The 279,399-nt window shown below is 54.2% G+C and overlaps 7 protein-coding genes, 4 long non-coding RNA genes and 1 other non-coding gene across 23 annotated transcripts; 7 read left to right on the top strand and 5 right to left on the bottom strand.

Annotated features, from left to right (window-relative positions):
- The first annotated feature begins 38,253 nt into the window (after positions 1–38,253).
- On the top strand, positions 38,254–51,662 carry TARDBP (TAR DNA binding protein). Of its 6 annotated transcripts, none has more exons than XR_012031951.1 (8): positions 38,254–38,410; positions 38,659–38,911; positions 41,687–41,850; positions 43,226–43,366; positions 44,094–44,264; positions 44,657–44,783; positions 45,726–45,865; positions 47,654–51,662. XR_012031951.1 is itself a non-coding variant. In XM_072828419.1 (7 exons), exons 2-7 carry the CDS (start codon positions 38,674–38,676, stop codon positions 45,779–45,781), a joined length of 897 nt encoding a protein of 298 aa, XP_072684520.1. In that variant the 5' UTR covers positions 38,254–38,410; positions 38,659–38,673; the 3' UTR covers positions 45,782–46,576. The 6 variants fall into 6 exon arrangements, 2 of the variants coding, with proteins under 2 accessions (XP_072684520.1, XP_072684519.1); XR_012031950.1 differs by having other exon boundaries at positions 46,597–51,662; XR_012031949.1 differs by adding an exon at positions 46,597–46,870 and having other exon boundaries at positions 44,657–45,865.
- Positions 46,175–60,611, bottom strand: MASP2 (MBL associated serine protease 2). Of its 2 annotated transcripts, XM_072828415.1 has the most exons (11): positions 60,205–60,611; positions 59,903–60,131; positions 59,611–59,788; positions 59,166–59,297; positions 57,422–57,618; positions 57,201–57,348; positions 54,425–54,543; positions 53,259–53,337; positions 51,875–52,009; positions 51,309–51,383; positions 46,175–50,073 (listed from the first exon to the last, which is right to left on the bottom strand). In XM_072828415.1, the coding sequence occupies exons 1-11, from the start codon at positions 60,207–60,209 to the stop codon at positions 49,310–49,312; spliced, it is 2,061 nt and encodes a 686-aa protein (XP_072684516.1). In that variant the 5' UTR covers positions 60,210–60,611; the 3' UTR covers positions 46,175–49,309. The 2 variants fall into 2 exon arrangements, with proteins under 2 accessions (XP_072684516.1, XP_072684517.1); XM_072828416.1 differs by lacking the exons at positions 46,175–50,073; positions 51,309–51,383; positions 51,875–52,009; ... (2 more) ...; positions 57,201–57,348; positions 57,422–57,618 and adding an exon at positions 58,501–58,615 and having other exon boundaries at positions 60,205–60,591.
- A 2,946-nt stretch (positions 60,612–63,557) lies between these two features.
- On the bottom strand, positions 63,558–66,896 carry SRM (spermidine synthase). The gene is made up of 8 exons (XM_072828420.1): positions 66,698–66,896; positions 66,251–66,371; positions 66,059–66,151; positions 65,255–65,408; positions 64,669–64,752; positions 64,152–64,297; positions 63,945–64,067; positions 63,558–63,839 (listed from the first exon to the last, which is right to left on the bottom strand). Exons 1-8 carry the CDS (start codon positions 66,868–66,870, stop codon positions 63,819–63,821), a joined length of 915 nt encoding a protein of 304 aa, XP_072684521.1. The 5' UTR covers positions 66,871–66,896; the 3' UTR covers positions 63,558–63,818.
- Positions 66,897–67,205: 309 nt separating this feature from the next.
- Positions 67,206–71,990, top strand: LOC140634453 (uncharacterized). 2 transcript variants are annotated; one of them, XR_012031946.1, is made up of 3 exons: positions 67,206–67,513; positions 67,877–68,153; positions 68,455–71,990. It is a non-coding gene; the product is annotated as an uncharacterized lncRNA (long non-coding RNA). The 2 variants fall into 2 exon arrangements; XR_012031945.1 differs by lacking the exon at positions 67,206–67,513 and having other exon boundaries at positions 67,744–68,153.
- EXOSC10 (exosome component 10) lies at positions 71,812–92,854 on the bottom strand. 2 transcript variants are annotated; one of them, XM_072828413.1, is made up of 25 exons: positions 92,695–92,854; positions 91,085–91,221; positions 89,308–89,431; positions 87,776–87,880; positions 87,342–87,507; positions 87,071–87,185; positions 85,911–85,986; positions 85,596–85,706; positions 85,254–85,397; positions 84,549–84,739; positions 83,456–83,612; positions 83,154–83,302; positions 82,925–82,975; positions 82,224–82,335; positions 80,030–80,080; positions 79,794–79,872; positions 79,598–79,707; positions 77,829–77,924; positions 77,443–77,517; positions 76,036–76,123; positions 74,997–75,070; positions 74,251–74,422; positions 73,501–73,562; positions 72,552–72,625; positions 71,812–71,952 (listed from the first exon to the last, which is right to left on the bottom strand). In XM_072828413.1, exons 1-25 carry the CDS (start codon positions 92,803–92,805, stop codon positions 71,922–71,924), a joined length of 2,661 nt encoding a protein of 886 aa, XP_072684514.1. In that variant the 5' UTR covers positions 92,806–92,854; the 3' UTR covers positions 71,812–71,921. The 2 variants fall into 2 exon arrangements, with proteins under 2 accessions (XP_072684514.1, XP_072684515.1); XM_072828414.1 differs by lacking the exon at positions 91,085–91,221 and having other exon boundaries at positions 92,695–92,835.
- Positions 92,293–94,556, top strand: LOC140634454 (uncharacterized). The gene is made up of 2 exons (XR_012031947.1): positions 92,293–92,456; positions 93,238–94,556. It is a non-coding gene; the product is annotated as an uncharacterized lncRNA (long non-coding RNA).
- Positions 94,557–96,367: 1,811 nt separating this feature from the next.
- Positions 96,368–216,530, bottom strand: MTOR (mechanistic target of rapamycin kinase). Of its 2 annotated transcripts, none has more exons than XM_072828409.1 (58): positions 216,404–216,530; positions 214,207–214,382; positions 213,469–213,577; positions 212,530–212,762; positions 210,634–210,834; positions 209,654–209,788; positions 202,002–202,277; positions 201,797–201,905; positions 198,706–198,892; positions 197,698–197,826; positions 196,536–196,780; positions 195,254–195,469; positions 194,708–194,913; positions 192,306–192,428; positions 191,613–191,702; positions 191,396–191,488; positions 190,559–190,693; positions 190,190–190,319; positions 188,612–188,862; positions 177,501–177,587; positions 174,854–175,021; positions 174,253–174,365; positions 173,558–173,720; positions 172,374–172,466; positions 171,364–171,510; positions 167,456–167,598; positions 164,735–164,897; positions 164,461–164,606; positions 136,648–136,723; positions 133,211–133,350; positions 127,467–127,567; positions 125,587–125,702; positions 124,309–124,386; positions 124,009–124,116; positions 120,543–120,668; positions 120,319–120,450; positions 116,876–116,991; positions 115,836–115,953; positions 113,413–113,664; positions 112,683–112,783; positions 111,685–111,781; positions 111,324–111,422; positions 110,899–111,021; positions 110,564–110,746; positions 110,051–110,185; positions 109,665–109,839; positions 108,106–108,241; positions 107,445–107,592; positions 106,688–106,810; positions 105,084–105,166; positions 103,917–103,989; positions 103,260–103,334; positions 102,742–102,877; positions 102,042–102,107; positions 100,043–100,123; positions 99,745–99,825; positions 97,837–97,942; positions 96,368–97,278 (listed from the first exon to the last, which is right to left on the bottom strand). In XM_072828409.1, the coding sequence occupies exons 2-58, from the start codon at positions 214,366–214,368 to the stop codon at positions 97,263–97,265; spliced, it is 7,653 nt and encodes a 2,550-aa protein (XP_072684510.1). In that variant the 5' UTR covers positions 214,369–214,382; positions 216,404–216,530; the 3' UTR covers positions 96,368–97,262. The 2 variants fall into 2 exon arrangements, with proteins under 2 accessions (XP_072684510.1, XP_072684511.1); XM_072828410.1 differs by lacking the exon at positions 216,404–216,530 and adding an exon at positions 215,176–215,195.
- Positions 134,381–139,108, top strand: LOC140634451 (uncharacterized). Its single transcript, XR_012031943.1, has 2 exons — positions 134,381–135,852; positions 136,827–139,108. It is a non-coding gene; the product is annotated as an uncharacterized lncRNA (long non-coding RNA).
- Positions 152,051–158,755, top strand: ANGPTL7 (angiopoietin like 7). Its single transcript, XM_072828412.1, has 5 exons — positions 152,051–152,856; positions 155,293–155,393; positions 155,973–156,167; positions 156,808–157,006; positions 157,608–158,755. Exons 1-5 carry the CDS (start codon positions 152,487–152,489, stop codon positions 157,775–157,777), a joined length of 1,035 nt encoding a protein of 344 aa, XP_072684513.1. The 5' UTR covers positions 152,051–152,486; the 3' UTR covers positions 157,778–158,755.
- LOC140634575 (U6 spliceosomal RNA) lies at positions 167,117–167,223 on the top strand. Its single transcript, XR_012032001.1, has one exon. It is a non-coding gene; the product is annotated as a U6 spliceosomal RNA (small nuclear RNA).
- Positions 216,531–222,318: 5,788 nt separating the features above from the next.
- On the top strand, positions 222,319–232,013 carry UBIAD1 (UbiA prenyltransferase domain containing 1). Of its 3 annotated transcripts, XR_012031942.1 has the most exons (3): positions 222,319–222,920; positions 227,444–227,694; positions 228,940–229,079. XR_012031942.1 is itself a non-coding variant. In XM_072828408.1 (2 exons), the coding sequence occupies exons 1-2, from the start codon at positions 222,395–222,397 to the stop codon at positions 231,719–231,721; spliced, it is 540 nt and encodes a 179-aa protein (XP_072684509.1). In that variant the 5' UTR covers positions 222,320–222,394; the 3' UTR covers positions 231,722–232,013. The 3 variants fall into 3 exon arrangements, 2 of the variants coding, with proteins under 2 accessions (XP_072684509.1, XP_072684508.1); XM_072828408.1 differs by lacking the exons at positions 227,444–227,694; positions 228,940–229,079 and adding an exon at positions 231,708–232,013 and having other exon boundaries at positions 222,320–222,920; XM_072828407.1 differs by lacking the exon at positions 227,444–227,694 and having other exon boundaries at positions 222,349–222,920; positions 228,940–231,444.
- Positions 232,014–236,214: 4,201 nt separating this feature from the next.
- Positions 236,215–237,481, bottom strand: LOC140633080 (uncharacterized). The gene is made up of 3 exons (XR_012030715.1): positions 237,293–237,481; positions 236,462–236,592; positions 236,215–236,262 (listed from the first exon to the last, which is right to left on the bottom strand). It is a non-coding gene; the product is annotated as an uncharacterized lncRNA (long non-coding RNA).
- Positions 237,482–279,399: the final 41,918 nt, after the last annotated feature.

The following is a 279,399-nucleotide window of genomic DNA, read 5'->3' as shown; positions in this document are numbered from 1 at the left end:
TGCTGCGGGGCCAACAAACCGTTGTGCATGGCGGTGCCTCCGGGACCCCTTGGCCATCCTCGGGGGGGGGGGAGCTGCCAGGACTGCCCAGCCCAGGGGAGCAAGTGGCAAAGACCCACGTTCCGCCGGCCCCACAGCTCTGCCTCCCACGTCTCTCACGCCAGCTGGCGTCAGGGGCCCAAGGAAGAAAGGGCTTCGGCAAAGGCCAGGACAGCCGGTGCCGCCATCAGGACACCGAGCGGGACCCGGAGCACCGCAGCCACCGGGTGGACGACAGCCCCAGGTCCCTGCTGCGGCTCGTCGGGACGGCGTGGGATTCTGGGCTCCTCCGAGTGCGAGCCTCCGCGTGACCAGACCAGGTCGCCGCTTTGGGATGTGACACGAGACCTCTGGGTCTGGCTGGGATGGCCCTGGAATGGGGAGGGACACGCAATGCGGGGAAATGCGCACTTTGGGACGTCTGGGTGGCCCAGTCGGCTGGGCGTCCGACCCTTGATCTCGGCTCAGGGCTTGATCTCAAGGTTGTGGGTTCAAGTCCTGCATTGGGCTCTGTGCTGGGTGTGGAGCCTGTTTTTAAAAAGAAAGAAAGAAGGAAGGAGGGAGGGAGGGAGGGAGGGAGGAAGGAAGGAAGGAAGGAAGGAAGGAAGGAAGGAAGGAAGGAAGGAAGGAAGGAAGGAAGGAAGGAGCGAGCCCGGCTGCAGGTACGTAGTCAAGAGGTGGTGCAGAGGCCTCAGCAGGGGCTCACGGGGTCACACACTCCCAGCAGGGACGTGATGTTACCTGATGGGCAGGAGAGACAGGCCACCCCCAAACCTGCGGAGGAGCCCCTGCCGTCTGTGGGGGCCGGAAGGAGGCAGATGCCCAGAGCAGGGCCGCCCCGGAAGCTGCAGGAACGTCCCCAGGAGGTAGGATGCCAGGCCCACCCCCCAGACCCCAGGCTGAACACGGGGACGTGGGACAGACGGGGGTCTCTCTGGGGGGGTCGCGGGGCCTGAGGCGCCTGCTGGAGGCTGCAGACGCCCTCCCACCTTCGTCCTCAGACCCCCTGGAGCCCTCGCAGGACCTCCCAGGAGAGTCAGGACCGCGGGGCTGGCCGTCTCCACGCCACACCCAGCCGTGCACCCTCCAGGCCCGCGACCGTCTCTGTCCCAAGCAGTTCAGGGATGCACAGAGTGACCCCCCCGCCCCCGGGACCCCGAACCGCCGCTTCCAGAAGCAAACCCCCTCCACAGCGGCCCCTGGACCAAGCCCCCGGTGTCACGGAGCCCGGGTCAGGGCCTGCTGCTCCGAGGCATCCAGGAAATATTATTTAGCCCGGATATTTTTAGCAGGAGTTGAGCTCCGAGCAAATGTCATGTGAGCCGTCTTCTCTTACACGGCAACTTTGGGCTATTTAAGGAGACGGTAATTATGCTCCTGCCACCACCATCAGGACGGGCTGAGTGCGTGATTGCAGGAGCCCCTCATCTGCCACGCGGAGCGCGTTGCGCTAATGGGGCCCAATTTTCGAAGCCGCCTGCCTAAATCTGCCCGGTGTCCCAGGTGGACATTTGAATTCGCACCGGAGGGGCAGCAAGCTGCTCTTTGGGGCCCCGTAGCCGCCCCGACAGCAGCTCCTCGGGTGCCAGGCCACCGGACCCCCAGCCCTTCAGCCCCACGTGTGACCCCCCCGGGCTGGCATCTTTCAGAGAAGCCACCGGGTCCCTTGAAGGGACAGCAGCCACGGGGCTGAAGAAGCAGGACACTTGTCAACAGTCGGGCCGAGGGGACAGGGTCGCTGGGGTGTCCGGGAGCCAGCAGCCCTCGGGGCCCTCGGGAAGGTGACGGGCCCAGGAGGGGATGGGCAGGACCGGAGGCAGGACCGGAGGCAGGCAAAGTGACGCTCGGGGGCCCGTACCTGAGGGGAGCAGCCACCTCGCTTGGCACGCAGCAGGCTCCCCGTGTGGCCGCAGGTGAGAGGCGTGCGGGGTCGGCCACAGCTGGCCTGTCCTCGGGCACCAGTGGGCGCTGGCGGCGGGGACCTGGAATAAGGGGGGGCCAGACCCTGTCCTGGGGGGCAGCAGGAGCCCAGGGGCGCCCGAGGACGGGGAGCCGGCTGGTGCCCATAGCACGGGAGGGGCCCCGGCCGCAGGGAGCGCTGGGCAAACCGCCGGAGTGGAGGAGGCTGGCCTGGCACCTGGAGCCCCGGGGAAGCCTAGCGGGACGGGACCGGCTGAGGCAGAGCCCTCCCGGGTGTCCTCCCGCAGGCCCCAGGCCTCTGCCCCGACGGCACCCGGGACGCTTCCGGTTCTGGCCGAGGCGCGAGCCCCGAAGAGTTGGCACCGGCACCAGCCCCTCTGCGGAGGTACAGGCGTCCCCGCGCCCGGGCCTCGCAGAGCCTTCCAGAAAGTCGCTCCGGCCCCAGCCACACGGCCTCAGGCGCCTCCGGGAGCAGCGTCGGGGAGACCACAGAACAAAAGAGAAGCAGCGGCCTCCTGGCAAGCGGTGGGCAAAGGTGAGCGAGTAAACACTCCTGGCTGCGCACGCGAGCGGGCAATTACCCGGCAGGAGGCCGGCGAGCGGTGCCGGCTGGCTTGTTTGCTCATTAAGACAAGAAAATCATTTATGTTCTGGGACTCGAGTGTCAACAGACCCGGGGAAACGCCGTTGCCTCAGCTGCCGCCCCGGGGCCGGCCGAGGGAGCCGCGGGGTTCCCGGCACAGCTGGCGGCCGGAGCGGCTGTGCCGGGCCCAGATGCGCCTCCCGTCGGGTCGTGTCCGGGGCCCCGGGCTTGTTCCCGTCCCTCGCCGTCTCCCTGGTCCTCAGACCCGGCGGGCAGGGTGGGGAGAGCGGCGTGGGCGCGTGCACGGGGGCGCCGTGGCGGGGCGGACCCACCCGGCAGAGCCGGCGGCTGGTGGCCACGGTCCTTACCAGGTGCCACGAGGCTGGCAGCGCGAAGGCTCGGAGCTCCTGTGGCCGCTGCGGCCTCACCCCCCCCGCTGCTCCCCCCTCCTCTCCTCTCCTCCCTCTCCAGCCCCCCCCCGCCCCCTCCCCCCGCACCTGCTGCACAGGGAGTGAGCTGGACCCTGGGAGACCCTGACCAGCCCCTGCCCTGGAGCAAGGCAGGGACCCCCGCCCCGGGGCGCCCCCAGCACTCCGGGCGGCTGAGCAGGCGGGAGGAGCCCCCAGCCCTGGGACAGGCTCAGGCCGCCCCGTGAGCCCCTCGGTCCCCCTGACGTGGGGGCCACCTTCATGCACAGGGAGGCTGGAGCGGGGAGCACGCCCGAGGGGCTCCCAGAGGATGGGCAGGATCCGCCGTTTCCCCTGCCGCCCCCAACGCCGCCCCGCTGTCCCCGCACCCGCCCCTCGGCTGCACCCCAGGAGCTGGGCCTCAGGACGGGAAGATTCGGAGCAACAGGGAAGGGAGGCGGTGATCGGCCCGTGCCCTTTAAGCCCCTCGCAGCGGCTCTATTTAAGGCCGAGGACGTTCGGCGGGACCTCGGGCAGCCTGCACCGAGCCATGCTAACGGCCGCTCTGCTTTACGGGTGCCCCTGGGCACACTTAACCCAGGGCAATGAATAGTTATTGCCGGCCTCCCGCTCGGGGCCTGTGGGCACGCTTGGGCTGGAGCGCAGTCGCTGCCGGCGGGCACGGCCCGGGTACACCCTTGGGCACCCTGAGCCTTCGCGGGGGGAGGCGGAGTATTAAATATCTATGTGCCCTGTGCCCGCAGCTGCATTTAGCCAAGGGCAAGGCCGGGGAAACGGCTTTAATTAAAACTTAATGCAAGTTCAAGGGGCAGGCCCGGAAGCAGCGGCTGCAAGAGTCACCGGGAATGAATCAGCCAATTCGAGGAGGCTCTCAGGTGGGGCAGAGGGAGGCGGGAGGGGCTGGGGCTGCGGGCAGCCCGGCTCCTGCTCCTGCGGCCACGGCCACGTCCCGGGACAAGGGGCCGCCGCGCGGACTCCCACCGCCGGCGAAGGATGCTGGGCCTCCGGGCTTCAGAGGCAGGTCGCTGGGGACGGTCGGGCCTGGGCGGGCGGGTGGGCCCTGCTCTCCTCGGTCACTCCGGGTGTCGCGTCGCCTGCGCTGGCCACGCCGTCCCCCTGGCGGCAGCTCCCAGAATTACAGGCCCAGCGCAGGGGCTGCGGAGACCACCGGGATGTGGGGTCCCGGGTAGAGCCCGCGACTCCCAGGAGGACCCGCATCAGGGACGTGGGCAGGGGAAGCCCTGACCCCCACCTCCCCGCTGCTCTCGGGGAGCGGAGGAAAGTGCTCGGGGGTCCAAGCGGGAGGAGCTCAGCTCTCCCATCCCAGGGGAGCTTCCCAGAAATGGGGCTCCTCCCGCCCCCGCCCAGATGGGAACGCAGCTGTAAGGTCTCCTTGGGGCGATGCTGCACAACGCATTCAGATCTGTTCCCCTGGGGGATCCCTGCGTGGCTCAGTGGTGTGGTGCCTGCCCTTGGCTCAGGGCGTGACCCCGGGGTCCCGGGATCGAGTCCCGCATCGGGCTCCCTGCATGGAACCTGCTTCTCCCTCTGCCTGTGTCTCTGCCTCTCTCTGTGTCTCTCGAGAATAAATAAATAGGGATCCCTGGGTGGCGCAGCGGTTTGGCGCCTGCCTTTGGCCCAGGGCGCGATCCTGGAGACCCGGGATCGAATCCCACGTCGGGCTCCCGGTGCATGGAGCCTGCTTCTCCCTCTGCCTGTGTCTCTGCCTCTCTCTCTTTCTCTCTCTGTGACTATCATAAATAAATAAAAATTAAAAAAAAAAAGAGAATAAATAAATAAAATCTTAAAAAAAAAAAATCTGTTCCGCTGGCACCAGCACAGTGCCCGGCATACAGTAGGTGCTACATAAGTGCTCATTTGAATGACCAGCGATGGTCACAGGGGGCCCTCTGTCTCCCAGCGCCTCCCTTGTCCTCTCCTTCTCTCCTCCCCTCCCTCAAGCTTCCCTTCCCCAGGCCCCTCTCCTCCCATCTGGGGCAGGAGGTCGCACACCACGGTCCCCGAAAGGCCAAATCTGGCGTATGTTTTTTTTTTTTTTGAATCACCTCATGTTTACAAAATCAAAGTCAACTTTTTAAAATTAGAAGATCTCACAACTGCAGATTCCCAGTTGCTCGTGCAGAGTTGGAAAGTCTGGCCCGACGGACGGGTCCGGGGTGGACGGAGGCTGCCCTCCGAGGGGAGCGGTCGGGGGGCCGGGTCGGGAGGCCGTGCTGACCGCGGCCCCCGCTGCCCGGCCTGACTTGGGCCGGCTCCGTGCTGGCCTCCTCACGCTCTGCGAGGTTGCCCCACCTGTAGGAAGGGGACGCGGACCCGGCGCCTGGCCTGGGATCGCTGCGAAGGTGACCGGGTTCACGCCTGCAAGGCCATAGCGCGGTGCCCGGCGTAGAACGGGCGCCTGCAAGTGTTGGCTCCGTAAAGGCAGGAGTGAAGTTCTCCGCGTCCTCAGCCTGGCGCGCTCGGCGGGGCGGGTTCGCGTCAGGAGCCTTCGCACGCACAGGCACCCCACCCCCACCCCCTCCAGGCCCCGTGTGGCTCACAGAGGCCCCCGGGGGCCCCGAAGCTCTTCTGGGGCTGGAAGTCTGCACACGACTCCTCGGCCTTCCCGGGTCCGCCAGGAGCGCCCAGAGCGCCGTTTTCCCTTCTAGAAAGGAGAACGCGAGGGCACCATGCGGCAGCCTGAGCGGGAACCCCAACGCGCCCACCGTCCCCTGCACCAGCTGGCCCAGGACCCTTAACCGCCACCCTACTCCTGCCCATCGCCTCCCAACTCGCCCCGGGGGGGGCCGGGCACCCGGCCAGCACCCATGAATGTCGCGGGCAGGCGAGCAGCACCCCGCGGCCACCTCTCTGCCCGGCCGGGCCCCCAGGCTCAGGAGCCGCAGCCTCTGGAGAGAAAGCCGGTCTGGGATGCGTGTCCCCCGACGCCCCCCGTGCCCCTCGGGGCCCTCGGAGCCCCTGGTGACGGGGGCGGGGGCGGCAGGAGGAGGCAGCCAAAGACAGAGGAGGAGTAGGCCGGCTCCGGGGCCCCCCGGCCCCCCCAGGACCATGGCCCCTGGGGGAGGGCAAGAGAGGAAGGAGAGAGGAAACGGCGAAGAAGAGGAAATGTGAGGGGCCCGGGGTCCGGCCGGGATGGGCACAGCAGGAGCCCCGGCACTGCCCCACCGCGAGGACACGGCTGCGGCCACTGCACCGAGTCCCATGGTCCCGGGAGCGCAGCAGGGACGCTGAGGCCCCGGGGCTCGCAGCCCTGGGCGCCGGGTCAGCCTCCTCGGCGGAGCACTTATGCAGCACCTACTGTGTGCACACCTGCGCCCCCTCGGCCCAGCCCCGAGCAGTAGGCAGGTACCTCGGGTCAGGGTGGCAGGTGCAGCAGCCCAACGGGGTCACCACGCAGAGTGACCAACCCCGGGCAGCTGGCCTGGAGGAGGCGGCCCCGCGCTGCCCACACTCCCTGCAGACAGGGCCCGGCGTTGTCTCCTCCGTTTCTCTCCGTGCGGTTCCGGCGACGCCCGCCTCCCTGACGCCCGCACCCGTACTTCGCTCCCTCTGTGTCCCGGGGGGACGTGTCCCAGCCACACGCCGAGCCTGGGGTCGCCCAGACCCTCCTCCCCCCGCAAGAAGCCCACGGGCACTGGGCTCAGCCAACAGTCGCCGTCGGCGCCAGGACCCAGGAAGCGGCCGCATTTGGTAGGAAGAGAACTTGGGTGGTTGGGTACGGAGGGCAGACGGGCAGACGGGCAGACGGGGCGGGTGGCCGCAGAGACCACGTCCCCACCAGGTCACGAGCGCCCGAGGCCACGGACAAGCCCTGATGCCCTTGTCTGGAGTCGGGCACAACGGCAGGAGCAGGATGAGGCTGACGGGCACACGCTCCGCCCGGACCCGTGCCGTCCCGCCTCCTCCACCCCGCCGGCCTCTGCCCCCGACGCCAGGCCCGGCCTCTCCCTGCCTTCGTCCTCCGGACGCGGCCCCGGCCCCGGTGGCCCGTGTGACCCTCTGCCTGCTCTCCAGCCGGCTTGTCGTGGCTGTTGCCTGTCCCCTCGCACCCAGGAGAGGCCCCGGCCCAGAGGGCTGCTTTCCCTCCTCACCGCCTCCCCAGGTCCATGCGCATTTGTCAGCCCCGGGGAGCGCTGATTACTGTCTTCGCATTTTCTCTAGTTTCCGTAAGGAATTGTATCGCTTTTGTCACGATTTTGTTTTAAAGTCATTTTTATTTTTTTTATATTATTATCTTTTTAAAGTCATTTTTAAAATGAGCTCGCGGTTTCACTTCCCGGGCCTTGACCCCATGGTGCATTTGGTGGGAGGAGAAGACGGCCGTGGAAGCCTCGCGCGGGATCCTCGGCCACGGGCTTTGCTTCTGAAGGCGGCGGCTTCCGCCTCGATCTTCAGCAAGAGATGGAGGCCGCGCCTCTGGCGGAGCGAGAGGCTCTGGAAGGTGGGAGATCACTGGGGAAATAAAGTGTCTGCGCCTGGATGTGCAAATTGACCTGGATCGGTTTAGTTTTGCATTCACGTTTGCACTTTGTAAATATTTGCCTGGCATCCCGCTGCTCACACCTGCTCGCTGTCCCCTCAAGGCTACGAAGGCAGCAGGCACCCTCGCGGGCCTCCCCACCTGCCGCCACCGCCGCCGCCGCCGCGGAAAGGAAATTCGGCAGCGACAGCCACAGGTGTCTCTGACAGCGCCTGAAACTAATGGCCTGTGGCTGGCCGCTGTGACTAATTCTCTGATTATTGACTTTATGATTTTACGCTTAAAACTTCTTTATAATAACACACAGAAATGTTTAATGGGCTCTATCCAGAGCCATAAAAATTACTTATTGAACAAGCTTTTTAAAACTATTAATCTATTGTTTTCCATTAATAATGGCTCTCCAAAGATCAGGCGACAGCTTAATGTATCTGCAGCGTTTCTCCCCGAAAAGTGGCCTTTTAATACGTAAATGCCGCTCCCAAGGCCTCGTGGGTTGGCCGGGCCCGTGGGGCAGCTTCCCTCCCAGGACACATGCAGGCTCCAACTGTCCCGAAAGTGCTTTCAGGATTTCCCTAAAAATCCATCCGGGGGGCCGGGGCGATCTTCCTGGCGTCCGGGAGAGACGGGAGAGACGGAGGAGACCCCGTCACCTGTCTCTGTCTTTCTGTGCTAAAGGGGAACTTGTGGGGCCTGCTCTGCGGCGCCCGGGGTGGAGGGCGCAGACGGACGTGGGCGATGTGCACCTCTTGCTCCTCTTGTTCCCTCCAGAAGGTTCCAGGGAACCACCCGTGGCGCCCACCCCTCCCCACTTCTGTTGACGAGCCCTCGGCTGAAGGCTCCTGTGACGCCTCGCCCTTGCCTTCTGCTGTGTCCACCCAACCCCACCCCCCGCCTCGGTGTGTCAAAGTCACCCCTGCAGCCCCGCATCCATTTATTTTTCCAAGTGACTTAGATTTTGAAGCACATGAGCCCCAGGTGGGCATTTCTGCCAGGGCTTCATTCAGGCCAATGCGTTCATTCGATGGATGCTCATCGAGTGCCTGTGGGCACCGGGCGGTGTTCTCGGTTCTGGAGAGACAGCGATAAGCCAGGAACAGGTGGGCCGTGCACTCGTGGAGCCACCCTCTGGGGAGGAGCACAGACAACGAAAGATGGTAGAAAACCACTTTAAGTAGTGATGAGCGCTGAGAAGCCAGCGGGTGAAATTGTGCCCAGGGGCGGGGGGTGGGGGGCCTACGTTAGATGCAGAGTCCAGAAGGCTTCCTGGGGTAGTGGCCTGTGAGCAGAGATGTGAGTGACAGGGAGGAACCGGCAGTGAGAAAGGGGGCGGAGCATTCCAGGCAAGGGAAAGGCAGTACAAAGGCCCTGGGGTGAGCTACGCAGACAGGGATCTCTCCCTAGGCAGGGGCCCACCCAGCCAACGGCTGCTCCCTACCTGGAAGGTGCAGGATTCTGCTCAGCCCCTGCCTTAAACTCTCCGCATGGCCGCTGGGGATCCTCAGGGTCAGGTAGTCTGAGAAGCATTTGACCTTATCTGTCGAACAAGAAGACGTTTCTGAGAATGAAAGAAATTTCTCCTCCCAGCCTCGCTTCAGTGGAACGGTGAGGAAGGAGCATGTAGGAGTCACACTCTCACCCCTGAGGGGTCCGCGACTCCATGCCGAGGTCAGGGTTCGCAGGATGTGAGCCGATGGTCTTGGGGGGCTTCTCAGTCTCCAGTGTGCCTACGAATCCCCTGACGGTCTTTTTAAAACCCAGACTCTAAAAAAAAAAAAAAATTAAAAATTTTAAAAAATAAAATAAAATAAAATAAAACCCAGACTCTGATGCAGTAGAACCAAGGTAGGGCCTGAGAGTCAGCGAGTCTAACCAGCTCCAGGTGCTGCCGAGGCTCTCTGGCGATGGTTCAGGGACCATAGTGAGTAGCAATGTCCTAGAGGTCATTAAATCTAACCCACTGGGCTTTACAGGGGGGCGACAGGGAGAAATGTGACTTCATGATGACGGTGGAGCACTGAAGTCGGAGGACCTACCTGGGTTTGAATCCCTCCTCTGTTCTGTGTCCGTGTGTGTACTGGTTGCTCAGTTCCAGTTTCTTCCTGTGAATTGAGTGTATGATGACAACGGTGGTGATGATGGTGATGATAGCAAAGACGGTGATGATTGTTGGGCTGGCGAGACTGGGGACCTCAAAACGGCTGACCCCAGGCCAGCAACCTCCCAATAATGCCGCCTTGCTGCCTTACCCTAACTTAGCTTACAAGACCCATGACCCTCGCCCTAATAGGAATGCCGCCCTGCCCCCATCTGCCCGCTAAAACTCTTTATAGACCCCCCCTGCCGTTTGCCTGGGCGCAACTTCCCTGGCCCATGACTTCCCTGCTCTCTCCCTCCCCTGCGGGCCACAGAACCTCGCCCGAGAGTGCGTCCCATGAAAAGCCTGTTTCAACCAACTTCTGCCTGGCCTCTCTATTCCATTTCACTATCAATCGGATTAAACCTGACAATGATGATGCTGGTGGTGATGGTGGTGGTGATGGTGATGATGGGGTCACTGTGTGGCTCAGTCAGTTGAGCATCCAACTCTTGATTTCACCTTAGGTCATCATCTCAGGGTCGTGACATTGAGCCCCATGTAGGGCTCTGTGCTTAGCGTTGAGTCTGCTAGAGATTCTTTCTTCCCCCTCTGTCCCTATCCTCTCCTTAAAAAAGAAAAAAAATGATGGCAAAGATGGTGATGGTAGTGATGCAGTAATGATGATAGTGATGATGGTGATGGTGATGGTGATGATGGTGATGGTGGTGACGATGGTGGTGATGATGGTGATGGTGGTGACGGTGGTGGTGATGGTGATGATGGTGGTGATGGTGGTGATGGTGATGATGGTGGTGATGGTGGTGGTGGTGGTGGTGATTGTGATGATGGTGGTGGTAGTGATGGTGATGGTGATGATGGTGATGGTGGTGATGATGGTGGTTATGATGATGATGGTGATGGTGGTGACGGTGGTGGTGATGATGGTGGTGATGGTGATGGTGGTGATGCTGGTGATGATGATGATGGTGGTGATGGTGGTGATGGTGGTGGTAATGATGGTGGTGATGGTGGTGATGATGGTGATGGTGGTGATGGTGGTGGTGATGATGGTGGTGATGGTGACGGTGGTGATGATGATGATGGTGGTGATGGTGGTGATGGTGATTGTGATGATGATGGTGATGATGGTGATGGTGGTGGTGACGGTGGTGCTGATGATGGTGGTGATGGTGATGGTGGTGGTGATGGTGGTGATAATGATGGGGTGGTGATGGTGGTGATGGTGGTGGTGATGATGGTGATGATGGTGATGGTGGTGACGGTGGTGGTGATGATGGTGGTGATGGTGACAGTGGTGATGATGATGATGGTGGTGATGATGGTGATGGTGGTGATGATGGTGGTGACGGTGGTGCTGATGATGGTGGTGATGGTGGTGGTGATGGTGGTGATGATGGTGATGGTGGTGACGATGGTGGTGATGATGGTGATGGTGGTGACGGTGGTGGTGATGGTGATGATGATGGTGATGGTGGTGATGGTGATGATGGTGGTGATGGTGGTGGTGGTGGTGGTGATGGTGATGATGGTGGTGGTAGTGATGGTGATGGTGATGATAGTGATGGTGGTGATGATGGTGGTGATGATGATGATGGTGATGGTGGTGATGGTGGTGGTAATGATGATGGTCGTGATGGTGGTGATGATGGTGATGGTGGTGACGGTGGTGGTGATGGTGACGGTAGTGATGATGATGATGGTGGTGATGGTGGTGATGGTGATTGTGATGATGGTGATGATGGTGATGGTGGTGATGATGGTGGTGACGGTGGTGTTGATGATGGTGGTGATGGTGATGGTGGTGGTGATGGTGGTGATAATGATGGGGTGGTGATGGTGGTGGTGATGGTGATGATGTAGATGGTGGTGACAGTGGTGGTGGTGATGGTGATGGTGGTGATGATGATGATGATGATGATGGTGGTGATGGTGATTGTGGTGATGATGGTGATGATGGTGATGGTGGTGCTGATGATGGTGGTGATGGTGGTGATAGTGATGGGGTGGTGATGGTGGTGATGATGGTGATAGTGATGGTGGTGGTGATGATGGTGATGGTGATGGGGTGGTGATGGTGGTGATGGTGGTGCTGATGATGGTGGTGATGGTGATGGTGGTGGTGATGGTGGTGATAGTGATGGGGTGGTGATGGTGGTGATGGTGGTGGTGATGGTGGTGATGATGATGATGATGATGATGGTGGCGATGGTGATTGTGGTGATGATGGTGATGATGGTGATGGTGGTGATGGTGGTGATGGTGGTGGTGGTGGTGGTGGTGATGGTGATGATGGTGGTGGTAGTGATGGTGATGGTGATGATAGTGATGGTGGTGATGATGGTGGTGATGATGATGATGGTGATGGTGGTGATGGTGGTGGTAATGATGATGGTCGTGATGGTGGTGATGATGATGATGGTGGTGATGGTGGTGATGGTGATTGTGATGATGATGGTGATGATGGTGATGGTGGTGGTGATGGTGGTGACAGTGGTGCTGATGATGGTGGTGATGGTGATGGTGGTGGTGATGGTAGTGATAATGATGGGGTGGTGATGGTGGTGATGGTGGTGTTGATGATGGTGATGATGGTGATGGTGGTGACGGTGGTGGTGATGATGGTGGTGATGGTGACAGTGGTGATGATGATGATGGTGGTGATGATGGTGATGGTGGTGATGATGGTGGTGACGGTGGTGCTGATGATGGTGGTGATGGTGGTGGTGATGGTGATTGTGGTGATGATGGTGATGATGGTGATGGTGGTGATGATGGTGGTGATGGTGGTGCTGATGATGGTGGTGATGGTGATGGTGGTGGTGATGGTGGTGATAGTGATGGGGTAGTGATGGTGGTGATGATGGTGATGGTGCTGATGGTGGTGACGGTGGTGGTGATGATGGTGGTGATGGTGATGGTGGTGGTGATGGTGATGGTGGTGATGATGGTGATGGTGGTGGTGATGATGGTGATAGTGATGGTGGTGGTGATGATGGTGATGGTGATGGGGTAGTGATGGTGGTGATGGTGGTGCTGATGATGGTGGTGATGGTGATGGTGGTGGTGATGGTGGTGATGGTGATGGTGGTGGTGATGGTGATGGTGATGGTGGTGACAATGGTGGTGATGATGATGGTGGTGATGGTGGTGATGGTGATTGTGGTGATGATGGTGGTGATGGTGATGGTGGTGATGATGGTGGTGATGGTGATGGTGGTGGTGATGGTGGTGATAATGATGGGGTGGTGATGGTGGTGATTGTGGTGGTGATGGTGGTGATGATGATGATGATGGTGGCGATGGTAATTGTGGTGATGGCGGTGATGATGGTGATGGTGGTGATGATGGTGGTGATGGTGATGGTGGTGGTGATGGTGGTGATAGTGATGGGGTGGTGATGGTGGTGATGATGGTGATGGTGCTGATGGTGGTGACGGTGGTGGTGATGATGGTGGTGATGGTGATGGTGGTGGTGATGATGGTGGTGATGGTGATGACGGTGGTGGTGATGATGGTGGTGATGGTGATGGTGGTGGTGATGGTGGTGATAATGATGGGGTGGTGATGGTGGTGATGGTGGTGGTGATGGTGGTGATGATGATGATGATGATGGTGGCGATGGTGATTGTGGTGATGATGGTGATGATGGTGATGGTGGTGATGATGGTGGTGATGGTGGTGCTAATGATGGTGGTGATGGTGATGGTGGTGGTGATGGTGGTGATAGTGATGTGGTGGTGATGGTGGTGATGATGGTGATGGTGCTGATGGTGGTGACGGTGGTGGTGATGATGGTGGTGATGGTGATGGTGGTGATGATGATGATGGTGGTGGTGATGATGGTGGTGATGGTGATGACGGTGGTGGTGATGATGGTGGTGATGGTGATGATGGTGGTGGTGATGATGGCGGTGATGGTGATGATGGTGATTGTGGTGATGATGGTGATGATGGTGGTGATGGTGGTAATGGTGATGATGGTGATGATGGTGGTGATGGTGGTAATGGTGATGATGGTGATAGTGATGGTGGTGGTGATGGTGGTGATGGTGGTGATGGTGGTGGTAGTGATGGTGATGGTGATGATGGTGGTCGTGATGGTGGTCATGGTGATGGTGGTGGTGATGGCAGTAGTGATGGTGGTGAGGGTGGTGGTGGTAGTGATGGTGATGGTGGTGATGGTGGTGATGGTGGTGATGGGATGATAGGACTTTGTAGGGTGAATGTGAGGGTTGAATGAGTACATACTATAGTCTTTATAGGGTGCCTATAAAAGACAGTGGTCCCTAAAGATGCCAGCTCTTGTAATGGCAATTACTGTCACCAAGAGATAAAAGCACTTCTTGATGGTCACAGAGCGGTAGGACCAGAGGCCCAAACATCCCTACTACCATTTCCAGCTCATCACATAGTCAAACAAATTCAAGTGTCAGAAGTTGAATAAAGGTTGGAACACACATGACCCTGAATCAATATGGAACCTATTGTAATATTCCTCTGCTGGTACAGGAGGTACACCCGACCTCTGGGAGGCCTCAGGGTCATCACTGGAGGCACAGGCTCCCATTGTCTGGGAGAGTCAGTAGAGAAAATGAGGACTCTGGGATGCATCTGCACAGCACAGACGTGTGATAGCCTGGTGCAGTTTAAGAGATGAGTAGGCCCTGGATAGGAACTTGTTTATCAGTCACTTGACTCATAAAAGTTGAGTAGGGGCAAGCCAGGGCATCCCTGGAGCTTTGTAGCTCAGCTGAGGACTGCAGGTAGAGGGCACAGCCTAGAGGTAGATGGCTAGAGATGAGAGGCAGCACACAGTGTCCTGGGGATACCCCCACCCCTACCTCTGCTCACCCCAAGCCACTCCAGCCTCCAAACGGCAGCCAAGAAGGATCTTGAAAATGTAAGATCACGCCAGTCTCTTCAGAGAATGCTTCAACAGCTCCCCACTCCCCTTGGAAAAATCCAAACACTTGAGCAGCCCGGCTGTGGGCTGGCCCTGCCCACCTCTCTGAACCTTCCATCATCACATTCTGGCCACGCTGGCCTTTCCTCTACCTCGGGGCCTCTGCACACGCTGTTCCCTCTGCTAAACGCCGTTCCTCTTTCTTCACATGGCCAGCTCCTCTTCATGCAGCAGGTCCCAGCTTCAGCGTCGCCCCCGCGGGATACCCTCCCCAACCGCCTCCACCTATTCTCTACCCTGGCCTTGTGTCGCTTACCTTCCTGGTTGGCATCACTGTGGGGAACTACGTTATCTAGTGGCTCACAAAGATTTCTGGATATTTCTCCCACTTGAGTGAAGAAAAGTGCAGATCGGCTTGTCTCCCACTCGAGTGAGGGTGAGCTCGAAGAGGGCAAGGGCCGCGTCGCCCGGGTCACACTCTGCTCCCAAGGCCATTGACCCGTGGCTGGCACATGGTAGCGATTCAGTAAACGTTTGACCAGGAAGTGGCTGGAGCTGGAGCCCAGCACGCCCAAGGAAAGAGGAACAGTGGACATAGTTTGTGGGGGTTTGTCTGCTTCCCTTCTCCCCACAACACATAACCCATAAGCTCCACGAAAAGTCACAGACTGTGTCTAACTCACTCACCATAGCACCCCCGACACCTTGTCCGGTACCTGGCATCCACAGACCGCCTGATAAATATGTGTTAAATATGTGTTTTCTCCCCAAGTGTGCTGGAGTTTCCTGTAACCACGCTTGAACCACGGTATCAAGGGTAGTACTTGGGCCACAGTAAGTAGACTCTTGTTGGATGTGTCACAGTTTCCCAAACAGGTCTCTATCCACACCTCCCTGAGGGCGCAGAGTTGATAGAGATCTTTTTTTCTTTTTTTATTATTTTATTTATTCATGAGAGACACAGAGAGAGAGAGGCAGAGAGACAGGCAGAGGGAGAAGCAGGCTCCACGCAGGGAGCTCGACGTGGGACTCGATCCCGGGACCCCGAGGTCACGCCCTGAGCCAGACAGATGCTCAACCGCTGAGCCGCCCAGGGATCCCCCCGATAGAGATCTTAAATTCAGTTTATTCCAGACCTGACTTACCTAACGACTGAAGAAATGGGAAGATGGAAAAAAAAAAAAAACAAAACCCTCATTTCCTGGGTAAATGTCTCTCAACAGAGGCATCAAAGCTGCCGGGAAGAACACAAGATGCTTGGGCTCCTGGAGGGGCTGTCAGGGGTCAGACCCTGGATCTAGCGACGTGGCCATTTAACATCTCCAAGACTCCACTTCCTCTTCTGGGAAATGGGCACCCGTGCAGTGAAGGGCTGACCGCCTACGGAGAAGCTTGGCGCTTGCCCCCGGCTCCCAGGGGCCGACTCCAAGCCCTTGGAATATTTCACCGGATACGCATCCTAGTGGGGGGGGGGGCTCGGGCCATCCTGCACAGCCTACAGACCCTCACGTCAACCTCTGGAGGGCTGGAACCTGAGGTCGACCCAGCAGACGGTCTGCCATGGCCCACGAGTGACACCACGGCTCCGGTGAGCCTCTCCGGCTGCGTGCCCGTCACAGCCCCCGTGCCCACACCTCCCGGGGAACAGGCCCGGCAGGAGCTTGCACCCCGTGCCTCCCGGATCCTGCCCTGTGCGCCTCTTCCCTTGGCTGAGCCTAATCCGTCTACTCTTGGGGTCAGAACCTTAACAGGGAAACAGCGACCTGCCTGGGTTCTCCGAGTCCTCCTTGCAGGTGGTGGGAACCGAGGGTGGTCCTGGGGACTCTGGAACCTTTCAGGCCCGCACTAGCACCTCCCTTGCTGCAGATCAGGAAAATGAGGTGCAGCTGGAGCGCAGGCCCCGCCTGGAATCCGAGTTCACCCCTAGGGTCTTCTGGCCGCTTGGTGGCTGTGTGGACACCTGGAGCTCTCCCATCCGGGCGGGGGGACCCGAGGCTCATCATCCCTCCCTCCAGCCTCCCTCACTTCACCTGAGTCCTGCTGCCCCAAAGGATGAGCTTCCGGACACAGACCCCAAGGCGGGCCCGGGCACCACCTGCTCCGCGCACTGGGGTTTTACTCTTGCACCGATGCTAAACTCGATGCCCAGCCCCATTTCTAGCCCCAGGTAGCCGCGGGACCCCTGGCACTTGCCCCTGGGGAGCCCTGTTTCAGAGCTGAGAGGAGGAGGTACTGAATCCGGCGCTGCTGCAGACGGCCACCCGGTCTCCGCGGGTGGGGGAGTGACCTGTGGGGGACGCCAGGTCCAGGGCCCCACCCGCCTCGTGCAACCTGGAGCGGAGGACCCAGGGGCGAACAGGGCCGAACCCGGACGAGTCAGGCGGCCCCGCGGGCGAGGAGGGGCGGGAGGGCGGGAGGAAGCGGCGAGGGGTGGAGCGCACCTGCTGCTGGTCACGGCCTCCGAACCTGCGCGCTTGGAGCGCCCACCCCGCGGGGACCCAGGCAGGGAGAGGCCCTGCAAACCAGTCAAGAAATGAACGCACCAAGTGACCTCAGACACGATCGGCCCGAAGAAGGTAAAACAGCAACGACACACAAAGTGTTTGGGTTGGGGAAGGTCAGTGTTCAGGATCATTTTCAAAAAAGACAACGTCGTGACTCCCGTGCAGATTTAAAAAAAAAAAAAAAAAAGGACCCGCGTTAACGACTTCATTGGACCCGTTATTGGCGAGGGAACCAGGAGATGTTACAAGCGGCGCAAAGGGGAAAGCAAACAGCAGGCACCGCAGAGACGAGGAAGGGTAAAGTGAATTCGCAGATAGATTCGAAACCGGCTTCCTCCGTGTTGTGCAGCCGCGGGTGGACGTGGACGGCCGTGGAACCGCCCCGACGCGGTGCACCCGCCTGAACAAACGACTCTTCTGCGTGGCCGCGGGCGCTCAGCTCATACCCCACAAACAGCTCCGAGGCGACGGGAGGAGGGGAGTCAGATGGCGGGAAGGGTGACCTGGTGACTGGCGGGAAGGGTGACCGGGTGACCGATGAGCGACAGTTTCCACCGGAGGCGCCCCAAGGCCTTTGGCTTGTTCCCGCGCTGCTGGTGACATAAACCACCGCTGAGCAGGGACGGCTGAGCCAAGACGCTGCCCAGGAGTTCGGGGCAGGGGTGTGGGGAGAAGCCTCCGCAGGGGGCGGGGGGGGGGAGCCGTAGGTGGGGAGATTGCGGAGCAGGGGAGGGGCCAGGTGTGCTTAAGGAACTGAACGGTGGGTGGCAAGGCCGTGACAAGGGACCACATGTGGACACAGGTGGGAAGAGCCGCCACAGCCACAGGTGGGACGGGGCCAGGGCCACAGAGCGCAGATGGAGATTTGGTCCTAAAAACCAAGGGAAGCCCTAGGGAACCCTGAGCAAGGAAGGAGCAGGATCTCACTTAACGTTTTATTTTTTTTTTAAGATTTTATTTATTTATTCATGAGAGACACACAGAGAGAGGCAGAGACACAGGCAGAGGGAGACACAGGCTCCATGCCGGGAGCCCAACGCGGGACTCGATCCCGGGACCCCGGGGTCACGCCCTGAGCCAGAGGCAGACGCTCCACCGCTGAGCCCCCCGGGCGCCCCTCACTGAATGTTTTAAAACCTCTTTGGCCCCCACGACTGCAGCAACCAGACCCCCGGGAACGTGGCCAGGAGCCCCCGTCACTGGATGACCTGAGTAAAATCCCCGACACGCGTTAGGTGTAGGAAAGCCGTGCTTACGCCCTTTTAGGAACTTTCTCCTTCTGCAAAATCTGTATGTTTCTGTGTGTGAGTGTTAGAATTCCGTTTAAAAAGAAAAAAGTTGGGCAGCCCGGGTGGCTCAGTGGTTTAGCACTGCCTGGGGCCTGGGCCCGATCCCCTCCTCGGGCTCCCTGCACATTGGGGAGTCTGCTGCTCCCTCTGCCCTTCACCCAGCCCGAGCTCGCTCTCTCTCTGACTCTCAAATAAATAAATAAATAAAATCTTGGAGATCCCAGGGTGGCTCAGCGATTTAGCGCCGCCTTCAGCCCAGGGCGTGATCCTGGAGACCTGGGATCGAGTCCCACGTCGGTTCCCGGCACGGAGCCTGCTTCGCCCTCTGCCTGAGCCTCTGCCTCTCTCTCTCTCTCTCTCTCTCTCTCTGTGTCTATCATGAATAAATAAATAAATAAATAAATAAATAAATAAATCTTTCAATAAATAAATAAATAAAATCTTAAAAAAAAGTTAGGTTCAGAAGGGCAGGGAGGTCACCAGGGTTCCACGTGCAAGGACGGGGCCAGGCCAACTGCCAAGAGCGGTGGGCACAGCACGACAGGGTGATGTCCCCAGGCTGGAATCTGAGTCCAGCCTGCAGCCTGGGGGCCGAGGAGCCAGAGCTGCCCGCGGCCTAGTTTGTCGTGTCGGCCCCAGCCCCGGGGACGGGACCCTGGGCTGCCCCTGCTCACTCCTCCTCCACGCTGGGCCCAGGACCAGGACGCTGCTGCTGGCTTGGCCTTGGCCTTCCGGTTCCCAGAAGGAGGAAGCGCTATTATTATTTGATTAATTCACAAAACAAAGACCTGCCTGGGGCAATTTTGCTTGAAGTAAGGTTCGCGGAGGGCGTGTAAATCTGAAAGGGGGGGGGGCAGCAGCATCCCTGTCGTTTAGCACCAGCCTCGCAGGGAAGCTCCGGCCCCTGCCTCACTTCCTCAGAAGCTGGCGAGGCCAGGGGTGCTGAGAGGGGCGGGGGGATTGGCGATGACCACCCCTCCTTCTGGAGCTGCTCTAAGACTCCCCCTTTGAGTTTCTGCCCCAGGGACAATTGACACAAGGTTGAGAGAAGGATGTGGGTTTGGGGTTTGGCCCCCTCGCTTCTGCAACCCAGCTGAGGCGCCCCTGAACCTGCCTGGCCCGGCCGTGGGGTGGGGGCCGTGGGGTGGGGCGACACTCCATCCGAAAGCCCAGGCCCTGAGCCCCCAAGGGCAGCCTTGAGAAGTGGGCGGGACCCCGGGAACTGGGGGCAGGGGGAAGGGGACAGCGCCGGGGTCCCCCCTTCACTGTCATCACAGGAACCTCACCTGCAGCTGGAGACAGAAGCCTGGGGTGAGCTCCAGCCCCCACCCCGGGACCTGAGCCCGAGGCTCTGCAGGCCTGGCCCCCCACTGCCCCAAAGGAGCTGTTTGAAGTCTTTCTGAAAAGTGGGCTCCGCTGGGGAAGACCCGGCGGCAGTCGTGTCACCAAGAACAACGGACCCTTTCGATCCAGGAGCTGGTGACCACAGCCCCATGGCCTGAGGACTCCTTGCAATCACAATGTCTAGGTTGGCCTCGACCTCCACTGGCCTGAGGACCCCCCCCCACCAAGGGACCTGCGGAGTGTCCTGTTCCCTCCTGCCTCTGGAGAACCCGAGATTCGGGCAGCAGACACCTGAGAGAGCCCACCCCGCCCCACAGCACCCCCAGACCCGGTCCAGCCTCACAGGTCTGCGCCCCCCTCCCCACTATGAGAAAGGAGGCAAAGGCCTCAAACAGAGTTGTGGTGTGAGGCCCTGCGGCAGCAGAGCGAGACCCAGTTCCTCCCCGATTCCAGGTGCCCTCAGCCGGGGCCTGGCTCTCCCGGCCAGCCCTAGGGACGCCCCGACCCCTCGCTCCCCGCAGGACATGGGGTGGCCTCAGGACGTGCGTCCCCCCACGTGCGTTCCCTGCTGATGATTTCCTCTTTCCTGTTCCCTCTCGGCCTTCCCTTGCGTCCCGCGGAGCGCCCTGCCATGTGCTAGGTGGGTGCTGCAGATTCACGAATCACTGGGTGAAGCCCATTCGACCTTTGGATTTACACGGAAGAATTTCGGTTCTTTAAACACCACTTAGACGTGCGGTTTCAGGCTTCTGATGGAAAATATTTGGTGCCTCTGCTCCACGGCGTGTGGGGATGTTCAGCGCTCCACTGGCGTCACCAACTCCCACAGTGACCAGGGAAGACCTTTCTGGATGGCCTGCATACGGGATCCATAGCAGACAATTGCTGCCCCCCCCCCCCCGCAATCTCGGCTCAGCTGTTCTCTCCTGCCCTGCACAAATTTTTTTTTAAGATTTTTTCTCTATTTATTCATGAGAGACACAGGCAGAAGGAGAAGCTGGCTCCCCGCAGGGAGCCCGACGTGGGGCTCGATCCCAGGACCCCGGGGTCACGCCCTGAGCCGGAGGCAGACGCTCAACCGCTGAGCCTCACAGGCACCCCTGCCCCAGACAACTTCATCCAGGAGCAGAGCCAAGACACAAATGCAAGGTCAGCCTCTTTCCTTCCGTGCCAGCAGGTCTCAAGGGTCACTGCGCAGCCAGAAAGCCCAGGTGGATGCCTCCATCTCTCAGCCCCTCCTCTCTCAAGCCCTCGTCTCCGGTGAGCTGAGCGTGAGCTGAGCGGCTGCAGCGCCCGGAGCTCAGGAGGCTGGCAAGCGATGCCCTGCAGAGGCAAGCCTCCCGCCTCGGCTTGAGGGACAGGATGGTGCAGGGGGGAGGAAAATTCCCTCCACTTCTTAGGGTCCCTGGCAACACGGGGGCGGGGGGGGGGGCTGCAAATGAAGCGACAAAGACAGATTATCGGAGAAAAGCACACACGTCAATTTCACGTGAGTTTTACAGGACGCGGGAGCCTTGGTAAGGAAACGGAGACCGGAAGAAACGGTCAAACCAGTGTTTTTATGCTACTTTGATGAAGAGCGGACAGTCGTGGGAAGACACAACGGGGCAGAGGCGTGCGCGCTCAGGGTAGTGAACTGGGGGAGACCTAGCGAGGCCTGCTCGCTCAGATCCCTCTGTCCTGAGGACGGGCCCTTCTGCCGGGTATAGGGAGGGCCCCTCTCCCATGAAGGGCCCGTGACCCGCCTCAGAGTGCCACCCGCGCCCGCCAGCTGAGGCTTGGGGGGTTTCTGGGAGAACGAATGGAGAATTAGAATTTCTGAATGAAGCAGCTGAGGTGAGAGAAATCGTGAACAGAGGAGGAAAATGAACCAACTTGAGGTTTTTTTTGTTTGTTTGTTTTTGTTTTTGTTTTTTTAAGATTTTATTTATTTATTCGAGAGAGAGAGAGAGAGAGGCAGAGACACAGGCAGAGGCAGGAGCAGGCTCCATGCAGGGAGCCTGATGCAGTACTCGATCCCGGGACTCCAGGATCACGCCCTGGGCCGAAGGCAGGCGCCAAACCGCTGAGCCACCCAGGGATGCCCCTATTTTTATTTTATTTTATTTATTTATTTATTTATTTATTTATTTATTTATTTATTTATTTATTACGACTTGAGGTTTTTAAAGGGTCACTGCAGCTGCGGGGTTGAGAATGGCCTGGACGGGGGTAAGGGAGAGCTGAGAGACCAGCTGAGAGCCTGCGACCTCCAGCCTCCGGGACACAGGTGTCTCCTGCACCACACATGACCACCCCCCGGGTATGCCTTGTGCAGTCTGCGCTCTGCTCTCCCAGCCACCCCTCCCTGGGCTCAGCAAGGCCCGGCCGGCCCGGTGAGCATCCTCCGAGCTTTCCAGTGCACACAGTGGTGCCTGAGGCTTCTCGTGGGACAGTTTTAAGCATGTGGCGCTTCAGTCCCACAAAACAAGGCTGCCGATAAGACTGGAAAGAACCAGAGCAGAAGTTCTGCTGTCGCGGAGTTCGGGCACCTGCTGTCCCGGGCTGAGCTGCGGCCTCCCCAAACACATAGGTTGGGGCCCTAATCCTCAGCAGCTCAGGAGGGGACCTTCTTTGGATGTAGGGCCTTTAATTACGGGGGTAATTAAGTTCAAATGAGGTCAGTAGGGTGGGTCCTGAGCCAGTCTGACCGGTGTCCTTGTAAGAGGAGTCAGGACCTGGACACATGCAGAGGGGAGGCCACGTGAAGACGTGGAGAAGACAACCACCCACGAGCACAGGAGGGGCCTCAGAAGAAAGCAACCCTGCAGGCGCCTTGACCCCGACGTCCAGCCTCCACAGCTGTGAGACAATGACTCTCTGCTGTTTCTGCCCCCGGGGCTGTGGTCCTTTGTGACGGCTGCCCCAGGAGCCAACACACCCGCCACGGGAGGACTTAGGACCCACGGCTCCTAACGCCCCAGGCGAGTCGACAATACACGTCTTCAGTCTAACTGTTGTCATTTTATCTGGACCCACACCTCCTCCCAAGGCGTTGCCCTCATTGAAAAGCCAAGGAACGTCCAATGCCAGCCCGGAGCTGGTCGCGCCGTCGCTTCCCGCAGACACCTCCTGGATGAACGCGGGGACAATGGGGCAGCAACAGTAGGGAGCAGCGAAACAGAGTAGACGCCTATTGGACAAGCGTTTGCAGAACACCTACTACGTGCCGGGTCCTGCTCTAGGGGCTGGGGTCACAGCCGCGAACAGGACGGGTCTTCTGTCTCTCGTGGGGGTGACATTCTGGAGTGGGGGGAGCAGAGAGCAAACCATAGACACGTGACACAAGGAGGTGATGCTACGCTGCTCGTGGGCCAGTCCCAGCTACTCACCGAGCGGCGCCGTGGCCCGGGACCCGCCCGGGGAGCAAAGCATCCTCCTCCGGTCCAGCTACAGCCCCGTCAGCCGCTCTACTAGCGTTCAAGGGTGCCACAACCTTGGTGGCGAAAATCAAGACCGAGTCTCACCGTTCTGGAAGCCGGGAGTCCACGTCACAGCATCGGGAAGGCCGTGGGGAGGATCCTTCCCTGCTTCGAGCCTCTCGGGGCCGCCAGCACCCTTTGGCGTCCCTCGGCGTGGAGCTCGCCGCCGCATGTCTTTACACCCTGCTCTCCCCGGGCGTCCCTGGTCCAAATCTCCCTCTTGTACAAATGCCAGTCGTCGGATGATCGGAAGCCACCCAGGTCCAGGATGGCCGCGTTTTATTGATGACGTCTGCCAAAATCTACTTGCAAATAAGGTCCCGGCCACAAGAACCAGGGGTTTGAATGCACCTTTTGGGAAGACACGGTCAACCCACGACAGCCACTACCTGGTTTTGCCTGCTTCGTGAGCAAGATCACGGTGGAGTTTGAGGGTCAGGAGTAGGGGCGCCCCGGGGGCTCGGCCGGTGAAGCGCGGCCTAGGGCTCAGGTCATGACCCCAGGCTCCTGGGATGGAATCCCGCATCCAGCTCCCTGCTCAGGGGAGCCTGCTCCTCCCTCTGCCCCTCCCGCTCCCCCTGCTAGTTCTCTCTCTCTGTCAAATACGTAAAATCCTTAAAAAATGTAAAAAAAATAATATGTCAACTATATTTTAATTAAAAAAAAAGTCAGGAATATATCTATTCTTGGAATGCAATTAATTCTGCTCATCATTTTGGGATCTGTTTTGTTGTTTGTTTGTTTTTTCTTAAAGTCGGCTCCATCGCGGGGCTTGAATTCATGAGCCTGAGATCAAGGGTCACTGGCCCTGCCCACTGGGCCGGCCGGCGGCCTGGATCTCCTTTTCTTTTTTTTTTTTTTTGGATCTTTTCTAAATGAGCCAGAAGAACGCCATCGCAGCGACGTCCACATTCGGGGGGCCTGGAGTAATATCCTGCCTTTGAACCGCTCTCTCTCCTACCCAGGATCTCTCTGTGATCATTTTTGATCGCACAGAAAAGCCGGCCGCGGTCAGGGAGCGCGCACGTGTGTACCTGCTGCCTGGATGCTGCTGGGATTGTGGATCTGCTGCTCCTCTGGTTTGGGTTATCTCTCCCTCTACCTCATCTCTCTGCTAATCAACATTCTCCGGCCCCACGCTGCTGTGGGTCGACGCCAGCGCCCTGAGCCGACGCGGGGTTGGAGGCCGGCACCCTGCGCCGTGGAGCCTGGGCGCCCGCAGGGTCGGCTCCCCCTGGCCGGGACCCACGGTGGCCTAGAGCCTCAACGGGCTGGGGGGTGCCAGAGGGGCCCGCGGGCCTCGCTCGGGGCTGCCTGGGCCAGACCCACGGCCCACCCCTCACCCGGAGAAGAGCCGAACCCCCGGGCGCAGAGAGGAGGACCAGGAATGCACAGATTTTCCCGCCTGTTTGACAACCTCAACCCCCTCCCTCCCACCGGTGCCCCTGCACGCAGCCTGACTCAGGAGCCTTCGCACACCCTTACACGCGCAACACGCGGGCGGGGCTCCACCCGGACGGCCAGAGGGTTTCACTGGGTCCTTTCAGTTGAGGCCAAACACCCTCTCTCCATCGGGGAAAAATCCCATTTTCACAAGTGCTTTTGCTCAAGGGATGGGAAGCCCCGGGACGGCTGAAGCCCAGCCCGGCGCGGTTTCTCGCTTCTCCCTGCCAAGCTGGTTTTTCAGAAAAGCCGAAGCCGCGGAGCCACTCACGGGTTTCTTTTGATACTTGGAGATCAAAGATTAATAAACTCCATCGCACCCGGGCCGGGCTTCCAGGGCGTTCTCCGTGCGGCCGTGGCGGTGAGGCCTGGCCGCCATCAGCAGCTCGCGGTGGGGGGGACCCACGGTGACCCCAAGGGTGACCGGCTCGGCCGAGCTCCCCGCGAGTCCAGCCGCAAACCCGCGCCTGGGAGCCGAGAAGCGGGAGGCCTGTGCCGGGAGGAGGGACCACGAGGGCAGGCTCCTTCCTCCCGGGAGCACAGTGTGCAAGTGCTGGGCTCTGCCTGCGTCCCGGACGGGGCGGCGGGCGGGATTCTTCCCCGGGCCCAGCCCCAGGCTTGAGCGGAATCGGGGTCCTTGACCTTGGATGGGGGAAAATCACACCTTTATTTCCACTAACTTCTCACTGGGATTCGGCCTTTGTTTCTGTCACCAGGGCAGGCAATGAGCCGGTAGCGTGGTCTGTCCCCGACGGAATCCCCAGGACCATGTGCCCCAGGCCGATCGTCCTCGTCCTCGCAGAGGCCTCCCGAAATCTTTTACATGCGTCCCTCGTCACTTGTGACTTAAAGCAGTGAATTGACCGGCTGACACTTAATTCCTAATAAAGCAGCGCTGATTGTACCATACAGCATACGCCTGCCTGATATTTTAATAACTGAGTTCTGATGTAATTCTGTCCTGTAAAGCGCCTCTTTTTATTATTTTTACATGTGGCAAAACCCACATGACATAAATTTTACTATCCTAACCATTTTTAAGTGTACAGTTCAACGGGGGGCTCCTGCGGGGCTCAGTCTGTGACGCGTCACCACCCCGGGGTCCCAGGGTCAAGCCCCATGTGGGGCTCCCTGCCCAGCGGGGAGTCTGCTTCTCTCTGCCCTCCTGCCCCCCTCCTGGTGTCCCCTCCCCGCTCGTGCTCTCTTTCTCCCTCTCCCAAATAAATTAAATCTTTTTTTAAAAAGTCAGGAATATATCTATTCTATCTATATCTATTTAAAATCTTAAAAAAAAAAAAGGGATGCCTGGGTGGCTCAATGGTTTAGCACCGCCTTCAGTCCAGGGCGTGACCTTGGGGTCCCGGGTTCGAGTCCCGCATCGGGCTCCCTGAGTGGAGCCTGCTTCTCCCTCTGCCTGTGTCTCTGCCTCTCTCTGTGTGTCTCTCATGAATAAATAAATAAAATCTTTTTTTTTAAATGTGTACAGTTCAATGGTATTAAACACATTCACACCGTTGTGCAACCACCACCACCATCCACCCCCGGAACTCTCTCTGTCTTACAAAACCAGAACGATGCCCCCATAAACACCGGCTCCCGTTCTCTCCTCTCGCTGCAGCCCCCACCTGCCTTCCTGTCGCTGTGAATTGGGTTATTCTAGGAACCTCACATGGGTGGAATCACACAGTCTCTGTGGTTCTGTGACAGGCTCATTTCATGGGTGTAGCGTCCTCCAAGTCCATCCCTGGCGCCGGGCGACAACTTCTTGAGGCTGACTGATACCCCACTGCTGTGTGTAGACCACGCTTTGTTTATTCATTCACCTACCGCCGCACGCTTGGATTGGACGTGATTAGTTTTCTTTGTAGTCCCATTTGGGTTTTTTTTTATAAAGATTTTTTTAAATTTATTTATGATAGACATAGAGAGAGAGAGAGAGAGGCAGAGACACAGGCAGAGGGAGAAGCAGGCTCCATGCCAAAAGCCCGACGCGGGACTCGATCCCGGGACTCCAGGATCGCACCCTGAGCCAAAGGCAGGCGCTAAACCGCTGAGCCACCCAGGGAATCCCGTTTTTTTTTTTAATATTTTGTTTACTTATTTGAGAGCGAGCGAGCGCTCAGGGGCACAAGCAGGGGGAGCAGCGGAGGGAGAGGGAGAGGCAGGCTCCCCACAGAGCCGACGCGGGGCTCAATCTCAGGATCCCATGATCATGACCTGAGCCCAAGGCCAACCGATTGAGCCCCACAGGCACCCCTGTCATCCCATGTGTTTTATTACAAGCTTTTTAAAACATTATCTAGAGACGGGGTCCATGGGCTTCCCCAACCACCAGACGGATGCAGGTGCAGCACGCACAAGGCGAAGAAGCCTAGGGAGACACATGTTAGAAAGATGGGCCCAGAGAAGCGAAAGCACATGGCCAAGGTCACCCTGCCAGGCCTCAGGCCCAGCTCAGTCAGCCCCCGGAGCCCCCCTGGATGCTGTGACTTCCCCAGTGAACTCAGACGACGTGGAGTCCGGCTCCCCAGGGCACCCGCTGCCCTTCCAGTGGGCCTGAAGGGAGTGAAGACGTTTCCATCTCGGGACCCAGGTAGGGGTCAGTGTCTGCAGGTGGAGGGGCCTGCCCGCCCCCCACTCCCATTTCTTGGGAGGTGCCCACTGTGTCTGGGTCTTCACTCAGCCTCTCTCGGACCCTCCCCCCGGGATCCCAGGGCCACGAGACCCAGAGGAACCCCCGGGGGCCTCCTTGGGAGCCAGTGGCGAGGGCCCCAAGCCCCAAGCCTGAGCAAACTACTGGAACATTGTCCGTCCCACCTGACAGCGGGAGAGAGCCAGGGTCCAAACCCCACGTGAAGTCACACTGTCAACTGCGTCCCACTCCTCGTATAAACTCCCGGCCCCTGGGATCCTCCGGTGTAGCAACCTTCCCCTCGGAAAAAGTGGAGAACCAGGACCATTCAGGCTGCCGAGGGAGACTCGGGAAGTGCCACGTCCTGCCATCGCAGCATGAGCTTTCCCTTCCTCAGGTGCCCAGAGGGTTAACCAGCAGCTCAAGTCCCCGCACCGTGGGTGTGCAAGCGCTTCACTTCCCCGCAAGCCCGCGGGGAGGGCCGTGACTGCCCCTGCTCCACGGGGAGCGCGGGGCCCAGAGCCCCGGTGACCGGCAAGAGTCACACAGCTGGTGAGCGGCTTGGACTGTGACCTCGGGTCGTCTGCACGTCCTCTTTCTAGAACATAAGCCTCAAGTTGCAACAAGGGACGAAGGCCCCGAATGTCTGTGGGTTTCTCCACGAGAACTTCTGCTTTCACCTCGTTTAGAAAATAGGCAAGAGTTCAAGGAGCGAATTAAGAGTCAAGAGCCCAGATTCCAGAAATATTCAGATTCACTGGAGATCAGAGAAATGCAAATTAAAGCCACGTTAGGAGGGAGCATTTTACACTCATCAGAACGGCAGAAATGAGGAAGGCCGAGATGAGAGGCTGGGCGTGGGACGGGGCAGAGGCAGGAGAGCCAGGCGGGAAGTGCCCCAGCCTGGAGCCACCCTGCCCCGCATTTCCCAGCTGCTCCTATCGGGGCACCTTCCTACAGGGCAGGATTGCCCTGAGGGCTCCACCCGCCGTGGGCCCGGGTGCTGGGAAGGACGCCCACGCCAAGAAGGGCCCCAGGGACACAGCGCGGGGCACCTGCAGCCCCCGCAGGGGGGGGGCGTCACCAGGACCCCAGTGCCCAGGACGGCCGAGGACTCTAAGGCCAGCGCTCCATTAACGGTTGGATAAAGACATGTTTGTGAGTGGAATGGGGAGAGGAAAGAGCTCGGCCCTGCTTGATGCGACGTCGAATTCCGAAAAAAATGGGAAAATCTTGGAAATCATGGCAACACAGAAGGAAGGAAAATTAAGTGTGTGTCCACTGCCTGAGCCAGCTCTCTCACTCAGACGCGGCTCAGAGAGGGTCCTCCTCGGGCTCACAACGGGTAAACCTGGCGCACGCTGGACATTTGCAGGGGAGACACAGGATACAACAGCCCAGCAGTTAGAAGCGGTCACCCAGGGGCGCCTGGGGGGCTCGGGTGAGCGTCAGACCCTTGATTTTGGCTCAGGTCCGGATCTCAGGGTCCTGGGACCGAGCCCCGCCTCGGGGTTGCCCTCAGCACGGTGTCTGCTTGAAATTTTCTCTCTGCCTCTCCACCTCCTCCCCCAACCACCACCCCCATCGGCATCCTCTCTCTCTCAAATAAATAAATAAATAATATCTTTTTTTTTAAGATTTTATTTATTTATTCATGAGAGACATAGAGAGAGAGAGGCACAGACACAGGCAGAGGGAGAGTCAGGCCCCACGCGGGGAGCCTGACATGGGACTCAATCCTGGGTCTCCAGGATCATGCCCTGGGCCGAAGGCGGCGTTAAACCGCTGAGCCACCTGGGCTGCCCAATAATATCATTTTTTAATGATTTTTATTCTTAAAAAAAATGATTTTTATTCTTGAAAGACAGAGAGCATGAGGGGCAGGGGGAGGGAAAGACGGACTCCTCCCTGAGTGGGGAGCCCACGAGGGGCTTGATCCCAAGACCCTGAGATCATGACCCAAGCCAAAGGAAGACATGAAACTGATGGAGCCACTCAGGAACACGAATAAATACATTTTAAAAGAAGAAGAAGAAGGAGAAGGAGAAGGAGAAGGAGAAGGAGAAGGAGAAGGAGAAGGAGAAGGAGAAGGAGAAGGAGAAGGAGAAGGAGAAGGAGAAGAAGGAGAAGAAGTCACCCAGAGCACAGCTCTGCAAATCCTTTTATAAAAGGCCAGAGAGTAGATGCTTTAGGCTTTGGGACATGAGGTCTCTGCTGCAGCCTTAGATGATATGCAAATGAACGGGCGGGGCTGTTCCCAGGGAACTATGGACATTGAAATTTGAATTTCATATAATTTGTGTGTCACAAAATGTTATTCTTCTTTTGATTTTTTTTTTCTCCCCAACCATTTAAAAATCTTCGATTGCACAGAAACTGCCCAGAGACCGCCGTGGCCCAGATCTTGTTGAGCCCTGTTCTAGATGTGTACCCATAACACGGCAAATTCTAACGACACAGCGAAGGAAGCCGGTGATGTCGGGCAGATGAGGGAGAGAGACGACCACGCACCCTAGTTTTCCAGAGACAGACTAGTTTACCCCAAGTTGTCCCACGAATTAATCGCCTCTCTTTTACTCTCAAAAGCCCCAGATGCGGTGATGAATTATATGCACCCCTCCACCTGGTTAGACCATCATTCTTCTTTTATAAATTAAAAACATGTTCACTACTGTACCCTAACATCTAGAGCGGGGGTCAGCAGTTATTTTTCCTGTAAAGGGCCAGACAGTAAACATTTTAGGCCTTGTGCCTTGAAGCCGATGCAGCTTGAGAACAGCTGTAGACAACGTATAAATGGATGAACGTGACCAGGCACCACTAAAACTTACTGATGGACACTGAAATTTGAATTTCATCTATCACGAAACATTCTTCTTTTGATTTTGTTCCAAAGAATTAACTATGTAAAAACCATTTTAAGCTCATGTGTTGTACAAAAGCTGACAACGGGCTATAGTTTGTTGACCTTTGGCCAAGAATCACACCTAGCACCTGGTAAGCACTGTATGAATATCCGGTTTTGCTGAATACACTCACTGAGCAACTGTGCATGTTTTGCAAGAATAGGTACAAATTTAAGGACAGATAGCAGACGCCTGAGTGAGGGTCCTGGGGGAAGGTGGGAGGGGATTGGGATTAGGAATATATGGGGAAAATAATGAAATAAGAGAGACTTTACTCAAATATTAGAGGATGATGGATCATGAACTGCAGGGGGTGGTAAACTCAACCCCACTTCTGAGGCCCAGAAAGAAAATGGAAAAGACAAAGAAAGGAGGGCCCTGATGCTGGAGAGCCTCAATTTGAAATCCAAATTGCTGTCAGTATCGGGTGACCAGGAGTAAGTTTAAGCTCTCCGAGGTTCTCTGTATGATGCAACTAAAGGCAATACCTGCTTTGCAGAGCCATTGGCGGGTTACATGAACCCATCCAGGCAAAGCACTTGGAACCATGTCTAGCCCTTAGTAAATGGTCAATAACTGTTATAATGTTGTGGTTGTTTTCTATAAAGAATAGAGAGGGGCACCCGGTGGGCTCAGCGGTTGAACATCTGCCTTTGGCTCAGAGCATGATCCTGGGGTCCGGGATCGAGTCCCACATCGGGCTCCCTGCATGGAGCCTGCTTCTCCCTCTGCTTGAGTCTCTGCCCCTCTCTCTGTGTCTCTCATGAATAAATAAATAAAATCTTTAAAAAAAAAAAAAAAAAAGAATAGAGCAGCCCAGGTGGCTCAGCAGTTTAGCACCCTGGGTCTAGGGCATGATCCTGGAGACCCGGGATCGAGTCCCACGTCAGGCTCCCTGCATGGAGCCTGCTTCTCCCTCTGCCTGTGTCTCTGCCTCTCTCTCTGTTTGTGTGTCTCTCATGAATAAATAAATAAAATCTTTAAAAAAAAAAAAGAGTTGAGAAAAACTTGTTGGGGGGGTGAGCAAAATGGGTGAAGGTAGTGAGAGGTCCAAGTTTCCTATGAAGAAATGAATAAGCCATGGGGATGAAGGGCACAGCACAGGGAATATAGTCAACGGTATTTGAAAAGTGCCGCAGGGTGACAGATGGTAGCTACACGGGTGAGCGCAGCATAGTGTAGACTTGTCCAATCACTATGTTGTACACATGAAACCAACGTAACACCATGTGTCAACTGTACAATAAATAAAGGCAAATAAATAAGATAACTAAAAGCAATTGTTCCCCAGCGATCCAAGTAAGGTGATTAGAGGGGATTAAGAGGACAGGTTCTGGAGCCAAGAATCCCAGCTCTGCCAGGTACTGGCTGTGTGACCTTGGCCAAGATACACGGCCTCTCTGTGCTTTAGTTTCCTTAGCTGGGAAATGTTGATAATAGTCGTACTTCCCTGATAGGTTTGAGGTCAGAATTATTCAAAACAGGGCCTACCATATAAGTGCTCAAATAAATTATTATGTTATCATGCTGGACCCTTAATTTCTGCCCCAGGAAAAGTGATAAAAGGAGTCAGAACAAAAACCCCCTGTGAAATACTCCAAAATGTCCCAGGAGGTGGCTGTGGACTCTGAGCAAAAATTCTGCTGAGAAAACCTCTAACACGAAAGACAAGACCAAAACAAACAAACAGGAAATAATTATCCTGATGAAGTAGACATAATGTTGTGTGCATGAAAGCATCAAGGAAACTATCATTAATGTTCTCAGAGAGTTAAATGAAAATATTACTTCTGTGTGAAAAGAACAGTCGCTATAATTGGGGAGAAATCAACAAATAGGAAAAATCTTTGGGAAAATAAAAACATAGTTGCTGCAAATTTCTTTTAAATATTTTATTTATTTATTTATTTATTTGAGAGAGAGAGAGCATGTGAGAGAGGGGGAGAGCACAAGCAGGAGGAGAGGCAGGAAGAGAAGCAGGCTCCCTGCTGAGCAGGGAGACCAATGCAGGGCTCCACTCCAGGACCCTGGGCTTATGACCCAAGCCAAAGGCAGACACTTAACTGACTGAGCCACCCAGGTGTCCCGAAAATTTTTTAAAAAGCCAATAGAGGGCAGCCCAGGTGGCTCAGCGGTTTAGCACCACCTTCAGCCCAGGGCGTGATCCTAGAGACCCGCCCAGGATAGAGTCCCGTGTCGGGCTCCCTGCATGGAGCCTGCTTCTCCCTCTGCCTGTGTCTCTGCCTCTCTTTCTGTGTGTCTCTCATGAATAAATAAATAAAATCTTTTAAAATAAATAAAAATAAATAAATAAATAAATAAATAAATAAAATAAAAAATAAAAAATAAAATAAAAAACCGATAGAAGGATTGAAGGTAAAGTTGAGAAGTTCCACAGAAAGTAGAATGAAAAGGAAAATTCGCACAACAGAAGAAAAAAGATTTTCTTTTAAAAAATGGTGGATCATTGCAGGAGATTCAGCAGCTAGCTAATAGAAATTCCAGAAAGAGAGAACCAAGAAAACAGTAGGGAGGGGATCCCTGGGTGGCTCAACGGTTTGGCGCCTGCCTTTGGCCCAGGGCACGATCCTGGAGTCCTGGGATCGAGTCCCGTGTCGGGCTCCCGGCATGGAGCCTGCTTCTCCCTCCTCCTGTGTCTCTGCCTCTCTCTCTCTCTCTCTCTCTCTATGTCTATCATAAATAGATAAATAAATCTTTAAAAAAAAAAAACAGGAAATAATTGTTTATGTAATACTAGAACAAGCTTTTCTAGAACTGAAGAACTAGAATATCAAGAATGAAAAGATTAAAAAAAAAAAAGAAGAATGAAAAGATCACCATATGCCCAGGACAATGAACAAAAAAAGTCATTGTCTTGAATTTCAGGCTGTGGGTGATAAGGGGAGGATTACGAATGTTTCCAGAAAGAACATGCAGATTATATGAATGACCAAGAATGCAATAGACTGCTCAAACAAAACGAGAGAAGCTACAGCATGGTGGAAAATGTCTTCAAAGTGCTGAGGAAACGGACACCTGGGTGGCTCAGCAGTTTAGTGCCTGCCTTCGGCCCAGGGCGTGATCCTGGAGTCCCGGGATCAAGTCCCACATCAGGCTCCCTGTGTAGAGCCTGCTTCTCCGCCTCTCTCTCTCTCTCCCTCTCTCTCTGTCTCTCATTAATAAATAAATAAAATCTTTAAAAAAAAAGTGCTGAGGAAAAAATGACTTTCAGCCTAAAATTCTATATGCAACCAGACTATCAGTCAAGTGTGACCACGGAATAAAGCCATTCTCAGACATGTAAAGATGTTCCACGATGACAGTTGACAGATTTGGCTATAGGGAAAACCTTGAGAGATTTATACAGCGTTTTGAGGGTGTAGGGAGATTTGGATGTTCAAAGACAACAAAACAAGTGGAAAAAACAAGGCAATTATTAACTCCAGGAAAAAGGAAAAGTTGCACAAGAAAGAATACTTCTTGGCTCAGTATTGAACAAAGTTTATTTAGTTATAATAATGAAAATATTGAAAGTGTACTTAACTAAAAATTATGATATATTAAGAGGACGGAGGAAATGATTCAGGAGTGTTTGTGAGATGAAAACCCTCACTGATCATAAAAAGAAGTCAACAGATATTTTTTATTTTTTTTATTTATTTATTTTTTAATTTATGATAGTCACACAGAGAGAGAGAGAGAGAGGCAGAGACATAGGCAGAAGGAGAAGCAGGCTTCATGCAGGCTCCATGCACCAGGAGCCTGACTTGGGATTCGATCCCAGGTCTCCAGGATCACACCCTGGGCCAAAGGCAGGCACCAAACCGCTGCGCCACCCAGGGATCCCAGAAGTCAACAGATAATCTCTAAAATGAATGAATCAAAACATTACAGAATAGATTCATTATCTAAATATATGTAAGTATATATATGAAGAGAACAAGGGACTGCAGTTTTTGTTGTTGGTATTTTTGTACTAATTGGCTGTTTACAAAGAAAATAATTTAAAAAACCTAACACCTAGGCCATACAGGGAGGCATACCTTAACTTTGGCAGATTCTAAGACTAAAAAGAAAGTAAATTGTGATGAAATAAAAAATAGCTTGCCTTGATATTATACATTTTTACCTTTCAAAAATGCTTGTGATAACCATAGTACCAATGAGTATACCAAATGCCCAAATTCTAGTTTCTAAATATCTTTTCAGACTAAAAGGAATCAGAGATCTTTAGAGGAATGGCTGATTCCAGGGATGGTGCAGGGAAAGTATAAGGTGAACCTGGAACATCTTGTGCCAGAGAGCAAGAACATGCTCAGAGGCTAATAGGGACACATTAAAAGGACCCAAAGCTAGCTTAAGGGGCTCCCCAGGCCTCTGACTCTTGATCTCAGCTCAGGTCTTAATCTCAGGGTCATGAGTTCAAGCCCCATGTTGGGCTCCTCACTGCGTTTGGAGAGTACTTGAATAATTTTTTTTTTAATTCATGAGAAACATGAGAGACAGATACAGAGACAGAGACAGAGGTAAAGGGAGAAGCAGGTTCCATGCCCAATAAATTTTTTTAATTAAAAAAAGGAGAGGGCAGCCCGGGTGGCCCAGCGGTTCAGCGTCACCTTGGGCCCAGGGCCTGATCCTGGAGCCCAGGGATCGAGTCCCACGTCAGGTTCCCTGCATGGAGCCTGCTTCTCCCTCTGCCTGTGTCTCTGCCTCTGTGTGTGTGTGTGTCTCGTGAATAAATGAATAAAATCTTTTTTTTTTTTTTAAATGGAAAGAATAAAATTTTGTGTTAGCATTGGAGGTGACTATCATGACAACCTATCCTGAAAGTTGATAGAAAGGTATTTAGAAGGAATTGTTGTTCATCCCCAAGAACTTGATGAAGTTCTTCTTTACAAAAGATTGTAGATGAATGACAGCATTTTAAAATTTGCCATTTTGTGGGGATCCCCGGGTGGCTCAGCAGTTTAGCGCCTGCCTTTGGCCTGGGGCGTGGTCCTGGAGTCCCGGAATTGAGTCCCACGTCGGGTTCCCTGCAGGGAGCCTGCTTTTCCCTCTGCCTGTGTCTCTGCCTCTGTGTGTGTGTGTGTTTGTCTCATGAATAAATAAATAAAATCTAAAATAAATAAATTAATTAATTTAATTAAATTAAATTTGCCACTTTGCAAACCCCAGTGAAGTACCTGCACCAGGCAAACATCATCAGGGGATGCTTAACCCATTAAGTGAAAGGCTGTAGGCAAATGGGATATTTGCCTGTGCCAAAGTATCATCTGGAAATTGTAATGCTGTGTGAATATATAAAATACATATATCATTACTATTAACAGGGCTGTGATTTATGTATATTGTTTTATACGTATAGAGGAGGAATGATAAAGCAAATGTGACACCTTTTAGCAGTTGGTGAATCTGTCCAAAGATTACACAAGAGTTGTTTCAACTATTCTTACAACTTTATCATTAGGTTTTAAACTATTTCAGAGGGGTGCCTGGCTGGCTCAGTCGGAGGAGTACGCAACTCTTGATCTCTGGGTCATGAGCTCAGGCCCCATGTTGGGCGCAGAGATTATGTACATATGCACATACATATGTAAACAAAAAAAATGAATTATTTCAGAGTAAAAAATTTTAGAAAAATCTAAGTTAAACCTAGACCAGCTGGAGAGGCAGCTTCTAATTTTGGTGGGACCTAAACACACATGGACTAAGAGAAAAGTAAATCTTGATAAAGTCGCTCTTATTTAAATACTTTTATTATCTTGGTATTTCTTGCAGCATTCAAGAAGGCATGGAGAGCTCCGGCCTGTACACCTTCTGGGGCGGGCAGAGCCAGGAATCTGATGGGGGAAGAGGGAGGTGGAGGTGGGACCTGGTGAGAACTGGAGCCCGTTCCCAGACACTCTGCTTCCCTGCCCAGGGTCCTTTCTTCCCAGTTGAGACTCCTCGTCCATATACTGGAAGCCAGCACCCCAAAGAGCTGGCGGGGAGCCCCTTGGTCCCTCAGCATCTGCCTAGCACCGACACTCGCGGGCTCTGTCTCCCGGGATCGTCTTCCAATCGTTCCGTCCCTGCCCGCACTGGATTACAGATGCTCCGCACCCGCTGTGGCTGGTTTTCATCTTTGTCGCGTGTCTCTACCCCGTAGTTTTGGCGCAAGTGCCGGATGAGGCGTGACAGCTCCGTATAGCCTTTCTGATCCATGGTCTTCAGAAAGCAGTTAATAAGTGCTCAGAGGAGAAGGGCTGGGTAAGAACGGGTATGCTGGGCCTTCAACAATCCTCCAGCCTGATGTGTACGGCTGGGAACGGCCGGGTGGGCGAGCCGGGAGGACCTACAAGACACAGCTCAGACGTGCAGGACGTTTGACAGGCCCCGCCGAGGGGCTGAGGCCCAGAGACGAGCTCCAGGGACAGGGGCCGGCTCCACTGCCCGGCCTCCCTCCGGCCTTATCGTGGATTCTCTCCCCGAAGGAGGCTGTTCTCTGGAAGTCCGAGTTCGCTGGTCTCTCAAGGTTTTGTCCCCGTTTGACGTTTCCCCAGTTTCTGCAGCCCAGCTGCCCCCACCCAGGGCTGGCATCCAAGGCCCACGGAGCTGCCCACACGAGATGCCTCAGTCTCAACCCCGGCACAGAGAGGCCCAGGGAGGAGGACAGGACGCAGCCTCGGGGGCTGATACACCCAGAGAGCAATTCCCGGGCTGGGTGGCATGCCGGGGCAAGTGTGTGACCTCGGCGAGGTCACACGGCTTCTGAGCCTCCATTTCTTCTTCTGCAAAATGGAGAGACAATAAAACTAACTTCTCCCTTCCCTCCCCCTCAAAAAAACTGGCTGAGTGGATTAATTCAGATGACTGGGGACTCCACGCTTCCTCTAGTGCTTCAAAATGTTCGTGACCGTCAGGGGCCACATGCCCAACTCTGCGCGAAGGGCTGTCCCTGGGGGCAGGTAAGGGTTCCTCGTTCCGTCTTCTTCACGCTCTCTTCCCTTACCTCTGCAAGCTGATTCAGGCATAATCCGGTTATGCGAACAGCAGGCACCTGGACCTGCCGGCCTAAATATTTATTCCCTGGGAGGTTGTGAGGACAAGGCAGTGCAGCTTCTCCACCGCAGAGCCAGACTGCCTGGGTTCAAACCCTGGTTCCACCCTTTACTGGCCCTATGAGCTTGGCCAAGGCGTGTCCTAATATAGAAGTATAGCATTGGGACGCCTGGGTGGCCCAGTGGTGCAGCGTCTGCCTTCGACTTAGGGCACCCCCCTGGGGTCCTGAGATCGAGTCCTGCATCAGGTTCCCCACAGGGAGCCTGCTTCTCCCTCTGCCTGTGTCTCTGCCTCTCTCTCTGTGTCTCTCATGAATAAATAAATCTTAAAAAAAAAAGAGAGAGAGAGAGAGAGAGAGAGAGCGGGAAAAGTATAGTAATATTAGAGACCTGTAGCTGGAACATGTCAGCATTAAAGTTAGGGCTCGACACTGGCTGTTATTCTGTATGTTGGCAAATTGAACACCAATAAAATCTAAAAAAAAAAAAAAAAGTTAGGGCTCGAATCCCAGGTCCACCGTTGATGACCTGGGTGACCTCATGCAAGATGCCTAACTCCTCCGTGTCTGGTTTCCTCCCCACCTGTACATGCAGGCAGTGTCAACAGTACCTTCCACCTGCAGGACCACAGGGGCAGTGAGATCTCTAAGGACTCACAGAACACCTGGTACGTCGCAGGCGCTGTCATTTGTTTATTTGAAACAAAGTCATTGCTCCCAGGTGTGGAGGTTGCCTGGGGGAGGGCGGAGAGGATGCACCCACCTGGCTGCTTAAACAAAGGGTGCCTGGCTCAAGCCTCCCGAAGGCCCGGCTCCCCGCCCCTGCTTGGCCACGCCCCCGTGCGGCGTGGCCCCGCCCACGACCACGCCCTCTGGCCACGCCCCGCGCCGCCTGGCCACGCCCCCGCGCTAGTCTCGCGCACTTTCAGAGTGCGCGAGCTCGGGCCGGGACCGGGGGCCGACGGTTGGTCGGGCGAGACCATCTGTCACGCTGCGTGGGGGGAGCCGACGGCCTGGGCCTCCGCGTTTTCTCAATTTTCAGCGTTTCTGGCCCCGGTGCTGGCGTTCCTGCGGCCTTTCGGTGCGCGCCGCCCTCCCGGCCTGCGAGCGGGAGCCCCCGGCCTCCGGGGAGGCGGTCGTCGTGGCCCCGCGCGGCCGCCCCCCCTCCGGACGCGGGGCCGGTGGGACAGGACGACGGCGGCGGGGGGAGGCGGCGGCCCTGGCGCCATTTTGTGGGAGCGAAGCGGTCGCGGGGCTGCTCGCGGGTCGGTCGCTGCTCCGGTTTCCGTGTCGGGCCTCCCAGCCGCGGGCTCGCGGGTGAGTCGCGGACGCCTGTCGCGGCGCCCGCCCGGGGAGGGAGCGGCGGGGCCGGGCCTGGGGGGGGCGGGGCGCCGGGGGGCGCCGGGCCGCGCGGGGGCTGCCGGGAGGAGGGCCCCGGCACGACCTGGAGCGCCGGCCGCGTTCCCCGGAGGCCCTGGAGCCCCGACGCGCGCGGTGAGCCGGGGGCGGGAAACGGTTGCTCGGACACGGGCGTGCGTCACGGGTGTTGATCTCCCCCGTTTCAGAGCCATAAAGAGAAGATGTCCGAGTACATTCGGGTGACGGAGGACGAGAACGACGAGCCCATCGAGATCCCGTCGGAGGATGACGGCACCGTGCTGCTGTCCACCGTCACCGCCCAGTTCCCCGGGGCGTGCGGGCTGCGCTACCGGAACCCGGTGTCCCAGTGCATGCGGGGCGTGCGGCTGGTGGAGGGGATCCTGCACGCCCCCGACGCCGGCTGGGGCAACCTGGTGTACGTGGTCAACTACCCCAAAGGTTCGCAGCCCTGGGCCCTGCGGCGCTGGGGGCACGGGGTCGGGCCCGGACGCGCAAGCGGCCCGGGTTCTTCTTCATTCGTTATTATTTGTTTTTTCCTTCGGAGATCTTACTTATTCATTTATTCATGAGACGCAGAGAGAGAGGGGCAGAGACACAGGCGGAGGGAGGAGCAGGCTCCATGCGGGGACCCGACGCGGGACTCGATCCCGGGACCCCCCTCCCCCCCCCCGCCCGGGGTCACGCCCTGAGCTGAAGGCGGCACGAAACCGCTGAGCTGCCCAGGAATCCCCACTTTCTTTTTTTTTTTTTTTTTTTTAATTTTTATTTATTTATGATAGTCACAGAGAGAGAGCGAGAGGCAGAGACACAGGCGGAGGGAGGAGCAGGCTCCATGCGGGGAGCCCGACGCGGGACTCGATCCCGGGACCCCCCCCCCCCCCCCCCCGCCCGGGGTCACGCCCTGAGCTGAAGGCGGCACGAAACCGCTGAGCCCCCCCCCCCCCGGGCTGCCTTCAAGTACTTCTTTAAACGCTGCTGTCAGACTGGTTTGGAATGCCGCTAAATTAATTGATGGAAATTGGAAATACAGAACAGTTTCTTATTTTTAAGACTTACTGGGATCCCTGGGTGGCGCAGCGGTTTGGCGCCTGCCTTTGGCCCAGGGCGCGATCCTGGAGACCCGGGATCGAGTCCCACATCAGGCTCCCGGTGCATGGAGCCTGCTTCTCCCTCTGCCTATGTCTCTGCCTCTCTCTCTCTCTCTGTGACTATCATAAATAAATAAAAATTAAAAAAAAAAAAAAGATTTAAAAAAAAAAAAAGACTTACTTATGATAAACACACAGAGAGAGAAGAGAGAGAGGGAGGCAGGCTCCATGCAGGGAGCCCGATGCGGGACTCGATCCCGGGTCTCCAGGATCACACCCTGGGCCTAAAGCAGGCGCTAAACCGCTGAGCTGCCCAGGAATCCCCACTTTCTTTTTTTTTTTTTTTTAATTTTTTTTTTAATTTTTATTTATTTATGATAGAGAGAGAGAGAGAGAGAGGCAGAGACACAGGCAGAGGGAGAAGCAGGCTCCATGCACCGGGAGCCCGACGTGGGATTCGATCCCGGGTCTCCAGGATCGTGCCCTGGGCCAAAGGCAGGCGCCAAATCACTGCGCCACCCAGGGATCCCTCTTTTTTTTTTTTTTTTTTTTTAGAGATAAAACTGTGTCTTTGATTATCTGAGCAAGTGTCGCCTGGTAATGCCAAACTTAAGGAGCTACTAAGAATACTTTTGCCACGATCAGTCTGTAGTAGTGAGTAGGTTCTTTTGAAGTGCCCCAACATTTCTGGGTTTTGTCCCTGTAGGCTTCTACCATTCATTCGGTTAATCTGACTTTTCCCTCCTTAAGTGAATATCAGTTGCAATCACCCAGATCCTGAACTAGTGCAATTAAAATTTGGGGATTTGGTCTTATTTTCTCACTGCCTGTTGTCACTGATGTTGTAAACCTAAAAAAAAAAAAAGGAAACGTGAAGGTTGCCAAGGAAGTAAGCACATTTTAGCAGTAACAAGTTGCTTTAGTTGATCTATGTGTTACTTTTATTATAACTTGATGTTGCAACAAAGTGTATTACTTGCTTAGCGTTCAAGACCTTGACTTACACTTTGAGACTGACTTTCTTTTAACAGCATCAGCTTGGGTTTTTTTAGTATGCTCTTTCTTGAGCCATTGGCTGTAGATTAATACTTATCCAAATTTAAGACGTTTTTTAGATGATGTGTTAGTGTAGGTTCATCAGTTGTAACAAACTGTACTGTCCTGGATGGGGCGGATATGGATAATGGGGGAAGCTATGCACCTGCGGAGGTAAAGGGGCGTGTTGGGAAATCTCTCCTTTCCTTTCCATTTTGCTGTGGACCTAAAACTGCTTTAAAAAATAAAGTCCAGGGCAGCCCTGGTGGCTCAGCGGTTTAGGGCCACGTTCGGCCCAGGGCATGATCCTGGAGACCCAGGATTGAGTCCCACGTCAGGCTCACTGCGTGGAGCCTGCTTCTCCCTCTGCCTGTGTCTGTGCGTCTCTCTCTCAGGAATAAATAAATAAAATACTTAAAAAAATAAGTAAGCCCATTTTTAATTAATATACTTTAGAGATTTTATTTGCTTAGTTGAGAGTGCAGGGGAAAGCGCACAAATACGGGGAAGGGGGGCAGAGGGAGAGAGAGCAATGGACTCTGCTGAGCAGGGAACCCGGTACAAGGCTCTGTCCCAGGACCCTCGGATCATGACCTGAGCCAAAGGCAGATGTTTAATCAACTGAGCCACCCAGGCACCCTAAAGTCTATTTTTTTTTTTAATGTCTATTTAGTGCTTCCTTTTCCTTTACAAATACAGGTTTTTTAAAATAACCCAAGATTTTTTTAACTACAAAATCAACATGAATTAAAAGGAAGAAAATTGAAATCACTCTTAAATCCACAGCAGGGGATAAAAGTTTGATCATTTTTGGTATGTGACTTTTATAAAGTCAAATGAAGTAGAATCATTTTTGTTGTGATGTACCTTTTGAGAGAGGAGAACAGATCATCATAACCTGGAGATATCACAAAACCCGAAGTGGGAGTCCCTTTCTTTGCACCAGCAAAGCCCCTCAGCCACTTCCTTAGTCCCTCTGTCGGTCTTTGAGAGCTCATCATCTTTTTGCTTATCGTTGTTAGGTGTAGGGGTTAATGTGTTCTTAGACCTGTTACATGAGGAGTTCTGAAAGGTTTCTCATTTTGTTTAGATAACAAAAGAAAAATGGATGAGACAGATGCTTCTTCAGCAGTGAAAGTGAAAAGAGCTGTCCAGAAAACTTCTGATTTAATAGTGTTGGGTCTTCCGTGGAAAACGACTGAACAGGATCTAAAAGAATATTTTAGTACCTTTGGAGAAGTTCTTATGGTTCAGGTAAACTTTGATTTTATATAATAATTTCTTCTGGTGAATGAACATCCAGAACTCTTATAGTTTGGTAACACTGCCCTTCATGCTCAGCAGACAGTAATTTGTTTTTAAAGACTTTATTTATTCATGAGAGCCACACAGAGAGGCAGACACACAGGCAGAGGGAGAAGCAGGCTCCCTGCAGGGAGCTCGATGCGGGGCTCCATCCTGAGACGTCCTGAGTTCAACCAGTGAGCCACCCAGGCTTTCCCAGCAGACAGTATTTTTAATATTTATTACATGCACATAGGGGATCCTGAAAAGAAATATGGGTTGGGGCCCCTAGCAGGCTCAGTGGGTAGAGCACATGACTCTCTTTTTTTTTTTTTTTTTTTTTTAAGATTTATTTATTTATTCATTCAGAGAAAGCGAGAGAGAGGCAGAGACACAGGCAGAGGGAGAAGCAGGCTCCATGCAGGGAACCCGATGTGGAACTCAATCCGGGGACTCCAGGATCACACCCCGGGCTGCAGGCGGTGCTAAACTGCTGCGCCACCAGAGCTACCCAGCACATGACTCTTGATCTCAGAGTTATAGGAGTTCAAGCCCTGTATTGGTCCTAGAGCCTACCTAAACAAAAAAACAGACAAAATTTGGGTTATATTCTTTCTCTTTACACATATATCCTGTATTTTTGCCTTTATTGTTAATAAAACCGTACTGCATAAGGGCTTAAGGGAAGAAGGTGACATTAGCCTGTTTCTTTTTAACTTAAATTGCTGGGAGATTAAAAAACACTTACTATTAAAGTGGGGTGGGGAGGGTGCCTGGCTGGCTCAGTCCAGGAAGCATGTGACTCTTGATCTCAGGGTCAGGAGTTGGAGCCCCACACTGGGTGTAGGGATTACTAAAATAAATAACTTTAAGGGTGCCTGGATGGCTTAGTCAATTGGAACATTTGCCTTGGGCTTAGGTTGTGATCCTGGGGTCCTGGGATTGAGCCCCAAGTGGGGCTCTGCTCAGCAGGAAGCCTGCTTCTTCCTCCCCCTCTGCTCCTCCCCCCTACTCATGCTTTCTCTTTCAAATAAATAAAATCTTCTGATAAAAAAATAACTTTTTTAAAAATCCACTTATTTTCTGCCTTTCCCACTTAAGATTTGTAGACATTAGATCTAATTTATTTTAGGATTCTAAAACATTGTTAAAATTCTGTAACATGATTATTACATGATCTGGATTTGACGTTTATTACCCTCCTGTTGCTTTTACCTCAAGAATAATTTGGTTTAAGTTTTAATTAAGCAGCTCCATCAAAGTGAAGCCATTGAAATTCTCAAGAAACTGATTTGGTTGTGTGTGTGGTTCTAGTAAATTTCAGTGATTTTTTTTCCCCCCCTAGGTCAAGAAAGATATTAAAACTGGTCATTCAAAGGGGTTTGGCTTTGTTCGTTTTACGGAGTATGAAACCCAGGTTAAAGTAATGTCACAGCGACATATGATAGATGGACGGTGGTGTGATTGTAAACTTCCTAATTCTAAGGTATTTTTGCTCTTTTCCCCATACTTTGGGAATTTTTGCTGACAAACTCCCTTAGAAGGAAGACACTGTAAAATGTTGCACAAAATGCCCTTGGAAAAGGTGGTGGCAGGATGTAGTCCTGAAGCCTTTTGCCTTGTTAATAAAACCGTATGATTGTGATGCATGCCGAATATCTTATGTTTGAAAGGTTTAGTTTATTCCCCCTTGAAACTAAAAGTTTGTTCATTTTATTGTTATTTTTAGTGAGCAAACAGATTCTTGGGTAGTTACGTGTTAAAATTCAAGGACAGCTAGAATCCGGTAATCTTGTCGGGATGGCCTGACTTGTTCCAGGCAGGCAAGCCTGATTTGGAGAGTGAGCATCTTTACCAGGGCATTTCTGTCATTGACTTTGCTTAATCCAAACACACGGTCTTGAACTTTAAACTTTAAAGCGTTGGGGGCACCTGACGGGCTCAGTCAGTAGAGCGAGTGACTCTTGATCTCGAGATTGTGGGTTCAAACCCCACACTGGGTGTAGAGATTACTTAAAAATAAGGTCTCTTGAAAAGTAAATATTATTCTTCCCTGAAGTCTTAAAGAGAAGTGCTAACGCAGAAAACTAAGAATGTACCTACTTTTTAATGATAGAAAAGGCAGGTAGCTTTTGTTATATCCTCTATCATATAATGCTCTTCATCACTCATAAAATACTTTTCATGTTCTTCTTTTCTTTCGATTTGACCAGCAAAGCCCAGATGAGCCTCTGAGAAGTAGGAAGGTGTTTGTTGGGCGCTGTACGGAGGACATGACCGCCGACGAGCTGCGGCAGTTCTTCTGCCAGTATGGAGAAGTGGTAGACGTCTTCATTCCCAAACCGTTCAGGGCCTTTGCCTTTGTTACATTTGCAGATGATCAGGTATTTTTCTCTTTAATAATTTTGTCCCAGCTATTTAGGTAATTTGTCTTGAATTTCTCCCACCCCGCTAATTGCCATCCTTAGCTGAGCTCTCTGGCCTTGTGAGCTGTGGGATATGTAGGTTTACATAGTTGTGATAGACACTTGAGATATTTCTTCAGTACCTGGCATTTAACTGGGAGTGTTGTTTTACATCTTTTGAAAATAAGGTGAAAAATCCCTGTTGTCTTACTAGAGCTAAAGGCGATTTTATGCATTTAAATTAAGTGAGCGTTTGTTGCTAATTTTTTCTCCAGCTTAGTCAATGGCTTGAAATCTTAAGTGTTATTGCTACTTTTGCTGTGTGAGTCAGTGGTTTAATCTCCTTTATTTACACCCCTTATTTCTTATAGGTTGCCCAGTCTCTTTGTGGAGAGGACTTGATCATTAAAGGAATCAGCGTACATATATCCAATGCTGAACCTAAGCACAATAGCAATAGACAGTTAGAAAGAAGTGGAAGATTTGGTGGTAATCCAGGTGGCTTTGGGAATCAGGGTGGATTTGGTAACAGTAGAGGGGGTGGAGCTGGTTTGGGAAACAATCAAGGTAGTAATATGGGTGGAGGGATGAACTTTGGTGCTTTTAGCATTAATCCAGCTATGATGGCTGCGGCCCAGGCAGCGCTGCAGAGCAGCTGGGGCATGATGGGCATGTTAGCCAGTCAGCAGAACCAGTCAGGCCCATCCGGTAACAACCAAAGCCAAGGCAACATGCAGAGGGAGCCAAATCAGGCCTTTGGTTCTGGAAATAATTCCTATAGCGGTTCTAATTCAGGTGCAGCGATTGGTTGGGGATCCGCATCAAATGCAGGGTCAGGCAGCGGTTTTAATGGAGGCTTTGGCTCAAGCATGGATTCTAAATCCTCTGGCTGGGGGATGTAGACAGTGGGGTTGGTAGAGACTGGTGGGAATTCAAATTTTTCTAAACACATGGTAAGTATATTGTAAAATACATATGTACTAAGAATTTTCAAAATTGGTTTGTTCAGTGTGGAGTATATTCAGCAGTATTTTTGACATTTTTCTTTAGAAAAAGAGGAAAAGCTAAAGGAATTTTATAAGTTTTGTTACATAAAGGGTTGAAATATTGAGTGTTTGAAAGTGAACTGCTGTTTGCCTGATGGGTAAAAACCAACACACTACAATTGATATCAAAAGGTTTCTCCTGTAATCTTTTATCCCTGGACTTGTCAAGTGAATTCTTTGCATGTTCAAATGGAAACCATTGATTAGAACTACATTCTTTTCTCCTTGTTTTAATTTGAACCCCACCATATGGATTTCTCCCTTAGGAAAATCTCCTTTTTGGAGATCATGGTGTCACAGTGTTTGGTTCTTTTGTTTTTGTTTTTGTTTTTTTAACACTTGTCTCCCTTCACATGCAAAAGTACAATATGAAGCCTTCATTTAATCTCTGCAGTTCATCTCATTTCAAATGTTTATGGAAGAAGCACTTCATTGAAAGTAGTGCTGTAAATGTTCTGCCATAGGAATACTTCTGTCTGCACGCTTTCTCATTCAAGAACTCGTCAGCACGCTGCACAGGCCGCGTCTTTGACGGTGGGTGTCCCATTTTTATCCGCTACTCTTTATTTCATGGAGTCGTATCAACGCTATGAACGCAAGGCTGTGATATGGAACCAGAAGGCTGTTTGAACTTTTGAAACCTTGTGTGGGATTGATGGTGGTGCCGAGGCATGAAAGGCGAGTATGAGCGAGAAAAGGCGAGAGCGCGTGCAGAGACTTGGTGGTGCATAATGGATATTTTTTAACTTGGCGAGATGTGTCTCTCAATCCTGTGGCTTTGGTGAGAGAGTGTGCAGAGAGCAATGATAGCAAATAATGTACGAATGTTTTTGCATTCAAAGGACATCCACATCTGTTGGAAGACTTTCAGTGAGTTTTGTTCCTAGGTAACCCACGTTAGTTGAATGTGTTAAGTGAAACGATACTTGTACTTCCCCACCCCTTTGTCAACGGCTGTGAATGCTGTATGGTGTGTGTTCTCCTCTGTTACTGATCTGTAAGTGTGCTCATGTGACCTGAAGCTGGTGGGTTGAGAACATGGACTGAGCTTGTGGTGTGCTTTGCAGGAGTACTTGGAAGCAGAGTTCACCAGTGAGCTCGGGGTGTCGCACAGAAGGGTGGAAGTCCTAATGTCTGTTAGCTCCCCTAAGAATGCTGTCTGAGGCAGTTCTGTGTCCTGTGCTTGGATGCTTTTTATAAGAGTTGTCAATGTTGGAAATTCTTAAATAAAACTGATTTAAATAATATGTGTCTTTGTTTTGCAGCCCTGAATGCAAAGAATTCATAGCAGTTAATTCCCCTTTTTTGACCCTTTTGAGATGGAACTTTCATAAAGTTTCTTGGCAATAGTTTATTTTGCTTCAAATAAACTTATTTGAAAAGTTGTCTCAAGTCAAATGGATTCATCACCTGTCATGCATTGACACCTGATACCCAGACTTAATTGCTATTTGTTCTTGCATTGTCCAAAGCGAAAAGTTTTTTTTTTTTCTTTTTAAATCTAGTTTTTAATAAGTCTGGGTGACCACACCTAAAATGGTAAGCAGTACCCTCCAGCTTTTTATTAGTGCCTCTGTGCATTTGGGTGATGTTCTATCTACATGGCCTGTATAAACCTCCATTGGGAATCCTGCCTTCTAAAAATATTCTTATTTGGGGGAGTGAGAAAAAAACAATGTTAATTATTTTGAAATGCTTTGTAGCAAAGCATAGCAGTCGAAAAGAAGGGAATACCAGCACCTTTCGAGTTTGGGATTTGAAAAGTGGAATTAATTGCAGTAGGGATAAAGTAGAAGAAACCACAAATTATCTTGTGCCTGAAATCCATTACAAAGCCTGATAGCTTTAAGAACTAGCAGGGTGGGTCGTCTGTCTGGAAGTGTTAAGTGGAGTGGGCTCTGTCCTCCACAGGTGGGGGAATAGAGGAAGGAATGTTGGACAAAATCGTTTACAAACTCAGATTAGACTCTCACGACGCATTGTGAAGAATGTGAAAGCAATAATCTATTGATCCTCTGTTGTACTTTTTATGTAACTACTGTGAGAGTTGAGCTTGTTTTCTGATGGAAGAATGTTAACAGTTTTTGTGTTGGTAGTTTTACCTGATGCCCTTATCTGATTAGAGTATGATAAATAGGTTTGTCATTTTGCAAGTTACGTGTTTTAAACTTTTAGAAATGAAGTCGTCCTTTAGACTTGTGATCGCCACGTTGTTTCGTTATTCAGTTTCTTCTGTAAAAGGATCTTGCGTTGTTTTAATTTTTTTCTGCATCTAAGTTGCATGATTTCCAAACCCTGTACCATCTGAATTTTGCATTTTAGCACTTGCACTATTACTCAGCAGCAGTAACATGGTAACACTTAAAATGGTATTCGGGGACCTCCAAAGACTAAACTGACAAGCCTCCAAGGAGCCCAGGGGTAAGTTCACTTGTCAATGGCATGGTTTTAATCCCTTATTTACACTTGTTGTAAATCTAGTTACCAGTCTTAGAAGGCTTTCAATGTGGAGCAGCCTTCTGTTAACATGTTTGTGGTACCAGTAGCTGTGGGTATTTAATTCTACCCTAAAAACTTTAAAAAAAAAAAAAAGAAAGAAAAAGAAAAAGAAAATGAAGTCTAAAAGTAAACTATTTGGCAAAGATTTGTTTTTAAAAGTCTATTTGGTCATCTCAATGCATTCATTCTCAAGATTTTTTTGAACCCGTTGAATAAAAAATTTGTTGCCACCACAGTTTAGTGTCTGGAGTCTTACTGGAAAAAAAAAAAAAAACAATTTCTTTTTTATATGTGACAAAGGTGATGGAAAGTTACCTTTAACGTGCACAACAGAAATTGGGCCAAAACTCACGATGAATTTTTACATGAGTGGTAATTATTTGGCTAGAATGAAACCCTTTGTTGAAGGTCACCTATTAAAACTTGTCCAGGGAACATCCACTGAAAGTGACATGAGATCTTAAAGGTTAAACCAGAACCTAAATTGTGTCCTTAGGAAAAAGGATGATGTATGTGATAATTAGAGTCCTTTGTTGTTGAGTACTAGGTGAGTAGCTCTTCGCTGTGTGAGTTCTCTACTCAGCTGTTGTATGATTTGTGCTGTTGTTGTTAAGCGTGCCCAAGTATTTCCATGTTTATTGTAAGAGGGGAGAAAAACCCACTAGATCTACCTATAATAATATCACCATTTAATTCTGATGTGTTTCTTCTTAAGGAAATGCCACATTTGATTCCGCTGTCTTCTGTATGTGAACATTATTTAGGTTATTTCCAAGCACCACGAACATCCTCCCAGCTAAATTAAATTATTAACATTGGAATTACTAGGTCAGAGACCATGCATGCTGTCAAGGCTTTTCAGATCTATTGCCAGATTGTCCTTTAGAAGATGTTCTTTAACAATGCGAAATAGTGCTGTTCCATGTTCTCTTCGTCTGCCAATTTGAGGAGTGAAAAATTGTATCTCACCAATTTGTGATACTGGTTTTTAAACCTGGGAGTCGATCAATACCTAAGCTTAAAGTATAGATGTTTCCAATTTAAAAAAAAAAAAAAAAATCACCATCCAAGGTTATTCCTGCGCCAATACTGCTATAATACACAAAGCCATCTTAGAGATCAGTGAGAAGCAGCCCCAAATGGTGGAGAAGTAGAGAACACAAACAGGCGGTTTATAGAAATGTAGATATCCGGTACAAAAGACTGGACTTTGTAAGTAAGTAAATGCAGATTTAACCAGTGAGTTTCTGTTGGATTGGGGAAGGTGATGCCACTTAATCGTTTTTATCCCCTTGGATCAAAGAGTGGGGGTGGGGTGGGAAAACTGGCAGGTGAGGAGCACCTGTGATGACCGTCTGGCCCGTAGGGTGGTCGGGGGTGTTCACGTCTCTCCGGTCACAGTGCTGCCAAGATCGTTTACGGGGATGTTTTAACTAAAGAATTGGTTGATTAAATCAATTGATTATGCAGACATACAAATTAAAAATTATTAATTATGTTCTCGATCCAGGGAATATAGTTAATGACTTTGGTATACACCCCATACTGATTGGCTTCCCCGCAATTAGTGGAACCCCAGGACACTATTCCTCCCACAAACCATCTCTGTGTCTCATTGTCTAGAAACACTAATGCCCCCCCACTGTCCCCTCTGCAGCTGTCCTTGCCCCCACCTTCTAAGCCAGCGCAAAGCATGTTCTCCGTGACCCTCCCCCCCGGGTAGGACAGCTTTTCATACGCAGCGGTACATTTCTGATGGTCGACAATTGGTATGTCAACAAACATTAGGTGTCTGGCAAGAAAACCCCTCTGGGTCAATCCCCATCCAGATGCGGTTCCAATGTCCTCTGACCTCATGAAGGATTCCGCTTCCTTTCTTGGCAGACAGATAGGCAGGACGTTGCTATTGATTACAACTCTGCTCTTCAACTTAATCAGTGCTATGTCGTTGTCAAAGCCAGCATCAGGAGTGTAGCCTTCGTGTATAAAGATGGCCTCGGCCCGGGCCTGGGTGTACTGAGCCGACAGTCTCTTCAGGGCACCCATCCTGATGTCCAAGGAGGAGGCAGCTGCCTTCTGTGTATACACCGCGTGGGCCGCGGTTAGGATCCAGTTGTCCCGCAGGAGGGCGCCCGCTGCCGTAGTCCGGCCCAGCAACAGGACTTGCCAGGGAAAGTCCCCCAGCTTGGCCTTCTGCCCTCCGTATATACGACCTTCTGTGGTGCGAGTGGATACTCCACAGACTGGGGAAAGAAGCAGATACACAGCCTTTGTAGCAACCCAGGGGCGTTACCTCCCCGCGATTAGTGCCACGTTGGATTTGGGTCTGACGTCACCCAGAGGTTGCAGGGGGTTATTAGGGCGTCCACCTAGACAGGCAAGTGAGGCGGCTCTAAGACCGTTCAAAGACCCGATAAAACCTCTTGGTATTAGCGCCTCATAAAATGAGGTGAGTGGAAATTAACTTTTAGAAACTAATTTGTTTTGCTAAAATAATTTGGTCTACACGATTGGGAAAATTACTTAATAGGGCAAACAGGAATTGTCTGAGCTGATGTACTGGGTGATGTGATTAGAGAGTAAAAGGAAGTGACCTTTTTCATTGCTTCTGTTTTCCTACTTGTAAAATTAAGTATTTACCTTGTAGTTCTGGGAAAGAGGAACTAAAGTCGCTATCCCAGGATTTGAAAATTCCTTGCACCTTTGAACATCTAAATGTTTTAAAAATCAGAATGTTGCACTTGTAGCCAGGAACGTCCAGGTCCAGGAATTCCTATTTTTGGTCTAGTTGATTCTTCCAGACTAAATTTTACTGTGTATCTGCTCATTAACGTAGCAACTGTGTTTCTCCTTGTGGCAGAGAACTTGGATAGGACCCGCGGATGTTGTGTCAGCTACGATGTAGGGTCTTTCTTTGAACTGAGCCAGATAACACAGGAGTAATGACTACGTTACTACCTTTCTGATTTTTTTAATCACTGAACTCAACTATATCTCCAGAGCCAATTCTAGTAAAAAAAAAAAAAAAAAAAAAATTTAAGTACTATTAAAAGGCAAATTGCATTAATGTTTAAAGACTAGATGTCGTTGAAAACAATTGCTTAGGGAAATAATGAAGTTATTAGCTTTGGGTTTTAATAGCAGTTTTACAGAGAAGAAAAGCAGCTCCGCAGCAGAACTCGTGTTTATAAATGTATAAATGGTTCAAGATAATTTTTAAAATCATTTAATTTTTTATGCTTGCCTAGTTGTAAGGTCAGAAATAATCAAATGAATGACGCAGTCAGCACCTAGCAACCTCTCCGCCCAGAAGGGGGATAATGAGAACGTATTATTTGTAAATAACAACTTGGTCTAAGAGCCAAGTGCTGAAGTTCATTTCTGCCTACCGCAGCGAAAGCCCAGAAAGCTCCGCTATCGTCTCCCACCCGCTTCTACTTTCCATCAATTACGAATCTCGTACAAACGTGTCCATTACCGGGCTCACAGACTGGGGGCGATTTTTCTCCTTTGGAGCTCGTCCAGAATCCATCAGCCTCACACACATATTTACCTGCAAATCATTGGAAAAGCAGAAATGTTTAACTGCATGCGTAAGGTGGTTGTCATTTGCTTGAATACCCCCTTGAAAAATGTTGATTCTTGAGCATCAGTGGGAAATAGAGGTGTCTGAATAACCATTTTACATGATTTCATAAATAGGAGGTCTCTGCATTAACCATGTTTGCTTGCAAAGTGGAAACCTTTTAGACGTGTAACTTGAATATGTATCAAGATCTCAAGTGCTTAATGATAAGGTTTTGACTTGTTAAATTAAACCATTTGGAATATATTGTGTGTTTGTAGTAGTCATTTACTAGATAAGATCTGTTTTCAGATTCCTGCAAATTGACATTAAAGTCACTTCAGCTGTGATACTTCACTTAGCGGGTGGGAGAAGTGCCTTTTAATCTTTTGTGTGGCCTTGGCCGAAAATGCTCCCGTTTATCTTCAGATCGTGCGGGCCTGGGCCGCGAGCGACCGCCGCCCACCAGGTGTGCTCACCGTCGCCCGCGGTCATGGCGTAGAAGCTCCCGTCACAGTGGTAGCGGATCCCCGCTCCGTACGTGGTCACCCCGGGGCCTGTGAGGAACTCCACGCGGCCGGCGGGCAGGTCGTCGGGAGGGCCGCAGTCTACGGCTGGCACGGGAGGGCCGGTGAGCGGCGCGGCCCCCGCCGTCGGGCGTCTCCCCAAAGCGGGGAGTCCGTTGCCCTGGCACGACTTTAAGGCCTGCCCCACCCCCCCACCCCCACCCCGTCGGGAAGCGCCTGGCTGCAGCGAGGCAGGGCCCCGGGGGTGCCCTTCAGAGCGGGAGGGGCTTGAGCCACTCGGGCTCCGTGTCGCCCTGGTCGGAGCCTCGAGGTGGCCGCGGAGCAGCCCTGCAGGGCCCTGGAAAGCGGTCCCGGCCTCAGTTGGGGCGGCCTGGGCGCGGCAGCACCAGCGAGGGCTTGGCCGCTGCTCGGGCTCCCCCCGGAGATACTTAGGACACCTCGCACCGCGTGGGAATGGGCGCTCGTGGGACGGAGCCACTGTGGGCGCTGCCGGCGGGAGCACGGCAGCGGCCCAGACGCCCCGGCCGTCCCCGCGCACTGCTCTACAGACCCATGTGTTTCTCGGGGCGTTTTTAAGGGTCACGCTTAGTTTTCCGCAACTTCGGGGCTGTGCGGCTGGTCCGGTAGGTGAGCTGCTGCAGCCGCCCCGCTCCGGAGGCCGAGCCGGGGCGCGGACCTGGCCCTCGGCTCCCAGCTCTGCCGCCTTCGCACTAAGAACCGACTGTCTCCTGGTGAGTGTGAATTCACGATAGGAAGATACTCAGCTTCCCTAGCAGTGTGTAGAAGCCTTTGCACGAAGTGTGCGCAAACCAATAGTGAAATGGGTTCGTGTACACAGCCTCGGAATGGAGGGATGGGCCCCGAGTCCTCAGTGGTAGTTTGGGGATTTGAGCAAGAGGCTCTCACCATGTTTTTGTGAATTTGTTCCAACTTACATGTATTTTCTAAGAAAAAAATATTGAAAAGATGTGATTCTTACAGAATGGGAATGTCCGCGCTCACCCCAGCTTGGTGAGCCCCGTCCCTGCAGCTGGTGCCTGTACGTGTTTACACGCGTGTGCGAGGCGTGTGTGAGGAGGGACGCGGTAACGGTGGCATTCTGGGCATTAGGGGGTCTGGCGTTCGGTTTCCCATCCTCAACGAATGTTTTACACTTGGAAAAATGTTTTTTAAAGGTCACGCTTTTCCAAAGGCAACACTCTGCCTGGTTACGTGGTCCCATCCGAACCCGTAAGAGCACGAGAGGCCCGAGCTGGGATTCGAGCCCTGGCGGCCCGTGGGAGAGAAGGCGGCGGCAGCGGGGGGAAGCGGGACGCGGGGGCGGCCGAGGCCTTACCGCTGCAGCGCGGCGGCGGCTGGTCCCAGGACCCGTCCCTCTGGCACACGGCGGTGAAGGATTCCAGGGCCGAGGAACCCTGGACAAGCGTTCAGAGGACATTACTTCCCTGGTTTCCACCACGACGCCCCCCTGTGCCCGGCGGCAGCTCCCTGGGCACCCGGCGCACCCCCGCTGCCCGGTGTCTGTGCTCGCTTGTCCCACGCCCCGAGGGTCTGTCCCCTGTGGCTAGAGCCGCCCTTTCAAGGTGCCGCTGGCCCCATGGGAACCGGATGTCGGCCTCTGCAGCGATTTAGGACCGTCCCCCGCTTTCCACCGAATCCAAGGACAATCAGGCCTCACGAGACCCTGCTGCATTTGCCACCATTTCTTCACAGAAGGTGCCGACGGTGGTGGCCGAGGTTTGGGGAAGGCCAACGCCCTCCAACAGGGAGCAGAAGTGCCGGGGTTTCTCTAGGCCCTGGCCGTTACCTGGAGGACAGTCACTAAAAATACGTTGGTGGCCTTCACAGGTGCGCCGTGTTTATTGCTGGCATCGCTCACGGGCACGGGCACGGGGACGCTTTGCTCTAAAGGCCGTGAAACATCGCCTTGGCGGAGGGGCCTTTCTGCCTCACAGGACAGGACAGCGGGCTGCGGGGCTTTCCCAGATCAGACACCGACGAGGTTTGCGGTCCCAGGGGCTACGGGAAGGAGCCTGCGCCGGACACTCTGCAAGGCCGGGAAAGTGCCTTTTTCTTTTTTTTTTTTTTGTGGCTTGGCCCCTCCGCGGGCGGGCTGAGCGGCCGCTATCCAGCGCTTCCGTGTTATTACTTTTTGCCGCTGGGACTCGGTGACAATTTTGAAGAACATAAAGAGGACGCGTTAATCCCTCACCTGCGCCCCTAAAGCAACATGCTAAGCATTTTTCAAAATTGTCCTCCCCCTGCCGGAACAGAGGTCACTATTTATAACTTCGCAGCCTGCAGTTGCCCGCGGCCCGCAGCAGGTGCACCCCGGCCTCGCCTCCCACGAGCTGCCGCGCGGCGTCCACAGGGAAGCGTCCGTGGTGATCAGCAGCTTCCACTCGGGCCTTTGGAAAGCTTTTCGGATCAGGGCCCGAGCCCGGGAATGAAGACCCTCGGCCGCCCGCGCTGCTCGGCGCCGGCCCAGAAGCCGCCACTTACCCGGAGCAGCTCGTACCCGGGGTCGCAGGACACGGCCACGCGGTCCTCCAGCACGTACTCGGCTTGCACGGGGGCGATGCGGCCGTTAGGCGGCGCCACGGGACTGGGGCAGGGCCGAGCTGCGGGGGACGCGGGCTCAGGGCCACCGGCACCGGCACCGTGTCCCCCGGAGGGGAGCGCCCGGCCCCCCAGCGCCCTGGGCCTCGGTGGCCGCCCCCCCGTAAGCTGGGGAGCCGAGACCAGCCCCTCCCGGGGCCGAGCCGACGGCCGAGGCCGCGCAGCTGAGCTGCTGTCTCGAGCGCCGGGCGGGAGCGGCTGCAGGCGGCCCCCACACAGCCCTTGGGCCGGGTCCACACGGCCGCCCGCAGAGGCCCGCGCTCCCCCTGACCCTGCGGCCTCCAGCCTTCTCCCTCCAGCAGCTGGTCCCCTGCAGGCACAGCCCCGGGCCGCCCGCGCCTCCCTCCTGCACCCCCCTGCCCCCACCGGCCTCAGGCCCGTCCTGGCCCTTCCCCCCGGCGAACCTGATGCCCCTGCGAGGGGCGCCGAAACCACACCTGAGCCGTGGAAGTCCTACTGCTCTGACCGCGGGGAAAGCGAAAGACTTGCCAGAATGACCAGGAGACAGTGTTCTCCCTGCTGGACTCCCTCCTCCCGGCCAGTCCCGCCCCTTCCCACATTTCCAACAGGGGTGGCCCCACGGTTAATCTTTTTAAATCCAATTTTCTCACTTAAAAAAACTACTCCAATCCCTATAATCCAATTATCACTTCCCTGTGCCACACCCCGCACCCAGGGCTTTCCCCGCGGTAGCCCGTGCAAAACAGGTGTCCGCCTTTTGAAGGAGACATTTCCTCACTTAGAATAGTTGGGACATTAGGGCTCAGAGAAGTTATGTGAGAGGTTCGGTATCACACAGCTGGGACACAGGTGTGTGGCCGGACACCCAAACCTGAGCTCTGACCTTCCTGGGTGGATGGCTGGTTAGAGAGAAAGATGGAGGGAGGGAGGGAGGGAGGGAGGGAGGGAGGGAGGGAGGGAGGGAGGGAAGGAAGGAAGGAAATGGATGCGTGGAAGGATTGATGGAGGGATGGATGGATGGAGGGATGGATGGATACAAGAAGGGAGGGAGCCAAAGAAAAAGAAAAAAGGAGAGGTGCTCTTCCCCTTAAGAGAAGGTGATCTTGCCCAGAACAATCCTTTCTTTTTAAAAAAATATTTTAGGGCAGCCCAGGTGGCTCAGCAGTTTATCGCTGCCTTCAGCCCAGGGCATGATTCTGGAGTCCTGGGATCGAGTCCCACGTCGGGCTCCCTCTGCCTGTGTCTCTCTCTCTGTCTCTGTCTCTCATGAATGAATAAATGAGAGACACAGAGAGAGAGAGGCAGAGACAGAGACACAGGCAGAGGGAGAAGCAGGCTCCCTGTGGGGAGCCCGAATGCAGAACTTGATTCCGGGACCCCAGGATCATGCCCTGAGCTGAAGGCAGACATTCAGCAGCTGAGCCCCCCAGGAGTCCCCAGTCCTTTTTTTTTTTTTTTGCTTATAATTCCCTGCCCCACCTCCCTTCCTATGAAAACCCTCCATTGTGTACAACTCCCTTTGGAGCTCCTGGATGTACTCCCTTTGGAGTACATGGGATGCTGCCCAATTCACAGATTTTTGTTTTTTTTTTTAAGATTTTATTTGTTCATGAGAGACACAGAGAGAGGGAGAGGCAGAGACACAGGCAGAAGGAGAAGCAGGCTCCATGCAGGGAGCCCGATGGGGGACTCGATCCCGGGTCCCCGGGGTCACGCCCTGGGCCGAGGGCAGGCGCTAAACTGCTGAGCCGCCCAGGGATCCCCACAGATCATTTAATAAAGCCCATCGGATCTTCAGATTTACTCAGTGGAATTTTGTTTCTTGTTTTTGATGAATGGACGTGAAGGGCAGCGGAACACGCACTCCAAAATCCGCCTCTTCAGGGGCGCCCGGGGGCGTCGGTCAGCTAAGCATCTGCCTTCAGCTCGGGGGGCCTGGGATCGAGCCCTGCATCTGGCTCCGCACCTGGGGGGCCGTGGGGGGCCGTGGGGGGCGCCTGCTTCTCCCTCTCCCTCTGCCTGTCGCCCGCCCCCCCCCGCCTGGGCTTGCTCTATCAAATAAACAAAAATCTTTTAAAAAATAAACAGAAAGTGCCTCTTTGGCGCAAGGGTTATTTTGAGCTGATATTTTCAGAAATAGCAGATGCAGGAGAAGCTCTGAACACAGAGAAGTTCTCCTCTTGTAAAGGGACTTTCTATTCACAAAGGAAACGTCCGTGTCGCGAGAGCGGCTCCGTCCCCGTAGCAGGGGGACCACTAGGCACAGCCACGACCCCCCGCGGGCGGCCGGGCGACCTTCCCTCCGTTCACCGCCCCCCCAGCCCTCCCCCAGGCCCTCCTCTCTGTTGTCTTTAGCTGAAGCTGGTCCTGACGCCCGAGTCCTGGGTCCCCGTGTCCCTGGGGGATCTCCCCCGTCTGCACGACACACGCACCTTAACAAACTGGTTCCCCGTTTACACCTGCCGTAACTTTCCTTTTTCCCGCGACTGTGTCCTCTGCAAACCCCACACACGAGTCCGCAGGCCTCACTCTCCCTTTGGGCCTTTAGCTCCCCATGAGGCCCCCCGGGCCCCGCCACCCGGAGCGTCGTCGCTCTCCCGGCCTCCCGGTGACCCGCCCTCTCCGTGTACCTTTGAGACCGGCCCAGGACCCCAAGAGGCGGGAGAAGCCCTCCGTGCCCCGCGCCCCCGGCCCTCACCCGAGCTGCTGTAGCGGATCCTCCAGCCCGCGTGCTCCCCCGACTGATCGGTCACAAAGCTGATGGCCACGGCGCTGCTCTGGGTCTCAATCCTCCGGGGCAACGTCGTCCCGCAAAACGGCCCATATTCCTCTTTGTCTGTTCGGACCTGAAAGCGCAAAGGGCCGTGTCACCCGAGGACCCTCCAGGGCCGGATGAGGCCCGAGGTCCCGGAGGCCGACCTGGAGGGAGTCGTAGGGGCACAGGGCGTCGGGGTGCGACTCCACGTCGAAGGGCGCCACGAAGTCCAGGACGATGCTGAAGCCCTCCTCCAGGTGGATGCTGTAGGTGCAGCTGGAGAGTTTGGGGTACGGCTGCGGGTATTCAGGGCTGCTGAGCACCCCCGACCGGCCGGTGAAGACCTGACCTGCGCACAGGGCTGAGGGGACGGGCCGCCATGAGCGGGTTGGCTCGCGGCACCACATCACACCGGACCCCCCACCCCAGGGCCAAGGAACCATCTAGAGTGTCTGGGGCTTCCTGGCTTTGGCTGAAACGGGCGGCACTCCGAGGCACGCGCTCCGGGCCCGCTCACACCCCCGGGGGCTCTGGGGGTGAAGAAGTGAGCGACGTCGACTCCCCAAGGGGGCAGGACAGAGGGGCGCCCTCATCCCCCCCCCAGCAACTCCCAAATTCACCCTCCGCGGGGCTCCCCGCGCACCCGCACCCAGCTCGGGCCGGTCCACCTTTCCGGGGTGCCCGTGGGGAGCAGAGGGGCCCCCCTGGGTCCTTCCCCTCCCACCCTGCGCCCGGCCCGGGCCCTGGGGGTTCGTCGAGGGAATTTCAAGTTCACGCGGAGCAAAGCACATCCGACGCCCCTTCCCGGGCCACGGCTCGCACCACTGCCCGCCCCGCCCCAGGCTGCCGGCGTTTGAGCTGAGCGGGGAAGCTTCCAGAAGGGAGGCGTGGCTGTCCTCCCCCTGGCTGCTGGGACGTGGGGACCCAGGCCGCGCCCCCGTGGCTGCCCCCGGGCTCTGTGCCGTGGGCCGGGCTCCAGAGTCCTCCCCTGCGCAGGAGCCCGTCCGAGGGTGCTCCTGGCTCCGGCCCCGGGACCGGGGAGCACTCGGGCCTCCCTGCGAGCTCGGCCCGTCTCCATAATGGACTGGGGGTGCTGGGCAAGCCTTTCTGGCAAACTGGCCTGTGGCCCCACGGAGGGGTCCCATCAACTAAGCCTCACGCCGCGTGACGGGGGGAGGGGAGGGGCCAGGGCGCACCCCACTGCCCTCGCCCCACCGCGCCACCCGAGACACGAAGCAGCTGCTGGAGGCCGAGGCAGGTTTATTGTTAGGTCCGTGGAGGGGGCGGGGGGGGGCTGCAGGTGGCAGCGATCTCGGCCCGACCCAGGCGGGAGCCGGCGTGAGGCTAGGGGCTCTGCTCTGGAAGAGAGAACAGAGACAGGGAGAGACACTGGGGGAGACGCGGAGGGGGCAGGCGGGGCTGCTCCGAGGCTGGGGGCCGCCGCCTCCCCAGGGCCCCCGGGCTGCCCATCGGGGCACCTGGCACCTGGCAGGAGCTTGCAGGGGACGGGGGGGGGGACTGGGGGGGCGGGCGGGAGGGGCCGAGGGGGGCCTTGGAGCACGGCCTGCGCCCCGGGGGGGTTTGTGCGGGAAGCTTGAGCCCAGCGCGTTCCCCAGTCCTCCACCTGGGAGCGCGAGGGGGCAGGGGGAGTACAGGGCCCAGAGCCGGACACAGGTACGGGGCAGCACGGGGACTCCACGAGCGCGCTGAGGGGCAAGGAGGGGGAGCCCAGGAGGGAAGGGGGGCGGGGGACTAGGGGCTGTGGAGATGGGCGGGCAGGAGGGGACAGAGGGGCGGGAGTGGTCCCTCCAGGCGCCCGGGCAGAGCGGTGGCCTTGAGGAGCTGCCTGGGGCCAAGGTGGGGGCTGGGCACCTTCCCAGCCGGGCTCCCCGAGCAGGTGCAGCTCACCTGAGCAGGTGCGCTTGTTCCTGTGGAGAACGTAGCCCTGGCGGCAGGAGCAGTAGAAGCCACCCAGGTGGTTGTGGCAGTGGTGGTCGCAGGGCGGGGCCTCTCCCGGGGGCACCTGGCACTCGTCGATGTCTGGGCGGGGACAGGTCAGCCAGGCGGTCAGAGGCGGCGGGTGAGGCCGCCCTGGGGCCCGGGGGCAGGTGTCCGCTCGTGCCCGAAGGTGGCTGCCGCGCGGCCAAGCCTTTTACGGGCCCAGGTCGGCACATGGCCCCGAGGACACCCCCCGGGCGGTGGATGCGGGAGCCCAAGTGTCCCGCTCGTGGTCACCGCGCCAGTGGGCGGCAGGAGCCGCGGTCAGACGGCCGAGCGGGGCTGTGACCCGGTGCCAGCGGGTCCCGCGCGGCCTCCCGAGGTCTCACCCCTCCCGCCCCCTCCCCCGCCTCACCCTCTGCCGCATAGAAGGCCTCAAAGCCCGTGAAGGGCTGCTCGTTGGAGTAGTCGGAGCGGAAGGTGACGTCCAGGCTGGAGCCCGGCGAGCGGAAGGTGTCGTTGCCCGGGGCCCGCTCGGTGTCCGTGCTCTCCTGGCCGCACAGCGTGGCCAGCACCTCGGTCCCTGAGCTCAGCTGCGGGGGGTCGCGGGGGGCGGTGCTGGTGGTCTCCCCCTGACCTCCCCCCCGCCAATCCCCGCTCCCAGGCCCCCGTCCCCCGCCCACAGGGTCGCGGTCACCCAGCGGCACCTTGACAAAGTCGTACTCGCACAGGTAGGAGAGCTCCAGGTGGAAGTGGGTGAAGTAGAGGCGCAGGCGGTAGCCGGGGGGCGCCGTCAGGGCCCAGCGCCGCTCCTGGTGGTTGGCGTAGGCCCCGGGGAAGCCGGGGGACGCCAGGCGGCCGAACAGGGGCTGCGACCACGCGGGGCCCGGGGCGGCGGCCGCCCAGCCGCACAGCAAGCCCAGGAAGAGCAGCAGCCTGCGGGCGGGGCGCGTGAGGGCCGCGGGGGGCGCGGGGAGCCCCCACCCGCAGGGGACCCCGGGCCGCTCACCTCATGGTCCCGCGGCGCTCGGTGCCTCACCTTTGCCCTGTTTGCCCAGCGCCGGGCTGCCTGGGATTCCAGGAACTGGCCCCGTGACCCCGCGGGCCCGTGTCAGGCGTGGGGACAGGGGGCACTGGGAGGCGGGGGCTGGACCCGGGCCACGAGCCCCCGGTGGGCCTCCCGAGGCCGCGGGGTGGGGGCCACGGTCAAGGCGGGCCGAGCTTCTGGGTGCAGGTGGGCACAGGCGCCTCTGCTCCCCCTCCTGCGTCGACTTCCCCCCCGGGACACGGACGGGGACACGGGGTGGGAGGCGGCGTCACCACTCGGAAACTGGGAAACGATGGACACGGAGGGGGGGGGGGACCGGCCTCGGGAAGCGACTCCAGGTCGGCAGGGGAATCGGGAACTGGCTCGGGAATCGCCAAGGCCCCAAGTCCTCCCCGGAGCGCCGGAAGCTGCCGCCCCCCGGTCCCGCCCCGACCCCCGCGGGAGCCCGGGCAGCTGGGACGAGGCCCCACCAAGGCGCAGGGACGCGTGATGAGCACAGGGCCGAGCGCGAAGGAACGAATGTCGAGGCCCAGCCTCCCCCCGATTCCAGTCCGAGAAGCCGGCAGCCCCTGTCCCTGGGCCGGCGTCCCCTGGCCTGGACCCCCCTGACCCTGGACCCCCCCTGGCCTGAAACCCCTGGCTCGGACCCTCAGCCTGGACCAGGGGGAAGGACGCCCCCTGGGAACCTTCTGGCAGCGAAGGGCTGGGCGGCCCCCGCGGTGAGGGCAGCGCCGGGCTCCCCCGCACGAGCAGAGCGTGAAGGGAGACCTCGGGGTGAGCGAGCCCAGAGCGGGGAGGAGGAAGCACCCCAAACCGAAGTGAGGCAAACATTACTATCTTCAGAGGGAAAAGGGAAACAAAAAGAGCAAACTATTTAAAAACAGCCTTCAGGGCGGTCCGGGGGGGCTCAGGGGCTTGGCGTCGCCTTCGGCCCAGGGCGTGATCCTGGGGTCCTGGGATCGAGTCCCGCGTCGGGCTCCCTGCGTGGAGCCTGCTTCTCCCTCTGCCTGTCTCTGCCTCTCTCTCTCTCTCTGTGTCTATCATAAATAAATAAATCTTTTTAAAAAAATCATGACAGAGAAACACACATTATGTATATTAATACTTCCTGTTAGTGAATATTCCATTAAGTGGGATAAAAATTAACTGTAAACTATAATGGGGTGAATACTAGGATCTCGTAACAAAAAAATTGATTAGCATTATGTGCAGATCCTCATGACGTGTATTGAGTCAAAAGATCTTTTTTTTTTTTAAGATTTTTATTTATTCATGAGAGACACAGAGAGAGAGAGAGAGAGAGAGGCAGAGACACAGGCAGAGGGAGAAGCAGGCTCCATGCAAGGAGCCCGACGCGGGACTCGATCCCAGGACTCCAGGATCACACCCCGAGTGGAAGGCAGATGTTCAACCGCTGAGCCCCCCACACGTCCCTGAGTCCAAAGATCTTAAAAAGAGTTTTTGAGATTTGGTAAAAAGTTCAGGGCTGAGCTGGTGATGAGTTTATTAAAAATGACGCAAATGTGAAGCTGCGCCTCCGGGGGAACAAGAAGCGGAGCAGGACGTGGGGTGTCTGGGTCCCCGGCCAGAGCCGAGGTGGGGTAGCCGCAGGCAGGGTGGGCTCAAGGATGGAGAGGACCGACCCCAGCCCCCTGCAGAGGGTCACCAGACTGGGGGGAAGAGGAGACCAACGTGGGGGAGGCCAGAGGCGTCAGCGGGCCGAGGGGCGCGGGCACCTTCCTTCCGACGACCCCCCCACTGCCGGGGCCCTGGAAGCGCGGGGCTCAGGAGCGCTCGGATCGGAGCTCGGGCTCCACGTGGGGCGCAGACCTTAGGGCAACAAACCCCGAGAAGCTGTAGGTGGGGCCGGTCTCGGCCTCGGGGTCCGGGATCCCTGGGACCTCGGGCCAGGGCCCTGCCTCGCTTCAGCCCGTGTCTACACCACGTCCGCGGGCTGTGGGGCGTCAGCCCCTGCTCGCTCCCTTCAGGGAGGCTGGCCTGAAAGCCGGGGCCGCAGGGAGACCTGCTGTGGGCACCTCTGGTGCCCGGCTTGGGCCCGACCCCCTGGGGGCCGCCGCTCCCCTCCCTCCACCGATGGGCGGTCCTGGCCCGGCCGCGTGACCTCCGCTGGGCTCCCGGAGCCCCTGGTGGCCTTGCTGGGCCCAGGGCGGCCGCTACTCCGCAGGGGCAGCTGTGGGCTCAAGGGAGGGCGGCTGCGTGGGGTCACGGCCCCACAGCGGCCGCCACGTCTTCCTTCCACGGACACCCGGGCGTGCGGCCCACGCAGGCCGAGCCTCTGCCTCACGCCCCTGGGCGGGGAGACCCGGGAGCAGCGTCTGGGGCGCGGAACGATGAAGCTCGCCTGCCACGTGCCACGGGCCAGACGGGGCTCAGGTCGTGAGGGGGGCGTGGAGCCCAGGGAGGGCAGCGGCTCAGGACGTGGGCCGTGCAGCCTCGGCGCCGCCCACCCCCACGACGGCCACGGGCCCAGGCCCTGGATGCCACCAGGTGTGCAGTGGTTCCCGGGGCAGGTGCGGGTGGATGGTGTCCCGGGCCCCGCCCCCTGCTGGGGCCACCCCCCCTTCCTGCCAAGTCTTCGGGGTCAAGCCGTCCAGGTGAAGGGCTGGGGAGGCCAGCTTTCCCCGAGAGTAGGGCCCCCTCCTGCAGACCCCAAGACACGCGTGGGCTGGGCCCTGTCACCCGCACCCCGAGGCGGCGGCGCCTGAACCAGGGCAGGTCTCGGGGTCAGGAGGGCGCGGGCGGGGCCCGGGGCGAGGCGCAGGTTCAGGACCTTGGAGAGGGCTCACCCCGCGGCGGCCGCACCCGCCCCATCCCTGGGGGCCACTGGATCTCGGGGAGCGCACAGGGGCAGGATCAGAGCCAAGTCAGGGCCGGCTGATGGGACCCCAGCCACGCAGCAGCGGCGGCCCCCCGTCACCTCCAGCGTCACCGCCACCCCCAGGATGGGCCCTGACAACCTTGTGAGTGACCCCAATTCCTCGGAGACAACACAGTCCCCGAGGGGCCCCACCGTGATCTCAAGCCCGCAGCCCGGGCCAGGCGGTCCCTCCATCCTCCGTGGGGCTGGGTAAAGGAACGGCCAGGGTCCGTCTGGTGACCGCTGTGGCCCCTGGCGCCACGAGAGGCCAGCCCAGGGATCCCCAAGGACCCCCAGGGAGGGCCGGGTCTGCCTGGGGACGCGGGGAGGACACCGAGAGGCCAGGCGGTGGCCGGCTCGGAGCCCCACACGCCGCACCCGACAGAGGCCGATGTGCCACCTGCCCCGGCCCCACTCAAGGTCTGGGGACACACGATTCGAATTTGTTATAAATACACGTGTTTGGTGAGTGAGGGCGACAGAAGGTGGAGAAGGTGCTGTACACAGCTGGTCGAGGCTCGGAGGTGGACGCCACAGACAGACGGACAGTCCGCCCAGCAGGGCAGCCGGGGCAGCATCTGGGGCCTGTAACACTTGCTTGGTGGGCACGGCGGCGGGCGGGGGTCGCGTCCAGGGCTCGAGGCGCCCAGCACCCCGGAGGCTCCCGCGCAGCGCGGGCAGCGGCCGGCACCCGGGCTCAGCTCACGTCGTTCAGGGCCTGGGGGGGACACAGGGCCTCATCAGGAGGACGCCGGGCCGCGTGAGGGCTCAGGTGGGCCCTCGGGGGGACTCGGGTCCCCTGCCCCACCCCCCCGCAGCCCACCTTGCGGGCGAACTCGGGCAGGACGAAGGCCGCCTGGTGCACGTCGGAGTTGTAGTACTTCAGCTGCATCTGTTCCACCTGCTTCTGTGTCAGCTGCTGCACAGGCTTCTGGAAGTCGGTGCTCTGGGGCGGGGCATGCGGGCATCAGGGGGGCGCTCCCGGCGCCCACCCAGTCCCCTCCCGGCCCCAGGAGGGCGCCCAGCTCACCGGGTTTTTGCTGCACAGCATGAAGCCTATCTGGCCGCTGGGGTAGGTGGGGATGGTGCAGTAGGCGTAGGCCACCACGGGGAAGAGCGACTTGCAGAACTGCCGCATCTGCTTGATGAGGTCCAGGTGCAGCCACTGACACTCGCCTGCGGGGAGCAGGGGCCTGAGCGCCAGCCACCCGCCCCTCCTCTCCCAGGCTGCAGGACCGCGCCCCCCAGCCCGCTCACCCCCAGCCTGTCCCCCCACCCTGCATCCCCCCCAGCTTGTCCCGTCCCCCCAGCCTGTCCCTCCCACCCTGTGTCCCCCTAGCTCATCCCCAGCCCGTCCCATCCCCTCATCCTGCTCACCCCCAGTCGGCGCCCCCAGTCCCCCCACCGTGTCCCGCCAGCTCATCCCCCAGCCCGTCCCCACCCCTCACGCCCCCCAGCCCACTCATCCCCAGGCTGTCCCCTCAGCGCGTCCCCCATCTCATCTCCCTGGCCCGTCCCCCCCCCTCACGGCCCCCCAGCCCACTCACCCTGGCAGCAGAGGACGCCGTTGTCCTTGAGGGCTGTCTTCATGAGCTGGTAATAGGACTCCTTGAAGAGACTTTCTGCAGGGCCTGTGGCGGCGGGGACAAGGGACAGTGAACATGCTGTTGCCCCACAACAGACCCGCGCGGCTGCCACGGGGGCAGGGCCGGGATTTGCGTCCTGGTCTGTGGATTCAGAAACCGACCACCAAGGGGGTGCTTGGGAGGAGCGCAGGGGGGTCCACTGGCCACTGCCTGGGGGGCTCCACGCTTCCATCCCATTCCCGGGATTTTCTCAGGTGTCAGGGACTGTCCACCCTGGGCCCTGGGTGGGGACTAGCTCCCACCCGCGCCCTGATGCTGCCTGTTAAGAGCAGAAAGGAAATCGGAGAGGAAGCTGGGGTCTCGGTGGGCCATGGCCAGAGCCCCCCTGTCCCCCATCAGCGTGTGACCTCGGGGCGGTGGTGTGCGCTCCCCCCTCGGCTGGGACACGTCTGGGGCTGGCCACACAGCAGGGGTGGGAAGGCACAGCCCTAGCTCTGGGCCGTCTGTCGTCCACTACGGGCGTGGAGGGAAGGCCGGCCCCGCTCACCCATGGGGTCTGACGAGTCCGTGATGATGACGTCAAAGGCGTCCTGGTTCTGCTTCATGAACTCAAAACCGTCACCCACGTGTAGGGTCAGCTTGGAGCTGGAGTAGCCCACGGCCATGCCCGGCAGGAACTTCTTAGAGACCTGGATGACGTCCTGGGGACGGAGGAGGGACCCGGCTGGGCCTGGGGGAACCCGCAGCCGCCCCCACGGCCCGCCCACTCGGGCAAGCCAACGGTTTGCGGCAACCGGCTCAGGAACAGGGGGCCGGCCCCTGCCTGCGCCTCGGCCCACATCCCACCGCCCACCTGTCCCTTCCCAGTGACTTTCTGGCTGCGTCAGAGGGAGGAGGACCTTCCGGCCGCCCATGGTCACCTGCTTCTCATCCAGGCCTCGCTGAGACCACCGGCCACCCCCTGAGCTGTGCACTGCCCCGCCTTCACCCCTGAGCCCGGGGTTGCCGTGCCTTCGCCCGGGCTCGCCCTCATGGGCCATCACCTCCGGGGACCGGTGCAGCGACTGGACCTGGCCGTCCACACCGTACCCCGCGCCCTGAGCACCGGCCGCCACGGAACAGACGCTCATTAAAAGCCCATGCGCGGCGCAGAGCGTGGGGGCACGGGCAGGCCTGGGGCCTCCCCGACCACCCCGTGGGGTCGCACCAGGGCCGGCCGGGCCACGCCGACTGCGCACCAGGCCCCTGCGAATCCTCCCAACGTGCTTCCCAGACGAACAAAGAGGCCGGGGGCTGGACCGGCGAGCGGCGGCCACCTCGGGGCAGGACGGCTTTGCCCGGCGGCGCTCACCTCGTCGATCTCGCACTGCACCACGGACTCCACCGACGAGTGCTTCAGCACCTCCCGCAGGACGCCCCCGTCGCCGCCCCCGATGATCAGCACCTAGGACGGGCTCGGTCAGTCGGGGGCTCCGGCGGCTCGGCGGCCGCAGCGGGCCCGGCTCGGGCGGCTCAGGCGGTTCAGGCGCGGGCCTCGGCGTACCTTGCGGGGGTCGGGGTGGCTGCACAGCGGCAGGTTCGCGATCATCTCCTGGTAGGAGAACTCGTCCCGCTCGGTGCACTGGATCACGCCGTCCAGCACCAGCACGTTGCCGTAGCTCTTGCTGGGGGCGAGTGACAGTCGGGCCGGGCCTGCCCCCCCCCCCCCGCGGCCCGCGCCCAGGTCCCGGCGGACACGTGGCGGCGGGCGGGGCGGGTCCGACTGACGTGTCCGGGGCTGACACGTGGAGCGCGGCGCGTGGGGCCGGGGCTGTGCTGCCGCCCGGGGCCGCCCGAGCTCGGGGCCGCGGGGGGGGAGGGGGGGGGAGGGGAGGGGAGGGGAGGGGGCCCGGGCCCGACGGTGCTGCGGGGGGCGGGGCGGGGCGGGGGCCGCGGGGCTCGGGGCTCGGGCCGGGGCCGGGGCCGGGGCCGGGGCCGGGGCGGGCGGTACCTGCGGAAGACGAGGATGTCCTGGTACCGCGAGCGCTGGTGGTGCAGCAGCTGCTCCACCTGCAGCGACAGGGCCTGGCCCGGCCACAGGCTGCACGTCTCGCGGAACCAGCCCTCGTGGATGTCGGCGGGGCCGAGGCCGAGGCCGGCGGGGCCGTCGGGGCGGGGCTCCATGGCGGCGGCGGCGGCGGGCCCGGGTGCAGGCCGCGCGGAGCCGCAGCACAACGGGAGCAGCTCCGCCCGCCGCCGAGCCGCAACCTAACCCGGGCGCGCGGGGCGGGGCCTCGGCGGGGGCGGGGCCGGGCGCGCTCCGCCAATGGGCGCGCGGTGGCGGGCGCGCGGCGCCGCCGAGGCCCCGCCCCCCGGCGTCCGGCGCGCGCCCATTGGCCGGCGGGGCTCGGCGCGGTGCCCGGAGGCTGCGCGGGCGGCAGAGGCGGCAGCAGGCTAGTGCGGCTCCGGGGCCACGTGGGGCCGGGCCGGGCCGGGCCGCGCCGCGCCGCCGCCGCCGCCAACGCCGCCAACGCCGCCGCCGCGCCCCGAGCGCCCCCCCCGTTTCTATATTTACCAGCGGCGCCCGGAAGGGGCCGGCGCAGGCACGTCCAGCCCCGGGGAAGCCGGGCACGCGGGCTTTTTTTTTGATTTTTTATTTTTTTACTCTAGAAACGGCGTTGCCCTTTGGAGGGTGGGCGGGAACGTGCTGCTTTCAGGAAAATGTCCAGCCGCTTCTCGGAACCCACGGAGCCCGCCGACGACCACTATCCGGCGCTCACGGCTCTGCACGCAGTTGCCCGCGCGCCGGGGGAGGGAGACGCCGGGCGTGAGCTGCGGGGCGGCGGGGACGGGACGGGGACGGGGACGGGACGGGGACGGGGATGGGGACGGGACGGGGACGGGGGACGGGATGAGGACGGGGATGGGGACGGGGATGGGGACGGGACGGGGACGGGGACGGGGGACGGGATGAGGACGGGGATGGGGACGGGACGGGGACGGGACGGGTTTGGGGACGGGATGGGGACGGGACGGGTCGGGGATGGGGACGGGACGGGGACGGGACGGGGACGGGGGACGGGACGGGGACGGGTCGGGGGGTACAGACTCCACCTGGAGGCGGGAAGCCGTCCCCCGTGAGCCCCCACTACGCGCCGGTGTGGGTGAGTGCGAACCCCCGGGCCCACAGCTACAGTGTATCCTGCTGGAGCTAAGCTACTGTTACGGGGAAGGGGAGCGAGTCCAATAAAAGAGCCACTAGTACAGGCCTCACGCGAGGCTGTTTTCGGAGCCGGGTCATTCAGGTAAGACACAGCCCCTCTGCCCAGTTCCCGCAGGCCTGTCCGGCTTCAGTCCTACACTTACTTGGCTCGGGGTGTTTGCATCACAGCCTGTACTTCCACCATCAAGACACTGACCCCTCTGAGCTGTGACGGCCTGTTCGCCGCTGCGTCCCCAGCCACACTGTAAGCTCCAGGAGGCTGGGATGGTGTCCGGGGCCGAGCGCCGGCGGACAGGCTGAGCTGGTGCTGGAGGCCCGGGTGCTGGTCCCGGCACCTTGTAGTCAGCTGTCTTGGCTTTCCTCCAGGGACTGCACAGCTGAGCCCAGACGGGCCCTGGCATTCCAGGGTGGCCCCACAGCAGGGTGGGGGTGGGGGGCAGTGGGAGATCAAGTCCATCCCACTCCTCTTGCAAGCTGAACAAAGCTGCTCCAGCCTGTCTATGCTCAGGAGAGGACCATAAATGACACCTTACCCCCTCCTGCAGGAGGTGAAACCGCAGTTTGGGCCTCCACACCAACAGGGAATGGAGTCTCTAGGATGGTGTCAGCAGTAGCTCAGACCTTCCGAGTCCAAAGAAAACAAAGACCCTGAAGAAAAATACTGGCAGAAAGTCCCTAGATGTACGGGGCCACGATCCCGTAGATGTCACTCAGCTTCTGATCACAAGGAGCAGAAGCCTATGGTTGTGCCAGAAGTAACTGAGCCATCCCATCACAGCCCAGTCACATTCACGACGGATACGGAGGAAACCAAGGCAGAAGGTGAACGTTTCCCCGAATTCAGACCGATGCACAGCGAAGACTCAGTTGTGAGGCCGGGGGTCAGCACCCCAACCTGTCAGTGTGTGGGGACTTATCGTCGGGAAGGGGGGGGCGGGCAAATGGCCGAGGTCGGGGGCAGAGGCTTGCGGTGGCTCCGCGGCAGGGCAGGTGTGGGTGTCGGTCACCGGGAGACGTCAGCAGCTCATGCCCAAGCACCCTGTTCGGCCGGGCAGGCTGCCGGGGCTGCGAGAGCGCGTCAGCCTGGCCACTGCGCGGCGGGACTTGCTGAAAACGCTTGTGGCAGAGCCGAGGCACCCGACAGCGGCGCGCCCCGGTGGGCAGAGGCCCTTGCGGTCTCCGTCCGCCTCCAGCCCGCGGGCCCTGCCGCATCCCTCCCCCAGGGCCTCGGGATCCAGGCGCTCTCCCGGGGCTTGGAACTCCCGTGAAGGCCCTACAGCTTGTCTCCAAACATCCCCAAGGCTCTTGTCTCCATCCCGTGGCTCAGCCGTCCTGGACTTCGGGTTTCAGGGGCCAGTAACATTTCAAAGACCCATCTGGGGACCGACATCAGTTTGCCAACTCTTCCTTTTATGGGGATCCCTGGGTGGCGCAGCGGTTTGGCGCCTGCCTTTGGCCCAGGGCACGATCCTGGAGTCCTGGGATCCAGTCCCACGTCGGGCTCCCTGCATGGAGCCTGCTTCTCCCTCCTCCTGTGTCTCTGCCCTCTCTCTCCCTGTCTGTCTGTCATGGATAAATAAATAAATAAATCTTTAAAAAAAAAAAAACAAAATTCTCCTTTAGAAAGGCCTCAACTAGCACTGTCTATGGCTCCCATCTTTTTATAAAACAAAAACACAAAACACTGCCACGGAGACAAAACGAGTAAGGGCAAATTCCAAACAAAGGACAAAGAATGGGGTGCCTGGTGGCTCAGCAGTTGAGCATCTGCCTTTGGCCCAGGGCGTGATCCTGGGGTCCCGGGATCGAGTCCCGCATCGGGCTCCCCGCAGGGAGCCTGCTCCTCTCTCTGCCTGGGTCTCTGCCTCTCTCTCTCTCTGTCTGCCGTGAATAAATAAATAAAATCTTCAGGGAGAAGAAACCAACAACCAAGGACAGAGAATCCCCTTACCTCTGTAAGAAACTGAACACGCTGTGTCCTTGCGGTTGTGTCACCTCCGGCCAGGGCTAAGCCCACCTGGGCTGCTCAGCAGGGCCCGGGGCACACGGCCGGCCCCACTCCGGAGGCTCTCCGAGTTCTGCCAACGGCACAGCGTGCGCAGCCCGGTCCCGGGGCCCCGTGCCGCCATCCGCCTGGCAGGTGTGGGGTGGAGCCCGGGCTTCCGCCTTTTGAAGCAGCTCCCGCCAGGTCTCTGGCAGAGTCCACACTCTTGAGTGGCAGTAATGACAAGGTCCTCGGGATTTTCTCCCCTGCTCATCAAGGTCCAACCCAGACGGACCTTTCATGAAGCCTCCTCAGGCCATCCGCAGGAGAAAACCATTTTTCACTCTTAAAAATTCCCATCTGTCCTTTTTTTTTTTTTTTTTTTAAATCTAGCAGAGACTCTGCCATTTTGGGGGCAGACGGCTTATTGTGCCTCCATGTCTCTTCTCTCCAAATTCTGTACCAGAACCCTGGACCCAGAGGGGCTCATGGACACTGAAATGACTTTCCCAGCAGCCTCTGCCTGGTACGTGACTATGCGCCGGCCCACGGAAGTGCAAATGGGCTGCATCCTTTTTTTCTTTTTTTTTTTTAATTTTCTTTATTTATTCATGAGCGACACAGAGAGAGAGGCAGAGACACAGGCAGAGGGAGAAGCAGGCTCCACGCAGGGAGCCCGACGTGGGACTCGATCCCGGGACCCCAGGATCATGCCCTGGGCTGAAGGCGGCGCTAAACCGCTGAGCCACCCGGGCTGCCCGGGCTGCATCCTTTTAAAGGGACACCAGGTGTGCATCTCCTCCTTCCTTCCTTCCAGCTGAATGGAATGTGGATGTGATGGACGGAGCTAGGCCAGCTACCTAGCCCATGAGGTGGGTGCCCCGGGTTCCAGGTGAGGACAGAAATGGAACAAGAGCCAGAGTGGGAACTGCCAGCGGCCACACTAGCTCTGGACTGAGACTGAAGAGAGAAGAAAAACATCTGCTTTGCTAAGTCACCGAGAGTCTGGCTTTTCTGTCCGTTGCAACCATTCTAGTCCTAACTAGTCCAAACTTCAGCCCGTGTTGGGCCTGGGCTGCTGGCTGGCAGCAGGGCGACGTCGGGATCCATGCCCCCCAGGGTACTGCCCGCACAGCCTGCCCCTCTCACTCATCTGTGAGAAAAGCTTCTAAGAAAATACGTTAAGTGTCTGTGAAAACAAAACTAATGGCATCATTTTATGCTTTCTGGCTTCAATAGCCCATCCCAGGGTTAAAATCAAATGGAATTCTGAACAAGCTCCATGCCACGTTACTACGAAGGATACCAAAATGGAAACCTATGTGCTCAAAAATGGTGGTGGGGCTGGAGTGAATTTTGGGATGAGAAAAGACAGAACCTTGGAAAAGTGAAAACCTGTAGAAACATACACCCAAGTTCAGAAACGAAAATACACATGGTACAAAGCGCTGACACTGGAGTGTGAACGCTGCCATCGGTGTGGTGGGATTACAGAGGACGCGGTTCCTCTCTTTTCCTCATTTCCTACCGCGAATGTGCTATTACTTTTTTAATTGGGAGAAACAATGTTAAAAGCAAAAGGGAGCGAGACAGGAACGGGGAGGAGAGCCGGCCCTCTGGAGGCCACAGCCGGCTCTAGAGCTCCACCAGGAAATCCTCTGGGGCGTTTGTACCTTGTGGCTTCACTGGCAGGACCTGAAGGCACGTGACAGGCCGCCCTGACGTCCTGACGTCCTGAGAGTCCGTGCTCCCGCCTCGTGGACGCGCCCTTCTGAGACCCTGGATTTCTCCAGAGATCGCAGCGTCCTCAAGGGCACACTTACCCACAGGCAACTGAAGACGGTGACCTGAACAGGGTGGGGTCTGTCCTCTCCTGCCGGGACTGTGGTGGCAGCAAAGGAAAAGTCAGGAATCCCCCTTCTTCCAGTAAGAATTATTTTTAATGGCTTGAAAATGAGTCTGTACAAAACCAGCACCACCATTTGGTGCATCCGGTCCACTGGGGAATTCCAAGGGTCTCCTCCAACACTATCTCTTTGGCCAACTGTGCCTGAAACCCCTGCAGAGACGGTGGGAAAACAAGAGTTACGTCTTCCAGTTTGGCTGGAGGCTTATTCTCAGCTCGTTTGCAAAGTGCCGCAAACCCTACTAACCCACAACCGGCGGAGGCACGGTGTGTTCGGGGCTCCTGCAGAACGGGACTGCGCGGCCGCGTGACCCCCACGCCCGGGGACGGGACGGAGTGCACTGGGGAAGTGCCCTGGGGCCCCGGAGCGGGGCTGCGCCAACAGATCTAAGGGCAGTTTCCCTCCTCCGCAGGCCACACCCTAGGGGTGAGTCGACTCTAGGCTTTGCCCCGAGGATGTGGGTTTCATGTTTTTAATGGAAATATTCTTAAATGACAACCCGCATTTACTTATGGGGTTTTCCCCTCATTCCCCAGAAACGGGCAGGGCTGGGAAAGCTCTGAGCCTACCTGCTTGGAGGCGACCCGGGAAGCCGTATGGGTATAGGCAGTGAGTGACGGGGTCTGCGTCCTGGGACGCGGCGACGGTCGGGGGTGGCACCCGGCAAGGCCCTCCCCTCCGCCTGCCTCAGCTTCCAGAGTGACAGAGGGGCATCTGGGATCGCGGGGCCGCGCTGGCCTCGACCACGTACCTGTCTGACTTTCCGGTTGGAAAGGACATGCTTTTGTTTCCCGACTGTTTAAGTTTTTTGGGTGCGGCGCATTTCTGAAAAAGATAAAAACCCATTTGGGCCCAGTGACAACCTGACCACAGGACACACAGGAAACACTCATGCGCCCAGCTGGCCCATCCAAGACTCCGGCGCCACCGGTGTGACTGGTTTTCTCGCAAACGGACGTTTCTGGGCGCTTCTGAAGGCTGGGCCGGCAGGAGGAGCTACTACTGGGAACAGGGCTCCATGCACGCCTCAGCCTCCGCAAGCCAAACCTGTGGCCACACTTGGCTCCGACCGGCACCAACGCCCACGGGGGCAGATGCAGGCTTGTGCGGGCGCCCGGACAAGGGTGTGTGGCCTGCAGCTGTAATTCCCATGGTAGCAAACAGAAAACAGCCCTGCAAACCCCACACCCGCCTTCGCAGCCTCTTCAGCTTTCTTTTTATTGCTGGGGTAGCTGATGGGTATTGCGTGTACTGGGGAGAGGTGGGGGGAGGGAAAGGACGTGCAGAGGGAGAGGGCTGCTGGCCAGGCCGCCGTCTTCGCGGCAGAGGAAGAGGGGAAAAGCACCGTGGGCACGCGAGCAGGTGGCAGTTCTCATGGACGGGTTTCTTTTCTCTCTCTTTTTTTTTTTAAATTTTTAATTTTATTTTATTTATGATAGTCACACAGAGAGAGAGAGAGAGGCAGAGACACAGGCAGAGGGAGAAGCAGGCTCCATGCACCGGGAGCCCGACGTGGGATTCGATCCCGGGTCTCCAGGATCGCGCCCTGGGCCAAAGGCAGGCGCCAGACCGCTGCGCCACCCAGGGATCCCGTTTCTTTTCTCTTTAGTGGCAACTTGTATTTTGTTTCTGAATTTTTAGGCAACTCACAGCTGACATATATGACGTCCTTAATTGTATGTGTCGGGCGTATTTCTTACCTTGCCGGGCTGGGTCTGCTTATTTGGATCAAACTGGGAAGAAGGTTTGGATTTGCTGTTTCCTGGAAGGTAAGAGAGGCGATACCAGTGAGCACAGCGAGGCCGACTGCTGGGCAGGCACACGCGCCCCCGCGAGGGACTTAGGCTGACACGGATCACGTGTCGTGTGCTCCGTCCCGAAGGCAGTCCCTACAGCAGGCTCGTCTGTCACGGGTCTATCTCCGCGCAGGCAGGTGCTAAAGCGCCAGCTCCTCTCACTCCAAGGACATCCGTGCTGGTCCCTGCACGCCGGCCATTCCGTGCCACTGGCAGTCACGGGGCCCCGAGACACAGTCCTGCCCTGCCCTGTCTTCCAGACCGGGGCTCCTCCAAGGTGGGTGGACTCAGGGCTAAGGGGCCACGGAGCACCTCCCGGGCATCAGGTTTCTTCAGGTAACTCTGCCGTGTTTGTCTGAGAAAACGCGTTTCTGGGCACAAGCTACCGTGAAGACACATGGAGTCACTACTGGAAAGGACGGCACCTTGCTCGACTACCAGGGTGGCTACGGCGACTGAGCTCCAGCGCAGGGCGCCATGGGCGGTGCCTTCTGTCTGGCCCCGGCCCCGCTTTCCCTGGAGGGTGCGAGCCCTGCCTGCCCCGGGCTGCACGGGTGCCTATTCCTGCCTAATCCTGCCGTCTTCACTCCCAGCTCCCCCCCCCCCGCCCCCCACGGCCCGACACTCCTTAAAGGGCACCAGTCCCGGCCTCACCAGCAAAAGCCTTGAAGTCCGACTTGCTGTAGTCGTAAGGGGTGAAATCTTTTTCTGGCGGATCTGGGTCTTTGGGCTTCTTAGCAGTTTTGAGTCGTTTCTTCTCTTGTTTCTGTTCTGTGGTCCTCGGGTCACTTGTGGTTCGCTCCCTCTTCTTGGCAGCACTTTCTAGCTGTAGGTGGGAACACACCGTGGGAAGGAAGCACGGGCGTGGAGGGGACAGGCCTGCGAGCCCCCAGGCCTGCGCACCACTAGGGGGTCACCTGCCCACCGTGCCGGCACCTGTGGGCTCGCGGACAGGGAGAGGGTGCTGGCGGCCGAGAGCTGGGTGGGGCTGGTGCCAGGTGGGACAAGCTCCTCGCGGGAGGAGGACACCAGGTCATTGACAGGCAGGGGCTACGCAATCCGGGGGCTCGAGGGTGGTGGAGAACGGAACACATGCGGGCAGAGCAGGACGCACAATGGGCTTGGCCACTAACGAGCTTCGGTCCCTTGTCTCCTACCAGAGTCGGGGGGACGGTCTGTTTACTATAAATCCAGCAAAACAAATCACCTAAGAGGAGTTCGGATGTAATCTTTTTTGAGGGGAATGAGGAGGCACCGACTAATAACCAAGAGGAGCTAGAAAGACGAGTAAGTGTTATTTTGAAGTGCAGGGCAAGCCCTCCTGATGCGTGGGGAAAATCCTGACGGGGACCAGGGGCAACTCCTTTCTCAAAAGAAAAAGCAGAGGAGCCAGCACGTACGGCAGCCTGCTGTCGGACAGACACGGCCTGCTCCACGGTCGCTCTGTACTCTTCCTTGGCCTGGTCCCGGGCGGCTGCAAGAGAGCAGGGTCCATGGAGCTGCGGCCCCCAGCAGCCAAGCCTCCCCCCTCACCTGGCCGGGGCACCCCCTCCCCGCCCCCACCCCGGGAACCCAAACCGGACACGGCCAGCCCGGTGGTGCCTCTCCAAGGACCTTCCAGAGGGACGGCAACCAAAACACACCAAGGACCAGAACAAAACCATTTCCCCAGCGGGCTCTTGTGCGCGCTCACTCTGCGGCCGGCCACCCCGTCTAGTGGCTCAGGACCAGCCCTCTGGCCCCCACGGCTGCCCCTTCCTCCCCTGGGCCACAGGCCAATCGGTCCTCACGCGCTGTCAGCGTCACCATGGGGCCCATCGGCTTCGGGCCACCGCTGACCACCTCTGCTACCACGCTGCCCAACAGAGGCCCTCACCTGGCCTCCCGCCCTCGCCCTCTTTGCTGGACCCTCCACGGTCCCCAAGGGGGCTTTCTGAAGCTCAGTGCCTGTCACTGCTCCGCTCAAACCCTCCACAGCTTCCCAACCCGCTCAGAGTACAGGCCGCATCCCGGCACCGGGTCCTGTGCCCCCCGCAGCCACACTGTGCCCCGGGGCACCCTCTGCGCACGCCCAGCGAGGAACCACCACAGGCCTTACACCCGGTGGGCCAACAGGACGGAGCACTCTTCCCCTGGAAGCTGCGGTCCTTGCGACTGTCACATTATCAGACCCGCTTCTGTAAACACCATGTGGAAGCAGCCACCGGGCCTCATGCCCACCCCGAGCACTTCCTACCCCGCTCCCTGCGGAAGCACCATCTGGGGGAACGTACATCACGGGTCCCTGACCCTATCCCCCAGGAAGAGGCCAGCGCACGGGGCGGGGGCTGTGCTTCGCCCCTGTCCCGCCGGCACTTTGTGGAACAAACAGAAGGATGTACGAGGCCCGTCCTCCGACAGACACTCCGATGGGCTCAGTCGCAAGAAATCGAGTGCTACCTGTTTGCTCCGCTGCCTTCTCCTTGGCAGTTTCTTTAGGTTCTTTGTGTACCTGTACCTGGCTTGCCAGCTTCCAACGGTTGCTGATCTACAATGAAAACAAACAAAACAAAAACACTCCAAAACTCAGCCACCCAGGAATGCTTTATTTTTTTAATGAGGCGATGCCGGGCGTGCTAACCTAGCAGCCACGCACACTCCAAGTCACAGATTCCAAGTCTGAGGACACAAAAAATAAAATCTCATGCTGGCTTTTATAAAATACTGATCAAGAGGACAAAGCACCACAGTATTCCCAGCACAGGGCCGGACACCTTCCTGCTCATCCTCTCATCCAATCCCTTCTATGATCCCGGGAACAAGGCATTATCGTCACCCCCACTTTGAGACGGAAACAGGCTCTGAGAAGCTACGTCTGACGGGACACGGTTAGCAGACGGTAGAGCTGGGCTCCAAGGCAGGACTTCTCAGGGCGAGAGTGCTGCCGGGATACCTCACTTGGCTGCGGTGTTAGAACGCATCTCAGATACGACAGCTGGCGTGGGAAGGTGTGCCTGGGAGCGGGCCACAGCCAGCGGGGGAGAAAGGAGGCAAAAAATCCACTGGACTCCCCACCGCTAAAGACAACAGGCAACAGGCTAACACTAGCGACAGGAGGCCCGTGCGGTTCCGCCTGCGCTTGCTGCCTAAGGAGAGAGCGCCGGGCAGCGGGGGCCAGGCCCACCCGACCCGAGCAGGCACTTCCCGCAGGAAGGCTAACGATTAACACGCGGGCTCCCAGGAACATCTCATGGGGCTCCAGGGAAGGGGTTTCCTTATTCTTGTTCATAATGCTGTTAAAAACAAACCAACAACGGAAGACGGAGTGTTTTAAAACGTAAGCTGTCACCTGTGAGAGCCCTACAGTAACACTCGAACGTCCAGCGGTACGCCCAACACGGAACGCCTACCGCACGTAGGCTAAACTTCAATTAAAAGCCAAACGCAAAAACCAAAGGCCCGTTCAGGTTCCCAAATGCTTCTGAAAATCAGAATAAGGTTCTGGCCCCCCTCTCTCAAAACATTATCGGGACACCCGGGTGGCTCAGCGGTTGAGCAACCACCTTTGGCCCAGGCCATGATCCTGGGGTCCCGGGATCGAGTCCCGCGTCGGGCTCCCTGCAGGGAGCCTGCTTCTCCCTCGACCTGTGTCTGTGCGTCTCCCTGTGTCTCTCATGAACGAATAAAATCTTTAAAGTAAAAAAAGAAACATTGCTTATATATGTCTCTCTATATTTATACATGAAGTGTCCTTTGTATTCCTTTTCAGGAGGTTCAGGATGGGCTTAACAGAGACCTGGTTCAGATAATTAAGGAGTCCCCCCGTCTTAGAAAGTCCCTCTCGGAAAGGGTGACAAATCCACTTACTTCATAGATTTTTGACGAAGGATCAAACTTTGCTGCCTGAGAAACGTGAGCACGGTGTTCGAGGGAAGGCAGGAACTGGAGGAATGGAAGGAAACAGTCACTGAAACGCGCGCAGGCCCCGGACGGGGTTTCCTGTGGGCTGCACGTGGGAGGCCTGGTCCGTGCGTCGGCCCGGCCACGGCTCCCGGGCACCCGAGAGGCGTCCTTGCAGCTTTCGTCTTAGAGGACCCCGACTCTGTCCCAACCCGGACACCAGGCGCAACCGACACGCCGGGCTCAGAAGCTCCCTCTCCAGGACCGCTGGCTTCCTTTCCGGGCAGGAGGCCCTACGAGCCGCAGAAGGCTGGGCCTACCGTCAGCCCCGGGCGTACACAGCGCTCCCTTACCATCTTAAACGGATTTTCGAAGGACTCCATTATGTTCTGGGCTTTCTTCTGTGCAACTGTTAATGGGCTCTTCCCGCTCTCTTCAGCACTGGGTTCCTGCAGGGACGGGCAGAAAAGGACCAACTTATCACCGCGACCGCTGTGTGGCTTCACGACGCAAGCCGCAGAATCCTCGTGGCGGCAGCAGAACAACCGCTACTCTTCGGGCCTCTCACACGTAGGGGGCCCTCTAGCAGCGTGGGCCAGCACGCAGGAGGGCGTCTTAACACATTTATTGAACCAGCGAATTCTCAGGGTGCCCTTATAACATATGAGGTATGTGGTATTATTCTCCCCACCTTACAGATGAGGAAACTGAGGCACAGTGTGGTTATGTCTTGCAGAGCCTGAGAGCTAACGGGGCAGGATGAAGACTGAAACCGGGTCTGGGTGGCTCTAGAACTTGAGGTTGTAAGCAGACACTTGCAAATTAAAAATCAGAAACCATTATGGGGAATCAGTAAAATCAGGCAACCGGGTGTTGCTTCCAACTGGGTTCAGAACGTGCTTTCCTTCTGCTTTCTCCGTGGCGACAGTCCCGCCACACAGCACAGGACACCTAAGCACAGCGCGCCCATGCTCACGCAGCCCAAAGCTCATGCTCGTATCTTTAGGGGCCGAGTCACCTCGTTGGCCCAGTTAAAGCTCGCGGACTGCTCTGCTCAGGAATAACCGAAGCAAGACCCAATCTAAATGTATGTGATTAAGTGGGAAAAAAAGTTAACTCTCGGGTAGTACATTTGCAGGTGGCATTTTGCCTTTCTGGCTTTGGCCCCGCGCTCTGGCACGATGGACCAGGTGTGACCTGTGATCCTGGAACCTACTGAACCACCAGCTGTTTCTCCCGTGAACACGTGCTAAGCTGGATACTCGTCTTTATCCATACAGATCGTATGCTTGCTTCTCTTTCTTTCCAGAAATTGTGATTTTTCCTTTAGCACATCTGTTGTTTGCACTATTCAGAGTTTTATCTGTGCATTTTCCTTTCAAGCTGGTCATTTTAGTATCCACCCATCTTGACCAACAACTGCACCCTGGTCCTCCTCTTGTAAGGAGCCCGTAGTTCAAGCCCTGGCAGAAACAAGACAGACACCCGCTGGGTAGGACAGACTGGGACAGCTCCGTCACCACCCGCTGCCGAGTGCAGGAGCACGGCTGGGCCCAGGTTGGCCACACGCGCTCCCGGACCAGACGGGGCCACTGTCTACCATGACGCAGCCCCTCTTTGGGATGGGAAACACATTTCTACCCACGTGCTGGCGCCTTCGTATCTTGCTCTTCACTGTCCCTACTCAGCCGCGCTGTACAGAAATGCTTTTCAAAGCCTCCTCTTTTTCAGCCTGAGCACGTGTAGGAGGCGCTGACTTGTGTCGTTAAGGGACGCGCAGCCCCGTTGAGCAGGGGCTGAGGATGGGCTGTGCCTTCCCTGCAGCTGGAAGGGAAGGTCCTGCCTCTATGTCACCGCAGCCCACGCCCTCCTCCCGACTAGGCATTAGCCGGCGTCCAGATGTCAACCCTTCTTCGGGGGTTTCTTCTCCTGAGAGAACCCTCCACCCGCCTCTCATGGACCACTGGCAGATCTGTCCCCATGGCTGTTCCCACTGCTGCTGGCTTTTACTTCTGGCGTTAATCTCAAATGCAGATGCAGCAGGCCGGGCAGACACCTGTTTGATAAACCCAGTAACTGCCTACGGGTCTGCGTCACCTCACCGCCATCTCCTAGCACTCACGTTAAATAGTGTGATGACGGCAGTGGCGATGAGGCATCCGGTATCTGGCAGGGCCTCCTCTTCTCTTCGCTCAGGGAAGAGGCTTGCCTGTTTCTGCGCTGGCACAGGCCCTAGAGGGATGGAAGTCAGTACAGTCAAAGCCTCGTGGAGAGTGCGTGAGGCGGTTTCTGGGCCATTCCAGAGACCTCTACGTTACCGTTGCTTGGCATCATAGGGTAGCCGTCCGAAGAGGCGTGGGAGCAGTCGTGGGGTCCAAAGAGAACATTCTCCAATCTCTGCAGCAAAAAGAAACCCAAAGGCCTCGTGAAAGACTTGCAAGCATGCGGCAGCTCTGCTGCACGGCCGGGGGCTGGCTCTGACAGGGGGCTCATCCCGCCCTGGTGCCGACCAGTGTCCTCCCCCAGAACAGAGACGACAGACACAGCGCTCTACCTCGGGACCGGGCAGTGGGCCGCTCTTCTTCACGCCACTTGCGACTTCGGACTGGGGAAAAACAAAAGAGCATCTGAGGAAAGGTGCCTAGACGTGGCGACCACATTTCCCCAGCACAGACTGCGTCCCTCCACCGGACGCGCCTTACAAGAGCCCGCAGACGTTATGCCGCCCTTCATCCCTGACAGCAGTGCCTGGCACTATAACCACGTAGTGCTCAGCAATTATTTGTTGAATCGAAGAATGAATGAAAGAATGTCTCTATCACAAGACCCAATGCAGATTTCTGACAGCTTGAAAGAGAGTCTCCTCTAGAAACCAGGGCTTCTCTCTTTACTTGCCCAAACTGTAGACTGAATAAAAGAAATCTTTTTTTTTAAAGCAACGTTAACACGAAGACTGAAATGTGTATATCCTGACTTTCTTCTTTATCGCCCTAAAGGAACTGATTTAAGTCTTTCTGGATTCATAATCTCTCAAAAAATTGCTAATACAATTTATTATATACCAATATCACCACCGGGGCAACACAATAAAAAACTGTCCCCCCAAATTCAAATTGAAGCATGCAAATCTATCCGAGCACGTAGTCCCATCCCCAGAGGTGCGCGTGGGCACCCAGGCTGCTGTTCGCACCTGTGCACCGCGCGTGCGTGGAGACGCGTGTGTCTGGACTTTGAGCTGCACAGCCTGCCTTCACCCAAGTCTGCGGAAGTTTAGCATCTCCTTCATAAAATTAGTTCTTCCTGAATTCCCCATTTCTAGCCAAGGCTCTATCTTCCCAGCCACCTAGGCTTTATGTTGGGAGTGAGTTGTCTTTGACTCCACTTCTATCATCCTCCAATCTGCTTGCCGTTCAGAGAACGCTCTGGAGTACTTTGCAAAGTACTCAAAAAACCAGCAGCAACTTTCACGTCTGTTACTAAGTCACATTAACCCTTCTTCTGATAGTGCTTCTCATTTCTTTCTTTTCCTTTCAATTTCCATGACCACCAAACTCATGGGGCCTTATCATTTTACATCAGAGCTTCCAAAACATGCTCCTGGTACTGAGACCCCACTCCACTCTTTTTCTGAAGGTTGTTTTTGTTTTGTTTTTTAACTATTTATTTTAGAGTGAGACAGAGTGGGAGCAGGAGGGGGTAAGGGGAGGGAGAGAGGGAGGGGGAGAGAGAGAGAGAGAGAGAGAGAGAGAGAGAGAGAGAGAGAGAAGCTGACTCCTTGCTGAGAGCAGAGCCCAACGTGGGGCTCAATCTCACGACCCTGAGATCATGACCTAAGCCAGAATCAAGAGTTGGACACTTATCTGACAGAGCCACACAGATGCCCCTCGAGTTTATTTAAGTAACCTCTACACCCAGCGTGGAGCTCAGACTCCTCACCCCAAGACCAAGGGGCACAGCCTTTCTGTGTGAACCAGCCAGGCGCTGTGACCCCCAATCCATTTTATCCCCAATCCAGATTAACTGCCTCTAAAGGATAGCTAACCGGCCTAGTCGTTAGACTTTACTTGATGATGGATTATCGAAGATAAGATCATAAACAAACAAGCAGGAATGGGGTGCCTGGGTGGCTCAGTCAGTTAAGCAACCAGACTTGACTTCAGCTCAGATCATGACTTCCAGGTCGTGAGACTGAGCCCCATGTCAGGCTCCAGGCTCAGTGCAGTTTGCTTGAGATTCTCTTTCCCTTTCCCTCCGCCCATCCTCCTCGATGGTGTGCACCCGCGTACATTCTTTTCTAAAATAAGTAAATAAAAGAAATCTTTAAAAAAAAAAGTAACAAGGAGTACATTTAGCTTTTGACCATCATGAAGAAGACATGTCAGGGTGCCTGGGTGGCTCAGTTGGCTAAGTATCTGCTTTCAGCTCAGGTCATAATCTCAGGGTCTTTGGATCAAGACCCGCATCAGGCTCCCTGCTCAGTGGAGAATCTGCTTCTCCCTCTCCCTCTGCTCCTCCCACTGCCTGTGCTCTCTCTCAAATGAATACATAAAATCTTTAAAGATTTTTATTTTTTATTTTTATCTTTAAAGATTAAAAAAGAAGAAGACACGTCTACTGCCTTTCCTAACCCCTATGATTTTCTCGGGGTTTTTTAGAATGGAGACCAGATCGTGTATGGAGAAGACCACAGGTGCCAGCAGAGAGAACAGGCCTGTCGACCTGGAACCTTTAGCAGCAAAGCTTCTTACCTTGAGCAGGGGCATCTCTCGAGCCTGCTGGATTAAAAGATGCATCTCATTGATCTGCTGCCGCACAAGAGGTGGAACAGGGTTACAGCAAGCTATGATACCCTGAGGTTCCCTGAAGACAAGAAAGAACACATTCAACTCGTCATTTAGGGACATGGTCCCCTGAGGTTCCCAGACGAGAACAGACAACTAAGATGAAGACCCGGGAAACACATTCTTATCAGGGCAGCCTGGGCGAGTGGCTTCTAGGTGAGCTTTACTGCGCCAAGCTTGGAGTAGACACCTCTTGCCGCTCGCCTCCGGCTAGCAGGGAGAGCTGGAGAGGAGCCCCATAGCTCTACATGGTGCTGCAACGGGGTCAACAGAAGATTACGAACTTAGATTCTTTGGTTATTGTTCCATTAACACCAAAAAGCATTCACGATCGTTAAGATGTCTTGGTTTGGAACAAATTACAGCTCAGAGACACACTGAACCCCATCTGAGGCATAACCACCGAAATGGCTGAAGCTCAGGTTTAGTTCCTACAGGGTAGCCAGAGGGCAGAAATTCTACATTCCTTGGACCTGCGAACTTCCTTAGAGCACTAATCTTCTCTGAGTCAATAGCCTTGAGGTAAGAACTATCAGAGAAACTGATTCTGAAGGATAAAATCTGTCCGCTGAGAAAGTCGGGACATAGCTACCAGTTCTCAGACTCACTTGGGCAGTTCTTCAGCTATCTTTAGCATCATGTGGTTTGGCAGTACGTATCTAGAACAAAACACACAGTGGGATCACGTTAAATTCTGCCAGAAAACCCCATTAAAGGCTACAACGCGAGGGAAAACGTAACCAACTTTCATGGCGAAAAGAAAAAAGGCCTTTATTTCCTTGTTACCCGAGCTGCTCGGTCTAGGAGCAGATATTAAAAGAATGTCTAATCCCTTACCCGTAACTTTCATCTTCCCTACGAGCTGTTTTATCCCTCCAGGCAAACAGCAGCTGAAAGGCCGTCAACTGCTGGGTGTTGAGATGCTTTTTCTGCTTCCTGTACAGTTCAAGGTAGGACTCATCCGTGAAGAGAGGTTTGACGAATTTCTGTAAAATATTACAGGACATTCAAGATCAATGGGCATCAGGATTGTGCCCTGGGCTCTTCAAAACACTTGGCTCTTTACAGGAATGTAAAGACCAGAGCAAAGGATGAGGACCCTGTCAGAGACAGAGAGGCCGTGGCCGGCCAGGCTGTACCTTGAGGCAGATGTCCCTGCTGCGTTGCCACACCACCTGCAGCTGGACAGGCTGCTCGTTGCCTCGCTCCCACAGCTCCAGCCTCATTTTATCATAAATGTAAAGCAGGTAATGGGTGTCATCTCGGGCGTAGTTGAGCATTTCCTCAGGCAGAGGTCTAGAATTGCAACAAAGGAAATTATTCTGCTGCGAGGAGCAGCGACGTAATGATCCCTTTGATATCACAGCCAATGGCACAGGTATATCAATATATCCTCCATCTAATGTGACAAGCCATTGTTTTCACAGCTGGGAAGAGAGGGCAGCAGGATAACAATGTGGCTGAAAAGGGAGGCCCTGCCACCCTGAGTTTGAACCTCAGCTCTGCACACCTGTCCTTGGACAAGTCACTTAAGCTCTCTGGGCTCAGCTGCCTCACCTGCGGAACGAAAGGCACCTCACAGGCTGCCGTGGGACCACCCAGCACAACAGCCCTGAAGCTCTTAGCTCAGTGCTTGGCACGTGACAATGGCTTGGTAACAGGGGCTGGCGTTTAGACTTCTGTCAATTTTCATTTTCTATTTCCGCTTTATCAGATTCTCTTTAGAAATTCTGGCATGCGGACCTGGAGGGAAGTTGAGTGGCTTCTTCACACAACAGCTGCAGCCTCGGGGAGGAAGCTAGCCACCTGACAGTGATCGAGTGGAGCCCAAACTCCAGAAAGTGTCACAGGAACACCACGCTCTTACGCACTCATCACAAGGTGCAATCACCTACGTACCTTAGAATTCTCTCGGACCTCTGGGAGATCACCACACACCACCCCCATCCGTCCACTAGGGATCCGAGTGTCAAACCAGAGACTAACAGGGACATAAATACTGACAAGGCACGCCTCTTCCAACCACTGTTTCCGCGAAGCACACACTCCACACGGCCACCCTAAAACTTCCAGCTGTGCTTATGTTGCTGAAAACAGCTGCAGGAAAGACTAGCGACATTCAACTCAAGATTCAGCTAAACGTCACAGCCTGCGCATAGGTCTGTGGGGCCGAGAGGCTGGTGAGCACCCACGCTTCCCGCTGCCGGCCACACTTCCCCATCAAGCACACACCGTATTCTCCAGTCGGCCAGCTGATACTGCTTGTTCGATTCCACACTGCAGTAGAGTTTGAGCAGATGGTCCAGGGAGTGCCGGCCCAGGTTAAGCAGGCGCGCTGCCTGATGGGTATCAAACATGTTCACTACGTACAATCCGAAGTCTTTCTGTAGCCATTCTATGTCTGAATCGGCACCATGGAAGACCTGAAGATAAAACAGGAGTCATGCGGCACAATGTGTACAAGGCCACTGTGCTCTGAAACAAACCCTGCCTCTAGGTTATTACAACATCGGAATTAGAAGCCAGAAGGAGGATTAAGATGGGTGCAGTTTTAAAAACTCCTTTTAATTTGGATCAGCGGCCTTCCGCACTCCTAACTGCACACTCGTAACGTCCGAAACTGCCAAGAGCCAGTGTTTCTAAGGAGGCAGCTCTACTAGCTATAAGGATAGTCATTAAGTCCAAAGGATCCTGATGGCTCGGGCTCGTTGCCGTAGTCATTAACATGATGTAACGTGTCGCCGGGTGGTAACGAGCTATAGCTTAAGCTGCTCTAATTGGGGCTTAGAAATAAAAGCAGTTTAGCGCGCGGGACCGGAAAGTAGGAAATTACAATTATTTCTCTCAACTTCACCAGGTCTGTGTTGAAATAATGATTCAGTAAACTGAGCAACACTTAAATCTCATGCACAAATGAGCTACAAAAGGCTGGCTGACCTTAACGATGGTGGGGTCTGTGAGGCTCTCGTTGAGGATGTACATGTTGCTTCGAAGCTCCAGGGTGTCGACGATGAAATCTTCTGTTCGGGTGGAGATTTGCATCAGGCAGGTCAGCCCCAGGAAGCTCCTGTATGAGTGGTGCTAAAACCCAGAAAGAGGGGAGGAGAGGGAAAAATGATTACACCAGGCTTTCCTTTACTGATTTCGGGAGGGCGGCTATAAAGGCAAAATTGTACGACTAATTTCTACCAAAACACGCATCTGCTAGTCTCAGTTTTATAATCCTCCGGTGGGAGAGAGCCCACAGAGAATGTAAAATTTCACTCAAGGTCAACGTACCTCTAAGTCTACCGCGAACTCTTGACAAGTCAAGAGCTTTTCATTAAGCTCCACCAGTTCGTCCAGGGAGGACACAAAATGGCAGGGTGTCTCTCCCACAGGCCTGTATAACTGGAGCATGAAAGCACAGGTAGAAAAAGAGAGGAACGTTATGAATCATCCTTCACTAAAGCACAAAATGAACTAGGAATTCAAGAAATGATCCGAAGTTGCAACCTTTTACTTTAAAGTTATTTAAGGAAAGCCAAAATTGCACTGATTTGATTCTTCCTGGACTACTTGGATATCATCCACAAGCCAAGTTTGGGTGCTAACCTGGGGTTGTGGCTTTTGAAGGACTGACTCTGGAGGAGTGAAGTGATCTAGTTCATACTGGTAAGGATGTGCAAACCTGAATAAAAAAGAAAAAAACCTTTTGATGAATTCTGTGATTCAAGGAGAAACGATGCTTTAATCCAATTTGTAAAAGCAAAGGAGGAGAGACCATTGTGAAAACATTTTCTTGCTATAAAAAGCACCATTATTTTAATAATTCAAGGGCATCAAAAAAAAGGTCATGCTGGTTCATGCTTATAATGTGATCATTAAAATTCTACTCATCTATAAAGATTTGAGCTCCTATTTCAAAACACTGCGTGGCTGCCATTGCGGATGATACAAAAACATGCAATGTGCAATTTCTTGTGGTCTGGAAAACACAACCCGTGGTGAGAGAGGGTGGGGCAGATATCTCAGTTGGTCAGATGCTAAATGCTATTTTTTTTGTTGTTGTTGTTCCTCTATCATCTCTACTTGCAGAAAAATCCTAAGTCTGAGTTCCTTGAGGGCAGGGCTGCCTCTCATCACCTGTATTTCTTTAGCACTTGGCCTGTGGCCTCATGGTGCAGAGCTGTGCCCGAAGGAATGCTGCTCAGGCCCATTCTGGCTCCGCGTGAGGAAAAGACCAACACTAGCAAAGTTCTTACCGTCTTTTTCCCTCGTGCAAGGTCCATTTGTCTACTTTAAGCAAGTGTCTTTTTTTTTTTTTTCTTTAAGATGCTTATGCTGCCAGTGAAAACTGCCTTTTCTTTGCTGAGTTTATGAGCGGGCCCCTACCTCACTGTAGGAGTCATACCCGGTAAGAAAGGCAGAGCGGCAGGGGAGGAAGGACGGTTTTAAGAACACTTGGGGTTTCAAGTTCTGGTTGGATGGGAAGTCAGCACCCTTTGTTTTGTTTCTGCCTCTATACAGTGGGGGAGTGTGGTGGCTGCTTCCCAGGGGTGCAGTGAGGGTTACCCAAGACACCGTTTGTGCAGGCCCTCCATGAACACAAGCCGGAGGTTTTACCAAAGAGATCCACATTAGGATAAGGATAGCAATCACCCATTCCTCAGATTCTTTGTTTCATTTATGTATTTCACAAAAATGAAACCAAGTGAGAATATGGCATAAAGGTTCAGGAGCCACAGCACGAAGTTCCAGCAGCAAATACTTACATGTCCTGCTCCACCTGCTGGGTTCTCTGTTGATGGATGAAATCAGCCAGGGCAGGGGGGACATCCAGGTCCTCCGGACGATCCTGCGGGCGCTCTCTCCTTTCTTTCGAGAGTGCTGGAGACCCAAGCAGTGACAACACCACCATCAAAAAAGAGGTGAAAACATTCACATCTTAACTCGTCACCGAGTGGCTAACTGGCTCTTTTAGAAGACAGAAAGGTGGGAGGGAGAGGTTTTCCTCTGTCCTTAGGCAGAGTTTGCATGCCTTACCCTGAGGGAGGGGTTTCTGAGCATTGGGCTTGATGAAGATCTTGGGAAGAAACGGAGTGTTGGAGTTGTCGATCTTTTCTCGGAATTTAAGCTGAGGCCGGACGATGTTTTTTGCATGAAGCAACCGAAAAGTTTCAGATTTTGTTTTTTTGCTATATTCTCCTGCCTGTGACAACAAGGAGTTTATAACATAGCAACTTGATGAATTAGAAAAGTAAATTCCCACTTATGCCTTCTGCAGGCATTCATTTAAGAAAGTATGTGTATGTGAGGTTGCGGGGTACAAAGGAGACAAGACGTAATTAGGTCATGTCTGTTTATGAGAACAAGTTGTGGAATGGCCAGTTCTGTGTCCAGTAAATCAGAACAGAAGAGGCAAAGGCCCTATTATAAAGATGACGTCTGAAGCTCCAGCCAATCTGAAAAGCCCTCACCTTACGGTTCCAGCTGGACACTATTGTTTTGGGAACCTGCAGTCCTGCCGGGAGGACAGGCTGTTGATTCTTATTCACACCTGATGCCTCATCCAGTAAAATACCCTAAGGGCAGAAGACATAATAGTTTAGCACCTTCCTTTCAGGGTTAACAAGTTAATTACCTAAGATGCTTAAGAAACAGATTCAGAAAATGACATGTAAAAATATTATATTATATTATACATTACATAATATATTAATTATATTTAATTAATAATTATATTTATATATTATATACATGTTTAGCAGATACACACACACACACACACACACACACACACACACACATATATACTTGAGAGAGTCATCCAAAGTAATTAAAGCATTATTTGCTCAAAGACGGGGCAGAAACTGGCCACTGCCCACCCCTGATCAACTCCCTTTACAGCTCTTGGTTGGGCTGACAAAGCAAAAGTGACTTACAGTGTGATGTGGCCCACCAAAAGAATAAAAAAGACCCTAGACTGTAGCTACTCAACACAAAAGGCTGGTACCCAGAGTGAGAATGAGGGTGCTCTGATCTACTCTGTCCCATCGAAGCGGACATGCAGTATCGGTTTGGGCGTCCAGGTCACAAGGAGTAACATGGCAGGACTTGAAACCATAAAATATGAGAAACCGCTGAAAGACCTGTGGGCATTTAGATTGTGGAAGAGATGACTTCACGGGACAGGAGAGCATGATTTAAACATCTGCAGGACCGACATGGTTGGGTGTTAGCTTTATTTTGGATGATCTCTACGTATTTCTGTAAATAATGTTCTGCTGTAGAGTTAGAGGAGGCAGAAGTCAGCTAGATCATATGATGCTCATTTCCTTCCAATCACACAAATCAGGCTGTTTAGCAGATTATAGATAACAGTAAAAAAAAAAAAAAAAAAAAAGACTATATTTTGGTTGGCCTCTTCCCTTGCCATACAATAGGATTTGCATATCTGGAACACAGATTTATAAGAGGCCTCCACTGAGCGGTGATAGGTTGAGGTAATATATCTGAAGACAACTGTAGTTTTTTCTTTGGGGAAAAAGAAGCCAGCTGTCAGGAAGGGAATGTTGTTGGAACAAGAAATGCTAAACTTGTCATTTCCTCGGATGTTCTGGTTTCTTTTGTTTTTTTTTATTTTATTTTTATTTATTTATTTATTTTTTCATTTATTTATGATAGTCACACAGAGAGAGAGAGAGAGAGGCAGAGACACAGGCAGAGGGAGAAGCAGGCTCCATGCACTGGGAGCCCGATGTGGGATTTGATCCTGGGTCTCCAGGATCGCGCCCTGGGCCAAAGGCAGGCGCTAAACCGCTGCGCCCCCCAGGGTTCCCATGCGCCACCCAGGGTTCCCCTTTTTTAAGATTTTATTTTTAAGTAATCTCTATGCCCAATGTGGGGCTCAAACTCACAGCCCCGAGATCCAGTGTCACCTGTTCTTCTGACTGAGCCAGCCAGGAGCCCCTATTTATTAATTATCTCAAGAGTAAGATGAAACACTCACCACTCTTTCCAGAATGACATCATTGGTATCAACTAGTAAATCAAACTTATCCTCCAACTCTGTCACTTTACTTCGGTCCTTAATGTTGCTTCGACACCCGTGGTACTGCATTACCCTACTCATGCTAGGAAGGACAGAAAAACCAACGTTAGTTCATATACTTTATTCCATTTGTTCCCAATCTGAGAGAAGGCTTGAAAGGCTGGGCTCCGACTGTTCCCACTATTTTTTTTTTTTTTTTTAAGATTTTATTTATTTGTTTGAGAGAGAGCACATAAGAGAGATGAGGGGAGGAGCAGAGGAGGAGGGAGAGAGAATACCTGAAGCAGACTCCTCGCTGATCGTGAAGCCCAACACAGGGCTTGATCTCACAACCATGAGATCATGACCTGAGCTAAATTCAAGAGGTGGAGGCTTAACGGACTGTGCACTTCCCCAAATACTTTTTGATCAAACTAATAAAACCTGTACGGTCATAGCAGAAGCATTGCTAGTTGTGTGGTCTTGGACAATTCCCTAAATCTCACTCAGACTCCCTTTCTTCATCTGTTAATTGAAAGGGTGGAAGAAATTACCTCAAAGCTTCCTTCAAATTCTAAAAAATATATCATACTATGTAAATAATATACTTTGCATTCATTGCTTTATCATAAAATCTAAAATAGATGCTCTAATTTTTTTTTTTTAAGATTTTTATCTACTTATTCATGAGAGACACAGAGAGAGGCAGAGACACAGGCAGAAGGAGAAGCAGGCTCCATGCGGGGAGCCCGATGTGGGACTCGATCCCGGGACCCCGAGGGTCATGCCCTGGGCCTGAGGCAGATGCTCAACCACGGAGCCACTCAGGTGCCCCCAGATGCTCTAAATCTGTCATGCAAGTTAAACGAAATCACTATTTGTGTACTGTCCTCATACACTTATTAAAAAGCTAATACCCACGGCTCTGCAAGCTGTGTGAGAGAAATCTTGGCCTAGGCTTTCAAGTCCATCATTAACTCAAAGATTCACTGTCCAAAAATAGGTGCAAAAGTCAATATATTTATTATTTTTATTTTTTTAAAGATTTCATTTATTTACTTGAGAAAGAGAGAAAGAACACATGCAGGGGGAGTGGAAGAGGGAGAAGCAGGCTCCCCTCTGAGCAGGGAGCCCGAAGTGGGACTCAATCCCAGGACCCTGGGATCATGACCTGGGCTAGAGGCAGATGTTTGACTGTCTGTGCCACCCAGAGGCCCTGTCAATAATATATTTTTTAAAAGTTAAGCTCAAAATTTACCAAATAACATTCCCCTACTCAAAATAAAAAACATTTCCCAAATCAACATTGTGTAATTTATTTTTTAAAGATTTTACTTTTCTTAAGTACTCTCTGCACCCAAGAAGGGGCTTGAACTCAATCCTAAGAGTCGTATGCTGTACTAAGCCAGCCCGCTGTCTCGTTTTTATATCTTATAGCTCTTTTTTAAAAAAGATTTATTTGAGAGAGAGAGAGTACAAGCATGTGTGATTGCAGGAGGAGGGGGGCAGAAGGAGAGGGAGAAAAGCAGATTCTGTGCCGAGTGTGGAGCCTGACAACGGGGTCAAATGCACAACCTTGAGTTCACGACCTGAGCCAAACTCAAGAGTCAGACTTAACCAACTGAGCCACCGAGGTGTCCCCATAGCTCTTCATAGCACAGAAAAATACAGTTAAGAGAAAACCAATTTCAGGGGAAATTACCTATTTTTCTGTATTTATATCTGTCGATATGAGAAAATAATAGATAGGACTTACCAGTGAAGCAACCTGTCTCCCTGTGTTTCGCAAAATGCCTGGAAGCCGGGAAAACTTCGGTAGAAATCATACTCGTCACCAAACTGTGGTAGGCCCCCGGATGCCTTGGTCACTGCCACCACCGACCCAAGGGCAAACTGTCAAAACCCAGAGAAACGAGCGTGGTTTACACACCCCTCCCCGTTCACTCGGTAACTCACTCCTCTCGAGATCTGCTGCACACGGGCAGCCCGCGGGGCTCAGCGGTTGGGCGCCTGCCTTCAGCCCAGGGCCTGACCCCGGGTCCCGGGATCGAGTCCCACGTCGGGCTCCTGCAGGGAGCCTGCGTCTCCCTCTGCCTGTGTCTCTGCCTCTCTCTCTCTCTGTGTCTCTCTCTCTCTCTCTATGTCTATCATGAATGAATAAATAAAATCTTTAAAAAAAAATTAGAGTAGGGATCCCGGGGTGGCTCAGCGGTTTGGGCGCCTGCCTTCAGCCCAGGGCCTGATCCTGGAGACCCGGGATCGAGTCCCACGTCGGGCTCCTGCACGGAGCCTGCTTCTCCCTCTGCCTGTGTCTCTGCCCCTCTCGCTCTCTGTGTGTCTCATGAATAAATAGATAAAATCTTTAAAAAAAAAGATGGGCCGCACACGGTACATTGTGCTGGATGGTGAGTCCGCCTCACAGTCACAGTCATTTAGCGCCGGTTTCAGCTCAGGCTCCGGGGATGCGGCGGCGGGCGCTGAGCGCGGAACCAAGTCTTGGAGCTCGCGGGCTTGGGAGGGTCGGAGGGAAGGACAAGAGCATCTCGGACAGACGCTCCACGCGGCCCGGGTTTCGTCTGGGCTCCGTTAGTCTTAACTGCGGTCGCGGGCAAGTGGTTTTTTATATTTTTATTTATATATATTTTTATTTATTTATTTACTTATTCACTTATTTATTAAGAGACTTTGTCCTTCATTCGTGAGAGACACAGGCGGGGGGGGCGGGGGGCAGGCTCCGGGGGCGCCCGACGCGGGACTCGATCCCGGACCCCGGGGGCGCGCCCTGGGCCCGAGGAGGACGCTCCGCCGCTGAGCCCCCGGTGTCCCTCGCTCCTATTTGTCGAAGATCTTCTTTACTTGTTTGTTCCCAAGAGACCGAGGGAGGCGGGGGGAGAAGCAGCGCCCGCGGGGAGACGGCGCGTGACGGCCGATGACGGCCGATGACGTCGGCGCAGAGCCGGGCGGGGTCCGCAGTGACGTCACCGCGCGCGGCCGCGGGCGCCGGCGGGGCTCCCGGGTAGCCGGAGCTCCCGGGAGGGGCCGGCGCCGGGGTCCGTCCGCCCGTATCTAGGGGGCAGCGCGCGGTTCAGACGGGGACGCGGTGACGGGAGTCGGGGCGGCTCCGACAGGTGGCGGGACCGGGAGGCGCGCGGGCGGGGCCGGAGCGGCGGGGGGCGGCGGCGGGGGCGGGGGCGCGGGGCCCCGGGTCTGCAGCCTCCCCCCGGCGCCCCCCCGGGCTTGGCGCGGACGTGAGGACGGGCGGGCGCCCTGGGAAGCCGACCGCCCCGACCCGCGTGCGATCTGCGCCCGGAGAGGCCGCGGGGGCGCCGGCAGCCGCCCGTGGACCCCCGCGCGCCCGGAGCTCACCTTCACGAAGCTGTCCGCGTCCGGGAAGCCCGGCAGCACCATCTCCCCGTCGGGCTGCGCCGCGCTCGTGTCCGCCGGGGCCGCGGGCTCTCGCGGGCTGGGAGGCGCCATGTTTCCCGGCCTGGCGGGTCCTCTCGCGAGAGCGCCGAGGCCGCCGCGCCGGACGCCACTGCGCATGTGCGGGGCTGGCTCCCGGGGCCGAGCCGGCGGGGCGCGCGAGCCGCTTGTTGGCCCGGGTCCCCCCCCCCCACGCGGGGCCTCAGGTCTCTGGTCCGACGCGGCGGGGCCCGGGACCGCGTTCCCGCCCTGCTAGGGCCGGCCGCCCCCACCTGTCCGCTCCCCGGCTCCTAGCGGCCACCTGCGGGGTCACCTGCGGGGCGCCCCACGTGCCCCACGTGTCCCGCAGACGCCCTGGCGGCCCCACCGCGGGGAGCACGTGCCGCAGGTGGGGAAGCTCCGCGCCGGGCCCCTGGACTCCGGGGCTTCGAACGCGTGCCCTGAACGTCAGCCCGTCTCTTGTTCACGATCTTTTTTTTTTTTAAGGTTTTATCTATCTGTTGCGGAGAAACACAGAGAGAGGCAGAGGGAGAAGCAGGCTCCACGCGGGGGGCCCGACGCGGGACCCGAACCCAGGACCCCGGCGTCACGCCCTGGGCCGAAGGCTGACGCTCAGCCCCTGAGCCCCCGGCGCCCCAAGATGTCCTACTGCAGGAGACTTGCGTCCACCCCCCGCACCCAGCACGACAGAGACTAGCCCGGTCCATTTGAACAGCACGTGGTTTTGAGCTTATTCCACTTGGGTCAGCCCGACACCACCCGTCAGGCTTGCTCTGTGCCTCCCCTGGACTAGCTCAGCCTTAAAACCAGCTTTCGGGCTGCCTCATACCATTATCCGCAGGTTAAGGAACTTGTTCAGAGTCACACGCGGGTAGAATGGAGCACAGTTGAGATTTGAAAGTCGGGAATTTGAGGCCACAGCCTTAATTCTAGGTGCTTCCCAGAGTTCTGATGCCTTAGCCTGGAGAACCGTATCCCCCTGAGTGACTTATCTCACTTAGCATGATACTCCCTAGTTCCATCCATGTCATTGCAAATGGCAAGATTGTTTTTGATGGCCGAGTAATATTCCATTGTCTCTATGTATAGATCACATCTTTTTTATCCATTCATCACCGGGTCCTGGGATCGAGTCCCACCTTGGGCTCCCCGCGTGGAGCCTGCTTCTTCCTCTGCCTGGGTCTCTGCCTCTCTATTTCTCCAGAATAAATAGATAAAACCTTAAAAAAAAAAAAAGATACCATGACGGACGTCCGGGCTCTCTCCATAGTTCAGCTACTGTGGACATTGCTGCTGTGAACACTGGGGTGCAGGTGCCCCTACGGATCACCTTTGTATCTCTGGGGTAAATCCCTCGCAGTGCAATTGCTGGGTCTCAGGGTGATTGTATATTTGACTTTTTGAGGAACCTCCATCCTGTTTTCCAGAGTGGCTGCACCAGCTTGCATTCCCACCAGCAGAGTAAGAGGGTTCCTCTTTCTCTGCATCCTCATTGACATTTCTGTGGATTTTAAGAAACAAAACAGAGGAACACAGGGATGGGATGGGATGGGAAGGGACAGAAAAATAAAGCAAGACGAAGTCAGAGAGGGAAACAAACTGTAAGAGACTCTTAACCACAGGAAACACACTGAGGGTTGCTGCAGGGGGCCAGGGTAACCGGGTGTTGGGCACTAGGAGGGCACGTGACATAATGAGCACTGGGTGTTAAATCCAACTGATGAACCACTGAACTCTGCCTCTGAAACTAATAATACACTGTATGTTAATTGAATTTAAATAAAAAAAAGAATTGTACCAATGTGTGCAGGGATCCCGGAGGTCCTTCTTTGCCATATCCCTCCCTTCTCGCAGGGTTACGTGAAACCATCTGGATTGATAGGTTAATGACCCTGTCCTTCAAGGCTTCCATTAGCTCACGACCTTTGGTAATTCACCTCAACAAAGTTGGAAAGTTTTGTCTAGATGTAACTTGAAACCCTTTGGATTCACTAATCTTCATCCCAAGGACTCCCATCCTAAGGAGTAGGTCTTTCCAGTTGATGGCCACCATTCTCCGTAGTCCATTCATTCCCATACCCTTTATCTTTCACGAATGGTGACATCATCGGTCATTGATAGTTAGTTCTTGTAGATCCAAGAAAGTTACGGCGATCATATTTTCTGGAGCAAAAGAGTTGATGGTTTAGAATCATAGAAAATCTGAGGCCAGTATGAGACTTTCTCTCCGTGAAGGTTAGAACTTATCAGTATTACTATTGACATTTAAATTCATCTTTGGGGGACAGCCCAGGTGGCTCAGAGGTTTGGTGCAGCCTTCAGCCCAGGGCCTGATCTTGGAGACCCGGGATCGAGTCCCACATCGGGCTCCCCGCATGGAGCCTGCTTCTCCCTCTGCCTGTGTCTCTGCCTCTGTGTCTCTCATGAATGAATAAATAAAATCTTAAAAAAATTCATCTTTGGTTTTTGGGGCACCCGGGGTCATGATCCTGGGGGGGTCCTAGGATCGACCCTGTGTCTGGCTCCCTGCTCAGCGGCGTGTCTGCTTCTCCCCCTCCCTCCACCTTCTGCCCCCCCCCCCCCAACCCGTCCCAAAATAAATACCTAAAAAAAAAAAAAATGAATTCATCTTTGGTTTTAATAGAGGAGTTCTCCACCAAATGTGTACAGAGCACCACTGTGGTCCGGGGCTCTGGGAGATACGGGGTTACGCCATGTAAGACATGGTTCCCGGCCTTTTAACTCCTGCTCTCCCTGATGCAAGTCCTTTGACACTATCTCATGATTCAGTGTTTCTCACCGGGTGGCTGCGGCCCACAGGAATTTAGAAACAAAATTTGCTTGGACTGAAAATGCTGTTCTTCGGAAGCACGGTAGGCACGCTCTGTACAGCGGGCCTCTGTGGAGTACCGGCCAGCTGCGCCTAGCGTCTTCCCTCCCCGCTACTGTACGGTCCTTCACGAGGTCCTGCGGCGGCTACTTCCCCTTTACCTGTTTGACACTGGTTATCTTTTTAAAAAATACTACTCGGATTCTGCTTCTCCGTTTTAGAACTTCACACATTCCCTGTTGTCCCTGCATCAGGCTCAAACTCCTTGTTGAACCGAGGCAGGCCACTGACCCCAAACTCTCCTCTCTGGCCCCCCTTCAGTTGCTACCCTTCCCTTCGCTCTCTTCTGACCCCTCAGCCAGCTACGCCGAACCATCAGGCCCTTCTGTGTTTTCAAAACGGCCTAAGACTTGTAGTCGAATACGGTTCAGTACGTGCCATTCCTGCCAATATTGTGCTTTTCTGCTGAATGTCTTCGCTTGCTTCATCTGATAAACTCCACGCGTCCTTTGAAGCCCACGGCAAATGTCCCCTTTCCGTGTAGCTTTCCTGGCTCGCCCAGTGGAATTTGTGCCTCCTCCCACTGAGGCTCGCACCCTGGATGTGTTCTTCTCCCCGCGGAGTTTGGGGGGTCACCAGTCCACCCCGCCGCGATGCTGACCCCGCCACGTGGCCCCCATGTCTTGCACAGTCCTTAGTGTCACATGCCTGGTGGCTGCTGGCTGCTGAAGGATACCTGCTTCCTTTATAAACTCGTGACTATAGTAAAGACACACATACACGTGGTTTTAAAATTCTGATGTCATTTATTGGCACAAAAATTATTCAGATACAACATGGTGTCTAGAATGGCTACACTTGATACTTTGTGCATTTAGTTTAATATTTCTCTTGCTCAGAGCTCCCAGCAGGTACCAGACCTTCCTCTCCGTCAGCGGCCGCGGGAGGGACGGCATTTCTGTTTCCAAGCCCTTGCTCTAAACAGAGCGTCCCGACTTCACCGAGAACACCCCAGGGCCGTGCTGGGGAAGGAAGGCCGCCGCGGGCTGCCCTACCGCTCCGTGGTCTTCGTGCATCTGCTCCGCCGAGGCTGCCCAGCCATCAGAAGAAACTCCCCTCCCAGCATTCGGGTCTTGGGTTGAGGCGCCTAAGTCGCAGCGTCACAGGTGAGGCAGCGGACAGACACCTTCCCCCATTTGGGCGGCCAGTGAGGTAATGCGATGGGTGCGAGTGACCACGTCAGCTTCTGATTCCGAATACGTGTCCGCCATGGTCCGAGGCTTCTTGGCCGTGCAGTCTGCTGTATCCTTGTCGAGAGGAATGACGAGGCCACTCTTCTATCAGCAACGCTTATGGCGAGTTCTCTGATGAGTTAAGTCAAAACCCGTATTTCTAAGTTATGGATCTTCTGTTCCCCCGAATCAATGGCTTGATTTATGTCGTATCACCGTGTTGACTGTCCTGGGAACCAAATCAAGCCTTGTGTTTCTGACAATATATTCTTCAACAGCAGCTGGAGAGTTGGCTCAAACCAACCTTTACTATACAGTAGTACTTTTCATTTACATCTCAAGATATTTAACAAAGTCGAACTCTCTGACCGTGGTTTCAGTTTAGTGGAAGCGTATTCCAAAGCACGAAAGCCTCAGGAGAAACGCTGTGGGCATGTCTGGGCCTCGCGTTACCAGAAAGGACACCTAAGATGACGCAGAGAAAAGGATTATTTTAATAATTTGGGCTTTTTCAAAGCTTTTCAAACATACACTGACACTGGAGAGCCCAAGGTCTGACAACCCCGGGGACGACCCCTGAGATCTCCCTCGACTGTCGGACACACTCCTCACTTCTGGGGCTGAAGCCTGCTGCGGTCGCGGTCCCAGTCCCAGGAGGACGCTTCCCCGCCACCCTCCCTCTCTCCCTAGCTTCAGGCGCGCCCCAGGGTGGTCCTCGAGGCTACAATCCCACATCATAGATCGGTCTTTGCATCTCTCCTCCTGTCGGCTCGGCGCTCTGTTCTCGGCCCTTCCCTCTTTCTCGGAATTGACGGCAAAAGTCCAAAGAGAATCCCTCTCCCTCCCAACAAAGGGGGACTCGCCTCTTTCCTAACCCATTTTTTAATGTAGATTTGGTGTTTGCCTCTGCACGTGCACCCACGTCTCTCAAGTTCCTCCCTTTTCAGGACCACGACCACCCCTCACGGTGCCCCCAGGCCCTTCCGGGCTCGCCGGGGCGGGGCACAGGTGGCGTCTGCTCACCAGCCGATGTAGCACTGACACAGGTTCTCGTGGGATGTGGCCTGTTTGATGAGCAGCTCGACTTGTGTCGGGACATCCAGGGTTTCATCGTGAGAAAAGTCCCGCCCTAGGAAGGAGAAACGCCGTTCTGCACCTGGCGTGGAACAAGGCCCTCGCCCGCTTCGCCGACCTGTGCCCGCCCTCGTCAGTCTGTCCTCGTCTGTGGGAATGAGCGCTGCGTGGCCGCTGGAGGTTAGATTCACCCCACGCGACGTGAATGCGCGCGTGTCCTGACAGACTTGGTTCAAGGAGGCTACGGGCGGGGTGGGCAGGGGGCGTCCGCGCTGCCCTCCCACCGCTGGGCCCCCTCCACCTGGGGGCTTGCGCCATCCTGAGCACGTCACCTCCTGCCCCGAGCGTGCTCCTGGAGCAGATGCCCCCGGGCTCCGTGCAGGCCGTGTCCGTCCCCCGCTGGCTCTCACTGTGGCACAGGCCCTCCCCCATCCTGCTCTGCTCGGGACCCACCTCCCCGCTCACTGTCTGGACTCGGGTGTCAGGCGGCGCTCCAGGCACTGCATCTGCTGGCGGGGGCACCCTCGGCCCTTCGCCTGTGACCCTGGGGACCCTCCGACCCCATGGCCTCCCGCCTCCCGGGGCTCCGCTGGGTTGCTGACCCCCTCGCACCACCCTTCAGACTTCCGCCCGCATCCTCGCGGCCCCCTGAGTGGCCAGGCCCCGTCCCACCTGGCGCCTCTCCGTCCTGAGACTCGTCCCTGCCGCGCTCGCCCTCCAGCCCCGCGGCCTGGCGCCCCGTCGTCGGCCCCTCGGGTTTTACCTCCCGAAGCCCTGGAGGCCACCTCCCTGGTCTAGTCAACTGTCCAGCCGCAAATTTGGCAGCAGCCTCCCCCATCCACCCCCCCCACGCCGTCCCCCCATCCAGAGGAGGCAAGATTCCCCAGGGCGAACCCCTCACCCCCTCAAGCCCTCAGGGCCTACCCGCTGCCCTGAGGAGAAGGGAAGGAGAGGCTCTGTGTGACCCGCCCCAGCCCTCAGAGGGAAAGCACGGTGCCCTATGCTCCTCGCACCCCACTCTCGGGGCAGCCAGGCTCGTCTGCTTTCAGACCATTTTTCTGGCCAGGCCAGATCCCCTCCTACCACAGGGCCCTTGCACATGCTCGTTCCTTTATCTGCCCCTAATTATGTCCTCTTTCAGGTTTTAGCTCAAGGACTGTTTCTGGGGAAGCCTTCCTGTAACTCCGGCCCTTGAATTCCCTTGTGACCAGCATCACGGCTCAGGCCCTTTCTTGTAACTAAGTGTCCCCGTTAGATGCTGACCCCACGAGGGCAGGCAGTCTGTTGCTCTTACCAGCGTGCGCTTGTAGGTGCTCAGTAAATGCACCTCGACCACGACACTTCGGTGCCATGCCCCAGTGCTGAGGCTTGGCATCCCACGTCTCATGGGAGCCACCTCCTGAGAGACAATCCTCCAGACGGACACACAGAGAGGCCCGGGGTCCCACAGGACGCGGGACAGCTGGGGTCTTCACCCCCCGACTCCCGTCTCCTGTCACACCCCTGGTCTACAGGACAGGTCTTGTTCTCACGAGTACACATTCCTGTCCCCCCACACACTCGACTCCCTAACAGCCACCAAAGGGCAGGAGCGCCCGGGTTTGGTCAGGGTGGCTCCAGGATCAAGCCACGATAATGAGACGTTTCCCCGAATGTGGCTGACGTTGGACCCGAAAGAGCTTTACTCACCCCCGACTGCTAAAGTGAGAGGGGCAACATCACTCAAAGGAGTTCAGTGGCCGCGAGAATCCGAGCCCCCGGTGGCCGCAGGGCCAAGGCTTCGGGCCAGCAGCACTCCCTCACTCGGAGGGCAAGTCTCTCCAGGTTTATGTTCCTGTTCAGTGCACACACACTCACCAGTGAGCTTATCTCGAACCCTGTTAATTATCTGGATAGCTTTCTTATTTAGGGCCTCTGGCTTCACCAAACCGTCTCCAACTGGAAGACACAGAAGTAGAGACAACAGTCAGATCGGGGCGTCAGCACAGGTTCACCGGGTGCCCCTGCTCTTCTCCAATATTCACTTCTGAAACTGCCAAGTGAGTCTTCCCCCGCACCCGTCCGTGTTCGGGGCCGAGCGAGTCCACAGGCCGGCTTCTCGCCAAAGCCCCTCGCGGGCGCTCATCAGTGGTGCAGCTCCCCAGGGCGGACTTACTGAAAGAATGGATAGATTCCGGCACTGTGGTCCCTGTTTTCTTGTGGGCGGGTTCCCCAAGTTCCACACCATCCAAAATTTCTAGGAGAAAAAAGTCGATTGGCAGAACCGTCAGACAGCAAGAAGCCACAGCTGCTGCGAGCGTTTGCTCTGCTTCCTCCCACGCTGAAGTCCCTCCAACACCCGCCCTGCCTCAGAGGGGGAGGGAGAGAGAACGCTCACTATGTGTCTTGGAGATCTTACATCTCCAAGGCATGAATTCTCAAGCAAATTGCATTTTAAGTGTTCTGACAGAGAGAACAGGAGCATGAACGAATCCCTGGCGACAAAATCCATCAAAACCAAAACTGACGACAGTGTAAGGAGGACTGGCTTTCAGCAGGTCATGACCCAAGTGACACTCATGACCCAAGAGCTGTCCTTCGGAGGAATTTATACATCCTTTCTGCACAGAAAGTCCTGGGGCTTTAGGGTCACCCTCCACTGATTGTGGCCTCCAGGGGAGGAGTCCAGAAGCAGAGTATGAAGCTATTTACACACTGCCCTTCTATACCACAGGCCTTCAGAATGGACCCAGGGGCGAAAGACTTTCATGAATTACCACTTGGAACCTAACTTTGAAGCCACAGGAGAACCAGCCGGGGTAGCACTGTCTGGGGTCACCAGCACCAGCTGTCCTAGTCCCCCCGACACACCCCGATAGCACAGAGGAGTCCCCGATAATGTACTAACGAGGTGGGCCTGAGAGCTAAACCGACTAAGTCTCACATACTTTGGAGGAGACCAGCCACTTGCACGAGGTACCTGGACACCGGGAGTAGTTCAGGCAGTGTTCACAAACCCTGTCGGGGTGTCCAGGCTCGAGTCCACACCTGTTCCCACAAGCCGGGACCTCAATTTCCGGCCCAGGACACCCTCTTCCTTCTCCCCCATCCAGGAAGGCCAGCTTAAATCCCACCAGCCCAGGAGCTCCCTTCAACGACTGCTGTTCAGAGCGGTGCCCTCTTTCAGCCCCACGGCCTCTCCTGCCAGCCAAACTGCGAGCTGCTGGGTCACACGTGGACCTCACCGTTCTCTTACTAGTTCGTATACTATACAGTTTGGTCAATTCTATGATGTGACCCTGTGCTTCCCCATGGCAATCTCTGTGCGTCACTTTCCTTCTGCACTAACCTTACACATTATTTGGCTTAGCTAGGCAACTAGTTGCAAATGTTCCATAAATGTCTGTAGGGAATATTTACTTTTTTACACCTCAACAGTATTTCTCAACTTGTAGGATGTTGTTACAGGTTACGAGGGAGAAAGCAATGGGCTGGGGAGGGCGGTGCAGGGTGTGTGTGAGGGAAATAAAGTTAAACAGCTTTACTATGACACCTTTGAGAGGTTCCATACACAGACCTGCTCTGGCTCCTGGAGGGGCATTACCTTCTGGGACCCTATGCTGTGGACGCACTCTTGGGGAGTGTTTCCTATGGCTTCCCGGCCTCCTCCGCCAGCAGCGTGAATATACTCCTACTGCTTCCGCCATCCTATTCCCGAGCTGTTACCAATGCTCTAGGACCATTAATTATCTAATTATCTAATTAATTATCCTAGTCCCGACACCACTAAAGGGCATACTAAATACTGGCTAATATTCAGACATGCTTTTAATTGTGTTTTTATAGAGAGATCAGGCTCGGATAGTTTGATTAAAATTTCTGAGCCTTAGGTACCCACTCCATCCTGAAGGGGATGAAATAAAACATGCGCTCAGTAAATATTTCTAGACCGTCTTTCTGAAGTTAACTAAATGCTCATCAGATGCTATTTTGGCAGAATTGCTGCGGGACTGCAGCCCCGGTCAGAGCCTCTAGAAAACACGCTTCCTTCCTTCACGTTTGGCATCTGTGACCGTCTCCGCTATGCCTCCTAATAGCAATCACAAAGCTCGCCCTGTTCAAGACACTCTGGACAGAAGAGGACAGAACCTGCAGGCCCCAGGGGATGGACCCACCTACTGACTGGCCAGCAGAGTAGGAATCTGTCCTTGTTCGGGACCGCTTGTTGCCTTTGGTATTTGCTAGGGGAAGAAACAAAGAGAGGATAAACAGCACTTCAGACTTTGACTTGAAAGAAAGTTGGTTGATACGGTATTTTCTTACAGCCATAAAAATACAAGTTTACTAAAGGCCAAAGCCCCTAAGAGAGAACCCAGGATGGATCACTCAGGAGTCAGTGGGTGAGCACTGGCAGGGGCGTCCAATCCTATGGGACACTCTGTGTCGCTGAGCTGAGCTGAACTTGGACGCTGGGGACCAGACAGCCGAAGGCGAGAGTGGGACTGACTGGCAGTGGATGAGACATGGGGCTCGGTCCCCCTCTTCTGAGGAGGAGGAGCAAACGGGAGACGGGGATGCCTCTTCCCCAGCACACAACTGCTTGTGTGTCCTGTCGAGATTCCAGCTTGCTACTCTACGTGAAATCCAAACACAAACCACCAGGGTTTATCCTGGAAGTACTGTAATTAATATCAATGGATGATTGGTGTGTTTTGTTCTAAGTAATAAGAAAAAATACTTGAAATTCATTTCTAGCCACTGGAACAGCTCTGTGAACACGTAACGCAACAGCCCAGTAATACAGCTCAGGTTCCAAGGTTCGTGAAATGTTCGGATATTTCCCGTTTGGAGGCCCAGGCCCTCTCTGATACCCACTGTCCATCAGCCTCCAGTTCAGCAAGGGGTCGTAGACAAAGGCTTCCAGCACAGCCATGACGCTGTCCTTGTGTTCCCGAAGCACCTCCATCACCGTGTGGCACGTGATTCTGTAGTTGCCGTCCAGACCTGTAACCTGCAGGGCCCGAGCCAGTCACACAGAGGTCAGCCGCCCCCGCCCCGCCCCGCACGGCCTCAGGACCAGAAGCAAGTTGAGAGGGTCTGTCACCCGCACTAAGGAAGCAGACACAGGCCATTACTGATGTATCAGGCCAGGAATGTGGTCAGAGCCAGGGGTCAGGTCAGGCCTGGGATACGTAGGACACAAGGTCTGACGTGAAGGATGGTGAGACTCTCCAAGGTCGATCATTTCTAACACAATGAAAATACCAGGAAACAACCAGAGAACTAACCCAGGCGTTCGGGGGAACTGCTGAGACCCGGCAAGCCAGTCTGTGCAGAGCCGGTGCTGACCGTATTGGTCCCACTCCAAAGCCCTTATTCCCAGATCCACTCACCTCCATAGCATTGGTCAGCATTCTCGTTAGTCTAAATGGAATCTTCTCTGGGAATTTCTCTCTGGTCATAGCAACCTGTGGGGAAATGAAAGAGAAAAACCAAGGCCAATGGCTAGATGGTTTTCTTAACTTTCTTTTTTTTTCCTTTGTTATTTTATTTTATTTATTTATTTTTCCCAGGCTAGATTGTTTTCTTTAACTAAAGCCAACAGAGGGCAGGTAGCTTTTCTTTGTATTGATTTCATTTGGGGCACAGAAATGAAGTAGCTTTAGTTTAGGGAGGGGACTTGTCACGGGGATTTAAAAACTAACTAAAAAAGAGAGAGAGACACACATACAAAGGGATAGAGGGAACAAAGAAAAAGGATAGATGTACATCACACCAGGGCTCTGGCCAGCGGGCCAATTCAGGGATGAAGATTCCTCCGCTCAGAAGGGGTGTGGACAGCGGCCCTCACCGTAAAAGGGGTTAGAGTCCAATGAGAGCAAGTATCAACGAGCATGAATTTCACTTCTGAGGTTGACTTTTTGTTGCTTTGGTAGGAGAGGCAGGGGTCAGGACAGTGCTTGTGGAACTCAAATTTGCCTGAAAGGTCAGACCACCAAAGTGTGACTGGAAAGGTGAGCTCTACATGGTGTTCTGGAACACGTGCTCACCTCAAAGCAGTCCCCAAAGTCGATGTGCAGGATCTTCCCACTCAGCCGGTCAAGCATCAGATTGGATGGGTGTCTGGGAAACAGAAGAGAGACCGTGGAGGGGTCACTAGAGCAGCACTGATGAATAAATCAACAAGGACATGATACTCCAGGCCCCATCCGCAGGCCAAAGCCAGCACCCCACCTGCGGGACACAGCCCTGCCTATTTGCCCCGTGTTGTCTTAGGCTGCTTTGGTGCTACAAGTGGACATGAGTAGCTGTGACACATCATATGGCCAGCAAAGCCTAAATTATTTCTTATCTGGCCCTTTACAGAGGAAGTTTGCTGATCCCCGCTCCAGGTCTGAAATAAAGTCTGGTGCCGGGGTCTCAGAGTGACAAGGCTCTATCTTTATCCCTCAGCACCCATCACAGGGTCCCATCTCCTGAGCCCCCAGACCCATGTAGGAAGGGTCACCTGGCTTTTGTCATTAGGAATTCTCCCGGCTCTTTTTAAAAACAAGGATTCATTGTTTTTGTGGGAAAAAATTATCTTTACTCTCAAATAACTGCACAAGACATGATCCCAGGAGAAAGGGTAGACATCAAGAAATTAATTTTTCAAAGACTTCTGGAGAGTCCATTTCTGAAATATTAACTATTTTTCTAGTCAGTACACGTGGATAAAATGTATTATGCAGAAATAATAGAAGGATCTACTTTGGTTGCTTTCAATTTCAGAAACAGAATTATTTATCTCAGCACAGTGATGACTGATAAATGTTTATTGACTCAGTAAAATCAATTGGATTCTTTAAAAAAAAATTAGATTCTTTTTTTAAAGTAAGCTCAGTGTGGGGCTTGAACTCACAACTCTGAGATCAAGAATTGTATGCTCCATCGACTGAGCCAGCCAGGAGCCCCTGACTGTGGTTTTTAACATATTAAACCAGCCTAGGGAGAAAACAGTGCCTTAGAACTAAGGTTTTTCTTCTCTTTAGTTTGCTGTGCTATTCTGTTGTGTGGATAATAAAAAAACACTAAAGCTGATGCTGAAAATAAGACCTGAAGGTATAAAATACAATTATTTTCCAAATGGTCATAAATCTTAGTAGGAAATAAAAGGAAATTGTTTAAGAAAAGTACAATGCAGAAAAAGACTTCGAAAACAAAATCAATTTACTCACCTATCTCCCAGGCCCAAAATATACCCAACCATGGACATGACCGCTAAAGAGCGGGTGTAGTTGGTTCTTCGGTCAAACCATACCTGGAACACAGGTGTGCACATGAACCGGGGCTCTGGACGCTAAGTAGCTTCAACATAATTACACCTCAATCAGTTGTTTCTTACGTTCCATCAGTAGCCAATTAATAACATATAGTGGAATAAAGATCTCATTTATAATTGGAACAACAATAAACTATGCTTGGAATAAACTTAGAGATGTACAGAACCTAGATGAATAAAAAAATTAACCTTTGCTTAGGAATATAAAAACCCAAGTAAATGAAAATATCGTAAAAATGTAAAAACCTTCCAAATTATTTGATACACTGAATGTAATTCCCCTTAAAATTCCGTAGTACTTTTTTGGGGGACCATGACAGAATGATCCCAAAATTTATTTGGAAGAAGAAAAAATTAAAATAGCCAATGGAAAGAGACTGTTTTTTTTTTTTTTTTAAAGATTTTATTTATTTATTCATGAGAGACAGAGAGAGAGAGGCAGAGACACAGGCAGAGGGAGAAGCAGGCTCCATGCAGGGATCCTGGGTCCCCAGGATCGCGCCCTGGGCCAAAGGCAGGTGCTAAACTGGGCTGAGCCACCTGGGCTGCCCGAAAAGAGACTTTTCATTAATAGTTGTATTAATAGTATGGGACTCGAGGAAAAACAGGCTTAGAGAGATTAATGAAATAAAACAGAAGCTCCAGAAAGAATCCAATGGCATAAAAATATTTTTCGTATAAGAATAATGGACTCTCGAGCAGCCTGGGTGGCTCAGCAGTTTAGTGCCGCCTTCAGCTCGGGGTGTGATCCTGGGGTCCTGAGATCGAGTCCCACGTCAGGCTCCCTGCATGAAGCCGGATTCTCCCTCTGCCTGTGTCTCTGCTTCTCTCTCTCTCTCTCTCTGCCTCTCATGAATAAATAAATAAAATCTTAAAGAAAAAAAAAAAAGAGTAATGGTCTCTCTTAAACAGCAGAGAAAGGGTGGATTATTTGGTGGATACTGTGGTGTTGGCTCAAAAAAATTTTTTTTAAATCTTAAATCCTGAATTGAGCCAAGGATTTAAATGGAAATACAGATTTTATAATAAGTACAAGAAAATGAATGTTAAAAGATATATAACCTTGAGGTGGGGAGGGCCTTTCCAAATATAAAGCCAAAGGCAGAAACTTCAAAGAAAATGATCAAAATTCAATAACTTCTAACTTTTAAAAATGCCCATATGCCAAAAACAAAACAAAAATCCCAAGCCAAGAAATATACCATAACAAAATTAAAAAGACAAATAAGCAGGAAATTTCTAACATATATGAAAAAGATTTAATATCCTTAGTATAAAAGCAGCTCAAATATTATCGTAAGAAACAGGAGAAACATGAATTTACTAAATCTGTATCTGCTAAACTGCATGGCTCACCCGCCTAATTTCTGTTATAAAGGACTGCACATAACCTACAGCTAGTGGTCGCAAAGAAGAGTCCAGCAACAAACGCCCGTGAACAAACACAAAAGCCAGTCCCACTAGGAGCGAGGGGGCCCGAGGGCAGAGGGGTGCATGTACCTCGGAGCTAGGGCTTTTCAGCCACAGCAGCTTGGCCAGGTCGTCCCCGGCTGTGTTGTTGACGGCGTGCTCAAACACCTCCACCTTCTGCATCAGCGTCAGGTGATCGTAGTCTGGAGCCATCTGCATCAGGACACAGCATTCTGAGAGCAGCCCCAGCCTAGCAGCTTAACCCCAGGAAGAGGCGCCGCTCTGGGCCCGGGCAGAGCTGGGTTCTGATGGCACCACCCGAGTCCAAAGGAAAAGGAAGTAGGAATGGTGCGAAAGGAAAAACACGGGTGTGGCCCCTCGAACCTGCTGACCACGGGAAGTGCCAGGGGCTCCGGGTAAGTCAGCAGGCAGGGCCCACCCGAGCACAGGCTGGAGTACAGCCTGCTGGTATGAATGAGAGCCCTGGAGGCATCAGGGTTCTGAGTAACACACCAGTCTCTTTCTTAGGACCTGCCTACCTACTAACGTCATTTCCTCGTGTGACCAGTGCCCTGTATACATTAGGTGTTTGGTCCACACACGCTGCTTGATAAACACCGTCCAGTCTCCCCTCGAATGCTGAAAACCCAGTTTCTGGGCCTTAGGGTTCTGTGTCTCAGAGGTGATCTGCTTTAGGACTCACTTCATTGAATCTCCTTCAGTAGACAATTCTCCCAAACAGATTCTTCGGTGTTGTACACACAGAAGAACGACGAGCAGCTGCGTTCAGATTTCTCAACTTGGGAGTTGGGGTTAAGGCACTGGGTTTGGCAGCCTCATCACATACCCGCAACATGATGCGATGCTCGATGTTGAGAAGGATCTTCTTTTTCTCTCTGTAGTCCCGGATGAGGGCGTGCAGCGTGTCGCAGTGGGGGACCCAGCCAATGAGGCCCGAGTTGGTTGATAAGGGGATGACAGCGTACCTCTGGATGCTGGGGTTATGGGACAGGAAACGGGCCCACTCAGCACACACGGAAGCGGGTTGAAGGACGCACCCTGCACAGGGCTGAGCACCACCAGCCTCCTCAACCTGCCTGATGAACTCACAGCCCCGGGGGAGCAGCCTCGTGATGATTTCTAAGCCAAAACAACCTCCCAGCATAATACCCACGTTCTTAACAGGAAGAGGAGGAAGGGAGCAGGGCGGACGGGGAAAAGTGAAACACCCCAGATGCGCAGCATCTCTAGTCTAGTGGCCATGGGCTGTTCCATTCCAGACCCTCTTTCTGGTGGCTGTTTCAGGCATTTCCCTAGAAAGTACGCTCAAAGTATGGATAATTCCTCTTGTTGTGTTTGACACCTTGGCTACTGACGACTTCCTGTCAGGTACGTTCGTCTATAGCTGATTTCGTGAAGGGACGTGAGCACATGGATGGGAAGTAAGGAAACCCTAGAAGACGGGTCAGATCGCTGCCCACCCCCACGCAGCACCGCGTCCTGGATACCTGAGGTTCTTGCGAAGAGACGTTGGGTCATTGGCCAGAAGGGTGTTCACCAGGCCAAAGAGCTGCATCACCCGCTCATCCTGCCGCAGGTCTTCGTGGCCCTTCAGGAGGAAAACAAACTCATGCCCGTTGCTGCCTGTGAGGAAGGTGGGAGCAGTTAGCACAACCAGCCCGGTACCCACAAGCTCCCAGAGACTACACGTTCCCTACCCAGCCCTATTTCCGCACAAATGCAAGAAAGTTCCCTAGAACTGATGCAAAGAATGGCCCTGCTCTTGATGTTCCCAATGAAATGTCGGTCAAATTAAAAACAAATACAATAAAAAACAGCCCTGTCCAGGGTCCCCGGGGGGCTGAGGCAGGTAAGCGCCTGCCTTCCGCTGAGGTCATGGTCCCGGGTCCCGGGTCCCAGGATGGAGCCCTGAGAGGGACTCCGAGCAGGGAGTCTGTTTCTCCGTCTCCCTCTGCTCCCCTGCCTGTGCGCTCTTTCTGTCTCAAGTAAATAAATACAATCTTCAAAAAGCAATGAAATAAAAACAGTTCTATGAAGATCAGGCGTGAGTGTGCACAGGGAGGCCATTCTGGATGCTCCCTCACAAGCCACTGTCTGCCCTTCTCGGTCTTGCTGGGGCCTGTGCAGCCTGAGCCCTAGAGACCGGGTCGCCCACCTTCCCAGCTGGGCCAACGGGGATACTGGCGGGAGGGAGGTCAGAGGGTGGGAGAGGGAGAAGCCAAGGGTTTGCCCCTGTCAGCCGGCCGGGCTCCCGTTCTAGAAGGTAGCAGAGTCCCCCCATCCGGGCTGTACTTCTGGCGATGGCCTCTTTCCAGGTCGTGTGCTCTCAACAGGCTCCCCGGCCTTTCGGGCCAGGCGGGGGCGTGAGTCACAGCTTCCCACTGTGGGCTCTCTTGACTCTGTTCACAGCTTCCCTGGGAACAGGTCCTTCATCCGGGTCTCTGAGCAAATACCGTGGAGAGCCCGACTGACCCGTGTGTTCGTCCCAGGAGATGCCGGCCCACGGAGAGGCGGTCACCCGTGCCACGACGAACCGTGCTGAGTAACTACTGCATTTAAAACGCATGAGCCGTACGAGAGGAGAGAGCCCTCAAAGGGCCGCCAGGGCATCTGGATGTCCTGCAACTGCCCAGGTGCTCACGGAGCTCCCATGAGAACCCATTTCCACATCAGTTTGTTTCTCTTACAGAGTCATTTCCCACAGAGAGATACCCTGATGGTAAAAGAGAACATTCAAGAGCCCAGGAGCCCTTTCTTCAGCCCTGCTTGTCACCTGCCACACCTGCTGCACCATGTCAGTCCCCTGCAGTGCCTGCTGCCCCAGCTGCCCAGGCTGCACACCCTGCACGGCAGTGAGGCTTCCCATAAGCACGCACAATGGTCCGAGCACCAGGAGTCCGGAGGAGGATGCATGGACCTCTATTTCCCTCTCCACGGACACGGGAGAGGAGGGATACGAACGGCGAGCCGTGATTTCAGAAAAGTGGGGAGAGGTTCAGCCAGGGTGGGAGGGAGATGCAGGAGGCGGAAGCACACGTGTCCTTACCCATGAGCGTCAGCTTCCGGGGCCTCTGCTTGGAGGTGATGACCTGCAGGGACGGTGCTATGGACTGAATGCGAATGATGGGCTGGTTGGGGTCGTACGTTCCCGGCACGGCCAACTCAAGGTCCCGGCACATCAGAAGTTTGGGGGAAACATACTGCAGTTCCAGGGAGGTGAGCTGTGGATAATTACCACGGGGGTTAGCTTTCTGCCTCCAGGGAGGAGTGTAAATGCAGTCTAGGTCCTTCTCAATGGATTGCTAGTGGCAATGTCTTATCCCCACGTCTGCAGACAGCAGTGAGACCAGGTGCTTCGCAGTGAGGGCCAGGACGCTCTCAGCAAGAGAAGGGGCGATGACAGTTAATGCTGCTGGAACCGGACGTTCCTACCTGAGGCAGCTGCTTGGAGATCCGTCTGAACACGTGGTAATAGAGGTCCCAGGCCTGGGTGAGGTCCTTGACGTTCCCGGATTTCATGTACTTCCTGCACCACTCCTGGGCCTCCATTAAGTCTCGACCATATGCCTGCGGGAAGGCAGGGTGCAGACTCAGCCGCAGGTGAACCCCACGCACACAGCACAACTGCTCGGGCACGCGCTGCAGCGGCCGGACTCTGGCCCTCAGCCAGGCTCAGCAAGGGTGCAGCCCAGTCCTGGAGGCCCCCGCGTCAGGATGGCTCCCGGGCGCGGTAAGGAGAGGCAAGACGACCTCGGGAAGAACCTTGTGGTTTTCCGGGGAAAGCCTTGGAGGGTTCTCATAAGCTGGTGACAACGAAACTGCTGGGGTTTCTATGTTCTGCGACCTCCGTCAGAGTACGTTTTACTCAAGTCAGCACGAGGGCCGGGGGAAAGGGGTCTGGTACGGGCTTTGGGTCATGCCACGCCGTGCTTTCCTATCCCTTACCTGATTAAAAGATGTTTCCTTCAGAGTCTGGGGGCCCCGTTCCATCATAGCATGCAGGGGCTCCAGCACCTCAAACATGCCTTTCACGTTCCTCTCCCCAAAGTACAAACGTGACGCTTCTTCCAGGCCTTCGTGCCACATCTCGTGCCAGAGGATGGCCACGCGGATGAGCTCCTCACTCACCTGGACCAAAGTGGGGAGGGAGGGAAGGCGGACGATGAGCCCCCTCAGAAAGGCCCGTCTTGGAGACAGGAGCACCGTTGTGAGGAAGAGTCTCCCTGAAGACGTCGGCTAGGTGGTGGGTCGGCAAAGCCCCGCACTGCCCCCCGCCTCACCATCATGGCCTGCTGGACCAGGGTGTTGCTGTGCTCGCACATGTTCTTCAGAATCTTGTTGGCTGCGTTGTGGCGGGCCGTCGTGGTGGATTTAGAGGCCACGGTCAGGGGGTAGATGAGGGCCTGGGGCGGACACAGAAAGAACCCTCGCACACTCTCACTCTTGGGAGGACAAGAGAGGTGGAGAGGGTGCTGCTGACACTCATTTGAGGCCACCCGGCCGGGGCCACTCAACCTTGGGGTGGGTGGGGGCACCTTCTCTTGAGGGAAGCCCCGGGGCCGGGGCCTGGCAGCCGGACAGACGGGATGCCTGGCTCCTCGTTCCTGCACTGTGTCTCGAGAGCAGCTCTAGGGAAGGCTGCGATCCGGATCAAGAGGATCCGGATCCGCGGTTTGAGGAGAAACTGCCCCGGGGGCCCACATACCTGGGGGTGGTACCGGCCAATGTCTGTGAGAAGCTGGTGAATGAGGCGGCCCACCAAGGGCCGAGGCGTATCGATTCTCGCAATGAGCTGAGGTATAACCTGGCATTCGGAAAGACACGGTACGCAGCGCGTGAGATGCAGAAACAACTAGTTACGCTTCTGGGCAATGACCCGCTCTTGAAACTTGTTTGTGGGAGATGCTGTTAAGCTCTGAAACGGGTCACTCCCTTCAGTTCTCTGGGAGAAACTAAAGAAGATACGGGGTCTCGACCTTGGGACTGAGCCCCCTCTTCCCACTGTTCACCAAACACCGTGTGATGCGAGGGGGAGAGAGCAGGGGGGAGACCCGAGCCAGCCTCACCTGTAACCAGGTGTCGATCTGGATCGCTTTCACCCCCTCCACCAAGGCTTCGTTTACATCCGGCCAGTGACCATAGTCAAACCATAAGGTGAGGACTCTGGAGAAGAAAAATGAGAAAAATCACAGAAAATTTACTTTCTCACTTTTGTCTGTTTGGTTTTCTATCTTTAAGACTTGAAAAAAGACTAATCGGTGAAGGGGCATCTAGGTGGCTCAGCTGCTTGGGCGCCCAACCCTTGATTTTGGCTCAGGTCATGATCTTAGGGTCCTGGGATCAAACCCAGAGATGGGCTCCACACTCAGTGTGAGTTTACTTGAGCTTCTCTCCCCACCCCCACCTCTCCCTCCCCCCCTCACTCTCTCTCTCACTCTTTGTCTCAAATAAATAAATCTTTAAAAAAAAAAAAAAGAAAAGGAATAACTGGCGGGGCCTCAAATCAGTGGTTTCCCCGCCCCAGACACGGTTCCCCTGTCTGGTGTCAGGACAGTGGTTGGCGATGGTCGTTAGTACTTGGCTCAACACAAGGAGGAGCATCCCAAGGGAAGGCTTACTTTATTCGAGATAATAGAGGGATCAGCGTGGCGTGAGCTCAGAAATCTCACAGATGAGCCCAGGGACGGTCCACGGACAATGTTTGCACATACAGAAAGCCATCTGTGGACCCGTGGCAACGGGGCAAACGTAGGACTTGGCTGTCCTAGTCACCCCGTCGTCTGCCGACCGGTCAGTCTGTGCCCTTTGTGTCGGCCTAAGTGGCCTCTAAAAGCTAAGGGGATCTCAGCACGACTGCCACAAACAGCTGCGCCGCCTCCTGCAGAGCCGAGCGCACTCCCACTCCCACTCTCAGGCCACGCCTCCCCCTCGGCCTTGGCAGGTGCAGGCTGCTCAGCGGCTACCCGGGGACGTGCTCATCGGGTGGGGAAGCAGAAGGGGACGTCGCGGTATTCTGTGTTCTGCTGCACGCATGGCCTGGCGGGGTCCCGCCCTCCTCTGATACCTCAGTGTGTCCTGGAGGTTGTTGCCTCGTGACAAGGAGATGGAACGGAAGAAGCCCTGGACGGCGGGGACCGTGTACATCAAGAGGGTCTTGGACAAATCCTGTTGGAACACACACGCCTGCCTTAGTGTTCTCAGCTGCCAAAGGGGCCTGACTGCACACTAACTGTCCCCGCCCTCAGAGATGCGACGAGGTTAAAGCAGTTACTGCGCCAGAAGCCTCTGGATTAGCAGCTGGCACGCAGCAGGCTCGCAGGAAATGCCAGCTGTGTCACAATCCCTATCATTGCAGGTTCGTGGTGGCTTCCTAAGCGGGCTGAGGCGGATCACGCGGCTCCCCGGGACTGCTGGCCACCCCGGGGCACTGGACGGACAACCGGAGGGGAGGGGGCCGCACGGGCAGAGGACGGATCCCGCGGGCCTCCGTTCTCAGGGGGAGCCGCACATGTGCACGGCCACCCACGCGCTCACAGGTGCAAGCTTTATGGGGATGACCTCATTCTTGTGGGAAGAAGGACCAGAAACTCAGTCTGCAGCTCGGGGGCTAGAGCCGCGCCTCAAACAAACACACGCGCGGAAGCTCCGTCTCCAACAGCACCGGGTGGCAGAGAGGCCACACCGTCCGCCTGGTGGGGCCCCTCAGGGTGAAGCCCAGGCTCCTCCAGCACCTTCCGCTCCTCGGAGCGCCTGCTGCCCCGCTCAGTCCTCGCTGGGGGAGCAGGGGAGGATACCTCAGTGACCTTCTTCTGCAGAGGAGACGGGGTGGGGCTGTTCTCGGTGCTCTCGGCCTCACTCTCGCTGTTGCTGCCCTCGGTGCTGGTGGCCGTGGCCGTGGCCGTGGCTGCTGTGGTGGCGGCGGTGGTCGTGCTGGTGATGTTGGCCCCGCTGGCGTGACGCAGCTTCTTCTTCTCGTCCCGGGCTTGGTTCTGGTGTTTGTAGTGCAGCACAGCTTCAAAGTTCATCACCGCCCACGCGTGCCAGGCCTGGTGGGGCGAGGGACGAGGAGGCTTGAGCGCCAAGGCCCTTAGGAGCACGAGGCTGAGGCCGAGGACGAGGAAGGGCGCGGGGACTGCCCTTCTCAGTGGCCAGCAGAGCAGAGCCTCCCTCCACTGGAACCCTCGGGGGCGGGGCCCCTTCCTAGCTTCAGCCTGACTCGTTCACGAGGCCCTTAGGGCCTCAGGACTGCGGCGAGGGCGGCCGGGGAGGGCACCCAAGAGGAGCGAGCCAGGCCCTTGCGTCGGGGACCTTGTGGTCTGCAGGGCAGGGGGCCTGCAACCCGAGGGCAGGCACATGTGAGGGGCAACGGGAGACGGACGCCGGGCAGCCCAGGGTCAGGGAAAGCTTCGTAGGAAGCAGGGATCTGGGGTAGGGACCGAGGACCAGCCTTCGATGGACAAAGTAGGGGACAAGAGGACAGCAGCAGGGACTTCCTGGCCTGGGGAGGTCAGGGATGAAGACGCAGGGTGGCCCGCACTGGGCGGCTCACAGGAAGCCAATCAACAGATCCGACTGGAGTGCGGTCCGTGCAGGAGGGAGGTGAGGGGGAGGGTTAGCAGAGTGGCAGGGTCGGATCGTGGACGGGCTAACATATTAGGCCGAGGATATTAGGCCGAGGAGGTCCCGTTTCGTTCTAGGTTTTAAAGATCCCTTTGGCAGCCGCATAGGATGCGCTATGCGAGAGAGCACAGGTGTAGGGGTGATGAACGTCGTAATCGGGTCCTAGGTCAGTGGGAAGGTAGTGGTCAAGAGCCTGCCACGGGGGAATGTGTGTCATCTGTCCAGCTCGCCCACCGGGTCCGTGGTGGCCTGTGGGAGAGCATGTCCACGCTCTGCAGTTGTGAGCTGCAGCGACACGAGGGCACAGCACGGCCTGGTGTAGACGGCATGGGGCACACTCTGGTTTGGGGCCCCGTGAGTTTGCAGCTGCGGCAGGACACTAAATGCTCCACTGAGTCGGGCTTTCTGGAAAACCGGGAGATTCCTTTGCATCCTTTGCTAAAACCTTTACCACAAATGTGTCCATTTTTCCACCCAGGCAGAGAAGGTTGGGTCAGATCGTGGATGAGTAACGACCCCGCAATGACCCAGCTCAGTCTCCCCTCAGCTTCACTTACTCAACAAGCAGCTCTTCTTCATCCACTACCTGCCGGGCACCGAGCCTGACACACCTGGGACCACACCACTGACAGCGACACAACATCAACCCCGAAGGGACCCGCACAGGGAAAACCTGAAATTCCCGGAGCCATTTTTTTCCCTCATAATCTGTTTCTTTTCTGAGATCTGAATGAAGGAAAGTAATCTGGTTGGAAGACACCTACTGACTGGTGAGGGGCCGGCTACTCCAGGGTTTACCGGATGTATTTTTGCAGCCTAGGGCGGAAGCTGTCCTAGATACAGTGGCTACTGCTGGTAGCACGGAATGGGCGTGTTTCAGATCAGAAGGAAGCACGCCTCCATCGGGAGAAGACTCTTACTGTAGAATGCTTCTGCGTCCTCAGATGCACGTTTTGATCTCAGAGGGTTTAATTCACAAAGTACTAGCAAGTTAAAGAAATACTGGAAAGAAACCCACGACGTCTGCTACAGCGAGCAGCTGTGACCGCAGGCAGGTCCCTCGGGAAGACCTCCCTCCTCCCCCAGTCAACCGCATCTCTGATACATTTTCTAATTCTGTTTACCTTCCTGGAAAGTTTCCTATGGCATAACAGGATGTTACCCTGAGCTTTCCAATAAAAATAGAGAAAGTGAAGTTCTTAGATGAGGAGCAGGCAGGGATGGAAATCAGGAAGAAGCCGGGAAGGAACAGATGACCCAAGGGAAGATAAAGTTCCAGAGATTAACCATGTGTCCAGATGCTCGCAGGAAAACAAGCAGCCGAGTCTAGAAGACAACAGCATTCCCCAGTGCCACACACAGAATGACGCTGTGATGCCGTGTTCCGCAAATCAAAGACCCCATCAAGCTTCCTGCATCCATCTAGCCTGTACAGGGCTCCGACACACTGGTTCCTGGCACGCAGACAAGCAAATTCACCGCCTCGGCCGGCACCCGCCAGGCTGTGCCCTGGACCACAACAGCGCAGGCTGCTGGGCGCTGGGGTCCCCACCCGGAGGGGGGCACCGCTGGGGACCCCGGGCTGGTTCGGGCTTACCTTGTACCAGCTGCGGTCATGCTCCGTGGCAGCGCTGTAGTACTGCAGCACCTTGGGGATTGTGCTCTCGTTGATGCCCTGAAGGTTCAGCTGCCACTCCCCGAGTTTCAGGAAACACCTGAAGACACAGAGACCACCCCCAGGTTGCTACCCACTCCCGCAGCCGCCCCCGGCCCCCAGGAGAACAGCCCATTATGTCTGAGGAGCGTGAACGCCTCCTTGGTATTATGCTGGCTCCCAGGAAGCAACCTGATGGAACTCCCAGGGTTCTCAACCACACGGAAGGAAAAAAATGGGCCTTAGGGATGCGTTTTTAACGTTTCACCTCTTCCCCTCGACCTTTCAATGCCAGCATAAGTCAGCACCTGGTACGGGGAGGTCGGTGTGGACCTACCCACACTGACATCACTTTTTGGTGGGTGTCGGCTGCTGAGTCACTTTTCCTATTGATCGCTACTGGCTTCCCCACTTAGCCCTTCTCCTCCGCTTACAATGATAACCGATAGACCACAGAGCAGCCTGTTACAGATGCGTTATCTCTAAGAGACCATATTTATGATGGTATTAACGCCAGCATTACTGACTGCTACTCTCTTCCAGACACGGCTCTAAATGGTTGAAGTGTTTGTTCCATTAACCCTCACACCGCCCTCTACCACCCTCACAACGAGGAGCTCTCATCATCCCCTCTGCCTAAGATGAGGAAACTGAGGCACAGAGCAGTTAAGTGACCCATTGAAAGTCACACCTCAAAGCAGCAGCACAGCTGGCATTTGCAGAAAGGAGTCTGGCTCTAAAGCCAGACGCCAGGAGGACAGCAGCACAGGGGTGCTCTAGGGCTGCCGAATCCTGGGAAAACAGCAGCAGAAGCTCTGGTGCAGCACGATTCTGTGGCTGCCTGGGGTCCCTACTGCAAAGGCCAGAGGGGGGTCAGCAAGCCACAGCCCAGGGAGCCTTGAGCATTCCTGCTGCGCTGTGGAGGCTGCTGCTGTTGGGGGGACAGGAGTATGACTGGCCCTGGGCACCAGCGGGGACCTCACCGGGCCATGAGTTTGTGCAGCTCTTGCTTGTGCTGCTGGTCCTCGGTCGCGATGGCATGCTGCGCTTGCTGCTGCATGGTCTGCACGAAGTGCTGCATGTGCTGGAAGGCATCGATCTGCACGGGATAAAAGCACGGGGTGCTGCTTGGCATTCGAGCTCGTCTCACAGGAAAGGAACCCCCTTCAGCTCACGAGCAAGTGAGCCAACCCCCTCCCGCAACCAGGAGAGCACCTTGGAGCACAGGGAAAGGGTCCCCTAGGACAGGCATGACGCTGGAAGACGGTTGGGCTTTTCAAGAAGACTCTCCTTGGCTAACTGTACCACTATTTAATAAGCCTTGGAAAAGCTACTGGCCTGGTTCCCTCGAAATAACGATTCATAGGAAGAAATGTGAAACAACTGCTTACTGCACCATCATCACGTTGCCCGCGGGGAAACCAGGCTCATGGGGGACTGTTTCGAGCCGGTAAAACTTTTAATATTTGTACCTTGGACACCCCAGCAGAGCCCAAACTATAGTTTTAAAAATCCAATAGAAGCCTCAGTACCCAAATAACACAGAGATGGGGTGAAGTCCCTCACCCATCCATCCAAGTGAAGCAGGGGGAAGACACTGGCTGAGCAGACATGTAGCTGACCGGGGAGGCTTGGGAGCAAAACCTTCACAGCCTCCTCAGGCAGTTTGATCTATTTACACTGCGGGACTCGATACAAAGGGAGCAGAGGCACTTGGGCTGGGAACAGGGGGCTGAACAGGGAAGAGCAGAGTCACAGAGCCAGAGATCTCGGAGCTACCAGCCATCGGTAGAAGCCCACACGTCCGCACATGCCAGCATCTTGATAAACGGGGTCTATGCTATTTTTAATGAACTTCACAGGTGGAAACAGAGCATATAGATGTGAAAAGCTCCCATGGGAAAAACGGTGGAATGTAAATCCACAACACAGGGAGGGGAAATGGTATGTGAGAGAAAGTGAAGAAAGAGGCGATGTGTTCTTTGCTGCAGAAGAAGAGGGGAAAAATCAATACTTCAAATAAGTAAGGTCAGAATGGTCTCCTTCCACTTTTTTAAAAACTAGAAACACGTCGGCAATGATGGTCTTGAAGGAAAACAAAACTACCTGGCTTGGGGGCCAGGGCTAACCTCAGATACTTTCCAACTGTAAGGAATTAATTGGCCTCAAGAGACAGGGCTCACCCCAGAGCCAGAGCGACGTGATGAACAATTTATCAGGCAGCTAATCCGAGCAAGGGGACGGGGCAGACACACAGATGCTCCGACAGCTAACAGGACACCTGTCCCCCTCAGACAGCTGCCGTTACGGGGTTCCATTACTCACCCTGGCTTTGAAAAATGAACTACATTAGCAGCCTGCACCTGGAAGTGATACATGCTCCTTTATTTTTTCCTCTACGAGAACTGCACTGACCGGACTTAAATTTGATTGGAAAGGGAAAAAAAAGAACCAAGAGGAAGCACCAGAAACATCAACCACGCAAAAGGGGACTGGTAGGTAAGTCGGTGCACTGAGCACCAAGCAGGAGCTCTGACACCGGGGCTGTCGGGGGCCTGCGAGCTCCATGTCGCTGGCAGTCCAGACAGTTTAGATCCTTTTCAGGAGACTCAACAGGGCACTGAACAAAAATTAAATTGCCCAAGCCGGGAGGGCTGCATAGTAGCTTGGATTTGAAGCTCAGTACTAATTTATCCAGCACAGAAGAATCCATATCCTTCCACTCCGTGGCATGGAGGCCGCTTATTTTCAAGGAATTCAAAGTGTTCTATTAAAATATTCTTTTCTCCACCTCCAGGAAGCAAGGAAGGGAAAAACTGATTTTTTTTTTCTGTCACGGATGAAGGAAAGGACTGGCCACTCAGAGGAAGGGGCTTCTCCGTGCCCAGAGTTCAGCTGCACGTTGTATTCCTGGTTTGGGGATAAGATCAGCGTCCTCAACTTAGTGAAATTTCACAGAAGGACTGGCCTGTCTCTAGATTCCGGAAAACAGAGCACATACACCTACGGCCTGACACCTCATGCGGGGCAAAACACCACTGTTTACTGAACTGTCTGTGGTGGAGGAACGTAAAGCTCAGAGAAGGGCTTGTTCACTAGCACGACTGCTGCTACGTAGCTGGTCCTCTGAGTAACTGCCACACTCCTGCGAAGACGTGGCACCTCTAGCTCTGGGCTCGGGGTTCAAGCACCTAACTTGAAAGAGGTTTCTAAATTTCTAATGCATGTCGTTTCATGGCCTCCCATCAGGAGGCCACAGCGTGGAGAGGTCGGGCTGTGGTCGTACGCTGGAAGAAGCCACTCCCTGGCTGACACATTAGTCAGGAGGCTCCTGCTGCCTGCCCTTCAGCAGGACGTTCAAAGACTTGGACGCTGTACATAGGAAGGAAACCAGACTACACTCAGATCCAGCACCTTCTGTTTTTCTCATTTGCCTGGAGGAAGGTCAGGCTTTAATCAGAACTGCTCTGGCCTGGGAAGTTTGCAGAAGACTTACAACCAAACCAAACCAAACCCCTAAAAACTACAAAAGAAAACAAAGCCCCCAAACGACACACGTGGAGAATGCGGGTCGTTACTACTGAAGTGAACCCACGTCGAAGATCCAGGGCTGCGGGGCAGGTTCCTGATCCCACTCTCAGTGGCTTTCCCAGGCACAGAGTCAGCCGCCCAAAAGAGGAGTCCAATTCTGGACACGGTCCTGGATTTCCTCGAGCAGGCCCTCCACAGCCACGGCCGCGGTGGTCGCTCTGTGCAGGCCCCACCACGGGGACCAGAGCTGGGACGCTCTCTCCGCCTGGTAAAGGGGATGAGGAGCCAAAGCAGGTGCTGATTTTGCCTCCAGGGCCAACTTTTCGTTAATCATCACCATCATCCAGGGAGACCATTTCAAAAAATAAAACCAAAACCCACACCAGGAACCACCTCTATTTCCCTGTCCAGGGAAGGACTCGTCTGTAAATAAAGTTAAGAGGAATTCTATGCTGGCTCCAAGAAGACGCTCCCTACTGGATTCAGCATCATACCCTGGGTGTTGCTGCCTCTGAATCCCAACTGATGATTGGAAAGGAGACGAGGAGTCTGAAAAACCAAGTTGGTCTTGTGAAATCTCTAGTCTATGTTTTCACAAATACGCTGCATTTTTGGTACCGAACGGCCCACCTTCTCTTGGCGGTATGTTCCAGCATCCTCTGTCTGCTAATGGGTATAACCGTGGCCACACCCTATAGTTGGATCAATGGTATACGTGCATGCCTTCGAATAGGATTCACTTTCGAAATCAGGGCAAACAGCTTCCTAACAGGAGCAAACTCCCTGGCACCTGGGTTTGGATGCTGTTTCCTTCTGGGCCCCGAGGCTGTGAGAAGCCGGTTAGCGAGCATTCTGGAGAGTTGTGGTCTACTGTTGGATGGACGGGGATACAGACCTTGCGAGTGCTCTTCCACATGTTTTTCATGTAGGCGTAGGTCACCTGAGGGTGCACTGTTGGCAGAGGATGGTCAAGCTGCCGAGATGGGTCGACTCCCAGGAGCAACACTAAGGTTTTATGAGCAAGGGCCTTAAGAAGGAGAGGGGCCGGTTATGAAGAGAAGGGGACCGGGAGCGCCGTCCCCCGCAGCCTCCCGCCCACCCTGCGTGGGGGCTACTCACCAGCCTACCGCTCTTCCCACACAGGCTGGCATACTTGAGCCAGGTCCTCATGTCCTCGTGAGGGCTGACCACCAGCGACCGCACCATGAGGATTTTCTGCCAGTCTTCCACGATGCGCTGGCAGCCCTGGTACATTCGAGAGGGAGAACTAGGTTTACCCTCCACTACAGCTCTGACCCCCAACAAGCAATAGCAAAACCTGCTTCGAATCAAAAAAGAAATTCATTTTTACAACCGCAACGTTCTCAAGTGAAGGGAACAGTGAAGAAAAACACGTCTCCGGAAGCTCTCAGGATGCAGGACCCGGAGAGCACAGGCTCTGGCGCTCGAGTCCCGGCCCTGCCGCCTACCCTCCGTGTGAGCCGCACGAGCTGCCTCACCGCTAACACGGCGTGAACACGGTACCCCCTTCAGAGGGCTACAAGGAGGGCAGCATGAATTAGATTAATTTCTTTTCTGGATTGTAAATAATGCATGTTTAATTTTGATTTTTTTTTTTTTTTTTTGCTTCAGATCCTCTGGCTGAGGGAGACTATCACTGATAAATTCAATTTCAAATGTGTCATTCAGGGGCGCCTGGCAGGCTCCATCGGTACGGTGTGACTCTTGATTTCAGGGTTGTGAGCTTGAGCCCCACGTTGGGTATAAAGATTACTCAAAAATAAAATTCAAAAAAATGTATCATTCAGAATTTGAAAGATGAAGTAAGTATAAAAGAAGTTTAAGTAATTAAAGATTTTATCTATTTTTTCATGAGAGACACACAGAGAGAGGCAGAGACACAGGCAGAGGGAGAAGCAGGCTCCACGCAGGGAGCCTGACGCGGGACTCGATCCCGGGTCTCCAGGATCACACCCTGGGCCGAAGGCGGCGCTGAAACACTGAGCCACGCAGGGATCCCAGAAGTTTAAATACTTAAATTTTCAAATGATGCTGCCTGTAAGTAGGGGCATCAACAGTCCTGAAGTTATTGATGCCTAAACCTCCATGAAGACTTGTCTAGATTCTTTCTGCTTCATTTTCATTTGCCTCAGATAAAAAAACTGCATATAGAAGGAAAAGCGTTCATTCATTCACACATATAAATATTTTTTTAATTAAAAAACAGGGTGAACGACTCATTATCAAAAGGGATAGGCTAGTATCATATCAAAAACTACTGAGGGTAAGGGAGCCTCTTCTCTTCTATCCTAGCTGTAAGAAGTCAGACTCAGGGGCACCTGGGGGGCTCCGCTGGTTCAGGTCATGATTCCAGGGTCCTGGGGTCAGGCCCCACATCGGGCTCCCTGCTTGGCAGGGAGTTTGCTTCTCCCTCTCCCTCGTGCCTCCCTCCCGCTTGTGCTCACTCATTCACTCTCTCAAATAAATACATGAAATCTTAAAAAAGAAAAAAAAAAAAAAACCAACAACAAAGACTCGGAGACAAACCACGGGGAGCAGGGCTTATGGCTCCAGCGACAGGTCTATTTGAAAGGTGGATGGGACCAAACGAGCAGTTTTCCATGGACGTGAGCCTGAGAGTCTAGCAACAATAGCTGCAGGCTTTTAAATGTGACAGGATCCAGCATGACCTAAATAGAGAACCCAAGGCAAGTGGGGCTGACCTCTCAAGCTGCCCCACGGGAGACTCTGGCAGGGGATTTCAACTTAAATGACTTGACCACAGAGTGGCAGCCATCCATCCAACCAAGGCGGCTCAGTGAGCACTTTGACAGCAAGCCATCCATGAGAGCCAGATTTCTACCACAAACTTAATGCTTTATTTTCAGGCCTTGGACCATATCTTCCCATCCCATTAAGTGTGACAACAGTGATTTGGAAAGTTATAAAAACAGGAAAAAGTACATTGGGTGACTTGGGAACTTCTCACCATCTGCTAGTTTCTTCCAGATGCTGAAATAATCTGGCCCCTGTAAGCCTAAAAGCATCTTGTTGTCTCAAGGTAGGAAAGTCACGAAGGCCTCAGATGATGACAGCATCTTGGACGTGGTAAAGTCAAACATGGGTTTCCCCTCCCCTACACTCGTTTACTCCACCCCGGTCTGGGTCTCTATTTGAATAAAGTCGCCCTTGTTAGGATGGCGGAAGACTCCCCACATCTCTGATGTGGAAACACTTCACCCCATTATGGGCACTTAAAAAAAAAATGAGGCATGTACAAGTCAGGTGGGAAATGCTTGCTTTGTGGAATTCTTTTCTGGTGTCCAATAGACAATTTTCCATCAAAACATTCACTGGGCATTTCATAATTGCTAATAAAACATATGAAAGAACTGCATGTGCTCATTGCAGAGCATAAACGACTGTATTCACGAACACGATCCTTTGCCCGCTGCTCTTTCCTTGCCAGTGGAATGTGCCCTGAGCTTCCCAGACAGGAATGCAGCCTGGAGTGAAAAGGTTTTATCACGGCCTACTGAGGGGCCTGGAACCCCAGACCCTGACTGGCCTGGAGACAGAATTTGGAAATAGGTGTGGATGGGCCAAGAGAACAGTCTAAAGCCGAGGAGGCGGATTACAATGTGCAGGGGGATGAGCAGCTTCTGAACGTGTCCTCCTACCGACTCACAGAACGGGAGAGCTGTCGCTTCCAGGAACACTTAAGACCGCTGACTCCCAGATCTGGAACTGACCGCTCCTCACACTCAAGTGATCACGATGTACAATGAAAACACCGACGGAGGACCTGGAGAGGTTTCTCCACGAGAGGAACTTCAGTAGAAAAGAGTCTGAAGGGACGTCTGGGTGGCTCAGCGGTTTAGCGCCCGCCTTCAGCTCAGAGCGTGATCCCAGATTCCCGGGATCGAGTCCCCATCCAGCTCCCCGCAGGGAGCCTGCTTCTCCCTCTGCCTGTGTCTCTGCCTCTCTGTGTGTCTCATGAATGAATAAATAAAATCTTAAAAAAAAAAAAAAGTCTGAAGAGAGACAGAGGAGGACCCTGGCCTGAGGAACTGTAAACGGCAGGGGCTGCTTGGCTGAAACACGAGGCAGCCCCGTTTAAAAAGCCGGATGCCGGCGGCCAGTAAGTGGATTTAGAGCAGTGGTTCTGGTTGGCCACATATTGGAAGCATGTGGGGTGGCTGAAAAGATACTGATCCCGGGTCTATCCCCAAAAGTTTTCTTTTATTTGGTCTGGGAAGTGGCCTGGGAATCCAGATTTTAAAAACCTCTGCAGGTCATTCCATCGGGCAGCTGAGGCCAGGAACCACTGATCCCGAGGCTAAGATTCCCAACAGGCTGCCTGGAAGCGTCACTTACTAAGGACATTTCCTCGTGTTTCTAGAGAAGGGTCGGCGCAGGCTGGAGAGCTGGTCATCTGCTCACCCCTAAGGGCTTAGGTGCGCAGCCTTTGGGGGCTCTGCCTCGAATGCAACCCCAGCCTCCGTGGGGAGGCAGCGAGTGCGTGTTGAGCAAGCGCAGGGGAGCGAGAGGCGGCGGGCGGCCCGGGGCTTTCTAGCAGGCTCACCTGCAGTCTCTCCCACCAGATCTGGCGGATGATCTCCCGTCGCTCGGGGACAAGTTTGTACTGGATAACCTCCTCCAGCTCGGACAGCATGTGGCAAGAAACCATGGCCTGGTGGAAGCAAACCACATTCCGACTTAATACTGCATCAACAATCCAAAAGCCAGGATTCATTGCAATCATTCCTTCTGGTGACAGGGTATCTGCTGAGAATACACAGGCATGTTCCCAGCAGCCTGGGAGTGCGCTCTAGCCCAGGCTGAAAAAAGAACTGAAATGAGCCTCTAAACGTTCGACACTCACCCCATATGCCCGACTGTAGCTCTCTCCTGCCATAGCAGTTAACTCCGCATCCAGCAGGTCTCTGGCTTTGTCGATGCACTAGAAGGGAAACAAGAGAACCACAGAACTGAGCGCGGGCCTCGGGGTAGGGGTCGTGCTGTGTTTGCAGCCTGGCCAGTGAGCTGGAGGTTACTCACTGCTTAAAAATCAAGTGATGAAGAGAGAAGTTCGCTGAAGAAAGGAAGAAACCTTTTATCAGATCTGTAAGGCTAAAGAACATTATCCCATTTCTCAGAAAACACAAAACATGTAAGAACCGAAAGCTTCCCGTCCTGCATCCTGGGAACCGGGGAGGGAACGTGTAGGCTTAGAAACGGAATCACTGTGTTCTTGCACCTCCAGAGGCCAGTGTGGACCTGCCTGCTTCCATCTTCTCTGGAAGAAAAGCTGGACACACCTGTGAAACTCAACTGTGCGAACTCCCAGGGGCTCCACGTGGTCGTCACTGGCTCCTAAGCATCCTGCCCTCACGAGGGAGCCCTCTGCTACCAGCAGAGAACGCCCAATCCTGTCCATGTCACGGGGGCTTCTGTGCCCACGACTCGGACGGCGCAGGCCTCAGTTGGGGTCAGTCCGAGCTCGGAGCACGGCCACAGGACTGCGGGTGGGGACTTCTGTTTCATCAACTGAACACCTCACACGTGGAGCTTTTCTTTCTCGAATGTTTGAGATTAATGACCGCATCCTCATCCCTGAGGTGCTCAGGTCATTTACCCCAGCACTTCAGCCAAGACAGCCCAGCGCCTGTCAGGATGTGATGACCTCATTCTTTCATTCTGCGAGCCAGCACAGGATTTTCCCATACGTGCTATCTTTCCTGGAAGGTCATCGCCTAGAAGCTGGGACATAGCTGTACAGCCAGGAGAACCCAGTGGCCGGTCTCTGTGGCAGAGGGGACTGCTGCTGTCCAAAGCCTCCTTGGGGAAACAGCCGGTTTCTCTCCACTATGAGGATCGCTGGCAAAGTGACCACGGCATGCAGAGATGACCCGAGAAGCTAATTCCAGAACAGTGTAAACGGTGCCTTGTCCCTCTCAGAGCAGAAAGGGGCTCTGGCGGACGTGCCGGCAGTCCTCGTAGGAGTACTATGCTCCAAAGCCTAGAATCTAATGAGCTCACAGGGCCAAACACCAGAACTGAAGTACGTGAGCCCATTTCTAGGGGCACCGCGTGCCTAGGAACTGACGGGGTACACAGTTATCTTCTTTGTGAGATGCTCTGATTACACGTGAGTTTTTACCTGTTGAGCCAAGGAGAAGAGGTCCTGATGCAGCGCCAGCACGGCTCTATAAAATGCCCCATCGTGGGTGTCCCGAGGGATCATACAGGTGTACTCCTCCATGCTGTCCCACTGGCCTACAACACACAGAAGCATTAGGGCCGTCAGCTCGCCGCGCTAAGGCAGCAGCTCAAACAGGCCTTGTCACCGTTACTTGCATTTAGCTTGGGGCTCAGACAAGACAAACTTGTGCCCGATGTATCAAAACCCTACAGAGACTCTCTGTACTCCATGGGGTTGCGCGAGCCAATCTAACAAACAAAGCCACATCTGTCTTCCAAACACAGGCCTCCATTGCTGCCCCGGGGGCTTCCATGAAAGATGGGAGGATCCGCGTGAGTGCCAAGCCTACATGTCAAGAGGCTTTAATGTAGCACCTCATTAACCTAGAGAACTCTCCGGTTCCCCTAGGTGAGATGGAATGGCTTTCTTCCTACTCGCAAAGCAGCTCACACTTCAACGGTACGTTGGAAATGACATTATCCCCTAAGCAACTGAACACGGCCGTTACCCAGACAGGGGCAGGATTAGACAGATAGTTTGCCCGCCTCGCTCTGGCACTACCTGTGCCTCAGGAGGGAAGAGAGAAATATTTTAAGAGGCTGTGCTGTAACAGAAAGATGGGCTCGGTCATAGCACGGTGGGCTCTATCAGGGCAGACGGGGCAAACGGCTGCATCCGGGAAGAGAGATTCGCTTCCCCCAATGGGGTGAGCGGGTATCAAACGCCAACATTTCCAAGACCATCTGCAGAAAAGATATCAGCCTCATTAGCTGCAAACTGCAGGGCAGCTGATTTTACAAGGCATTTTACTGCCCTTCACTCCAGACCATCGGCTCATTCATTCTCTGTGCCTCTGGGCAAAAGCAAATGGCAAACGATGACTCCTCGGGAAGCAATTTGTTTTTGAAAAATGTTCTGGATCCAGCCCAGAGCTCATGAACGGGAAGGATATAAGCTCTGTGACTCCAGAGGGATGGAATGGAGGTAGGAGGTTACATAACCTTCCTCTGGGCTCCATAGGTGAACAGCCTGTGGATTCCTTCCCCTCCCGTTGAGAACATCTCTCGAATAGAGGGTAATCCTCTCAGCGGGCGCCTGCTGTCAGAAATCTACCCGTGCCTGCTGGACTAAATGGAAATCTCTGCCTTATAATACTCAGGGAGTTGGAATAAGGTGGGTGAGCGTTGGGCAAGGAGAACAGAAAATACAAAATTATCAAAATGTTTATGACTGTTGGAGAAGGTGAGGGCATATGGGGATGTATTGTACTATTTTCTTCACTTTTATATGTTTTAGGAAAGTTCTAGAATAACAGTTAAGAAATGAGAGAAGGCAGAAGGTTGTCTTCTCTCTTTATTCCTGCTCGGGTTACAGACACGATGGCTGGAGCTCCAGCAGCCACAACGTATCATGATGTAGATTCAAATATGGAGGCCTCATGCACAGCAGAAGATACGGAGAGAGGCTAATGACAGTGGAACCAGAACAGTAGGTAGGAAATTTCTACTTGTAGATTTTATTTATAACACAGAAAGATGGCCCAGTAATTTGTTTAACATAAATGATACCAAACAAACCCCATGATATATCTCGAGTTTGCTGCTTGCTCACCGGTTTCCTTGGGTTCACCAGGAAGGGCCATTTTTACCTGCGTCTCACGAGTTAGTCGTGGTCACCAGGTAGAAGGGACACCTGGGAGAGGTGCGTGTGCGTACAGAGCGCTGCACACTTCTGTGGACCTGACATCTCTACCTGGAGCCACAGCACCTTCCCTGTTGAACGTGAGCCCCCGGCCTCCCCCGACCTTGCCTGGGGTGCCGGCGAGGGAAGCCTCTCACCTAAGCCCCACGCAGCTGCAGCAGCCATGCGGGCCATCTTGGCTTGGGTCTCGTCATTAACCAGGGTCCACTTTTCACAGCACTGCTGGTGGAGCTGCCCCCTTGGAGGAGAAGAACCATAGAGTTGGGTTAGCTGAAATCACCTCCATAATCTGCTCCTCTTCCTCGCCACCTCTGGGTTAAGCTGGGCTCCACCGGGACTGGTTGACGAGGGCCTGCCCAAAACTGGGAGCCTTTAAATAAAAAGCACCCTTGACTGGGTCCTAAAATATAGGAGAAGTGGTCAGCGATTTGTTGTTTCTATGGCCTAGTGGCTTACGACTTGTCTGCGAGTTGACTTTATCAAAGAGAGGGACTGTGTCTAACTCTCTGTGATCTGAAATGTCCTGGCCCCCTTCATAAATATTAAACAGCTTCTGTCCTATGCCAAGAACTGCGGCTCTTCCCCCTCGCAGGCCTACAGAGAAAGCAATCTGAAGAGACACATCTGGACCCTCGTTTTGGGCTCAAAGCTGTAGGGGGAATGGGCTCCTAAAAGTGTGAGACAAATGGCTGCGGTCTGAGATGAGGCTCGAGCGAAAGCAGCCAGCACAGAAGGAAGAAGGCTCTACCACGGTCACACCCACCAAAAATCCAGATGCTCACTCAGATTTTGCACAACTCCCATGGCTGTTGAGATCTGAATGGTGCTCCACAGACCTGAAGCCACAGACAGCCAGGGACACAACATTCTAGCTCAATACACAGCTCAGATCAAAGAGAGGAAGGGGAAGTGGGCAGCCCTATGCACTGACTGAAGCTCAGGGACGGAGCAGGATGAAGGTGGATGTTGGCTTCCTGCCATCCACACCCAGAAACCTTCCCCTGCTGGGCCCCGTGAGGGCTGACCCGAGAGCAGCAGTGCTCACACTGCCTCTGCATCGCAACCCCGGGGTGCCGTCAAACTGACCGCTGGGTGTCACCCCTCGAGTTCTGACTCTGGAGCTCTGCCTGGGGCTAGCAATGCACACATCTAACAAGATTCTAGGTGATGCTGAGACTGTGGCCCAGGGGCCACAGTTTGAGAACCACTGGCTCAGCAGCAGGTTTTGCCCGGGGTCCTTCCTGGACGTAGGGGAGAAAGCTATCTCATCTCCGGATGGTCCCTCCAACCCTCGATTTGTAATGTGCACAGCTGGTGGCCGCAGGGGACTCACCGTCCTCTAGCCTTCTCTCCGGACCACCCAGTTCTGTGCCATGGGTCTGGGGTATAGCTTCACTTTCATCTGGAGGCAGGCAGTGAGTTCAGTATGAGACATCACAAACTGTTACCTCCAAAGACAAAACAGGGAGCAGTCCAGGAGCAGCATCCTGGAGCAGTGGCCCCTGATGTAACGGGCACCGCCTTCGGGCCACGGCTATGTCAACAGCTGCCAGCACACAGAGGTGGGTTCCCTTCTCATGAGCATTTGCTACAAATAAGAATACTGAACTCGAACTCTCAAAGGCAGGGGGAAACAAAATCTAATGAATAAAAAATATGAGACCATCTGTGGGGCAAACACCAGGATCTGTCTTCTGACCCCTCTGAGCACACCGGGGGAGAACCCTCCAGACTGTGACTCTCCCACCTGGCACCGTGCAGGAAGCTCAGAAAGCATCCGTTCGCGTGGACACCTGACTGGTTGGCTGCCTATCATCTCGCTCCCCAGCAGTCTGTTCTCCGGTACCCAGAGGCCGCCTTACGGAGCAGGGCGGGGAGCTGCTTACTTGCATTCACTGTGGCAGCAGGTAGGGCTGTGTGTGCGCCCTGGGGCGGGGCTGGGGGGCGAGCTCTTGTAGTTAGCTTCCTGGAGCCAGAGGAGCATGGGGGGCGGGGTGGGCTCTCAGCTCCCTGGGAACCCCCGATCACGGCTGATGGAACTGACCGAGCCAACCACACAAGCACACTGTAAGATGATCGGGAAAAGCATTCTGCTTCTTTCATCTTTTTAAAAATCCCTTTCAGTCTGCTGCATTTCTAAATCCCGTGGTCAGCATCACCAGCCACTTATACTTTATAGGTAATTATGAAACTGGAATGACTCCAAGAGAGTAGAGGTACTGGGGACCGAGTCCTGCCACGACAGGAGACCCGGATCACCTGCCCTCGGGACCCCTCAGGCAGGCTGTGTCGACCTCACACAGTCAACTTCCCTGAGTGTCACAGGGGATTAGATTGAGTCACATTGAAAGTCCCTTCCAGCAATGCCTGCGTGTCTCAGCGGTTGAGCATCTGACTTCAGCTCAGGGTGTGATCCCGGGTCTGGGATCGGGTCCCACATTGGGCTCCCCACAGGGAGCCTGCTTCTCCCTCTGCCTGTGTCTCTCACGGATAAATAAATAAAATCTTAAAAAAAAAAAAAAAGTAAGAAAGTCCTTCCATACACCCAAGCTATCCCTACGTAACCTGTGGAAGGAAGTGCTTGTCATTAATTCCTAAAGTGCGGGAGGGGCTGGGAAGGGTCCCAAGGAGGGAGAAACAGGACAGGTGGTCTTTGAAAGGTGGGGAGAGTTTCAAAAAGTGGAAAAAGGAGCAGAGGAGGAGGTGGGCACTTCGGCAAAGTGAATGAACAAATGCAAACCAAACAAATTCTGTGGGGTTTGGACAAAATTGAAGTTTGGCCAGAGTTCAGATGATGAGGTAAAGTTCACTGAGAAACGGGCTGGAGTCACAACACAAAGACTTGGATGCTCGGCTGTGACATTTACACGAAGCCCAAGGCCAAAAGAGAGATACTAAAACATTTTAGGAACTGGTTAGACTTGAATTCTAGGAATGTTTACCCCTTGTGTTTTTTTTTTTTTTTTTAATCTTTCTCTTAATAACATGGTTGCATGATAACCAATTTGATAGTGGAAGAAAATTATTTTTGAAATAATGTGGCTATTTCTCAACATACTATTCTTTTGCTTTAGATCAGTACTGTCCAAAAGAAGTTTGGAAAGTGATGGAAATGTTCTATGTTCTACATCTGCACCTCTGTGGTAGCTGCTAGCCATGTGTGGCTATGGAGTACTTGAAATGTGGCTAGTGTGACCTGAATGATTAATTTTATTTGTTTGTTTGTTTATTTATTTATTTTATTTATTTATTCATGAGAGACACACAGAGAGAGGCAGAGACCGGGGAGCCCGATGCAGGACTCGACCCCAGGACCCCGGGATCACACCCTGGGCCCACACAGACGCTCAACCGCTGAGCCACCCAGGGATCTCATTTTATTTATTTTAAATAGCTATACTTGGCTAGTGGCTAGTGCAGTTTCTAGATACCTGCTGGACATCAGAAAACAAAAACAAAACCCCCAATCCTTAGTTATACAAAGTAATGAGGCAGGTCTGATAGGATATGCTTCTTCACGGAGGTGAAGGAGTGTGAATGCTAATTACAGAAATAAGTACTTGAATCTCCCTGCTAATGGTTAAACCAGACAAACTAATTTCAAGTAATTTTAGAACGATTATCTGTATATGTGTGATCCAATGCCTAAGGCTAAAATCATTGACATTAAATTTTCATGCGGTACAATTACATCTCCTATCTTAAGAATACAGTAACAACCTTATATTAAAAAACAAAAATAGCAATCATTTATCGAAGAGTGTCTATAATTAGGCACAGAAGGAATGTGTAGTGGGAGGACATTCTTTTCAGAAGACTTCCTTTAATATTTTTTCCCAGTAACATTCTTAAATTGTCCAAGCTATAAAATGTCAAAACAAATCTACATTTGCCTATTTAGGTAGCCTGCCGTTTACTAACCTAGTGGAACATTACGCGGCCCTTCAGCACCTGTAGGCAGTGATGTGAAAGAGCGGCTCATACATGTTAAAAGTGGAAAAACAAGGTGCAAACGGTGCACAGGGCTCACCGTCCTAATGCACACAGGTGTACAGCTGTGGACCGTCGCTGAAACCTACAGGACAGGGTCGGTGCCCGGGGCACAGGGAGGCCGGGGGACAAGGAGACTTGGTTTACACAATCCTGTCACTGTTTTGTACTAGTGAATTTTGTGCCATTATCCTTTCTAAAAAATTATGCTTTAAAAATAAAAGACGAATGTAAGAACGTAGATTAAAAAAACAAATCCTTCTGGGGCAGATCCACAGGGGGGGCGCAGGCCGTGGACAGCCCCTGAGGCCTGCTTGGTGGGGAGCCTCAGGCTTTGGGCTGATCTGGCCTCTGAGGAGCTCTGGGTGTTGGAAGGTCTTGCCTTTATTCCAGAAGCTAGAACTGTAACTCCTTCTGTCCTCACTTCCACATCGAATCAGCCTCCAAATCCTGTCAACACGCCTCCTAAACAGCCCCTTCCCTCTCCACCCCCACCATCTGTCCCCTTGGGCCTCTGAGCTGGTCCTGCCATCCCTTCTCTGGTCTCCCTTCAATTCACTCTCTTACTTTGCTCCGAGAGGGTTTTGTCCGAGTCCCTGGATGGCCTGTCAGTAGCCCTAACCCCTCACCTGGCATATAAGCCCCACAGCATCAGGGCCCTGGCTACCTCTCCTGCCTCACCTTGACCTTTCCACATCACCCCCGACCCTCCAAGCCATGCTGGACTTTCAGAATGCTGAACACACTGTGCTCACTCCTCACCGCACACATTCCAGTTAGGTATCACTTCCTCCTGGAAGCCTTCCGAAACCTTCTAAACCTGGATCGGGGCCCCTTCCTATCTCCCACGGCCCCCTGTGCTTCCTCTTGATGACCGTATTCGCTCTGTATCACGACAGCCCAGCTGTCTGGCCTGTGAGCTCTGGGAAGGCAGGGGCTGGGTCTGTCCTGCTCACCACTGCGTCCTTCAGGCCCGGTGCAGATAATGGCCACGAATAATTACTGGCTGAATGGATAAATGGGACCTTTGGTCTCATGTCTCAGAGAAAGTCTGGATCATCTACTCACGGGGAGTGGAATGGCATTTTAACGATTTAAAACCGTAAAATATCTCACTATGATACTAGGGCACTTTGTTTCAACTATTTTTAAAAACTGCACTTAGAGGCTGGCAAACAGAATAGGGGCCAGGTTTACTTCAACGTCCCCCGCAGGCTTCCCAGACCAAGATCTTGTCAAGTGTTCTCAGCTAAGCGTTACTGTTGCTTCTAGCTGGGGTACCCTCCCCACCCCCATCTCCTTCAGCTGCGCCTCAGTCTTACTCCTTCCTCCAGGGAGAACGGCGAGGCCACCTCGCTCCTCCCGCTGGCCTGCAAAGCTGTCTGCTCACACTGTTGTCACTGTCCTCCCCAGCTTTACTATCTGCAATGTGCTTGTCTCACGAGTCCCACGATGGGAGGAAGGCCTTTTTTTCTGTCTTTCTGGAGCCTGGTAGAGTGCTGGGCATGAAGCAAGCATTCTATAAAGATGAAGCGTCTCAAGAGGGCAGGAATTTTTCTTCTTTTCCAAAATCATTAACAAGAGATAATAAAGAGAAAACTGAGGCTGCAGAGTAAGAACCTGAGGTCCTCCCAGTCGGAGTTCAAGAGGGAGCAGGTATAGATCCCAGGGGCTCACCCGAGCCTCTCCTGTCCTAGAGCACTACAGTTTAAGTTTGAAAAAAAAAAAAACCCAAAACACCCAGGTGGTAGATGATTCTCAGGAAGGTAGCAGGTAAAACAAACATAAGGGTCTAAGGTGAGAACTCTGCACGGGGGAAGCCCTTCCAGTCCCAAAACCCCAGCGAGGACATCGGTGGCAGCCACTTGGCTGCTGTGTGGACGCAGCTCACCATTCCCCCAAGGCCTCGAGGCAGCGCATGCGGCCCAGCATCAGCTCGGGGTCATCCTTGTTCGTGTCCATCTTCTTATCATAGGCCACCAGCGCATCCTCCCACTCATGCAGTTTCTCGTACCAGGTAGCCTGGATCTCCTGCCAAGTGGAAAAGAAAGAGGCTGTTGTGGGCGTGGAGAGCAAGCCACACACTGCCTTTCCTTTTTTTTTTTTATTTTTTTATTTTTTTTTTAAATCTTTTTATTTTTATTTTTATTTATTTATGATAGTCACAGAGAGAGAGAGAGAGGCAGAGACACAGGCAGAGGAAGAAGCAGGCTCCATGCACGGGGAGCCCGATGTGGGATTCGATCCCGGGTCTCCAGGATCGCGCCCTGGGCCAAAGGCAGGCGCCAAACCGCTGCGCCACCCAGGGATCCCCACACTGCCTTTCCTAAGGCGCTAGGTGCTTCACCCATCCCCATACGTCTTGGCTCTGGTTGAAAAGAACTTGAGAACGTCTGGAGCTATGTCTGGGGGTGGTGTGAATGCTGGTGACTTGGCACACGGACAGAACGATCCTGGGACGATCCAGGAGCAGATGGCAGGCTGTGTCCACGCCTCATCACTTCCTGCCCAGACGCCAGGGTCCGCAGAGCTCCGCATGTGGGGAGGCAACAACAGGGGAAATCGTTGGCGACGGCAGGAAGCCCCGACCAGGACTCCTGCAAGATGCCACGGCCTGGATCCGCTGGACTGCGGATGGCGGGCCACAGGACCGGGATGGCAGCCACTTTCCTGGCGGGGCCAGAAAGACCAAGCCTTTATGCATAGTTGTTAGAGGAAAATAACTCGCTTTTTAAAAGCTCCTGATGCTCTGCGTTTTTAAACTTTCAGGAAATAATGATTTAAAACACAATATAACACTGCCACTTAAAATTCTTTGGAAAACCTTTCCTCCTTCCACCCAATGTTCCCTCCTGCTCAGCGCTTGGCAGCTTCACCAGTGTCAGGGGCCAAAGGCTGGTTTCCATCACCCGGGCAGATGGTGTGCCATGCTGACACGTGGTGCTGGCCACGTGAGCACAGACTCCGGCTCTCTAAGTGGTCAGGGGATGGACTGTTTTGTGTCTCTTCCTGCCCCCCACCGGCCTCCCCCTCAGCTGGTCTTCTGGGCTTCTCTATCTCCAGCTCAGAAAGAGGATATTTCCCTACCAGGCCAGGGTAGTGGCTCTCCAGGGATCCTGCTAACAAGACGATTCTGCAGTGGAATCTGTATTCGATGCAGGCCCCACGTGAATTTCCCCCACCATCCTCCTCTCCTTTCTTTTTTTTTTTTTTTAAAAGATTTATTTATTTATTTATGATAGACATAGAGAGAGAGAGAGAGAGAGAGGCAGAGACACAGGAGGAGGGAGAAGCAGGCTCCATGCCGGGAGCCCGACGCGGGAGTCGACCCCAGGACTCCAGGATCGCGCCCTGGGCCAAAGGCAGGCGCCAAACCGCTGAGCCACCCAGGGATCCCCCTTCCTCTCCTTTCTAAATAAAACCGGTATTTGCGTGGTACACGTGCTGACTGCTACTCTGCTGAGCTCGCTGAAAGGACCTTTCCTTCCTGAACCTCTGTAAGGAGGTCACTTCTACTTTCGGTTGTGAACTCATGCCGATGTCCCCTCGCTGGTCTCTGGCACGGCCAGTCCCCTCCGCGGGCCCTGCACGAGCCTCGCCCCAGCGTCCGTGAACGGCACGGCTCACCAACACAGGCACACCTGGCTCTGTGGCAGGTGAAACTACCTGAACTTCACTTTCTAAGCCTGTTGAGAAGAATATAAGAGAGAAAACAGAAGAGTCACTGTCCTTCAGAGGCGTCACTGTGAAGACAGCATCAAATGAAAAATGCTGAAACTGAAAAGGAACGCTGGTATTTTCCCATTTTGGGTTTCTGCCCGGGTGGGAAAGAGAAAGGGGCCCGTGACTGGCGGATGGCAGGCGCTCGGCAGGAACGGGCGGAAGGCAGAGGGAGCGGCATATGGAGCAGGTCAGGCAGGGGGCAGGATATTCTGAATTGCAATAGATTGCAGAAACTATAAGGTTTAAGCAATGAATCACACAAGATCCTAATGGGATTGCTGTTACATAAATTGTGCTGAGAAAGCGCAGACTCTGCCAAGAAAAGGCAAATCGTTGTCGAGCCTAATGTGCTTCAGCTACCTAAATATAACAGAAAATCCACCCTGGGCTTAGCGATGATCCTGGCACTCAGGGCCACGTTAAGGGCCTGGAGACGGAGGAGCTGGCCCCGAGGGCCGGTCCTCTGAGCCACGGGGGATAAGCTATCCGCTGGCAGACCACCTGAACGCCAGATGCTCGCGAATCCCTGCTTCTCGGGGCGCTTACTGTGGCCCACGCTCCAGGGTCACCCAAGGAGGGGCGTCTCTGCCTGGAGTTACGGGCCCCCTCCGCCGAGGATGGTGGCAAAGGTGGATGAGACACAGTCCCTTCTGCTGTCATCAGGAGAGTTGCCATCGTGGTCTAGTTACAGATCTGAACTCAGGACGGCAAAATGGTCCAACTTCCTAGCCCCCGTGTGAGGCAGAGCCTGTGAGGCAGCACCGATCTCTTCTCTCTCACACACCGGGCTCTGGACTCCAGCAAACCTGGGTAAGTGGCCTCCATGACTCACGAAAGGCTCATCGAATGGACCCAGAACTTAACATTCCGGGGAGTCAACGCTGAGTTGATGAGGTCAATGCTTTATATATGGTTAGGGAGTCACCAGAGCACCGCCAGGGCCACACAGGGTAATGGAGACGTTTACTAGTGATATAAGGCAGAGACGGCAGGAGAGAGGCAGCTATGCGAGCATGCACCAAGTGGAACAGCTCTTCAACGGCACGTGTCATCACGGTACGTGGCGTTCTGGAGAACTGGCCGTGCTTTCTTCTGAGATAGGTACTGAGCAGGAACCGTGGGCCAGCGGCGATGCTGGTGCCACAGACAGACACACAGTAACTCGGGCTGGGGTCATACAGGTGATGCCAGACGGCCTGGGTTCAGGTGCTGGCCCGGCCACGGATTCACTGCTCAGACAAGGCTGCTGTGCTGATGGGACCACAGGCTCCTCTCCTGTCGCACGGGGTAACGGTTGTACCTCTACTCACAGGGCCCTTGCGAGGACTGAGTGAGATGGAGAACAGAAAATACCGGAAGGGTCGGGCACACGCCAGGGGTTTGAAATCCACCAGCCATTACTATTCATCAGATCCTGTCCTCACGAGCTATATTCAGTGTGGACAGAATCCACACAGCCTTCATCCTCGCGATACAGGAAAGTCAGCATCGGACGTTGCCGACTGGGAGAAAGACAAAAGAAAGCAACTTTCTCAGGGGTGTGGCCGAGCGCCTCCCTAGCCATGTCTCTACCTCTTGCTTTTCCAAAAGGAACGAGGCACTTACCAGCTCTCCAAAGTGTTTCATGGCATATTCCAACACCCCGGCCGCTGCCTCTGGCTGCTGTAGCTTATTATTAATGCTGGGAAAACAAAAGGAAGAGGTGGTTACACTCACGTCAGGGGGGTGGGTGGGAGGCGTGGGGGTCAGCGCAGGCGGATGGCTCACCCGCACGTTGGGGACAGTGTCTTGCAGGTGCAGAGACAGCACCGACTTGTACGACCACCCAGCGAGCTCAGCCCGAATGACTTCAGCTAAGGAATGATTTCATCTTGATCCCACCCTCCTGGTTTGAGGGCGCAGCGTCTGGCAGACAGGAAGCCTCACTGGCTGTGGGGCCCCTTCTCCGCCAGCACAGACGGGCTTCCTCGCAGACACGGTCAGCCGGGCCGCATGCGTCTGTCCCCTAGAACCTAGAAGGCCTGCGTCCAAAATCGGCCCTGCGTCGAACACAACCAGATGAGGTCCCTCTGAACCTCTAGCTCTCGCCACCTCTCATCAGTTGCCCAGAGAATGAGACACGGCGGTGGCGCCGAGGCCAGCCTCCTGCGGTAGGGACAGGGCGCCCCGGCTACTGTGGCTGTGCAAGCATCTGACTGCTCCCCTGACAGAACCGGTCTCCTTCGCAGTCACACTCTTCCTTAGACCCTCCTCCAGGGCCAGCCCCCTGCTGCAGAGCCCACCCGGCCCGGGCGCCCCACGTCTGGCAGAGCGAGGTTTCTCACTGACGACACACTGTCGCCCGTGGGCAGCATGCGGCCACTGGGACCGACCGGGGGACTGTAATGTATGGGGACAAGCGGGCAGGAGCCGTGATGGTCTGGGCCTGGAGCCGGTTAACAGAGAGGCTGTGGAGAATGTCCTGGAAGCCGGACAGCAGCAGGGCTGACACCCTTGTTCCAACAGGAACGTACATATGAGGGCAAATGGCAACTAAGTGGCTGCTAATGTTCAGGAAGGAAACGGGGGATGGAGCAGGCCCGAGGAAGTCAGGGGCCAACGGTGACGTTCTCTGTTCAGGCGGGGAGCAAGCCGTCAGAGTCCAGCTTGGGAGTCCAGGCTGTTCTAACGAGTGAGGGATCCAGTTTACTGCCCTAAGTGCAAACTGTCTATCTGATTAGAATGAATTTTTAAGTGGTTTTGGGAAATTCCAGGATTGAGGTTTAACATGGTAATATGGCAACAGATTGCTGGTATAAATATTATTTTTCTGAAATTCAAATTCCACATTTATTCCAAGAAAACCACAAAGGAACTGCCCAAAATCTGTCAAACCAAAGACATTAACATTTGTGAAAGTAATAATCTAATGCCTCATGTTTACAAAGCACATTTCAAATAATCCTTCCAGCCTATCACTCCTCTGACCTCACGCATCCCCAAGACAGTGGGCAGGAAAGGTATTTTCAATTTTGTTTCACTCCTGGGGGAGACCCAGGCCTGAAAGTGCAGCAATTTTCCCTAAGGCCCACCATGAATGGCGGACAGTCTCTGTATGATCTGAAGCAACCTTGTGACTCTCCTTTGTTAAGGGGAGGTGCGGGGTGAAGCAGCTTTGGATCTGGAGTCAGAAAGCTTGGGTTTGCATTCCTGGAGGTCCAGTTCTGCTACGTATAAGCTCTACAACCATAAGCAAGACACCTTTTTTGAGTTTTACATTTCTCATCTATAAAATGTGGCTAATCCTACCTCTTCCACAGGCTTTTTCAGAGAACAAAATGGAATAAAGGGTATGAAATTGTGAAGCAGAGCCCGATAAACGCCTCTTCCTTCACCTGATTTTGTCTAAGAATTAAGGTTGCTACATACATGGCTATAGGCTTGTGTACAGAAAAAGTGCACACCTAAGGCCGAGACTCGAGCCAGCACTAGGGAATCATCAGTGCAGGTTCCAAACTCATCCTGGGCCCCTTACTCAGATTGTCAAGGGGCCCAGGCTCCAGGCTCTGCAACGGGAGGCCAGAGTCACCATACAGACGTCCTTCTCCTTTATTCATGGCAGGCAGGCGACTCTCGTGGGCTCCACTGGGCAGACCCACCTGTACTTCTGTGCAAAGCAATGAGCCAGAATGTTCCCTATAAGTCAGTCTGCTGCGGGGCTCAGAAATGTTCTTAATTTCAAAGAGGAGCCATAACATCATGATTTCTTTCAGAAAGTCCTATATGAGGTTCTTTTAAAAATTTCTATCTATCATCTATCTATCTATCTATCTATCTATCTATCTACCTACCTACCTACCTACCTACCTACCTACCGTAAGCTCTATACCCAATGTGGGGCTCAAGGTCAAGAGTCACACTCTCCGCCAACTGAGCCAGCCAGGTGCCCCTTATGAGCCTTTCTAACAAGCTCACTCACCTGGGGGCTAGGTGAGCTGTATTAATAATCAATATTAGTAGGTACGAACTTGTGATTATCTAGTTCCTTGAACCCAATAAAAATTTAGAAGCGTAAAAAGGCAAGAAAGGGAGTCCATGTATATTTATATGCCACATGTAAATACATGTAATTATATCATCTATATATTCTTTTGGGTTTCAGAGGGGACGACTAGGATGGCCACGGCATAGGTATTGACTGCTCTGGGGAGGAAGGCAGTATGCTCCTTACCTAAAGCAAAATAAGTTAACTCCACAAATCAGACCTAAAAATCCAGGAGTTTCAATAAATGTCTTCAATCCTGTGTTCTGCAGCAAATGCGATTCTCGGGAACAAATTACAAACACTGGCAAAGCTTGCCTCACTTGGGACAAAAGCAACACAAAACAAGAAACAAGCAAAAGGCCCTCCCCACTCCGTTCTCCCACTCATGATACATGAAAAGGAGGGCTTTACAACAAACTGATCCAAATCAAGAAGTAGCGACTAGGAACCGCAGAGGAGACGCAGGAATTTCACCTTAACGTTGCTCCAGCTTCGATCGCCCTCCTCTAAGGACAAACGCAGCTTTGCAAGTTAAAAACACACACACAAACAACCAAAAGTCATCATATGGCCCCACTCCTTTATGGGAAAGTCCAAGTAAGTCACCGGCACCATACGTCCCACCTAAACGCGGGTGGAGGGGAGCGAGGCCGCAGACAGAGCCCAGCGCGAAGGACAGAGGGGGCTGGGTTCCTTGGGGGAACCACCGACCAGGTCTTCAGCAACCGCCAGGAAAACGGGAGGCACGGCCCGAGGCTCCCGATAGGGACAATCACTGCAAAATCACAACTTCGACTAGATGACTAAACACAGACACGGAAAGGGAGTGGGATCAGCCTGAGAAAGGGTCCCTTCCCAGTACGAGGTCCCCGGCCTGAATCGAGGGCCCGAAGGGGAGGAGCCGGTGCACACGTCCCTCGATGGCTCCGAGGAGAGACCTGTGCGTTAACCAGCTGCAGCCCCCGTCTATTCTCTCCTCCTCCCTGTCCCCACTTTATTTTCCTGCAGGACTTTGTCCCTCTGGCCTCCCCGGGTGGGCCACAAGGAGGCTGGAGAGCACAGCTGTGTCCCCACCTCCCGGAGCCGGAAGCCGCCACCACCCGGGACGCAGAGCCTGTGCTCTTGCCTGGGCCCCTGACTTCTCTCCGTCCTCCACCCCTTCTGGCGGTCCATCAGGGGAGGCGATGCACCAGGACAGCCGCGAAGGGGTCCCCAGGTCACGGGCAGCTTACTGCTCATGTGGTCGTCCCACCTCGGCGAAGGCGGTGCTAATACCGACCTTTCCACGCCACACGCGACCCGGCTGTGGCCAAGATCACAGGCTGTCACACGGCCGTGGGGACCCAGTAACACGAAGAGTGTGCGGCGGGAGCACCTGGCCAACCCTGGATGCGCCGCGCGGACGAGCAGCCCTGCGGCCTTTCCTGGCCACGTCCCCAGGGACGCCGAGGCTGACGCCCTCCTCCGGCCCCAGGTTCTCCCCCCTTCATGAGCCGCCCATATGCCTTGAGACCCCCCACCCGCGCCAGCGGGCCGCCCCGGTGGGCTTTCCAAGGCCGCCTGCTTGGGGCTGGGGCCGCACAGCCAGTGCAGGCTGCACCGTCTTCCGGAAGCTGAGCGATTAGGTGACAGTAGGCGTAAGCTGCCTACTCGGGTGACAAGAGGCTGTCCTCTGAAACTCCCCTTGCAAACTCAGACGTGATTTTTAGGAGTCGAGGGAGAGGCTGGCTCGTGGGAAGAAGTTGCCTTCACTCCCAGGCCCCTGGCGAGCTCCTGTTAATGGGGCGGCTGGGAGCCCCTGAGCGCGTTCTCTCAACGCTCCCTTGCGAGCCCGTCTCCTGTGACTGCTGTGGGCGTAACGAGGCCGGACATTCCGACGGCGGGAGTGCTTCCCATGCAAAGCAGACCCTGCCGACCCCGGCCGGGTGGGAAGATCTCGCCACAAACCAGCTGGGAGAGCTGGAGGCCGGGCAGCCCCGAGCCCCCAAGAGCACGGCGCTGTGGGGTCCAGCTGCGCTCTGCCCCGGCCTCCAGCGGGAGCAGCCACTGGAGAACTTAGTCGTGCGTGTACCGAGCAACCAGAAATGGCCTATCCACGTACTAAATCCCAGCACCCGCCACTGAACCTGCCGACACAAGGATGGTGGAGACAAGCAAACCCAGCGAGGGAGGTCAGCAAGGGGCGAAGGGGTGGTTGCACGGTGCGTCCACTTTCACTCGTTTTACTTATTTATTTTGGAGAGACACAGGCAGAGGGAGAAGCAGGCTCCCCGTAGGGAGCCTGACGTCGGACTCGACCCCAGGACCCTGAGCCAAAGGCAGACGCTCAACTCCTGAGGCCCCCAGGTGTCCCCCAAGATTTAGTTTTTATCAAGGGAGGCTGAGTTGAGAACTAGACACTGGGAAGATTCTTGGCAACTGAGGTAAACGCTCTCCGGAGCTGGGCTGGATTAACGAACTAGAACAAGACACTGCCGCGCTGCCTCCCACAGCAGAGGACACCAGGCGCCTCCCCTCCACACTCTCCCCAAATCCCTCTTCAGAAGCGGGGAGAGCCTGCAGGGTGAGCGGGTCACTCAGACGGGAAGGGGCTCCTCCGGTGGCCTCCGCAGGCGCCCCAGCAAGGGCGACGGCCGAGGGCCAGGGCTGGGCGGGCGGCCCGTGTACTCGGCCGTGGCTCTCCCCGTCGAGCTCTCCTGTGCAGGATGAGCTGACCGGAAGCGTCAGGCACTGCCAGCTCCAGGGCGTAATGCCGGCCCACAGCAGCGGGAGGGTCTCCGGCTTGCCACCCACATGCCATTCCTGCCACCCGAGGAATTCCGTGGTTTCCTGAAGGCGTTTGGAAGCCACTGCTCCACAGGTTTCTGGACTGATGTCAAATCCAGTCATGTGGCCTGAGAACGAATTACTTCTTTATGGCTCACTCGGTCATCGCCCTGGTCTCTCGGTGTCTCAGCCTTGGTGCCCCAGCGACCTTCAGGCTGTAAGAGCAGAGCCCGAGCCGGTCAGAAAGTCAGTCAAATAAGGAGCATCTACGGTCACATCTGGGGGACCGCTCAGGCTTTCCTAGTGCTCCCGACAGGAATTTATGAGAACGTTATGCACCCGCTTCCCAAATGGCTCTGGGCCTTCTCTCTCCTGTTTCTAGTGCAGACCACAGTCTGTGTTTTATTTGGTTCCCCGTCAAGGAAGGATTCTCTGAATTCCCTTAGCGCTAGGCTGGTGACACACGCAACCCAGCCGACAGGGGACCTGGGCAGGTCTGACCGAGGAGCCCCGCGGCAGCCAAGATGGGGCCAGGCTGGACCTGCCCCGGGTCACCACCAGCGCCATGGAGCAGTCTCTCTTGCTTCGCCTACAGGTGGGGTGACTGCTCCAGACCCCTCCCTGACCCCTCTCCTGGCCCCGAGACTGAGCTCTGTGCCCCAAGCATGATTCAAAACAGAACGGCTTGGTTCCTGCCGGGAAGATCCAGAGCAGGCTGGGCCCCGACGCCTTTCCCAGGCAGTCACCCCGGGGAACTCAAGGCGGTGACAGTCTCCTGAATAGATAGTGGAAAGCAAAGGGACGGGAGCGAAGACAGAAGGCAACCCGAGAGCACATGAAGTGGGACCCGGAGAAAGGCCATGAAGGACGATTTAAAGGCAGGCTGTAGGAAAGTGAGGCAGGCCGGCTGGCCTCAGTCGTCCACCGAAGGTCGGAGGGAGGTGGTGGGGGACCGCAGCGCCCCTGGCTCTGGTACGGTCAGATTTCTCTTGCTGCTTCAGGAACTCAGGAAAAATCACTTAACTTCTCTGCATGTTAACAAAGACGAGGCTGGCCTCATCGGGAGGCTTCGTAGCTGGGACACGGGGTGCCCCTGGTGCTCTAGGGCACCTGAGGCATCCAGAGAAGAGACGATGTGATGCAGAAGAGGTGGCCTGCCTTGGACAATCCAGTGGCCTCCTGACGTCTCAGTCCAGAGTGTCTTAAGGGCAAAGAGCTCTTGCCTGATCTTCCCCCTTTCCTTCGGCTGCAGCTTAAACAGCGCGTCTGCCTCAGCACCTCCAGGACACGCTAAATCTGTATGTCACAAGGAGGGAATTCTCGAGAATTAAAAAAGACAGAGTGCTAACAGCTGTGTGGGCACGTGGATTAGGTGCAGGGGAGACAAACAATCCTATCCTTCTAAGATTGGGAAAAGGTTTGCCTTTTTGTTAAATGTCACTCCCATTTAATCCCCTTTCCAGAACAGTGTTTTCACCCAGGCATGTTCTACACAAATAAGTAAGTACTTTAGACGTCAGCGGTGAGCAGGGCACTCATAGAACTTTGTATTTTGCTTCTGCACGTAACCGAGATGTTTCCCACCTGATCCCGTCTCAGTAACTACCCGGGAGAGCTCCAGGATTTCCTCCTGCCGCGGCTCCCACGCCGGTGACCCATCTCCCGGGTACACCTTCTTGGCTGGCGGTGGGCAGCGCGGCACCAGGCGAGGTGCTTGGGAGCACATCCAGCGCTCTCCCACGTACACTCAGCGATGTTCCAGCGGAAGTCTGCCATCAGACGGGGATCAGAGCGCCCACCCTGAGGATGAACACGGCGCTCAGCTAGAAGCCAGGCAAGCTGTTCCGCGTGACCCATCACCTCCAGGCACCCGCCCCCGGCTGCACGTAGGGCCCGGGTACCTAGCCCGATCTGGAGTAAGTCACTGAGAGGCCGCACGGCCCCGGAGTGGCAAAGCGCACGATCTGTGCTGGCCGGGTTTCCAAGCCGGGGGCCTGTCAGAGGCGTGCTGTAAAAATGATGAATGGCTGTCACAGTTCCAAGGCTCCGGCTGATTTAGGGAGCCATTGGCAGACACATCACTCCCAGCATGTCAGCCGGTTAATTACTTCCAACTTTATCTTTCTTGTCAACACTTCTTGACAAATTGGCCATTATCTTTTTATTCTACAACAATGAGCACTGCTCCTTTTAGGGTGATGCCTGGAGGTTTTTCTCTTCCTTACTGCTTCTTAGGATCCAGAGCGAAAAGAAGAGCTCCGAGGGACACGAGTAGAAAGAGGAGCTGTGAGGAACGGAACAACACTGGGCTGGGCTGCTCGGGTGAACCCAAAGCTCATTTTCAACTATCTGACTCACAAGCACAGTTGATATTTTGGCTAAAATCCTGATTTGCTGGCTTTCCCCCCGATGTCTAAGATTCAGGCTCTCGTGGGGATAAGCTGGGACACAGAAGGTACACGAGCTGGCGTCTAGTGATCTGGGAGTTGGGCTCCCCTCGTAACTGAGTAAGCAGATGTGACACGGCTTCCTGCTCCGTAAGGAGAGGCCACGCTGCAGAAATGCCAACGTTCATTCTGGAATTGGGGAGAAGAGAAAAGAAGCCTCCCTCAGGGTAAGGACAGGCTGACGGAAGATGACCAGGACACACTGACTGGGCTGCCAAGACTCCTGGCCTACGAGGTGATCCAAAGATCTGGAGACCAGCGGTGTCCCCACCAGTGATATGCCATCACCAGATAGACTGTCAGAGGGGACTGTGGGGCAGAACCCGGCGCCTGTCACGGTTCATCAGCTGTAAGCCATGCACTTTGACATCTCTGAATCAGGATTGGGCATAGGATTCGAGGTTTTGGAGCACTGCGACATGGTTTAACTGCCAGCAGCAACCCCCGGCCGCGCCGCTTCCGCAGTACATAGAACTCAGAAGTGGCTTCTCGGACTCACCACAAGAGAGGCCCCATGACCTTCTGGGCATCCCGGAGGCTGAGCCAGATACAGTGGAGGGGCAGACGTTCACTAGTGAACTACTGCAAGCTTCCCCCTTTGGCCTCGGGCTGCAATGAAAGACCCTCTGTCCTTTGGGTCAGTTTAGGAGAAAGCCCAGGTCTCCTCCCTTTGTCCCGCTCCTCACTGGTGGCCAGCTTCCTGTGCTGGGCAGCTTTCCTCGGGGTTTTGAAGGTGTTCTAGAACGACAAGCTGTTGTACAGCGGACCTGTAGGAAGTCTTCAAAATAGCCAGAAATAAACTGATGTTCTACCAGCGACTGGTGAGAGACTGACCTCCTGGGTAGGGCTGGATGTAAAAGGGCATTAAAGAGAAAGACAGGGTTCGGAAGATCCAATCTGTGCTGGTGCTCTGGCCGCACAAGGGCGTCCTCTGTCCATCCACCCTCTGCTGCGTGGACCTGCCCACGAGGGGTGCAGAGTCCTAGAGGCACAGTGCACTTCTGAAGTCAGCATGAGCCCACAGATTTGGGATGTGTTTCTGTCAAGAAGTGAGGAACTTTGAGCAAATCCTCACCCCTCTGGTCTGCTTTTTCTTCCAGCAGAGGTAGGGGAAAAGAACAAGACTCTGTACCTTTTCTGGAAGCCAGGAAACAACTGAAAAAGCAAGACTCACACTTCCAAGCAACACAGTGGTGACACCTTGGGAACGTGTTTAGAATTAAGACAGAGCGTGGGTTTTATTCACCCGTCTAGCCCCTCGCCCGTGGACTGCAAAGCCCAATCACACTTGCCATTAACTGGTTGCTCTGGCACAACTGGCTCAATTTCTCTAACATTCTCAAAGCATCACAGTCCCCTTTTGCCCTCAGTGCTGCCTGTGTCAGCGTGGCAGAGGACTGGCCGGAAGGGAAGCTCTGCAGTCCCGGCTGGGTACGGACGTGTCACGTATCCTGCACCTTGGACACGAGATCTCGTCCCCGATGAAGAGGGACTTTCTGGGCATTTCATTCCCTTTTGGGGACAGCAAGATTTGTCAGTTTCTTGGATAAATTATGGGCAACGCAGCTGCCCAGAGACGCAGCTCTTTTTATGGGGCCACGTCACTTGCTCTGTCTTCAACATTAGCGGCCACCTGTGGCCCTCGGGCCATGATGAGGGCTAATGAACAGGCTGGTGCAGCTTGAAGTAATCAGCTACGGCAGTTACACGGGCCTCTGTCATATGGCAGAGCAGGACAAGACCCTGCCCCACACGCTCTGTGGTCCTCTTGCTGGTCATCTTCATATGTAAAGAAGAGGGGGTGAGACAGCAATCAATGGTTTCCAGGGAGACAAAGTGATTATTATATAGCAAGGACGCTGCCTCCATTATTGATTAAGATACAAGGTTGAACCAAATGATCTCAATGCTTCCAGTTCCCACTTCCTTTGGTTCTGTGACTGACACCTATAGAAGAAAAATGGACTTGGAGCAAGAGAGAATGTGGTGGCCAACGAGGAAGGCCTCAGCATGACAAGGTACTGCCAACGAGCACGGAGAGAGACTCTACGTCTCCAGGACAGGTGTTTACTCAAGGGAAGAGAACCTTCCGCCGGGAACTCGTTCTTTCACTTGACAGGTTGCAACGAAGGCCCTCTTTGGTCTCAGGCTCTGTGCTAAGGGCCAGGTGTTAGAGCTACTGCAGTAAATAGATACGGTCTTTGCTTTTGAAGAGCTTCCAGGTCAGTTAAGGAGATATTAAAAAATCAACCCCAAAGTAAGTGCTGTGAAGCTAAATACGACGAAGAAAGCAGAGCACTCAGATGGAGACTAATGTGGAGGGCTTTTCTGATGAGATGACAACTGTACACCTAAATAATACCTTTTTTAAAAAAAAATATTTATGAGAGAGAGAGAGAGAGAGAGAGAGCGCATGCAAGCATGAGCAGGAGGGACAGAGGGGGAGGGAGAGGGAATCTCAGACTCTGCGCTCAGTGTGGAGCTTGACGTGGTGGTGCTTGATCTCACAACCCTGAGATTACGACCTAAACCGAAACCAAGAGTCAGACGTGTAACCGACTGTGCCCCCCAGGAGCCCCTAAATACGACTCATTATTCGCTGGGCACTGACTACGTGTCTGCTGCTACTGTATCATGTGCCCTATCTTTTTTTTTTAAATCAATTTCCTAGTTCAAGGATATAAAAAAAAAGTATACATAGGGTACAGCTTGATAAATCACGACAAAGCAAAGACGCCCTAGTACCTGCCATGCAGACCGAGAAACAGAACCCAGTACACTGCCAGCACCCCAGAAGCACGGAGGCTCGTCCTGGCCAGGGCTCCCTTCCTCATCCCCGGAGGCAACAGCTATCTGACCTCTGTCACAACTGGTTTCACCAGGTCTCGAGCATCACCTCAACACTCAACACGACACTGGGACATGCATGCATGTTGCCACCTGCCCCGCGTCTCCCCTTCTACTGCTGAAGGTACTTCCATTGTGACTAACCACAACCTCCCCGTCCTGTGGCGGGTGGGCACTGAGGTGGCTCTCAGCTCTTGGCTACTACGAGCAGCGTTCCTACCAATGTTCTTGTACGTATCTTTTTTTTTTTTAATTTTTTTTATTTATGATAGTCAGAGAGAGAGAGAGAGAGAGAGAGAGAGAGAGGCAGAGACACAGGCAGAGGGAGAAACAGGCTCCATGCACTGGGAGCCCGACGTGGGATTCGATCCCGGGTCTCCAGGATCGCGCCCTGGGCCAAAGGCAGGTGCCAAACCGCTGCGCCACCCAGGGATCCCTTCTTGTACGTATCTTTGGTGCAGGTGTGCTCGTATTTCTGTTGGGACTGTACCTAGAGGAGTGCTGCTGGGCTACGGGTGTGTTCAGCTTTCAAGGACACTGGCAAATTGCTCTCCAAAGTGGTTCTCTCAATCTACATTTCCATGGGAAGTATATGAAAAGCCCAACTGCTGGGACACCTGGGGGGCTCAGTGGTTGAGCACCTGCCTTCAGCACAGGTCGTGACCCTGGTCTTGGGATCGAGTCCTGCACTGGGCTCCCTGCATGGAGCCTGCTTCTCCCTCTGCCTGTGTCTCTGCCTCTATGTCTCTCATGAATAAATAAAATCTTAAAAAAAAATAAAAAATCCTGGGCAGCAGGGCCCAGGGCGTGATCCTGGAGACCTGGGATTGAGTCCCATGTCAGGCTCCCTGCATGGAGCTTGCTTCTCCCTCTGCCTCTGCCTATGTCTCTGCCTCTCTCTCTCTCTCTCTCTCTCTCATGAATAAATAAAATCTTAAAAAAAAAAAAAATTCCCAACTGCTCCACATCTTTGTCAACACTTGGTACTGTCAGTGTTTTCCACTGTAGCCATTTTAGTTGGTGTTTGGTGGTGGCATGTGATAGTTTGCATTTGAATTTCCGTCATGCCTAACGAGCGTTCACTGGCCTGGGGGAGACCCTCTTTCGTGAAGTAAGTGTCAACTGACATCTCTTGCCACTCTTTAAGTTGGCTACCCTCCCCCCCTTTTTTTAAGATTATTTATTTATTTATTCATGAGCGTCACAGAGAGACAAAGGCAGAGACAGAGACACAGGCAGAGGGAGAAGCAGGCTCCATGCAGGGAGCCCGACGTGGGACTGGATCCCGGGACCCCAGAGTCACGCCCTGAGCCGAAGGCAGGCGCTAAACTAAACCACTGAGCGACCCAGGTGCCCCTGTCTTAACTATTTTAATCCTTTACTTTATTTAACTAAAAGTCCTGTGAGGTAAAGTAGTTATGATTTTCATCTCCATGGCACAGATCTGTAAACCTCTGAGAAATAACTTGCCCAGGGTCACATAACTATCAAATGATGGGAAGGGATTAGAACCCAGATTTGGTGGATTCTAGACCCACCCAACTATTTCAAGTCCTTCACATACGGCCTCCCTAATCCTCAAACCAGATGATCCCTTCAGGGCATTTAATATGATTGCGTTACAATTTCAAGAAATTCTAATGTTCTAAGCCATTCATTTCCAGTTAAAAAATCTTGTTTGGCAACTACAAAAAGCCACTTTCCCAGTGAGAGTCAGGAAAACAGAGCACCAAGAGGTAAAGGCTGCTTAGATTCCTTCCAGAGCTCCCTCTGTCTCCAGAGCAGCAATCCCATCTCTCACGCCTGGCTCCCCCCCACCTCTCCGGCTTTACCTGTCCCCCCGGCCCCCGACTCCTAAGCCACGTCCAACGACTTGTGTCTTCCTACTTCCTACCAAGTCAAGGTCTTCCACAAAGCTGCACCTGCTCACCATGCCCCCTTCAGCTCGCATGCTCTGCTGGCTCACAGGACGGCTGTTTGCCACAAAGCCCGGGGAGGGCAGAGGAAGACTCCTGGGTAGGGGCTACAATGAACAGCGGACTCTAGGAGGAGGCCGGGGAGAAACCATTCCTAACTGTCCGTCTGGGGTGCGCTGTTTGGTAGAAGTGACGAGTGAGCAGCTTAGGGAAGAGATGGCCATACCTTCTGGGATGGATGTGGACCTTCCCTGGGACAGAACAGGACTGAGAGACGGAAGGGTCGGGTATGAGGTGGCCGCGGACAGTAGGGTAAGCTGCAACCCGTTACCAGGCTTCAGGAGAAGCAGAACATCCCCCCTCAGCACACAATTAATCTAACAGCAAGGTAGGTTCTTCTGAGATGAATTTGTTCAACAAACAGAGTCTGGTTCTGAGAGCAGCGGTTTCCCTCCCTCACCAATTTTGCAAGTAGTGGTTTAAGAGCAGGCAGGGACAGGAATATGCTAGAAAGGGAGGAGTCTCTCCAATGGGGACATTTTCAAGAAAATGAGACACGGCACTTCCACTTGGGTAGAAGGAGAGACCACCTCCAGGCCCTCCCCTGCTCTGTGCTCCTCGGGCCGCCCGAACGCCTCTAGTCCTTGGTGCCAGCCCAAGGCCGCGTGGCCCAGACTGTGGGGTTTCTGAGAACTTCCAGGCTAAGGGAAAGCTCACTGGCTTCTCTCATTAGGAATATGAGCTTGATTTTCATAAACATCTTTCCCAGGAACACCGAGCTGACCCTCTTTCACCACCAGCAAAATAGAGAAAAGGAAAAACTTCAAGGTGTCCAACACAGGCTTTCCAGATTTTCTCACTTAATTCCCATTTTCATGGTCACTTTATTCATGAAGGGCAGAGAAGGGAGTAAAAGCGTCCTGGAGAAGGAAAACCGGCCCAGTCCCCCACATCCTTCCTGGTTCTGTCTACTGGCTTAGCTGTACTCAAAACAAGGGTTTACTTTTCCTTCTTTCAGAGACTCAGAATCTAGGACATCGCAGCGTTATGGATGTTTGGAGGATGGATAATCTGGCAAGGGACCACTCTTAGTCTGCTAAATTTTTTAATTTGAGGGGGAACTTATTGACATTTGGGCAGCTTGGGTGATGTAAGAAAATGTTCGAATAAGGAAAGCCTCTGTCTCCACCTTAGGCCTCATGTTAGAAACTGGTTTTCAGAAAAACAAATGTCAGAGAGCAGGCATTCATGCTAACAGCTAGACGCTTCTGATCCAAACTCACGAACCCCCAGAAAGGATTGCTACATGGGCTGCAAATACAAATGACTGATTCACTTTCTGCCCAAATATGAGAATCTATTCATAACCGTTTCCTGTTTGGGCTGGGGAAGCGGCCACTGGGAAGAACAAACAGAAAGCTGGCTGGGACCCCGTAGAGGTCCACCGTTCCCTGGGACCGTGTACCGTGTTGCTGTGCGGCAGCGCTAAGACAGCGGCTCACACAGGACGTTCCGCACGCAGCTGCGGGACTCGGCACAAGCTGTCAGCTGTTGGCTACGAGGCTGACCCGAAGATCCCCCGCGGGTTCGGCAGGCCGTCGGATGTGGACGGCGGGGCCGGGTGCGCGTTAGTGACGTGAACTCCGCGGGGCAGACTAGAGAGGCCAGCCGGGGGCGGGGGCGGGGGGCATTTGCCAAAAGAGAGCAGGGACTAGCTGCTGCCTCTGGACGGGCTTCTGAGTGGAATGACAAGGCTGCCGTAGGGCGCCAGCCTCATCCTCACCCCTCCGAGGGCAAGGAGACCAGGGAGGGCGCAGACCATCCAGATCTACCCGAACCCTACTGCTTTTTGAGTCAGAGGGGAAAAAACTGCGCGGTAACTCCAGCCGCCTGGACAGACGTCTCATTTGGAAGAAGATTCCAGGGGATCCCGGCAGGGAAGGCAGGCGGTCAGGCATCGGGCTTGTGCGTGACGGACCCACACCGCACGGCACCAGCACAAGGACTGCCTCAGTGGCTCTGCATCAGGGAAATGGCGAGAGTGATGTTCCAAAGACAGAGTTAGTTACTGTCTGAGGACAGAGGGGCCTCTGCATACATTCTCAGTGAAAGGCTCATGTGAGGTATTTTAAGGTTTGCTAAAATCCCAGGTTTTTCTCATTTGTCTTCCAAGGAGTAGTGCCCTTCAAATACAGTGCATGAAAAGTGACAGTAACCCTGTTTTCAGGGATATATATCCTACAGAGAGAACAGCTGCAGATCTGCAGACTGTAAGACACAGGAAGAGGGCAATGAGACTGTAGATATGGATTATCAGGTGACGGGGATTCTTCTCCCGATGATTTAATGTACTTTCCAAGTTTCGAATCGAATCATAGGACGAGGATGGGCCTGTTCTCCGTTATGCCGACAGACTGATGAAGCGTGTGTCCCGGTCCCAGAACCATGTCCAGCACTCCTGAGTTTTCGTCCCTGCTGCCCTCTCCAACACTTCCTTGCCAAATGCCAAGTGTGAGAAGCTAACGCTAGGCCACTGGTGACGGAGAAAGAATGTAAAGAGACGACTGAGTAAATCCTGTTGGACACGAACTACAAAGTCTTGTTCTGCCTCCTAAGAGGCTTACTCTATTTCTAGAGCTCTTCTAAATTGGAGATTTTCAAATGTGACACAGAGTTAGATCTAGGTACAATGGGGGTTTTGTAAAACACTGAATGATGATCAGAGAAAGGAATCACGAGCCTTGTTAACAGCACGCTCCGCAGGATGCCAAAATATACCAGATCCTCATATAAACAGCGTGGATTACATTAACAGGCCTCCCCGGGTGAGCGGGGAGTCTTATTCCCAACGCTCTCTGCCTACCTTACCCTCACCCCATGGTTATGTAACCTTGAGAATGGAATTTGGAAATTCTTCTGACCCTGCCCTGCTCGCTGATAGAGCTGAGCCAGTGGCTGGCAGGGGCATAATCTAATAGGCGAAATTGGAAACACACAAATTCACAGTCCTCTTGTCTCAGCCCCGAGACTAAGCAGGCAAGGAAAGAAAGACTCGCCCCTGTCTCCCTCCTCCCCTCTGGCCTAAGTTTACGCTGACTTCACCCAGCAGGCACCTGACCCTCCCAGATGAGCTGGGAGGGGCTAGAGCGCCATGCATGGGCCACAGTGGGGGTGGAGGTGCAGGCAGCAGACAATATTTAAGATGCTGAGTCTGTAGAGCGCTCAGGCTTGAGGAGGAAGGGTATAGGGAGTCCGATTAACCTGTACTTTTAAACTCAAGCTTTGAACAAGGCTAAGAAAGAGACAGGGAAGAGAAAGCAACAGAGTAGTGAGCCCATCCAGAGAGAAAGTGCACAGCTGTAATTTGCTCCGGCTTTGCAGACCCCAGCTGGGCATACCCAGATCCCCCAAAGGAAGATCGTTCCTCACCCAGGCCCAAGAAAGATGCTGAAAAACACTCTCTCGGCTGTGACCTGGCTCTGCATTTTCATCATGGTGTTTGTCAGCCACCCGGCGTGGCCACAGAAGCCCCTGAAGCGCAAGACACCTGGGCAGCTCAAAGTGGCCACCTGCTGTGAGGAGGCCAAGGAGCTCAAGGCCCAGATCGCCAATCTAACCAGTCTGCTGAGTGAACTGAGCAAGAAGCAGGAGAGGGACTGGGTCAGCGTGGTCATGCAGGTGATGGAGCTGGAGAGCAGCACCAAGCGCATGGAGTCCCGGCTCACAGATGCGGAGAGCAAGTACTCGGAAATGAACAACCAGATCGACATCATGCAGCTGCAGGCAGCCCAGACTGTCACCCAGACCTCGGCAGGTAAGGAGAACATGTCCTCACGCTACCCATCATCTTCCTGCCCAAACCACTGAGCGTCTCTGCCTGCAGCATGGTTTCTAGATACCTTGGCCATCAGATCCATGACAGGGGGTTCCTTGGGGTATACTTTCCTGGGTACGTGTCACCAGCTCTAATGCTCTGTTAATTTCTTTAAATTTACCCAGTGTCTGCACCATCTCTTTTACTCACACCATATTTCAGCAGATGAAAGGTTTATATGCCATCCCGGGGCGCAGAGAGATGACCTAGATCGTCTGGAGTCACACTGCAGGTCTTAGAAACAGGGTTTAGGTTTCCCTCATTGACCTGCTTCCTTAGCCAGAGCTGACAGGCTGTATCCTCAGACCCAAGGACGCAGGCATGAACACCAGAACTGTAACATCTGTTGCTCCTGAAGCCAAGTTCTGCCAAAAACATTTCTCTCGTGTCCCTAAGATTTAGTGGAACAGGCACTAATGGATTTGTGTGTCCTGTCTGCAAACCTGACTCTTCCCACTGGCTCAGAATTAGGTGTAGATGCTGCCCAGGGCCAGATGAAGAATTACTTTGTGTTTAGGAGAGGACAGGCTCCTTGAGGTTCTTTGCTTCTGAGATTTCTATTTTTTCCCATGATCTCAAATAAAATTCTCCCACCACAGAAAATAAGAAAACACAAAGCTGAGATCTGGATTTTCAGGAGCCCCAAAATAAGATACACTTCATGTTTTCTTTTCTAAAACAAGTTTGTTTCTAGCTAGATGGCCTTAGACTGGCCCAGGTGAATTTACTGTTCAGAGAGAAGAGATCTTGGTTTCCACAATCATCAAGAAATTATTGCTCACAAGAAGAATATCCCGTAGCTATGTCACTTATTGCTGATATAAAAACTTTTGGTCACATCATAGATCAAGTCAGGACACAGAGTAAGTCACTGGTTACTCTCTGCTCAAAGGAAAGAAATTAGGCTTCGACATCCCATTACTAATAAACCACCAAGTATAAATTGCTTTCTAAGCATGACTTCCTGCCCCTCAGTGTGGGGCTAGAAAGGTATCCTTTGTAGTTACCTCTGAAACATTTTCCAGACAAGTGTGTCCTGATCTGGTCCGGGGAAATGAAACCAGCCCCGCGGGAGAGCGGGCCAGCCGGGGACCTGCCTGTGCCTGTGCCTGTGCCTGTGCCTGTGCCTGTGCCTGTGCCTGCACTGCCTCCTGCTCCTCCAGTGGGGATTTCCTGCCCTCCCAGCAGGAAGTTTCTTGGGGGGCCAAAGGCAGTTCCCCTGCTGTGCCTGCTCCCCGTCCTGCCCAGAAAATCATCCCTCAATTTTCTTCTCTATTACCAGCTGCTGGGGCACCTTCATACTGTGTAAAGCAGGTAGCCCAGCAGAGAAAGCAGTAAGCTGATTGATGCTTTCATCCTAACAGAAAGTGAAGTCTCTCCGCCCCCTCCTGAAACGTGCTCCACCTGGGAAGGCTCCTGGTGGACGTGCCGCCATCAGCATGTTCTTCTTGAAGGCTCAGGGCAGGAGCCACCAAGAAAAGAATCCCAGGCACAGAGGGTGGGAAGCATCTCCTGGCTAGCAAAAGTTCCTGCTCTTTGAATCCACCCTATCAGTGAAGGTGGTTTCTTCCACTGTGCTCTTGGAGATTTGCAAAATGGGGACAAAATCTGGCATAAAGCAGTAGCCCCCCAGGCAGCCAAGGAGGCATTTAAATCAACCCGAGTGAAAACCAGCCCGTCCAATGCTCTCGTTTACTTGTTTTAATAATGCTGCCAGGGAAGGCCTCCAAGCATTCCTCAGAGTGTTTGCATCTCCATTTGAGAATTGCGCAGTGTTAAGATGAGGGAGGGGAAAATCAGATGTGAAATCTAGCTCCCTTTATTAGGGTCCTAGTAGGCAGTCTAGATAAAAATAGCCATTCTCATAGGTAAAAACAGCCGTTACCTCTGAAAAACCATCATCACACAAACCAACCAACCAGGAGAACAACCGAACCAGACCCTATGAGATACTCATGACTTATGTGGTAAGAGAGACTGGCTGTCCCAGAAGCTGTATTTGTTAAACAGAGCATCTGTTATGCAGCCCTCACACATCGGAGTGTTTCCAGAATTCATGGCCTAGAACCTCAGCAGGATAATCTATTTCAGAGTTAACCTGAAACCACCTGTTTGATTGTCCACTGATGCTACCCAGATGGAGGGCTTCCCCACCCCTCTGCCCCACTACCAGTGAAGCCAAAATATACTCCTTTTTTAGTCTCCCAATGCCCACGCCGCTCCAAACTCTAGACACTGTAATGAACACTCATGGGAGTTTCATGGTAGAAATGAAATCTCAGTTGTAAACTTCCAATTGAGACATAGCACAAATGCCCACCACCGTGGAGCCCCTGGGTTTGGATGCTCACCCCGTGCGGTTTGCTCCTATTGCAGATGCCATCTATGACTGCTCGTCCCTCTACCAGAAGAACTACCGCATCTCTGGAGTGTACAAGCTTCCTCCCGATGACTTTCTGGGCAGCCCCGAGCTGGAGGTGAGGTCAGCAGAGCCCACTGCCCGTGCGCTCCCATCTGTCCTCCACCCCCTCCCAGAGCTGGGCCAAGGACTAGTCATAGTCTAAGCAAAGGGAAACTCAAGACAGAGAATCTAACATACCAAATACCAGAGAGCTATCCACACACTCCATTTTGGGGGGGGGGGAGGGAGGAACCCCACACATCTGTTTTGGCCCTTCAAATTATTATCAACCAAACACCAAATCTTCTAACATAGATTAGACAATTCTATAATCTCCACCCAACTAGTTGACTTCTCTTGCCACACCTAGAGCAGTTATTCTTTGGGGAAGGAGAAAAGGGAGAACATGTCGAGAGCACACATCAACTATATGTGCACTTGCCCCCAGCCCCGACTTTCCAAATTCCTCCTCAGCAAACCGTCACTCTGCTCCCACTCGCCAACACGGCAGACCAGTCGCCACTGGGAGCCAGCGTGACTGGAAGTGCACACATCCACTGGCTCTGCAGAAATGGGAGGAAGGTGGTGCGGCCCGCCCCCACGCTCCTCTGCCCGCCTCTGTGGGCCCCTGACCAGAGCAACCTCTCTGCCGCAGGTGTTCTGTGATATGGAGACGGCAGGTGGCGGCTGGACCATCATTCAGAGACGGAAGAGCGGCCTTGTCTCCTTCTACCGGGACTGGAAGCAGTACAAGCAGGGCTTTGGCAGCATCCGTGGGGACTTCTGGCTGGGGAACGAACACATCCACCGGCTGTCCAGACGGCCGACCCGGCTACGTGTGGAGATGGAGGTGAGCATGAGGCCTAGGCCCCTAGGACTGGAGCAGGCTGCCACAACTGTGCTCAACTCTGGGGGTGCCCTTCTGGCTCTTTGTTCACAATAGTCCTGTGTATTTATGACGGCTTTCCTGCAGACTGTAGTACGTCGAGGGACAAGGTTTTTTCTGTCCGTTCCCCGCACCCCACCCCACCCTGTCCCCCCAAGCAAGGCTGCAGATACATGAGAGGCTGGACCCGGGCCAGAGCAGGGGAATCCAGTCAGGGGTGCTGAAACCCAGCGGTCCTCCCTGGCCTGGGGCACACGCAGCCCCACGCGCACACCCCTCTCATGTCACTCTCTGACTTCTCCCTGTGGGATCTAGCAAAACACACACCGACACCTTCCAGATAGGCGCAGGGAGGGCTATGGGAAGAGGCTAGTCCAGGCCAGCGGGGGACTCAGGAGGGAGGTGTGATCTAGGACCCTGGTTTCTGACGCCCAGCGTAGTGTGCTCACCTAACCGCCAACACGGCCAACCTGCAGTAAAGCCCCGCTAGGTCCCTGGGAGACCCGGATGTGCGTGCGGCTGTGAGCGGAGGGGGAGTGGCAGGATGGGGGGAAACGAAGGCCGCTGCAGGGCCCCTAAGGCTCTGCCCCTCTCCCCCCGACAGGACTGGGAGGGCAGCGTGCGCTATGCGGAGTACAGCCGCTTCGTCCTGGGCAACGAACTCAACAGCTACCGCCTCTTCCTGGGGAACTACAGTGGCAACGTGGGCAACGACGCCCTGCTCTACCACAACAACACGGCCTTCAGCACCAAGGACAAGGACAACGACAACTGCTTAGACAAGTGCGCACAACTCCGCAAAGGTGAGATCTGGGGGCCGGGGGGCAGTCCCATCTGAGAAGAATGGATTTTGAGGGATGCCCAGGAGGCTCAGCAGTGGAGCATCTGCCTTGGGACCAGGGCATGACCCCAGGATCCTGGGATCGAGTCCCCATCGGGCTCCCCACAAGGAGCCTGCTTCTTCTTCTCCCTCTGCCTGTGTCTCTCATGAATAAATAAAATCTTAGAGGGCAGCCCTGGTGGTGCAGCTGTTTAGCGCCGCCTGCAGCCCGGGGTGTGATCCTGGAGACCCTGGATCAAGTCCCACATCAGGCTCTCTGCATGGAGCCTGCTTCTCCTTTTAAGGCCTGTGTCTCTGCTTCTCTCTCTCTCTCTCTGTCTCTATGAATAAATGAATAAAATATTTTTAAAAATCTTAGAAAAATATTTTAAAAAGAGGATGGATTTTGAGCCGCACAGCTGGTATTCTGGCTTTGGTACTTTTTTCTTGGATACCGGCTCTAACTGCTTAGCCACTGTTCCAAGAGCAGCGTCACAGATCCCGAGGTCTAGTGTCAGCTCTTTCCGAGGGGAGGATGCACCCGGCCTACCGACCCAACAGCCCCGATCTGTTTCTCGTGCCAGGTGGCTACTGGTACAACTGCTGCACAGACTCTAACCTCAACGGAGTGTACTACCGCCTCGGTGAGCACAACAAGCACCTGGACGGCATCACGTGGTACGGCTGGCACGGGTCTAGCTACTCCCTCAGACGGGTCGAGATGAAAATCCGCCCAGAAGACTTCCAGCCCTAAGTGGAGGCCTGCTGTGCGGCAGGGCTGGAGATGGGGATGCATGGAGGCTGGGTGAGGGCGGAGGAGGGGGAGGTGGGGAGAGGGCAGGACGGACAGCAGGATGGAAAATGGCCTGTGGTCACTGGTGAGAGTCAGGCTCTCAGGAGCACAATAAAATTTAAGTACAAGGGTGTTACCTAATTGGGATGAATTATTTTAACACAGTGGGTCGCCACATGTACTTCTCAGGGGGCTGGCCTGAGTGGGCTCCCTTGGCTTCAGATCCCTGACATATTCACTAAAAGCTTCTTTCCATTGATGTTTCTGTGAAAGAAAGGTAATTATGACATCACTTCTGCTATTCAGTTGAAGGCCCAGGTCATGGGAGGGCAGAAAATAGATCCGCTGCCTAAAAAGAACCATGTGATTTTGATCCTCAAGGACGGGACTTGTGGGTGTTAGAGAAAAGGCATGGTAGAGTGGTGTAGGAGAGTTCTGATTTTTCAAATCCGATGAAATTACCTTCAGTCTACATTTTTTTTTAAAGACAAAAATTATTCCACTGGCTCAGCCCCAGTGGACCTAGGTGGACTGCCCGAGAGGGATCTCTGGGCCCGGGCCTGGTGGCGGACCTCTGGCACCTCCCTGCTCCACCTCAATCAGGGTAGAGCGCTGGAAGGCAGAACCAGGTCTAGTGGTGGCTGGAGAGTTCCAGCACGGGGTGGGGATAAGTCCCTCGTGGATGCTTGCACAAAACTGCCTTAAAATGTCAGTCAATACAGATATACCTATTTTTATTTTTTACTCTGTAAGAAAAGGGCTCAAAGAGCTTTCTCTTTTAACTTGTCTAAAAAATAATGGCTACAGAATGAAGGTAGATGACACTACGGTTAATAATTCATGCTGTATATAAGCATTTTGCTTTGTGAAAATAAAATACTGTAGTATGTTGTAAACACTCAAAGCTTTTTCCTTCTACAATAAATTCTTTTGAAACTTGCTGGTTTTTAAATTACTGCCATTTTCATTTAGAGCAAGGTAAAAAAACTTCAGTGAAAAATCAGAGGGTGAGCAGTGAGAAAGAGACTGATTTTGTTGCAGTCTTCAGGGAAACCAAGGGAGGAGCTACAAGCCAAAGAGCAAAAAGGTAGAGGGACAAAAAGGGCAGCAGCCCTGGGGAGAGGTCAGATCCAGCCTCCTACCCAATCCCAGTGGTGCCCGGTGCCACTGGCAGAGTCAGATCCAGCCTCCCACCCAATCCCAACGGAGCCCAGTGCCACCACTCGGCTTCAGAATCCTTTGCAAACCGACACTCTTACTTTCTACTTGAGCAAACTAACACATACAGAGAGGGAGCATATCTTTAGTCATAACAGATGCCAAATAAAATTTTGAGTGTTTGGAAGTCATTTTTCCCTCGTCAAAAAGAACCATTCCCTCGAACCAGTCAGTGGAAGGTAAGCCATTATTCTTATTCAGTGTTTCCTATTGTACCTAGAGTCCTTGGATTGCTGGGAACCTATTTAACCTTAAAAAACAAGAACTCGGGGATTTTAAAAGGCATAGAGTGAGTAGAGAAGAAGTGCACTGGAGCAGGGCATCCCACAGGACAGGCATTCAAACAGAAACTTCCCGAGGCAGGCAGGGAGTCTGATATGCTTAGTGGCCAGCACAATACTGCCTGGGAAGGGAGGATAAAAGGATCAGGGGGTTAAGGGAAGATGGAGAAAAGCACAAATGCCTCTGGCAGAAGTAGCTAATAATTCTCTCTCTTACCTCCTCTAACCCCACAACTAAAACACACCTGAAACTCTAGGCACCAAAGGCTAAAATAAACGAGTGGGACGGCCTCAAACTAAAAAGCTTCTGCAGAGCAAACAATAAATACACTGAAAAGGCAACCTACAGATGGGAGAAAAGATCCGCTATCTATAGCCCCTCATGAGGAGTTAATATTCAAAACATATAAAGGATTCATATAACTCAATAGCAAAAAATTAAACACACCAATTAAAAAATGGGCAAAGGACCTGAATAGACATTTTTCCAAAAAACATATTCTTGGAATGGCAAATAGATACATGAAAATGCGCTCAGCATCAGGGAAATGTAAATCAAAGTCATCCAACGAGATACCTTCCCACACCGACAACGGCTGTTATCAGAAAGGCAAGAGACAGCAAGTGATGGCGAGGATGTGCTGACCAGGAAGCCCTTGTCATTGCTGGTGGGAATGTAGATGGGTACAGCTGCTATGCGACACCGCCTGGTAGTTCTTCAAAAATTAAAAATAAAACTCCCTTATGATCCAGCAATTCCACTTCTGGGTATATATCCAAAGGAAAAGAGATCAGTGTCTCGAAGAGATATCTGCGCACCCACGTTCACTGCATCACTATTCACAGTAGCCGGGATACGGAAGCAACCTGAGTCTCCGTGATGGAAGAATGGATAAAGAAAACGTCACACACAGAGTAGTGTTCAGCCGCCACTGGACTCTCACGGGCACACGCTGGTGAGAGCTTCGAAGGAGAAAGAGCGAGAGCGAGAGCGCTTCTGTCTTGAGAGAACACCTATGTAATCGCGAACACAAGGGTAGTAGGATACGGAGGGTAAAGGCCGTTCTGATGGGTTCTCAGACAGAAATGAGGAACGGTTTTCAGGTAATAGAGAGATGGCAACCCCTTGTTACAAAGTGGCCAACAATCTGAAGTGTGCGTGTTCCAGTGCCTTGTGGAAGGGAGACCCTGCACGCAATGACACCGGGTATTAGCTGAGGAGGTCGCTAAGCCAAGGGCGAGGGGAGGCTTGGTTCCTCCCCACTGCTCCGAGTAAAATGAGAGAAGAGAGAAACGACAAAAAGTGGATTAAACCAAAAGGAGCCAGAACTTAGAGACCTGGAAATTCTCGGCTGTCCATACTGTAGGAAATGAGCACGTGTTTGGAAGAGAACACGGAGGGTACGGCCACGTGAGGCCACATGAGGCCACGTGAGGCTTTGCTAAGGGGATTCGTGTGGTGGGAACCATGGACCTAATCAGCTACTCCAGCAGGATAAACCACAAAACTCAACAGAAGGGGAAAGACACAGGAAGGAATGAAGGGAGGCTGTCGAACTTCTGGATTTTACAGACAAAACTATGGAGTTATTTGGCTGTGAACATGCACTATTCTTCCAGACGAGAAAAGAATGATCCCGAAGGCCAGCGAGAGATCGTCAGGGCTGTCTGCTTGTTTTAAAAAAGGAGGACCATTGCCTTGCTTTGAACAGGCCCAGTGGACTCTGCCCAAAGCTGCGAGGATACAGCCACGGGCAGGGCTGTGCGCCAGGTGGAGCTGTGGGGGCAGGACCTCTGCCTCGTGGGTCCAGGGGGTGGACCGTGCCCCAGAGGGCAGAGGATCCGGCCGAGATGGATTACTCCCAGGCCTGGAGATCTCTCATGAAGTCTGCCTTGCTTGGTTTTGGACTTGCTTGGGGCCTGTCACCCTTTCCTTCTTGCCCACTTCTCTTGGAATGGGGGATGCCCCAGCAGCATATCCTGGAAGCATGTAATTTGTTTGTTTTCACAGGGTCGCCTCAGGATGAATTGAACCTAGAGTCTCATCCCTATCTGTGATTAAGATGGTATTTACACGAGACTTTAGGGCTGATCCTGGAACAGGTTAAGGCTTCAGGGCTGTTGTGACAGAATGAATTTTGCATTTGAGAAGGATATGCATTTTGGGGGACCAAGGAGGAATGCTGTGGACCAATGTTCATATCCCCCCAAATTCCTATGCTTCAGACTAACCCCCAATGTGATGGTAGTAGGGTCTTTGGGAGGTGATTAGGCCACAACGGTAGAGCCCAGCATCCCGACCTGTGAGAAGGGTCTGTAGTTTCAGCCCCCAGGCTATGGTGATTTGCCACAGCAGCCCCAGCGGTCTGAGTCAGCAGGCCACAGAACTTGACCTCATGCTGCAGGCTAACCAAGTAAACGCCAGGTGTACGTGTATGCACGTGTATGCTTACAGATAATTCAGTACCCACTTAATCCTCTGTTCCCTTAAGAAGCAATCATACTTGATATATACAGAGGCTTTGAGGAGATGGGAGTGGCTCAAATTGTCTCAATGTTAGGCTGGTTTGGGGATTACGTGTGGGATTTAATTTGTCCTGGAGCAGATCAGTAATTAAAAGGGTCACTAGGTAGGGTGTCAGACAGATTGAGCCAGTAGCCAGAGAACAGTACTATCAACAGAACATACTTTTTTAAAAACAAAAACAAAAGGTAAGAAATAGCTTTGCAAAGATGTTTTTGTGAACTTGATTATTTAAGCCGATTATTTCAAAGAGAATTTGAGGCAGGTGACTCAAATGTATATATTAGAATAAACTTAAGTAAAAGTAGAAAAGGTAAAATGAGGCTGGCTGGGGGCAGTAGACAAAAGGGGTCAGGGATCCGTAGTCTGTTAGAGGTGGGCCAGGACCTGAGCTGTGAGCTTCCCAGGGCCACTGTGAGGAAGGCAGCTCAATCTATCACCAAAGAACAAGGCCTCCAACATGGGGCCCAAGTAGTAACTTGGGGACATATGACCCCAGCGGTCTGACACCCTTCTCCCAACCCGCCCCCGGAGAGGATGGGGCGGTGCAGCTGAGTTCACATTCTCTACCAGCAGCTTTGCCTAAGGCTGTCTCTCTCTTAAAACTTTCTGCAGTGACAAAGATGGCAGGACATTGCCCCGGTGCTTAGGAAAAGCAGTTTTACAAAAGCAACTGGGAAAAGCAGCAAATGGAAAGAGAAAAGAACAATGGGAAGAGGGGAAGACAACCAGAGAGAGGGAGGCTGAAGCGCAAGCTGACCTGAATAAGGCTGGGATGAAACCACACGGCCAGGAGCACTGGCTTTGCTGGGAGCACAAGCTTCCGCTTGTTTGTGTGAAAAGTCAAGGTCCAGGCAGCCCGGGTGGCTCAGTGGTTTAGCGCTGCCTTCGGTCCAGGGCCTGATCCTGAAGACCCGGGATCGAGTCTCACATCGTGTTCCCTGCGTGGAGCCTGCTTCTCCCTCTGCCTGTGTCTCTGCCCCTCTCTCTCTCTCTCTCTCTCTCTTTCTCTCTCTGTGTCTCATGGAAATAAATAAAATCTTTAAAAAAAAAAAAAGTCAAGGTCCACCTGCGGGGTATTCTGAGGACGTGTTTTCAGTTATATTGGCTTAAGAGGTTAACGGCCTTCTTGAACATTTTTCCAGACCTCTGAGTCTATCTTCCTGCTGCAAATCTGTACGCACATTAATGCTTCTATGATTGTCCCAAATATGGGGAAAGCCCTGGGGTGGGACGAGGGAGCTCTCAGAGAGGTGTCAAAGAGAAAAAGGTCAGCAAGGAGGCTGGCTTGCAAGGCTAGGTATTTGACACCGACGCTGTTAAAGTCCTTGCCAGGTTTTCTATCAGTTATCAAGGAAGATGGTGTTCCCTAAGCCAGAGATGGGAGGAGAAGGAACCCAGGTTTTCACACCTGCTGTACCTAATCAGAAATGGAAGCCTGCTCCACAGGATGGCATGTTTATAACTGTGTTATCTGTGGCATTTTAGAAATCAACAGTCTCTCAAAGCTCCCTTTGGGCAAAAACGATTCTATTTCTATCTTTTTGGTCCCTTTTAAAGTGTTTAAAGGAATACTGTTTAGCGTTCACTCAAAAGCAGAGCTGGCAAAGAAGCTGGCTATCTGATGATTCTCTCAAATGAAGGCAGCGCCATACACAGCAGACTGTTTCAGCCACAGAGGAGGTACCTATTAGCTGGGTGATTTTCCCCTCAACTATCTGCAGTGAAATAATCAACCATGTTAGCATTTACATGAAGATAATTAGATCCCAGAGTTAATAGTCTCTGATAACCATTAGGGGAGGTGAACAGTTCTCTGGGAGCTGGAGCTAACATTTGAGGCTGCTTCTAATTTCATAACAGCAGAAAATTGATTATTTTTCCCATACCCAGAAGACTCAAAACCATCTTAGGAGAGAATGAAGCCAAACTCGAGATAAAGATCACTGAATCTCAGACTCAGCCCTGCCTGGTTTCACTCACAGAACACGGGAGGAGGGCAGCCCGGGGGGGGGGGGGGGGGGGGGGGCTCAGTGGTTTAGCGCTGCCTTAGCCCAGGGCGTGACCCCGGGGATCCTGGGATCGAGTCCCGCATCGGGCTCCCTGCATGGAGCCTGCTTTTCCCTCTGCCTGTGTCTCTGCCTCTCTCTCTGTATCTCTCATGAATAAATAAAATCTTAAAAAAAAAAAAAAAAAAAAAAAAAAAAAAGGAACACTGGAGGAGGAGGACCCAGGCAGTAAAACCCCAGAGGCCTTTGAGACACCGGGGCAGGTACTACCTACTCCGACCTGAGAGTGTAATCAAACGCGGGTATCAACTTCTATCGCTCCTAGGCTGCTGCCTCAGAAGTGCTTCTGGACTGATTTCACCGGGACACGCCAGCACATGTTGGAAAACCACGGGAGCCCGTGTGCTGAGGGTCAACAGAAATGCCAATTACAGCTCCTAGAGTGGAGAGAACCATCTGCGACCACATCTCACTTAAACCTGTTGGCCGGACCCGACGGCAGATTTCACAGAGCAGAAGCCTCCACGTGACTGCAGTGATTTGGCAGCAGGCAGCAGGGGGAGAGAGGTCATTTCAGATGAAGGCAGCAATTAAAAAGGGTTTAGAGCCTACCTGATGAGAGACTCTAGGATGGCGGGGGTGGGACCTTTCTGGAACTCCAGTTCTTTGTAGTGCAGCGCTTTGGCATATGCTCGGCACTTGGCTGCCCTCTCACCCAGCAGGACAATGCCATTGTCGTCTCTCAATGGCAGGGGGCCCTAGGGCAGAGCAGAAGCCACAGCATAGGAAAACAGCAGCGGCGTGACCAAGGGGAGGCTGCCTGGGTGCCTCTCCCCTCCCACCTGTTTTCTGTCAGGCTCCATCTGGACAAGGGGTAAAATCTCACCTTGTCACTGTGTTCCATGAATTCAGCCAAGTTTAAGAGGGTCTGCGTGACTTCGGCGATGTCCTGTGAGGTGAGGGCCAACTCGATGCTTCTGATGAGTTCATCCTGCTGGTCTTCATTCAGTTCAGACCAGCAGGACACAAATGCAGCATTAAAGAGATCCCTGAAGGCAGAGAGGAGTGAAAAAGATGCTGGAAATGCCTCTCGTGCCTCTGCCTGGTACCACAAAGTCACTTATCAATCTACTCCAGCCATCACTGATTTTGCCCATCCAGACCAGAGCTGTCCAACAAAACTTGCTGGAAATGGTCTATCTTTGCTCTCCAAAACAGTAGCCATTAGCCACTGAGTATTTGAACCGTGTGCTAAGTGTAACCGAGGAATGGAGCTTTAAGTTGCATTAATTTTAATTACCTTAATGCAATCATGCTGTGGCTGGTGACTACTGTTTTATAGCGCAGGTATAGACACTGTGCTACACAGGAAGCCCTGAGGTGGGGGGCAGAGGAGAAAGAAGAGCAGAGCTAAATAACCTGTTTCCACAGGCATATTTCTTGGCAGGATTTCCATCTTTTCTCTTCCCTGGAGATGAACAGAAAGGGAACTTCTAACATAGAAGTTGGGATTAACAGATTCAGAATATAATAATCTTCAAATGATTCTTGGGATGCTTCTCAGGCAAGATTGGAAATGGCAAAGGCAGCACCTGTGACTGCTTTTCGGAATACGATCAAAACCCTTAGTTGAATGGTCATAAACAACACAACAGAACTTAAGAAACTAGAAGCATTAGAAAATGGAATCCCAACCCATAAATCCTGGAAAGGTCCTCTAAGCCAGTGTTATTTCTGAAGACTTACAGAGACCTGGAAGCAGAGGTGCCATTTCTAAGACCACTAGGACTATCTTAAATCATTCAAGCAGCACATGGATTGGCATATTTGCTCTGCCCGACATCTGAACTTTAATCCCATCCCTTCTTTTTCGGTGAATGCTAGGAGGAGGGAGCTGGAAACTGTAAGATATGCTTATAATGTTTTGGTTGAGCACCTGCTGCCTGCACACATACTCTGTATTACACATTAAAAAGTTAAGTCAGACCAATGTATGTAATTTTGGAATCTGCTGGAAGAAACAAAATTCGAAACACAAAAGGTGACGTGAAGACCAAAAGAAGTCCTGTGTAAATTAAGAAACAGATTTAAATTTAAGTCCTGTGTAAATTTAAGAAACCTACATCCAAGGCCACATTGGATCCCAAAGAAGCACACTTGGCGCTATGGGGATAAACACACAGATGTAGGTTTATCACAAGCCTCTTTCAGATGACATTGTGCTCAGGAGTGACTTGGAGCAGAAGAGAGGTACACACTACCGTCAGCTGAGCACATGAAATCTGTACACTGTGGAGTCAGGGGAATCCTAGGAACTATTTTTAGAGCATTAAAAAAAATACCATTTTATGACTCATTATAAATAATAGTTGTGTGTTGCAGATAAATTTGGAAAAGAATAACAAAGAAAATACTCCCTAGGCCTTCCAACTTCATCAGTGCTCTATTACTTTCCAGTCCTTTTCCATGTACGTTTGTTTTTAACAGTTGAAATCACACACTTCCATCGTTTAATATTCCATTTTTTATTCATTTACGTCATACTGTAAACCTTCTATATGCAAATATTATAAACCAAACCTTTAACGGCTTCTTAAGACCTTATTTAAAGCAGTATTTATTATTTCAGTATTTTATGGCAGATTCTATTTCGTGAAGATGGCTGCAACAGTATCTCCTGTTCCACATGCTCTTCTAGGATCTTCCTACTTCTCTATCGAGAGATGACGTCTGTCTCTCCCCCCCAGAATCTGAGTGGGCCTCTGTGACTGCCCTGAACAACACAGTGTGGCGGAGGGACACTGTGTGACTTCCAGGCCGGGTCATACAAACACCATATAATTCCGTCTCATTTCCTTGGGGAGGACGCTCACTCTTGAAAACCCACCAGTCTTCTGTGAGGAAGGCCAAGCAGCCCACAGAATGACCCACAGGAAGAGGAACCAAGCCCCTAGCCAGGGTTCCCATCTGAAGGCCCCAACCTGCCTCCCAGGTGAATAAGCCACCCTGAAAGCGGGTCCCCCAGCCCCTGGACAGAGACCCCTACTGACACTGACCCAGAGACAAGCTGTCCCCACAGGTCATGTCCAAATTCCAGATCCGTGAGCAAAACAAATGACTGCTGCTGTTTAAGACTTGTAAGTTTGGGGGTATGTGTGATACAGCAGTAAATAATTAGAGTTCATTGCTACTGGAAAGCAGTTATATTAAACCGTTCCGTAGTTGTTTTCAGAGCTGTAAATGACTTTGCAATTAAAATTTTGGACCCGTGCTCGCTTCGGCAGCACATATACTAAAATTGGAACGATACAGAGAAGATTAGCATGGCCCCTGGGCAAGGATGACACGCAAATTCGTGAAGCGTTCCATATTTAAAAAAAAAAAAAAAAAATTTTGGACCCAAGTCTACTAAGGAAAGGTCTGCTACCAAGGGTAAGATGGATGCTTTTCCTATAACATGAGCTTGTTCAACCTGCCTTTATTTTTTCCCTTCACAAGTTGGCAAAATTAAAAAATACAAGCCCTTTTTATAATTACTGCTGATAAGATAGATTTGTGCTATCTTTGTGCTAATCCTCTTGGTCCCATCCCGAAGCTGGGGACATACCTGGCCATCGGGTTGTAGGCCTGAGCCAGGGCCCAGCACGAGCGCAGGGAAGGCGACGAGGAGTCCTTCAGGAGCTCCAGACTCAGCCGCCTCAGCCATTCCAGCCAGTCGTCTTTGGAGACCCTTCTGGCAGCTCCCCAGGCCTGTAATCCCCAGGGAACAATGGAAAACCATCAGCTTCCAGGCCAACTGTAAAGAGCCCTCGTCTATTTAATGATTAAATCCTGCCGCTCCTGCCGCTCGTGACAAAATCCCCTCAGAGCACAAACACAAAAGAGTAATACTTAATTAGAAGCTACAAAACAAGAGCAGCAACCTCTGGAATAGCCTGCTGTACAACTCACTCGTGCTGGACTCTATCAGCGAGGCAGGAAGCTCACAGAGCCAGAGTGGACGGGGCCGTCACACGCAGGGTGCGTTCCACAGAGCCTAACGGCCCCCGCGGCGTGGGAGCGGCCCGGGCGCTCCGCAGGACACAGGCTCGTTGCACAGCAGCCACACAGGGAAAACGGCAGGCTCGCAGCACCGTGAGTCCCAGCACGCCCGGGCGAGCCCGAGCCCAGAGCACACGGCCCGGTGCAGAGGGAGACAAGGGGGCTGAACAGATTTAACTTTTACTTTCTGATTTATCCCTTCCGGCTTTCCTCAAAACTCTAAGCACTCCAGGCATCCAGAGTTATGACCAGGGAAGCTAGGGAGGCGGACGGGAAGACCCGGGCTCTGGACACGGGCAGTCAGTGTCGTGGGCACAGCTGCACTCTGGAGCTTGGCAGCTTGAGTTTCACACGGCTGTTATCTAACTGCCTGGCTGGCTGACCTTGGGCAAGTTACTTCTCTCTTGGGTCTGTCTCCTCACTTGTAAAATGAGGGTAACAGTTCCACCTCCCAGGGTGTTTTCAGGATTGAGTACGTGTCACAGATTTGTACCAGCGATGGGCCCAAACTTCATGCTCTTGTGAGTGCCTATTACTGTCTGCTCAGAAACACCGCTTGGAATCCTGGCTCCGCCAGGGCAGCTGGAGCACTCGGGCCAAATGACCCGTATGCTGCATCAGAGCCCCAGTCTTCTGCATCAAGGGATAACACATCTAAAGAGCTCTTGCTAAAGAGAGGAGCAAAAACAGTTGCTCATATTATCAAAACGCCATCTTCTTGAGCGGGCCTAGCCCTTTTAAAATACATTCTTAGATTTTTCCAGCAGAATAGACATGTGTCCTCCTTAAACTAGGGAAACTAAGCTGAGCAGAGGTTCTCCAGTGAAGCCATCCAGGGAGCGGCGGAGATCCCCATGTGCTATACACCTAACCATCAACGACACAATCCATCCCGTCCCTGGGATAAGCTGGAGATCTGCTATGGCTTCTGAGGAGTTACCCATGAGTGATATCATACAAGCTACTGTTTTACGTCAGAAGAAAGTGAGCTACAGATGTTAAGGGACAAACTGAAACGTGCGTGATTCTCACTGATGATACAATGGGTGCCCTGAGCCAGGAGGAAGAGTGACACCTGTTACTTGACTTTTTTTAACTTGTTCTACTGAACAAAATGGGAGCATCAAGCCCCTTCTCCCAGAGGCCTGCCCCACAGCACCCGGCATTTCAAAAGCTGAACATACACAAGGGAGAATCACGAATGCCTTTCCCTCTCGTGATGTGGGGCTGAGCCTGCATGAGGCAGATGCAGCTCAGCACTGTGGTTAAGAGACTGGGCTCTGCAGTCATGCTACCTTGGTCAAATCCTGGCTCCACCATTTACTAGCTGACTTTGGGCCAATCACTTAACCTTTCAGGGCCTCGACCTCCACATCTGCAGAAGGTCGACAGTAACGATAGCATCTAACTCACAGGGTGAAGGGTAGAGTAGTCGATAAGCGTAACGTGCTCATATCAGTGCTTGACACGCGGGAAGCACTCCACGAGCGCTGGCAGCTGTCAGGACTAACATTGTCGCCACTTGAGAAATGGTAGCAAAGAAGTCTCCAGAAACCTTAGCTTCATGGACAACTGCAGGACCTTTCCCTGCTGTTCTTTCATTTGAAGCCTGATCCATTCTCGCTCCTCCGGGTTCCGTGGTAACCGTGTCAACACCAGCCAGCTGCCTGCTGCCACCGCCCACAGGTGACTGCCTCCTGCGGTGACGCTGGCACATGCGGATAGATGGCAGGTTATTCACTTAGGAGGCGTCCGAAGAGCTTCTCCTAAGACTGGAAAGGTGCTCGAAGTCCTGGCAGGCACCCTGGAGGCACACACGAACGGTTTCTCCGCCTTCTCTCCGTGTGACTCCCGTTAGCATAGCTCGTAGAAGGATGACCGAGGTGGGCTCTGTTACTCTGAGCGGCTCACACCGGTCACTGCACCCAACCTGAGCTACCAGCACATGAGGACGTGGAAGCACAAACGGGGCCAAGAGCCAGAGCTGCACATTCTGCTTAGGGTTCTTGGGCTGGGTCTGTTCTCTCAGGTGAGATAAACTAGAGACTCTTTCTTTTTTCTGTTTGGCAAAGGTCACGCTTCTTTTACTGAGTCTTGGGCAGAAAGCAAACCTTCCTGGGAGCAACCCAGACCACCGGGGAGTTTCCTAAAATAGGCAGGACAGAGCTGTAAGAGGGTGGACAGCTGTCCGGTTGGAAGGACACTCTGAACCCGGGCAAGCAGAAAACATCTGGGTGGAAATGTACATCTGGCCTCTCTGCCTGGCCCCTCCCTGAAGTGTGAGGGGTCAGCGGGTGGCCTCAACAGCTACCCGGGGACGCTGGAGGACCGGTGGCCTTCTCCTCCTGCAGTCTTGGACGAGCAGTGGCCCGCCCCACGCAGAGAAAGCGCATGCGCTTGCCCCCGGGGTCTTTCACCACTTCCTTCTTAAATCCCCCAGCACTCCTCGGGAGCTGGCACTTCACAGCTGCTGGCGTGGGGGGAAGGCTGGCTCCATAGTCAGCGATGAGCTCGTGTTCCCCAGCTGTGTGCACGTGGTGCACACACACACACAGCCACACACAGAGGGCTCTGTGTCCAAATCTTTACAGGCTTGGTCCAAAGAAGAGAACGAGCCAGCAGGGACCCAGCCCTGCCCAGCCCATCGCTCAGCCCATCGCTCGGTCCACGGCCATCCTGAAGTGTCACCGCTGTGGGTTAACTACTAACAAAGGAAGAATCCTACCACAGGGAGCTGCTCACAGTCGCCAGAAGCACGAACGCTAATGCAAAATGCGCAAACTAAGAGACCTGGTATATTTATTTAAAAGTCGGTGACATATCTCTGGTTACTCTGCTCAGATCTACCAGCAATGCTCTCAAACTGTTTTAAGGGGACGGCTGGTGGCACATACAGTGAGAGTTGGTTATATCCCGGGCTTTTGCCAGCACAGAGAACTTCCTATTTACCTGCAAAGATCTCAGAGCTCACCACTCAGAGTGTGGTCCCTGGACCAGTAGCACTGGTGTTACCTAGGGCTTCGGCAGAAAGGCAGAATGTAGGCCTGACCTCAGACCACCCAAGTCAGAACAAGCATTGTCACCAGCCCCCGGCAGTCCATAAGCCCATGAGTCACAGAGTCTGAGAGGCACCAGTCTCAGTGCTAACCAGGGGACTCGCTGGTTTTGCTCCATTCGCGTAAAAAAATGAGAACGTTATTTGCAACAAAGGATTCCACTATCAAAGCTCCCAGGAAGCTTCAAACTTTGTTCTACACTTACTCTTTATTTAAAAAATGTGTAATTTGGACACTTGGAAAAAGACCAAATGACCTACCCTAAGTTCATGGTATATATAATTTCAGAAAACTGCTTGGGCTGGTCTTTGGTTGTTTTAAGCTGATGGCAGTAAGAGCTAAGAGTTCTGAACAAGAGAGGGGCAGGGCTCTCCTCTCCAAGCGCCTCCCCTCATCCCCCCAGAAATCATGGACCTGCCTTTTGGAGGTTGATGGTGCTGACGTGCAGTTTCTTCATGGGTCCCGTTTCTACTGGCCCACTAGCCAACGCATCCCCTTGGCCACTCCTCAGCATTCGATGCTGATAAATCAAAGGGTCCTCTTCCTCGTCAGCAAGGGTGTATCCCTGCAACCAGAGATTCACAGAAAAACCCTGCAACTCCACTAGGTCCTCCCAGTTTAGAAAACACCCTCACACCTTGGGAGGGTCTCAGCTTCTGGTAAAGTCAGGATGTCAACAAGAAGTAAAACAGTTGGGATCCCTGGGTGGCTCGGTGGTTTAGTGCCAGCCTTTGGCCCAGCGTGTGATCCTAGAGTCCTGGGATCGAGTCCCACAACAGGCTCCCTGCATAGAGCCTGCTTCTCCTGCCTGTGTCTCTGCCTCTCTCTTTCTCTGTCATGAATGAATAAATAAAATCTTAAAAAAAAAAAAAGTAAAACAGTTACATGCATGGACAAAATGAAGCACGGTGGGCATCATTCCCCCCTGTAGACCCGTCGTTGCTGGGCACTCTAGGTCACTGATGGCATTAACTCCGTAGGATGAGCATGTAGCTGGCGAAGCTAAAACTGTGGGCAATGACCAAAGGGCTACAAGAAGGAGGGCAAATGGCCCACTGCCTGGCTTTGTTTGGCCTGAGAGCCAAGAAGGGTTTATTTTCAAATTGTTGGGGGAAAAAAAAATCAAAGGAAAATTAATATTTTGTAACATGTGCAAGCTTTTAGAGAGGCACACCGTGGTGTCCCTAAGTAAAAGAGCGCTGGCAGGCGGCCAGGCTCACCATCTTCCAGGCACGTGCGGCTGCTTTAGGGCTACAGTGGGGTCCAATCACTGCCTCGGAGCCCACGCTGCCTACAGAGCTGAGAAAAACTCGCTATCTTTACAGAAACTGTTTGCCCATCGTTAGTTCAGAGCTAAAAAGCTAAACATGCTCCAATACTAACGGGGAGAGACAACGGGACTTTGGAACAGAAATCAGTGCAATTCACCTTGACGATTCTGCAGATGAGGACGTCGTAGCGCTGATGGTTGATTCGGTGTCGCACCAGGACTTTATTCACCATTGGAATGAAAATTTGGTACTGTTGAAGGAGTGGGAAGAGGACAGAAACGTTACGCTGCAACGTGGGAAGCAGAAAAAACAATACCGCCCCGCTATGTTCCAGCTAGTTCTCCTGGGTTTGGGTGGCTCTGTGTTATTAAGGAGAATCACCTCTCTCACACCTCCCCCGCTACAATACTAGTCCCCATCACCTTCGTCTAGGTTACCATGATGGCCTGTGATGGCTCTCTGCTCCCGCCCTTGGCCTAGTCTGTTCCTCACAGAGCACTGTGAGTCACCGGGTCAGACCACAGTACTCCTGTGATCAAGAGCCTCCAAAGGCTTCTAGTCCTGTTCAGAGAAAAAGCCCAAGCACTTGTAACAGCCCGTAACAGTGATGTGCACATTTCTGTGGGCGTCAGGATCACCCAGAGGGTTTATGAAACCAGAGACTGTTGGGCTCCACAGCTAGTTTCTGGTTCAGGTCTGGGCTCAGGCCTGAGAATATGCATTTCTAACAGGTTCCCAGCTATGTAGCTCCTGTCCGGGGACATTTGGGAACCACTGGTCTACAGCACCTCGTCTCTACGCCCCACCCCAGCCCCAGCTTATCTCTTTGACCAGAACTCCAAGCCTTCCCCACCCCCAGTCTCCCCGCTGCCTCCTCTGAAGCCACACCGCGTTCCTGCTGTTCCCTGGACCCTTCAAGCATCCTCCTCACACCTTTGCATCTGCTACTCCTTCTGCCAGCATCCGACTCTCTGGGCTCAGACCTTTATTTAGGTCTCTGGTCAAATGTCAACTCATTAAGAGGTCTTTGCTGTCTACCCTAAATACACAGCATCTCTCCCCATTCATACTCTGTGCTCGACGAGACAGACTGTGTGTATGAGCCATACCTCACTGGAATGTAAGCTCCATGAGGACAACAAGGTTATGTTAACCCCAGAACAGCATTTAGCCCACAGAGGTGGCTCAAGAAATATTTGCTAAATAAATGAAGGAACAAAAAAAGCAAAGGTTCCTAGTTCTTTGACGATGGCTGGGAGCTACAAGTAGAGACATTCACAGACAGAGTCATCTTCCCCAAGCCAGGCGGAAGAGCATGTTTGGTTAGGACTCCTGCCTCACCTTCTTCCCCAGTTGGAAGACCAGTGAAGACAATGTGTCCATGGCTGTGGGACGCAGCTCCGGGCTCTGGTCTAGCGTCCGAACAATCGGATGAATGATACGGGAGGCATAGTCAGTGAAGTCCAGGGACTCTGTCAGGCGGTCTACGGTCTCTAGCGCTGCCCTACAAACAATCGCAGACACACGGTAATTGCTAATATACGGTCCCAAAAAATGAGAAATGGCTGAGGGTTATCTTAACAAGCAGTACCAAATGGAAAGGCAGGGATTGGAGGCATCCCAGGTGACACGGATCCAACCTATGTCCCAGTGGGATGGGGATGGTTAAGAGCTCAAGAAACCTGGGGCATATCTGGATTAAATAAAGAGAGCTGAAGCTGAGGTTAAAAAAAAAAAAAAAAAAAAAAAGGAAAGATGGCCTGCAAACTTAAGAAAAGGACATCTTGGGACGCCTGGGTGGCTCAGCAGCTCAGTGTCTGCCTTCAGCCCAGGGCATGACCCCAGGATCGAGTCCTACATCGGACTCCCTGCAGGGGGCCTGCTTCTCCCTCTGCCTGTGTCTCTGCCTCTCTCTGTGTCTCTCATGAATAAATAAATAAAATTCTTAAAAAAAAAAAAAAAAAGAAAGAAAAGGACATCTTCAACAAAACATGAAAAGCTTGCTGGCTACTTAGTCCCAAAGCGCAGGTACTTACTTCCGAGACGGCAGGGGAACTTCCGGGGCGTCAAACAGCTTCACGATAGGAGGCAACAACAAATGCAGATAGTCATCCAGGTTGGCACCAAACAGCTGGATGGCAGCCAACAGCTGCAAGAGGGAGCAAAGGCCCAGTGATGAACAAATACAGGCAGGTACCAAGGACCCAGGCAGGTACCAAGTACCCAGGCACATGGAGCGGGGCAAGTGTGTGGGTAACTCCGAATTCTGTGGGGACTCTGAAAAGTGGTCTTGAGCTACATTTTTTTTGGTAGCACTCTCCCCATTTTATTTTGCTTTCTCTGAGCTTCTTTCAATGGATAAAGAATCAGTTGCTAGATAACAGAGAGAATGGGTCAAGGATAAAACAGTTACCAAGAATAATCCACTAAAGGAGATAAAACATACGGCCAATCAAGAGAGGACTGGCTGTAAACATCCTGTTAACTGCACGCATCGGGTATTAGCAGTCTTTGGATTCGACCTTGTGGTTCGAGCACCATTGTGTCACTCAAAATAGGGGCTTGCCTCTTAGCTGATCACCCCTGGACTCTTACAGCTGCTGGAAACGTCTCTAGAGGACGCCTTTCTGGACTCACCTTGATGGAGACGATGCGGCCTGGGCTGTTGTCATGCATGAAGACGCGGAGCATGTGTGGGATCAGCTGGGGCAGGTAGAGCTTAAATTCACCCCCAAGAGCTACCACAATTTGCTCAATGAGAAGAATGATTGTGCTCTGGATCGAGGTGTTCATGACCCAGAATTCCTATGAAGAGGGAAAAGAGTGAGAAGCGAAGCCAAGTGCCTTTCTGCTGAACTAAGAAGTAAGGAACGGAGATGGCCCCAAAGAAGCAAAACTGTAGTGAGCAGTTGGCCCCGGGAGGGAGTCCTTCCCCGGCCTCCTCTCCCCAGGGCTCTTCGTATCCTAGCTCATAGTCACAGTGTACAAATTAAACTGCATTTTACCAAAAGCACCAGGCTCCTCCACTCCTCTGTGCTTTGCTTGTGCTGTTCTCTGCCTAGAGCTCCTCCTCTTGCTCAGCTAAAGCCCCACCTGTGTTTCTAGACCCGGCTCAAGCCTCACTTCTATGGGGGCTTTCCCGTTCTGTTACATACTCTGGGTCCCCTTGCCCCCTCTTTTCTAGCACCTGCAAGAACTTCACTTTGCCCCCTTCTCTCTACTAGACTGTAAACTAGTTAAGGGCAGGAAGCCCCTCTGAGCCACCTCTGTCTCCCCAGAATCTCACACAGCACCTGGCATAGTCCAGCCACCCAAACACACGTTTACAGAGTGAGTGAATGGTTTACTTCACTCGAGGGGCTCTCAGGTTGCCTCCGGTAGATTCTTTACTTTGGGTACCATCCAGTATCCAGCAGAGGGTGATCCCAGTGTTAAGTTTCCTGCCCTTTCTGGATTTAGACTTTGCGAGATATAGGTAGCGCCTGACATTTGTCCCAAATCATTTTCAGGCCTGGATAATGCCACAAAAGGAGTACTTTTTCTATACCCACGAAGTTATGTTCCACGTAAGTTACCAAAATAAAAACTGGGCCAAATGGCCACAGGATCTGGCTCGGTATCTAAACTGGTCTGAGTTTCTGACTCTAGGAAAAGCTGTCACTTCAAATCAACTCAAAAAGAAACTTGCCTACTGCCTTGTTTGAAACCTCCAGAGAAGGAGACTTGATGATGATAGAAGCCCTAATGATGATGGCAACACATGCATATTCATACTTTGGGGCCCTCAACTAAAAAAAGAAAGACAGAACTCCTCAGAAGTAAGGCTTTACAGAAGCTTGAAGTATTTTTATTTAAAAAGTGTCTTAAAAATCCTAACAGTTTAGAAAGTAAAAACCATATTAAAAGATGCTGGTAAAACATTCCCTCTGCTTGGAGGGAGAAGTATTCTCTCTGAAAAAGGCTATTTTCTCTAGATAAAAACCTTTGCCAAAGAAACACTTGAGATGTTACACCTCCACAGTTTGTCTGATGTGCAGTCGCTTAGCCCGCACTCTGCCTTCTTTGGACAGAGTCCGCTTGCCGTCTCCACTGTATTACTATTGGCTGCTTACAGGGGCTTCTCTACCTCAAAGAAGCCAGGCAGCCTGCCCAGGGATCGCTGTTCTCATCCCAGGCTCAGGGGTGCTCATTAAAATGCCCAGGATGGGCAGTCAGAGGAAGAGCCCCTGGTGCACCTCAGCCACCTTGGAGGAAATGAAAGCTGCGTTTTGCAGGTATGAAGCTCCCTGTCTCAAACTCCCACGTTTTGGTCCGAAGCCTTTTCTGGGGTCTAAGTCTCTGATTGGTGCTGCTTGGCTACCCCTGGCCCCTCGCCCACGCGGCCCGCAGCCCTCCAGCACTGCGCTCGACAGAGGCCTCCGTGGCAGGAGTCTGAGAGCCGCACGGTTTTAATTATTTGTACAGACAGGAGTTTTTCAGTTCTGAGACCCAGTTTCAGGGAAGTTCCAGTTTTGAAGTGAGCCACTTTGATTTTAGTCCTGCGGCTTCCTCCAGCTGACTACAAAGGGCTGGCAGAGAAGAGCAGAAATCAGGGAAGAATTGTCTTCCAATTCTTTGAGGGCACAGCCATCTCTGCAAAGCAAGCTTCCCAACAGAGACATTTAAATGATACAGAACAGCAGGAAGCAGGCCTCCTCCTCAGACAGAAAAACGATATTGCCACCGACGACGGGGAATCTTCCGCACCTGCTTAAAGCAGGTTATAAAATCTGGGACGGGAGCCTTTCCTCTTTCCTCGGGTGCTGCTGCAGTCGGAAGGTGGCATTTACGCTCTGGAAGGCGGTGGGGTAAAGCCTCGCCTTCCTCCTCAGTGCCTGACAGGAGTTCATCATATTTAATAGTGCTAATCCCCAAACCTCTCTTAAGGCCACGGTTTTATGGGCCGTACGAAGGAAGGCTTTCATGGGAACAGTAAAGCACTGTTGTGATATTAAAGTGAAATTGCTTTGTTGTGTGCGAGGCAAAGAACTCGAGAGTCTATTTCTGGCAAAACAATAACTTCAGGACTTTTCCTCCGACTTCACACCTCAGGTGCTGGAGCCTGTGGCAGCTGCCCCCCGCCCTTGTCATCACCCACCGGGGACCCTTGTCCCACATTTTACACTCCAGATGTCACAGCTTTACGAAGACCCAGGACAAAAATGTCCATGCTCTCCCAACCTGCCTCTGCAGGTGCCTTGACCCAAACACTGAAGGACCGGCCAAAGCACTAACTTGTACTCACTCTCATGAGGGTGACTATTTCATCCATGTAAGGTCTGATGTGGCTCTTCACAAAGGACACCAACATTCCCAGCTGCTGGAACAGGAACTGCAGCGGAGAAGAGGGCAGAGAGCTGGCATCAGGAATGACGGAGAACTCCCAGGGTTACCCGAAGTCCGTGGGAACAAACACAGCTATGCAATCCGTTTCCACCACATCCATTTTCTGAGATCAAGTCTTAAAAAAACCAGACTGAAACCCTTTGGCGGTGATCGCAGTGGGGACTAGAAACAACTCTCAGTGGTTTTACACCCCGCCCCCAGCCTGACCGCACCGCAAGGGCTGCAAGGGCTGCAAGGCCACACTGGCCGTCGAGAGCCATGATGCCACCTCGGCTCTGTGACCTTCATTTAACCTCTCTGCCCTGGGCCTGTTCAGGGGCAAGAGGCAGATAACAGTACCTGTCTCCGGGCTCCCTTGAAATTAAGTGGAGAACCCCTGGGAAGCACCAGCAGCGGGATGTGAGGCCTCTCAAGTGCTACCACCGAAGGATTTGCCGGGTGACTCAGACTTCACAATGGACACGAGACTTTTCATCAACTATAAATGTATCTTTTGTCTCTTCAGTTCTAATTTACTACCACTTACTTTCTAAATAAATACAGTGACATATGACGGGTATTGTGGTTCACTTACAGTAATTAACTCAATTAATCAGATCTTAGTTCATTAGGTAAATTGTTGGTCTCTAAGAAACCGTGAGCCAAGACAGTAAGCAAACTGGGGGAGGGATGGGATAAGGAGATTCTATTCAGGTTGATTTGGTATAGGCATAAGAAGACATGCCTTCTGCTAAAACAGGCTCAGAATAAAAAGGCTTGAGTAAAGGTGATCCAGCTACTTTCTTGGCTAAAGAGGTCTTTATGGTATAGTCTTTATTTTATTATATGCAGTAGCAAATCATATTCTAAACCCCCCTCCTGGAAAGATTTTTATAGCTCTCTATGCCTCTGCCTCCCCTCATTAATAAGGACAATTTAGCAGTGAACATACATATTTCTACTCTTACCTGCATTTTGAAACGTGGGCAAGTTAGGGATAAGTAAAAAGTGTTGTTCCAAATAGCAAGTAACAGACTTACTACCTGGAGAGGTGAGACTCACATGACATACAGGGTTGGGCTCCAAGGAGTGTGGATACATTCTCTAAAGACAGGGAGGCCAGTGAATTATAAGGTGGTCAGAACCTGCCTATCCCATGGCACAGGTCTGACTCAACTCAGGACAGCCATCCCTACCTACCTCTTGGGAGCCACCTCATCAAATCATGCTGTTTTTGCGAAATAGTCTTTATAAGGGGACATTCCAGAAGTCAAGGGATGTGAGACTAAGTATAATGGATTTTAGCTACATTCTTGTTATGCAAAACCTGAAAGAAGGTAGAAAACCGAAGCTGGAGGAAAAGCAGGGCATTAGGGATGGCAGGGAGGTCAGGAAAACCACGAGACAGAAAGGACAGAGCCTTTTGACCCCTGCTGTCATTTCGCACTAGGTGTAATGGGGAAGCTCATCGGTGCTAAGCCACCTGCAGCAGCCACAGGATAGATGCCCACAGCAAGGGCCTTCTGCACAGCAAAGAGTCCAGCGGCCCCCTCATTTCTTCTCCCTTAGATTCTTCCACAAGCTTTTCTCCTCTTCCCCCCCCGAACATTAGTATTTTAAAAGGACAACACAGAGTTTTGATCTTGAAAATATGGTGGGTTAGATGTCTCTGCCATGAAAAGCCTAAAGATAACGCATAAACAATAAAAAATAACTGTATTGTTATCAGAATGGAAACCTTTCACAGAAAACCAGACCTTCAGAGGGCTATGTGTTAAGAGAAATAGTGACCTCATCCCCCCCACCACCCCCAAATCTGTCCACTGGCAAAAGGAGACAAAGACATTTGTCAGGCTTGATGTGGAGTCTAGTAGGTAGGAAAAACGGCATCGCCAATAGCCTGTAATTTTAGGTCATTCCCGTATGAGTTTAGAGCGTTATTTGACTATGTGGACTGAGAAACTTTAAGTCAAGAAATTAACTTAAAGTTCTCTTTTAAGAGTCATGTGGCAGAAGCAAGTGCAAGTCTTCTCTGGAGAGATGCAACTTGAGAGCACATTTTCTAGTACTGCTCCAGGAAATGCCCAGCTGCATAGGCTACATGATCCAAAATTATAAGACACATAAGGACAGACCACTGCCCATGTGACTCAGCAGAAACAATAAATAGCAGGATCAGACCCACCAAGGATTTAATATATATTGGAATTACTGGATAAAAAATATAAAATAGATCTGTTTAAAATGCTTAAATCGGGACACCTGGGAGGCTCAGCGTCTGCCTTTGGCTTAGGGCGTGATCCCAGAGTCCCGGGATCGAGTCCCACATCGCACTTCCCACAGGGAGCCTGCTTCTCCCTCTGCGTATGTCTCTGCCTCTCTCTCTGTGTCTCTCATGAATAAATAAATAAAATTAAAAAATAAAATAAAATAAAGTGCTTAAATAAATAAATGTGAGAATTAAAATAACGAGTAAAGAATAGGATACCACCAAAAAATACTAAGCATATATGAAAGAACCTAGTATAACTTTAGATATTTTTAAAAATGTAGTTGAAACTAAAAACTCAAGGACAGGTCATCAACTGAGACACAATTGAGGATTCATGAACAAAAAGGGGTGTGAAGAAATATACAGACTGGATCTCCAAGAGATCGATCAAGAGGAAAAATACAAAGAGGAAACTAATAGACATTAAGGACAAAGTGAGCTCTACATGTGAATCAAATTCTGGAAGGAAAAAACAGAGGGTGGAATTCTCATATTCAGGAAGTCCACAAATCCCAGAGAGGATGTGAGAAAGAATCTCTATCTAGATACACAATAATTGCAACTTTGGGGCAACAAATATAATGAGAGGACCTGAAATAGCCACTGAGAAAAGTGAATGAAATGGTTATGAAATGAAAAGGTTAATCGTGATTTCTCAATGACAACAACAACAAAAAAAAAATCAGAAAATGTGGGATCTTATCTACAGTTGCAGGAGAACCCAGAATCGTATCCTTTAGCTAAATCAAGATTTTAAATGATGGTGAAATAAACATTTTTTTATTTTAAAAATATTTAATTTATTTATTCATGAGAGACAGAGACAGAGAGAGAGAGAGAGGCAGAGACACAGGCAGAGGGAGAAGCAGGCTCCATGCAGGGAGCCTGGGTCTCCAGGATCGCCCCCTGGGCTGAAGGCAGTGCTAAACCGCTGAGCCACCCGAGCTGCCCACATTTTTTTTTAGATACACAGAAACAGAGAGTTTACTTTGATGGATGCTCACAAATGTTCCTCATTCTAAAGAAGAATAAAGATCCTAGGAAAAAGCCCTGAAGGGGGAAACAGAACACAGAGAATTGAGACAGGAAGCATGTCTGTGCATAAAATAGCAATGATGTTTAGTTTGATCTAAAACTAGGGAAAAAAAGGTAGGAAAAAAAAGTGATACCACAAAGAGAGAAGCAGACAGCCTGAGCAATCATTCTAAGTTTTGTATGTCATTCAGGAGAAGGATGAAGATATGGATTGATTTTTAAAATTAGGCATTAAAGTTAGGGATGGGAGACTAAATCTAAGGGTGAAAAAGACAAAATGAATCCATCCCTCATCCTGTACAGAGGCACATATTCCAAAGAGCTCAAAGATCTGAGTGTAAAAAAATCAGGGGGCACCTGGCTTAGTCGGAGGAGCGTGCGACTCATGACCTCCAGGTTGTGAGCTGAAGTCCCACACAGGGTATACAGATTCCAAAAAAATAAATAAAATAAAATAAAATAAATGTAAAAAGCAAGGCCAGTCAAGTACAGAAAAAGGTAAAAATGATGTACATACAAAGCTTTTTTTACAGGATCATTTTAAGTACCAAAAGAATGGAAAAAATGCAAACATTCATCCAAAGGGACAGGTCACATGGCTGTCCACACAGTGGAGTGCCATCACCTCTCAAGGAATGCAGGCATCCTGGTGCTGCCATGGCACAAACTCCAGGACACGCTGCTGTCACAGGGAAAAAAGGTGGGGCGCCCAACATTGTTTACATTAAGTTCTCTTCTGAGGAAGGAAGGCAAGGGAAGATGGATTTCTTTACATTTTCAAAAACAAAGAATGAAAAGATAAAATAGAAAAATGATCAAATGGTTACCTTACGGGGAAGTGAGGTATAGGCAAAATAAAGGTAGGCCAAAGAGGTCTATGTCCTAAACCTTAGATCCCACAAATAAATGACCCTGTACAACAAAGGGGACTCCTCAAGACATGATCTAGGTTTAGGACTTTGACATATGGAGATTGTCCCTTAAAAGCAGAGAACCTTTGATGACAGTGCGCAGAGAGCTGGATCTGGCAGTAAAAGAAGGATCAGAGAGGCACTATTGCTGACTCTAAAGGCAGAGAAAGAGGGCCAAGGAATGTGGGCAGCCACTAGAAGCCAGAAATAGCAAGGAGATGGACTCCCTTAGAGCCTCCAGGAAAGACTGTGCCTCAATGGCACCCTGACTTTGTTTAGTTTGACCTCTGTCAGACTTATGACCTATGGAGCTGTGAGATAATAAACTTGTGCTGTTTGAAGCCATGACATTGGTGGGGATTTGTTATAGTAGCAATAGGAAATGCTACAGGAAGAAACAGGGTATCTGGATGGGGAGACAAACTATACATCACTGAACATATTTTATAGTTTTGGCTCTGAAACTATGTTAATGTCTTACATAACTAGAATAAAAGTTATATTAGAAAAACCTCAAAGAAATTTCTAAAAACTGAAAATAAACAGAAACTAATTTAACTATAAATCAAGTTGGTTGCACAATCGCTCAAAGATGAATTTCAAGAGACTTTAAACAGAATATTTTGGTGTGGGGATCCCTGGGTGGCGCAGCAGTTTAGCGCCTGCCTTTGGCCCAGGGCGCAATCCTGGAGACCCTGGATCGAATCCCACGTCGGGCTCCCGGTGCATGGAGCCTGCTTCTCCCTCTGCCTGTGTCTCTGCCTCTCTCTCTCTCTCTCTCTCTGTGTGACTATCATAAATAAATTTAAAAAAATAAATAAATAAAAATTAAAAAAAAAATAAAAAAAGAATATTTTGGTGTGTATCTCCAAAGGACACAGACTAAGAACCACAAAAAAAAAAAAAAAAAAAAAAAAAAAAAAAAATCAAAAACCCTTGAACTACATTCAGAAATCTTACTGTTACTACTAATACCATTTATATGTATACAAGATACATGCAGGGACGTATTCTGCAAGATACAGCAACTACATCATGACTTATTTTTCCTCTTTCTAAAAATTACCTATTTCTAGTTCTGTTCACTGAATGGCTGAGAAACAGTGATACACCAGTAGCAATGAGCACCCAACACACCAACTCAGTCTCTAGCTACTATCTCTCACTTCAAGACACTACAGCTCCTTGGAAGTGGCCATGCCCAGCCTTCAGTGAAATGTACCTGACAGCTCAGAATAGCTTTTTTTTTTTTTTTGCCAGAAAGCAAAAAAGCGATCAAAGATTAAGACCACTGGCCAATATAAAAAGAACCCAACAGTCAGGCTGACTGGGATAATTAGATCATGAGAAAGAATAGTGCCTTCAATGAACAGAAATACTATATATAGCTCCATGAGTTGATGAGGATACTCCCTAAACAGCAGGGGTTGTGCCTGAGTCACCTTTGAGGAGTTGCAAGGGAGTTGATTCATTACGCTGAAAACACTGATAAACACAAGGAAAGAATCACGTACTTATTCTGCCCTTCTTGCATGAACTATACTTCAGATTAACTGAATAGCTGACAACATAAAGTTTTTATAGGTGATTGCTAGCTAATAAATCCAGGAAATAGAATTAGAAAATCACAGCTTTCCAGTCATTAATGAAATAATCATTTTAGAATTACAATCTAAAATCATTAAATCATTTTAGAATAACAATCTTCAATGAACACTAAATGAGTAGGAGAAAGGCTGATGGGGAACACAGGATCATAGTCCCTGAGCCCACTGATTAACCTTTACATCACTCAAAGTGGATCATTTACAAAAGTCTTGCTGACTAACTGTTGAAATAGGAAGTATTCAGTACCACCTATAAAGTATTTCTCTCCAAAAGAAGGGATCTTAATTTAATCAACTAAATCTAATTTGTTTACAAGAAGTTAAGATACCTTGAAGATACAATCAACCAAATCCAGAATGGGAAATTCTGTAAGACAAATGATCTGTTTTCTTCCACAAATAAGTGGCATGAAAAAAAGTGGGGGAAAAAGGGAGGATAGAAGAAATGGATATATCAACTGAATGCCATGTACAAACCTTACCTGGATTCTGATTCAAATAAATCAAATATAAAAAGACATTTTAAAGACAAACAAGGACACCTGAAGAAGGCTTAGTATTAGAAGATATTAAGCAATTATTTTTACTTTTTTTTTTTTTTTTTAAATTTTTTTTTTTTAATTTTTATTTATTTCTGATAGTCACAGAGAGAGAGAGAGAGAGAGAGGCAGAGACACAGGCAGAGGGAGAAGCAGGCTCCATGCACCGGGAGCCCGACGTGGGATTCGATCCCGGGTCTCCAGGATCGCGCCCTGGGCCAAAGGCAGGCGCCAAACCGCTGCGCCACCCAGGGATCCCTTATTTTTACTTTTGTAGATACTTTTATTTCTAATACTTAGTATTAGAAGATATTAAGCAATTATTTTTACTTTTGTAATTTTGGTTATATGGGGGGAAAAGTATTGGTGAAAAAGTATGATATCTGTTATTTGCTTTAAAATACCCCAGAAAGGGGATCCCTGGGTGGCTCAGCAGTTTAGCGCCTGCCTTTGGCCCAGGGCACGATCCTGGAGTCCTGGGATTGAGTCCTACATCGGGCTCCTGGCATAGGGCCTGCTTCTCCCTCTGCCTGTGTCTCTGCCTCTCTTTCTCTGTGCGTCTATCATGAATGAATGAATGAATGAATGAATAAATAAATAAATATTAAAATAAAGTAAAATAAAATAAAATAAAATAAAATAAAATAAAAATAAAAATAAAAATAAAAATAAAATACCTCAGAAAAATGGGCAGTCCACGTGGCTCAGTTTAGCGCCGCCTTTGGCCCGGGGTGTGATCCTGGAGACCCGGGATCAAGTCCCACATTGGCTCCCTGCATGGAGCCTGCTTCTCCCTCTGCCTGTGTCTCTCATGAATAAATAAATAAAATCTTAAAAAAAAAACAAAAACACCCCAGAAAAAAATGTTTGTGTATGTGTGTGGGGAGAGATGGGGGGGAAAGGTAATAAGATGAAACCAAATTGATAAAATGCTAATAATTACTTATGAATATGGGAATTTAATATAAATTGTCTACTTTAAAAAAAAGATTTATTCATTTTAGAGAGCTTGAACACACATACAAGTCGGGGAAAGGGCAGAGGGAAAAAATCTTCAAACAGACTCCCCTCTAAGCAGAGACCAATGTGGGTCTCGTCTCATGACCATGACCTAGTGATCTGAGCTGAAACCAAGAGTTGGATGCTCAACTGACTAACCCAGGCGCCCCAGTTGTCTACTTTTGTTTACAACTGAAATATCCCATTACAAAACATTTATTAAAATTAAAGGTGGCCAACAAGTAGAGGGCAAAGGTAAGAAAATTAAAGCTCAACCAAGCCCAAAAAAGAAAGAAAAAAAGAAAATAAATAGATAAAGCAGGTCAAAAATAGGGGATCCCTGGCTGGCGCAGCGGTTTAGCGCCTGCCTTTGGCCCGGGGCACGATCCTGGAGACCCGGGATCGAATCCCACGTCGGGCTCCCAGTGCACGGAGTCTGCTTCTCCCTCTGCCTGTGTCTCTGCCTCTCTCTCTCTCTCTGTGACTATCATAAATAAATAAAAAAAAAAAATTTAAAAATAAATAAATAAATAAATAAAGCACTACATCAGATGGTGAAAATAAACCTTAATATATCAACAATCATGATAAATATAACTGGACTGAATGCACTGATTAATAAAGATTTTCAGACTACGTTAAAGGGATAATCTAGCTATCTTATTATACATATTATCACGAGAGACCCATCTAAAGCAAAAAGTCACAAAATAATTAAAGTAAAAGGATAATAAAAGAGATACACCCTCCAAAAAAAGGTTGGTGTAGCTATCCTAAAATTAAGCAAAATAAATTTAAGGTATTATTAATGATAAAAAGAGTCCTTTCAAAATGATAAAAGATTCGACTTACCAGGAGGATACCATGATTTTAAATTTGAACATACCTAATTAACATATCCCCTCAAATATATAAAACAGAACTGACTTAACTATGAGAAATTAATAAACCCACCATTGTAAAGGAAGATTTTTATCTCATTTCTCTCAGTAATGGGCAGATAAGAAAATAAGATGAAAGAGAATGCAAAAAAAAAAAAAAAAAAAAAAGGAACACAGTAGTAAGTTCAAATCTAATGACATATATGGAACATTGTATCTCACACATCAGTAAATACCCGCTATTCTCAAGCACACCGGAAACATCAAAACAGATCAGGCATTCGACTATTAAGGCCGTTTCAGCAAGCTTTAAAGAATCATAAACCCAGTGCAGTTAAGTTAGAAAACAGAGATCCAAAAATGAAATTCAAAATCCCATAAATCTGCAAACTAAAATATCTACTTCTAAATAACTCAGTGGTGAAAAAAGAAATCATAGGAAACATTAAAAATACTTATCTCTGAGTAATAATGACATTAAATTATTATTCAGCTATGAAGAAGGAATGAACTGCTGATTCATAATGAACCCCAAAACTACTATGTTAAGTGAAAGACGCTAGACACAAACCCACGTGATTCCAATTCTATGGGATATCAAAAAAAAAAAAGGGCAAATCTATAGTCATGACATAAAATGAATAATTTCTTAGGAGTGGCTCTGTCAGTTAAGCATCTGCCTTCTGCTCAGGTCATGATCCTGGGGTTCTGGGATCGAAACTGCGTTGGGCTCCCTGCTCAGCGGGAAGTCTCCCTCTCCCTCTCCCTCTGCTTATGTGTGCTTTCTCTCTCTCTCTCAGATAAATAAAAAAATAAAATCATTTTTAAACAATGAATAATTTCTTCGAGAAATGTGACCTAAACTGTTTTTTTTTTTAAATTTTTTATTTATTATTTATGATAGTCACAGAGAGAGAGAGAGAGAGAGAGAGAGAGGCAGAGACATAGGCAGAGGGAGAAGCAGGCTCCACGCAGGGAGCGCGATGTGGGATTCGATCCCAGGTCTCCAGGATCGCGCCCTGGGCCAAAGGCAGGCGCTAAACCGCTGCACCACCCAGGGATCCCCTAAACTGTTTTTGAAGAAATAAAAAAGCTAAACCGATCTTTGAGCTTATAGTTAAAAAAATTTACAGGCCAATTCCACTCAGGAATGTTGATGTAAAAAATTTAAATTAAGTATTAGATATAAACTCAATGTGTCAAGAAATACATCATAATCATGATGGTTTTAAAACAAGAATTCAAAAAATTTTCAACATGTATCAGTGTAATTCAACATATTGACATGCTAAAAGAGAAAAAAATATGTAATTGTTACACCAGACAAATCAAAGACATTTGATAAATCCAATACCCATTCATGATAAAAACTCTAACAAATTAAGACCATAAGAGAACATTTATAACCCTTAAAAAGCTACCTGCCAAAACCTACAGCAAACATTTTACTTAGTGGGGAAATCTTAACAGCAGTCCCACTGAAGTCAGGAACAAGATTAAAGATTTCTAGTCTCATAGAGTCTAATCAACATTGCAGTGGAGGTCCCAGAAATGTAAATGAGAAAAAGTAGCAACTGGTTTACAGATTAAAACAAAAAACTAGAACTGCCTTTCTCTTTTTGCAGACTATAGGATTATCTAGAGGGAAAAGCCAGGGAAATTTATTTAAATTATCAGAATTTGTAAGAATTTGATAAAGGTCGAGTACATAAACTACGCTCCTGTACTCCAGGCACAGTGTAAGAGAATATACTTTCTAAAAAGGTATTATTTCCTCTATATGCACATCACATTGAATACATAATCACAGAGGGAAAAATGGATTTAAAAAATGAATTGAAGGGATGGCTGGGTGGTTCAGTCATTTGAGCATCCAACTCTGGATTTCGGCTCAGGTCATGATCTTAGAGTCTTGGGATCGAGCCCTGCATTGGGTCTCCATGCTCAGTGGGGGTCTGCTTGGGATTCTCCCCACAGCTGCCCCTTCCCCCACCCCCAGCCCTCGCGCGCACACACACATGTGCGCATGCGCTCTCTCTCCCTCTCTAAAATAAATAAATCAGTATTAAAAAAAAAGGCCCCTTGAACTGTATTTAGTAGGTTTGCTGCCAGTAGTGGCCTAAGTAGAGAATCACAGAACCACTCTGCATATTTTGCAGTTTAAAGAAAGGAAAGCAAAAGGGAGAGACAGACGGAAAGTGGCAAGTTCTACCTTACAACAAAGTGCCCACTGCTAGAAGTAGAAGAAATGGTAAAACTAGAAGTCCGTACTTTGCAACCAGTGTGACCAGGGATTCAGGCAGGGATTCTCCACAGATGCTCGGTCATTGGGTCAAAGGTTGTCGGGGAAGAGGATGGTCACACACCCCAGATGACCTTACCACGGGCAGATCTAACAGAGACCGATTTAACCGTGTGCTCAAACTCTGGTTCAGCGCTAACGGGAGACGCTGACGTTAGATCTGCTAAGAGGTATGCATGTCACCCTGTAGCAGTCTCACTACAAATGATGGGCTTCAATCTAATGATGAGGAGGCCACACGTCTACGTGGTGAGACATCCTACCCGACAACCACACTCACCTCTGGATATGCACACACCCATCCACCTAGCCAGTCATGGTTTATCCATCCCAAGGGGATAACCCTGGACACTAGGCAGCCGACTGACCCTGTACCCTTAGGGGTCAGGAGTTAGGGGGAGGCGAGGTACTCGGCCCAACAGCCAAAGGAGGGCACGGGTAGGAAGCAGGGCGTGGGGAGCCGGGGTGGGGTTTTAGCTACTTACTTCCCGGATGGCCCCATCGCAGACCCGAATGACATTGAGGAATGTGGGCATGACCTGCGGCAGAAACTGCACACACTTGAGGCCCAGGGACTTGAAGATGAAGGTGATGGCCTGGACAACCATGGTGTGATGGTGCGAGAGGGACTGGTCTCGGAAGATCCGCATCAGCGCCACCATGGACACGGCGGGGTAGAACTCGTCCAGGGGCAGGTTGCCCATGTTGACCAGCATCTCACTGGTGCTGTAGTCGGCTAGGACAAAGTGATGGCGAGAATCATGAGCTATCCAGGACATGTCGCTGGCTTTAAGCAGAACCTGGCTCACAACAAACAGCTGTCGTTCAGCATTCACGGGGAGTACGGGGTCTATTAGGAACCCACAAACAGGCTCTCAGCATTAGGATTCAAGACTTTTTGGCTTTTCTATTACCCTGACCACAACAGTACATGACCGGTGCTCATTAAATTGCAATGTTTAACTTCGTTTATCATTACAGTTGACAACTTTGTGGTTGAAACCATCAATAAAAATCATTACTCCCCCAAAAGAAAGTAAAGGGAATCAAATTAGGCTAACATCTGTTCAGCAGCTGCTTGGTCCCCCTAGGGACTTCAGATGAGGGAGCGGCAAATGCTAGCTGACCTGAACAGCAAGGATCTCAAAGACTGGGTGAGAGGAGGATAAACAGTGCACTGAAGAGTCCAAGAACGAGACCAGCCAAGAGACTGGGTGACACCTGCAGGGGCCGGGCTGACTCTCCTCCTGACAGCCATGGGTCCCACAGGGTAACATCACAGCTAGGCTTCTCTACTATACAGAAGAACAAACCAGAAGCGATAGGATTCTATCTGTAGAATTTAGAAGTAAATTATTGAGGTGTAGACTCCACAGCTCAGGGGTGAGAGCACTGTTCTTATAGAAACAAATTATTTTGGGAAAACAACATTTTGCTGGAATAGTTGGGAGAGCCACCGCTTTATTTACTCTCTTTCGGAAATAAGCCTGCCCTGATGAACGATGGGTTAAGTCTAGGAAAATCTGCCAGAGCCCCATACCCTACCCAATCTCTTAGGCCACTTGTCAAAAGTAGAGGCGCTCCAAGGCTAGACCAGCTGATGAAAAAGAGAGCCCTGGATTCTGATTGCTTCCAGTTTGACCATCCCCTGAGCCTGGCCTCGGGTTTCCCTAGCAATTACAACAGGGAGAATAAATTCTACCCTCTTCTCCTTGGGTGCCGTGAGGATAGAAAACATCAAAGAAGTGCTAACAAAGAATGAGAGATGAACAGAGGTGACAGGGTGATAATTCGCATCTCTCTCACCAGCACCAAAAAGTCGGTACAGGCTTAGCCTATTGACCCTGGACAAAGAATCTGGACAGATGTAAGGACTCTGGACACACCGGGGAGCAGCATCCCTATTGTGATTCAAGAGGAAACTTGACTTTCCATTCAAAAGTCACGAAGTGAGCCAATATGCTATAATTTGTTATCCAGCCCAAGGCTCTTTCTAAGCAGAGCCAGCAAGGGCTTTGTGAGGCAGGAACTTGGCAAGTCTCTCACGGTTCCCCTCAACTTACAGGAATCCTGACTTGACTTGGATTCAGACAGGCTGACAGCAGAAGCGTCGCGGGACTGGTCAATCATGCCGATGTTCACTTTGTGCTTGTAGGGATCCAGGGCCCCCAAAAGCCCTAACACACGGATAGCCTGGGTGGGGAAGGGGACGGGAAAAAGAAAGCATTCACCACAACATCTGATGACAACGGGTTTCATGAATATTCCTCTCGTGTCCTGTGACACCCAGTTCATACCTGAACGACCGGCTGTATGAACAAAACGGAGGACAGGACACCTAATCAACACGCCGTCAGAGCATGTTAATGCCACAATCTCTCTCCATTCTTCCAGCAAAGTCTTTAAAGAACCAAGTCTGCCACGTTCCCTACCTCTCTCCGTGTACCCTGGTTCTGCTCAGTCTTCAGAAAATTCAGCAGGACCTCAAGCAAAGTGGGGTACTTCCGGTAGGGCTCCACCACGTAGCCAGTGCTGGCCACCAACTGTCCCAGGGTCCACAGAGCCACCTGGACAAGCAACAGATCATGTGGTTTGTTGAACCAGCAAGAGGGAAGAGAAAGCATGGTTTATACTCTCTGTTTAACTATTCCAATGAAGTGTTAGAGACTTTTACAAGAAAAGAAGTTTCCAGTAGAGGCACTAACCATGAACCTTGAGAGTCTGGGCATAAAAACAAGGCCACAAATCAGTGCAACAATCACTGGATAAGAAGACAAAAGAAGAGCCCCAGTGTTCTCAAAGGAAATACACAATCCTTCACATCCTGAATGATTAATGGGAGAAATCCGACTTAAAAGGAAATTAAGATTGTTCTTAATTTTAGCCTGGTCTCCTAATGACCTTGGTGACCAAACGAAAAGTAGCCAGGGCTGGGGCAGGGAGTGCTGAAGCTCTGCTTGCCTCCACAGCCACAGGCCCGGGCTTTCTTTTTCCCTCTAGGGGCTGGGGTTCTGACAGATGATCTGGATTTTCTGTTATCTGGAGGAAATGGCAGGGTCAGCCCTGAAACTTACTGAGCGACTCCCGGTCAGGATGACAGCTAATTCTGACTCCAGGTCTTTCTTCATTTTCCATAACACATACTTCTGAGTACCCACTAGGTGTCAAGCTCTGGGTCAGGCACTGGCTGGGGACACTAAGTGACGAAGAGAGGCAAGGGCCCAGGCCTCGCAGGGGACTGCTCTGCTCAGTCTGGAAGGAGTACTCACCTGCCTTTTGGCCAACAGAGAGGAGTCCTGGAGCATGTCCATGATGATAATAAAGAGTTCATCCACCCACTTCCTCATCTCTAGGCCACTAACCTGCAAAACGAAAAAGAAGGTGGGAGGTAAGATGAGAAATGATGAAATGAAGAAGTACTTTGATTTCCTTGGAGGCTAAACAGTACTCTTTCCATCCTATGGAAAAAAGCTGCTGTCCCCTTACCTGAGCCAATTCTCCAATTGTAGCCAAGACATTGTTGATCACACCTGGGTTTGGATCAGGGTCTGGATCTTTCAGTTTCAAAATTAAAGCCTATGAAAAGAAGGTATGATAAAATGAATGCAGAACAGGATCTACTAGAAACCTTTTACGTAAGTAAAATTCCCGAAAGACCATTTCAACTGTAGCTTAATTACTGTTATTTATGAATCCAGGATTTCTACAGAATGTGGATTCTAAAACTTTTCTCCATAGTGAGCCCACGTAGACACATGAGAGAGCTGAGAAACACCATGATTTAAAAACATTTCTTGTGCCTCCTCAAATGGTATCTCTGATCATTTGCCCAGATTCACCTACGTTTTGAAAGATTTCACATGCCTCTAACACATTCAGACTTTAAAGCTCATTTTTTCTTCCCTTTGAGGGAACTATTTTATCCCATTATCTACCTACTTCTTTCCAAGCGCATCTGATCATGTGCCCGAAGCACTGCATCTTATCTCTCATAAGGGGAGCCCTTCCGTCAACTGGTGAGATTTTTGCTGATTTTCCACTGAGAGTGCTTCATGTGGCCCTTGACCCTGAGCCTGGGGCCGAAGATGCTACCTATCGAAACACTCCCATTGTCCCAAAGGAGGTGACACAGGGTGACCTGGAGAGAAAGTGCCAGTGTCTCCAGCTGCCATGAGTTACCTTCAGGATGGGCTCCATGTAGGGGCGGATGAGCCGGGGGGCATTGGAGACCAGGTGCCCCAGCATGCGGGCACTCTGCTCTTTGATTCTTCCAATACCGCTGTGCTCCAGCTCTGTCAGAATCTGTAGGGAAGAAAGCCCAGGCGGTAGAGGGAGCTCTAGAGAGGAACGGTGTGTTGAAGAAGAAGCTAGAGGGAGGAACCAGAACTGGACCGCGGATCAAGTAGCCGTTGAATACTCCACGGAGGCAAACAGTCGGGGACACAGCAAAAGTGGGAAGGACTGTGGGAAACCAGTCCCCGCCCCCACAGTCCCATAGTCGTCCCGGAGCATGGCTTTCACAGTGCGGCACAGGGAACTAAGAAAACCAACAGGGACAGTGAGAGCAGGAGTCTGCAGAAACAAGGAATGAAAATCTTTGGGCAGCAAATCACTAAGAGCCTATAAATAATGACAAAAGGACCAGAGAACAGTTAGAACAGCTACGCTGTTGAAAGAAATATTAATACTCAGTATTGGTTTCAGGGACATCTAGATAAACCCAAATAGGAGGGATTCTATCAATCAAATCCCCTTGGACCTTAATGAAAAGGAATAACATGTTTGTTCTGACATCCTTAAAATACCAGCAAATCAACATGTCCTACTCATAGTGACACAGATATAAACAACCTAATATAGACAGATTTCTGGCGAGCTGAAGTTGCCAGAAGGAAATCTCTGGACCGTGAGAAAAGTAGATGCTAACTCTCTACCCAGAGGAGTCTATGATTTAATAATATATTTTGTCTTAGGTTATTCATTTAATAATCCTAACTTTCTGGATCCCCTGGCAGTCTGTTTTCCTCCGTCACAGAAGACAGCAGTGAGAGAGAGGGATGCTGAGAATGGACCCACAAGAGCCAGGAGATGGCTGGCAGGGAGGAAACAGGATTTGCGAGGAGAGCACAGATCTCTGGAGCACCAAGGGCCAAATCAAAGATCCCCAAATTCACTTCCAGAGCCGAGAGCATCACTGTGCCCTCACAATACCCAATGCCCACTCTGATGATCCAGGCATCAGAAAAGGCCACTTAAAGCACATTTGGGCAATGTCCCTTACCAAGGCATGAAAATGTGCAAGGTGACTTGGGAAGGTGTGTATCCACATTTGAAAACAAGGAAAATTAAAAACTTCGGAGTTTCAAGGGCTAAGCTCAGTACACGGTAAATTCATTTAACGGTGCTTCACATTCTCCAAAATCAGAACAATGAGATGGCCTGATAGCCCAACAGTTTATTGTAACCTTCTTGAGGACACAGGCCACGGCTGGCTTGTTCACGGATGTTCCCAGGGCCCGGCAGCACCTAGAACGTGGTAGATGTCCAAACATCTATTGATTGAACGAACATGCTAATATTCTCATTAGGAGATATTTCTATATCATGCTTTAAAGCAGGATTTGGCCAACACTTGAAGAAACAGATTCCAACATAATTTAATCCTCTAATTTATTGACTAATAATATGACTTAATAGTCACTTTACCTTCGATGGATTGTGAATACACAATGTTTCTCTAGGATGAAAGTTACATGTGTTAATCATTTTTCTGTGTTTATGTTCTTTATGTGGGTGGGTCAGGAAGCAGAGGAGGAGGTAGAGACAGGGTGGAGTCGGGACAGGAAAGGACTGGGTGAGCCACAGTGAGACCCAGAAGAGCTGGGTGGAAATAACTCGAGGCAGGAAGGATTGGACCATGCACCAATCACAAGGAGGCCAGACAATTTATGGGGTAGGTGGAGACAAAAACTGGGGAGCCAGGTTTTAGCTCAGATCCTGGGGCGCCTGGCTGGCTCAGTCGGTAGAGCATACAGCTCTTGATCTTGGGGTTGCGAGCTCGAGCCCCACGTTCAGTGTGGAGCCTACTTAAAAAAAAATTCCTAATAGACAGAGCAGCAAGGTCAATCTCAATCTTTGACTCTAGTCCAGCAGCTTAGTTTGGCCTCTGACGTGATTTATGAACCAAAGCCAGGGACCACAGACCAGGGCAATGACTACAAGAAGCAGTGCTGGAACTGTTCCCAAACCTGGCCTCTGTGCCTGACCTGGACTCAGCAAGAGCAGGAGAGTGGAAGGACAGAGAGGTGCTAGGAAAACTGACACCATGTGCAGCAGACCGAGTGGAGAGGGCCAAGGAGTGGGACCTCTGGTGACTTGCCAGGAACAAGAAAAGAGCTGCAGAAGACGTTCGCCTGGGATAAGAGGCCCCCTGGGGTCATGCTGCCAAGAAGCTGGGAAAACATGGACCCTTGGAGCCAAACAGGGCTTTTGTCAGGTATCTCGATCTTTCTCCCCTTCCTTGTCCTCATCTGTCTTTCCCCAAACGGCTCTTCCCCATTGCCTCTAGGTCACACCATTACCTGGATGAGCATCTTGCGCAGGAAAGGCATGACGAAGGCCGGGTTCATGCTACTGAGCCGGCCCACGGTGCAGATGGCCAGCTCCCGGATCTCAAACACCTGGTCGTTCAGGGCCACAAACAGGGCCTGCAAATTCTCTGCCTGGGCCAGGTGTGCATCAAAGCGCTCATCCAGGGACGCCAAGACACAGTAGCGGATGTCAGGGTCTGCAAGAGCAATTTCGCCTTTGAACGCCTCTTCAATGCCATCATCCCTCTGGTCATTTCCCAGTTTCTGACCCACTGCCTCTGGCCTAGTGAGAGGATGCCATGTACCTTTCTCTCATCTAACCTGTCAGCTTTTCCTCTACTCATAGGAGCAAAGACAACAGAACTAAAGACAGATCCTTTTACACCAGTAGGGTAGAGTAGCCAAGCCTAATGCTCTGGCAGAGACATCAGCTGGACATCGGCTTGCTGAGGCTGAGTCTCTAGAGAGCCATGCAATGAAACTGGCTAATTCCAACTGCCCCAGGCGCACGGACTGCTCCTGTCTCATAAACCGTACCAGGATCTGTTATCCCAACCACAAGCAGTTTGCTGAGCACGTCTGCCACCACTTGCACTGCAGTCTGGCTGACCACATGAGCGTGGCCACTGATGAGGTGGACGGAGGGCGTGAGCAGGCGGGAGCAGGTGCGGGCAGCTTCCATGCGGATCTCCTTGTGCTCGCTGTTTAGGAAATGATCCGCACAGTGGCGGACAAACTGGGTCAGAGAGTGGCCTGGATACAGAGGCAGAGAGAAAACAAAATAAACGCTGCGGCTTTGGTTGGTAGGTCTACAACTTGCTAGCTGCATTTTTCATTTCATGGTTACGAATTCAATTTTCCACAAGATATTGACCCAGAATTCTTCTCTTTAAAAAAAGGCAACAAATGGGTTTCCAGTCAGCACAGAGGCGGAAGGGAGGCGGAGGAGCTGAGAGACAGAAAAAAGGCATCCTCCCACCCCCCCATCTTAATCCTTTCTTTATTTCCTTCAAAGAATGAATGATTCTGTTTTATTTTGACCCAAACTTTTATATTCCCAGAGAGTAAGAACAATTCTTGACCAAATTTACCTTGTCTATTTTAGTCCCCAGATTTGAATACCAAAAGAGAGTCTGATGTAGGCTGGGTTTAAATATAGCTACTTTCTATTCATTAGACATAAATTATCCTGGGTGCTGATCAATGCAAGGGACGAACTACAAGAGGGAAACCACAGACGGCTGTAAGCATTCAGATGGCACGTTCAGACTTTTTGTACTTGCTTGTTTCCCCGCAGTCTTGAGCAATACCACCTACATGATCTTAAATTTCAAAAGTACCCATTTTTTTCTCTCCTGAATAAATCTCCCTAGGGCACTGATGTGGGTTTATCTGCAGCTTAGAACTCCAAACAGAACTACACAGTACAGCACTCTTGAAAATCACATTGCCATAGGAATGAAACACCTAAAAGTCTCCAGCTTAAACATTTTAAAGCATTAAATACCATCTCAGCTTCATGGACAAGGGGAGGGATTCGGGGGGCTCCATCTCTGACCTTCTCATCTCTGAAGCATTAATTCCTTGATCAATGCATAATTTCCCTGAACACCATCTGCCCTCAAACTCAGGATGGAAGAAAGAAACGAAGAGGCATCAACAATACATGCAAAGAGCTTGGAGGCTGAGCCACTACAGGATCAGCTCCCGGTGTCTCCAGGATCCCCAGCAAGACACCGGAATTCTAGGAGCCCTCATTCTTTTCTTGGGGTTCCCGGGAACACTCGCTATCTTGGCAAGAATGGCTGTGATTCCTTACCTTCAAACTCAAAGCTGCCAAGAGTTCGCAGGGCAAGAGTAATGCTGCCCACATCGCTGGCCTCGGGGAGGGCTGTGAGGCCGGGGGAAGCTAGCTGGTGGGCCAGGCCCTTGGGCATGCCCGGGTGCCGGAGGGGTTTGTGCATCAGGACCAGGGACAGCATCTTCAGGAGCCCATCCTGGATGTCCTTCTTCAGCTGCGGAATCTGACGGCTCAGGTCGTAGAGCACAGCAGTGAGGGCAGGGCTAAGGGGAAGGAAATCAGGTACCTACGGCGCTGCACAAGACGTTTGTCTGTTCTTGAGAAGAAATAACCCTCCTTGTCAGAGAGGGGATTGGGCCCATACTGCGTGGTCTTTTTTTTTTTTTTTTTAAAGATTTATTTATTTATGATAGACGTAGAGAGAGAGAGAGAGAGAGGCAGAGACACAGGAGGAGGGAGAAGCAGGCTCCATGCTGGGAGCCCGACGTGGGACTCGATCCCGGGACTCCAGGATTGCGCCCTGGGCCAAAGGCAGGCGCTAAACCGCTGCACCACCCAGGGATCCCCTGCGTGGTCTTTAAAGTACAAAGGATACTATAAAATAGAAATGTCCTGAATTCTCTTGGCCTAGTCAGAGATTTCCAAACAATGTACAGATTTCTAGTCTTTGCCAGGACTTACTAAATATAATCTAGACACTGCAGAAGACCAAGGCTCAATAAACAATCTGGGAAGCAAACTGAGAACATTATTCTTACTTTATAGCTTAAGAGAATGCAAGTGAGAAAAGCTAGGCAGTTTCCCAATGGTAACATAAACACCTGCAAATATCGCTCGAGGACTTCTTATGTGCAAGACCCAGAGACCAGAGTGACTGTTCCATCAATTCTTTCACTTAACCCCCTCGACAACCCCGGGCAATGGGAGCTGAGATTGTGGCCGCTCTTCAGGTGAGAAAACTGAGGCTCAGAGAAGTCAAATAACTTGGTCAGGATCACACAGCTAACTAGAGATGGAACCAGGATTCAAAAACCAGCCTGTGTGTTTAGCGTGAGCTCGCCTGCCCATCCAGTTTACCATGCAGACACCCATGCACAGCTCTCTCTCAGTGCCGTCCTGATGCTGCGGGTCAAGGCTCACACTACCTAAGATGGGAGAAGCTCGAGTTTCTGACACCCACCTCAGTCCCACTGCCAGCATGGGCTCCAGCAGCTCCTTGATATCTTGTTGGATGCCCGGCCCCATTGCCCGGGCCAGCATGCTGATGCAGGTGAACACTGTGGCATCCACCTGCATGGCCTTCTGTCTCCTGCAGAGGACCAAAAACGTGGCTACTTCAGACACAATGACATGGTGTGATGCCCCACCTCAAAATCGCCTTGGGGCAAGGAGGGCAGGTGATCCAGGCAGGGAACTGACAGCACAACTCTAGGGGCCCACGACACTGGAGACACTGGAGACTTGAATTTAACAACAATCCAGCAGATGGCAGTCGTGTGTCTTAAGGGGCCCCTTTCCGGAATTTGCACACAAGGCACCAATTAGTGCGGTGCTGGCCAAAGAACCTATTTAGGAAGCAAACCGATGTGTGTATCAAGGGCCAGGGTGTAGGGTGCATCCATCTTATGGGAAGAAATCCTTCTCCCCACCGTGAGAAGGCTGGGCTTTAGAATGCGGAGGCTTATGCTGTCACCAGAACGATCCTTGCTACTAACACAGCTCTGATCAACACTGAGCTGCGCACTGAGGGTTTTTCTTGTATTTTATTCACCTAAAGGTTCTGAAGGGTGGAATATTGCACCCAACTTCAGCAATCAGGAAAAAGGGACCATTAGTTCCCTTCAGTTCCAGTCCAGAGGCTCTCTTTTTAGGTCTTACATCAAAAGACCTCTGAAAGCCAGAGAAAACAGCAAAACTAGGAGATTCCCAGTTAATAACAATATTGAAAACAGCACTGGCACCTAACGTGTCCACAGGGTATCCAATTTCCCCAAATGTTTATATATCCATCACTTCATTTGAAAAAGGTTGGCACCCAACCAAGGAAGGGCTGGGCGGTGAATGATATGCTACCCCCTGAAGGTTAATGATGCAGAGAATGGGCTTAAGCTCCATGGAAACTGGGCTGGAGCATCCCTTCTCTCCGACCAAATGGGGCAGACGGTGAAATCATAATAGGGATGCTTACTTATGGGCAAAGTCCTTAGGGGGTAGGGCTGCACGGATGATGTCCAGCACACGAGGTAAATAGACCTTAAACTCAGATCTCACAGCCACGGAAAGCAGCCCCAGGGCTTGGAAGGCTGCTGTACGTTCCTTCTCCTTCTTGACGCAGCTTAACACATGGTTCATGGTATCTTGGAGGTACTGGGTATCTGATCACAAGAAAGACAAAGCATATGGGTCAGGGTTAAGGTTGGTGTATATATTAAAGGTCAGAGTTCCTGTGAAACACTTAAATTTAATAAATTAAAAGCGCAACGCCTGGGTGGCTCAGTCAGTTAAGCATCTGCCTTCAGCTCAGGCCAAGATCTCAGGGTCCTGAGATGGAGCCCTGTGTCGGCCTCCTTGCTCAGGGGGGAGCCTGCTTCTCGCTCTCCCTCTGTCTGCCCCCTGCCTGTGCTCTCTCTCTCTCTCTCTCAAATAAATAAGTAAAATCTTTCAAAAAAAAATTAAGATAGCTTGTTGGAAAAAGATAAAGAATTTCGAGGATGTATTAACCAAAATCTTATGCTTGATAATCACTCATCGGATATATCTTTTGGAAATATTAGAAATAGAAAAATTTTCCCCCCTTAATTAAAATACACACACACAAGATCTTAAAGGATCTCCAAAACAATAATATTGCATAATTGTCCCCGTTAGTGCTATACTTTGAGGGAAACACTATATGCTCTTATTTAAGAAACCTATATTAAATCTTGCTTAAAAACAAAGAGACAATCATCTAAACGATTTTATGTTACATTGAAATTTAAAGCAATATTGAATACTGTTTGCAATAAACAGGCCATTCTACCCAGCTTAGGCTGGGAAATCACTTTGCTATTACCCAGAGATTTCTGTTAGAGTTATATTCAATAGAACAAGATTTAGTCTGTAATTTGGGAGGCCACAAGTGTACTTTCATTAAGTTTACATCAGCCAATGTGCACGGGTAGGCGATTCTTGGGCAATTTAAGCCAAAGCGTTATTATTCCTCTGAAGGCTGGAATTTCCTGATTTTTGCCTCGCCTCTATTTCTTCCCCCTCCATCTTGCCGGCCTCAAGTCTGTGCACCAGCAGAACATACGTAGCAGTAGGGAAGGCAAGACCACACATCCACTAGAAAGTGAGGGGTGCGCAAGGCCCCCCAGAAGCACATTTAGGAGGCAGTGGAGTCCCAGACAGCATAGACGCCTCCCTGCATTTACTCTAATAAGAAAGGTCTTGTCTCGTGGCTCTCGTGATCAAGTGACGCTGTGGCACTCTGTGGCTTGAAAACAGAAGAGCAAGTGACGTAACCTTAAAATCAGAGCATGCTCACGAGGGAAAAGGGACCTCTGCACGGGGACAGCATTTCAGCAGGAAAGGAGCTTAACCCAGGAGGGTGATGTCCTTTGCCCGACTCAGCATCCTCAGACACTAGGAATCTGACACTGTTCTCAGGGTGCTTGAAAGGCCCACAGCCTGCATCGTTGGAAGTTCAAGCAATGACTTCCAAACTGCAGGTCTTTAAAAAGTGGCACTTTCCCAATGGGGCGTGTGCATGGAGGCTGTCCAGGCTGAATTTCCATGACACATTTTAGTGTATTATTTAATAAAACAACAAAAACCCACATCAAATGCCTAAACCTAGGGGACCTCTGAGCCTTGGTATCCTTGCTCCTAGGCGGTCCTTTGAACTTACTGGGGTAACTTTGATCAAATTCATGCCAGACTTTGATCAAATTCGGCCTAGTTATTACTTTCTTTTGAACCACAGACGTTCAAACCATGGTTATTTAAAGCTCTACTGAACAGGGGCATGTCTGGTCAGTAAAAAGGAGAACAGCTGCTGGGCACCAGGTAGGAAGAATGGAAAACTGGAAAGATGCAGCTGATTTCCATGATATCATTTCTCTCTGCTTCACTGATTTTATGTGGCTAATTGTCTCATCCTTACTTAACACATTCTAGTCTCACTACAGCACACTGGACACCAACGATGTATTTTTCTCGTTTCATCTGGGTGGTGTGCACTGGGAATGGCATCTGCTGAAGGTCAGGCTGACCTTGCCCTTCCACTCCTGGCTCTCATTTGCTCCTGAATCCTTCTGAAGCACAGGCAAGGTGCACCCCAGTGAGGTGCAAAGAGAAGCTCAAGACAGGGTCTCTCCACTCAGCAAGCAGGGAGGTAAGATAAGGATATTAAGTACAAACAGGCAACTGGAGTATTATTATCATTCTTGCCCTTGACCTTACTTCTAAAATGAATCTGAAGGAGGTAGAGGAGGCAGTAAAAACATAATAATGGTTCCCATCCACTGGGGCTTACTCCGGCCCTGGGACTAGGTGTGCAGCCATTAACGCAGTTCATCTTGCAAGGCAAGGACTGTCATTCTCATTTTAGGAGTCAGGAAGCAGAGGCCCAGGAAGGTCAACCTGTCTGGAACCTACAGTTAAGGACAGAAGCAGGATTCATCCCAGTTCTGATGCCAAACTTTCCACAGCTGGGGGCTATAAAGAAAGGTTGGGGCGGGGGAGAGTGCTTCCAGCTGGAGTCACCCAGGAAGGCCGTAGGCAGCAGCCAGCGTCTGAGCTGGGGCAGCTCCACGGCCAGGATTCCCACTGCCCAGGGAAACCAGGGCAGGAATATGGGAAGCCGCAGTCCCTCATCCCTGAAACCTGCCTCCAGCACCTCCAGTCCTTCCTCCCTGAGAGTGCGGAGGCAACCACGTCAGGGGCAGAGGCAGGACGGTCACCAAATCCCCCCGTCCCACAGAGAGGCTGCTGCAGGTATGTAAACCCACACTGCCCCTCCTTTGGTCTCTCATGACAGGTAGGCCTGTCATGAACTTGTCTTCCATACATGCAAGCTGCTTGGTTCCAGAACTGCCTCTGTCTCCACATTGTGATTTCTGCCTGTGTCTGCTGCCTGAACGTGGCGCGGCCGAAACCAGACGGGAGGCCAAGGCACCCAGACCAGCCCCGCAGTCAACGTCACTTCAAATGAGAGCAAGCGTGACTCTCTGACATCGCTTCCGTTTGGTTTCCCTTAAACGGGTAATGACAGGACACGTCCGCGACATCCTCACCTGTGAAGGCAGAAGGTCGGAACGCGGCCAGGCGGGGCAACAAATTAAGGATTGTCATTTGGATCAGCGAGTTCTTGCTGTTCCTGCACTTCAGCACCCACTGGCACACCTGAGAGAGGAGGACGCAGGGTCGGTGAGGGAAAGGGACCGCGGAGCCTGGGGACAGGGACGGGGCTTGGGGGGCAGCTGGCCTCTCGCTACTCACCTGATCGAACTTCTCCTCCATCAGGTCTCGGCAACACCGACTCTCCACCAGGGTGGACTTGGCTGGGCTGGGGGAAGCCCCGAACCCCATGAGGCCTTGGTGAGAGCTGTACCCCAGCAGTCCCACCAAGGCGTTGGACTGCGGGGGCTGGACAGCCTGGAAACTGGTGAAGGGCGTGATGTGGCGAGGTTTCGTCCCGAAGCCCATGAGGTCCTTGCAGTACTTGTCGTGCACCAGCTGCTGCTGCGTGATCTCCTCCATTTCTTCTCTCAGGCGCTGTACGGGGGGAGGGGGGGTCACCTTTACTCACAAGTGCCATGTGCCGAGCCACCGTGGGGTCTACCGGGCGACGCGTCTGCCCCACCCTGAAGAGGGACTATTTTCAAAGTGGGGGGTGCCCACCCCTATCTCTGTGGATTCCCCAGAACCCCGCAGGGGGCCTGGCTCTGTTCTAATTCAGGCGGAAGAGCACCACCTACTGAACGAGGAAGCAGTAGCAGGGGGCTGGCCGCCAAGGGTCCCTCCCCGAGTTGGGGCAAGCGGAGGAGTTGCACAGGGCCGTGACCAGACCGCAGGCTGCGGCCAGGAAGCCTCTGGCGAGGGCCACGCACAGCCCCACGCCGGGGTCCTGGCGAGGACATTCTCTGTTTCCAGGCAGAAACAACTTGGGCAAGTAATTTTCCGGGGATCTGAGACGCCGTGGCAGGAGGGGGCTAACCTGACTGCCTGAGAACTCACATCTATGTCCTTCGCAAAGCTGCTCAGTCACTGTCCAAACTGAGGAGGACATGAAAACGCTCGTTTCTCTCGACACAGATACTCTCGCTTTTCAGAGATCTTCCGCACTATCACGATCAAGATCACCCAGGACTACGAAGCTGCTACGTCGGCTGGTCAATTCTCAGTCTTCGTCTAATCTGACTTACTTCTGCAGCATTTGATCCAGCCTCGTGTATCCTCCTCTTTGAAACTCTTTCTTCCCTTGGCTTCTTGGATCCCCTGCTTTCCCGGCCTCTCCTCCCCTCCCAGAACCACGGTGCTCCTCCTCTCCCGACCTTAGCTTACCAGGCCCCACCTCTTCTCCAAGGACACCAGTGCTCTGCTGGTGGACATCCGGTCTCTGGACTTGGAAGTCTCTTGAGTCACGACTGTGCTGGTGACTCCCAAGTCAGTGTCTCTGCCCAGATCCCCCCGGAATGACTCACTTCTCTGCTCAGATGCCCAACAGGTATCTCAAACTTAACATGTTCAGAAGCAAACTCCTGACCTACCTCAAACCTGCTCCTTCCATCTCACTCCTCCCGTCTCAGCAAATGCCACATTATCCCCCCAGTGGCTCAGGCCAAAACCCTGGACTCCTCTCTCTCTCTCCCATCGACCCCCAAGTCCCAAATTCAGAACCCTGCCACCCCTTGGAATCCAACGTAGATGCTAAAAGTCATGCTTCCATAACACTTAAAAGCAAGCCAGTGGGTATATAAATTTGTTTAAAGAAAGCTATTTACCTTTTGAATACTCTGCATACAGAAAACCAACCTGAGTGATGCATACCAAAATGTAAACAACAGTGGTCAACGTTGAGCATTGATTTTAATTTTTAAAAACTCTACCAGTACTAGATACTGACTAGAGGAGAGCTTTGGGAAATAGAAATGAGCAGCCTGCACATCTCCCACTAGGGTGCAAGCCACAAAAGTCCTCACTAAGTCCTTCCTTACTGGACTCCTGGCATCCGCACGTGCCCTGTCGACAATCCACCCAACATGGTAGCCACAGCAATCCTTCTGAAACACGAGTCACAGGTCACTCCAATGCTCAAAACCCACTAACAGCTTCCCACTTCACACACACAGTCTGTATGGTCGCTCCTGAGACCCTACACAATGTGCCCCTTTCCTTACTCTAGGTATTCTTCCGACTCCATCTCCTGCCTCCCCTCTCCCGTCACGCAGCTCAGTCCAATGAGCTTGTTCCCCTCCAAAGGCAGCACGCTGTCGTCCTGAGGCCTCCGTGCCTGCAGAACCAGCTGTCTGGGTCTCTTCCCAGGTATTTATTTGTACGGCTTCTTTCTTACCCCCTTCACAACTGTGCTCAGAGGTCACATTTTACAATGAAATCTTTGATCCATGCTGGCACTCCTGGTCCCTGTCCCTGCCCTAATTTTCTCCAGAACGTTCATCACCATATGATATACTACAGCTGACCCTTGAACAACAGGAATGTGAACTGCACTGATCCACTTACATGTGGATTTTTTCTTCTGTAAATACAGGACTGTAAACGTATTTCTCTTTCTTAAGAGTTTAACAGTATTTTCTTTCCTCTAGCTTACTTTATTGTAGGGACACCGTATATTATACACATAACGTATAGAATATGTATTGATTGTTTATGTTACCAGTAAGGCTTCTGATGAATAGTAGGCTACTACTAGTTAAGTTCTGGGGAGTCAAAAGTTACATGAGGATTTTCAACTGCATGGCGGCGAGGGGGGGGGTGGGTGTTGATGCCCCAATCCCCACATTGTTCAAGGATCAACTGTATATTTTTTTGTGTATTATCTCCTCCTTCTAGAATGTTTTATTCACTGTTGCATTGTTCTAGTTCTTAGGACTTGGTATAGCTGGCTCACAGTAGGTACTCAGTATTTGTTAAATGAATGGATAAGTTATGGAATCATACCTGACATCCAGATAGTTCTTCAGAATTTACAAAATTTACAAAGTACCATTTCATTTAAATCTATTTAGGTGATGGGGCCTCTGGGTGGCTCAGTGATTGAGCACCTGCCTTCGGCTCAGGGTGTGATCCCAGGGTCCTGGGATCGAGTCCTGCATTGGGCTCCCCGCGGAGAGCCTGCTTCTCCTTCTGCCTGTGTCTCTGCCTCTCTCGGTCTCTCGTGAATAAATAAAATCTTAGAAATAAATAAATAAATCTATTAGGTGACACTGTGCTGTTTTCCTAGAAAAAAACAAAGATCTCATGGCTGTGTGGGCTATGGTGGAAAGCCCACGGATACTTGGGTGGGGAATCTGTGAGGGCTACCACTTAGGGAATACCAACTCCACTGGGTGCTGTGCTAGGCCTTGGGCCCTTCATGTATACAGTCGACCCTTGAACAATGTGGAGGCTAGGGGCACAGACATGCTGTATGGTTGAAAATCCATGTGTAACTTCTGACTCCCCCAAAACTTAACTACTAACTGTTGACCGGAAGTCTTACCGATAATAAACAATTGGTTAGCACATATTTTGTGTATGTATTATATACTGAATTCTTATAGTGAAAAAGCTGGAGAAAAGAAAATGTTGTCAAAAAAACCATAAAGAAGAGAAAATATATTTACGGTACCATACTGTACCTTTCAATATCATAAGTGTATGTCATCTATGGATAAGATGAATCGTCTGTCAGTACCTACACGAATACTGTCCTATTTGGAGCAAAACAACATAGACGTTTGAGGTGTTACTAACACCAGACAGCAAAAATGAAAAGATAGTGTGAAAAAGAAATTAGTATTTATTTACAGATACAACGATTCAGGCACCAATAATGAAAAAGCAGCAGTAAGATTGTTTTAGACGGTTGCTTCGTGGTAACCTAGTTTATACCCTAATGAATGAGTCCTTATCACATTTTTATCACGTGTAGCACCACAGTCATATTTCATAACTTTATTGGGAACACCGATACATTTTTTTAAAACCCACTTACCTGTGATGATAGGTTGATATGCAGTTTCTCCAATTATGAGGGAGACATACTGTACGGCAACGAAATTCTTTGAAAGCTAAGTTACAAAACAGTAAGAAAACCAACACATTACTGACTTTAACTTTATAGCAGACATCGCTCACCTTACGCCCACACAGGGATAGGCTGTCTACTTCCACACGAGGTCTCACGTGATCAATTCGCAGGCAATGACACAAAAACATCTCTCAGTCTTGCCGTCCGGTCAATAGATTTCCACACAAAGACTCACAAACACACAGCAAGTTTATTAACCGTCTGGCACAATGACTGTTTACGACCCCCTAGCTGGCAGAGGCTCACGGCGAGGGTCTGCACCTCGTGGGTCTCACGGTGAGTAGGCTGAGGCAGAGGCGGGCCGGCGTGCTGGGTGGCAGCCGCGGAAGACGTGGGAGGGGCAGCAGGAGACTCGCACGCCCTGTGCAACGTTACAGAAATGCATCCTAGCTCGTTTGACTTTTTTGCTTTTTCACTTCTCCAGGAATGTCTTTGTACTGCACTGATCCTTCTTCCACGGTCTGCTTCACTTTTAGTGCCTGTATCATAGAAGGATCCCTGTCATAAAGGAAGTCAAAGCAGTCCTGAACAGTCAGCTGCCTTCTGCGTCCTGGCACTGCGGCTTCCAGGTCTTGCTCCTCCTCATCCGGCACCGGCTCGGAAACACTCAGCCCCGACAAGTCGTCTTCTGTTCATTCCTCTGGTGTGGCGTCTACTAGCTCCTGAAATTCTACAGAATCCATATCGCCCTTCAGCCCCCCACCTTTTTTGCCACATGCACTTTCTTCCAATCCTTTTCACGGTTTCCTTGACTGGATCTGCCGTTAAGTCCTGTGAAGTCATGCGCGATATCTGGCCAGTTTTCTCCAGCAGGAATTTCGTGTTTCAGGCTTGAAGGCATTTGGCTTTTTCTACAACAACGATGGCATTTTCAGCGGTGTAATCCTTCCACTTTCCATCAGGGTCCTCTTCCACAGTGTTGACAATCCTTTTCATACAGTACCATGTGTAATGAGCCTTAAAGGTCACGACCCAGACCTAGAGGCTGAGTTAGAGATGCTGGGTTTGGGGGCAGGTAGACCACTTCGAGGACTTTGGCGTTAAACTCACGAGCTTCAGGGCGGCCAGGGGCATTGTCCAATACCAACATTGTCCAGTATCAAAAGAACTTTAAAAGGCGATCCCTTATGGGCAAGGTGGTGCTTGGATTGAGACAAAGCGTTAAGGGAACAAATCCTGAAAGAGAATTTTTGTGGTGCTTGTAGCTTCCCTCAAAGCTCGAGGGTTAGCAGCTTTCTAGATCAGGGCCGTCCTGATCATCTGCTCCACTGTGTAGCACAGTGAGAGAATGAGCCTGCCCCTGCCTGCCTCAAATCCCGGTGCCTGTTTTGCCTCCTAATAAATGTCCTTTGTGGCATTTTCTTTTCCAGAGTGGAGCATTTTCGTCTGCATTAAAGCCCGTTCAGGCACATATCATTTCCCCTCAGTGATCTTCTTTATGGCACCTGGGTCAGCAGAAGCGGCTTCTCCTGTTATCTTGACTTTTTTTTAAGTCGAACCTCTTTCCAAACTTATCAAACCATCTTCTGCTGGCATTCAGTTCTCTAGCTTTCAATACCTCGCCTTCCTTTTGCTCTAAGTTGTCATATAATGGTCTCGCTTTTTCTAGAATCGTATTAGGGGGTTCAAGTATGCCTTTCTTACAGCAATCCTGTACCCACATAAAAGCTGCCTGTTCAACATGAGATAAAACAGATTTCTCAAAAAGTACAAGATTTTTGTGCCTGTTGGCAAAGCTGAAGCAACAGCTTCACGGATTTCCCTTTTCTTTTTTTGCAAGGGTCCTTATGCTGGATTCATTTATCTTGAAATGGTGGGCAGCCACAGCTGCAGAGCTCAATCTGCAGTGCCTATCAAGCCATTCAATTTCTTCTTATAATGTCATGACTCTGCTCCTTGGGAGAACTTCACTAATGGCACTCGTTACGGGTTCCACAGTATTATTCAAGGTCTACGGTACTGCACTAAACACGATGAAAAATACATGAGAAGTGCGACAGAGCCCTTTTTACTGCAATGCGCAATTTACTGGAGGGGCCAACTGTGCACACAGTTCAGCCGTGCACAGCGGTTTAACCAGATTCTCGCAACACGAGCTCACCGCGACGGAACAGAAGGTGGCTGCGGAATTACTACAGTGGGACAGCGTGCGCCACAATTAATCTTAGGCAGTTAGGATTTAATGTTGTACCTTCCTATTTGCTCACATTTCTCTCGACTGCAAACGGCGCCATGTATAGTCTGTAAATGCTGGTGTGCATAAGTTTGGGTAAATTTTTAATTTCAGTAATAGATTTGTATATATTTTGTGGTAGTAAATAATGTAACAGCCTACTATCTACTTGTATTTTATGCATTCATGACATATCGAACTTTTTAACATTTTCAGTATTTCTAGGCTATATGGGTCATCTGTGAGTTTTCAAATTGTCACGGACCTCCAAAAAATTTACCAATATATTTACTGAAAAAAAAAAAAAAAAACCCACATGTACATGCACCCGTGCAGTTCAAACCTGTGTTCATCAAGGGTCAATTGTATTTAGAAACCTCACAGGAGCCTAGTAAGGTGGATGAGATCCCCGTCAAAAGCAAGGAAATATGATGCATAAAAAAATAAAATAATGTACCCAAGTCCACGGTATTGAGAGGGGTGGGGATTCAAAGCTAGACCCCCGTGTTCTACAGATAGAGCAGCAGGTGCTGCCCCGTATTTACAGCACTGCCGTTACCAAATGCCACCCCCCCCCCCACCGGGTGTATTAAAGCAAGAAGCCCTGCGGCAAAATTTCACACCAACTCACTCCCATGCAGGAAGACACGATGGAGCTCTTCACCAAACATATCCATCCTGAAGCCAGTGGACTCACGCTGAATCTACTCTGCGTCCGCACTGCCAACACCAGTGGAGGCCACCACCATCACCCGCCCAGACTACTTCAGTAGCCTCCCAGGGCAGCCGGGAGAATGGGCCCCAACCACAAGGACTGCAGCTGACCAAGGGCCCCACTGTGACTCTGACGATGTCACCATGTTTGTGCCACAGCCACGCCTGCCGCGGTCGGCTCTAGCCAATGACAGCACGCAGGAGGAATGCTGGGCGGGCCTCCCCCCGAGAGCCAACTGTGGCCTGAGGCCCCCACGGGGCGCTGCACGCTGCACGGTGGCCCAGCATGCTTCCAGCCCACTTTGCTTCACTGTCTTGCTCACTCAGAGCCAGCGCTGCCCTGCTCGCCAGGCCCTCCCTGATCCCTCCCCATGTTTTTTCCCTAACAAAAATGCTTACACTCTTAACCATACCCCCTTAACTAGTCTCCTGCTTCCTACCTGCCACGATGCAAGCTTTGCCCCACAAGCCGTCAATGATTATTAAAAATGGAGGCCCCCACAGCACTGCCCTGTGTACACACCTCCAATGTTTGCAAGGAGAATCAAAGCCAGTGTTCACCACGAACCCGAGAGGCCTCTGAATGTGTCCCCTCCCCTCTCCCCTGCTCTCCTGCACTGACCACATTCCCCTTCTTTCTGTTCCCTGAACTTATCAAACTCTCTCCCACCACAGAGCCTCACCCAGAACACAACCTCCCTGCCCACTGCAAGGCTCACCCCTCCACGTCATGCGGGTCTCAGCGCCAATGGCACCACCCAGACAGGAAGCCACGCCCTCCCCCTGCTGCCCTCCATCTCATTACTTCATAGGACTTTCTGAAGTGACCCTGTTTACTTGCTTATTGCTTGTTTCCCTTACAAAACATCCTCTGTAAGGACAAGGATCTCGCCTGTCTTGTTCACAGAACGGCATGTGGACGCCAGACTCCCTTCTGGCATGGCTTCTCACCTCTCCCTCCATGCTGCTGATTCGGACCAACTCGTTGAGGATCAGCAAGGCTCCATGGATGCGATCATCCCGATTCATGCCCTTCTCCTTGGCCAATGTCTCATCAAACCCTTTCTCTGCTTCTTCAAACGTGTGCTATTAGAGATACAGAATGTGTTCATCAGCCAATGTCCAAAGGTAGACAGAACATAGGCCCACCCCCCTACACAGGGGGTTCTGCGGCTCACTGGCTTGTGCCAGCAAATCAATGACATGAATTTACCAAGCTCTCTTGTCCAGTTTACCTTCAACCCAAACGATACCATGACTGTCCTATTTAACAGATGAAAAACAGAGGCTCAAGGAAATTAAATGACTTGTCCAAGGTCACACAGCCAAGCCAAGCCTAGAACGCCGGTCTCCAATGCCACAGTCAGAGCTGTCTTTGTAGGACAAGCTTCTTGGTTAGGTTTTCTTGGCAGCAGCAATTGGCACAGGGCTTATGACACTGAAGGAGAGAGAACCAGCCCTTTCTAAATCAGTATCACTATGTTGCTGCTTCTCCGATACCCACTTTTCTATATTTTAATATCTCTGCGAACTCTTACAATTGTTCATAAGAAAGCAGTAAGTTATAGCTTAACTGTATCATATTTTCATTTTTTTTTTAAAGATTTTATTTATTTGGGCAGCCCCAGTGGCGCAGCAGTTTAGCGCCGCCTGCAGCCCAGGGCGTGATCCTGGAGACCCTGGATCAAGTCCCACGTCAGGCTCCCTGCATGGAGCCTGCTTCTCCTTCTGCCTGTGTCTCTGCCTCTCTCTCTCTCTCTCTCTCTGCCTATCATAAATAAATAAATCTTTAAAAAAAGAAAAAAGAAAGAAATCACTGGAGACCAATGCGACTGTGACACTCGCTCTGTGGCAAGGGCCCCCACTTCAGCCAGGTAATTCTGTCTGTGAATGTGCTTTTGCAGGTGGATGGGATCGCGGCATGTGCTCACCCGATACCACTGAGGCTTCTGCATCTCCTTCGGCTCACGCTGGGTGGTGAGGATCAAACAGGCACGAAGGGCAGCCACAGCTCCCTCACGGATGGCCTGTTTGGGGTCCCATACAGCCACAAAAATGTTGTCAAAGAAGGGTTGCACTTGCTGGAAGAAGAAGGTGGGGACGCTGACAGCCAGCTCACGGAGAACTAGAACCTGGGAGGAAAAAGCACACGGAGGACCCTCATCTGTATCAGAGAGTTTAGCTCTATCCCAATATGGCCTCTTGTTGTCCCGGGGCGTGTATATGTATCAGGAAAAGAGCACACTTGTCCACCCTTCCAGCTAGGAATCTCTGAGGACCTAGGAGTAAAGCAAAATTGATCAAACATCTGTGTTCGTTACACTGGAGTATTTATAAACACGGGATGCTTGTCATCTTAGGACATAAGCTCTGGAAGGCAGATGTGTTTTAGACTTTGTATGCTGCCCTGCTGACAGCCGAAAAGCATCGCCAGAACACGGCAGTATCCAACAAACATTTATTGAATGAATGTTCAATATTTAATCTTGCTTTCGTGTTCATCTGACAGTGGAAGAAACTAGAGGTCAGAGGTTGTTTCAAGCTTCAGACTTAGGAAGGACAAAGCTGACTTGAAGCAGACTTCAGGTGTCTATCGCTCCCCCAGTACTGGGACCCCTCCTTGTGGGGCTGGCTCCTAAAGAGGGGGCCCACAGCAAAGATCCAAATGACGCTCTGATCCTCAGCACACACATTCCCAGATCCTTTCCCTTAAGGACAGACTCTCCCTCATCTTGCAGCCTGAAAGTCTGTCCCTCAAACCAGCCTTTTCCAGGGATGAACCTCAAAAAGCAGTGGGGATATTGGGGTTCCTGGGTGGCTCGGGTGACTAAGTCTCTCTTGATCTCATCTCAGGTCTTGATCTCAGGGTCATGGGTTCAAGCCTACAATGGGCTCCATATTGGGTGTGGAGCCTACTTAAAAACAAAACAAAAAAACCAAAGCAGTAGAGATGCACTACAAGAAGAGGATAAGAGGCTCCTACATCCCCAAGTGAAAAACAGCCAATGGGGAAAAAGGAAGTTTGGGTTAGGTACCAACCAATCAACAAATGCCTAAAAAACAGACAAAAAGGGCGCCTGGGTGGTGCAGTTGATTAAGCATCAGGCTCTTGGTTTCGGCTCAGGTGCTGATCTCAGGGTCCTACGGCTGAGCCCTGCCACTGGCTCCACACTCAGCACAGAGTTGACTTAAGCCTTTTCTCATTCTCCCTCCAGCAAGCCTCCTACGCTCACACATATTCTCTCTCTCTCTCTCAAATCAATAAATAAATTTAAACAAATAAGTAAAAAAATAAATAAGGAAGGCCTGAAAGGAGGCAGGCCACTGCTTCCACTGGAGGAACTGAAGGCCCTGCTGCCCCGCGCCTCCCCTCCTCCTCGTCCTTCTGTATTCCTTCAGTACCGTACAGAGACCTTGACGAAGACACTGATGGGAAAGTACAGAGCGGACAGTTGTCTGGGGCTTTGGAAGCCTTTTGGCTCGCGGCTCTTTCCCTTGCCTATGGCTGAGGTGTGCCTTCTGTTTAGGAGGCAATTTTGATTCTAGAAAATTAGACATCAAGGTAAGCGCTGCACTTAGGGCTGCCTCTCAAGCAACAAAAGAGAACTTAAAGTTTGCCCTTCAGGTTCGGAGCTCAGGGCAAAAAGAGAAAGGGATTCAGGACGAAACCAAAGGCCCCTGAGAAGCACAGTGCCTTTGCCTGGAGTGTCCCCTCCTTTGTCTGCCTTTCAGCGACCTGAGCCATTGTGTGGAGGACCCCGACACGGCGCCACGGCTCCCCAGCCAGCTGTGCCCCCCACACCCTCACCCCCGCCACAGGCACTCACAGCTGCGTGTCTCCGGCCCTCGTTGCGGTCGGCGCCCAGCCACTCCAAGGCTCGCTTCACCTCAAACTCCACATACTCAGCCGTAAAAGTGTCCCCTGCCATGGCAAGGCGGCCAATGGCCTTGGATGCCATCTCCATTACAACTGGGTCATTAGAGGGGAGGAGGTTCCGAAGATAGTTAGCGAATCTGCCAATCCGAGTGGCATTCCCACCTTCCACTCCTATGAGGCTGGCTGGTTAAAAGAGGAAGGCAAAAGGTGAGGATAGGCACATCCTGTCTAGGAGCGTGCCCTGCCCTGAAAGGAAGGCTGGCAAATGACCCCTTCCTTCTACCCTGAGCACAGAAGGCAACTCCCAGATGGGAAGGATGCAGATAATTTTCACTTAAAAGCAACAGATTTGATATTTGTGCCAGAACTACTTACGTAAAGCAAAATAACCTCATTTTGGTACTTAAAATTTGTTTTCCCAAGAAGAAAAAGGAAGCAAACTAAGAATGAATAAGAATTCACCAGACCAGTCCCTGGGACTTGAAAACCACATGCTTTTTATCACTGTTCCCACCTCTCCCTTTCCATTGGTGAGCCCGGCTGGCTATACCAGACTGCTCTACAGAGACACCAGAGCCTGCAACAAGCAACACAGGGTAGCAGAAAGAAAGCTGGCTTTGAGTCTCAGCGCAGCCACTCTGTGGCCCTAGAAAAGCTGTGTCACAGTTCTGAGACTCTGTATCTGAAAATACCAGCTTTGCCCACATCCCAGGACTGTTGTTAGAATTAATATCTGAATAAGCACGCTGAAAGCCACAAGCCTCCTTAAGAAATTCCTTAAATAGGCAAGAATGAAGCATCGGTATGCAGCAGACACAGGTGCAGTGGACACAAAGGTGACCCACCCTTTATTCTCAGCTGTAACTGTCAGCAGAGACTCTGTCCTTACCTATGGCCAAGATGCCACCTTTCCTTTCATTGGCATCTGAGCTGGAAACCAGTTCAAAAATGTGATGGTTCAGCTGGTCATAGAAGCGAGTAGACTCCTCTTGACTCATCTGCAAAGGAAGATGTACTCAGAACAGCTTCCGAGATGTCCCTGATGCTGGCGGTGGGGGTAGGGAGTGGGGGGGAAGGGTGGCTTCCAAACGGGAGGCCTGAGAGGTGGCCTGCGGATACGGTTCAAACCAAAGAGGCCAAAGCTGCTGCCACTCTTATAGTTGTAAACTGTTGAGCAACTGAACTCGCAGTTCAGTTTACAGAATAAATGCTCATTTGAGCATCTACCCCAGGTAGGCCGCATCCTGAGGTTACAAGGATGAATGAGACACTGTCCTGACATCACGTGGGCTCTCTATCTAGAAAGCCCCAGGCTACCAACTCTTCAAACGCATCCCAACCACTGTTATCAGATGGAAAGAACTGAAGGTCTGGAACACGGTGGCAAAAAGAAAAAAAAAAAAACGAAAAGCGACAGCTGAACTCTACACTGACTCCTAAAATGCCATCACAACACAGAAAATGCCACAGAGCCGTGTAGCCACTGCAAAGGCACCTGTGCATTTTATGGACAGGAGACACTGGGGGCCTTCGTGTTCCAAACCCTCACTGAGCTGTCCAAAGGAATCTCAACCAGTGCTGGTACATTTAGGCCTAATGCTCCCCAACGAATCCCGGAAGCCCCAACCTCTCGGAGCTCCATGGTGACATAGTGTTGGAGCTCCTTGGCAGCCTTGGCCCTGGTCTCCTCATTCCGGCTCTTCAGGCCGCTGGCGAACTGCTGTAGGACGCTCACGTTACTCGACGTGGTGGTGGCTGCGGTGGCGGCAGCAGGTCCGGTTCCAAGCATCTTGACCTGAGGTTCTTTGGAGAGAAACTTCCTTTAATAGAATATTAACTGGATGACAAACTATCGTGATGAATTTATTTACGGCCGCAGTGCCTCAACACAGGTCTCCACCCTGCCCACGTCTGGGAGGGGATCCCAAAAGGTTGGGAGACCTCACCGAGGAACATACAGAAAGCCTTGATTCAGTCGCCAATGACTGGCATTGAAGACAGGCGGCCGAGCAGACAGGGTCAGGGTCAGGGTCACAGCATGGGCTGTGGAGCCAGACTACCTGGGTTCGGACCTGGTCTGAAACTGTATACTTAGTATGTCCCAGTTTCCTCACCTGCAGGAGGAAGATACTAGCACCTAACTCATAGTGTTGATGTGAGAATTAACTGAGTTAATAAATATTAAAAAGTGCTTAGAACGGGGCCAGGCACACAGTGAGTTCTTAGTAATTGTTAGCTATTTTTATCATTATGACAGCCACATATGGGGCACAGTGCCAGGCACTAGAGATGGGGAATAAAACAAGCCTAATACTGCCCCTTTCCTCAAGGTGTTCAATTTAAAGAGGGACTTTGATTTTTATTCTATGCCAGCACCATGCAGTAAAAATGCAAGCCCTAACTGTAATTTCACATTTCCTGGTAGCCGTAACTAAAATGGTTAAAAAAAAAAAAAAAAAAGAAAAAGAAAACAGGAGATATTAATCATTTTTTAAAAAATCCCATACGTCCAAAATATCGTCTCAACACGTCACGAATGTAAAAAAGTATTGATGGATCTCCCATGCTCTTTTTGTACTAAGTCTCCAAAACGTACTGTGCGCTTCTCCGTTCACGGCAATCTCAGGGTGGACCTGTCACATTCCAAGCGCCCGGGGCCACCTGGGGCCGCTGGTCACTGTACGGGGAGCGCGGTCCTCCGACCTGTGAGGACTCGGAATGTGAGCGGAGACTGCGAGGTTCCTGGGGCCGCTCACTCCTTCAGTCAAGTGCTGTTCCTTCCCTGGGCACGTTCGCACCACGGGCTGGGCCCAGGCTGCTCGGGGAGCAGCGTGGATACGTATTCTGGGGATGCCCGGGATTCCATCACAAAATCAAGTTTTCAAGATCCTTATTTTGGAAAATATCCATGAGATGCGGGGGGGGGGGGGGGGGGGAGGGGGGAGACACACAAACAAAACGCCACCCCAGGGAATAATCGGTTTTGTAAAGCTTTTGGATGCTCCAGGGCAGGAACAGGCCCGCAGGGGACCGGCACCCTTTGGGGGAGAGGCGGCCAAGGGTCCCCGCGGGGCGGGGGCGGTTCTCAGGAAGGAGCGACTTCCAGGGTCTGAGGCCCACGGCCCGCGTGCTCCGGACACAGTGCAGGCACCGAGGGGAGGCGAGCCTGGCACCCTCTCGGGCGGGGTCGCGGGCGGGGTCGCGGAGTGATGGCTGCGGCGGTCGGGGGGGAGCGCAGAGGGGCTGACCCCGTGGGACCTCGGCGGACCTGGGCGCAGGGCCCCCGCGGTGTGCGCGGGGGAGACGGGGGCGCGGAGGGTGCGCGGGGTGGTGCGTGGAGGCGGGCACGGAGAGGAGAGCGCGTGGAAGGGGCGTCGAGGGGGCACCGGATGGGGGCGCGGAAGGAGCGCCGGGACCGCGCGGAGGGGCGCAGGGTGGTGCGCGGAGCGGGGCGCGGAAGGGGCGCGGAGGGGGTCGGGGAGGGGCCGCGGAGGGCGCGCGGAGGGGGGTGGGGGGCGCGGAGGGGGCGGGGAGGGGGCGCGGCGGGGGCGGGGAGGGCGCGCCGGGAGCGGGGCGCGGCGGGGCCGCGCTGACGCCGCTCCTCCCGGGGACGCCGCGGGGGGCTCGGGTGCGGGCGGGCGGCGGGGGCTCCGGGCGGCGCCTGGGACTCGCGGGGGGCAGGGGCTCCGAGGGCGCCCGGGGCGCGGGGCCGGCACCGAGGGGACCCGCGTCCCACACGCGCGACCTCCCGCCCCCCCGGAGCAGGCTGGCGCTCGGCCCGGACAGCCCCGCCCTGGAGGCGCCGTGCCAGGCCCCAGACTCACCGCGCGGCTCCGGCCACGGCCTCGGCTGCCGCCACCAGCGCGGGCACCGCCGCCGCAGGCCCCCGGCCCCACCGCCCGCCTTCCCCGCTGTCCTCTAAGCCGGGCGGGAAGTGGGGCGGGCTCTCGGCCCCGAGGACCAATCGCCAGGCGCAAGGAGGAGACGGACCGGAGCACAGGCCAATAGGAACGAAGGAGCCGTGAGGCCTCAGGACCGGCTTCTCCGGGGGGCGGGGACTGTTCAAACAGACAAACCAGGCGGCCAGTGGCGGGCGACGGGAGCCCCACGTCCATTCGGGGGAGCCAATGGGTCGCGAGCTGATGTCCGCGCACTTCCGGCGCGTCGCGGCTGTGGCTCCCCCCGCAGCGGGTCGGCGGCGCCTGCGGGCGGTGCGCGGGCTGCGTCGGGGGCTGTGCGTGCGCCCGCCTCAGCCCGAGCGGGAGCGACGCCAAGGTCCTGTGGTCACCGGGGCGCACACCTCGGCAGCCTTCCGCCCGGCGCTCCTTCCGCGCCCCCCGCTTTCCCTGTCGTCACGTGCGATGTGCCCTTCGGAGCGTTTTTAGTTAGAATCTCCCAGTTTTCCAAAAATTCTCGAGCTCGCCAGATCATTCGCGGGAAACCATAACCAAGTTTTTAACCCAACGGCCTACTCCTGAGTCAGTCATTTCCGAAGGGCGTCACGTGACAGCCCCGTCCCAGGGGGCACCGGGCGGGCTCCGTCGGCGGCGAGTTCGAGCCCCGGGCTGGGCGCAGAGCTGACTTAATAAATGAAATAAAAACGTCCTTTCGAACAATCAGTGGCACAACGGAATTAGACTACCTGTCCATTTTTTTTTGAATTACGGTTATTACGATAAAAAATTCCTCAATATCTTACAATAGGAGTCTGATTAAAATACGATGCATTCAAATTAAGAAAAACGTGCAGAGCCATTGATAATGGTAACGTGGGTGAATATTTGCTAAGAAGGAAGAGGGTTCAAGATTCCTTTAAAAAATGCAAGTCATCAAAAAAAATAAAAAATAAAAATTGCAAGTTATCTATTGAAGGGATTTAAGTTTCCGTAAATTCTAAACTGCCGAATTAAAGAGGGTTGGCAATGTCCTGTGGCTAACGACATGCTTTGGCAGATTCCTTTTTTTTTTTTTTTTCCAATTTAATTTATGACTACTGCTTTGGGTTGAGAATCTTTGCATTGCATTGCTTCTTCTCCGAAATAATTGTCCCCCTGAATTTCACATTTCCCACGTGTGCTCAATATCTCTATATGTCACCATTAAACATTCAAAAATGTCTAATCACTGTTCAGATCCCAAAATAAATAAAAAATTGTATTCATCGTGAAAAGTCTCACTCCACCCCTGCCCTTTCTTTTTCTTTTTCTTTTTCTTTTTCTTTTCTTTTTTTTTTTTTTTTTTTTTTTTTGGGCAGATGCTCAACCACTGAGCCATCCAGGTGCCCCACCCCCACTCCTGCCCTTTCACTATTTCCTTGGTTCTTATGTACCCCTAGAGTTTCTTTACGCAAATATAAATGCACATTCTTATTTTCCCCTTTTGTTACTATCTATGCTGCGCACTTTATAACTTTTTAGTAGATCGTGGGGTGCCTCTGGGGCTCAGTTGGTTGAGTCCAACCCTTGATTTCAGCCTGGGTCGTGGTCTCAGGGTCGTGGAATCAAGCCCCTCGTGAGGCTCAGTGCTCAGCTTAGAGTCAGCTTGAACCTCTCCCTCTACTCATCCCCTTGCTCACACACTCTCTCTAAAATGAATAAATAAATAAAATCTTTATTTAAAAAATTTAATAGATCTTGGAGATCTTTCTTAATATATAGGAAGCTTCCTTGTTCTTTTGTTGTTGTTATAGCTGCGTAGAATTCCGTCACATGGATGTACTGTAATTTATTTTTCCTGTCCTCTGTTGATGGACATTTGTGTTGTTTCCAAATTCTTGCTATTACTAATGACGTGGCAATGAATGCCTCTGTATATATGTAGTTTTTCCCCCCTGGCAGCCATACCAAATAGACACCCAGAAATGGAATTACAGGGTCAAGGTCAACGCACATATGGCTGATGGACAACCTCAAATTGATCTCTATACTAATTTTCGTTTCCACCAGCAATATATGATATTTCAGCCCCCCTCAAGATGTGATAAAGCCCTGGTTTCTAATTTAAAAAGATATATATATTTTTAGCAACAGTAATCAATGCATTTGTAGGTCTCTTTTCAGTTTACAAAGAACTTTCTTATGTTAAATAATATTTATTGAGCACAACAACATCAGGCATTTTGGTAGACATTATAAAGTAGGGGTTGAGGGCAAATCAGAATCAATCTGAAACTTTTCTCCAACACTTACTAGCTCTATGACCAGGCACTTAATCTCTTGGTACCTATTTTTTTGTTTTAATTATAAAAACGAGGGGAATCCCTGGGTGGCGCAGCGGTTTGGCGCCTGCCTTTGGCCCAGGGCACGATCCTGGAGACCCGGGATCGAATCCCACATCGGGCTCCCGGTGCATGGAGCCTGCTTCTCCCTCTGCCTGTGTCTCTGCCTCTCTCTCTTTCTCTCTGTGTGACTATCATAAACAAATAAAAATTTAAAAAATATATATATATAAAAAAACCCAAAAGGATTATAATGTGCCTACCTCCGTAGGCTGTGTTGTGGGGTTAAATGCTAATACATGGAAAATACCTAAAATATTCTATGACAGAGGTGAGCAGTCAATACATTCTATCACTTATTCCTTAACATTTCTATGAGGTGGGTTGTATTGTTCCCACTTTACACCTGAGTAGACTGACATAGAGTGGGATTGGGTCATAGAATTGCTAAGTGAGGGATCCCTGGGTGGCGCAGCGGTTTGGCACCTGCCTTTGGCCCAGGGCGCGATCCTGGAGACCCGGGATCGAATCCCACGTCGGGCTCCCGGTGCATGGAGCCTGCTTCTCCCTCTGCCTGTGTCTCTGCCTCTCTTTCTCTCTCTGTGACTATCATAAAAAAAAAAAAAAAAGAATTGCTAAGTGATAAAGCCGGGATTTTGAAATATCTGCTTCTTCCTTTTGTCCAACTTGATAGCATAGGACACTTGGGTTTGGCCAGTTTCACAAGTATGTGCTGGGTGGGAGGGTTGTAAATGCTTAACTGCCGGCTAGCCAATAAGGGAAAGGGGCATGCATGTATGTACGGGGCTGGCTTCACGGCTGTGTGAGGTCATGTTGCTCTGTCTTGAAATTTTTAATGATTTTTGAACAAGGGGCTGCACATTTTTATTTTGCACCGGGCACCAAAATTATGTAGTCTGTCCCATGTACATATATGTGTATATATATAACTTTCACCACATAAAGGATGCATTGCATAAAACTCATAAATGATAATAAATACATAATGCTTTTTTTAAAACGGATTTTATTTATTTATTCATGAGAGACACAAAGAGAGAGGCAGAGACAGGCAGAGGGAGAAGCAGGCTCCATGCCAGGAGCCCGACGTCGGACTCGATCCCAGGATCTGGCGGTCACGCCCTGAGCCAAAGGCAGAGGCTCAACCCCTGAGCTAACCAGGTTCAATGCTTTTTATTGCAAATTCCACATGGCAGATCAATTCTTTTTTTTTTTTTTTTGGCAGATCAATTCTAACGGTGTGCTTTTTTTGGATATTCATGGCCTCTCTGTGGTTGCCACTGACCGATGAGTGCAGTCATGATATGAATGTTGATTGAAATTTTCTTTCATGTTAATGTGAAAGAGGAAAGTGAACTAATGAAGAGATACTTTGAAACTTCACAAGTTTGTCTATGACACGAGGGCTTCTCTGCTGCATTGGATAATGACTTTCCAATACCGGAAGAGTATTTCCTCAAATTTCTGCTGCTATTCACAGCATAACGCTACAGAGTTGACACACTTTTAAGTTTAATCTGCATTATTAACTTCTCTCTGTCACTTCTTAAGTCTGGATGATCAACAAAATAATCATCAAGCATCCTCTGATCTGTGTGGTATAAATACTCCCACTATGGCAGACTTCAAACTACCAACGGATGTCACTGGATGAAAAGCCGGGAAGAGACGAGCATATCATATTTCCACAAAAGAAGATACAACAGACATAAACAATCTGAAGAACGTAAACAGTAAAATGGAGTGAAATAATTAGGAGGTAACGAGGTTTGCTACCTTGGTTTCTAATATAATTCATCTCATTGTAAGTTCGTATAAATTTTTAATAATGGCTGTGCTTAATGACCAGCTCTGAAAATCACTAAACATTTAACACTTGGCTCCCTCCAGCCAGAACAAGCTACAGATACACACCATAAGCTTCCATAAGCTTCCAGAAATCGGGCAATGAAGACACAGAGCTGGCCATATGGTTGCGTGGGGAGGAGGGTGGTTATTTGCACGAGCAAGTGAGTATCCTAGACTACGGGTAAAGATGCAGGCAGGACTGGGTATGGCAAATGGTAATTGCACAATAAAGAGTGGAAACTATTGCTGTGGTGATTATTACTAGATTTTATAATTTCTTGGATATCATCTCCCATTTCGGAGCTTCATTTCCTATTTAAAAAGTGGTAAGTAGGGAATCCCTGGGTGGCTCAGTGGTTTGGCGCCTGCCTTTGGCCCAGGGCACGGTCCTGGGGTCCTGGGATCGAGTCTCACGTTGGGCCCCCTGTGTGGGGCCTGCTTCTCCCTCTGCCTGTGTCTCTGCCTCTCTCTCTCTCTCTATGTCTATTATGAATAAATAAAATAAATTAATGAATTAAAAAGTGGGAGGTAAGGGCGCCTGGGTGGCTCAGCCGTTGAGTGTCTGCCTGTGGCTCAGGGCCTTACCCTGGAGTCCTGGGATCGAGTCCCGCATCGGGCTCCCCGCATGGAGCCTGCTTCTCCCTCTGCCTGTGTCTCTGCCCCTCTCTCTCTGTGTCTCTCATGAATAAATAAATAATCCCTCTCTCTTTTTTTTTTTTTAAAGTGGGACGTAAATCTACGTTTCTCATCGCCCTCAACGGGCTCCCTGATTTTTGCCCATTTTGTTCCGCGCTGCCTGTGATACAGTAAGTGCTCAATAAATGCTTGCTGAATGATGAGTCCTATTTTGGTGAGTGGAAGCTCTAGGTAAGTCGGGAAGCGACAGGCAACGGGGATCATCCTTGTGTTACTAAGTGAGGCTGTTTCCAGCTGCGGTCGGGGATGCTCGGCGGGAGGAGGGCTGGACGGCTGGGGTCGCCGCTGCCCCGCCCCCAGCCCCGCCCCCAGCCCCGCCCCCAGCGCAGGGCCCCGCCTCCAGGCCCGGGGCCCGCCCTCATCCCCCGCCTCAGGCCCGGGCCCCGCCCCCAGCTCAGACCCCGCCCCCAGCGCCGGGCCCCGCCCCCAGGCCCGCCTCCAGCAAGGCCCCGCCCCTAGCCCAGCCCCAGCGCTGGCCCCGCCTCCAGGCCCGGGGCCCGCCCTCATCCCCCGCCTCAGGCCCGGGCCCCGCCCCCAGCTCAGGCCCCGCCCCCAGCGCAGGGCCCCGCCCCCAGGCCCCGCCTTCACCCCGCCTCAGGCCCGGGCCCCGCCTTCAGCCCCGCCCCCGCGTCGGGCCCCGCCCCCGCGTCGGGCCCCGCCCCCGCCGCGTCGTCGGCCCCGCTTCCGGGCGGCCTCCGGAGGCGGGCGCGCAAGATGGCGGCGCCGGTGCCCCGGGGCGGGCGGCCGCAGCTCCGCCGTGGGCTCTAGCCCGGGACTCGGGGCCCAGACACGGCCTTCGCCCGGGCGACAGGCGGTGTGGGCGGCGCCGCCGGGCCGCGTGGGCTGCAGGCGCGTTCGCTGCTGCCTCGGGGGCCGCCGCCTCCCCGGCCCTGCCCGGGGCGGACCCGAAGGAAGGTTAGGCCCGCCCCCGCCGCCGCCCCCGCCCCCGCCCCCGCCGCCGCCCCCGCCCCCGCCGCCCCCGGCCCCGGGCTCCGGCTCTGAGCTCCGACTGCGGGCGGGCACGTGGAGCTCCATGGCGGCGTCGCAGGCCGCGGGGGACGTCAACATCCCGGCGGGCGACGCGGGCAGGCCCGGGGACCGCGAGCCGCCGGGGCCCGACTGTCCGGAGGCGGACCGGCCCACGCGCCGCTCCTGGAGGCACAAGTGCGCCTCGTACGTGCTGGCGCTGCGGCCCTGGAGCTTCAGCGCGTCGCTGACCCCCGTGGCCCTGGGCAGCGCCTTGGCCTACCGGGCGCAGGGCGGGCTGGACCCGCGGCTGCTGGCGGGCTGCGCCGTGGCCGTCCTGGCCGTGCACGGCGCCGGCAACCTGGTCAACACCTACTACGACTTCTCCAAGGGCATCGACCACAAGAAGAGCGACGACAGGACGCTGGTGGACCGCATCCTGGAGCCGCAGGACGTGGTGCGGTTCGGCGTCCTGCTCTACACCCTGGGCTGCGTGTGCGCCGCCGGCCTCTACTCCCTGTCGCCCCTGAGGCTGGAGCACTTGGCCCTCATCTACTTCGGAGGCCTGTCGGGCTCCTTCCTCTACACGGGAGGTAAGACCTGGCCCGCTCCCGGCTGCAGGGGCTGGAGACCACGTAGGATCCAGCGGCGCAGAGGAGGCGGCCAGGAGCTGCTGGGCTAGGCCGCCGCGGGCCATCGCCAGGTGTGGGGCACGTGGATGGACAGTATTGTTTGAGAGCAGCAGCCAGCGGAGAAGATGCTGGCTTGCTGTAGGGACGTTCGCTATCCTACACAAGGAAATGCTTCTATCTGCTTCCTTTTCGTTGTCTACATAACACCACCGTTTCACATCTTCATGCAGTTACATTCAAAGAGCTCAAAGTCCTACGGCTCGTTACGCCCAGCTAGTTCGCTGCCTGACTCCTTGCAGCAGCTCATTAAGGTCGCGGTGGGCAGGTAGCTGGTCACGCGTTACCGAGCACCTGTTGCGAGCCCCGCAGTCACAGATGTTGGGCAGGGGCGCACGTTGTTGTATATGTAGACCTTGGGGACAGATCGTTTGTATGTATAAATCTCGAGGGCAGGTAGATAATAGTAAAGTCATGTTCAGGACGACCCGCCTGCTGGTTTGCTGAGGACTTAGGACTTAGGGCAGTTCCCGGGATGCCGGGACTTCCGGTTTGGAAATCGGGAAAGTTCCTGGTAAGCCCGGAGGATGGGCTGATAGCCCGATTATTGAATATAAAAACACGACCGGCGCTGTAGGGAAGACATAAGGAGAGCGAGGGAGGAGGACACGGGTGTCTGACGTAGTTCCATCAGGGTGGGCCTCCTCCAAAAGGTAATGTGAGCAAAGCCAGAAGGAAGTCAGCCAGGCAGGTACCACAGAGGAAGGATGTTCCAAGTCTCGGGATGGTCTGGAGGCAGGCGTGTGTCCGGTATGTAAGTGAGGGAGAGAGTAAAAGGAGGTAGAGCGAGGGGAGTGGGTCTGGGGAGGCAGGGAGGTGCAAGGCTGGTGCGGGCCCAAGGTTTTACAGGAATCGGTCTGGCTGCGGTGTTGACAGTGGGCGAGGGTGAGTGGGCCAGGACAGACGCAGGAGACGGGGCTGCCGAGCAGTGGGAACGAGAGGGGTTTGGACCGGGCAGTCGTGGTAGAGAAGGGAGGGGGTGGCCAGATCCTGAACATATCCTGAAGGTAGACTGGTTTGCTGCTGGATGGGGTGCAAGGCAGGAGAGAAACGGGAATTCCACATAACTCAGAGGCTTTGGGCGGAGCACCGCCTGGAAGGACGGAGCGAATGTCCAGTCAGATGGAGGAGTCCAAAGGCAGGGTTTGGGGGAGAAAATGGGGAGACTGAGACTGACTTTGGACATCTTAATGTGTTAGATCTCTAAGTGGGGATGTCAGGTGGATGCCTGGCTGTAAGCCTCGGAGTTCCCGGGAGAGGCCCGAGCTGGAGCTGCAGATCTCTGGGGGTCTCTGGCATAGTGAGCTTGTGTGACTGGGTGAGATCTCCAGAGGTGGGAGTGGTGATAGGGACACGGGGGGACCAGGACCGAGCCCTGGAGCACCCCGACGATAAGAGGGGGAGAAAAGAAGGAACAGCGAGGAGAAGGTGATGGAGCTACCAGTGTGAACAGCTCAGTAAAGGAACTGGGCAGGGTGCTGTGGGCGACGCGCATGGAGCAGGGCAGAGGGAAGGGGCCTCTCTGTGAAAGTGACTCAGACGTGGAGGGTCAGGAGCCAGCCCCGGGGCAGAACTGGGTCTGATTTGGGTGCCAAGCCCTTCGGGGCTGGAGGAACAGCACGTGCAAATGTCCTGGGGTGGGGAGAGCTTGGCATATTCTAGATCTACAAAGGGCCAGTGTGATCGAGAGGGACAGGGAGATACTGCTGGGGAGGCTGGCCAGGATTGGATGTTCTGGTCTCACGGGGCCTCTGTCTCAGGCTCCAGCCCTTGGCCAGCTTTCCTCTAACTCTGTCCACTCCCTGGGTGGTTTTAGCCGGTCTCACGGCTTCATACGCCAACTGTTAACCTGGTGACTCTCAAGTGTTCAGCTCTGGCCCAGGTCTCGGCACTCAGCTCCAGACTTGTCCAGCTGCTTCCTCAGTGGCTTCTCTGCCAGCCCAGCGTGTCCCAAATGAAGTCCTGGTCTCTCCTAAGAAACCCGCCCTACGCTCGGCGTCCCCCAGCTCGCTCCACGGCAACTTCCCCCTGAAGTCACGGGCATCCTCCCTAACTCCTCCCGTAAGTCCATCAGCAAATCCTGTGGACTCTCCTTCGAGCGTGCACATGGGATCTGCGCGTGTTCCCCCACCGCCCACCCCACCCCCGTGTCCTGGATTGTGGCGGCAGGCTCCCTGTCCCTCTCTGCATCGGCCGGGGCCCGTGCCGGGGCCCGTGCCGGGCACTTCCAAGGGAGCGGCCGCAGTGTCCTGCTAAGACAAGGCCGCTACCTCAGGAGGTCCCTGCTCAGAGTTCTCCAGTGGCTCCCACCTTGTTCAGAGGAAAGGCCTGAGCGTCACCTGCGCGGCCTGTCCCGTCCCCGCAGCTCTCCCACCTACCCCCTTTCCCCTGCTGCTCTGCTGCGGCCGCACTGCCCTGCTGGCGGTTTCTGGTCCAGGCAGCGCGTGCTGCTGCCTCAGGTCCTTTGTAGGGGCTTTTCCTTGGCTTGGGACACGCGCCTGATTCACTGTCTAACCTCCACCCGTTTGCCCGCATAGCAGCTGTCTAGTGAGGCATTGCTTCCTACCCTACTAAAATGACCAATAAAGGGTTTTTTGCAGCAGCTGGAAATAAAATAAGTGCGCGCACACACACACACACACACACACCCCGCCTGTGTTTTCCCCCACAATGTCTTCCCTGTTGTCCTTTCCTGCTTTGTTTTCCCTCACAGCACTTAGCGCTTCTAACACGCGGTCTGAAGTACTGACTTTGTTGTCTTCCCCTTAGACGCTCAGCTCCCCGGGAATAGGACTTTGCTCCCTGTGCTTTGCTGAACCCCTGGTGCCCAGAGCACCGCTGGATGTAGTTAGTACTTAATTCTCATTGAATGAACAAATGGGGAGACACAGAAACGTATATCGAGCAGAGTGACGACAATCTGATTCATGTTTTTGTGTTTTTTTTTAAACATCGACCTTTATTGATAAAACTGTCTTACCGTGAAGCGCACAGATCTTAAGTGTTCCAGTTTGATGAGTCTCGACAGATGCGTACGGTGTGACCTGCGCCCTGCCGCAGTACAGGACGTTTCCGTCACGCTCAGAAGCTTCCTTCCCTCTCAGTTCCCACTCCCCCCCCCCCCCCCCCCCCCGGGTCCAGAGGCCACCACTGTTGGGTTTCTCTCACGTCGCTGGTTTTGCCCGGCCTCGAACGTTGTGCGCGTGCAGCTGTTCAGTCTGGACCCTCGTGCCTGCTTGCTTAGCTCAGCACGCTGGGTTTGAGATTCGTGGTGTTGCGATGTGCACCCGTGGTGCCTCTTGCTGAGCGGGGGTCTTGTGTGGGCGAACCACGATCTGTTTACGCTCCATCCCGTCCAGTGCCATCTGGATCGTGTCCGTGTTTTGGCTGTTAGGCCCGAGCACTCGTGTGGAAGTCTTTCTGTGGCGACTTGTTTTCATTTTTCTGGCGTAGATGCCCCAGAGTAGACTGGCTGGGCCTTCGGTGGATGAACACGTAGCCTCCGGAGGTCTTCTAAAGTGATTGTGCCAGTTTTACGTTCCCGCCGTCTGTGCGTGAGGGTTGCTCCACGTCCTGGCTGATGTTCTGATTTAGGTTCTAAGGGTTTGCTGTGGCTGCTGTGTGGAGAACTCGCCCAGTCTTGCGCTGGGTTGGCTCACTTGGAGTGTTGGGACGGGTGGGAAGGCCTCGTAGGAGAGCGGGCCGCCTTCTGCAGCAGGCGAGCGTGTGAGCCCTGGGCTGCACGCGGGAGGCAGCCTTCTGCCCAGGGCACTACCATGTTCTCATGTCACATGACCTCCAGAAGGCTCCAGACCTCTCGGCCCCTGAGGGGGTGTGTGGCTGGTATCCAAGGAGGGGGTTATCCCTGGAGGCACAGGTTCCTGCTCACCGTTGCTCACGTCGCTCTTTGCCGGGTGTCTAAGGAGACCCAGCCAGTTGGGTGGTCTGGCCAGCGCCCACGGCTGTAGAGCTGTGGTGGGCTCTTCCGAGGCTGCAGAAGACACCTGCGTGGAGAGCTGCGAACGGGAGCGAAAGAAGAGCAGGCGGCTGGTGGAGAGGGCCGCGGGATCCCCGCCGGGACGGCTGGCGGCCTGGCGCTTCCCTGGGGGTGGCTCTCGCTGTGAGGTCCTGCAGGAGCCATCGGCCTGCTGATTTCTAGCGGGCGCCTGTTCTGCTTGAGGACCTCCTCCTGGAGGCCGTGTCCTCACCCAGAACGCCGCGTGGGGGTACTCGGGTACCGGCCGCGGCTGTGACGCTTCCCTGGGGACGCTTGCTCCAAAGAACCCAGGCTGGTCGCTTAGCACCCGAGCACCGACTAGAGGAGGTATCCGCTCGCGCTGCGTGGGGTCATCCTGTGGCACACGAGCGTACCAGGCCACACGCCGTCTGCCTTAACCCGGTGTCGTGTGTCGGTTCTCTTTCAATAGAGGTGGAAGAGAAACAGCGCAGAGCCCCAGCTACCAGTGTGAAGGCGACCTGGAGCTGAATCCCATCTTCGGCTGCCCCGGCTTCGGTCCCCTGCAGACCGTCGTCCCTTCTCACGTTAGGCGGTGGAAGGGCACCTGATGAGCCAGTACTGAGGCCTGGAGCCGGGAGCTTGGTTAGCCCGGGAGGGCCCCGGCCCCCTAGCGGTCTGTGTGGCCCACCCGTCGGACATTTAACCTCGGCCGGACTCCAGGTGCTTGTTACTGTAGCTCTGTGTTGGCTTCAGCCTTTGTGCCACGCACTGGGCTTCAGCCTTTGTGCCACGCACTGGACCCAGGCCCTGCCCTCACACGACTTAAGGGATTTTCCAGAGGTGGAAATCTGGGTGCCCTGGGTGCATAGTTATGCAGGGGGACAGGATGTGGCCCAGGGGTTGAGGGGAGGCTGCCTTGGGGAGTGTCTTTGGTGTCCTGAAGGGTGAGTAGGAGTTAGCCAGGCGGAGGCAGGGTGGGGAGAACCCCACAGGCAGGCCCCGAGAACCAGCAGAAGCATGAGAGGAGGAGAGGGGAGCCCAAGGTGAGGTGGGAGGCGGCAGGGCAGGCCCACAGGTGAGCTGCTGAAAGGTCCGCGGGCTTTCAGGGTTTTCAGGTGCATGTTGGCAGAGGGCTGTCGGATGAGGCTGCCCGCAGAGATTAGGTTGGGGGCCGGTCCTCGGAACAGGTGTCACAATGTCTCCCGCGTTGGGTGACCGTGACTCAGAGCTGGGGACGGACAGTGGTCCTCTGGAGTGGCATCGCTGGAGAGAACTGGGCAGGTTTGAACCAGGTGGTTTGGCCGGGATTTGAAGTGGGTTGGCAGTGCAGGAAGAGGAGTTGGGGGGGACGTTGTCGTGAGTTCAGGGGAGCCAGAGGGGAAGCAGCACTGGAACTTCGTCGTCTTAGCTGTTTTACTCGTCATCGTGGTTGGAAGTTGCTTTATGTGGAGTTTGGGCACCCTGAGATGTCACCGAGATTCCCTGGGGGTTTTCAAAACCAGATCCCCCTGGAGGTTGTGGAAGACGGAGGCAGAAAAGTACGAGACCCGGCGGGGACTCTGTGAGGGATTGACGGACAGAAGCCTGTCCTGCAGGGGGTGGTGGAGGAGAAAGAAGCCAGGGGACGGGATTGTCAGACCTTCTAGATCCTTTGCTGGCTCTCGGGTCAGACCCCGTGTGTAGAGGGAACCCACTGCTCTGTGTTGCAGGACTTTGCTGGGGGGAGCGGGAAGGGACACTGGGGGTGACTCTGAAGCCTAAGTAAGCGGGTGCTGAAGCCCAGAGCTGTGTCCCTGGAGCCAGGGTCGGGTTTGCTCTGGAGGGCACAGAGCTCACGGACTGGCCTGCTCTCCATCCGAGAACTCAGCGCTCCCGGCCAGGGGTAGCCTGCCTCGGGACTGAGGAACGGCCCCTCCGTTTCCAGGCCTTGATCTCACACCAACTCTCTGGCTTTTCTGGCCGTAGGAATTGGATTCAAGTATGTGGCTCTGGGAGACCTCGTCATCCTCATCACGTTTGGCCCGCTGGCTGTGATGTTCGCCTACGCCGTGCAGGTGGGGTCCCTGGCGGTCTTCCCACTGGTGTACGCCATCCCTCTCGCCCTGAGCACCGAGGCCATTCTCCATTCCAACAACACCCGGGACATGGAGTCGGACAGGGAGGCCGGCATCGTCACGCTCGCCATCCTCATCGGCCCCACCCTCTCCTACATGCTCTACAACACGCTGCTCTTCCTGCCATACCTGATCTTCAGCATCCTGGCCACACGCTGCAGCATCAGCCTGGCCCTCCCGCTGCTCACCATTCCCATGGCCTTCTCCCTGGAGAGACAGTTCCGCAGCCAGACTTTCAACAAGCTGCCCCAGAGGACTGCCAAACTGAACCTCCTGCTGGGGCTTTTCTATGTCTTTGGCATCATTCTGGCCCCAGCGGGCAGTCTGCCCAAACTGTAAGGGGACAGGGGACGCCCCCCTGCCCCCTGCTGTCCCCTGGCCTTAGAATGTGTTTCTGGAAGGCAGAGAATCCTGAGGAGGGAGGGTAGGCAGGATTTGGCAGGCAGGGGCCTAAGGGTGGCTTCTAACCTCTTGCCTTTCTTATTATTATATTTCTAAAGATAAGGTTTTGCTTCTGTATCACTCCATTTTATGGTGAATGTTGAAACCACTCTTATCAGAAGTTGAACTGGATGCCTGGCCCTTGTTTTATTTATAATTGCCACTAGGGGGTGTTGTTAGGTCACTTTAAAGTATATTTATTAGAAGGCCCTAAGCCTTGGTGAAGGAGCCTCCAGGTTGGCCCCGCGTGGGAAGGCCCAGTGACTGGGCTCCTGCTGCCCCCCCCCACCGCGGTAGGTGTCCTCCTGGAGGCGTGGTCCTGCAGGATGCGCTGGGATCGGAGCCAGGCCCCAGGGACACGGCGCATCTGTCTCAAACCCTGAGCACTTGGGCCTGAATTATGCTGCTCGAGAGAGAAAGTCCCTCATTAACAGCCTGACGTGGCTCCGGCTTTTTGCCTCGGGTGTGATTCGGACACTGTTGTCCTTCTCTCTCCTTTTGCTTGCTGCCACAGTGGAAGGAAGTGTCAGGTCAACGGCAGCAAGGTCAGCAAGGTCGTCAAGCTGAGGGCTGGGGAGGGAACAGCCGCCCGCCCTGGAGGCAGCTGAGAAAATCACTCTGCTTGTGGACAGAAACTGGTAGGGCTGCTGTTTTTCCCTTTGTAGACTCTACTGGAATGACAGGAAGGGCTCCAGCCCTTTTGGTAACTATTAGGAGCCCTGGAATCCTAGAGCACTGCTGTCCTTGTGGACTGCTCAGCGCCCCTGGGCAGCCTCTTCCCCACCCATCACCTTTCCTCGTGCTCCCGTGGGCCCCCCCATATCTGTCGGGTTCCCATCTGTGCGTCTCCCATCCGTGGAGCCTATTTGGGTAGCGGCTTAGCAGCTGAGTTGGGGACAGTTGTCATCTCCCACAGAACCACAGGACGAGCAGACCAGGGAGGTCCACTCATCCGTGAACGAATAAGCCGATAGACACAGGCCTGACCCCGTTCAGCCAGAGTGACAGGCCCTGCCAGGGAAGGCACCGTGTCTTCCTCTTTGGAGACAGATGCGCAGTATTGACCCTGCTTCTCCCCAGGGCACAAGCTGCCTTGTGCAAAGGTCTTTTGCTCCCAGAATGGGGGAATTCCAACGCTGCTCGTAGCTGCTTTTCACTTCACTGCCTGCAAAGTAGGATTTCTGGGCCAGAGTCGCTCCGTTGTGTTTGGTCCAAGCCTGAAATACGTTGAGACCATCATCATTATCCTTTTCTTTTTTTTTTTTTTCATTATCCTTTTCTGTTGTGATTATTGCCTTTCTGATTGGCGTTTCAGGGTCTCGGCCACCGAAAAGACAAGAACTGGTTCTTACCCCTTAAAATCAGGCTAATTATGATTTGGGTCCTGGAGTTAGAATTAGTTTCTCGGAAAAAACACACTTGGAAATTATAAGCGTTCCTCCAAAGATAAAGGTGGTTTGTCTGCAGAGACCCAGAGTCCTCGAGTGGTGGTCAGAGCCCAGTAACAAGGAAGGAAGGACAGCCCTCCTCTCCTGCCATTCCTCCCAGCACCATTTTTCTTATAGTCCAGGCCCGTGGCGTCGTGGTGTTCATAGGGGTCCTGCCTTCAAAGAGGGGCTCTCGTGTCTCCCCTGAGAGCAGGCCATTGTCACACTGGGCTCCGTCCTGCGGCCCTAGGACCAGAGGTCCCTGCATCCCCAGACCAGACCCACCTTTGTGAGCTCTCACGTCGGGAGGTGTCGGCCTCTGCACTGCGTTGTGGTACAGATTTTAATGCATATTTTTATATATAAATGTTTCTAAAAGGCCAAGTTTAGTGCCAGGTTTTATATGCAGGTCACCATACTTTATATGACACCCCCTGATTCAATGAAGTTCTCTTTAGACTTGTTAATAAAAACAATGTTTATCTGTTGTCTTTGTTTTCCTCTTACTTCTTGTCTTATCGTGAACTCGGATCCATAAATCTCCTGGAGACCAGCCCAGGAGCACTGGGGACATAGGGTTGGGGTGGGGTGGGGGTGCGGCCCTTGATCTCCGGTGATGAATCTGGGTAGGGTTTGACCAGATTTGATGAGCCTTTAGGAAAGGCAGGAGGGACTGCTCAGAGCCAGCCAGGCCAGATTAACCTCACTCCCTCTGTCCTGAGCTCCTTTAATTTTTCTTTCTTCTTAATAGGGTCGCCGTGCTGATGGATGGAGGACACATAGTAGAGTATGTTTGGGTTTCGGCTAGGCATCTGACAACATGTCCTGGGAATGGATAGCCGTCCAGCCAGAGGAATTTGCAGGAGACCACACGCTGTGGGAGAGAGCTGGCTGGTCAGGGTGTCGTGCCGACGGGCCAGGAGGCCCACAGTACCCGTGGGAGCCTGCCCTCTGCCCTTCGCTGGCTGGGCCCAATGCCTGTGGTCAACGACTGGAACTAGCCCAAATCACGGGGCTTGTAAACCCTGGAGGAAGAGCTTAATAAATGGCCCCATTAGGATCCTCAGAAATCAAAAGCCTACTTTGATGGGTCAAAGGAGAGATTCAGCATGGGTGCATATAAATATACTTGGGTCCCCAAAGTCAGCCGTATGACATCAGAAGGGGGGAGCCATGGCATGGCAGCAGCAGATGTGGTCGGTATGAATTTTATCAACGAGCCTGGGGTATGGTATCAGGTGCCTTCATTTCTGATTTATTCTGCTCTCCAGTATGTGGCTGGAGATTCAGCTTCAGTCACCTTTGGGGCCACTCCCATCCCTCTGGGCTCCTGGGTCTCCAGGGGGCGGGAGCCAGGGGTGTTGGCTGGGCCCTGGCTCTACTTGCTCACTTCCCTTCTGCTTCATGCTGGAGTTCAGCCCTGGGATCCACCCTCGACTCTGAGGCATTGTTCTGGAAGCTCCCAAATGCCCCTGCCAGCAGGTGCTCCCTGCTGGAGTCCCGTGTGCCTGGAGGGCCCTCATTCCTGCCACCCAATCCCCGTTTTGCCTGGTCCCGGGGGAAGCGCCTGTTCCCTCCACGATCTACCTCGTCCACCTCCCCTGTTCAAAGCATTTCCCTGCTTCCCCCTCCCCGCCCTGTTGGACCTTTGCACAAAATCTCAGTGGGGTGGAGGGTCAGGGGCCCATTGCTGGCAACTATTAACGCCTCTGTTAATCTTGTATCCAAACACACTCCCCAAAGCCCGAGCCTGTTAACCTGGCCCGAAGGTCAGTGTGAATCAGTAACGAGGTCTGACTCCCATGAAGGTTAATGCGATCGAGGCCGAATTAGCAGGCGACCAACGTCCAGAACAAGGAAGGCGCAGGTCCCGCCTGTCCCTGTTAGCTGGGTCACACCTGGCGGGCTGGCTCCCTTTCCGAGCTCCGCTCCTGTCTTAGGTTTTCTTGTCAATATGCGGATGGGCCGAGAACGAGCCGGGGATGTAGTACGCTCGGGCTTCCGCAGAGCATTTGACGGTGTGGCGTGAAATGAGAGACGGACGAAAATGCAGTCAGAGGGGCTTTATTTCTGCGTGCCCTTGTGCAGGTGCGCACGCGTGTGTTTTCACACTGGTAACAGCTGCAGCAGAGATTTTTACGTGGCTCAGGACGGGAGCTGCATCTTGAAGATGTGATTCACAGACCAGGTCTTGCCAAAGAGCAGCGGGCACGCTGGGGAGGGCCCCTAAGCCCTGTTGGCTTGGCAAGGCCGCTGCGTGTGTGTGTGTGTGTGTGTGTGTGTGTGTGTGACTTTCCACAGCAAACCTAGGACCAATGGGTAGAAGTCATGTGGCCCCAAGGTTAAGCTCTCAGGCAGGAAGAACTTTCTAGCCATTAGGAGAATCGGCAGGAGGGATGGTGGAGGCCTCGCGGGGGCAGTGAGCTCCTTGTGACGAGAGGCATTCAAGTGAAAGGACAGCTTGTCAGAGACGCGGAGGCAAAGTGCTGCGCGTCAGAGACGGGGGGACCAGAAGGGCCTAAGCGCCTCCCAGTCCTGTATGATTCTTCCGTTTTCCGGGGCCCCAGGGGTCAGGAGGACAGAGGACAAGAGCTATGTCACCGTTTCCTCTCTGTGATGTCAGATTGTTGTCTGTGCCAATTTTAACCGGCACAGCTGTGATTAATATCCCTTTTTTTAGAGACTTGCACACCCATGCGCGCGCACGCACACACAGTTGATGCTGCCCTTGAAGTGAGGTGGATGGCAGGTCGCCCCCGTCCCCCGAGCCCCGCGGAGCTAATGGAGCTAATGGACTGTCAGCCTCCTCATTACGGGCCCCAGGCCTGCCGGGATGCCAACGGTGGCCGCATAACCCACGTGGGGTCCCCGCCTGCAGAGGGGGCGGGGCTGAGCCCAGGCCCCCCAGGGCACCTGCTCGGGGCTCCCTGGGGGGAGCCTATCATCGCAGGGCGGGGACCCCTTCAGCGCCCTGACCCTCCGGACGCCCCCGGGGCTCTGGGAGGGTCTCGACCACACGCTCTCAAACAGGTTTGGGTGGAAAGGGAGGCTGGTGCGGGTGTACCAGGGGGCTCGTGCGTCCAGAGGCGCCCCGCGTCCACGGCCTCACCCCTGCACATCCCTGCCCCGCGCCCCCAGCCCGCCTCACGGTGCGGCTCAGCAGGGAAGGCGGGGCGCCCTGTGCGCGTGTGCACGAGTGTGAGTGCGTGAGCGTGCACGAGTGTCAGTGGTCCCCGCGTATCAGTTTGCCGACATGCCTGCGGTCCGTGTCCCCCAGGAGGCGGCAGGCCTGGCCCAGCACCATACGTGCTCCAGGTCAGCAGGTGCTGGCCCCGGTGGTCCCTGCGGGCGGGGGGCCCTCCAGGGCGGCCCCCTGGGTGACAGTTTGCGCCGCTGCACCTCCCGGCTGGCCCTGAGCAGGGAGGACAGCTGGTGGCCCTCGGGGTGGGGACCAGAAGGGACGGAGGGCCGGGACTCCCGCCTGTCTTCTCCGCACGCGGAAGCCTGCACGTGAGTGAGCGTTTGCCGAGTGACTGAGCGATGCCACAGCGAAGCCCCCGTGTGAGGCGGCGGCGGCCCCGCAAAACCCCGTTCATGGAACAGCCCGCGGCCGAGGCATTCAGGCCTCTTGCAGGAGGGAGGAACCGGGCTCAGGGACTTTATGGCGCTTCCCCGGGGTCCCCGGAGAGGAAGCCACGGAGGCGCCGTGCAGACCTGGGCCCTTTCATCTCCGTCGTGTGCCTGCAGCCCCTGGTACGTTGGGGACTCCTTTCGGGGAGGGGACGTCGGGGAAGCGGACATGGACACAGGCTGATGGGGGGGGACAGGCTGATGGGGGGGGACAGGCTGACGGGGGGGGGCGGGTCAGCAGGGCTTGCAGCAGGGAGAGGAGGCCCGCGCTGGGCGGCTGCCCTATGGGCTTCAAGCAGCGTCCCTTCCCGTGCCCCCCGCCCTTGCCCTCCCCTTCCCCTGCCCTCCCCCTCCTGTGCCTCTGCCCCCACCCCTGCCTTCCCCATGCCTCCTGTGCCCCACACCCCTGCCCTCCCCTTCCCATGCCCCCTGCCCCTGCCCCCGCCCCCGTCCTCCACCCCTGCCCTCCCCCTCCTGTGCCCCTGCCCCCCCCCGTCCCTTCCTGTGCCCCCTGCTCCTGCCCCCCACCTCCGGGGCTGGCTCCAGGGGACAGTAGTCCAGCAGCTTGCCTCACCTGCCCTGCTCAGTCTCTCAGCCCCGGGTCGTGGCCACACGGGGAGGCCCGGCCGGGTGGGGGTGGGTTTCTACTCCTGCGCCCACTGGCCGTGCTCGTTCCCGCGTTCCTCACAGGTCCCACCCAGCCACTGGCTAAGGGTGCCGAGATCGGGAACCGGGGGGTGACTCCTCCCCCAGAACGTGGCTGGGGGCACCTGGGGCCAGTGGTCACCCAGCATTCAGGCCTCAGGAGACTCAGAGAGACGGGGCTGATGCGTGTCCCCTGAAGAATAAACACTGGCAGCCACGGTGCTCTGGGGGCAGAGAAGGGGGTGCTCACTGGAGCCAGTCAGCAAGGCTTCCAGGAGGGCCTCCTGGAGGAGGTGCTGAGGATCTGATCGGGCTTCTAGGAAGAGGTGGGCACGAGGGTGAGTAGCTGCCTGGAAGCTGAGGTGCGGGCGGCCCCCAGCGCCCTGACTGCCGCCTGGAGTTGGGGTGAAGCCTCCCTAGCTGGGGGGCAGCACTGAGACACACCCGGCCCTTCCCCCGAGGGAGGACAGGCAGGCAGGCGTCCTCCCGTCACCCTGGAGCCTGACAGCTCTGAGTGAGGTCAAGTCCGGGCCGTGTCGCTGGCAAGCTGGGTGACCGACCCTCTAAGCGGGTCCCTCCCCCACGTGCCCCGCGCAGAGGCAACGCCACCTCCTTGGGCCCCCCAGACTTCTCCATGGAAGGACGTTCAGGAAAGGTCTGAAGTCAGCCTCATCAGGTCGTCAGCATATTAAAAAAACGTGCCCACGTGTGCGCTCTGTGGGGCGGGGGGGGGGGGGGGGGCGCCCTCTGCCCCTTCTCCAGCAGGGTGATTGTTATTCTGGGTGTTCAGGAAGAGCCGAGAGTTAATGGAACCCAAGGCAACGAGCGACACCTTGTTAAACAATCTCAATTACCAGATACCCAGTCTCCGTGCAGTTCCGGGGAGGAGGGAGGAGGCCGCGGGGTCTGAGCACCTGAGAGCAGGGCTGAGGGCGGGCGGGCGGGGGCCGGAGCTTAGATCGGGGGGGGGGGGGGGGGGGGGGGGGAGGGGGGGGCCAGTGAGGCCTCTGTACTGAGAGCCATTCCTTCTCCTAGGGGTGGGGGGTGAGGGGGGATGGAGAAGAGCAGAGACCCGAGTTGGTCAACTGGGAAAGCGCTGTGACGCGTGGCCCTCCGGCACCCCTGCCAGGGTCGGTGGCTGCCCAGAGCTGGGCCACCCGTTTGGGATGGTCCCCTGGAAACCCCGTGGCTGCCCGGGTGACGCAGGGGTGGGGGGTGGCCGTGGCCCACCTGCAGCTGCTCAGCAAACCGGCAGCGCAGGCTCCGAGGTGACAGCCGAGCTCAGGGCCCCGGGGCCGGGGCTGCAGAGCTGGACGGGCGCTCGTTTGGTTAAAAAATCTCATTTCCAACACTTCTCCTTTCTAGTGAAGGGGAGAAAGCATGATGGGTTGTTGTTATTTTATAAATCTCATGTTGAATTTGAATCTCTTTAAAAATGTCGAAGGAACCACAGCTGGCTGGCTGCCACTGTGTCCCATGGTCCTCGTCCCGCTCCCCCCTCCCCTCGGCGCTGCCCCGAGCTCCCCCTGCACTGCTGGCCCAGCTGCCAGAGGAGGACACAGAAGGGGTTGGGTCGGGGGGGGCCCCACACAGGGTCTCGGGGCCCCCACGGCTCGGGAAGGCCTGGGTGACCCGCGCTGTGTGTGCGAGTGACCCAGGGCTCAGCCCAGCCATCCCTCCCTCCCTAGGCCGGAGCCTGTCCCCGCCCTGCTGCCGTGGGACCCGGAAGGGGCCCCCACATGTGTTGACGCAGCGGTGCTGCAACGCGGTTACAATGTCCCCATTTCAGAGCCGAGCAGACTGGGGCTCGGGCAGCAGGGTCAGTGCCTTGCTCTCCACGGCCCTGGGCGGATACGGCCACTCACGGTTGCCGAGCTGCGGCCCCACCGGGGAAGGCAGGTCCCGTGACTCTTCCCAGCGAGCCCTACAGCGGGCCAGCCCTGACCCGGGGTCGGGAGGACTGGTGGCTCCCAGCTGCTCCCGAAACAGGGCCCGGCCACGCAGGAGGCAGAGGGGGCGGCGGAGGAGCCTGACAGGGGTGGGGGTGGGCGCGGGGGGTACCTTGGCAGAAACCGTCAAGTGCCAGGTGCTTCCACAGCTGCAGGGCTCCACCCCCGGGTCCGCATTGTCCCCGCCTGTTGGAGAAACAGATGTTCTTGTCCTCAGTTCCGTCCCTTTGTCCCCAACAAGCACTTAAGCGCAGAAAGGGGGTGGAGAACTGGGGACGGAATCAGGCATCTATTCTGGGCTGTTGCCGTGGCTGCTGTGGGGGGCGGGGAGTGGGGGGAAGTGGGGCAGGAGGGCCTCCCCCGGCCGGCGGGCTCCAGGGCTGGCGGGTGCCACGGGCTGGCTCCGGGAGGAGGGTGCTCGTCTCCTGGGCTGATGTCGGGGGCGCCCCTGGCCTTTTGCCTCCGCTTCCAGGATTTGGGAGGCTGAGTGAGGTCAAGGGCTGATGGGACCGAGGTCCTGAGTCCTATTCTTGTTTGGGATTCATCCATCCATCCATCCGTCCGTCCACCCATCTGTCCACCCATCCATCCGTCTGCTGAGCACGTTCTTAAAGGCTTAGCCGAGCTCTGGGAGCAGCACAGTGGTTTGCCGGCAGGAACTTCTCTCGGAGGAGCAGATCCTCTTACCTCAGGTCACCGCGGCTCTGACTTGATGGGAGCCCAGAGGCTCTCCTGCACAGAAATAGCTCTGCAGCGACCTGCCCGCCCGTCGGCATCCCCGCCTGCCATCAGTCGGGCCTCCGGATGCAGGCATCTACTTCCCAGAGGCCCCCGCCAAAATACAAGTGTGAAACTGAGGAGGGCTGGGGGGGGACCTGCCCGTCACAGGGAGAGCAGACGACGGGGCCCAAAATGAATGCCACACACGGTGGATAAGCTTTGGCTGGAGACAGACGAGAAGAGAGACGTCCAGCCCCTGGGCTGCTGCCCCGGGAGGGAGGCCCGAGGGGCTGTGTGAGAAAATCGGGGGTGCAGGAGAGCAGATCCTAGAGGGACCTGGCCCTGAGCATCGCTGGTGGCCCCGCTCCGCTGAGACCTGCAGGGTAGGACGGAAGAACTAGTCCGGCCCTTCTGCTCCCCGCTGGAGTGCGAGGAAACTTATGCCCTGTTGACCCTCAAACCCCAGAAGCCCAGAGACGGGCCCCCTCTGTCCCCACGGGTGCCTCCCCCATAGCTCAGTGGGGTCGAAGGGGCAGAGATGGGGTGGAGATGGACCCACGCCCCCGAGTCCCCGCTGCCTTGGCTCCTGCCACCGCCTGCCGGGGCTGGGGGCCGATCCCAGGTGCGCTTGGGCCCCCAGCCACCCACTTCCAGGGGCAGGGAGTGCCCGGGGCCGCCCTGAAGAGTTGAAGGAGGAAGGCGGGACGGGAGCGCTGACGTGCCACCCTCCTTACCTGGTGGGCATTAGGCAGCTCGTGAACTGGGGAGGCGCCCACCAGGCAGAGGCGCCCTCCGTCACCTCTTACTGCTTAATATTCAAAACCTACTTCACCTCCCTGTAGCAGAACTTCTAAAAGAGTCACCTAATTAGAGCACATTAGAATTCGTTTGAAATGGTTTCCGTAAAGACAATTATTATCCAGGGGTGATTCTGGGTGAGCGCACGGGCTTACCCACTACCGGAGCCGGGGGAGGGGAGGCCCACACGCTCTCTTCTGCTTCTGCTCCTGCTCCGAGAAGCACTGGGGAGGGTCCGAGGAATAGTTCCCAAGGCGCTAATGCCCCCCCACAGCCTTCCACACCAGCGTGAGTGCGCCCCCGACACTTGCCCCGAGCCCCCACGCGCCCAGGACACGTGGACAAGGAACATCATCCAGGGGAAACAGAAGGAATCCAGCCAGAGCCCCAAAGGCTTGCTCACCTCCCGTGGCTCTTTACTCCCTCCCCAGACCCTTCCGCGCCCCTCCACGCTCACCCCCACCCACCCCTGCTCCCGTGCTCAGGCCTGTCGTGGCCCAACAGGTGCTCTCCCGGGCAAAGGGTTTTGCCCTAAGGATGACACTCAAAAGGCTTAGGATGGGCAGGAGGCCTGGGAAGTTGGAAAGTCATCTCCTCGCCCCCGAGCAGGGGCTCCCGATCCAACAGCCCTGAAGGCAGGGACCGAGCCTCCCCACGTCCGGGCACGTCGGCCTCTTTAAAGCACATTCCCTCGGAATATGTCTTTTTTTTTTTTTTTTTTTTTAAGATTTTACTTATTTGAGAGACGAGAGCGACAGCGAATGAGCACTGGCGGGGTGAGGAGCCGAGGGAGAAGCAGGTTCCCCGCTGAGCAGGAAGCCGCTCCTGGGGCTGGACCCCAGGACCCCAGGATCGTGCCCTGAGCCGAAGGCAGACGTTTAATGGGCTGAGCCCCCCGGGGGCCCCTCCGGATAGACTTTTAAAAGCCAATCCGCGGTGTCAGAGGTCAGGAGAGCAGTTGGAGGGGCCTCGGGGCTCACACGGAGCAGGTGCGTTCCCTCGGGAGGGCCCAGGCAGCGCACACGCGAGAGCCCGGCGCCACTCAGTGTGCCTCGCGCCTCGAGGAACCTTTGCCCCAAAAGCCCTTTGTCAGGTAGCAACAAGTGCTGCCCCGTTACATCTCTGGACCTAAATGACCCCTCGCAGGGAGAGCCGGTGCAGGCAGGAGGGAACGGAGGGTGGCGCGCCCCGGCTTCCGACCCGCGTTTGGAATGAGCGGGTTACAGGTTATGCTAAGGGGCAGCTCCTGAAGACGCAGTTCTCCGCGTTGGAGTGACAGCGGTCCGGAAGCTTCCGGGTGGCAGAGAAGTCAGACTGAGGCAGCGGTGGGAATGTGACCCGGGTCACCTCCTCCCTCGCCCCTCGTCCCTCGGCTCCACATCGGCCGCCTGCCGTCAGGTGGTCAGGTGCCGGGGTGCACACTCCGCCGCCGCTTTGCCGGGAACCGCTCAGGTCCCGAAGGGGAGCCGCCTCCTCTGGGTCTGCAGGGCCAGGAGGGAGCCGCCCCCCGGGGGAGGGCCCCGGGGCGATTCCAGGTTGGCGACCGCGGCCCCAGGGTGCGACACCCCTGCCGTCTGCGTGCTCTCCAGCGTCCTTGTCAGCAGGCACGGTCCCTTTCCCGTCCCCGCAGATCTGATCCATCCCCGCTTCCCTCGCCGACGATCCGGTGGAAGCAGCGCTCGCAGGCCCGGCCCTCGCCCCTCCGCCCTCCTCCCCGGGCCCGGCCAGAGCCCCACTGGGTGTCCTGAGGGGCCAGAAGCTGCGCGACGCGGAGACGGGCTGTCACAGCTCAGGGCCCGGCCCGGCCAGCGGACGCCCAGCGCCATCCACCACACGCGTACGCGAGGCCCGTGTTAGGTCCTCTGGCCGCCAGCTGACACTCGTGAGCGCCTCCGAGGCCCAGCCCGAGACCCCCGCCCCCCGCAGGACCCTGGGCAAGCAGCCGGGGTTCTCAGCCACAAGGTGTTGGGGGCGTGCGCCACTCGGGGGTTCAGAACCCGCACAGCTCCCGCCGCCCCTGCCTGGGCACCACAGGCCAGCGCCCCGGGGGACGGGACTGTGCCCTCGAGTGCCCGGCCCACTCTTCCCACCTAGTAGCCCCGGGAGCAACTGTTCTCGTCCAGGATCTGTTTCCTTGCCCATCCCCACCTGTTTCCGGGGCTGACACGGCGGTGCCCATTGCTCTTTATTAGTTTAATATATGTTGAAGCCTCCAAATAGACGCTGGGGCCCAGGTGGAGCAGATGAAATGTGACTAAGTTCTGGGGGGATGATTGATAATGAGCGGGGACTGGAAAATCAATTGTGTTAATTCCTAGTCTGTCACTGGGTCCGAGAATTAATGAGAGAATCTGTCTAACTTAATGGTATTTACACATTATACGGAGTGTGGTAAAATCGTCGGCAGGTGCGGCCTGGCATTCAATTCCGGAGGGGCCTGCAGCCTGAGGGGCAGGGGGTCCGAGCCCTGGGGCCCGGCTGGGCACACGCACACTGGCCCCAGCAGCCCACTGAGCCCCAGGAGGTCCCGGGACCCTGCGTGGAGCCGGGCGGCCCTGCTGGTCCCTGCCGTGTGTGGGGACGGGGGCCCACCGGCGGCGCCTCTGGGGTTCGCCGGGGGCACACTTAGGGGCCTGTCCCCAAAGCCACGTGGCAAGGTGGGTCCCGTCTCCAGTGCTGGGATGACCGGAAGGACACAGACGGCCGGCCTGACCCGCGCGACCCCTTCCCCGAGGAAGGTCGGCACCAGCCCACCCGGCGGTCACTGTTGGGAGACCCCTCGGAAAGCCTCGTGGACACCGATGAACGAGGCTCGGCTTTGGGATCTGGGTGTTTGCTTTCCTGGACTTCTGCAGACCCAGGCTGGTCCGGAGCAGCGACACGGAGGCGCCCGTGCGGGTGGCCCCAGGAACGCTCGGCCCCGGCGGTGTCCTGCCTACGGAACAGGGCTGATCCGAGGGTCCCGTGAGGTCCGCAGCCGGACGGCAGGTACAGGTGGGGGGAGATGGGCGGGGTGTCCCCTGCAGGTGGGCACTGTGGGGAACCCCCACGTATCAGCCCTTCACTCCCACCCAGAGCTGTGTTCCAGCGCAGCCTGCTGGGGGTTCGCGGCTCCCCAGCTCGCCCTGCCTTTCCCACCCCCTTGCCTTGAATACGCAGCGTCCCGGGTGACCCGAGGCCAGGCTGGGGGGTGGGCGGCCGCCCCATGGAGCCATCGCAGCAGCACTTGGGGGACGCTCCTCACGGTACAGGGAGCCCTGCAGGTTTCGATCCCTGCGCTGTGTCCTCTCTCGCTTCCTGGTCCGCAGGGGTCCACGTGCTCTGCGCGTCTCCCAAGATAAGCCCCGGACGGGAGGTGGCGAAGCAGCGCTCTGCCTCCCACGGAGTGGGATCCGGCCAGGCGGGGAACCACGGACCCCGGGTTGGCTTCTGGGGTCTCCTGGCTCCCCCGCGGAGCCCGGGCCCCTCCACCCCAGGCGCTCACGCCCTGCGGCCTCCGTCTGGGGCCTGCGCCGATGCCCCCAGAGCCGGGTGCACTGGGAGCTGGGGGCCTGCGTAGCCCTGACGCCGCCGGGCCTCGCGTGGAGAGCAGGGTCTCCGAGGTCACACCGGCCTGGGAGCGAATCAGAGCTGTGCCCCTTCCCGCCGCGGGAGCTGGGCCCCACTGACCTCTCTGGGAGGCGGCCTTGCTGGGTGCGCCGCGAGGACGGCGGCTGCGGGGCTCAGGGTGCGGGGCCTGCTCTCTGCGCCCTCGGCCGTCCTGCGCTCAGCGGGCACCCAAGGCGGCTGTCACCTCCCGGGACCCGCGCGGCCTGAGGACAGGCAGCCGCCCGTCAGGCCAGAGAGCGCCCACGTAACACGTTCATTCTGAGCCGTAGAGAACTCGGGGCACCCGCCGGGGCGCTGGGGTCACGGGGTCAAAGTGCACATGCCGCCAACGTGCACAACAGTGGCCAGCGCCGGCAGCTCGCGTCCTAGGGGCGCCCCCCGCACCCCCTTGTCCCCGCCCTCGTGTCCCCCTGTGGGTGTGCGGGCGGGGGTCCTGGGTGTGCAGGGGGGTGTCTGGAGACTGTCGCTGTCCCCTGCCCCCCACCGCCGCCCCCGTGGGAACGTGTTCCCGCCGTGACCCGGGGCAGGGAAGTCAGGGACCCTGTGCCGGAGGTGAATCCGGGGGGGCCGAGCCGCAGCGGGTCCCGTTCTGACGACTCGGTCCCTCGCGGGGCTCAAAGGAGCTGTTCATCCTTTTGTTTCAACAGGATCGTAGATGCGGAAGCTGCAGCACAAAGGGTGGAGAGGCTCCGCCTGCTCTGCCTTGGTTTCTCCCCCGGGAGCGTGTTTCGGCGGCGCAGCCCCAGGCACCCACGTCAGTACATCCGGCCGTTTGCAGGCACCGATTTGCGTGTGTGTTGGTGCAACGTTATCACACCTGGGGGTTTTCATGCCCAGTCCCGTCGGATGCAGAGCGGCTCCGCGGGCACAGGGATCCCCGTGTGGCCCTTGTAGGACGGCCTGGACCCACAGCCCCACCCGCACCCCTGACCCCTGGAGGCCTCGGGTCTCTTCTCCTAGATGATGTTGTTTCGAGAACGTTGCATAAGTGGACCCCTAGGGTGTGCGACCTTTGGGATCGGCTTTCCTTTGTTTTTCCAGCAGGCACACGTCTCTGGAAGCTTCTGGAAGCGCCGCTGCCGCAGGCCGGCTCGTCGCTGGTCGCTCGTGGCTCCAGGGCACCGTCTGGGGCTCCGGCCGGGCTCCTGCGCACCAGCCGCTCTCAGGGCCCCGGGGTCTGGGGTCGAGCCTCCGCCCAGGGACCCGCAGGCTGGCCCAGGGGACACGAGTGTGGGCAGCCCGAGCGGCCCCCGATGCCACGGGCGGATGTGTGCTGCGGGGGCACAGTCCTGTGTCCCTAGGGTCCTCGGCGCACCGCCCGAGTGTGAGACACACATTTGTGTCAACATATAAACAGCAGCGCTGCAGGAGCAGCTCCGGGCTTCCCTCTGGGGTCACGTGTTTGTCCTTTGCTGGGTGGCGGGAAAGGCCGGGAGCGTCCCCGGAGCCGTGGGTCCCTGCGCTGCCCGGCGGCGGGAACTGCTCGGATGCCAGCCTGTCACCTGCAGCTCAGGCCCCAGCGGCCCTCTGTCCTCGACAGACGATGACCTCCCCCTCCCGATGAACCAATGAGGCCCGAATGCACAGCCCGCTCCTCCCCCATCCCTCCCTGCCCCGGGCCCCTCCCAGGAAGGGAAGTCGGACCCTCTCCTCTGCGCCCCCTGGATTGTCCCCAAGGCCGTGCAGGTGTGAGCGGCCTGCAGCCCAGCTGCTGAGGGGGGCCTGCGTCCTGCCCTCCCACGGCCCCCCCAGAGAGAAGGGAGATGAACTACTGTCGTTGCTCCTTATGGTTCGTGTCAGGGGGGGCAGGAGCCTCAATTCGTCCCAGAGTCGTTTACACTGCGTTACTCATCTGGCCTGGACGCCTTCGGTGGGAGGGGAGCCGCCCTCCTCTCTGCCCTCCCCCAGCTGGGGGGTCTCGCCGGGAGCACCCGGATTCCCCTGGGCAGGCTCCGGAGCTCAGTGGCCCGGTGGGGGGGGGGGTTGGCGGGGGGAGCGCCGGGGGAGGGGGTCTGAGCAGGAACTCACTTGCCTAACCTATTTCTGGAAGATTCCTCTGGGGTCCAGAAGCATCTCACTGCTCGGAGGGGACCATGGGTGCTTGCTGGCGTCGCTCCTGCCGCCCTCTTCCCTCCATCCCTCCGTCCCCTTCCCCTAGTTCGTGTCCATCCGTAGAGGTCTGAGGCCGCGCGGGGCTGGGCCCTGATGCAGTAATTTCGGGGACGTCACATCACAGGGCTTAGTTCCCACCCAGGTTGCTCGGCATCGCAGGCCACTGGGGTTCTGCTCTGTGTCCTCCCGGTGGGGCAGCCGCTGTCTTGGACGTTGCTGCACATGCACCTGCTCCCAAAGCTGCTGCTCAGGAGCGACGCGCGTCCCTTCCGCGCCCAGTCCACGGGCCCAAAGCAGTCACGGCCGCGTCCAGCCTCAGGTGGTGGGAACGTGTCGCTTCAGCGTGTTCCCTGCAGGGGACAGGAAGGGACGTCTGTGAGTGCCCTGGTGGCTCCCACAGGGCCCCCGTCAGCCGGTCTTTCCTCCCCGGGAGCTCGGGGTCTCGGCAGGAGGCAGCCGGCTGGGCCGGGGTGACCGGGGCGCCCCGTGCAGGACCGGGCCTCGGGGCTCTGAGCCCTCGGGACTCTGGTTTTGAGCAAGGAAACTCACTCCTGAGCCTCAGTTCTTCCCTCGGGCACGACGATGGTGCCGCAGACGCAGCCCTACATGCAGGGCGTGTGGGAGAAGTACGCGACGTAACGTCTGCAAAAACCTTTGGAAGGTGAGGCACCCGCACGGGCTGCTCTGAATTCACTTTTTCTCGGAATAATGAGAACAACAAGGCCGCGTAGTTTCACGTGGGCACACCCGGCTCCTGCACGGGCCACCCTCGGCACCCCCGGGTCAGGCCGGGAGCCCTCTCCAAGGGGAGCCCCCGCTCCGTGAAGTCGGTGATCACGCCCCACCCCGAAGACCCGCGTGGCTGGGGCTGGGGGCTGCAGAGTGACCCGAGGATGCTGACCTGGGGCTCACCTCGTGGGCCCGTAAGCCCCGGAGCCTGGAATGTTCGTTGCGTGTCGAATGCGTGCTTACCGGGCGCCGGCAGGTGCGAGCTCTGTGCTGAGGCTGGAAAAGGGGCCTGTGACAAGACACGGCGGCTCTGGGTCCTCGGGGTGCTTACCTTGGGGGGCAGCTCACTTTCGCGGTGGCCGCTGTTGGTTGGCCGGATGCCCGGTGCCCCTGTGGCCGCCTCTGCACGCAGCCCGCACCTTCCTGGGCGTCGCTCCTCACGCCAGCCCGGCCCGTGACCCCCCTCGGACACCTGCCCCCGGGCTGCCGGAGCGGCTGTGCCCACTGTGCAGAGCACCGCGCGTGCCCCGAGGTCACCTTTCCCTAGAGGCACCCTCAGCCGGTGACTGATGAGCGTGGACGGCCGAAGCCCCACGCCCCGTGTCGAGCTCGGACACCCCCCGGGACGCAGTCTCTGTTCCAGAGCTTTCCCACACAGGTTCTCTGTCCCTCTTTCCCGTTCCCTTGCCAGACCCCGTAAGGACGTTCAGCCTTCATCTCAAGGCTTGTTTCCGGGGGCCTCGCTGACACCGATCTGTCCTCGGTGGGCGGGTGGTCAGCTCTGTTCTGGGGTCCCTTCCGCCGCACCCCATCCCCGTGTGAGTCGGCGTGAATACCACTCACTGTGACCAAACTCCCTCCCGTCCCCGTTGGCCTCGGTTGGGTCAACAGGAAGCAGGTGACCAGATGTGGCCCAGGACGCGAGATGGGGTGTCCGCTGGGGGCTCCCTGGGAACCGCAGATGAACCCACTCTCCCTGCTGGGTACACTGTGTGTGATGGCGGGAGCCCCGATGGCCGCGCCGAGGAGGCTAAACGGACACGGTGACCGTGGTGCAGCTTCGGGGTGAAAGGCACCAGGGGCCCGGGTGAGGCCAGCAAAGCTCGGGGTTCGTCCTGCCGCAGAGGGTCTTGTTCTCCTCCCGGTGCAGCCGATGCAGGGTGGGCCTGGTGTCACCTGCTGCCGAAAACCCGCAGCGGCTCTCACTCCAGCCGGTGTTCAGGTGCTGCGCGACGTGCACCGTCGGCAGGGCGGCGCCCCCGTCACACGGGTCCCCTCTGGTTTCCATCACGCACCGGGTTGGGGTGAGTCGCACACCGTCACGCGGCACGGCTTACGGAGTAGGCTCGCCGGGAAGAGGAGCAGACTAACGGGGCAGGGCCAACAAGCAGGCGCCAGCGGAGGCTTGGGGAACGCAAGGCCAGCTCCCCCCTCCTCTCTCTTCCACTAAGGACCACGAGTCTTGTTGCCTCCTTTGCCATGGCCACGAGGCAGCCCAGAGCGCAGTGTGTGGCACCCGTCACGCATCGTTAGGACCTTGGGGCCTGCGCATTCGTGATGTCCCCTCGGCCTGGCATTCTCCTCCGTCCCGTGGGTCCCTCTGTACGTGTCTGTAATCAGCGTCCGTTAGTCTTTAGAGTGAAGCAGGGGATGCCTCAGTCTACCCTTCCATCCCCTGAAGCCGCCCTTAGAACCTCCGTCAGGGTGGTGGCTGCTGAGTGGCTCTCGGATCCTCCTCAGGCGTCGGCAGATGCAGGAAGAACCCAGGAAGGCCCTGGCCTCCGGCTGCCAGGGCGTCAGGCCCACCCTTCGGCCGTGTCTCAGCCGTCAATCCCTTGACACTACTCTCGTCTGCCAGGGCCTGGGGAGAGGGAGGGTTCCATCGCCGTGTCCCGAATACCAGAAAATCCTTTGAAATTCCCAATAAATAAATAAAAATAACTTTGAGGGCCTGTTGCCAGGGAGACCAAAGGCTTGGTTAGTTGTCATGGCGACCCCCGGGGAGGCTCTGCCTGAACCCGTCAGCATCGCTGACAGAGAAGGGCCAAGAGACGGAGAGACAGGACCACATGGCACGGAGGGGAGCTGGGCACCCGCAGATTTCTAGAGGCAGGCGAAGAGCAGGGCAGAGAGTGCGTGTGTGCGTGTGTACGGAGAAGCAGGGGGGAGAGCGCACCGTCTTCTGGAACTTTCTTTCCTGGCACACTGCCGCTCTGACACCCACATTATCCCAGGAGGCTCCTGATCCCTTCTGCCGGCCCCGTACCCCAACCGCGGCCCGGGCGATGCTGCCGCTGCCCCGGAGTCTCCATGACAACACCAGCCCCCACCTGTGGGAGCCGAGCCCTCGGCTGGGACCTTCAGGGAGTTGCCCGGGCAACCAGGCTCCGTCGCCCCACTTCCCCGCCAACCGAACCTCCTCAGCCTCCCCCCACCCCGCCCGAGCTGGGAGGGCGAGCGGACAGGGTCACGTGGAGACCCAGCCCCTCCCCAGAGCACCTGCCTCACGCTGGCCATCGAGAGGGGATCTCTGGGGGCGATCCCGGTCTGGCTGAGAACACGGGGGCACGAGGTGCCCAAAGTCCAGAGACGACACAAATAAAGCCAATGACCCACAGAAGTAGTAATTACTAGAAGCCGAATGTGCGTCCGCCGGGAGTTTGCAAATCCGGGGCACTCGGGCCCCAGCGCAGAGCCCGGTGCGGGCGGCGAGGCTGCTGGCTCTGCGCAGCCCTTGGCTCTGACGCCGGAATCTTCCGGAACGCTAGGAAGCGGCGGCCACAACCTCGTATCAATCTGGGGAAACAGTTTAAGCTCTGCGTATGGTTTTCAGAGGCATAAGCAGGAAACGACGCGGGTCGAGGTCGTCTGGCAAAACAAGCCAAGCTGAGCTCCGTTTGCCAGACCGCGCTGGTTCCGTCCGTTCAGAGAGTGTTCGGGGCTGGTCTCCCTTTGTCCTTTGTGTTTTGACCCCCCCCCCGCCCCCCGATCCTTTCCTCGGCAGGCTCAGCGTATGACCGGCCCGCGTCGCACGATGCTGGGCTACGACCGTGGACGGGGGCAGGCTGAAGAATCCCACACGCGTTCTCACCCACTTGGGTCATGGGGCGGGGCCGTCCCCAGCTTCGCCATGCGCGTGGCTGCCGCTGCTTTCGTCCACTCGTCCATGCTGAGGGCTGGCATTTGGCGAGTGAGGGGCTGCAACAGGCGCTTAGAGCCTGGGTGTATCCGATGCGCTGCAGCGGGGGTGCGATGACCACAAGGAAACCGCAGCCGAGCATCTAAAGGTCCCGCAGAGCGGGGACTCCCGGGGGCCCAGCTCTGGCCGATTAGGTGGGTCATGGGGCGACACGATGCCTTCGCAAGAGGAACTCGGCGACGCTGCATCTCGGGAGGTGGTGTTGCTGGGGCGGTTCGCCTAGATGGGAACCAGGTGACTTCACGAGAGGCATTTCTATGGAAACAGAAGAGAAACAGAGGTTAATAGTTCAAGCAAATTAGAAATTCAGTTTCTGAGTTTGGAGAAGAGCCGGTTGGGGTTTGCGGATGTTGGGCTCTGAGCATCTTGAGCTGCAGCAAGGCCGGCAGCGGCCGTCGGACGCGGGCCCCTGGGTGCGGCTTGGACATCTCTGGTGACCTCTGGGCGGCCGCGTCGCACAGGCACGGAGCACGTCCGCGCACGGCTGCCCTGTGGCCTCCCTGACGCCGCTATCGGGGTGCCCGCGTGTACCTTCCACGGCTTTGGGAGGAGGGCAGTTTAATCTCGTGGTGATTCTGAGTCAGAAGAGTGGGAGGCAGTCGGAGATGTTGGTTTGGAAAGTTCTAGCCAAATATTGGCGGGAACTAGGAGAATTCAGGATCCGCCCCAATTTATAGGGTAGAGGGCAAAACCTCAAAGACCACGAAGGGCACTAGAATCCGATGCCCACACAGCTATGTTACTGGGACGTACTTTTTCCCTTTCGCATCATCTCCATTTCTATTAAAGGCGAAGACGAAGGTAGCAGGTCCCATTTGTTTGCAAATGAAGCCCAGTTTCAACAAACTGTGGCCTGATTATTTGCATAAGTGCAGCAAGAATCCTGATTGACTATATAGGTTCCTTCTTTTTTTTATTTTAAGATTTATTTATTTATCGGGCTCCCTGCATGGAGCCTGCTTCTCCCTCTGCCTGTGTCTCTGCCTCTCTCTCACACATCTCTGTTTCTCATGAATAAATAAATAAAATCTTTAAAAAAATTTTATTTATTTATTTGAGGGAGCGAGTGGCAGGGGCAGAGGGAGAAGCAGACTTCCCGCTGAGCCTGGAGTCTGGAGCCTGAAGTGGGGCTCCGTGCGGGGTTCGGCATGGGGGCTCGGATGCGGGGCCCTGAGATCATGACCTGAGCTAACTGGGCCACCCTCGCGCCCCGCTGTCGGCGCTGAACTCTCCCCGGCTGGAACCCCGGACTGGACCTTCCGAAGCCTCCCGAGCTGGGGAGCCAAGCTAAACGCTGGTCTAACTACATCCTGCTACAAGAACAGGTTTTTCTTGCACTTATGCAAATACATACATTGTCATATAAAAAAAATAAGACTATTTAATAAGAGTTTCCAAAATCTGGAGGGAGCAGTTTAAGGAGAAGAAAGATACATGTTTTGGCCTTGGTTGCATTTTACCAAATTGCTGTAAGTTACGGTCGCTTAAAAGAAGGAAAAGCGGTCCTTTAAGGAGAACAAAATATTAAAGAACCAGCAATGTTTTATTTTTATTTTTTATTTTAAAAAATATTTTACTGAAATTCGATTTGCCAACGTACAGCATCACTCCCAGTGCCCATCCCGTCACGTGCCCCCCTCAGGGCCCGTCACCCAGTCACCCCAACCCCCGCCTGCCTCCCCTTCCACTGCCCCTTGGTCGCTCCCCAGAGTCAGGAGTCTCCCGTGGTGTGTCTCCCCCTCTGATGTTTCCCCCTCAGCTCCCCTCCCTCCCCTACGATCCCTTCCACTATGTCATATTCCCCGTGTGAGTGACACCATACGCTCACTGTCCTTCTCCGACTGACTGACTCCACGCAGCATCACACCCTCCAGCTCCAGCCTCGTCGAAGCAAATGGTGGGTGGTCGTCGTTTCTGGCGGCTGAGTGATACCCCCTGTGCACAGGCCGCGGCTTCTCATCCATCATGTCAAGGACCCCGAGGCTCCTCCCAGTCTGGCTGTGGTGGACACTGCTGCTGGGCACACTGGGGGGCAGGTGTCCCGGCGTCCCCCGCATCCGTATCTTTGCGGTAAATTCCCAGCAGTGCAGTTGGCTGGGTCACACGGTAGAGAACCAGCAATGTTTTAAATGAAATAATAAAAATCACAATCATCTTCATCAGTTCATTCCGTTTTATGCAATTCCTTCCTGCTTCGCTGCATCTTGGGTTAGCATTAGTTTTGCATTAGCATTTCAGAAATTGTTACCCTCAGTTTAGAAATTTCTTAAAATTTCTATTTAACTGATTTTAAAGTTATCGGAAGCCTGCCTTTTAGAGCACTTGTCAGGGTCTTTTCCACGAACCTCTCTGAAGATGAAACACTTATGTTTGTTGTTGATTATTAATATTTTCAGAGAAGAATCAAGAGTAAAACAACGACTGTGAGTGAGGAGAATAAAAAATGATCATGGCTAACGGTCTGATAGGAGTTCACACGTGAGTGTGCGCACCAACACATGCACACTCGTGTGTACACACGTGCACGCGCACGCACAGTGATGCAATTGACAAGTACATTTGGTTAGTTTTGTGATTATATAATATTTTAAGATGCCTGGAATTATGACCGATAACCTTGTATCAGGATATATGAGATATTTAGGGATTTCATATAATTTCGGAATCACTTATTTTAACGGTATATACATCCTGTATAAATAGGATCTAAGAAGGCTACATATCACTTTTTATTTGACAATGTTTCCCATGCGACTTAATCTAAATAATCACTAAATAAGCCTAAACAAGTGAACATTTCTCTTTCTACTTCACTCAGAATTTGATTTGGGAAAGTTTGTTAAAATTGTCAGAAGAGGGATCCCTGGGTGGCGCAGCGGTTTGGCGCCTGCCTTTGGCCCAGGGCGCGATCCTGGAGACCTGGGATCGAGTCCCGCGTCGGGCTCCCGGTGCATGGAGCCTGCTTCTCCCTCCTCCTGTGTCTCTGCCTCTCTCTCTCTCTGTGTCTATAATAAATAAATATATTTTTAAAAATTGTCAGAAGATTTAAAACACGATCAAATGAGATCACAGGTCACTGTGAAACAATACCGAGTTACCCATTCAACTAAAGTGACAAAAGATTTCAAAAGCAAATACAGAAAGTTACACGTTGTAAAAAACTTTAGGTCTTTTAATAACAGAGGAGACCCCAGGTTTGTTTTTCTAACTTGTCCACTTGTCAAAGACCTGCCAAGACCCTGTTCTGGAGCACAGGAAATTACCTTCACAAGATGTAGAGTCTTTGTTTCCTAGGCAGGTTACATTAAAGGTACCTTGTGTGCAATTTTTAAAATTAAGAGCAGACCCGTAATCTAAAAGCGCTGTGGCTCGGGGGCTCCCGGCTGGCCCCGTTGCTAGAGCGTGCGGGTGGCTCTGGATCTCGGGGTCGAGGTTTCGAGCCCCACGTTGGGTACAGAGATTACTTAAAAATGTTTTTGTGTGTGAGTTTAACAGAAGACCAAATCCTAATTTTGTACCAATATACTTTTGATATTAGAATTATCTCGTTTAAAAATTTAAGTCCACGGGATCCCTGGGTGGCGCAGCGGTTTGGCGCCTGCCTTTGGCCCAGGGCGTGATCCTGGAGACCCGGGATCGAATCCCACGTCAGGCTCCCGGTGCATGGAGCCTGCTTCTCCCTCTGCCTGTGTCTCTGCCTCTCTCTCTCTCTCTCTGTGTGACTATCATAGATAAATTAAAAAATAAAAATAAAAATTTAAGTCCATTTCAATCTAAGTCCACTTGACCACATGTTAAATTTCTTCTTCGAAATTCCTGTTCCGCGGACTTTCTGCAATTTCCTCTATCCATTTAGGTGTTGTCCTTTTTCTTTTCTTATTCTGGAATAATCATTGTACTTTAGGACAAAATTACTTTCTTTTTTCCCTTACCAAAACAGACAAAACAACCCCATGTCCCTCATACCTCTCCTTATCTAAAAAACATTCTATATTTCTTACCTGCTGTTCAGATATAGTCTTTCATCCTTGTTATTTCTGTTAGTTTTATTTTTACATGTTGATTATAAATTTAAATACCAGTAATTTTTGCTTTTCAGTGAAAACTAGGAAGCAGGTACTTCTGAATGATCACATATTAGCATCCTGTAGTAGGTTAATAATTTGAAAAGACATTTCAAAATTTCTAGAAATGTACCCTTCCTCATGGTAGATTTTTCAGTGTGGCACAAAACATGTTTATTAATAGACCCAAATATCTTTTGTCTGTCTGTAAAAAAATCTAAAAGCCAAAAGTAGATAAACTTATGTTTAGCACTTAATTATTATTTGGAAAAGATTTAGATACTCAATGAACATCCATTATTTAGTTTCACTTAGTATGAACTTTTATTTATATTTATTTGAATTACTTGGTTTTAACAATTACACTTGGATTAGACACTGAACAGCTAATTACCACCTAAAGTTATTTTTTTCATTGACAAATTTCGAAGACATGCCTGCTTTTATTAAACCAACACGCTTAAAGCAGCTTTTATTTATCAAAGATTATCCCAGGTCATGTGAATTTGAAAAATATTTGGATTAGTTCCTATATTCCTGAGTGTACTTGATTTATATAAACACCTCATTTTCTTTAAGCCATTTCAATAGAGCCCTTTTCAACTTAATTTTGGCAATATCATCCAAAGTTAGAAAAAGATCACATATCTTTACCATATGTACATGCTTAGTTGTACACAAACATGCAGGGAGACACACACAGACACAATAGGGATCTTAGAGCTTTTGTTTTAAGAATTTTAGCCACGTTTCAGGGCGCCTGGGTGGCTCAGCTGGTTAAGCGTCTGCCTTCGGCTCAGGTCATGCCCTCAGGGCCCCGGGATCAAGGCCCACATCGGGCTCCCTGCTCAGCGTGGAGCCTGCTTCTCCCTTTCTCACTCCCTCTCCCTCTATGTGCTGAGTCTCTCTCTCCAATAAATAAAAATTTTAAAAAATCTTAAATTTTTTTTTAGCCCTGTCTCAGGTACAAAACTCAAAAGAATAGTTGGATCCAAACTGCCTTTCCGGCAGTGGATTGAGGTTATCTGCACAGATGGGCAAAGTTATTTACTAAAGATTTTTTATTTGCATGCTCCAAGCATGTACCTTTTGGAGCTGTGTGTTTGGTCCTACAGAAGCTTCTGTATACCAATCAAAGAATTCATTCCATTGCCTTTGCGAGGCTTTGAACCCCTTCCTTTTAAGGGTGCTCCTTGACGTCGACTTATATAAGCTACAGTTTCCCTAAAGTGGCCACTACAATTCCAGAAGTTCTCACCTTTCCAAAAAGGCCCAGGAGCCAGGTGCACAGACCACATGGGGTCCACCTTTGTCGTTAGGCTTCCCAAGGTGTCTAAGCTGTCAGGGGCCTTGTTTTCTGTCACTGTTCCAAAACACAAGGCATCCCGTGTCCCCCTCCCTGCCCCTTTTGAACAGAAGAGTGTGACAAACCGAGAAGCTTCGGCAAACAAAACACAGACACGCACGAGAAGGTCTGAGAGCTCGGAATGCAAAGAGAGCAGAGCTCAGGTCCGGGAGGTGCTCCCCTCAAAGTCGAGGGTCATCGAGAAAGCGGCTCAGTGGGCTCCGTGGGGCCCAGCACCTGTCCGCTCACCGGCCTCTGGGTCCTTGGCAGTGGTGTTTGGATTCCACTTCTGACACCGTGAAATGTCAAAAGGTCAGAAATCACACAAATAAAGCCAGTGGATCACAGAAGCAGCAACCGGGAAGAGCGTATTGCGCACGCGTCACAGGAACAGCGTGTAAACGAGGGGCGCTCGAGCCCACGTGCGGAACGAGGCGGCGGGGGCGGGTTATGAAGCAGCCCCACGCGGGCCTGCGGCGACTCGACTCCGCAGGATCGGGACTACCGGAGTTTCCTTCAGGGGCACGAACTGGCCAGCGGTGCTCTCCCGTCAGCCTCGGGGAACCAAGGTTGTGCTGAGGGTTCTCCGACGTGCGCGCGCGAAGGGACCTGGTCAGGTCGTGCTGCAAAACGAGCTAAAGTTTACGAGCTGCCATTTACGAGCTCTACTGTGTGCAAAGCGCCCTAAGCACGACCGCTGTGTCTGGATGAGCACGCGGATCGGCTGCTCAGCGAATTGTCCCGGCCCGGCTCCGGTTCGGGTTCCCACAGGCCAAGGAGGGAGGTGGACCTGCGGGGGCCGCCCCGGCTTGGTCCTTCAAGGAGTGCCTGCGGGCGTGGGGGCCCTTCTCCCAGCCCAGGCCTCGTCTCCCTGCCCCCAGGCAGGTGCTAAGTGAGCGTCCGGCCCCCCCCCCCCCGGCACCCCCCCCACCCCGGAGTCCTGGGCCCTGGGGTGTTTGCCTGGGATAGGCGGAGGGCAGGCTGGCCGGGTGACCTTCCTGCCCCCGCAGCCTGTGACCCGCTGAGCTCGGGGCAGGGCTGCGGCTCCACCGACCGCGGCCAAGAACACTCAAGTGTTTAACGAGCATTTATTTTCCAGACAGAGGACACTTATATGATTAGTTGTTATTTTATCTTGCTAATAAAAATACATAAAAAACAAAATGGCCAATTAGCAAGGCCATTTATTCCCCAGGTCTTGGCCGTTTTAGAAAGCACCGCTCTCGCTCTCCGGCCCGCGCTGGCTGCGCCATCCACCAGCTGCCGCCGACCTGACACCGCCGCCCTGTGATTCCCGCTGCGTGTGGCCGGCACCTCGGGGACCCCCGGCAGCCTCCGCCGCAGCTCACCGGACCACCTCGTTTCTCTCCTCCTTCTCTCACTTCCAACAGAACACCCCACTTTCACTACTTCTCCCCCGAGCAGACTACCTCCCCGTCCCCACCCTAATTTCAACGTTGCTTTAAATCCCTCCTCTTCCAAGAAGCCCACCCGGATCGAAATGGGTTCGGCCAGCTAAGGATTGTCACCTGCTGTCGGTTCAGCCAACAAGCTACCTTCTCAACCCTTGTCCAGAAAACCTGGACGCATCTACGTATACCCCTGAACAGTCAGAAATACGGAATGGGAGCTGCAGTGCCGGTGGCTTTGGGGTCTGCCCTGAGCCGGAATCTTGCACAACCTGACAGCGCCCGGGCCGCTGAGAGCAATCACGTGGATTTCCACGGTGGGAGATTTGTTGCTCCGAACAGAAAAATGAGATGGACACGTGCCACGTTCATGACCTCTTGAACTGAAAGGAAGCAGGTGCAGCGGAGAGAAGAGGCAGCTGGGGAGGGAGGTGTGCTGAGGGCCCCCAACTGCCCCTGGCCAACCTGGGGACCAGTGAGCCCAACCAAGCATTGTAGTTTGGCTCTTGCCATGCAGGGGAGCTTCCTCCCGCGGGTGGGGGGGGGGGAGTGGGGAGGTAGCCCACGGGCATGAGCCAGGGGACCCAGAAAGACATGCTCTTGGGAACCTGGAGGCCCCAACAGCCCCAGCTCGACCCTGACACATGCAACCTGCAGAGTCATCCGCTGTCATCCCCATTTCATGGATGGACCAACCAAGGTGCAGAGAGAAGGCAGTGTGTCCACACGGAGGCTGTAAGCCACGGTGGCCGAGGGTATGCCCCCCGGGGGCGCTCACTCTGCTGAGAGTGTCCGCCTGATGGTTTCTGGCTGTGTGACATCGAGCACACAGTCTCGGCCTCGGGCTTCTTTATCTTCTCATCGCCAATGGGCTTATTATTTAACTCATAAGGTCACCGTAAGAGGTAAATGACAAAAATGCACGTCTGAAGGACTTAGGGCGCTTTGCACACAGTAGAGCTCGTAAATGGCAGCTTTTATCCTAGTGCGTCTCCTGGACACATCTCATCCCACCGGTCCCTCCATCCATCCCTCCACCCATGTACCCACCCATCCACGTCCATCCACGTCCATCCACGTCCACCCACGTCCATCCATCCATCCATCCATCCATCCATCCCTCCATCCATGTACCCACTCATCCACACCCATCCACGTCCATCCACATCCATCCTCATCCATCTACATCCAACCATGTCCATCCACATCCATCCTCGTCCATCCACACCCATCCACATCCATCCACGTCCATCCTCATCCATCCTTCCATCCATCTTTGATCACTAAACACCTGATAAGAAGTGACTATGCGTGCAACAAGGGGCTTTGCAAATACACAGACACATAATCAAATATGTGTGAACCACGACAGAGGTTTGAACAGAGGCTGTGGCCGGGGCTGGGGGTGGGCCCCAAGAGGACAGTCAAGTCAGCTCACAGAGGCCTCAGAGGATGGAGGGAGGGATGAGGGAGTCCCCCGAGCTGGGAAGCCTTTTCCCCTGGAGGTGTGTGGCCAGGCCTACCTTACGTCCTTGGCCTTCCTCACCTACCTGTTCCCAAAGTCCCTTGGGTATAGAAAGTGGCTCATGGGTCCTGTAAGTAGGAAGAGATAAGGCTGAGAGGAGGGAAGGAAAGGAAACGTGGCCACAGAGCACCCAGATTGTGTTAGAGCTGACCGCCGACACCCAGGTGATGAAACCAGAGTATCTCATCCCTCCTTATTTGAGGGCGTTTATCCTGAGGTCCCGTCAGCGGGCTGGTTGAGCGGGGTCTGGGTCTTCTATTTCTTCTGCTTTTATTAAAATGGGTTTTGAGGCTCCGCATGTTGGCATCGCTTCATACGTGATGACTTTTGCTGAAATGCGGGGCTCTGGTTGGGTTCCCAGGAAGTTTGCCTCCGGCATTTGTAATTCCTGTACCTTCCTGGAAGACAGGTGTTCTCACGGGAGTCTGGGGTCTCGGGTCCTCACCACGGGAGCTTGGGCGAGTCCAAGGACCTTTCTGGCTCATCCGTGAGCCGCGGTGGGGCTTTTCAGGACTTCTGAGGCTCTTGGAAGTGGGATGCTCTGTAGCAGCCTCCTCCCCTCCTGTTCTTCCTTTGCCTTGACCAACAACCATATCCTCAGAAATTGTAACTTGGGGTCAACCGTTGGATCAGTGACAGGTTCTTTCAACGAGGTTATCAAGTCGCGGGAAGGCAACCCCGTCTGCCTGTGCGTGGCCAGGTGCTGCCCTCCCTCTCTGTTCCGGAAGCTCTGCCCACCGGTCGGCCCAGCGCGGCCACCCACCGCGGGGAGGAGGCGGGCGTGCATGCTGTGGCGCATAGAGTGGGAAGGAAGAGGGGAGGGGAAGACGAGCAAGAGGGTATGTAGTCAGGGGAGCACGGAAGCAAATGTCTCAGTCGAGGAAGTGGGCTTATGCCGCATAACGCATCAGTCACCAAGCCAGAGGGCCCGGTGTGGCCCCGGGGGGCCAGGAGATGCTCCGCCCACACACCTGCCCGGGATTCAGGCTGATGGAGGCTGTGTCATCATCCATCTGCCACCTGCGACATCTGGAAATGAGCTCCCATGGTTGTCACAGAGCCGGTGGGGAACGTGGAGGCTGCACACGGGCTCGGAGCGTTTCAGCCCCGAAGGGCTCACGTGACTCGCACTCACAACCTTTCCACCAGAACAAGTCACAGGGCCCTTTGTGCCCGCAAGGGGTCTGGGTGACGTGGAGACGGTGGATTTTGGCGAGCTGCACGGGCACCTCGGTCACAGAGAGCCACCGCGGAAGGAGGGAGGGACTAACCCGAGTCGAGAAGCGAGTGCGGGAGGAGGAAGGGCCAGGGGGCGAGGGGCGCCAGTGAAGGCTCCAGCCGCCAGCCCCCTCACGCCGCCGAGAGCCCAGGGCCTGGCGGGGCGCAGAGCAGCCACCCTTGGGGGCTGTGCCAGCCGCAGTCTGCCTGTCACCCCCGGATTCCATTTCAGAAACTCATTTTGAGAAAGACAAGCTGGGCCCAGGGGGGCCATGTCTCTGTGTCCTTGTCCTTGGGAGGCAGAGAAAGGAGAAGAGGAGGAGGAGGAGGGCAGCGGGCGGGATGGGCCAGGCTCCGGGGAGCAGTAGCGGAGACTGGGATCGCAGCTGGGCCGCCGCGGCTCCCGGGGGACTTCAGCAGGGCTGCGCTCGGCCGGGCAGGTGCGCCTTGGCCCGGGCATCACTGGGGGGTGGATGCTGGGCTCTCCCCGGAGGTCCCGTGAACTGCGGCATGGGGTCCTCCTGCCGCTTGTCACACTCAGCGGCACCAAGAGCAGGGGCCACCCCACTCCGTCTCCGCATCTCTGTGGGCCCACGAGTCCTGGATGTCTTCCTGGGGCCGGCCTATCCCCGAAGCGGGACTCAGAACGAGGACCTCAGCGTCAGCAGCTGAAGTGGGTACAGGCGGGAGGACAAGCAGGCGAGGCTGCGGGCGCAGGCCCCATGCCTCCCGCGCCTGAGGGCCGGCCCCACCAGCCGAGGGTCGCCCTGGCAGTGCCTGCGCCTCCGACTCTGGGCAGCACCCACCTAGCAGGTCTTGGGGCTGCGGGCATCCGGGGGGGGCTGGGTCCTCGCCGCCCATCCTCTGAGGCTGCTGCTAACGTTAGAGGTGCGCCCTGGGGACACAGCACCCGTACCCAGGCAGGTGCCACCGCAGCTGTCCCGGACACGGCCTCCTGGACTCCTGGGCCCCCAGGGTCTGCCCCAGAGCCCGACATGCAGCTCAGGAAACTCACCCCCGGGTCCCCCTGCTGCTCACCCCTGGGGGGCGCGCAGGGGTCCCCAGAGCCCCGGGGATGTGGCTCCTGCCTTGGGCTTCTGGCTCCACTGTGAGGACCTCTCCAGGGCCAAGGCTCAGTGTGCCTGACACGCGGGAGAGCAGCCCAGCTGGTCCTGGGGGAGGGGGGAGCTCCGGGGCATTGGGGGTGTGGGGCTCGGGGGTGCTGGGGGGGTCCTGGGTCCTTGGGGGCACTGGGGGTGTCCTCGGGGGCACTGGGAGTCCTCCGGGGCACTGGGGGTGTCCTCAGGGGTGCTGGGGGTCCTCAGGGGCGCTGGGGGTGTCCTCGGGGGCGCTGGGGGTCCTCGGGGGCGCTGGGGGTGTCCTCCGGGGCACTGGGGGGGGTCCTTGGGGGCGCTGTGGGGTCCTCGGGGGCACCTGCCCGCACCGCCCGCCCCGCTCGCCTTCTACCGACGAGGCCGCTCCCGCCGGCGCCGAGCGCTCCTCCCCCTGCCCCCTCCCTCCGCGCTCTGCGGCAGCCAATCACGTTTCGCCGCGACCCCGTGACGCAGGCCCAGCGCCAGCGATTGGCTCAGGGGCAGACACGCGACTCAAGCTGGGCCAATCAGAATCCTTCCCTGGGATTGCGCACGGGCGGGAAGGGGAAGCCGCCTCTCGGTTCCCCGGGAACCTGGGGCTGGACGAGGCTCCTCCGAGCCGAGCGGTGACCTCCTGGGCGAAGGGGCGGCGGACAGAGGGGGCGAGGGGAACACCCTGCTGCACCGCGTGGACCGGGGGGCTCCTGTGCCTCTGGGGGGACCCCCATGGCGGCCTCCATCCCCGGGTGCTGCCGGCGCCTCGGGACCCTCTGGTCTTTTCCATTTGCAGCTGTGATGGGCCCTGCTGTAGGGTGGGCGGCCGCGCCCCAACACAGGTCTGACGGCCCTGCAGGTGGGAAGGTTAGATGTGCACGCAGGGGCCGTCTGTGCTGATCCCGCCGGTGTTCCGTTACCTGTGCGCCTCCACCGCCTCCAGGTGGGGCCTGGTTGAAACACGGGGTGTCCAGCTGCCTGAACTTCTCGCCTCCTTTGGGGTCAAGCTGCTCCCACCCTGCGCTCCAGACTTCAGGGCAGGGCCCTCCTGCGCTCCTGCAGCACCTCCCTCGCTTCAGACCCACGCTGGCCAGTAGTAATGTAATTCGTGCCACGTAGGCCGTTCAAAATGTTCTAGAAGAGACATTAAAAAAAAAAGGAAAAAGCAACAGAGGAAGTCAATTTTAATATCCAACACGTTATTGTGTCAATGTATAATCGATTTAAAAAATCACTAAAAAAAAAATCACTAATGAGCTATTTTACATCCTATTTTTCCTGCTGAGTTTTTATCCTCATAGGGCCCATCCGTGTGGACCAGCTGCACTCCACGTGCTGAGCAGCCACATGCAGCTGGTGGTGACACGCTGGACCGTGCAGCTCCAAGCCACCACCTGGTGCCTGGGAGAGTTTGCGTGTCTTTGGCCTTTTCCTGCCAGCTCAGCTTCTCATCTGCTCGAAGATGTATGTTGGCTTCTTGGGATCTGTGGTCAGATCTTGGCAGTTCGCCTGCAAACCAGATGCAATAAGGCGAGGCCTCGTAGCCAGAAATTCCTCATCCCTGCGGTAGGCAGAAGGGAGCCATGAGGGTGTTGTTTGTTTTTAACTTTTTAGGAGAATAACTTTAGATTTACAGAGAAGTTGCAAAGATGGTACACAGAGCTCCTGGACACCCTTCACTAGGTTCCCCGTAATAGTAACATCTTATATAATTACAGTACGTTTATCAAAACTGAGAAATTAGCATTGGTACAATCTGTTCAGTAAACTTCAGACTTGGATCGTATTTCATCAGTTTTTCTACTCATGTCCTTTTTCTGTTTCAGCATCCAATTCGGGATGCCACATTGCATTGAGGGGCCTCGAGTTTTAAGAAATAAGTACATCCATCTATCGGTCTGTCTATCTAGGTGGTTAGTGGTTATTTATGAAACAGCTTTATTGAGGCATGATTGACGTACAATGAATCGCACATGTGCACAAAATACACATTTTGCTAAGTCGGACGTACGTATGCACCGTGACACCCCCCGCTGTCTGCAAGCCCATCAGGAGCAACGCGAACTAGGGGCGCCTGGTGCTCAGTCAGTTAAGCAACCCACACTTGATCTCAGCTCAGGTGTCGATCTGAGTCATGAGTTCAAGCCCCATGTTGGGCTCTGCGCTGGGCATGGAACCTACCGAGAAAAAAAAAAGCAACCGTGGAATCATCACACAGTAGGGATTTTAGCTGAACCTACAGCAACAAATAGCCAAACTCATTTAGAGTTTACTAAATGCCAAAACTATCTTAGACGTTTTACATGAATGTGTATATTTAGGCCTCATCCCAACCTGTGCTAGATAGGATCACTGCTGTCGTCGCTCCGCGCCCTCCTACTCCGTGGTGCTCCTACGCCCTCTGTCCAGTGACTTGGCAGGAGCGCCGGCGCCAGCGGGAGTTGATTTTTCCATCTGCTATGGACCGAATCGTGCTCCTCCCCGAATCCATATGTTGAAGCCTTAATCCCAACGTGACTGTATTTGGAGATACAGCCTTTAAGGAAGTAATTAAGGTTGAATGAGGTCATAAGGCTGGAGCCCTGGCCCGACAGGACTGGGGAAGGGAAGGGGCGTGTGTGCACAGAGGAAAGGCCTCATGAGGACACGGTGAGAAGGTGACCGGCTGCCAGCCGCCCCAAAGCAGTGCCGCTGGCGCCTCAATCTGGGGCCCCCAGCCTCCGGGACTGCGCAGCGATCAGTGTGTGTTGTTGAAGCTCCCCCAGCCCCCCGCCCCCAGGCTGTGGTGCTCTGTTGGAGCGGCCTAGGCAGACGGACACCCCACCCTGCTGACACGGGGCTTGGCCGGGTGACTTGCAGGGATGTGTCTGCCGTGCACTCCCGCAAAGGTTTCCACCCCTCGATGGATTTGGCTGGTCTTTCCATGCTCATGTGAGACAGATGGAACCTGGGCCACGGAGAACGAGGACACGCGTGGAACTGACCTGAACCCCTTCAGGGCCCTGGACCCAAGAATGGCTGACCCTGAGTAAGTGCCTCCGAGGACCCCCAGCGCCCCCGAGGACCCCCTAGTGCCCCCGAGGACCCCCAGTGCCCCTGAGTAAGCCCAGCCAAGCTGCAGCTGCCCGGCAAACCTGTGCGAGGGAGGATGAGTGTAGAGCTGTCAGGCACCGAGCCTTTGGGGTCGCTCGTTACGCAGCCAAGACAGACCAATAACCAGTGAACCGAAATCCTCCTGTTATCCCGCGTGTTACCGGTGAGCTGAGGCACAGAGAGGTCAGTAAGTCGCCCAGCGTCACACGGCTACTCCGTGGCCCTTCGAGGATATGGACCCGGGGCCTGGTTCCCGAGTCCGAGTCCGTAACCACTCCATGATGACAGGTCGCCGCGTGCTCACAGCTCATCCTCGGGTCGGGCGATGTATTCATCCTTTGACCTGTTAATTCATCAGTTTTGCGGCGAAGGCTCCGCGGTAGCTTCTCACTCGGCGTCTGTTTGCTCAGGGCCCGATCCGGGGTATGTCTAGGCTGCTCTTTGCCTCCTGCGGGCCGGGAAGGCCTGGGAGAGCAGGCCCCGGTCCTTTGTTTCTACTGGACATTCATCAATAAGAGTCGCTAACTGCTCCCTAGAGAAACACGAGCCACGTGTTAAACGCTGGCGCCGGCGACATCTTGGGAGTTCCCAGGGAACCTCGGGGAGTTCCCGACACCCAGACACCCAGACACCCAGACACCCAGACAGGGGCGCGAAGATGGATCCTCTATTCTGCGGCCGGGGAGGCTGCGTCCCTGAAGGCTTCACAGAGAAGATAAATAACTGGGATTTGAAGACTAAGGAAGAAATGCTCTGACTCACGAGGAAGGGAATCCCTAGCAGGACGGCCGGGGGAAAGGCTTGGGGGCCCAAGTGGGTGCCAGGTGCTGGACCCTGCAGGTCGCTGAGGCCCGGCCGGATGGCAGGTGACGCGGAGGAGCCGTCTGAAGGCCACTGGAGGAGCGGCTGGGGTCGGATCTCCAGAGGCCGGGCTGGGGAGCTCGGAGCCTCCCGGCGGCCCCGGGGAAGCGAGCTGCCCGTCCCCGGAGGCGTTCCCGCCGCTACAGCCGCTCTGCTGGATTGTGTGCGGGCCTTTACGCGGCAGACGGCGCGCTCGGAGGTTTGCTGGGTGGTGTGATCAGGGTGCCCAGAGCGGGGAGCACACGGGGGTGCAGAGGCAACCGGGTGCTTGGAGCAGAAGTTAGGTGAGCTGGGGTGCGGGCTGGCAGGTACTGTAAAGAAAGGGGACAGGAGCCTCGCAGCCTGCCCAAGGAGCGGAGGGGGCAGGAGGAAGGGGGCCGAGTTGGAGGGTGTTCCGAGTTGGAGCAGCGGGGTGACGCGATGCCCTTGGAATGGAGGCCGGGAGGAGCTCGACCTGCGGGGCGCAGGGCTGCTCGGGACGCAGGGGTGGCGGTGCAGCTGCTGGGGACCGGCCCGCGACAGTTCAGACGCGCTGCGGCCGCGGAAGAGGTGAGCCAGGGTCTACTAACGGCACAGCAGCAACTGCCTGCGGGTCCCGGAATGATGTCGTCAAGAAAAAAAATATATTCTTTTTTATTATGGTAAAATACAGCCATACAGGGCAGCCCCGGTGGCACAGCAGTTAAGCGCCCGCCTTCAGCCCAGGTGTGATCCTGGAGACCTGGGATCGAGTCCCTCGTCGGGCTCCCAGCCTGGAGCCTGCTGCTCCCTCTGCCTGTCTCTGCCTCTCTCTCTCTCTCTCTCTCTCATGAATAAATAAAATCTTTTTAAAAAAGAGAGAGAAACATTTAAATACAGCCATACAGCCAACATACAATGTCCACGTCGTAACCGATCTTAGGTTCAGCGGCGGCCAGTACCTTCACGTCGTGGTGCCGCCACCGCCACCATCCATCTCCAGAACTTTCTCCCCACGTCCGACAAACGTGTCTACTAAGCAGCGATAGGCTTGTTCCCTCCTCCCAGTCCCTGGCAACGTCCGCTGCCGGGCTCTGTGGATCCAGCTGTTTCCAGTAAGTGGAGCCCCGCGGTATTTGTCCTTTTGTGATCTGGGTGTGATCTGCGTGTCCGGCTTAGTTCACTCAGCTCACGTTGTCCAGGTTCATCCGTGCAGCCCCACACGCAGCAGGACTCCGCGTCCACGGCCGGCTGACATCCACCCACCTGTGCGTGGACACCCGCTGGTGGAAAACCCCCCTTTGGCTCTTGTGAACGACGCAGCTACGAACATCCAGGTCCAAGCACCTCTGTGAGTCCCTGTGTTCGATTCTTTTGGGGGCCTCCCCAGGAGAGAAATCGCCGGGTAACTACGTTTGGCCACAGCAATTTTCTATTTGCCTTTGGTTAAGTCACTTCTGCTCTTTGGAGCTATTTATTTCCTCATATCTTTAAAATGGAGCTTCCTCCTAGGGCGCCTGGGTGGGGGGCTCAGTGAGTTCAGCATCCGACTCTTGATTTCGGGTCAGGTCCTGACCTCAGGGTCCTGCAGCCGAGCCCCACGTTGGGCTCCCTGCTCGGCGGGGCGTCTGCCGGACAGTCCCTCCCCCGCTCGTGCTCGCTCCCTAAACTCATAAATAAATAAAATCTTTAAAATGTAGGTTCCTCTTGATTTTGCTCAGCTTTTCAAGTCAGGGGACTGGCTGGCTTGCTGGGAGACAAGAAGGGATGGTGGGTGGGGAGGGCTGAGGCCCGGCCTCGGAGGGGAGCCCCAGCTCGGGGGGAGGACTGGTGACCAAGAGGAGGCGGCAAAGGAAACAGAGGAGGAGTGTTGGCGGCGGGAGGGAGGAGGCACGGCTCGGCTAGGTGGAGGCCGAGGGACAAGAGGCGGAGAGAAGTCTTAGCGTCACCCAAAGGAGCACTCGAAACGAGCTGCTAATCTGGTTTGATGAGTTGAAGTTGGGCTCAGCATGAAACCCAGGTGACAGTCAGCGGCCTCAGCCTCTGGGAAGCGGGACTGGGCCACGGGAGGGGGTCACCGGCTGCCGGTGTGGGGGGGTGGCTGGGGTCTGGGGGAGACGCTGAGCAGCCGCGTGGCCCGGGGCCGGGTCCGAGAAGCACCGAACTCCTGCTAAAGGACTGTATTTCCAAAGGGAGATCAGCATTCGTGCTGGAGGCTCGTATTTACTTGGTTCCATATAAACTTCATTTTTTAAACCTTTATTTATTTATTCATGAGAGACACAGAGGCAGAGACACAGGCCGAGGGAGAAGCAGGCTCTCTCTGTGGGGAGCCTGAGGCGGGACTCGATCCCGGGACCCCGGGGTCACACCCTGAGCCGAAGGGGGACGCTCCACCCCGAGCCCCCCACCCAGGCATCCTGGTTCCATATAAAATGTGAAGAGGATGGACGGGGACATCAGATGACAAATGCCATATTTTGGGGGGTTTGGCAAAAGATTGTCAGTAGGGAGAAGGTGAGAAGCCCCTCTCGTTAATGTCTAATAATAACCTATTTACTGAGCGGCAGATGAGCCCGCGTTGTCCCCACTGGTCTTCACACCAACCTGCAAAGACTTGGTTACCTTTCCCGGGCGAGCATCTTACGGGATACCGCCTTGTGCAGGTGGGGAAACCGAGGCTTGGGAGGAAGTGATGTCGCCCCCAAGGACGAAAGGAGAGGACATCTGAACTTAGGGTGCCCGGCTCTGAAGTCCGTGCTCTGAACCTCTGGACTTTGGAATCTGGGTCTTTACCCCTCGTCTCCCCCCACCCCCCGCTCCTCTGCCCGGTGTCCTCCCCCAGCCTGACCCCCCACGGGAGCCTCCCGGCCTGTGCGGAACACACGGCTTTAGGGAGCACTGGCTTTAGGGGACGGAGGCAGTGGAGCCGGGCGGCCCCGAGCAGGCTGCTCGCTCTTTCCGAGCATCCCCAGCGCCCTGCGGGGCTGTCCCCAGGGCCAGCGTGTGACGTCGGAGCAGCAGGGCTGCGGCAGGTGAGGGAGCGTCCTGCCCGCACTGCCCCGGGGCCCGGACCACTGCCAGCCTGCTCGCTCCCTGCGGCGCTTCTAGGGCGCGGGGCCTCTAGCCTCCTAGAGACCCTGGGGGGGCGGGGATTAGGAAAGGTCGCGGAGGGCTCTGGATAAGGGGGTGCAAGGGGGCGGACCCTGGACCGGGCGCCCCTTCCCGTGCGTGCGTGTGTCTGGGTGTGCCCGGCACCCCCACCGCCCTGCCTTGACCCAGCCTGGCCGCTGCAGGCAGCACCTGGCTGGCGCGAGTTGTCCCCACGGCAGCCCCACGGCGGCCCGGCCCCTGCTCCCTGGTCCTCCTGTCCCCGGGTGCCGGCCCTAGGCCCCCTCGGGCTGGGCCCCGTCCTCCAGGGTGCTCTGGGGGTGCTCGCTGCCCCCGCTCACAGGCTCCTGGTCCCCAGCACAGTACCTGTGCCCCCGGGGCAGCGTGCGGCAGGGAGGTCTCCTAGCTGCCCGCGTCGGGGTGCAGGCTGCAGTGGGGGGCTGAGGCCCACACGCCCTGCAGGCCCCGCCCCGAGCGAGGCAAGTGCGCTCTCCCTTCCCGGATTCCAGGCTTAGGGCCCCGGCAGCGGGCTGGGCGGACCGAGTTCCCAGACACCTGGCTGCTCCCTGAAGCCGCCCCCTGTCACTCCCGCCCGTGGGCACTTTGTGGCCCCCCCAAACCCACTGGCGGGTCTGCTGCTGGTGCTTGGTGCTGCTCGTTGTCCAAGAGCGGGACCCCGCTTCCTTTCCGTGGCCCAGACCGTCCTAGGCGGCCCCTCCTGTGCTGCCGGCACACGGCCACCCGACATGTCGCGGGCTCCCGGGTCGTCGGGGTGGGGGTGGGGTGCTGGGCCCCCCGGGGAACTCTGGCTCCCGGGCATGGGAGAGGTGACGAGTCCACACGCCTGGCCCGTGGAAGCTCCCCTGCAATCGCTACCCCCGGGAGAAGCAGAGGGTCCCCAGACACCCCACCCTGGAGGCGGCACAGAACACGCTGGAGGAGCGTTCAAGGCCGAGCGCTCTGGGTGGCCATCCCGACCCAGCCGCTGCCCCTCCGTGACCTTGAGCAGACACGTGTCGCGCTCACACCTGGGTAGCAGTGGTGACAGCGCCTTCCTCGGGGGTTGTGGGCGCTTCCTTGATTTGGGGGGACCCTGAGGGGCCATCTGAGCCCAGAGCTCCCTGCACTACCGGCCGTGGCCCCTGCATCACGGTGCACGGCTCTGCCTACTTCCGCTTTGTCCTCCCTTAAAAAGTCTCTACCTCTAGGTTCTTTTTTTTCTTTTTTTAAGCCATACCCCTGAGTTCTGATTGAAGGCACTTAATATTGGAGCCGGTTGTAGGAAATGGACTTTAAAATGGGATTTTTCGAGTTGCATCACTTGCCGGTCAGCTGGTAACCAGAACCCCGTCCCTGGAGGCGGGTGGGGAACCCATAGGACCTGCCAAGCGGTAGCTGCGGGGTAACCAAGCCTGTGCCTGGGGGGACCGGGCCGGAGCAGCCATGGCCGGGGAGCGCTGGGCATGAGACCCCGGGGACCTGAGGGCTTGGAGGACGGAATAACTACAGGACTGTGGAGTCAGGCTGTCGCTGGGGGCGCGGGAAGGGGGGCGGCCGAGGGGCGAATCACCCGGGTAAGTGGAGAGTGACATCGGAGAGCCTGCTTGGCGGCAGGAGGCGCTCATCTCCTACGGCTCAGGGACAGCAGCTGGGGACCCGGCCAGACTGCACCACAGTGGAGCTGCAGGGAAGGACCTGCCGCTGCGAGGTCAGAGCCCGATTGGCAGGAGCGGGACGCTGATGTACGACGTGGGATGGGGACATCTGGGCGGATGCATTGGAAGGTCTGGAGCCACCACATTGTCCCGGGTCACCGCGCCCCACCCGGTCGGCGAGCGGAAGCCGCCTGCCCACTCCTCTCTTGAAGACAGGTGCTCGCCCCGGCTGGACGATGGTGCAGAGACCTCTGGCTTTGGAGATGAGTGCCTCCACTTCCCCTTCTGGCCACCGAACCTGAGTGGAGTCAAGTTACGATACAACCCGGGAAGGAAGGGAAGGGATCCGGCCCAGACCTGGGGGTCGGCGAGGTCCCGGGGAGGAGATCCCATGGTACCGCAGCGCGAGTGCGCGGTCACTGTGCCCCGTCCTCCCGCAAGGGGCCCTGCCCTCATTACCCGGTAACCACTCCTGGGGAAGGCGGAATGACCAGACACTGGAGACACCGTGGGAGGCGGGATCCGAGGGGCGGGGAACGGGAGGGGTCCTGCTGGGGGGGGAGGCGGATGGGAAGCCCGGCCCGCTGAGCGAGTTCACTGAGCCCAAGAACACTCCCAGCTCCGATTCCTGGAAGTGGGACCCCACGGACACACGGGGTCACAGGACTCCCGCGGGCTCCAGGGCCGAAGCTCTGCCGGGGGCGCAGGCCCCACGCGGGGAAGCCTGTGAGGCGGGCCCCAACCTGGCCAAGTGAAAAGCAAACCAAACAAACACCCCCGGGGGGGCGGCGTGTAGAGTCACCTCGAGAGACCCAAGCTGCCGGCTGATGCGCTCCTGCTCACGCGCGCACTAGTGTGGGGCGTCCACCTGAGCCGGGAGGATTCTAGAAGGTGAGCTGGGCTCCCATCAGCGCAGGTGCCGGTGGTTCTCCGTCCGCTCAGGCAGATCTCGGGCCTCGGGTACGCAGCGTGCGCTGCTGACCTGGCAAAGCCCCCCCCCCCCGTTTTTATTAGAGAAAGAGAGAGAAGGCGAGCGCGTCCTCTAAGGAGCCGGGGGCGAGGGGGGAGCAGACGCCCCGCGAGCGGAAGCCCGAGCCCGGCCGAGGTCCTGACCGCAGCCGAAGGCGCCCCTGCCTCCCGCTGGCAGGATGGGAGCTCCGGCGGCTTGGTCACAGCCTACAGGACGGTCCTGCTGACGCGCGCGACCCCTGACCCCCACTGTCACAAAACAGCGTAAAACAGTGGGTTTGAGCAAAAACACTTGCGAAGTCGAGAGATGGTTCTGGTTAGGACACCGAAGGGGGTGGAGTTAGGGGAGCTGCTACCTGTCCGCAGCACAGGCCCCGCCACTGGGGTCGGAAGTGGGCCCAGTGCTGCACTGGGGAGGCCGGGACGCTCCGGAGCACCCCATCACTCCGTAGAGCACCCCATCATCCTGTGGAGCACCCCATCACTCTGTAGAGCACCCCATCATCATCCCAGGGAGCACCCCATCACCCTGTGGAGCACCCCATCACTCTGTGGGGCACCCCATCATCCCAGAGAGCACCCCATCATCCCAGGGAGCACCCCATCATCATCCCAGGGAGCACCCCATCATCCTGTGGAGTACCCCATCACTCCGTGGAGCACCCCGTCATCCCGTGGAGCACCCCATCACTCTGTGGGGCACCCCATCATCATCCCAGAGAGCACCCCATCATCCCAGGGAGCACCCCATCATCCTGTGGAGCACCTCATCATCCCAGGGAGCACCCCATCACTCTGTGGGGCACCCCGTCATCCCGTGGAGCACCCCATCATCATCCCAGAGAGCACCCCATCATCCCAGGGAGCACCCCATCATCCTGTGGAGCACCCCATCACTCTGTGGGGCACCCCATCATCCCAGGGAGCACCCCATCACTCTGTGGGGCACCCCGTCATCCCGTGGAGCACCCCATCATCATCCCAGGGAGCACCCCATCATCCTGTGGAGCACCCCATCACTCTGTGGGGCACCCCATCATCCCAGGGAGCACCCCATCATCATCCCAGGGAGCACCCCATCACTCCGTGGAGCACCCCGCCATCCCGTGGAGCACAACTCCGCCTTTTATATCAGCTACATCGTCATGATGGGTCTGGGTGAGCAAGCCGTGACAAGTACTTTGGAGGCCCAGTGAGACAGACATGCTTCAGAAGGTGGGGATGGTATATCAGTGAAGTTTTTGCGGGTACAGCCAGGACGTAGCCTCCAAAGGAAAGGAGAAATTATTGCATCTTGCATCTCCCAGCTCAGAAGGGAACACAGCATGTGATGCGCGTCTTTAGGTTCTTTAAGCAACACATTCCACACTCGACACATACTGCTGCAGCCCGCTTCGCCAGCTGTGGGAGGGGCCCACGGCAGGGAGGGTTTGCGGCAGCTTGGGGCTGCCTTGCGAGCACGTGACCCAGCAGACTGATAACAGACGTGTCTGTGGTGGGAAAAGACACAATGCGGAGTTTATGGCGAGCCCCGATAGCAGAATGACAACAGAGATCCCTAGAGCTCTGCACCAAGGCTGTGCCATCTGCAGTGGAAAACTATACGCTGTTTGAAAAATAGCTTTCATGAGCTTCTGGGGCTCGGTAGAGCCGGAGCCCCCCATCAGCCGGATAGAGGCGGCTTACACGTGACGCCCTCTGAGGACGGAGAGCGATCCTCCAGAGCACGAGACAGCCCCAATTCCCGGCCACCGTCGGGTGCCATGTGCCCAGTAGGCAGCGTGGGGGAGTCTGGGACCCGAAGGGTGCAGGAAGGAGCGGCCTTGCTTACCCGTCGCTCCCAGGGACTCCCTTAGCAAAGCGCTGCGTGTCGGGGGGTGTGTTCTGGTTCCCAGATGGGGAGTGCTTTCAGCAGGGTACGGAGTAAGGGTTCCGTTAAACTTGAGCTATTTCCGCCAATTGGTCATTTCAGAGTCCCCGTACCGAGGCCAGCAGGCAAGGGAAGGAGCCACCCACCCGGCCGGAGAGGGTGACCCTCATCAACGGGCGGGAGAAGGTGGGGATGCCCTTCCACGACGCCGGCAGAGAGAAGATCCATTTTGTTACTTGAGGGATCCTAACCCCTCCCCAGGGACCCAGGAGCGCCTCCTCCCCTGGGGGCCACGGGTCTGAGCTGGCCTCCCCCCCCAGCCAGGCCTCCCAGACTCGCCTCTGCTGCTGTTCACAACCGCCTGCAACTCCGTTGCCTCCTGGTTTGCAGCCACACTTCATTGTTGCCACTTTTGATTAAATTTCCAGTCTCTTTTCACATTTATTTCCCCTGGGGCCCCTGGCTTGCTTGGAGCCGGGCGGGAGCAGAGGAGCCGAATCTCTGGAGATGGCCAGGGAGTCAGGGGGTGAAGGGGGGCAGGGAGGAGCGGCCGTTCCCACTTGAGGGAGACACCCCCGTGACCCCCCGATGCCTGGGATCCACATTCTGGACGGGGGGGCTTGAGCCGACCCACATCCCGGACCTTCTTTCTTTAACTAAGTCTGTCCATCCCCACCAGCTCCATCCGCTCGCTCTGCCCAAGGCCTGGGACCCAAGGGCGCTTCTTGCAGCAGGAGGCTTGGCTGGCCCAGGCCCACCCGCTGTCTCCCTCGACCCGCCTGGAGTGCTGGAGCGGATGCCTGGCCACTTGCTAGTCTCCGCCCCGGGCTCCCCAGACTCGGGCCTGTCCAGCCTCTCTGAGGCCTGAGCTTCTCCCCAGCTATCCCCGGCAGGAGCACGCCTTGTCCTTCTGCAGGAGGGATGGTGCTTACTTGGGACCAGCAGGTGAGGACATAAGCCGGGGGGAAGCCCCCTGCGTCCCAGATGCGCCTCGGTTTATCTGAGCAGTCACGTGACCTCTGGCGGGCCGTGCACCCTGGGCCTACGGGATATGCACTGACCTAGTTGGAAAGCATCCGAAGAGGCCCAGAGGGGGAAGCATCTGTCCATTTGGTGGCTGGTTCATCCACCATCCTGAGTCTCAGATTCCTTAGTGCCCTCCTCGCCCCCCACGTGGGGCTGTGGGGGATGTTAGGGGTGATGTCTCCAGAATGCCTGGCTCAGTGGCTGGCAGGTGGTCTGTGCTCAAAGACGGGCAGCTGTTATTTTTTTTATATTGATTGATGATTGATTGATTTATGAGAAAGCGAGAGCGCGTGCATGTGTGAGTGCGTGGGGAGGGGGGGGAGGGGCAGGAGGAGAGAGAGTCTCAAGCAGATTCCTCGCCGAGTACAGTGAGGGCTCGATCCCACGGCCTTGAGATCATGACCTGAGTTGAAATCAAGAATCGGATTCTCAACCGACTGAGCACCCTGGGCAGCCCTTGGGTTTCCTTAAAGGGTTGAGTTTAGGGTATGGAAGATTAACTTGGCTTCCCCGGATTTGGGGGGAGGGCTATGGGGGAGCCTCCGCTGTTCACCCAGCTTGGGCTGGTCCCTGGCTCTCAGGCCCGCAGGAGTCCTTCGAAGCGATCACGGGTAGCGAAGGCCCAGGACAGAAGAGAGGAATAAGGCGAAGAGGAAAAAGCCAGGAGGAGAGACGGAGGGAGTGGAGAGGACAGCCAAGCCGCCTGCTGGGGGCTGCAGGGGAGGGAGTGGCGAGCAGCTCATCGGTTTAAGAAAAGGCGGCGGGTCCTAGCTCTCCTGCCCTGGCCACGTCCTCCAGCCCAGACCTTCGGCTCGGTGGCCGCTCACCGTCAAGCTCCCGGGGAGGGGGAGTCCAGGCAGGGGACCTGGCGCAGGCCGGGGAGAGCCGCGGGGGATCGCAAGACTGTCCACGAACAGCTAATGTGGGGGAAGCTAGAGCTCAGAGCCCGAGTGACCGGGACGAGATGGAAGAGGCCCCCCATCCCTCGGCACAGAAACGCCCAGAAAAATTGGGGAGGATATGGAGTCATTTGACTCCTTCCAAAAGAGTCTTTTCCCCCCTGAGTGTTTACTTCTAGATTTTGAACATTTCAAACCGACAGAAGAGTTGAAAGTGCAGGCAACCCACCCGGTGTGCCCTTCCCCCGGCCTCACCGATTCTTGGCATTGGTGCTTTCCCGCGCTCTGTCTTCTTCCGATCGTGCGAAAGTAGGTTACGGCCGCATCGGCTCCTGGCCCCGCGCTCATCGGCATCTGCGGACGAGGCCCTCGGGCCGTTCCCGCCTTGACGAGGTCACCACGGCCCAGGACTTTAGCCCCGGCCCAATAACGTTAGCTCGCGTTCAGACACCCCCCCCCCCCCCCCCCCCCCGCCGACTGTCCCGAGAACGCCGGCTGTCGCCGAGTCCCCCTCTAAGGATCGTGCACGGCGTTCCGTGGTCGCGTCCCTCGGGTCCCCTTCCATGTGGTCTTTTGGCGTTTCTTGGAACTGGCGTTTTGAAGAGCCCGTGGCCCATGTCCTGTAAAGCGCCCCGGGTGTGACCATGCCCGCTGGTCTCCTCCACGGACCGGCTTCCGCGAGCAGACGGCGGGACGCGCGCCCTGAACCCGCTGGTGCAGCACCCGGAAAGGCACGCTTGTTAGCTTGTCCTTTTATGAGGGACCTTCCGTTGGGTCACCAGATTTCTCCATTGCAGACGTGCCTTTCCCCTTCGTGCTGAGCGCGTCGTCTGCGGAGATGCCGCAGGACTGAATACGCCACCGCGGCCACCGACGGTCCTGGCCGGGAGCAGAGGTGACGCTGGAATCCCGAAGCCCGTCCGCCCTGGTGTGAGGCCCCTGTGTGCACCGGCCCGAGCGGGTGGCCCCACGGGTATGACGGCCGAGGGTCGCCCTCAGTGGCCCGTCTCAGCTCCTCTTCGTCAGCCTCGCCCTTTGCTGTCCTTTGCCACCGGGCCTGGCTTCTCTGGCCGGAGAGCTGGTGTCACCGGCTGGAGAGTTTTGGGCCTTTGGGACAGGCCGGGTGGCGAGTGCGTGTGCGGCCGCGGGCGCTGGCTGGGAGGGCTGTCTGGGGACTTGGCACCCGAGGCAGCTCGTGAGCAATGTGCCCGGGAATTGCAGGGGGCTGGCTCTGGCCTTGGTTTCCACGGCAACGACAGCCTCATTCTGCGGGCTGCTCTTGTCTGAACCGGCCGACGGTCTTGGGGTCCGGGGTGGGGGGCGGGGGGGGCTTTGGGCCAGACCCCGGGGATGCGATGGGGAGGAGGAGGCACCCTCAGACTCTCAGAGGAGGGAACCACGAGGCCCTGCCTCCGTTCTTGGGGATGAGGACTCAGGCGACTGCTCCCGCCACTGAGCTGCGAAGCAGACTTTGCAGGGGGCTCGCTGCCCCCGCCCCGTAGGACGACTCTGCCGTCAGCAGGTCTGTGACAGCACCTACGTGGCAGCAGGACCCAGGCCCTTTCTTGTGACTTCAACTCAAGACTAAGCAGATTCAGATCCCCGGCTTCTTGGTCTGATACGTCCGTGACCTTGGCCTTTGCTCACAGGCCTTACCTGTCCTGCTCTGCAAGCCTCGGTGGGAGGCCATTGATTCGACTCCTGTTGTAGAGGCACAGAAATCGGGGCCCGGGGACCAGGGCCACATGGCGCTGGGGGGCGAAGCTGGGCTGGGACTCAGGGAAACGGTGTGTCGGCGAAGAGCATGAGCTACGATGGCGGGCGGAGGGCTCTCATCTCGACTATTTCGCTTTCTGGCGGGGTGATTGGGGCACAGGAGGGGCTCGCTGAGGCCCCGGATCTGCTCCCACACTTACAAATGCAGATATTCCATGTCCTCAGTTCCCCCAAGGCTCTTGAGGGAGTCCCCAGAGATGGGTGCGTCCGTGTGACTAAGTCCTGGCCAGTCGGCGGGGAGCGTACGTGATAGGCTGGACTTCCAGGGCATCTCTTTGCAGGAGAGGAGCCGTCCCTTTGGTCGCTTTTCTCTCTTCCTACTTCCTGCTGCCAGAATGCAGCTGTGATGGGTGGGGTGCAAGCAGCCAACTTGGACTATGGGGCACCTGCCCTGAGAATCCCCCAGGGAGCACAGCTAAGTGTGGACCCGCAGAGTGTGCCCTGGGAGGTGTCCGATTCTGGACGGGGCGGGGGGGGGGGCGGTGGCGTGCACTCCCCGCCCGCAGCAGGGCCCGCCTCGCTCCTAAGCAACTAGGATGCTCAAGGTCAGACTCGGTGCCCCCCCCCACCCGCGGGCGGCAGAGGAGGAATGCTCTTTGCATACAGTCGGCAGGTGGGTCCCACGTGACTCTCCAACCCCGTGGAGAAAGCAGGGGCGTCCTGGGCCTGGGGGCCGCTCTGCCCTCGTGGGGACGCAGGACACGCCCTCCTCCTCCCTCCTCTCGTTCCCGCACCTCTGACCCGCCGTCTCTGATGGCGCATCCGGCCTTCCTGTTGCTGATGTCAGTGCTGCTGAGCTCGGCGGGCCAGGCCCGTGAGCCGTGGTGGGCAGGGGGAGCTGCCTTCCAGAACCTGCTGCCGTTGGGCCCTGCCGGGGCGGACCCAGGCTGCATCACATGGTTCCCTTTCCTGCTCTGGTCGCTCCTTCTTGCAGCTCAAGGCGCTGGGTTGCGACTCGCTAAGTCCCAGCCCCCAAGTGTCAGTCCTCCCTCTGCCTCCGGAGGGGCCCGGGGGAGGAGGATGCGCGTCATATTCTGGTGTCATCCTCTAGGGCGTCGTCCGGGTGCTGGGGGGATGCCATCAGCACCAGTGGAAAAGCAGATTTCCCACAGTGCGAAGCTCATTGCCCAGATTCATGGCCCATCCATCCGGCCACCCGAGACCCCTCCACCCGCCGAGCCGACACTTATGGGGCCTCCACGTTCCCGGCTCCTTTGGTCCAGGAGCCCACAGGCCGTTATCAGACGAGTTCTGCGTGCGAGGAGAGGGGAGCGGGCAGGTCCCCAGGAGCACAGGGGCGCAGCCACCCCAGCTGGGGCGTCTCCGGGTCCTGGAAAGCTTCTGTCTCCAGGTGGTGTTTCAGCTGAAACCCAGAGGAGGAGCGGGAGCTGGTGGGGGGGCGGGGGCCCCCAAGCCTGGCGTGATCAGCGCATGGCCGGCCGTCGGTGTGGCAGGTGCTCAAGGCCCCAGGTCGTGAGGGAGCCCGGGGGGCGGGGGGCAGCAGGACGTGGCCTCTCCGCAGCTCCGCGAGTGTCCGGTTTGCTCGGGGAGGCAGGAGGGAAGAAACAGTTCCCGGGGTGAGTGTCCCAACCCCACAGCCCTTCTCGGGCAGGTGTGTCATTTCTGGCCCCGCACTGGGGGAGCTCCCTCTTCGTCCCCTGTCCTCCCAGAGGGAGCCTGTGGCTCGGCTCAGCCCTGCCCCCTCTGCCGGGCCTTTGACAGCATCACCCCCCGAGCTTCTGGTCCTTTCAGCCAGCAGGTCTCACTGTGCTCCCGCCTCTGGGCAGCGCTCTGGTCCTGGGGGGCCCGGGCGTGGCCCGACCTGGTCAGGGGGTCCCGACGGCTGGAGGGGCCGCTCCCTCCCCGGCCCCTTCTCCAGGGTGAGGCCGCCCCTGGGGTTCTGGTCACCTCGGGTGCCCTGGGGTGGCCCCACTGCAGGGTTGGCTGTTATGGTCAGTTTGGCTGAAAGGGGCTCCCGAGGATGAGGACGAGGGCGGGCAGCTCAGGAGTCACCTGGCCCAGGCCTGGCCGCACCCGACGGGGTCCTGCCGGCTGCTCTGCCTCGGTCGGAAGCAATCCCGGGGCAGAGTGTCCTCGTCCTGTCCACGACCGTAAACCCCCACGTCGCGACACACACGTCCCCCCAAACCACGCGCACCACACCCCCGTGACTCGCACTCTGCAGTGCCCGCGCCCCCGCAGCCGGACCTTGGCGTCCCGCCCACGGCAGGTGAGGTCAGCAGGTAAGGTCATAAGGTCAGCGTCCCTGAGCTTGGCATAAACAAGCCAATGGAATCCTTGCAGCCGCTCCGCGCAGGGTTTACTGCATCCCCGAGCTGCGAGGTCTCGCGGGAGACGGCCACGCCCTCGCCCCCCGTGTGCGTGTGTCCCCGTGGCCTGGACAGGGTGATGACCTGCGGGCCCCCTCTGTCCCCCTCCCTCCACCACCTCCGCCTCCAGGGATGGGGCAGCGACAGGCGACGGGGCCTCAGTCAGGCCCCTTCTCTCCAGCAGACAGTGCGGTTGCCACAGTGACGATCGTGGGTTCCCAGCTCCCCAAGGACACAGCCCACCTGCCAGGACCCTGCTGCCCCCCCTCCCCCTGCAGGGCTGCGGCTGCTCAGCCTGTGTAGGTGGAGAAAACCCCAGATCCAGCAGCCCAGGCTCAGGCCGCGCTCACCTGCCCCCCCCGCCCCCCATCCCCTCTCCCCAGGCCGGAGGGTCCTGTCCACAGGGCGCCCCCGTGTCCTAAGGGGCCTCAGTAGCCGACTGGGCCCCTGGCCCTCAGCCGCTCTCCCTCTGCTACCCGCTTCTGTCTGGGGACGGCCTGGGGTGTGTGCGGGGGTCCCCCAGGGGCAGCGGGGTCTCCGGGGTCCCCGGGGCAGCAGCCACATGGCAGCAGAGCTCTGCGCTCGGCGGGGAGCCTCAGGGAGCTCTGGGGCTTATGCTCCCTGGAGGGGACCTGCCTGGCCCTGGCCCTGCCCGGGGGAGCTGGTGATGGGCCGCGGTGAGACCTGGGGGCTGGGCTGCCCAGTGGCCGGGAGGTGTCCCGGTGGCTCAATCCTGTCAGTCCTCCAGGACTGCGTCGTCCCCTTGGCCCAGAGCGTGGGCCACGCAGGTCCGCCTGGGGGCCTCCGGGCGAGGGGGCACCTCCCTAAACCCCCTGTGTCCAGGCAGGAGGTGTGGAGGTGGATGCCCCTCCGCCCCCACGTTGTACGTAGAATGTAGCACTTGGGCCTCTTGAGGTGCGAGGGGCGGTGGTCGGTTGGCACAGTCGAGCCGGGGGGCGGCAAGCGGGGCGCCGAGGGGCCACGACTCCGGGACGGTGCTCCGGGTGCTCGGCCTTGGGTGCCAGGTCTCCCGGTAGGAGGGGGGCCCTGGGGCAGCCGAGGCGGAGGCGACCTGCCCTGGGCAGTGGGCAAGGGACTCGCGAAGCCTCCTTCCCAGACGGCGGGTCATGGGTGCAGGAGGCGCGGGAGCAGCAGGTAGGAGGGGGCGGGGCAGGGAGGGGGCGCGGGGAGGCGGGGGCGGGGGGCACCCGGGCAGGAGCCTCCCTTGCTCCCGAGGGAGCTCTGAGCTCACCCCTTACTGAGGGACCCAGGGCAGCCCGCCCCCAAATAACGCCCCTGTGGCCTATTGATCATTTCGGATTAAAGTTATTTAAGGAACAGCTGGTCTAAGGAGGACACTGCGCTCCTCCCCGTCCGCGGGAAAGCAGGAAATAGTCTCCCATGTGACAGGTGCCCTCCCTGCAGCAGGAGAAAGACGGACATCGGACATCGTATCCCCAGGGACCGGGATTCTGGCCTGAGAAGGCCCTAGAAACAAACCTGCTGACTTCCTCTCCGACTGCTACCCCAAGCCCCAAACCCCTTTTGTCAACTCTTCACAGATGGATTGTTTCCTTGTCAAAAAAGTCATAAAAGTGGGGCCCCCGGGGGTGCTCAGCGGTTGAGCGTCTACCTTCTGCTCGGGGCGTGACCCCAGGATCCTGGGATCGAGTCCTGCACCGGGCTCCCTGCGTGGAGCCTGCTTCTCCCTCTGCCTGTGTCTCTGCCTCTCTCCGTGTTTCTCATGAATAAATATCTTTTTTTAAAAAAAAGGCATAAAAGCTGCCTGCTTTGGTCACTTCTTTGAGTCTCCTATTTTTATTCATAACAGATTTTATATATATACATATAAAAGCTCCACGCCCAGTGTGGGGCTTGAACTCACAACCCTGAGATCAAGACTCACGCGCTCCACAGGCCGAGCCAGCCGAGTGCCTCTCATATTATTATTTATTTTAAATTGATTTTTCTCCTGTTAATCCGTCTCGTGTCAATGTAATTATTAGACCGGCCTCAGGATCTAGAAGGGAAGAGAGAAGCTGTGCCCCCACCGCAGCTTGGTCCCCCCACGCCGGGGACCCCCCTGTCTGGACACCGCTCACTCGGGGGCTGCAGCTGAGAGCCCCTGGTACCTGTGACAAGGTGACATTTCCTGCCAGCCTGGCTCTAGGATCTCTGCCTGCAGGGATCTTTCCTTTTCTAAAAGTAGATTCATGGGGGAAATACCTGCAGAATTAGCGCCTGGGGTGTAGCGACTCCGGAGAGACTGGGTGAGGGGTACGGTTTACTATGGATCCTTTTTCCTGCCACAGATGGTCATTGTTCTCTTTTGTCTACTTTACGACCAGTGGGAATATTCTCTCCGGTTTCTCCCAGCCCGAGGATGGATGCGTACCTGAAAAAAAACTGGGAGGGAGATGAACTTTTGGCTTGGAAGGGCACCTGGTCCTGTGCTAAAGGGCGGTGGGCGCGGAGGGCAATGTGATCCCTGTGCATTGGAATAGCCCTTGGGGTGCCCGGGGGGCTCGGCGGCCGAGCCTCTGCCTCGGGGTCAGGGCGTGACCCCGGGGTCCTGGGATCAAGTCCCGCGTCGGGCTCCCCGCATGGAGCCTGCTTCTCCCTCTGCCTCTCTGTGTCTCTCATGAATAAATAAATAAAATATTTTAAAATTTAAAAATAAAGTAAAAACCGAGCACTTGGCAGGGGGGCGGGGAACATAAATAAAATAAAATAAAATAAAATAAAATAAAATAAAATAAAATAAAATAAAATAAAATAAAAAAAAAATAAATAAAATAAAGTAAAATAAATAAAAATAATAAAATAAAATAAAATAAAATAAAAATAAATAAAAT

The sequence above is a fragment of the Canis lupus genome, chromosome 5 (genome assembly GCF_048164855.1).
Source record: "Canis lupus baileyi chromosome 5, mCanLup2.hap1, whole genome shotgun sequence".
Taxonomy (NCBI): domain Eukaryota; kingdom Metazoa; phylum Chordata; class Mammalia; order Carnivora; family Canidae; genus Canis; species Canis lupus.
The sequence above is the reverse complement of the archived record's forward strand: the minus strand, read 5'-3'. Positions and strand labels throughout refer to the sequence as shown.

Bases quoted from the DNA above. Each gene is read 5' to 3' on its own strand.
- MASP2 (XM_072828415.1), bottom strand. The intron at 57,349-57,421 runs GTCGGCCTCCGG...TTGCGCTTTCAG, and splicing joins GCCCCTACGACTCCCTCCAG to GTCCGAACAGACAAAGAGGA. The intron at 54,544-57,200 runs GTGAGGGCCGGG...CGTCCCCCGCAG, and splicing joins GATCCGCTACAGCAGCTCGG to CTCGGCCCTGCCCCAGTCCC.
- SRM (XM_072828420.1), bottom strand. From the start codon at position 66,870: ATGGAGCCCCGCCCCGACGGCCCCGCCGGCCTCGGCCTCGGCCCCGCC. The intron at 65,409-66,058 runs GTGAGCGCCGCC...CTCCGTCCCCAG, and splicing joins TGCAGTGCGAGATCGACGAG to GACGTCATCCAGGTCTCTAA. The intron at 63,840-63,944 runs GTGGGCTGCGGG...TGTCCCCCCCAG, and splicing joins TGCCCGAGTTCGCCCGCAAG to GCCCTGAACGACGTGAGCTG.
- ANGPTL7 (XM_072828412.1), top strand. From the start codon at position 152,487: ATGCTGAAAAACACTCTCTCGGCTGTGACCTGGCTCTGCATTTTCATC. The intron at 152,857-155,292 runs GTAAGGAGAACA...CTCCTATTGCAG, and splicing joins TGTCACCCAGACCTCGGCAG to ATGCCATCTATGACTGCTCG. The intron at 155,394-155,972 runs GTGAGGTCAGCA...TCTCTGCCGCAG, and splicing joins TGGGCAGCCCCGAGCTGGAG to GTGTTCTGTGATATGGAGAC.
- TARDBP (XM_072828418.1), top strand. From the start codon at position 38,674: ATGTCCGAGTACATTCGGGTGACGGAGGACGAGAACGACGAGCCCATC. The intron at 38,912-41,686 runs GTTCGCAGCCCT...CATTTTGTTTAG, and splicing joins CGTGGTCAACTACCCCAAAG to ATAACAAAAGAAAAATGGAT. The intron at 44,265-44,656 runs GTATTTTTCTCT...TATTTCTTATAG, and splicing joins TTACATTTGCAGATGATCAG to GTTGCCCAGTCTCTTTGTGG.
- EXOSC10 (XM_072828413.1), bottom strand. From the start codon at position 92,805: ATGGCGCCTCCCAGCCCGCGAGAGCCCGCGGCCCCGGCGGACACGAGC. The intron at 82,976-83,153 runs GTAAGGGATTAG...GTTTTGTTCTAG, and splicing joins AGGGAAGATGAAAGTTACGG to ATACGTACTGCCAAACCACA. The intron at 73,563-74,250 runs GTGAGGCCGGGA...CTTACCTTCCAG, and splicing joins GGACTTCAAGGCTTTTGCTG to GAAACAGCAAATCCAAACCT.
- UBIAD1 (XM_072828407.1), top strand. From the start codon at position 222,395: ATGGCGGCGTCGCAGGCCGCGGGGGACGTCAACATCCCGGCGGGCGAC. The intron at 222,921-228,939 runs GTAAGACCTGGC...TTCTGGCCGTAG, and splicing joins CTCCTTCCTCTACACGGGAG to GAATTGGATTCAAGTATGTG.
- MTOR (XM_072828409.1), bottom strand. From the start codon at position 214,368: ATGCTTGGAACCGGACCTGCTGCCGCCACCGCAGCCACCACCACGTCG. The intron at 177,588-188,611 runs GTAAGTAGCTAA...TCTCCGCTGCAG, and splicing joins GCGATGGGGCCATCCGGGAA to TTCCTGTTCCAGCAGCTGGG. The intron at 102,878-103,259 runs GTGAGTGGATCT...CGGGCCCTGCAG, and splicing joins TGCTGACCAATGCTATGGAG to GTTACAGGTCTGGACGGCAA.